Source organism: Ostrinia nubilalis, chromosome Z, assembly GCF_963855985.1.
Source record: "Ostrinia nubilalis chromosome Z, ilOstNubi1.1, whole genome shotgun sequence".
Taxonomy (NCBI): Eukaryota; Metazoa; Arthropoda; class Insecta; order Lepidoptera; family Crambidae; genus Ostrinia; species Ostrinia nubilalis.
In genome coordinates, this window is record NC_087119.1 from 4,391,400 (window position 1) to 4,623,637 (window position 232,238).

The 232,238-nt window shown below is 36.1% G+C and overlaps 4 protein-coding genes and 2 long non-coding RNA genes across 6 annotated transcripts; 2 read left to right on the forward strand and 4 right to left on the reverse strand.

Annotated features, from left to right (window-relative positions):
- The first annotated feature begins 270 nt into the window (after window positions 1-270).
- Window positions 271-195,454, forward strand: LOC135087027 (coiled-coil domain-containing protein AGAP005037). Its single transcript, XM_063981878.1, has 23 exons — window positions 271-521; window positions 7,729-9,609; window positions 89,770-89,805; window positions 93,863-94,002; window positions 95,273-95,377; window positions 98,168-98,336; window positions 105,427-105,640; window positions 119,253-119,406; window positions 121,961-122,029; window positions 171,772-171,901; window positions 175,792-175,948; window positions 176,395-176,487; window positions 176,879-177,057; window positions 177,842-177,898; window positions 179,184-179,273; window positions 179,999-180,061; window positions 180,432-180,592; window positions 180,729-180,848; window positions 180,920-181,029; window positions 181,823-181,964; window positions 182,800-182,900; window positions 186,574-186,724; window positions 191,997-195,454. The coding sequence occupies exons 1-23, from the start codon at window positions 497-499 to the stop codon at window positions 192,720-192,722; spliced, it is 5,073 nt and encodes a 1,690-aa protein (XP_063837948.1). The 5' UTR covers window positions 271-496; the 3' UTR covers window positions 192,723-195,454.
- Window positions 59,105-60,106, forward strand: LOC135087191 (uncharacterized). Its single transcript, XR_010260703.1, has 2 exons — window positions 59,105-59,550; window positions 59,919-60,106. It is a non-coding gene; the product is annotated as an uncharacterized LOC135087191 (long non-coding RNA).
- LOC135087190 (uncharacterized) lies at window positions 60,097-60,440 on the reverse strand. Its single transcript, XR_010260702.1, has 2 exons — window positions 60,352-60,440; window positions 60,097-60,274 (listed from the first exon to the last, which is right to left on the reverse strand). It is a non-coding gene; the product is annotated as an uncharacterized LOC135087190 (long non-coding RNA).
- Window positions 122,343-153,928, reverse strand: LOC135087164 (uncharacterized). The gene is made up of 9 exons (XM_063982003.1): window positions 153,823-153,928; window positions 140,262-140,395; window positions 138,702-138,949; window positions 135,574-135,694; window positions 124,917-125,010; window positions 124,252-124,348; window positions 123,520-124,146; window positions 123,257-123,435; window positions 122,343-123,170 (listed from the first exon to the last, which is right to left on the reverse strand). The coding sequence occupies exons 1-9, from the start codon at window positions 153,919-153,921 to the stop codon at window positions 122,997-122,999; spliced, it is 1,773 nt and encodes a 590-aa protein (XP_063838073.1). The 5' UTR covers window positions 153,922-153,928; the 3' UTR covers window positions 122,343-122,996.
- Window positions 162,609-169,867, reverse strand: LOC135087159 (uncharacterized). The gene is made up of 5 exons (XM_063981995.1): window positions 169,664-169,867; window positions 167,762-167,867; window positions 166,653-166,861; window positions 166,076-166,139; window positions 162,609-165,006 (listed from the first exon to the last, which is right to left on the reverse strand). Exons 1-5 carry the CDS (start codon window positions 169,763-169,765, stop codon window positions 162,821-162,823), a joined length of 2,667 nt encoding a protein of 888 aa, XP_063838065.1. The 5' UTR covers window positions 169,766-169,867; the 3' UTR covers window positions 162,609-162,820.
- Window positions 195,455-195,518: 64 nt separating the features above from the next.
- Window positions 195,519-228,647, reverse strand: LOC135087165 (tyrosine-protein phosphatase corkscrew-like). Its single transcript, XM_063982005.1, has 12 exons — window positions 228,425-228,647; window positions 217,857-218,019; window positions 206,320-206,496; window positions 201,854-202,007; window positions 200,678-200,815; window positions 198,993-199,124; window positions 198,752-198,879; window positions 198,185-198,349; window positions 197,251-197,361; window positions 196,968-197,058; window positions 196,082-196,230; window positions 195,519-195,761 (listed from the first exon to the last, which is right to left on the reverse strand). Exons 1-12 carry the CDS (start codon window positions 228,577-228,579, stop codon window positions 195,741-195,743), a joined length of 1,584 nt encoding a protein of 527 aa, XP_063838075.1. The 5' UTR covers window positions 228,580-228,647; the 3' UTR covers window positions 195,519-195,740.
- Window positions 228,648-232,238: the final 3,591 nt, after the last annotated feature.

Below are 232,238 nucleotides of genomic sequence, written 5' to 3' on the forward strand. Positions count from 1 at the left end.
AGTGTGATTAATAAGTCAACTTATATTACGAGGTTGCATGGCCTTCAACTAAACTTTTGTAAAATGTTTGTTAGCCTTCTTTGCATCAAAGTATTAACATTCCTCGCAAGTTAAGCTAAACATTTTAGTTTGACATGATCAGTTCAAAGAAATTTTAAGACTAGCTCACTGTCAGTAATTAACGCGAAATATTTCATGAAAACCCAACCCTGCTGGAGAACAACAAACTTTTTAGATGTTTGCGTGCGTGTGAGTAATAACTTGTGAAGTGGTCCACTCTGAACCGTATTGTACATATTTGTTGATAATTATGATACCTAATGTCATCTAAATTTGTTGTAAATAGTGATAAAGCGAATCCCAGGTTGTTACCCGGTTAAGAGAAGATAAGTTACATAGTGAAACTGTCAAACTTATCGAGGTTAAGTTTTGAACAGATGACATAATATTACTCGTAAATGCAGCAAATTCGAGTGGTGTTGGTTTATTTTCTGCCATGACTCATACCTACTCAGTTGATGGTGAGTCTTAATTATTATAACAACGAACGCTGTTTTACATTAATTAGATAAAATTAATAGTAATTATGTTTAGTACTTAGGTACCTAGGTATATCGGTAGTGTTTGTGGATACGATCTGGTAGGTAGGTAGGTACTATCTTAGATTTACCAACTAAGTAGGTAGGCAGGTATATAATGTACGTACCTACCTAATGTATTACGAAAATACCCAAGAATCTAGTGAAAACGTATTCTGCATAACTTTTATCTAATGAAGTAGGTACATTTTTGTCTGGTTTACTGTCGTAATTACTGATGTCCCTATGTATTGGAACGCGCGAAAATTGCGAATCGTAAGTAAATAATAATAATACCTACCTACAATACAAACAAAGCGCTTTTTAATACGCTTCATCATTCCCTTTTTAGGGTTCCGTAGCCAAATGGTAAAAAACGGAAGCCTATAGGCTAAAAACTCACGGCGCGATTTTCACCCGCGCCCACGGCGGTTGTGGAATTGCGGGTTTATTTCAAAATTCACGGGACCACCGGTTATTTCAGTCAGCGGTTACGCAGCCGTCGATCATCGTCCGCAAAGGTGGCGGGCAAGACGGGCAGTTAAGTCACTGGTACAAAATGGTCGCTCACCAATCGAAAACCGCAGAGGCTGCTGTTCGCGGCCCGCGCGATTCCAATACATAGTTGCCTGCCGATGCAGCGGGACCCGCATACAACCGCGCACACTGCGGGCGCAGCAAACCGCGCCTTGAGTTTTGCATTAGTTTTTAAATTACATAAGTATCTGCATTCTACAGAAGCAGCGGGCCGGCAACCGCTGAGGTCGCGGGTGAAAATCGCGCCGTGAGTTCTTAGCCTTAGATTCGTCATGTCTGTCTGTGCGTCCGTATGTCACAGCCACTTTTTTCCGAAACTTTAAGAGCTATTACTGTTGAAACTTGGTATGTAGATGTATTCTGTGAACCGCATTACGATTTTCACTCAAAAATAGAAAAAAAGTCTTCAAAAATGATATTGAGGTTTCTAATATAATTTTTTCTAAACTTAATAGTTTGCGCGAGAAACGCTTCCAAAGTGGTAAAATGTGTCGTCGTCGTCGTCGCCCCCCCCCCCCGTAACTTTTAAGTTAAGAGATTGATAAAACTAAAAAAATATATGATGTACATTACCAATTTACCATGCAAACTTCCAACGAAAATTGATATGAATGAGATCTAGTAAGTAATTAAAAAAAATAAGTTACCACTCCTCACAATTTTAGCTGCATTCAATATTTCACTGACATTTTATGGCTTACCAGACCTTCATACCGACAGGTCGATATTCGATTTCAACCAATTCCTCGTAAACTCCTGTATGTAGGTAATATTTATTATTTACCTACCTCTCCATGAACGTTTTTCAATTTGAACCACATTCAGGTCGTACAAAATGAAAAATTCCGTGTCAGAATTTTTCGTAAAGAATAACAAATTGATATTCCGAAGAACCGTTATTCTTCAAACCACAATCGCTTCACGCGCTTACGTATTCTCCTACTTACTCGACTAATCCCAAATGAATTTAGCAAGCACTATTGCGTTGTCCTCTCAAATGACTTAAGTAGTCAGGATTTATGATTTCACCGTATACCATAGCCCCGCTGATTGCCACGTCTGTGAATGTGCACGTTGTACATTGATCAGCCGTATCTACGATCAGAATGTCCGCATCACTTTCATCTTGAAGGGTTCTGATCCCATTGTCCTTCTCACCTGCAGGACTTATTCGACAGAATCTTCTTATTTGACGTTCATCTCTGTGTCTTCGATGATATGGATATCAACAGACTTGCTGAGTCGATAGCGCCTTTGATGCTCTGTTACTTTCGTACAGTTAGAGGTTGATAAGAAATAGCCGTCAAAGACTAACGTAAATACATTTCCTTCCGTGGTAGGTAGTTCTTTGTGACAAAGTGGTTATCTTGGCACCTCTTTGCCAAATCACTTTATGGAGAGGAGCCTTTTGTCAAATACGATATCTAACTGTTCGACCGACATATACACCCTTGGTCGAAGTGTTGAATTGTTTAAAAAGCGTTGATATAATCGATTTCCTCATGATTTGAAAATATCAAACCCCCTCTCCCGCGGCTCAAGCGCTACGAGAGAAAACAAACTTACGAAGTTACAAATTGTGTTCCAAGCATTATTTTTTGATTAAGGCCGGGTAGCAGAGAAAATGGCGAAAATGAGGTTTTCATTTTTCATTTTTGAGGTACTAAACAGTAAAATTAAAGGCTAAGATTTTTATTGGGCATAGTTGAGGATATTTTCTAGGGCTATTAACGGATGGAAACACGATTTGATGAAGTTGACTCGATAGAATAAATTCCCAAAGTTACCTCTATTCGTTTTCTATTTATGGTTTTATTTTTAAAATAAGCGATTTGAGATTCTAAATCTTTTACTAAATTAAAGTTCAGAAATAACTTGAGGGCTTTTAACGGATGAAATTTTTATATTGCGTCTTATTTAGTTACTATGTTAAAAAATGTGGAAAAAATCGTCCATGACGGCTTAGACAATCTCAATCAGTCGCGCGGTGGCGCTTACGGAGGTCGGACGCGTGTCAGTTTTTTGGCCGTGACAGTTCGCGATTTGTCAATATTTTTGACAATGATGACTTTGATGAGTCACAGTATAATAATATCAGTGTTACTATAGAAAGCTAAATTTTTTGATAAATAAGAATTATCAATTTTGTCTACCTATTGAAATTTAAATCGTTCGCATCCTTTTAAACGAAGACTCTACTCATGATACATAGTACATTCCTCAAATATGAGACAAAACCAATGAGTTAAAATTACATTTTAATAGCACCTACATACAATCGTCTTACACTCTTTAGAAGAGCACACTGACACAAATAAATAATAAAAAATACTGTCTAAGGTCTGTAGCTAAAGGTCTAAGCTGCAAGATAGAAGAATCTTCTAGCCAAAAAGATGGCAGATGCAGCAGATGTCAACGGATTTAAAACTGGAGTTCATGTGACTCCTTGTAGACTTGAGTGTCTAGAGCGTCCCTTCCTCCACCATGCGTAAGAATTTTCACAAAATACTGTCTAAGGTCTGTAGCTAAAGGACTAAGCTGCAAAACAGAAGAATCTTCTAGCCAAAAAGATGGCAGATGCAGCAGATGTCAACGGATTTAAAACTTGGAGTTCATATGACTCCTTCTAGACTTGAGTCTCTAGAGCGTCCCTTCCTCCACCATGCGTAAAAGTTTTCCAAAAATACTGTCTGAGGTCTGTAATAAAAGTCTAAACTGCAAGATAGAAGAATCTTTTAGCCAAAAACATGGCAGATGCAGCATATATCAACGGATTTAAGACTGGACTGGCACCACCTTGCAATGTCATCCTCTCATTGTTATCTGTAATGTAAATTATTTTTAAAATGTATTTAAAAAATAAAATGTTCGTTTTATTATTTCAATAATCTGACCTCTCAACTCAACTACACTACACAAACACCTTTGTTAGCAACTGTACTGACGAAACCTCGATATTATACCAGACCTGGCTCACTCCGCGCGGTACATCCGATAATTACCTACAGCGAAGCGCCCCGCCGGCGGGTATTATATCAGTCGAGTGTCACGCGCGCGCCCGTCGGGACTTGATGTTTTGCCTTTAATAAATAATTTCTTTTGAATACAATTTATGATGTTTTAAGAATTTTATCGTTAAAATATTAACTATTACCTTTCCGTGTAGGTAAATGAAACGGAAGAGTAACATCGATACACCAAATTACGACAAGCTAGTTCTTTTACTATAATGCGTAGGTACCCAACAATATTCAGTAAAAAATAAATTGTTGCCAAAGTACAGCGAGTAACATTAGATTAAGTTTGTGCAAAGCCAAATACAAATATGATTTTCGGGTGATGCCTCTCGTTCTAAGATGTAGCCGTTTCGTGTTTGCGTAGTAAGTTGGTAGGTATGATGTCATTCTTTCTTCTGTGATAGTAGGTATGTTTAATTTATTTGTCTTATGTTAAAATAGGTATGAATGAAGACATTGTATTAAAATAAGTACTTTTTTATCCTAAGTAGGTATATTTAAAATGTTATTTTTACAAAGGTAAAATAACACTAATACTTACCTACATACGTACCTCATTACAAATACCTGAGTAGATTAATTCTATTTTTTCACTAGACAGCATAGCAACCCTAGCAGCGTAAGAAGAGTTCAGAGGCACGCGATAGAAAGAGACAAAACTTGTAGGTGAATAAAATTGTAGGTACGTAGTGCTGTGCGAGCTGAATTCCACTGTATCGCGTCGTAGCAAGACTCGCATTTATTTAAATCGTCTTGCGGAGTAATCCTTCTGTACCTACCTGTACTATTACTTATTCTGTGATTATACCGTTCATTTAAGATGGCAAGCTTTTTGCTGCGGTAATGCACTCCAGGTAACCGTGTGTGATGCTTATTGCTCATAGTGATTTTCGATACAGAGCCCCGTACATACGTTATACATAAATTATGGAAAGAAAACACCCAGACCAATACAAACAAATATGTATGCAATTTTAGTATGATATTTTTATTTATTAATAAACAAAAAGACTGAACAAAATTGATGCATGTACTGATTAATGTAATTAACCACATGCAAAGCTTTGTGAATTGCAACAACTATAATTTATTATCCAAGCTCTAAATAATCGCTACTACGAGTAACTGATCATAAAATGTTTTTCCAATCGCTCAAGCTCCCGAGGATCTACCGATAGGTCGGGTGACGTAATCTTGAAATTCTTTTAGCCCGCGCGGAACTTCCGGAAGGTCGGGTGACGCCACGCCTCTTTGAACCGTGCTTACTTTGGCAGTTATATTCCATATTTATTCGATTCTAAAATATATTCCTAAAAATTTTGGAAAGTTGTAATTGTTGTTTAATTTGTATCACTTGGATATGATTTGTATTAGAAAGTACTGTGAGTGTGACGCTTGAACGGAAGGAAGTCAACCTAACCTAACCAACTGCGTATTTCTAAGTGCGTATTTCTATACTGTATAGCCGCGAGAGCTCTTTGGCGCGCTGTCTTCGGCGAAGTATTGCGCGCGCAGATTTTGACAGCGCGAAATACCTACTTTAGCAGAAATACCAAGCCTTAATCGGACTAGGCATCCTTCGTTTTTAATTTCATCCGCGGTTTTAATTTCATTTATTCGGAGTCTTCAAAGACGAGCATCCCTGATAGAATCGTTCGTTACTATCAGAAAATCCCAGACAAAATATAGCGTAGCCGCTAAAAGCAATTACGTTGCGCCAGACAGGCTGCTGCACTGTATAAGTATTATTTCTGTACTAAATGGTTTTGGAAGGGCGCACGTGTTCGACTAAAAACTTCTTGCCAATGCACGAATTTTCCTTAAGCCATAATATTGGTCTCAACTCAACCACGTACGTATTCAGAATCTGCATAATTATTTAATTGTATTAACCGCTTGAGATCAAGAACCGTAATAAGTATCCAGTTTTTTACAAAGAAAATACAATGATAATGGTCCGATTTCCGAGTAAAGTGCCTCCACCACATCCTCCACTACCTAATAAAAATTGATTTATTTTTGGGTACCTAATCAAAGAGCTCTTGAATAATAAATTGACGTTTATTGTAATGATTTGGTGAAGTGTGACTAAATTACCAATCTTTATTATCGTACGAACGAAAGAGCTCGTTTTTATACATGGATCAGTAAGTTGCATCTTTTTTGACGTGACCTTCGTTTGTATGTTATTATTAAGCTGTTGTCATTGTTTTATCTACCACACCCAGAAGAAGATAAATTTTTACACTTTTATCGGTAACTATTATTATCAATGATAATAATATCGTATACAAAAAGAAATCTATACTTCTATACTAATATTTAAATGCGAAAGTAACTCTGTCTGTCTATCTTGCTTTCACACCTAAACTACTGAACCGATTTTGATGAAATTTGGAATATAGATAGTTTGAATCCCGAGAAAGGACATAGGATAGTTTTAATACCGCTTTTTGAAATAGGGACCCCGCGATAAAGTTTTTCTGTGACAGAAAAAAATCCACAAAGCTAGTACCTACCTATTAAATATTACTTTCAATTTATTCTTAATAATAAAATTAATAATCATTATACAGAATAATGAGTTTACATAGTCACTGGGAAGAATCTTTTCATTCATTTATGTGGTTATGGCGAAGCCAATATGGTGTGTAGTATTAAAGTAACTTTCATTTCATAATATGAACAGCTCTCGGAGATGTTGAGTAAATATTTAAGATGAATATCTTCAATATTCAACTGGTATCGATCGAAGCGGAGAAAACCCGACTCGCTGAATATTTATTACTTGACCTGACTAGTAAGGAATTCCAGGAAAATCACTTGCTTTTACGAATAAAATCTACAAAGTTTTTAAATGCAGAAATAAATTGCGCTATAATATTCTATCGCAGCGGGATCCCATGATTCCAATTTAACTTTAAATTGTTCTTATATTTCTTTGATACGCGCGCTCTACAGCCTTATCTATCCGTAGGCCTAAACGGATTGATCAATATCAGTGTGAGAAGTGTCGTTAGATTCGTCTCAACCGCGAGAATGGCACTGGGTAATTGGGTATATCAAATTTGAAAAATAAATAAAATGGCCGAGTTTAGGCGCCATAATGTCTTCAAAAACTTTTTTTGTCATAACCTATAGAGTGACATATCAAATTAAAAGATTTCATAAATAGCTTGCAATTTATGTTATTCAACTAAAAAAAAAAATATTGTAAAAAAAACCCGACTGCGTAAACATTATCAGAAAAGATAGAAACAAGACAACTTAGTGAGGCATCAAATACATATCACCAATAGAAGAAGTAGTCATTGATGCCTCCAACTGTATTTGAGAACACTTCGGCAGAGTTGTACAACTTTATTTTAACCGTAACAATAACAACGTGATAACAATAACCGGTGCTTTTTATATGGAGTTTGACAGATTTATGACCTTTGTCAAAGTGGAAGCCTACGTTGTCTTATTTCTATCTTTTCTGATCATTTTTACGCAGTTGGGTTTTTAGTTTTTACAATCATTATGAGAGTTTTTGCCTATCGTAAGCAAAATTATTTATTAATATAATTAGGTATTTAAAGTTGTTTTTGTTGCAGATGATACGTTGCTGATCGCACATAAAATGTCTGACACTAGCAAAAAGCGAACAAATAGCTTTCGAAAACTATTTCCACAATTATTTTTTTCCCAAAGAAGTAAAGAAAAGACTACAGTTGGTAAAGATCTCAAAAATCAGAAGAGTAATCCTGAGCATTCTCTGATAAGTAACCAATATCAAAACCCTCAAACGGTTACAGCAAAAGCAACTCAAGTAAATGAAACAAGTGATGAAAATATTTATGAAAACCTTACAGCATCGCATCGTATATTTAGTGAAAACGATAACTACAGCCAAGACATACCTAGTAATCATTCATCAAGCAGCACTCTGGTCTCAGAAAGTGTTAAAAATAAATTAATTGTTGAAAATGATGTAAATGAAATAGTTAACTACAGAGAGATTGATTGTAGAGATTATAATGCCAAGCCGCAAGTCCCCCGGAAACCTCAGAGTGAAATAATCCACAGTAAAATGAGCGATAACTCGATAGTAGATAGTTTCAAAACTCCACAATATCCAGATGTATATTATCATTCTCTAGAAAAATTGACAGGTAAAATAACACCTCTTGATGAAATTGATATTTATAGAGCTTCAAAAGTTCATGCCGATCCTGCTCCAGTAGGCGCAGAAATAAAAAAAGTCAGTACTAGATTTCTTATTTCACCCAAGAAAGAAGCGGAAGTACGCACTATTCAACCAAATAGGGCTCGCAGCTTATCACTGGATAAGAATAATGACAGATCGCGTAACAGAAATACTGATAAAGACATTTTTAACGAAATTATTATAAAGCCATACAATTATTCAGCACCCACTTCACCAATGCCAATTATTCATAAGATCCCAAATATGCCTAAGATGGTGTCACCTTATGAACATGTTAGAAAGACAATGATGGAAGCGGAAGAAAAGCGAAATTCACTTAGTCGATCTAGTCAACGAAATAAGTCTTCGCCTTCACCCAGACAACTAGATCAAAATGAAGTCAGATCTGTACAACCGCATAAAGATAATGTTAAAGTTGACAATGTTGCAGTGGAAAAGGAAAAAACTCGTCAGAAAGTAGAGGCATTTTATTGGCAAAAATTAAAAGAACAGAAGCTGAAGGAAGACGAGTTTTTATTAAGGCAGTCTATGAGATCTCCCATGCATGGTCATAATAATACTACATACAACATGACATATTCTAACTCTAGTTGCAGTTCTCCAAACTCTTTTATCATAGAGCCCAGAAGTTACAGTTTACCAAGAGGCAAAGAGTTAACGAATTATATAACAAATCAAACAATATATTCGAAATCTCCATTCGTAAGAAATGCTCCAGAAAGACGAACTGATTCATTTATAAAGGGCCGAAGTGAATTTTATGGAGAGCAAGATATAATTTATAGACATCCTGAAAAGTTATTTATAAAGGACAGCGTTTTATCAATAGTAGAAGATAAAAAGCCTGTGGTAATTTTAAATCGAGGTACCTTATCGCAAGAAACGAGAGATATTAATCAGCAAACCAAACGAGTCAGTTTTGAAGAACAGTACTTAAATAATGCTACTGTACAAGTGAACGATGCGATCAAAAAGCTCAGCACGGATTCTAAAGAGGCGAATGAGTGTGTGAAAACAATTAATTCTCAGGTCGAGTATTCGCCAAATGCTTTGAAAATCAGAAGCGGAAGCAGGGGATCTTCAAGTATTCCCCCAAAGCCGCCTGTTCGTACGACAAGTGTTAACAGTGTCGGAAAAAATAATAAAGTAATAAATAATAACAAGAAAAACAACTCTCAATTTGGTGGCCAAATTATTTATTCCGAATCAGAGAGCGGCTCCGAAGCTAGTGAAATTCAGAGGATTCTTCAAAACAACTCCCGTAAAGGTAAGTTTTTATTTACTCAAGTTTAAGCGATAAATGTCTTAAGTTCTGATCGAAAGTATGGTTATGATGTCGGCCGTTTGGTGTAGTGGTTCAGAACGGACTACTATGCCGAGAGGTCCCGGGTTCAATTCCCGGCTGGGTAGAAATTGATATGACGAATTTTAATTTCTGTGACGGGTCTGGGTGTTACTTACTATGTATGATATGTATGTAGGTATGTATTTTAAGCAAAGTATACAAGATGTTAGGTAAATGGGTATATGAGCCGACACTAGCCCATGTTAAAATGGTCATATAAATGGTATGGTGAAGTCAGAAATTTGATATCATCGTTTATTTTTTTTTAATTTTCATACAAAATTAATTTTATAAAATCCGATTTGTATGAAAAATAAAATAATTAAAATGAAGATATCAATTTTCTGACTTCACCATACCATTTATATGACCATGTTAACATGGGCTAGTGTCGGCTCATATACCCATTTACCTAACACCCTGTATAAGTAGTATATCCGTAAGCTAGCACCCATTACACAATCATATTAATTGCTTACTTTAGGGTGTGTGAAATTGTCCAAAGATATTTATTAATATATTAAAATATTAAATTCAGGGTTGTCATGGATATGAAGTTTCGGTTATGAGTAGGGTTACGAATATTTCAATAATATTATACCTGTTTCGGTTACGGTTACGGATATGAAATCATTTCGGATTATCCGAAAGTTTCGGATAATTTCGGTTACGGATACTAGAACTTTAAAAAGGTAAACTTCAAATAGCAAGATGCTGCGCGACTCACATAGCCACTTTATGTACTATGACGACACCTATGATAAAGGTACAGGCGGGGATATTAGATGGAGCCAGGGAATGCCAGACAAGTAACAAATATTAAGATTTAGAAGCCTTTATCCGAAACTATCCGAAACTTTTGAATCGGTTTCTGGTACGGTTACGGATGTTTTTTTTTCGGATATTCAATAGTTTCGGTTAGTTACGGTAACGGATATCCATAACATCCCTGATTAAAATATGGTATATTTTCTGATAGACATGGGACAGGATAACAAAAAAAAAACAGTCCTATGCTAATATTCAGAGAATTAGCATGAGGCTGAATGTACGCAATGTAACACATCTGCCAGTGAATGCATAATATATGTAGACACGCGGCAGCGTGTCAAGCCAAGTTCAAGCAAAGGAACTGGCTAGCCAACGCCAAGTGTAATATTACACGAACCATTTGGTGCCACTCTTGACCCTTCTCTAACTCAAAACTTCTTTAACGTAAACACATGAAATTACGTGTATTTAATTATATCCATAAGGACACCTAGAAGCCCAAATTTCATGAAGCTCAAAAGGTAATAAAGATATGAAGGTCAAATAGTGAATTTTGGTATTGTTGACTGATTTATAGTACCTAATTCAGCTCGGTAATTGTGTGTAAGAATAAGAAAAAATCTAAAAATAAAAAAGTAACTAACCTCCAATAAACTTGGCAATCATTTAGATCTCCATTCTTTTTGCGGGGAAGCCCACTGCCATCCATAATTTTAGTATTGAACTTGGCTTTCCTTTTTTAAATTTATGTTTTTGGTAGGATTATATTCAATTCAGAAACACTTGTTACAGTCCTTGGTATACAATAGATATGGATGTTTGCATTTTTTGTTTGATTTTAATAATGAAAATATGACATTAAATACACGTGATTATTGGACGATTTCCTTTGGGAAAGCACGATAAATCACACTATAGGTACGTTTGTGCACATCTAATATTTGTTGTTGCTTTTGTTACTTAACAGAATGTTGATATTACTCGCATAGTTGCATCGTCTTCCTTCCTTCTTCCTTTTTGTAAGGTAGGTTTCTTTACATTTGTTCTAGTTCTTTTACTATCAACATTGTATTGTCACTTGTGGGTTAACATATTTTTTATATGTATATGAAGTCTACAGTCATAGTTTTTAAATGTAGGTTATATTAGGTACTTTGTCTTTTGTTTAGCAATTTTATTGTTTTCGTTTCTTATTTCATTATTGCATCGTCTGCTTTTATTGCTTGATGGGCTATTTATATTTTGTTCTTCCAAAATGATTTATTTCTTTTTTAAGTTAAACTATTCATTAACCGACTACAAAAAAGGAAGAGGTTATATAACTAGTCATTTGTCGTAAACAAAGTACATATTATCCACTCTAATATACTCGTAGTTAAAGTTCTAACAGTGCGTTAGTTAAAAAGTCAACATTCATTCAGTCTGAGAGTAAATAAAACTCTGTCTTCAGTAAATAAAGTACTCCTCCAAGTAAGTTAAATATAAGCTAAATATCTGCTTACTTTATTTGAACTGTAGTGTTATTATAGAGAAAAAATGTTTGGTTTTATTTATGTTTCTTAAAAATATCTCGTTGTCGTTGTTTATGAGGGGATTATTAGCATCGTCACATCGTCTGCCTTTTTTTGATAAGCTAGGTTATTGGAAAAAAAAATAGTTGAGCATAAACGTACCTACGCAAAATTGTAAGATTTCATTGATCTATCGCGTTTCTGTTTTCGCCCAAAGGTGTCGCACAATAGTCTTTTGTTCGTTTGAGCCGAATGACGTCTACTGCTGGACAAAGGATTCCACAAAGACCGGTCCTGCGCCGCCCGCAGCCAGGCACCTCTCGCGACCTTCGCCAGATCGTCGGTCCACGAGTAGTATTTCGACCAGTCGATATAGTCCGTAGTTCGTCTTCATTGTTTTAGTTCCAGTCAAACATACAAAAAAGTTTTCAATGTTTTAAAAATGAAATGCACAGGAAGAGCCGAAAAAATTTAGTATCTATTGAATTTATCTCATTAGAGAGAAATTCAATATAAATATAATCTCGGATTTTAACTTGGTTAGTAAATTATTTAATAAAAATTGACAGCGTAAAAGAGTACCTACTGCTATGTATTTTTTTATTTGTTCATTTATACCATGGTCAGTTGTTTCGTTAATTATATCGGGATGAATGTTTTTGTAATTGAGTATTGTATTGGCAGAGATTTCTTAGAAGTAATATCAGGCCTGTTCATCTCCGCGAGTTTACATCGAAAACAAAACACGTACGATGGCCCACCTACAGGATACTATTCGACAAGGCCTCACATACGAGCGAACATTGACTCACGCACGCGTATTCTTGTGTATGATGGAAGAAAATAAAGAAAACGGTGTACTAAATACTGTGCAGTATTTAACTGCCTAAATCCCAACTAATATTATAAATGCGAAAGTAACTCTGTCTGTCTGTCTGTCTGTCTGTTACGCTTTCCCGCTTAAACCTCGCAACCGATTTTGATGAAATTTGGCATAGAGATAGTTTGAGTCCCGGGAAAGAACATAGGATAGTTTTTATCCCGGTTTTTGAAACAGGGACGCGCGCGATAAAGTTTTTCTGTGACAGACAAAATTCCACGCGGGCGAAGCCGCGGGCGGAAAGCTAGTTATAATATAAACACAGAATGTACTTTTTTAAGTTGCCTCAATACACTGAGAGGTAAATAAGTAGTTAATATTATTAATGATAATTCATGCTAAATCATGTATTTCCTCCGCCATTTTCCGCAGTTTGGCACCTCACGTCACATCATTTTACCGAAGTCAGCCCTATAGCTTCGGCGCAGTGCCGATCACTGACGTTTGTCAACAAAATGGTGCTTGACTCTTGAGACAGGCTAAATTACACCATATTGTTAATGACATTGAGCATACATTTTTTTTAATACCTTCGCGAAGTAAAACTTCTGTACGTAGTACTTATTATTATTCTGTGGTAATATTGTCGATTGACACTGTTAAAACCATTTGCAAACACATTTCTCAATTTGAGTTTGTATCTATGCAATTTGTGTATTTGTAAACCGTTTGTTATCTGAATACATTAAAATATATAAAATCATATCACTCACTGTGTTCTTCCTTATTGGTACAACGCTAACTTTTTTCTGTTTCATATAATTTGAAACTGCTTACTAGAAACTAGACAATGTCTTTACTTCTTTGGTCGTAATAGTCAGAGTATTCATGCAATAACAATAACTAATAAGAATAACATTGGAATATTCAGTTTTGCTTCGTCTTTTTGCACGAATAAATCAATTAAAGGTATGAATAATTCATCCATATTTGTATGTCTGAATGGACTATAATTGTGAGATCTCATTGTTTAGGGGACAAGAATCAAACAAGCATGTTAGCTGTGTCCATCTTTTGTTCCATATTTATTAAAGCAAATGATTCTGATTCTGTCACAAATATTATAAAATCAAAATAATCTGATGGGCAAAAAACTAATACACTTAGCTAGACTTGGACGTGGTTCAATCAAATCAATAATGTTTAGCAAAAGAAGGTTATTATTTGTCTTGTTCTCGTTACCTCTCGTTGTTGTTCGTTACATGGTGGAAATCCCGATATAATTAACCATTCCGCTAACTAAAACAGTAAAAAAAAAGTGGAGTGGAGTGTTGAGAGTGTACTTATTCAGATTTTATTGTTTTTTTTTCAATACTTACTTGTTGTTTAGGTGTTTCATGTCAACCTACTACAAAATTACGACTTCCCAATAGATATTCAACTTTGTCTTAAGTATAAAGTTTAAAATCAATTGAGAACTTTGACATATCTGATAATGTGTAAATTAAATGATTTACAGATCAGTTATTGATCTGATTTAATTAGCAAAACGAAATTGGCTCTATCATAGGTGAAGTAAAATTCGATGTTTTGAGCTGTGTTGTTTTCGTTAGCAAAGGACATGGTGTCATTTTACGCTTCGATGTTTTATTTAACACTTGGTAGGTATGAATTTTGACTGATTGGTAAAATTTTATATCAAGCGAAACCACTTTTGACTGATTTAATGCAGTCAAAAGTGGTTTTCACTAACGCTCATGATCAGAACCACTTTTGACTGGTTAAATCAGTCAAAAGTGATATTGACCAAGTGCATTAGTGAAAACCCCTTTTTACTGATTATGAGTTTTCGCCCAAAGGTGTCGCACAGTAGTCTTTCGTCTGTTTCAGCCGAATGACGTACACTGTCGGACAAAGGATTTCCACAAAGACCGGTCCTGCGCTGCCCGCATCCAGGCACCTCCCGCGACCTTCACCAGATCGTCGGTCCACCAGTCGTCTTTCGACCAGTCGATATCAATTCCTATATTCAACTTTACTCTCAATAGAGAGAAATTCAATATAAATATTATATCGGATTGTAACTTGGTTTGTGATTTATTTCGAAAAAAATCGACAGCGTAAAAAGAGTACCTACTGCTATGTATTTTTTTATTTGTTCATTTAAACCACTATTGTCAGTTGTTTCGTTAATTATATCGGCATGAACGTTTTTGTAATTGAGTAAAGTATTGGCAGAGAAATTGGTGTATATTTCTTCTAATTATTCTCTTCGAGTTCATGGACTTTCGCTGCTGACTGTACAACCATTTACAAACACGTTTCTCAATTGGAGTTTGTATCTATGCCATCTGTGTATTTATATACTGTTTGTTTTCGAAATACAATGAAATGAATAAATCTTGCTCTTGTTGTTTAACACTCACTGTGTTCTTTTTCATTGGTACAACGGTAACTTTTTTCTGTTTCATATAAATTGAAACTGCTCCAGACAATGTCTACTTCTTTGGTCGTAATAGTCAGAGTATTTACGCAAGTGGTAACTCTGGAATATTCAGTTTTGCTTCGTCTTTTTGTACGAATGAATCAATTAAATGTATAAATAATTCATCCATTTTTGTAGGTCTGAAAAGACTAATTGTGGGATCTCATTTTTAGGGGACAGGAGGCAAATGAGCATGTAAGCTGTATCCATCTTTTGTCCCATATTTAATAAAGCAAATGATTCTGATTCACATAGTCACAAATGGTATAAAATCGAAATAATCTGATGGGTAAAAAACTTAATACACTTAGCTAGACTTTTAAAGTGGTTCGATCAAATCAATAATGTTCAGCAATACTTAGTAGGTTTTTGTTTGTCTTGTTTACGTTGTGTCTCGTTGTTGTTCGTTACGTGGTGGAAATCCCGATATAATTAACCATTCCGCTAACCAAAAATGTTTAAAAAAAGTAGAGCAGTTGGTATTCCGATTTAAATTATTTTTTTCGGTACTTACTTGTTGTTTAGGTGTTTCAGTTCAACATGCTACAAAATTACGACTTGTCAGTGGATATTCAACTTTGTATTAAGTATAAAGTTTAAAATCAATTGAGAACTTGACATTTTGTAGTAAGTTTTGTAATCTTCTGACTCGAATATTTGTGATAATGTGTAACTTAAATAATTTCAATTATTGATCTGTTTTAATTAGCAAAACAAAATAGGCTCTGTCATAGGTGAATTAAAATTCGTTGTTTTGAGTTGTGTTGATTTCGTTAGCAAAGGACAATGACAGGGTTTCATTTTTCGCTTCGATGTTTTATTTAACACTTTGTATGAATTTTGACTGATTGGTAAAATTTAAAATCAGACGAAACCACTTTTGGCTGATTTTTTGCAGTCAAAAGTGGTTTTGACTAACGCTCTTAATCAAAACCATTTTTGACTGGATAAATCATTCAAAAGTGATATTGACCAAGGGTAGTATAACCAAAAAAGTAAAAAAAAAACAGTAGTGCAGTTGGTATTCCGATTTTAATTCTTTTTTCAGTACTCATCTGTTGTTTAGGTGTTTCAGTTCAACTTACTACAAAGTTAAGACTCAAAAATGGATATTCAACTTTGTATATCAAGTATAAAGTTTAAAATCAATTGGGAACTTGACATTTTGTAGTAAGTTTTATAATAATAATATGACTATCGAATATCTGATATTGTGTAACTTAAATAATTTTAATTAGCAAAACGAAATTGGCTCTATCTTAGGTGAAGTAAAATTCGTTGTTTTGAGCCGTGTTGTTTTCGTTACCAAAGGACATGGTGTCATTTTTCGCTTCGATGCTTTATTTAACACTTGGTAGGTATGAATTTTGACTGATTGGTAAAATTTGATATCAAGCGAAACCACTTTTGACTGATTTAATGCAGTCAAAAGTGGTTTTCACTAACGCTCATGATCAGAACCACTTTTGACTGGTTAAATCAGTCAAAAGTGATATTGACCAAGGGCATTAGTGAAAACCCCTTTTTACTGATTATGAGTTTTGTCTGTAACATAAGTTGAGCACAAACGTACCTATACAAAATATTGATCAATTGCCTTTTCGCCCAAAGGTGGACAGAAATTCACTATAAATATTATATCGTATTGTAACTTGGTTTGTGATTTATTTTGAAAAAAATCGACAGCGTAAAAAGAGTACCTACTGCTATGTATTTTTTTATTTGTTCATTTAAACCAACATTGTCAGTTGTTACGTTAATTATATCGGGATGAACTTTTTTGTAATTGAGTAAAGTATTGGCAGAGAAATTGGTGTATATTTCTTCGAATTAATGTGTTCATGGACTTTCGTTGCTGACTGTACAACCATTTACAAACATATTTCTCAATTGGAGTTTGTATCTATGCCATCTGTGTATTTATATATGTACTGTTTGTTTTCTAAATACAATGAAATAAATAAATCTTGCTCTCGTTGTTTAACACTCACTGTGTTCTTTCTCATTGGTACAACGCTAACTTTTTTCTGTTTCATATAATTTGAAACTGCTTACTAGATTCCAGACAATGTCTTTACTTCTTTGGTCGTAATAGTCAGAGTATTAATGCAAGTGGTAACTCTGGAATATCCAGGTTTGCTTCGTCTTTTTGCACGAATGACTCAATTAAATGTATGAATAATTCATCCATATTTAATTTTGTATGTCTGAAAGGACTAATTGTGAGATCTCATTGTTTAGAGGACAAGAATCAAACAAGCATGTTAGCTGTATCCATCTTTTGTTCCATATTTACTAAAGCAAATGATTCTGATTCTGTCACAATAGTCACAAATGTTATAAAATCGAAATAAGCTGATGGGTAAAAAACTTAATACACTTAGCTAGACTTTGGACGTGGTTCAATCAAATCAATAATGTTCAGCAATAGTAGGTTATTATTTGTCTTGTTCTCGTTGCGTCTCGTTATTGTTTGTTACGTCGTCGAAATCCCGATATAATTAACCATTGCGCTAACCAAAAACGTTAAAAAAAAGTGGAGCAGTTGGTATTCCGATTTTATTTCATTTTTCCAGTACTCACTTGTTGTTTAGGTTTCAGTTCAACTTACTACAAAGTTACGACTCAACAATGGATATTCAACTTTGTAAATCAAGTATAAAGTTGAAAATCAATTGAGAACTTTGACATTTTGAAGTAAGTTTTGTAATAAAATATGACTATCGAATATCTAATATTATGTAACTTAAATAATTTTAATAAGCCAAACGAAATTGGCTCTATCATAGGTGAAAATTCGTTGTTTTGAGCTGTGTTGATTTCGTTAGCAAAGGACATGTTGTCATTTTTCGCTTCGATGTTTTATTTAACACTTTGTATGAATTTTGACTGATTGCTAAAATTTTAAATCAGGCGAAACCACTTTTGACTGCATAAAATCAGTCAAATGTGGTTTCGCCTGATTTAAAATTTTACCAATCAGTCAAAATTGGTGATTGTGGTGACTGATTTTATGCAGTCAAAAGTGGTTTTAACTGATTATGAGTTTTGTCTGTAACGTAAGTTGAGTACAAACGTACCTACACAAAATTTTATTAATCTTTCGCCTTTTCGCCCAAAGGTGTCGCGTCGCACAGTAGTATTTAATTCGTTTCAGCCAATGACGTCCACTACTGGACAAAGGATTCCACAAAGACTGGTCCTGCGCTGCCCGCATCCAGGCACCTTCCGCGACCTTCACCAGATCGTCGGTCCACCAGTCGTTTTCGACCAGTCGATATTTATTTTAGTTGACAATTCCTATATTATTCCACTTTACTCTCAATAGAGAAAAATTCAATATTAATATTATATCGGATTGTAACTTGGTTAGTGCTTTATTTTGCAAAATCGGCAGCGTAAAAGAGTACCTACCGCTATGTATTTTTTATTTGTTCATTTATACCATGGTCAGTTGTTTTGTTAATTGTATCGGGATGAATGTTTTTGTAATTGAGTATTGGCAGAGAAATTTCTTAGAAGTAATATTGGCCATTGACACTGGTAAAACCATTTGCAAACACATTTCTCAATTTAAGTTTGTATCTATGCAATTTGTGTATTTGTAAACTGTTTGTTATCTGAATACATTAAAATAAATAAATAGAACTTGTGTTCTCGTTGTTTAACACTCACTGTGTTCTTTCTCATTGGTACAACGCTAACTTTTTTCTGTTTCATATAATTCAAAACTGCTTACTAGATTGCAGACAAAGTCTTTATTAGGTCGTAATAGTCAGAGTATTAATGGAAGTGGTAACTCTGGAATATCCAGCTTAGCTTTTTTTTTTGCCCGAATGACTCAATTAAATGCATGAATAATTCATCCATATTTGTATGTCTGTAAGGACTAATTGAGGAGGTTAGGAACAGAAAGTGACATTTACACTTTTTAATTATATGAATAAATTAAGAAAATAAATATTTTTGTTGAACTTTATGTGTTTTGTTTTTTTTTTGTTTTTAATATTATGGGTTAATAAGACATAGATTACAAGGTATTAAAAGTTTTCATGTATGTTTTAAAATTTACACAAAATTAAATAAAGAACAAATCAGATGTCACCTTTTGATCAAGTCACAAGTAAATGTCACCATTTGATTCAATAGTTTTGTAAAATGTTACCTTTTGAAACTTACTGTCTGAAAAATGACACTATTATAAACAAAAACAAATCAATATCCATACAAAAAATGTGTTTATTATTATTTTAAATTCTTATACATGAAGTTCTCCACAATCAGGTTCTAAGCAGTCACATCCATTTTCATCATTTTCATTGTCATTTTCACTTATATTATTTTCATACAAGATATCACCATGGTTGATACTGGCCACGTCTACTGCTTCTTCCTCCATTTTGAGAAGCCGATTCACAAAATAATAAATATTTGATAAATAAATCCTGCTGCACAGAAAGAAAATCGAAAAGGCGCGCAACCAAATCGTCATGTCACCAGTCACTCTGTCTGTCAGTGTTTTGTTTGACAACTGACAGGACAGACAGCGCCATCAAGGAGCGCCGCACCACAAAAGTAAAAAAAAATGTTGCCACCATATAATAAGGTTATTCGATTAAACATATCGATTCGACCTGTCGTCATAATTTATTTTGGGCAAATCGTTATTTTTTAAGAAATAATGTACCCGTTTTGATCCGACCTTAAAAGCCTCAGAAATATTTACAAAGGAAATGACACTTTTTGATTATTATGTACAAATCACTATTGAGATTGAATTAAAATGTAACTTTTTGTTTCAAAAGCAGTAGTTCAAGTTGATTTTTCTATGAAATTAAGCACCTTCAGAACCAATGTCTTGCAGATAATGATAGAATTTTATCCTTCCAAGTAAGAAAAAAAACATTAAAAAAAATGAAGCTGATACGTAAATGTCACCTTTTGTTCCTAACCTCCTCAATTGTGAGATCTCATTGTTTAGGGGACAAGAATCAAACAAGCATGTTAGCTGTATCCATCTTTTGTTCCGTATTTACTAAAGCAAATGATTCTGATTCTGTCACAATAGTCACCAATGTTATAAAATCGAAATCATCTGATGGGTAAAAAACTTACACTTCTAGACTTTGAAAGTGGTTCGATCAAATCAATGATGTTCAGCAATAGTTGGTTTTTGTTTGTCTTGTTCTCGTTGCGTCTCGTTGTTTTTCGTTACGTGGTGGAAATCCCGATATAATTAACCATTCCGCTAACCAAAAACGTTTAAAAAAAGTAGAGCAGTTGGTATTCCGATTTTCACTAATTTTTTCGGTACTAACTTGTTGTTTAGGTGTTTCAGTTCAACATGCTACAAAATTACGACTTCCCAGTGGATAATCAACTTTGTATTAAGTATAATGTTTAAAATCAGTTGAGAACTTTGACATTTTGTAGTAAGTTTTGTAATCTGACTCGAATATTTGTGATAATGTGTAACTTAAATAATTTTCAAATCAATTATTGATCTGTTTTAGTTAGCATAACAAAATTAGCTCTGTCATAGGTGAAGTAACATTCGTTATTTTGAGCTGTGTTAATTTCGTTAGCAAAGGACATGGTGTCATTTGTCGCTTCGATGCTTTATTTAACACTTGGTACTATGAAATAATCCTAGCTTAGCATTGGGAGCTGGATGGGCTAGTATTGTAGAATGGCTAAGAGTTTCTTTACAGTTTTGGAATGCTAGTTCCAAACTTTCGTTCCAAGGGACAGGTTTTGATCGTTTCAGCAAGTTGTTGGCGGGGACGTTGATCAAAGGTGCTTGGTATTCTGCAGCTTTAGGTATGTATCGGCGGTACTAATTCTGCATACCCAAAAACCTACGAAGCCCCTGTGCCGTTTTAGGTAAGGGGAATTTTTGTTGCCAACCCATAGATTATAGAGCGCTTGTCTATGAATGTGCGTTCAGAAATCACATATTTCCGAACGCCACACCTGTGATGTTTGATTTGATTAGCATGAGTCCTTACAATTTTCTTTAGAAGTGAATGCTGTATCTAAAATTACGAGTAGGTATATTGGTTGCAGCCATTATGTTTAAATGTATTATTTAAAAAAAGGTGCCGCTTTCCAATGAATTCCTATACCTCGACGTTTGGCAAAATCCCTTATGATAATTTTACTTCACTGCAGAATATAGCTATTCAAGATAGCATGGCAAAAGAAATGATTTTAAGCATTCCTAAATAAAAACGAAATGTAATTAAGTTAATGAGTACGGAGTTGCAGACAATGAAAAACCGACGTATTCATCGTAGCATTCGTAGCGTTCGTAGCGTTTTAATTGAAACAACGCGCCCGCCCTCGTTCTAGCTTAGATTGTTGGCAAACACGGCTTTGGCCGGGTGGGCTGAGATAATATTAACTTTACGAACTTGTAGCGTTCCTAACTTGTGAACCAACTCTGGCCTTAATTATAATGCCTCTATCATAATCGTCTCGCGCGTCGCACCTTCATGTTGACGAAATGGTTAATTAAAACACATTACTCTTTTAAAACCGTTGCCAAAGGAAAAATTTAAGTTTTTCTTGTACACCGTAACAATGACACTGTTGAGTCAACAAGCTCATTTATATTTTGAACTAGCTGTAGGGAAGACCGAGGCTAAATATAAAATAAAAAGTGGTAGAGACAATTTTAATAGATTATTTTATGATCTTCTACTATTTCTTATCTATTCTAATGCTAAGTTTACTGTTTGGCGGAAAAATGCAAAAAACGTGGACTTCGTAATTTTTTCATTCATTTAGGATGGTGTTCTGAACATTCACACAAAATTTCAGCTCTATGCAAATTATTATAACCTGGATTGTCTGACTTGACCGGGCTAAAAGAGTGACCATAGAGTTTTCAGCTGTATGCGAATTATTGCAGGGTTGATGTCTAATTTGACTGGACTAAACTCTTCCAGATTAACTTCTCGTTTGGTCCCGAGATTGCAGTGGCGATGGACCTTATTCCTGTGTGCATGCTTCGTGGGTTTCTTCATGTACCCACGCTAAACAGTACTTGAGTCGACCAATATACCTACCTAACTTATTTATTTTAGGTGTAGTTAAAATGGGTTACGTATTTAACGTAACAAATTTTTTCATTTACTTAGTGTTTTATAAAAAATTAGTTTCAGTACTGAAACTGAACACCGAGAAAGCTACCCTCCGGCAAACAAATGGAAAATGTGCTGGTGCTTTGAATAGGGTCCTTGTTTTAGTTTAGTGTTTTCACACCTGGGTTTAGTATAGAGATGAAACGGATATCCGGTAACTATCCGGTAGGCCGGATATCCGGCCTAAATTTACTATCCGGCCGGATACCGGATAGTAACTCACTATCCGGCCGGATACCGGATATTAAAAAACTACGACAATTTCCTATTAATAAAATAAAATACATTAATCTTTAAGGTAAACGTCAATAAAATGGCTTATAATAATGACGGCTTTTAAGTCCAAAAAGTTACAAAAAGTCATATTAAGACCTTTAAAAAAACTAATTTCTTTTTCTGGGCAATTCACTCTAATGACGAATACATAAATAGTAAATATCTGTTATTAAGTCGAAATATTGCGAAATAAAATAGGCGATCTTTTTTTCACTGATGGTCTGATGGACATATTTAATTTTCGCTATTCAATCACACACTCACGATGGCAACCGAAATCGCCCGAATTGATCTGCCCCCTAGACAAGTGGCAAAATCTGACATTCTATTCGGACTGATTCGATTTTCGAAAAGTGTGACTAGTCTAGTTTACTAATAGACCCACTGATCGCGTACGAAGCACCTGTGCGGCGCTAAACTCGTCACGACATGCAAAGAGACAATGGGCTAACTATCCGGCCGCCGGATATCCGGCTATCCGGCCTAGCAGCTGGCCGGATAACCGGTATCCGGTATCCGGCCAAACAACTATCCGTTTCATCTCTAGTTTAGTATATAGGTATTTATTTTAGTTTTAATTTGAGCGCACTCCACCATTAAGTATTTAATTTTTTGGTCAGCCACCAAAACACCGTTAAATACTTTTCCAATTTGTTCTCTTACGTTCTAATGAAAAATTTAGACTCTACGTTTATATAATTATGTCAACGTGAAATTGTAGGTATACTCTATCAGTTCATAATATAAGTAACGCGTTAGATTGTAAACTAACAGTGGGTTAGGTTAGATTGTAATTTAACTACGTCATATTATAATCTGACGGAATTCACAATTTTACGGTGACATATACATTTTCCACGAATATTCATCCTGATTAGGTTTGGACCTACTCGTACCAAGGCGGTTATTTTATACCTGCCAGGCGTGTTATCAGTTACATACAGTTGCCCTCTCGGTAAACCATGCTTTGGAGCCGTAAAAGAGTTAATATTAATTTGAACTATTAATATTAATTTGTATGTGGGACCTATATGACGAGTAAAATAAATCAAAATTAACTCGAAAGAGAAGTCTTGAACGTGCACTCGTCTCAGGTTAGAGCGCCGAAGTAAAGTTCCACTAATTCAGCCCTGTTTATTACTTATAAGCACGGTCAGACAGTCGTTGCCCTATTTTAGCTGAATTTGTTGTTGCAGTAATTGCTATTTACAGGTCACGGCGCTGGAGTTCACTGTTACCCGTGTTTGTAGCTCCCATTTTGAATGAAATATTTCCTAGGGGCGGATGCGTAAAATAATAGAATACCATACCGTTGGTTCACTGCACCGCGTGTTCCCTAAATAAATGTTTTTGTGGTGGTTCAAATATTGGCGTTAGATCATTTAAATGTTCACGATTAATTTCGATGAAATTTAAAGCGTTGATTTTTAATAACTTGCGTTTAGAAAAAAACGGCAGAATGAGTATAAATGGATGATGAGATGAATGTGTCATAGACAAATAAAAACTAAGGTTTTTGAAGTGGCAAAAATCAAGAACTCAGTGTTGATAGTAGCGCCCTCCTGTAAATGTCATAATTGTTTGGTTGTCCAGCGTGACAATAATCGGAACTAATAATCCTTTATTGAAAGTAGCGCCCTCCTGCCAATGACACAGCTATGACGGATCAGTGCAGAAAATCTATGTTGCCCATAACAGCGTATGCAAATGAAACTTAGTTGCACCTACTTCATGTAGCTCTGCTGTGCTCGTAGGGAGTGGGATGGGGAAGGTGGCTGTATCGAGCGCGGGTTCAACTGAGGCGAATCGTGTCACAGATTAAACGGGGAATAGACAGTCCGAGCATGGGGTGAGCTATAAAGAATATGCCTATGTTATATTTAGATTTATGTGAAAAATTTACGTAATGGTTATAGGAAAAGAAAAATTACTCATGTTTTATTATAATATCATCAATTTTCATGATCTAAATGAGTGACTTAGTTAAACGCACGTTTTTACAAACTAATCATCGAGTACCTATTACCTTTTAGAAAACTGATACACGTGATGAAAATAATAAAATGTGTTTGTTGTCGTGGGCGGTTTTGCCGGTTTTCGGTTTTAAATGAAGTTTCGTTTTCAGAGCGTTTTTTTGTCATGTAAAATTACACAAGAAATAAAATATTTATAAATTATAATACTAACACATTTCACTTTTGAAGGTATTCTATAGGACAACATTAGTCTTTAATAAAAAAAATATATATGCAGGATTGGCGTTTATACCTATTCGTGGTCACTTATTTCAGTTTATGGCCACTCGTTATATTAGTTGTCGGCCACTATTTAGATTTTAATACTCTTTATTTGTATTGAAATGTGTCTCTATTTGATGTGGTTGTCAACTAAGTACGAGTAATCGTATTATTAACAAGTACGAGTATTTATTAGCAAGTTAGAGATTTAAAAATACAATAAAAATAAAACAATGCAATCCTGCTAGCTAAGTGCAGCTTACACTGATTTTTAGCGGACATTTTAATGTCTATTTTGTGATATTCCGACAATTAAGTGATTTTATTTGTAAGTGTCTTCAGCTAGTTCCATCCGTTTCTTTTAATTCATCTTCGGCGTGCTTAACTCAATAACTTTAAGGCCACAAACTAGGTAACAGCGAGTGGCGGGATTAGAGTTGCAAGGTCCTAAAACACAAAAGCCGGACTCTGTGCTTCATTTGGCCGGACATTTTACCCTAAAAGTCGGACATGTCACAATTAGTGCAATTAGTGTCATAGCTTACGAGTGAATTCTATCATTATCGGTTGCCCAACATCCTGATGCTTGCGCTTGATATTATTCTGTAGCTCGACTTTCGCCTGGCGCGGCAAGCCTAACAACAGCCGGACAGGCCGGACAATACAATTTTTGGCCGGACACGACCGTAAAAAGCCAAACATGTCCGGCTAAAGCCGGACACCTGGCAACCCTAGGCGGGATAGGACCTTATTCGCTTTGAGACCGGTAGATACGGCAGAAGTACAGTCAACTCGTACATTTATGGAAAGCCTTGGGGGAGGCCTTTGTCCAGCAGTGGACGTCATTTGACTGAAACGAACGAACAGTCAACTCGATATAGGTAATCTGACTTAAAGCGAGATTGTTCTAATGCAAAAAAAGGGATTAATTAAACATCAAAAACAACCAAAATATTTATATCCTATTCATTCAGCCTGCACAAGCGCTCAATACATAGAAGATCTGAGATTTCGTTTTGAGAACTACTTGCATACTGCTAAGTTAACTAATAGTTTGTGGTAGAGAATAACATATAACAAATCGAGGCATGGCGTTTTTGCCTCTTATTTTAGTTTACGGCCGCTTGTTATATTGGTTTACGGCCAGTATTTCGATTTTTTCTAATAACTCGTTGTGTCATAGATTTGCCGGTTTTCGACCGTTTAAAGCGAGAAGTTTCGTATTCAGAGAGATTACTCTCTAAGAAAAACAAACTTTATTTTAATATTATCGCTTAGACTATAATAATTTTACCCACGACTTTGGAATTGATTGAACGGAAGAGCAAACTTATTAGTATAAGATCCCGCTATACAACGACCTTCACCGAGATGCTTATTTGATGAAACATATTTTATATTCAATTTAACATGTCAATAATTATATTGCTTAAGGGTTGCCTAATAAATTTCAGTCCAGGATATGATTAATTAATCATTAAAAATAGATTTTTTTTTTAATATTTCATCGGTTTGACTATTAAACAAACTCCATACCAATCGAAAGTATGAAGCCCATAGAATATGCAAACGTTAGGTTGCCTATTCTTTTCCAGTCATAACTCTCGGGTTGCCAGGTATAAACAGGTAAATTGATAGAGCATTTTGCATCGGTCTGATAATTTAATCAAATTTAAATGAAAATAAAGATTATTTCATTATGAACACGGTGGTATAGGGTTGCCTGCGAAAAATCAGTCCTGAATGACGGTTGTCGAATTTTGTAAAGTGAAATTAAAACTGAAAGGTGACATTTTTCGAGTAGTTGGCAACATTTGGGAAAGACGAGTTGTATGAGGCGTTTGTGTGTCTTGTCAAGAGGTATCGCTTGGGTGAAGAAATTTCTCCAGTGTTGCCTTGCTTTGGGAGATTTGGTCCAAAAATGTCGAAAGTGGAAATAACGACTTCCGGTCAAAAATTTGGATGACGCCTCCTGCAAAAGGGTCGTGCAAATGATATTTGATCATTTTCATCTCGATCACCTGGCAACACTGGCAGCTACGGGGAAAAGTATTTTTTTTCGACATGGGTGTCTTTAAAGTTAAGGACGGACAGAAGGAGATATGGCAGAAAAAATCCAAAAGTGGGGTTTGGTCGGTATACGACCCAGATTATGGGAAAAATCCGAAAATTCAGAAAATCAAGATGGCGACCGAGTGAGCGGTCATTTTGTAAAAAGTTTCAGATTTCTGATTTTTCAAATGCATTTTTTGGGCAGTTGGCAACATTTGGGAAAGTCGAGTTGTATAGAGCGATTACGTAGTTTGCTAAGGAGTATCGTTTGGAAAAACAACATTTTCCAGTGTTGCCATACTTTGAAAGATTTGGTCAAAACATGTAAAAAATGGAAATAACGACTTTTGGTCCAAAATTTGGATGACGCCTCCTGCAAATAGGTCAAACTAATGACATTTGACTATTTTTATCTCGATTACCTGGCAACACTGGCAGTTACGGGGCCAAAAAATTTTGGGACTTGGGTGGTTTTAAGGAAAAAAAGTAAAAATGGGTTTCGGCGCGGAAAATGGTCTCGATTAAGCGAAAAATGCAATAAGTATGGTAACACTGGAAAATGTTGTTTTTCCAAACGATACTCCTCAGCAAACTACGTAATCGCTCTGTACAACTCGACTTTCCCAAATGTTGCCAACTGCCCAAAAAATGCATTTGAAAAATCAGAAATCTGAAACTTTTTACAAAATGGCCGCTCACTCGGCCGCAATCTTGATTTTCTGAATTTTCGGATTTTTCCCATAATTTGGGTCGTATAACCGACCAAACCCCACTTTTGGATTTTTTCTGCCATATCTCCTTCTGTCCGTCCTTAACTTTAAAGACACCCATGTCGAAAAAAAATACTTTTCCCCGTAGCTGCCAGTGTTGCCAGGTGATCGAGATGAAAATGGTCAAATATCATTTGCGCGACCCTTTTGCAGGAGGCGTCATCCAAATTTTTGACCGGAAGTCGTTATTTCCACTTTCGACATTTTTGGACCAAATCTCCCAAAGCATGGCAACACTGGAGTAATTTCTTCACCCAAGCTATACCTCTTGACAAGACACACAAACGCCTCATACAACTCGTCTTTCCCAAATGTTGCCAACTACTCGAAAAATGTCACCTTTCAGTTTTAATTTCACTTTACAAAATTCGACAACCGTCATTCAGGACTGATTTTTCGCAGGCAACCCTATACCACCGTGTTCATAATGAAATAATCTTTATTTTCATTTAAATTTGATTAAATTATCAGACCGGTGCAAAATGCTCTATCAATTTACCTGTTTATACCTGGCAACCCGAGAGTTATGACTGGAAAAGAATAGGCAACCTAACGTTTGCATATTCTATGGGCTTCATACTTTCGATTGGTATGGAGTTTGTTTAATAGTCAAACCGATGAAATATTGAAAAAAAAATCTATTTTTAATGATTAATTAATCATATCCTGGACTGAAATTTATTAGGCAACCCTTAAGCAATATAATTATTGACATGTTAAATTAAATATAAAATATGTTTCATCAAATAAGCATCTCGGTGAAGGTCGTTGTATAACGGGATCTTAGACTATATCTGCACTGGTCGACAGTACTGGTGAATGAATTACACGATTTTAAATTATAATAAGAATATATTATGTTTTAGAATAGAGTTATTCGTCAACTCGCACCTTTAAAGGTGCGAGTTGGCACCTTCTATTTTTTATGTCATCAACTCGCACCTTTTTGAAATCTGACGTGTTTATGTATCTACAAAAATGTTTTAATAAATCATTTATATTGAATTGTGTAAAACAATTGCAACGACTTGAGTTTAATAATAAAACAAAATGTACTTTTCAGATAGGTTTATATTATAAATCAACATGCTAATAAATATAAATCGGGAAAAAATTATCAACAATATCACAATGTCTTGAGGATACTTAACACCTAGTATGTAAATTGTCTACTAATATTTAAGTAGGTATATTTAAAAACAAAGCTAGATTTGTAGCTATTTAGTAATGGCGAATTATAATAAGGCAAGCATACATTTTTTTGCCACGGCATCTAACCTCTGACTTTATAACTAAGCCACGGGATATTAAAAGGCTTCTAATATATTAATTCGCCTTCTTTTAAATGCCACCTAAATATCCCAAAGAAAGCCATCATTATTCTCTCGTTGTTTGTTGTATTTGTGTCCCGCATGAAGTAGTATTGACTTTCCTCGCTGGGATGTAATTATTTCGTATCCAGCTTCGTTTCTGGATGAACCTGCTTGAGATCCACACAAATATTTGTTTCATGACAAACTCTTTATACAGAGTGGAAACGTTAAGTGATCTCACTCAATTATTTCTAAACTATACAAGATATTAAAAAACTGGTTACTGATCCTAAAAGCGCTTCATGAGCTCTTTCAAACGGTATCAATAACAGGTTACAGAATAAACTGGATCTATCTGAAAATTCAATGTTTCCAGCTTCTATACTAAATGTATGCCAGACACACGATATTAGAAGTATAATTTTTTTTATTGAATAATAAACTTAAAATAAACTCGTAATTTGTATTCTTATTTAAAATTATTCATGGAAAACATTGGTTTTAGGCTTTACTTGCTATAATATTGTCAAGAGATGAGTGTCATGACTGTGGTAGTACTAAATGTATGGAAGAAGGAAACATTGAATTTTTGGATAGATCCAGTTTATTCTGTAACCTATTATTTATACCATTGGATAGAGCTTGTGAAGCACTTTTAGAATCAGTAATCAGTTTTACGATATCATGTGTAGTTTTTAAAATAATGTAACTTTACCAAATATATGGAAGCTGGAAACATTGAATTTTCGGATAGATCCAGTTTATTATGTAACCTGTTATTGGTACCTTTTGATAGAGCTCATGAAGCACTTTCAGGATCAGTAACTAGTTTTTTGATATCTTGTATAATTTAGAAATAATGGAGTGAGATCACTTATCGTTTCCACCCTGTATATATTTAAACGCCAAATAAAGATCAAATAAAACATTGTTTAGTAAGTAATAATAATTTTGGAAAATGAACGTGTAATTTATTTACGGTGGAGTCACTCTAATAAAAAATTAAGGACAGATTAGTTATAGTGAACAAAACAAATATAGCAATACATAAATTAGCAAAGTTCAATAGTTAGAATAATGAGTTAATCTGTGTGTGACATAACTAAGCAATAGTACTTAGTAATCAAAACATCTTTGTTGATGCAAAATGTAATTACATCTTGTTAGGCTCGTATCAACAAAAAATTAGGAGCATCTTAATAGAATAAGAATAAGAAAAAAATTAAATTAACAAAAAATTAGGAGCATCAAAATATTTTTAGCGCACCTTAAAATGTTAATTAAATCATTGTAAACTTACTGCCACAGTAGGTACATCAAAATCATTAAAAACCTCCACATTTTTCGACTCGACAAACGGCATTCATACCTACTTAATAAAATGATTAATTTAAGTACATAGTTAGCTTGTTGAAAATTTGAGTGTTGAAGAGCGCGATTTTTTTTAAAACAATTCCGTCGATGATAAAATCGTGTGAGGTTTCTTGCCGGCCAGTGCGCGCGGCTAAGGAGGCCGGACAGCATTATTATTGTAAGGGGCCATCCATAAATTACGTCACATGAATTTTATCATTTTTAAAAGGATTTTTCAAGTGCAGGTGGATCCTGTGTCCACTCATGGTGGTCCAAAGAGTGCACCATTTTTTTTTGTTTCTATGTATATTGTTTGTTAGCAATTCGATAGTATACAGGACACTAATAACTCGTCTAATTTCTTGCAAGAAAAATTTACATGAAAGTGCCATTACCACAGATTATAATATTGGGTCTTTATCTATGAAATAGATTAGCGTTTTTTTCTTCAATATTCATAATTCCTTTCATATTATAGCTATGTACATCATTCTTTTTAGGGTTCCGTAGTCCTGACAAGGAACTAGTTTCGTAATGTCCATCTGTCTCTGTCTGTCAGAGGTTTTGCTTGGAATTTTGAAAAAAAAAAGTGGGTATGATTTTTTTTAAATCTTTTACATCATCGTGTAGACTATCGTTGGATAGGTCTTTTAAAATGGCTTAGGGGTTTTTAAGACTATTTTTCGATTTGGGAATCCTTTTATTCATTCCTTATAAAAACCTATTTATTGCAAATAAATAACTTGAATTTGAATATGTAAATATAATTATCTATTGGTAGAAGAGAAAAGAGACACGAGTTTCATACATTTTAAGGGAGCAAGAATGGATTTAAGTAGTCTACGTCTTTTAGTTTTGACTTTATTGTTGAATAAGGATACCCTTTCCCAGCGGTTCCATAGCGCGGTTAACATGCGAAAATGCACTGCTTCAAAGAATCCCTTAAAGTTTGATCACTACATGCCCGACACACTGTATAGATTTGTTTAAAGTTTTTAGTTTCAATTTGTTTTTATTTGACTTTTGAAGAGGTGCGAGTTGACGAACAAAATAATAGGTAAAATCAGAATTTTCCAACTCGCACCCGCTAGCGAGTTTGACAAGTGCGAGTTGACGAACAACCCTCCGAAACGAGTTTATTCACCGCTGCATTGGAAGATACTTTCAAACTCCTTGAATGGATAGGATTCGGCATAAACATCAATCGCTGGAATCCTCGGCACAATACTACTGGCATAGATAGCTATTAATGTTTGTTATTAATGTTTAAGTGTGGAACTGACTACGGAAACGTTTGTAATACCTATTCTGTGGCAAACGATTTATACGTGTTTGGATTAACGCCCGACACACACGAATCAGTGCCAATTCAGTAATGCAATTTTTGTCCATCGAGCAAGTAATAAAGCTGATTCACTACAATGGCTAGTCGGCCAATTCAAATTCAAATTTCAAATTCTTTATTACTATGTAGGCCTTTCTCAGGACACTTAAACACGTCCCAATATACAGGGTGACCAAAACAAGTGAGGTCTAAAAGAAAAATTTAGATTATTTTCTGACATCAAGGTGTATCACAAAATAAAATTTTAAGAATCTGATTTGTATGAAAATTAAAATAATTAAAATGATGATATCAATTTTCTGACTTCACCATACCATTTGTATGCATATGTTAACATGGGCTAGTGTCGGCTCATATACCCATTTACCTAACACCCTGTATATCGATGTTTCGAAAACGATAGGATTTCCAATAAGCCGCCACAGGGCCAACTCTATAATTATCAAACTCGACCAGACAAATTAATGATGGTAAAAGCAATGAATTTCAATAGTTATCTAACAAAGGCATTAAAACCGTATTGTTACGGACGGCATTTAAAAAACTAAAAAATATTCAGATGACAACCCTATTTACATATAAAATTTCTAAACTCATAGAAATTAAAATATCTTCGAACTCCCACGGGATAGGCAAGTAATATTTTCAGGTATTATAGATCATTATATCATGCATCAATATAAAGTAAATATAGCTGCCACTTTTCTAGGACAACGGAGAAAAAAATGTTTTCTGAAAATCATAAATTATTAAATAATTCCTAAATTACTGCAGCAATAACCATTTATTTTTGCATAAAGGTAGACGTTATAGTGATAGGTAAATTTATTTACAAAATTCTGACTTAATGTAATTTTTTTAGAAAATATGCTTCTAAAACTGTTTTTTTTTATAAAATCACAAAATCGAATATTTCTTCGAAACTAAACAAATACAACTACTAGTTCCTTCATCAATTTTATACAAGATAATAGTAATATCTAACGATTGAATTAATAAAACAGGGATGTCCGCTTCTAAGCCAAAATAAAAAACTGTGCACCGTCATCCCATAAAGTCGACAGTTCATCGGGGTATATTTGTTCTGCAAAATTAATAACAGAAACTAAGCAGACATTAGCGATGGAAAAAATAAATTAAATGGAAAAAAAAACTATGTTCACAGATGCTACTCGTACCAACTTATTCATGCGTAGAGGCAACTACTATGGAAAATGATAAATCTTTCGATATTGAGATCAAAGACAACTTTACACTTCATTGCTTTTCTTTGAAACGCTGCGCGCTACGATGATCGCTACGAGAAAGCCGCGGCCTTTATAAAATCGATCGGGCCTTTTAGCGGATGCGAGTAATAGGGGCATTACACCCTCTAGGCTATTCCTGCGGAGACTCCCACGGCGACGCGCATCGTGGACTATTTTTATCTTATAACTGCTACCGCGATTTGTCGCTAATAGCAGTTTATTTCGAAGCAGCGCTTTTTTGTTTTTTACTTTAGAATTTTCCCTCGCGGCTTCTTTTCACAGTTTTCATTTTATGTAACCAGTGACTGGTTTTCATTTACCTCTATACTAGTGTTAACTAGTAAATTTGTTTTTAAGCTGTACCGTATTTTGGTATAATAGGATCCAAGGTAAAGAATATTAAACTTTTGTGGCAGAAATAAGTCAAGAGAGGGATAAGTCTTGAAAACATAGATGAAACGGGGACCATTCAGTTAAACTCTGTAAGGGATACGTAGGTAGTAAGTAAGGTATGTAGTAAGCTTTTAGTAAAAAAATTTTGATCGCGTGAAGTTCAGTAAATATGCGAAAAGTTTGAATAAAATTATTCCTGTGATCGTAATTCATATTTTTTTGCTTGGTTTATTTCTGTATGTCGAAACGATTTTTTAACTGACAGTTGCAATATCGTAGCAATTCTGGCGCTATCGCATACATTCGATATTCTGTTAATATCACCGCTCACGTCGATTGGTATTTACTCCGTCCGTACCTCAGATCATAGAAGGGAATAGATGTGAAACGGGGGCGTGACGCGTGTCTCCGCGATATGCCCAGAAACGAACATCGGCCGCGTAGCTAGGTTAGTCGCGATTCAGTCGTACTAAGGAAATGTTCTCCGATATTTTGGATAATGCGTCGTTACGTGCAATAAAACAAGTGAAACGAAGAACTACAGGAACAATGGAGTCATTTACTACATGTAAGTATTGCAAATCCATTGGTATTTTGCTTATAAATAAAAAAAACTAAACATTTTTACGAACGAATTCAGTGCCGTAACAGTTACTGCGATATCGAAATCAGTGGTGATAAAAATTCTAACACACTTGTACATTGACGATTTAGTTAGCAACCACTTTATGTCACGCTCAACTACTGCGCAATGTATTTAATTTCTTCCGATATCCACTGTCGTGTGAAAATACACAGTACGGCCGCATGTGCCGGTCGTAACATAGTGCCGTGCTCGTGTTCTAATGCGGTTTCCTATTATCGATAAATAGAAGTAAATTATAATTTTCTATTTTGTAATTTTAAATAAAAAAATGATGTGTTACTTGCGATTATAAGATTTTACAAAAAAAAAATAATAACAGTAGAAGTAATTAGTAACTGTCAACTATGTAATTACTATAAGAGCTAGTTGAAAGCCTAATATAGGCATTATTTTTGATAAACATATGCGGTACGCAGATCGCCATAATTAAAAAGTAAATGCGTGATAGTAGTTAATAATAACGTATAATAATAAAAAGGTTTTCATACATAAGCATTTTGTGAAATCAGTTTCGAGCCATGCCCCTAGCGATTTAAAGTATCGATATCTTGTCGACTCCATATCTTTGTTCTCTCACTAGCGTTTTCTTAGTGTGCGTCACGTCACGCGGCCATTGATTGGCCATGAGGCATGCCTTCTGGCCAATCACAGCACTTTTAAGCCGGTTGCACATGTTGTCATAGACTCTCAGTCGCTTTGTTTTTACACAGTTGAATGTGTGTGTGGGAGCTGTGGTGGGGGAAATGTGGGGACACTGGTTCTCGTTGTAGTTACGCGCGACTTCATATCTATTCTCTTTCTATGATCTGAGGTCCGTACCTACAATCAGCGAGATTTAGCGCTTAGTTCTTCTGGAAAATATTGTCTGACGGAAAAAATATACGGACTAAGTATGAATATTTTTAAATTAACAGCTCCAAAGAATCTTAAAATATATTTACCGAGTGAGGCTTCGCTCCTATTGTGTAATTAACGTCGAATTAACTTCTAAGCTCCTTATGTTTGGATATAGACCGGCTTGATTAGAAAAATACAACAAAATATTTTTCTCACATTTTTACTCAGCTGGTTGCGGGCCGTTTCGAGCCGCCTTTAATACCTCAGAATAGATGTTTATTTTTTATATTAACGCCAGCGCTGTAAACGGAACGTGGAAAATAATTTTCCATTTTATCGAGACGCGAGACGGCTACAGCTCCAGTGAATGAGCAGACGTATCACAATAGAGCTTTTGAACGTGAATTCCCTGCGAATGTGCTCGTAACGCGATAATATAAACTAACGCATTTTTCCGATGGTCAATTTTCATCGCTCTTTCACAGTTCACAGTTATTGGATTAACCGATTTTGCTATTGCTGTCGGTATATTTTTACTGTGGTAATGGTTGTCGCTTTCACCGATAGTTTATCTTAATTATGTGGTTATGATTTTTTTATTGTGTGTTCTCCGATTCTCTGTGGGTTTTTGTGCATTGATTTGGGTTCCGCGCGACAGTGAATGGGTTCCGTGGGATTTTTTTTGATAGATTTTTTCTTTGGTGGATTTGGAAGGGTGGTTAGTGGGTCGGTCGGGTGGTGTGGTGTCGACCAACAATTTGGGTATTTCGCCGCGCAAGGTCGATGCCCCGCATCGATCGCTTGCGACAACCCTCGCGCCTGTGCGAGACCGCACATGGCCGCGCAACAAACCCGACCTAAACTCCCTCGGTATAGGGAAAACATAAGTTCGTCTTTTCAGTTTTTAAGAGGGCGTCTGAGGACGCAGACGACGCCCCTAAGCCGGGTCGTCGCGACCACTAATCCACGAGTGGAGAAAAACCTCTTTCGCGCGATAGCCGCATTACACCCAAAACTGTGATACCAAACACCAAACTTAAGCTTTAGGTCAGCTGATAATAATCTTCCTCAAACATTCCTTTATAACATTTAAAAACTTCCAAACTATTCTCATTGTAATATTGGGTGTGGTTCGTTAGTAAAGTCCGAACCGGTAAGAACGTAGCGACATAACACGTGGCATAAAGCGCTAGACACGCCGACAGGTCAAGCTCAAGGATTAAATGCTACTGAACGCTCGACATTGAACGTTGCACTGTATAGCTTTATGCTCTATATTCCACTGGCGGGAGTCTGCCTCCACGCGACGCGGTACAGACTAAAGTTTACGGGCGCAGTCAATAGTGAGGGGTGGCGATGGGTGGGGTTCACCCCTCCGATATTCACGACTGCATCGTACGTTATCTGCCCACGCATACGAACACCTGATTTGTAATTGATACGTTGAACTAAACTTCGGCCACGTGTTTACATTTACAACTGTAGTAAACAGCTGTTACAAAGTAAAAAAAAAAACTATGGAACATGACAATCGTATTGCATAAAAGATTCTTTAAAAGTCGGTCTCGGTAAACTCACGGTGTGAGATAAAAGACTTTAGGTGCATTGTTTCCACAACAAAAGACGGAATAAGAAAACAAACAACCTTAGTACGAAAAGCTTTTTACCACCCGTCGTCAACATTACCGCAATAGCAATTTTTGTTTTTGTCCTTTAATAACGTAGTAAATGATTTTAGAGAAGTTATCAAAATATTAACAAGCTTGCTACAAAAAATACCGGATATTAGTCACCTTTTAACTACTTCCCTCTATTACGTACTCAACTTTAGCAAATCAATTAATAAACGCGTTTCTCTTAGTAAAAAGCACTAAGAACTGTAGGCCACTAAGAACCTTAAAACGGTGCAATGAGACACATTACTTAGGTGCATTGTAAAGAAAGTTTTGTAAGCCGCACCTCCTGATAAGCAACGCTAAAGCTATGCTTTCTCTATTGTTGTGTTGTGAGTTAGCCAGTATGTATGTAGGTACAAAATCTACTCAGCTTTGCTCTGTACTTCAAAACATCTACGCCACTTTCGTTTACTTAGCTTGCCTTCGATTACCTGCGTCAACACTTGACGAGAATGTTATCAAACAGTCCTATTAAATGTAATCGAAAAAGCTCACTTTATGGCTCAACATAATTAAAGTGCGATCGGTGCTACTGTCAGCCAAAAGCTCCACATGGACGTTAAAATAGCACAATATTATTGAAACTTATAATAATGAGGAAAATCTTTAAATATTTATCAGACGATACCCCACTAGGGACACAAAAAAAGTATCGATACTTTACGGTATCGAGGAGAATTCCTTTCGACGCCGATACTTTTGTATCCGATACTTTTACTTAACAAGTACTTTTTGACAAGTATCGTATCGAATGGATTTTTTTTTATTCATTCATTTTATAATTTATGGCAACATTAGCAACGCCATCTTGTTCAATCGTGCTGCCGAAAATAGAATTCGTCAAAACAATACAAAAAAGGCTTCGACCATTTTAAATCAAAAGAGTGCCGCCTACCAGAGTGAAGTTTGACAGTATTTTGTCAAGATTAACAACGGTCAACGACGAAGTGAAATGTAACATTTGTTTCAAAAGCTTAAAAACGTCAAGGAGAATACGTCAAACGTCAGGATCAGGGATCAATAGACAGTCAGCGGTCGACCGGTTGGAGTGGTCTACTTTTGTTTTTACATCATATTTTGTCCCTTATCTCTTGCTTACGTGATCGGCGGCCATTAACGAGTACTTGAAGTTGGAGATTCTTCCTCTCTTTCCTTCTTCTTAGGGTTAAAGAAACACCTAATTCTGATACCTCGACTGAATAAAGGTACAGACGATACTTACTGACTAATGTTGACCAACTAACGTATGGCGCAGACCCTGCCTGAGAAAAGTACTCGATACTTTGAGGTATCGATACTTTTGTGTCGATTCTTATACGAGTACGATACTTTTTTATCGATACCGTGTCCCTATACCCCACAAACTTGACTACAACATTCTGTTCCTGCATTAATCTTGAAATGCCATGCCTCGTCGCGTCACTTAGAAGGTATCTTCCTTATTACTCGTACAATGGAGCATCAACGAGAGTTGGAAGCCTTTAAAAGTAAATTCTAATATGTCGGAATATTAATTTTTCCACAAGACGCTGATATTATTTCCTATCAGAGCCTCAGGCTTGTCGTCTTGGTTGGCATACGTAAGATAGATTCATCCAAAAATATAGATCACTAGCTTTCCGCCCGCGGCGACTACATTATAATAATATAGCCTATAGTGGACCCGCCTTCGCTTCGCTTCGGGTACCATTTAACCCCCGTAGAAGTTACTTTTCAAAACACCTATGTCCTAAAAGTTAAAACTAGGTAAGTTTTAACTATACCATACTGGTGCAGTGAGAATTTTGTAGTTTTATTTAAGACGCCTCGCACACTAGTCCTCTAAAATTATCAGTGTTTCTCTACTAGTATATTACGCATGAATCATACACATAAACCTTCCTCTTGAATCAATCTACTCTTAAATATCTATCTATAATCACACTTGAATGATTGCGTAGTTTTAAAGATTTATGCATACAACACGACAGACAGAAAAAGCGACTTTGTTTTATACAATGTAACGATGTAATTTAACGTATTATGCCTTGAGTTATCCCTGTAACTAACATAGCGGTCGCCCGCGGCTCCGCCCGCGTGGATGTCGGTTACCGCTGCAAAAAGCCTACCTAGGAAAGACATGGTCAGCAAAATGATTCCCAGGTCAATTCACAGACACCGACACTAACATCGACGACGCAGTCATTATCCGCAGGCTGCATAGATTGTCTTTATGAGGTGAACGTTCGACACTCGATTCTCGTGCGCGTACTTACCTGCGAGTTTCTCTGATTTTGTTCAGCAAGGCGTTATGAACGTTCAGGTGAAGATTCTCCCATACGACGTATTCTTGCTGCCCGTGTTCGACAACTATGTTTACAAAGTTGAGACCTGGCTCTCTTAGGCATTTTCAAATGTTTTAGAAAATGTTAATAGCGTGTAATATTCTAGCTCTGAAAAGAACTGTTGTTTAGCCCTAAAAAGAACTGTTGTTTGGCCCTAAAAAGAACTGTTGGTTAGCCCTGAAAAGAACTGTTGGTTACCCCTGAAAAGAACTGTTGGTTAGCCCTGAAAAGAACTGTTGGTTACCCCTGAAAAGAACTGTTGTTTAATTGAACCTTTGCGTAGGTGTAGTTTTAACAACAAAATCTAAAAAAAAAAATCGCACGAAAATGATTACATTCGCGCACGACCGCTACGTAGGGAACTTCAAAACCAAACGTCCAATTTTAATCATTCAAAGACCAAATATTATCCGCATAAACTGTACTTCGTGATGAAATATTTTTTTTTGATAAGGATTAATAGCATGAGTAAAATAAATGCGTTTAAATGTACTTAGTCAAAAATTTTCTGTTAGGCCTGAAACTGCGTTAAGCGGACGCCCGCGCGGTTTCATACGAAAGTCCCCCGCGCGGGTGCCCGCTTAACGTAGTTTCTGCCCTTAGGGCATCGGTCAGCGGTTGGGTATTACAATCTTTTAGTGGTCCTGACAAGGCAATCTATCAGCGGTGCGGTTTGGGTCCTTATTCAAGACGTGTAGAGAGAGACCAACAATATTATAATAACCTTGAAAAACAAACTAGGTACTTTTGAAAAAACCTACGTCAAAAACTAAGCTAAATGCACAATATTTTCGTCAGTGGTACAGTGTTCGACTAACTACACTAACAGTACGTAACTAAAGATAAACGTAATTTTCAATCCATTTTCCATCCATTGAACTGGCTTTTCTGAAATATTAAAAATGTTTTAATTTAATGAAGTTTAATTAATAAGACTGGAAAGTATTTTGACACCGATAAGTGTTAAGTAATGGCAATGAATTATAAATTAATCCTTTAATCAGTAGGATAGGATAAAAAGATTCAATCGTTTTGAACCTTATTTCACATGCATAACGTTGAAAATATTATGGCATTTACCAAATAAACGTTAAAATAATTTACGTCACAATCGAGACAATCTATATATATAAAAGAAAGTCGTGTTAGTTACTCCACATATAACTCAAGAACGGCTGAACCGATTTAGCTGAAAATTTACAAGGAGGTAGTTTAGAGCCAGGAGAAGGACATAGGATACTTTTTATCCCGTTCGAAATAAAAAAAAAGTCTGCTTATTTATTGCCATTAAGGCGGAACAAAGTTCGCCGGGTCAGCTAGTTTAATTTAAAAGAGAAAGCAGAAAGTAAAATTTACCAATCATTATAGTCCATTCAGCGTAAGAAAGTGATTTAGATAGTTCTTTTTGGCGAGGCGCTCCTTATGAACCTAATCGATATTTTTAGAATCGAGAATATTTTCTATAGAAATCTAATCGCCCTTTATTTGTTTGATTTTTAATCTTGATCAAAATTATATCAATGAATTTGAACTATCTGCATATGGAATATGCGTGAATATTCTTAGTGGTACAAAATAAATCACAAAGAATTAATAAAACAACAAAATAACAGTAACAAACAATACGTGGAGAAATCGCATAAAACTCAACCGTCATTCAATGCAAACTCACACGTATTGACTTAGCTTTGACCTGCCTGAGATAATAATCGTGATTCGATGGTAAGATGACCACCATGCCGATATTATTGATTAATTGCGATTGTTTATATCCCATCCCTATGAGAAAAAGTTCCGACTAACGCATTATGCAATGCAGATAATATTTTTTCACAAATTTTACTAATTAATAAACTTATATGTATTTGAAATTCTTGTTTAGGTTAATTGAGATTGATTGAAGTGATTAATTTTTACAACTCAATAAGTATTTTTATTCGTAGAAAGTTGGATTCATGAAACGAAACGTTTCAACTGTCTAAATCACCATCACAAGTTGAATGAACTATAATTACGTTGATAGTGGCAAAGGTTTTTGTCTGATTTCTGTTCTGCAGAGTTGTGACACACAGCAACGAAGTATGTACGAGAGTCGAAATTGGAAAACAGGACAAAATCGCTAGGTCTTGGCCTTAATGGAGGGTGGTCAATCTCTGAGATCCCCGTGTCCGGTGTCTTTCAGTGCTTTCCTCGCACTCACCTTCCCTTCAGTGTGAACGGGCGCGATGTCTTGCAGAAAGAGGAATTCGCGCGTCAGTTTCCCCACGTCATTTCTGTACCATTTAATAGCTTCGCGTAACTGAGTCATGTGTGGGACAAATCTTGCAACTGAATTTAAGACCACTTCTCTCTCTTCAACCGATTGAGCTGAAATTTTGTATATTTATGTAAGTACGATGACAATGCAATGTTATTGTACCATTGAGCCGGTCTGATGATGAATTCGATAGGTGGCCATAGGAACTCCTAAACGAAACGGCAGAAACTCTTCGAGTTTGAGTTCGTTGTATTTGTCTTTTCGAAGGGTTAGTACTAGATGATGTCCAGGGTACTGATGATGGAGTCAGGAGGTGGCCATAGGAACTCTAAACGAAACGGCGGAAACTTATCGAGTTTGGGTTCGTTGGATTCGACTTCCCGAGCACTTTGTGCTAAATGATGACCAGAGCCTAGAGATTGAGAAACATGGAATATATCGCGCATGGAATTTATTCGTCTTTTTTTCTGTTTGCGCTACAAGCTTTCGAAATTCTTTGAACCTAAAATACAATTATTTCTTTTGTTTTAGTAAGTACAACTGCATTTCAGGATAAAGCTTGTTTTTAAAAAGTTTTTTTTATTATAATTTTATTTTACACTTTTTAGTTGTTTTTTTCAGGATTTTTTCTGAATTTCAGGATTTTTACAATCATATTCCCTCGTGCTAGTCGTGCATATGAGTACGACATGTTTCATGAAATCATGATGCTTCCCTGTCAACACTTGAAACCAATTTTAGTGGGGCTATCCATGCTTATTGTGTAATTTAATAATGTATAAGAAGACGTAGTAATGCCTGATTGAATCAACGCCAGTTCTTAATGCTGTTACGATTGATGTTGGTAGAGCGAACTAAATACTCCGTATAAATAACGGTACTATTTACAGTTTAAATGTACTGAAGTAGATAAAGAAACCAAACATACTATCGTAAAAAGGATAAGCAAATAATAAACTATTTCCATGAAATCATGAATATATTTAAAGAGGTCTGTCCTCGACACGGCGCGGTAAATGCGGCGTGTACGTGAATATAAATAAGAAGCACTTTGTGCGCTGGACAGAAAAATCTCTAAGATATATTTTCTCCAAATGGAAAATACATACAATAACAACTGTTGTCCATTGTTACACATTAAAAAGGATTTATACACGAAGAGTTATTTTATTAAAATGTGAAAAAGTAAAGTCTTAACGTAGCTCGTTGTTCGTGCCAGAAATGTTGTCTTATGCTTGGCAGCTTTAAAATGTAGGTATCATCAATTATTCAGGTTCTTTCATTTTTATACGTAGTGGAATCTTACTTAATATGGATAATTTTGACGCAAAAAAGTTTAAAATTAAAAAAAATTAACCACGATAAATATAAAATAAGTGAAATATGTATACTATGTTAATAAGTACATAGATGGATTTTGTCCAGATCAGACAATTGTTAGGACAAATACCTGCCTTGTTATGTATAAAGGGCAAATAAACATATACGAGTATTTTAAAGATAATAAACTCAAACTTAGGCAGGGTTGCACTTACTTTGACTTTAACAAACTTCAAAAATCTGCCAAACTCCATACAGAAAACACCGGTTATCGTTATAGTTACGGTCAAAGTTAGGTGGTGCAACTCAGCCTTTATAAAAGCGTGTCCGCGAGGCAAACAGGCGAGATCAGACTTACGACTAAAGATAGTTACATAATAATTCATAAAGCCGTTCCATTTGGAACTTTAACATCAGAATAATAAAGTGGAAACTGCGGCTTCCATTATGTCGTCGTCATTATCATTGTTCATTAAATTGAACAGGGAATTCCTCTAGAACAACTAGTAGCAACCTCTTGCAATATAGGTCACCAGGTGGCGTGGTGTGGTGTGCTCTATATTTAAATATAAGTACACATAAAATGTTCTCTCAACACACTGCGGCGGTGTGTTTTAATATTTAAACCTAGTTTAAAAGTTAGCCACTTCGTGTTTCGAAGTATATTTCATTAAGCCAAGGTGCACTCCCAAGACATTTTGTGATCCTGGCTTAATGTAGATCATCCATAATCATACTTTAAAAAAGAACGTTATGATTAACATTGGCTTATGAACTTATTTCTAAAAGTATTTTCTTAATTAATAAAAATGAACTGAGTACCTAGTAATAATTATGGAAGTAATTGCGCTTACTAATATTACACTCGATAATATAAAATAATTTAACGCAGGCGCATTAATTCAGATAAAAATAACGGTTTTAAATTAATTGGTATGCAAAGCCACAATTCCCAAGCGCGGTTTTGGTTTAACGTATTATGCTATTTTACATTGGAGACTGATTTCGTTGTCACACTGCTGATTAGGTTCATTACGGTATGTCAATATTTATAAAATATTTCGTTCTACACAAATGAATATAGGTAATGACTACAAGAAGTCAAAGCTAAAGCTGAATTCAACCAATTTGAAGTGATAATGCAGATTATAAAATTGATATCATAACTAACGTGTGAATTCTAAAATTGGTTGGTTCGGATTCGAGAGTGAGAAGTTTGATTTTAAAACAATGAAAGAACGGTGTGGATGTACTCCATTAATTACTACCCCCGAGTGAGGAGCCAGAGATGGATTGAGTCAAAACTGCTATCGCTTTTTGAAGTAGACTCTGAGTGCATTACCGCAGCAAAATTTTTATAAATGTTGTGCTTTAGAGAGTCGAGAGTATAGCAGATAATTAGTCCATCGTGAGCAGAAATTTGTCCACTAATAGCAAAATTCGTTCAAATTATAGTTTTAAAGTTATTAGGAAAAAACAGATTTTGCTGGGGTAATGTTTGAAACGTTACCCCAGCAAAATTTTTTTTTGAAAGTCGTTCTATCCCGGATCCAAATACATGGATAGATAGCTTTTGTTGCGTAGTAATTTGTCCACGAATAGCAAAATTTGTTCGTGTTCCGGTTTTCAAGTTATTTAGAATTTTGCTGGGGTAATGTTTTGTGATGTCCCAGATCTCGTAAATGGCTCAACGCAGAAGTTTGAAAAAAATACCAATGATAGACCTTGATATGTCCAAATTAGTTCAAGCATTAGTCATTGATTTGAATGATAAACACCAGTGTAATTAAATGATTTCGAAAATCAGATAAAACGGATTTGTGAGTAAACCAGTACTCTTACAATCGAATAAAAAGGTGTAGCATGTACCCTTGGTACACCTTTATAACCACAGTAAATATAAATGATGTGGCTTTGCGCAAAAGAGAGATTTCAAGAAATTTAATTTATTTTAACAGTCCTTATAACAAGGGAACATGGCATACAATGGACAAATTAAAATGTTCCTTGAATAAGCTATCCTGTTAATTTCAGCTTTATATATGGCTTATAAGAAAGTTATCGGACTGCAAAAAAATATCAGGAATTCTTCTATAAGCCGACCAAATTATAAAGGTCACAAAAAAGCGACCGTTCCATACATAAGGCTTGCCATCTTAAATCAACGGTATGATATCGAGCTTTCGTCAGTACAGTTGCGAACAAAGGTGTTGTGTTGAGTTGAGAGGTCAGATTATTGAAATAATAAAACGAACATTTAATTTTTTAAATACATTTTAAAAATAATTTACATTACAGATAACAATGAGAGGATGACATTGCAAGGTGGTGCCAGTCCAGTCTTAAATCCGTTGATATATGCTGCATCTGCCATCTTTTTGACTAAAAGATTCTTCTATCTCGCAGCTTAGACTTTTACTACAGACCTTAGACAGTATTTTTGGAAAATTCTTACGCATGGCGGAGTAAGGGACACTCTAGACACTCAAGTCTACAAGGAGTCACATGAACTCCAGTTTTAAATCCGTTGACATCTGCTGCATCTGCCATCTTTTTGGCTAGAAGATTCTTCCATCTTGCAGCGTAGACCTTTAGCTACAGACCTTAGACAGTATTTTTGTGAAAATTCTTACGCATGGTGGAGGAAGGGACGCTCTAGACACTCAAGTCTACAAGGAGTCACATGAACTCCAGTTTTAAATCCGTTGACATCATTCTGCTGCATCTGCCATCTTTTTGGTTAGAAGATTCTTCCATCTTGCAGCGTAGACCTTTAGCTACAGACTTTAGACATTATTTTTGAAAAAAACAACGCATGGTGGAAGGACGATGGAGACTAATTAGAAATTTAATATTTAAAAATCGTTTGCACGAATTACAATATTCCACATAACTGTACAAAACATTGACAGCTAAGCTACTAATTTGCGAAGTATACCTGTATGTATGGAGTGATCGCTTTTTTGTAACCTTTATAATTTGGTTGGCTTAAAGAAGAATTCCTGATATTTTTTGCAGTTCAATAACTTTCTTTTAAGTCGTAATATAAAGCTGAAATTAACAGGATAGCTTATTCAAGGAACATTTTAATTTGTCCATTGTATGCCATGTTCCCTTGTTATAAGGGAATTGCGTATTCGGCCGCGAAAGTAAGACTGTTAAAATAAATTAAATTTCTTGAAATCTCTCTTTTGCGCAAAGCCACATCATTTATATTAACTGTGGTTATAAAGGTGTACCAAGGGTACATGCTACACCTTTTTATTCGATTGTAAGAGTACTGGTTTACTCACAAATCCGTTTTATCTGATTTTCGAAATCATTTAATTACACTGGTGTTTATCATTCAAATCAATGACTAATGTTTGAACTAATTTGGACATATCAAGGTCTATCATTGGTATTTTTTTCAAACTTCTGCGTTGAGCCATTTACGAGATCTGGGACATCACAAAACATTACCCCAGCAAAATTCTAAATAACTTGAAAACCGGAACACGAACAAATTTTGCTATTCGTGGACAAATTACTACGCAACAAAAGCTATCTATCCATGTATTTGGTTCCGGGATAGAACGACTTTAAAAAAAAATTTTTGCCAGGGTAATGTTTCAAACATTACCCCAGCAAAATCTGTTTTTTCCTAATAACTTTAAAACTATAATTTGAACAAATTTTGCTATTAGTGGACAAATTTCTGCTCACGATGGACTAATTATCTGCTATACTCTAGACTCTCTAAAGCACAACATTTATAAAAAATATGCTGCGGTAATGCACTCGTAGACTCTCGGCTGAACCCACTGACGAACTTGATTTGATTACACTTTAGGACGGCACAGTGATGCTTGACAGACGTCGAAACTTTATGAACGGCAATAAAGTTACCTCGGTACTGGTAACTGCTCCCGGAAGCGATCGCGGCGTGAGCCAAGTGACGCGTCGCCTATGGCGCGTACTCGAGACGGAGCTTTTACAGCGTAGAAATATTTATGGTACTATTTATTAGAGATGAGAATGTTATGCGTCAATTTTTTTTTAATTATTTCAAATAAATAGTAGATATTTTTTGTATTGCCTCCTTCACCCTTTCAAAGTTAAATTCCATGTCGATGGCTCCTACGTATAAAGGCGAAACTGCCGCATACGCCTTTTTCCAATTATTTAAGCAAATGATTTCACTTTGCTCTAATCTATAACATCAGTAAGAAATTTTTTTTTCCATTAGATACAAAATAAAAATTTTAGGCAAATAGGCGTATGTTCAAAACTACGTCACGTATAAAGCCCAATCATACGATTCGCCCATCTATAGTAGTTGCTTACATAAATATATATTTTTTATAATCTTAATCTTAAATAAAGCCATGAAAATATTTAGCAGATTGTTTTATTTATAAATTATGACACATTATGTTAAAAGACCTAACTAAATCTCGAGCATAGTATATGGGCGTATTTGCGTTTTAAAACCTAATAACGATACACTAAACAACTTTTTCTAACTGATTATTGATATAGCACACGATAACAATAAAATAATGCATAAATAAAGAGAGTAATCGCTTAAAATATTATACTTACGTTGTCATTTAAGTCTCTTTACGTTGAAAAATATACATGAAATAGAAATATGACGACGTAAAATGGCAATGTGTAAAATCTCAAAATGTATAAAAAAATATAAAAATTGATAACAGCAGTAGCAAAAGCATTACATGTTAAGGCTAAATGTGAAATTTCATTAAATTCGTTTTAGTAGGTCAGAAGATATGACCCAAAAATATGGTTCTGGCTACTTAAATGGCTCTCCTGCAAAATCTATTTTTTTCACTTCCGCCAGTATATGTAGGAGGCATCGATGTGCCCTTTTTTATTTTGTTTATTTTTTCGACGATTATGAGTGCCAAATATTGTTTCAATTCCGAAGCATCTATTTACGTTTTCGTTTGGTATTTACTGTATGCTAAAGTGTCTCGATAAATGTAGTGAATGAGTTGGAGTTGGGTGTTGCTGAATTAACAGAACTGTGGAGGCGAATACCGCCGCCAGGACTGTAATTGAACTACGTCAAACTGTGCCACGATACTAACGCTAACTCAATCCAATCGCCCGGCACTTTCAAGTGATGCAAAAGTGTAATCAGGTAAACTTGCATCCTTTAAACTAATTCAATTTAGTGTTCCCTTTTTTATGCGTTTTAAATCAATACAGTTACCAGTACTTAACAACTTATGTGTTCTTTTTGAAATCAACAGCAACGCGCCACTCGTGACTGACACTGCGATGTCCGCTATTAGGGCCTTGTTGAAACGTACGTTTGTCATTTCGAACGTTTACACTTTACTGTCTTTACTGTTAGATTTATTTACTGTGCTTCCAGCTACACTGTTTTCTATAAATCCTCAGCCTCCAAGGGGAGAAACGGTATGAGCTTCAAAAGAGGTCTAAACATGTTGACGAGAGCATCATAATGGCGAAAAGTAATTCACTCGTCTACTAAACACGTGAAAACTATTTGACCTGCGAAGCAAGTAAGTAACATAGTTTATATAAATGTGAGACTTCAGTTTAAAATTAATTTTGAGACCTTGGCATGGAAAGAGACTAAAGTTTGTAAGAGAATCCGTATGTGTATTAGTTAAACAGGGTTACTCGTGGAAATGGTTTTCGTTATTTAAATAGGTCAATAACGACGACGGTACAGAGCTAGCGACGCTATTGGGGTAGCTTCATATAGGGATATGGTATGAATTCTGTTTTCGTGATTTAATGGTTTCAGGCATAAAAATATGAATGTTTGTTCAAGTAAAAAAGGTCTGATAAATTTACATACGATTAGAAAATTCTGTCAATTTGAATCTTTATTTACAGTTATTTACAATTAATTTACAATGAGTAAAAAAATCACTTATGCTATCGATATAAGTATCCCCAAATCCGTCATTGAGGTTAGCGGTGCCCAGAAGGCTGGCAGCGTTTCCGCGTTGAATTGCAAGGCTTAGACGCTGGCCAAGGTAGAAATATAATTATGTTAGATTATCTTTTCTTCAAATTTTTCGACCGTGAAATTCTTCTTTCTTATTGGCAAACGACATCCAAATATAATGTCACGACCGTGGATACTCAGGTTTTTTTTAAACATAACTCTGACAGAATTTCCATCTCATCCGGTGAGGCGCGGTCGCATCCTTTTTGGAGAGGGTCACCAAAAATAGAATATGTCGTGTAAATTACATAGACTTTCTTACGATATACAATTTATTTACACATTTTAAAGCAAATGGAAGTTTTCAATTTGTTATTGGAAAATCGGGTGATAGTATTTGAGAGGTCTGGGGCTATCTCAAGATGGATATTTTGAAGAGCTGAACCTATCAGCCTCTTTTCTAATATGTTTGCTCTCTGATGTCTCACCGCTTATAAAAAGAGTTGCCAGAATGTTCAGCAATCTTTATATTTGGGTAGGATAATCGTTGTAAACTCCAATTTTAGAAATCGCAAACTTGGGAAATTTTGTGACAGTATTTTCTGTGAGCTCCCATTTCCACTTTTAAATATACTGTATGGCTAGAAAAGTGAAGTTTAAAAGAAAAATTTAGTTCCTCTGTAGTTGAAGTTCCCTTCCACCTTCAGCCTAATCATCAAAGTCAAAATTTCTTTATTTGCATATACTATTATTATAGTGCTTACAAATCGTCAAATATTTTGCTCTTAAGGAGCCTCTACATGTCTCATTATCTTTTTACCCTACCAGCGCTTTGAGACCAACATTTGGTAAGTGCTGAGAAGCGCCGCAACAAACTCAGTCACCACTGTCTGCAGGTTAATATAAATAAATAAAAAAGCAGTGGTAGGTACATTTGGTTCAGGAGCATTTCACTGAAAGGAGAATGGGCAAAATCGTATGGCGCTTGGTCTATCAGCGGCCAGGAACTATTTTTTGTTTTTTTGGTTTACTATCACCCTACAATCACTCTCAAAAAGTTTTATATCTGTAGTGTAATTTTAATGGAATTAAATACATTTTTATTTTAGATATGTAAGCCTGAGATTTAGCTTATTAATAACTAAGATTAAGTCTTAAAAATAAGGAAATAATATAAAATGACTTGTTTTCTTCAATACATACATTTATTTTCAAAAACTTCTCCAAAAATAGTTATAATGATAACGTCGTCAGAACTCAGTGCTATAATTACATTAATACATTATTTTAATATAGGTACATAGGCTATTTTATTATATTTATTTTATTCATCATGACGAGGATATTTTATTGCCGTCATCAGGACACACTGTACATTATTATACATTAATACATTTAAAGTACATAGGGTAGTCTTGTAAACGGTATAATGAGGTTTCGAAATACTTTTCAATACATAACTAATGTTAATAAGTATTTTATACATTGGGTATGCACATTTTCTTGCATTTATTATCTAAGTATTTTACCTATATGTATTTTTTTTTCTTAATGAGCTGCAATGTTACGTTCATAGTAAAAGTTAGTCCTTAGTAATAGTACTTTCATTAAATACCTATTTCGTTGTTGGCCGCTCATAGACCATTTTGCTCATTCTCCTTTACCACGCATTCTTGTATGGTGTATCTTCTTACAAAAATGGGTATACAAAATTGCGTGGTATATTAAACAAGGTAGTAACGTGCTAATATCTAGACTTACAGATTAAGACTAGTAAAAATGACTCGCATAAATATATTTGAATAACTTGGATTGACCAGTCCCCGAAAGCAGCGCCTGTTCACAGACATGACGAGTGAACTAGCCATCGCTTCACTCAACCATATTAGAGGGAATGTAACGAGTCGCTTCACTACGCCACCACCCCAGAGACATTTTAGTGAGAATGACAATTCCAAGTTATCTCTTTAAAAAAAAATCTAATAATAAAGCCAAGTAACAGTCCAGATTAATACACCAGGTGTGATGAAGGGCAAGAGCTTCCTCGTTGAGAATAAAAACATGTTCTGTCCAGTTATTGTCTCTAAATCTGTTCTGCGTAATGTAAATTTAGAGGATTCCCAATATTAATTTACTCTAAGAAAGTCAAAAACATGTAACGGAATCTCCGACTTACCACTTTAGTGGAGCGATTACAGGAAATAGTGGCTTATTGAGTACATGTTTTTTTGTATTATTATGAATGTTCAGGAAACTGCGCAGTTTTTAAAATGGTTTCGGACCTATGGAAGTTCTTTTTTTTTATTTAAACTTTTAAGTAGCACTTCCACCCCCATCACTAGCACTTCCACCCCCATCACTTAGATGGTTGGCAGTCCACAACAGTACGTTTCTCTAGAAACTTTCTGCCCCGTACAACCAAACTGTGGAATGGACTGTCGTCTGCGGTGTTTCCGGACGGATACGACCTGCAAGCTTTCAAGAGGAGAGCGTATCTTTACCTTAAAGGCCGGCAACGCACCTGTAACGCCCCTGGGTCTGCGGGTGTCTATGGGCGACGGTAATCACTTACCATCAGGTGATCCGTTTGCTCGTTTGCCTCCTATCACATAAAAAAAAAAAAAAGTTGAAAATTTGATACTGTTCTGTTAAAAGCATAATTTTAATGTTTCTAACATAACATTTGTATCTTGAATCAAAGATAGGAAGGTGATTATTTTTTTCAAACATCTGCAATTAATAACGAATCTGTCAAAAAAATAAATCTGAGGAAAGTCAACCCAAAAAAAGATAAAAAATAGGTCATAAAATTTTAAAATATCACACAATTAACTCTATCTCCTAAACTTAGCAAAATCGTAGAACATAGATGGGGGTGATTCAGATACATCTCGATGTAAGGAATCTAAATTTTCTTTTTAGACGTCACTTTTCTGGCCACCATGTATAGCTGTTATTCCGTAACGAGAGTGGCAGCAGGAATACTCAAGAAATGGGAATAACATTCTGATATTTTTTTCACATTAAGGAGATCTTCTTCTGTATATTTAGATTTTGGAATAAAAATACCTAATCCGTACACGTTCATTGTATGCGCAGAAAGTCGATACTGTAGGTCAGTAATTTATTTATCAGAGGATTATAAACGATGAATAGGCCTCCGAAAATACTTATTCAACGTCATTTCCTTTCCATAATTATTACGATTTTGGTTGGAGTCATGTGTGACCTTTCTCCTCAGACCGTGCTTCGATTTGAGGCTATCATTAATCTACGACTATATCATCGACATCTAGGTACTTGTTTAACAGTCTGCTCACATAAATAAATCATAATTCATAGAATCGTTACATAGAAACAGTTACTTTACACAGTAGTCATTCACTAATGATTCCTAAAAGAGAATAATATTCCTGCAACAACGTAGTCTCAATTAAACAAACGCCACTACTCTTCAAAGCAAACAAACTAACATCACCAACACAACAGTGAGACTGGAGAAAGTTCGTGAAAATATCAAACAAACAACATTTATGCTCGTAACTGCAGTGAATTCGTACCTTTAATGTGGACTGCGAATCTGAGCTTTTAACGTGCCCTCAAAATGCATACCGGGGTAAAAGTTTGAGCAATGGTTTGTATTTAATTTTTGATAAATTGCACCTTTATTTTCAGACGATGGCATGGTTTTTAAATGATGGTAAATTCACTCACATATTTCGGGGAAACTTTATCGATTAATTATTTGAATCTGTCACCTTACTTTGGTCAGAATTAGAACGTAATTTCTTCATTATTTTTACTGAAATAATAATCGCATTAAGAAGCTTCTTATTGCATCGATCAAGATCATGGTTTAACACGTCTATCAACTGCGTCTCACTATGCCTTTTGTGCCGAATAATCTCCATTCAAGGAAGTTTTGAAACTGAATATCGAAATATGCCGCGCTAACAACCACTGAAGCACTTCGTTATCAATTTGACACGTCCATCAACAAATTCTCAGTATGCCCTTGTTGTCAAATTGCCTCCATTGAAGAACTTTTATAAACCACACATCGAAATATGTGCCATGCTAACTACCACTGCAGCTTGTTATTGTGCCCTTCGTTATCAATTAGACACGTCCGTCAAACACGGTGAAAATATAGTCCCCATTCAAAAAGTTTCCAAAACCAAACATCGACATTCGACATAATATGCTGGTAACCTGCTACAGCAGCTTTGTTGCGCCAGGGGTAAACCATTGGAATAAGCCCTACTGTGGATTCCCTTCCATCCATTAGACACGTTTTAACTCGGCATACAAGAGTGAAACCAATAAGCACTAGGCAATTTGATAATATGTAACATTTGATAACATTTTTGTCATATAAATTGACTTCTCTGATTTGATTTGTGAGAATAAGAGATCCTAACATTGACCTTTGTTGGCGTTAGGACCTAACCTAATTATAAATGATCTACATTGAGTATTTCTCTAATAGATAATCCATTTTGATTATAAGAAAGTTACAGTATGCTCATTAAAAAAATGCATATTTGTAAGTCTGTCTGGCATTTTTTCATTAATAGAAAGATCTAACAAAATCTTTTGATCCCCTGATATTAACATAGTTTCAGAAGGTTGCGCAAAGTAGGTATTTCCTTGAAAAGAGCAATTACGGGATTCTCGTTAATAGAGGGGAATATTTTCCCACAAAAGGCTGCACTTGAAGAGATAGTATGTTCATTAAAAAATGCATATTTGTAAGTCTGTCTGGTATTTTTTCAGTAATAGAAAGATATTTTATGTCAAACAAAAATTTTTGATTCCCTGATATCAACATAGTTTCATAAGGTTGCGCAAAGTAGGTATTTCTTTGATAAGTGCAATTGCAGGATTCGTTAATAGAGGGAAATATTTTCTGCACAAAAGGCTGCACTTGCAGAGATAAATGGCGCACGTGGCAGAGCTACCCGCAACGATGCGTTGCGCAATCCAACAATTGTGGCGATTGACCCCCCCACCACCCACTCTTGATCCCGATTGGGCTAAAATTGTGTTGCACAAGTGATATCTGACAGATGCTTCGACCTTATTACAACGCTATAAGGTAGCTTACGTACCCAATCTTGTTTGCAAAGCCGATCAGGCAAAATCGAGCCCGGTAGTGGACGGGCTGATTCGTTTGCGTGCAATTCCCCGCCGGAGGTGCAACTTCCCAGAATAAGGCATTCGTCGAAATTGTAGCTCCATTTCTCAGAATCATATCGGTAATCATTTTATGTGTCGGTCTAGGTGCGATACATTGTTTATTTGTGGTGGTATTCTGTAAATTGGTTTTGGTCACAACAATTTGTCGAAACATTGAATTTATGAAAATTAAGTAATTTTTTTTTTTTTCAATTTATCTTGTAACTTAACAGTAGATTATCTTGTAACTTGGTTTAAGAAGTGTGATTGTCTACCCATGTGCGCACGTCTAATAGGTGAGCGCATACTGGCCACAGTAGATGAATCTACTAAATGAAGGTTGGCAGTATATTATCTCGGCAGTGCCTTAGTGGTAATATGCGCACACGCAGCTTGTAATTACTATTTTTTTTTATCTTTTACACGTTACATGATTCTTGCGACGACGATTGTCTTGACATTTAATTCTATCGAAAAAAGTTGCCCCTTCAAGCTTCGCGAATCGAGATAAAATAGGAATCAATTTGTGAGTGATTAAAACAATATTTTGTTTGACACTGAGTATTTTATTACTTTTTTCTTATTAAAACGCAAAAACGATTTCTATGATTAAAATAATAAATTCTTACGAGGACGAGTTCTATGTTGTGTAAACATTTTCAAAAGTACTTACGTAATATAATATTTTAAGTTATTTCTAAAGAAAGTTGCTCATCGTCCGGAGAAAAACTGTCGAATTAGTTTAGTTTTTCCTCACAATTATTTTAAATACAGTCTACCATTGTGTGTACAACTGTATCTGTATGCTGAGCTTTCTGTAACAGATCGATATCCACGTCAATGTAGATTTATCCAACCATTTTGCCCTCGAGAATAAACAATAAAATCAAAGCTTTGACTAACATAATTTACATAATAAATGCGCGAGAGCGTCTTTGACACCGCTCGCGTCAACATAATTTGCACCGCGGCTGCAAGTAAACGGAGATTAATGAGATTTCGAAGTGCATCGCTTAGGTTGTTATAAACTTTGTAAGAAGACATAACACTGTTAATTGATTATTCTGTGGTAAAATCAGTTAAAGAACGTTTTGAGTATGAGTACTTACGAGTGTTAGTAAAAATAGCTCTGTTTTCATATTTTTGGATCCTTATATCTTTTTTACAATACTAGCTCGAGCAACATTATAAGATGGATCGGAAAATATAAAAACACCGAAAAAGAGCATCACCCTTAAAGACCTTAAAAGTAGTTCAAACACTGAGTTTGCTACTGCGGCAGTAACACTCGGGGTGTGCTGTGCACAGTACGGGGCAGTAACTCTCATTGACTCTTCAACGTGTGAATTTTTAGATCATAATTAATCAGATATCAGCAAACAAACAATTGAACAAGTTTGCAAACAAAATGTTCATTAGTTGTTGGAAGGAAAATGGTCAATGATGATAGTTACATGTTTTTAATATTCTACGCGCATTGTTAGCTTAGGTATCGCTTATGAGAGGTGAAGTAGTAGGAGGACAGTTGCTGTTGCAGATGAAAACGAAATGGAAAAATGTTAGTATGATGAGTACGAGCATTTCGGATTGAGTACGTTTTTAGGATATATTTGTAATACATTTATTTGCTCGTGGCATGTCATTATTAATCATCGTATCGTTAATATTTACTGACAGGGTATAAAGTGAGCGAAACCCGCGCGTATCCGCTTTTATTTTCTGGTGTACTAATTGCGCCAGCCGTGAATTTCACGTATGGCTAACAATCATCTTTATCGTGAGGTACTCGTATTTTCCCCTCATTTCAAAAGGACTTACGACCTTGCAAAAGTGAGTTTCATTCCTGCGCAGTGCGCACGCAGGATCTGCCCCACCCTGAATACGCCCATATTGTTTGATCAAAGCTTATTTTAATCTACTATTAAATTGCAGATTATAGAAATTAATTCAGAATAAATAAATTCAAAATGCAACGCTGTACGGCAACGCCTTTGAAACTTTTAGTTAAACTAAAGTAATGCTACAGTCTCGTCGAAAATTGATCAAAAACATTACTTTCAGTCTATAAAGTTTGTTTACTGTTTAATTTGGGCCGTTTTTGGATGTTGTTTCCACCGTAATTGATATTTCGTTCTTATTACTAGTTGTCGTACAATATCGATAGTAGGTGTCGTTGATGTGAGAAAATATTCATGCGTTCATTACGTATTATAATCCTATATATAACTATTTGAAATGAAATGTGGATTATTGTCAGATTTATAATTGTTTAATAAATCAAATCATATCAATTATTTCAACTCAAAATTGTGTCGATAAGTAAAAATTGTAACTAGAGAAATGATTCAAGTAAGAAGTTAAGGTTTTTCAGTCAATTAAATCTGGTAATGTGCAAGATTTGCAACCAAGTTTTTTCGTGTCACTAAAATGTGGCCATGAAAGAAACGGCTATCGAGTATTTACAGTGTGCTTCAGAATGCTGGCGTTCATATGACGCGAATCACGCGTTGAACTCTAATACAGGCAGATAAGGTTCAATTCACATTGGATTTCATTTAAGAGACTCGACCAAAATGATTTTATGCAATACGACTGTCTTACAGCCTGTGAATGGATTATTGTTTACATTTCAGAATTCTTTTAATTAGTGAATAGCTGGGAGTTTTCTGGGTGTTTTACCGCGCGCAGTCGTCTCTCGCATAGAAATAACGTAAGGAACACTGGGCTCTGCGGCGCGACAGCCAGTCGACAGCCGACTTTCTGCGGCAACGGTTCCCATAGCGACAATACCAATTTTTTTTGTTTCTTTCAGTTACAACTACACCAACTAGTTTATGAATACCGGAATTGAATTAAAAATACATATCCAGAAAAAACTAATGTTAAGTGTACCGATGCAACCTATAATAGAACAGTAGCTTTTTTAAACTTTACCCGTTACACTAGTTTGATGAAATGTGACTCATGCGTGTTGTCGCAAGTGAAGTGTTAAAAAGAAGAAAATGTGCTGTGAGCGAATTTTGTAAATATGGTAAAATACGCGTGTGTTATCGATGTCAGTGCGAATATTGACTGAAAATGCTAAGTCGTTGGAAGAGCAAAGACAAGGCGGAAAAGTCCGGCAAGTCCTCCAATTCAAGCAGTAAAAAGAAAAGAAAAGGCAGAGAAAATGGTTAGTAATATAAATAAACTGTAAACTGTTATTTTAATCGTGCACGTTGTCAAATTAATGTGTTATGAAACTGTCCGGAATGGCTTAAATATGTGACATTTAACTCTAGGTGCACATACGCAAGTCTGGAGTTTCGCAAACAAATCCCGTAGCTGTTTCACGCTTTTACTGCATACGCCGCATGAATATCGCCGTAAATACTAGCTGACACGTTAATGCAGTAACACGTTAAATTTCCCTCCTGGTAGTCCTGGTTAACGCCTGTAACATACTGAATGTTGAAAATTATTTTGCCTCCTGCAAGTTCTATACGTATTCTATGCATGCTTTTTGTATTCCACCTAAATGTCACATGTAAATCTGATCATATTATTATAGGGATAATTTTGTATACTTTTATGAACACAAAAACATGTTTTGTTCTGGTAAACCGGTTCCAGGGAGCCGCGGCGTGATGTCATTCTGATACAATGACATTGGCGTGTCTATAAACCTCTTTACGGAAAACGAACGTTACTGGGCGGGCGGCGGGCGGCTAATCTAGAGTGCCTACTAGGGCGTATACAGGGTGAATTATTCAACTGTCATTTCGGGGTCGCTTCTGATAAACGAAGAAAATTGCGCAAAACTATTTTCAATAAGATAAATTTCATGTAAATAAGATAAAACTTGTAAAGTGTAATTCAATAGGCCCTATTGAATAGGGAATTGAAAAATAAGATAATTTTAGTTACTTTAGGTGGTAAGTCAATGAACGAAATCACACAAAGATACTCGCAGTCTTGAATTCACGATGTGTGGTATTCATTTGTGTAAGTAGAATCTAAGAAATAAAAAAACAACTAGGTACCTACACAAAATGAACGAATGGACTTTTATTTTTTTCGAAACTATTGAATCATGATCGTACAGTGATTGTAGATGTTTAAAATTCCGCTGGCATGTTAAATGTTCGGGTCAGAATTCAGTTGCACATGCATGCTTTTCACATAACCAGTAGGTATACTGTGTGGTATTGGCGTGTTATCTCATTTAAATATTCACCAGTTCATACACGATCGTTTATTAAGTAAAAATGAGCTTACTATTGCATACTTTTTTTTTACTTAAAAATATTTCAGGCACTCTATGAATAGGTACGAAGCACGAAATATCATTATTTTTTTTAAACCCGCAAAATGGCACCCTTCACAACTACCTAGGATATATCAGTGTTTACCTTGATTTCTGTCGGCTCTACATCGCACGAAATGTCGTGAGCTTTGGCCATTAGGCCTAAGCTTTATTTCGTTACGCCCCCTCTTTCTGCTCGGGCTGCTCTGCTATCCTAGGTCGACGTTAATGGCCATAATAAATAAATATAGCGACGACATCTGCTTAGTAAAAAATAAGGGGCGTTGGTGTACTGTAAGAGTACTTGAAGCATGCATAGGGTAAGGTGGTGCAAGAGTACGCACTTTTTAAATAAGACGTAATATCATAGTTATTAAAATGTACTTTATTAAACTGAAATTTTTATGCATCTCTTAAAAATCAACAGAATAATAATTGGCGTTTCATAAAAACAGGAAAATATATGTTATTAGCGCATAAGTCACACTGGTATAGTGCTCCATCCATATATGCAGTACTTTTTTCGTGCCACCATTCCTTGAACTCCGAGCACTCGATTCAGTCCTCTACAATGGGCTCTTTGTACTGGGTGGCGCAAAAGTAAAGACCCTATTTGGTTCAGCTATAACATTTTTTCTAAATTAGAAAACTAGATTTAGGTTTTTTTAAATGTATATTTGTGCCATTAAATTTCGTACCATTAGGATTTAAAGATCATGTCTTTTAAATGGTGACCTCCAGAGTTGATACACATTTGAGCCCTATTTATGACATTTTGCATAACTTGCCGTAACACTTCCTGCGATATGTTCGTTATTTCTTGACGAATGTTTTCTTTTAGAGCTGCGAGAGTCTGTGGCTTGTTCACATACACCCGAGATTTCAAAAAACCCCAAAGAAAGAAGTCTGGACTGGTCAGATCGGGTGATCTTGCAGGCCAAGGCAAATCGCCAAAACGAGAGATAACTCGGCCTGGAAAAGCGTCCGTAAGAACATTGACACAATTATTCCACGTTCTTGGGGAGTAAAACGGTCCATGTTTATTTTCAGTGTATTTTACATTTGTTCACTACACAATTTTCAACAAAAAAATGACAGAAAATGTCATATAAAAAAAAAAAAGTATTTTCTTTAGTGCCAGTACTTTTGCGCCACCCAGTATAATTCCTGACATCCGCCACATCTCCACATCTTACGTTTTGCTTTTAAACTCTTTTGTCTTCTTACGCCCGATTTCAATAATCGATCTTTCGTCAAATCCAGATTGAAATATGACAGTTAATGTCATATTTCAATCTGGATTGGTGTTACCTGCTTTCCAATAATGTATCCACGACTAGAGATTGCAATCTGCGCTGGCAATCTATCTATGGGAGGGTCAGATCAGAAAACGGATAGACCCTCCATATGAAAATGACAGTTTTGTGGTTTCCTATATCCTATCCGCCGATTTTGACGTTTGCTTTGATAGGTGTTGTCATCCAAATTTGCAATCCTAAACATTTCTAGGATTTGTTACAAAAAATATCTATTTTCTTCCAAATGTGGAAGAATATTACTGTACTATAGGACTTTTTGTGAAAGATGACGTCGGCGAATTGTTCTCACGCTCCAGGAGCAGTGATAGCAGTGATTTGGAGGACCTCATGATCATCAAATGATCATGTCGAGTTCGCGCTCGGAATTTCTGTAGGTAGGTACCTACCTACGTGATTGTATAATGAATAATTAGAAGATCCGCAGGCATACACAGCCCACAGAATTGCTAAAATCAAGTGGAAGCAGGCGAGGCACATAGCTCGCAGAGTTGATGGCCGCTGTGGCAGAAAAGTTTTCAAGCGGTGACCACAGGCCGGAAGACGTAGTGTGAGCAAGAAGCCCATTATGAGGACCGCCGATCTGGTGAAGGTCGCGGGAAGTGCCTAGATGCGGGCAACGCAGGACCGGGGTAATCGTTGGGGGAGGCTTTTGTCTAGAAGTTGACGTCATTTGGCTGATACGAACCATGTAGGTACTATGTGCTTTGATAACTAGATAATTATAGAGTTTTTCTAATTTCAGAACATTTGGAGTTTGGGAACGAACTCTATCTGCAGAATTATGAGAATTAAAGAAGTTCCTTCAGAAAGGTGCCAGCTGGGGACAATATTGTGGAAAGGTGGCCTGAAGACATTGCTCAAAGGACAGACCTGACAAATAATTATTTTAGAAAGGTTTTGATAAATAAAACATTTTTCCATATACTTAAAGGTTTCTTTTATTAATATTAAGTTTCTTCACCGTTATTATCACTGTTATCACCACCAAATGGTACTTCAAAGCTGCTGGCCGCGCTTCCCAGCAAACTTATGATACACTCAAAAGTTCCGTTTCGAGGCATTTTCGAGGTATAAATATTCACCAGCTCCGCCACCAGTCTGTAATGAAAATTTGAGGGTAAAATAAATATATTACAGCACTAACTATGCTTCAACAGGTTATTCATAAAACTCACCAATTCCTTGTCCATTGCAATATTTTATTTAATTTAGAATTATTTTACAATATTTATCGACTTCACTTTGACGTTGACTGATGGATGAAAACAAAACTGACAATTTTAATTTTTTGAAGGAAAACGCAAAGACATTCTGTGAAGCCTTCAGCTTTTATACAATTAATTTAAAATAAGTACTATCTTCGACGTATTTCCATTTTTTTGCTGTTTAAATAGTTTAATATCTTTATATTTTGACCTATTTTATTTTATTTCGCCTGTCCACAGCGCATAATTTAATTAAGTTTATACGAGTAAAACGTAATTTGCGTAGAACTGAACTTCCGAGAGGGAAAAGATTGCTGGGTTATCCGAACAGAACAAAGGATTGCGGCTCTTGAGATACATTATTGGAAAGCAGATAGGAGACCAATCTACAGATTGGTTTCTTAGATTAAGATTTGAAGATTGCTAAAATCTGTGGATTGAAGATCGAATATTGAAATCGGGCGTTAGTCTTTTCATTCGGTTTTAATGTTTTCCGATATACGGTCTCAAAGCTAATTGATAATTGGATTTTGAACTTTAAGGTACAAAATCAGTTGAGATTTTCTGGTAGATTGGTGTGCTGACGACAATACAATAAATACGACTAGATTTTCTAAATTTTTGTGAATTTTCGTTTCTTAGAAGTCTTTTTCGTTGTTTGTTCTGATGAAAAATCTAAAACAAGACGTAACTTCACTTCACCAAAACTAAGATAACCATCATTTTGGGCAATGACTTAAAAATATTAACTAGTGTTTATAGATAAACTTTTTATACTAATATTTTTAGATTAATTATTTTATAAAATAATGAGGTTTGTGTATCAGCGAAAAGAAGTAATTCACACTATAATTATTTTTTTTTCACTTAAAATTTTTTGATATCATATTAACCCTAGTATTGTACCCATAAGGACGCAAATCGAAAGATTGTAGCCTGGAGCAGCCGCATGCAACTATTGCAACGTCTACACCACCACGTGAGTGGCGGCAGACTAACGCAATACTGTTGTACCCTCTCCCCTCATCTTTCAGAAACGTGGAGCCGCAAAATAAAAGTATAGACACATCGCCATGTGGCATGTTTCGCATGCACAAGGCATGCCACTCAACAATGTGAATATAACCTAATATAATTATTTGTATTATAATTATTAATCAACTATTTTATTCTATTTCTTTTTTGTGCTAGTGCGGGTCTAGTATTATGGCTCGAATGGTCTTTAACACCTGTTGAGGACAGTGAGGGATCAGAGGTTTGGCCGTGCAAAAGAGTGAAAAATATCAGAAAATATCCAAGTAAACTTCGCGTTTATTTCGTAACGTTGTTTACACAACACAGCAGTCAAAAACAGAATTCAAAAAATAAAATAAAAAATATAAAAAACAAAGATGTTCGGTTTGCCACAACACCTATCGAGCTTTTTTTTTCAAGGAATTGGTCTGATGTGTCTTTATACTCGTAGTTCATGTCTTTAAAATAACTATTTCATTTATACAAAACTTCTTTTACTTGACTATTTAACGTTTTCGTTTATTTGTGTTTCATCCTAAGCCTCGCGAGATCTACTAATATAAGATAAAAACATTAAATTGCACGGAAGTAGCTTTTCTTATAATACGGCAAAAAATAATGTTGTTTTCGTAAAAGAAAAAATACTCGAGTGTTAGTCTCAGTATATCAATCAAACAACATGTTATGAATGATTTTTTCCTGTGAAAAATTCCCGAAAAACATTCCCTATTTTAAAGGTATTATTTGTTTATCTCAATCAGAATTTCACGTATATTTGCCAATGCTGATTTTTCTCCGAAACTGGACAGCTTCAATTCAATTAGGCCCGTGTCGTATTTCGTTTATCCAATACTTTGTAAAATTTCACGCTCTTTATCTTTTGATGCCATGTCATTTAATGAATAGGTAATCCCACGAATGCAAAATGGTTAATTGCATTCGTAATTACGTGAATTGCTTTTTGAATGCAATGAAATTAATTTCCTTTCAGTTTGATTGCATTCAATTCCTTTCTGGTTTTTTCCTCGCGATTCATGATGAAGAATTTATTGAAAATACGATAGGTGAGTCTTTCAATAACAGAGAATACAAAATTAATTGACCACTACCTACTTACGGGTTTCACTTAGGAGGTTATAGCTAAGGTGTGGAAAAAAAATTGTTGAAGTGTTCTATACTACATGCCTTGATTTCTGCATTTTCGAATTGTGCTGCGAAGTCATCTGTAATTAATTTCCGATATACCTTTAATAAAGCGTACTATTTTGCCGAAATATTTTTTATCGCAGGTTTTTAATTAATTACTATTAAATAGATAAAGTTATAATATTATACATAGAAATAAACTACCTACATGGACTAAATATTTACAAATAAAAAATATGTCCCAAATCGTTGTCCAAGCAACGCGACATGGTGCCCAGAATGCTGGCTGCATTTCCGCGCTGAATGACCAAACTGATTCTTTGACCAAGAACCGCAACCGCTTGGCTAATACCCTGTACAGCTGTCCCTGTGAGCACTTGGTCCCCACGGACCTAGCGTCTCGACCCCAAATGGCTCACATGTTTGAGCCATTTGGGGAGGTACTACTAAGAGCTACATATTTGCGCCGCTTGAGGGATTCCGCTGATGCAGCAGCAGTACCAGCCCCAGACGAGGTTTGTGGAAGATGAGACGGTGCCAGTGTGTTTACGCAGGTGGCATCCCACACTAGTGGCCGTCCCATCTTCCATGGAACCATCAGGTCTCTTACCATCACTCCGAACCAGGTCATTTGGTTTAAGAATGGCCGGTACGGAAGCGCTAGCAAGAGACCTGCGTATGATGTCAATAAGGCTGGCGTGACGGGAAAATCTCTCGGCACTTCTGCTGCATAACAGTCCGTGATGACTAAGGGAGTCAACCATGTCACCGCAGGGACAGCGATGAGGGACAATACATGGTGCCCCCAAACGAAGCGAAACTGCTAAGTTAAAAGTGGTATTTTCTAAAAGCGTGCCAATATGAGTAGAAGGTAGGGAGTGAAGCCAAAGACCTGATTCCCACTCGGCTACAGCCAGAAGACGAGCTCGATCTGCAGAACTGGTAGACGTGTTTAATAAGTTATTCCGTACAAGTCTGCAGATCGGCTCGTCCCACTGCCTTTGTGAGATGAGAGACAACGGCAAGTTTTCAGAGCTTAACTGCCTCCAAGCGCGAAATGCCTTCGGCTAGGTGGATGGTAGTTGAGTCAGAACACTTACTCAGTATTTTTGAAACCAATCCACTGGTGCTATGAGCCGAAGACAAAAAAGCCGGTAGAGCAACACTGGAAATTTTGCGATTACCCAAACCTCCAAACCTAATAGGTAGAGAAGCTTGGGTCCATGATCGATCATCTAAAGGAATATTTAAAACGGAGGAAATGATTTGTTTTATAGAGTCATCTAATTTGGCTGTTAAGCAAGGGTATTTCCAAAAATGTGAAGAACGAATGCAATATGTGAATTTAGGGACAAAAAGACAAAACAGGATATACCTAGTACAGTCAATTAATCATTATAGATGGAAATCCATGAAACACAATTTCTGACTTCGGGACTTTACTTAGACTAGTTAGGAGGTGAACATAGCAAAAGTCCCCGCCCCTAGCCCTTGAGCCGGCGGGGAGAGGGGGGTTTAATCGGTTTTTCGCTTAATCCTCGGAAACTATGCGTCCTAGTGACATGACTACTATGAATCAAAAAAAGATTATTCAATTTGCTACAGGTGAGATAGTCAAGTTTTTCTATATCTTGTATAGTTTTCGCTGCATCTGCTCTAGAAGGTCTGTAATATTGGAAATTTTATTTTTGTCTTACATGATCCCATCACGAGAAAATCGACTAAATCAACATTGAGCAAACATTCTAGACATGCGGAAGCATGTTAAGCCTATTTCCAGGGAGGGGACTGCACCGTGCGTCTATTCAGACGAACCAATAGGTGCCACTTTTGACCCCTCATCACCCAAAAACTACAGTGCATTAACACTTCAAAGGCTCATGTGTTGAGTCTTGCTGGATAAACATGAGCTTCAAATGGCACTGCCAGATTTTGTATGGAAGGTGGCGTCTTTTTTTTTTCGCGCGGCCATCGACCAAACTTTGTTTTTTTGATTACAAAATAGTGTAATAAACCAAACTTACTAGGTATGACATGTGTACCTCTAAACTCAGTCTGAACTGAGTTACAAGCATTAGAAGTTTAATGATTTACATACTAGGTTTGCTTTTTGCGCGCAAGTTTTGTAAGAAATTGCAACAAAATATTGCGATATTTTCTTATTGCGCTGATTCTACTCCACACCGATGTCTGGAGCCTTTAATGGATGGTATTGTTTGTTTACACATACAATGTCACTATTTTGTTGCAATTTCTTACAAAACTTGCGCGCAAAAAGCAAATCTAGTATGTAAATCATCAAACTTCTGATGCTCGTAACTCAATTCAGACTGAGTTTAGAGGTATACATGTCATAGTAAGTTTCGTTTATTACACTATTTTGTATCCAAAAAACATGGTTTGGTCGATGGCCGCGCGAAAAAAAAAGACGCCAATTTCTGGCATTGTCTTTTCATAAATATACCTCAAACAGTTCTTTAGGTATTGACGTCCATAGTAGTCATGACACTAGGACGCATAGTTTCCGAGGATTAAGCGAAAAACCGAAAAGTGGTACCTTTAAACCCCCCTCTCCCCGCCGGATTAAGGACTAAGGGCGGGGACTTTTGTTATGTTCACCTCCTAACTAGTCTAAATAAAGTCCCGAGGGCAGAAATTGTGTTCCACGGATTTCTCTCTACACCGTCGTTAAAGCATTCATTGACTGAACTAATAATTGTGCACGCCATTGTGTGTTAATTTTAAGTAAACGGTTCGAAACATTTTCAAAGCTCTGTAATTTTTCGTCTGTAAAAGAAGCAAACGATTCCTCCATTATAGGAGACCCAAGGAGGCGAAGCGAATCTCTTTTAATAATTTTTATATTGGGAGCTATGGAATAAAAATTCGAAATGACACTCTCTGAATTAGGACAGGAGTCACCTGACTCCATTTTGTACCTACAAACAATTCACATTTTGAAAAACTTAAATCTAAGCCGGTTTTTTTAAAGTTTTGTGTTAGCATATTCAAATCGGCCAAAACTGTATTAGGGTCTCCTCCAAAGGCCCCGTCGTCTAAATACCACATATTTAATTTGGAATTTAGTAAGGTTATGAAAGGATGAATTGATAAGCCAAAAATAGCTGGACCAAGAGGGTCACCTTGCTGACACCCAAGAGCAGACTCAATGATATTATCCTTATATAATAGTTTGTTTGGGGTGCTATAGCATTGCCAAAGGAAAGGATAAATCATTGGAGCCTTAGTTTTTATTTGTGTCAGCAAGACTGAAATAAAAACCTATCCACTGAATTAAAAGCATTTTTAACATCCACTTTCAGCAGGACGTCGCTGGGATTACTATACAAAAAAGAGCGCATTGAATGGATGGCGGCTTCGCAACCGCCTTTTATACCAAAACCTAACTGGACAGGTTCAAAATAAGCTGCAAGGCTATCGGAAACAGCCCTACAGCAAATTTTGGCGGCTAGTCGTCTCAGAATTGAGCCAACGGCAATGGGTCGAATGTCATCATCCTTTTTTTTTGAGGGCACAGAGATTGGCTCCATAAAAAATATTTATAAATTGAGGGTTCAACTCCTTCAGGAGAATAGTACCGGCTTCGCCACAGTTAGCACTTACTAGGTCTTTGAGATGGTGTGGAGTAAGGTCATCCAAGCCGCCCGCAGAACTTTCACTAGGTATTAGAAGAACGGGAGCTAGGTATGGAAATGATAGGCTTGCCACGGTGCACTACAATTTTGCTTAATTCTGTTTGTCAATGATTGATAGTTGTTTGGTTTAGTTTTTATGTGTAAAACTCTATAAGAAAAAGTAAACAAATAGGAACTCTAACATTTAACGAAGGTACCTACTGTTTCAAAAAGAGTAGAATACCCTGTTGTATTAGGACCTTATTGGTTAAAATAAAATAAAAAAACATGATCGCTTAAATTGTTTAAGTGCAAAAAATTACTCTATTACAAGAAATTTAATTCAACGTATTGCTTCAGTTCATAGCAGGAACGATTAATACTAGAGTTCAATAAATAATAATATTGTGGAATTATTTTGGGGGATGATGGAAAATGCCCTGTTCTTATGAGATAGGTTTGACGTGAGCACAGCGCGGCTATTCATACGATTTGACAGCTCAAGCGCGCCAGTGTGCATATTTTAATATATTAATGTAGTAGGACATTTAAGGTAAAACATTTAACTTGAGATAGTCCTTAAATAAACTTTACGTATCTGTATTATCCAACCATATAAAACAAAGAAAACTGTGAGACTCTTCACGACTGTGCTAAAATTGTGTTTGTGTTGTGCTGTTTATGCTTGAATTGAATCGGCGTTTTCCGTTACAGTTTTCCGGTACGTAAACCAGCATACCTGACCTAAGAGTGAACCTTTTTTTCTGTGCTTTATCTGCGATCAGTCTCACGACTATGAGCGGATGAGTTATAGAGTCCTTTGGATGTTGTCTTCTCCATTGAGAAAAATAATCATTTACATATCCCTACATCCTCTATTGCAGATTTAGGATGTCATGACTCTTGAAGCGTTTGCTATAGCTTTGTTTCAGCAATAACGTAAATTTCCAGGTTCATTTCTTCCGACAGTACCTACCTATCACAAAACTCATTATATTGCTAATGTTGAAAATACGCAAACATAGAGTTCAATATTTACTGAGAAATCGCATTTAATAAATGTGATTAAAAGTCGGAGTTTATTTCGCTTTTCGCAAACCCTTCAATTTTGGTTAATAATTTGCCTGCTGCTGCTGGTAATTAACCAGCAAACATATGAAACGGCCAAATTTATTTTAATAAGGAACATTTTCGTGTTGTAAATTACGCGCAATAATTTTAAAACCTTCGTAAAATTTACCTAACATTTTAATGTACCTACCTAATATTCCTACATTATTCTTAGACAAAAATCTGAAATATTGAAAATTTTAACTATCTGAAAAATAATCTGTAGAAAGCAAATATTAGTTTAGGGCACTATTATTTTAAAATAAAACGTGAACGTGAACTTTGTTAAGTATTATTTTGCAGTATTAAGCGATGATAAACATTAATTACTTATATTTTTAAAATACGTATTCCATCATACCAGAACTAGCTGACTATATAATAATGATACATAATAAATGATCTGAACCAATTAAGAATAATAATAAACATGTCTTGTCTTTGTATCAGATCATGCGACAATTTATGTGCCCGTAACTGGAATAACTCAATAAAATAACTTGGTATTCTCAGCCAATATACAAATATTCCAAATAATATTACGTGTACTTCGGTAAACCCACCTCAATTAAATGGTAGAGTCTAGGTGACTTGGTATGTTTTTCAAGTTTTCTTTAAAGCAAGATGTTAACGTACGCATAATTAAGGCTTCAAAACATGCCCAAAAAGCCTCGATTTCAGTATTCATATTAAAAGATTCAAATTGACATACGTTGCTTCTACGAGTAGGTATACATATTTTGTGCTGTGGAACGGTTCCATATTATTTCATTGTTTTTGACAGCACTAATTAGCAATTCCGAATCAATTTGTTCGGAACTCATTATGTGTGCGTGAGCGTTCTTTGCTCCTGGACTACTGACAGTTGACCTTCAAAATGGCGGAGGCGGCTAGCCGGCAGGTGGCGACAGCCGCGAACGCGTCGACAGCACGGCGGCGGCATGTCGACAGCTAGCCGTCGCCTTCTGACGTCAACTGCAGTTACATGCGTCGACAGAAAATTGCTGTTCGTGTGGAAGAACCCTTAAATGTAGCTTAGTATGATCTCCTAAGTTAGGGTAACGATGTCAAAGGCGACTATTTACGCTTCCATTAGCGCCAAACGCCGAGGTACTTGTGATTTAACTGCCCGGATTAATCCTGGGATCAATCTGTAAGGTCAATTGAGTATTGACGTCGCTCTACGACAATATAGGTTTTGGGTTTTGGCCTTTAAAATCATAAAATTAAGATTTTAAACTCTTCTACCAGACGAATTCAGTTGTACCTATTAACAAATACAATCAAGAAGCTCTTATTTTCAAAGCCCAAATAAAAGGATTTTTTGTCATTAAAATTGCTTCCTCTTGTAGCTATTACAATGTCTTTAGTAGTTCACAAGATTCGACGTTGACAATATTTGATAAGCTTCTTTCGATATAAATGAAAATTAATCTTATTCGCATCCCAGGCGGTGTGCCCTTCTACATCTAGTCGTTCCACAATATGGCGTTAATGCAGACAACAACTTATTACTTGGAAACTGAAACCCGAGCGATCGCTTAGTATCTAATGCAATTAATTAATTAGTTGCGGCAGCAGTCGCTGTGGCAGTCAGCTCAATACAGATTTCACACGTTTGTACACATATGTGATTGCTATCTGCTGTTTTGCTTATGGTAGGTTAAGTTAAGAGATCATGTATGCTGATTATTGTTTTCTTTGTTTGCTGATTATTGTTTTCTTTGTTTGCAGGCATCCTAATTCTTTTATTTTAATAAGAAAGCATGTCAGTAGATAAGCTAACAAAGAGGCTCAAATAATTACAATAGGTGAAAAGGTCGATGAAATTGTCTGTATTAATGAGATTTTATGAGATTTATCAAGACACTAGGGGAACCTGTTGTACTTAGGCTTAGGCCAGTTTTCTGGATTTTGATTTTAAAAAAATAACGGTTCTAGTCAAGCTTGTATAGTGTGTATGTATGTAAAGATCATTTAATTAACTACATAATTCATTGATAAAATTGTTCCTGAATAAGCGCAGCCAGCTCCTGCCATTTTTTAGAGTCCCATGATAAAGGGCATTTTATTTTATTAGCCTTTGCGAACTGGTATGCCAGTACTTTCACGTCTTTTAAAGTCAAGCCAAACTGAAGGTTTGCTGCATCTTTGATGTAGTCCACTAGCATTTTCTCTTCCTCTTCATTGAAAACTTTTTTGACTGCCAGATTATCTCGTAAATCTTGCACAAAGGAGCCTTCTTTCATCATGTGGCGGTAGTACCGTCTCAAAGTGGTTCGAGGAATGCGAAAATGTACAGAAGCATCATGAAGCGTAAATTTCTTCGCCTTCACTAATTTAACAGCATTTTCAATTTTTTTTTGTGTCAAGCACAGGTCGCTTAATATTTTCCTTGCTTCGCGGCATTGTACATACTTATAACGAAATATTTTTTTTTATTACAGTAAAAACGTATGCATTGTTGGCCGTATTAGTGACCAAAACGATGTACCTTGGCCAGTGACCGAGGTACATCGCTAGTTGGGTGGCCAAGGTACAACATTGCGACAACTTCACTCAATAAGCCTAATAAACCCACTTCAGATTGAGGTTAGGATCTGACACTCATATCGTCCAGTAGCTGGATAAACAAAGATTATATTGTAACTAGGTATAATGAAATTTTAAAATAATGAAACGTAAGCAAATCATATTATAATCACTAATTTGTAGGCAATCAATGATATTATAATATCATTGTAGGCAATGGAATTATTTTCACACAATAATACAACGAAAATCGTATTTATAGCAATGCAGAGTATCAATTGGCATACTTATTAATCGTATGCACAAAAAAGAGAATATATCAAAAACAATAAAAAAATGGTCATTTGTGGACAAACAAAAGGTACATTACGTTACTTTTACGATTCATGGATAATTGAGAATGGTACATGCTTGTTTAGCGTTCGTAAACAGAACTGACCACAATATTTGGGTACAGGCAGCCTGTTATTTGGAAGCTTGCAAATTAAATTATTTGTGTTGATTGATTTTCATTAGTGTAATCTACTCGTGCTAATGTCCTCTTTAATGTAGTCCATTAATTAAGAAGTGTTTATTACATATTCGGTGTTTTAAACGCTTTGGTTATTTCAGTGGGCAATACGATGTGGTCATCGATTTAGAACAGCTCATTTTACTTAAAACAAATATTTTTTAAATAAATGTGACAACACATAAAAGCACTTACGTACCTGTAAGATGCTGACTTGTTTTTCTCAATTTATCTCTAAAACTTTTTGCTACTTACTACTTATCTGACACATGATTTTTTGTCTAGTTTACCTTTCCCTTATTTCGCTGTTTATGTTCTGGAAGCGTCTACGATTCATTGGCATCAATTTTGAAAGGTCGAAACGGTAAATGATAAAGCAACGCTTTCAATCAAATCCTTTGATGGCAGTATTCCCTGAATACGAGTTTCCTCTTATTGTAAATTATGCCGAAAAGGATTTCGTCTCGAAAGCATCTCTTCCCCCAATTAGCAACTACGTGCTCGTATTATTGTTTTACAGGTCCCTCATAAATATTGTAATAACATAATACGCGTGGACATAAAAATCCAACTTCTACAGGGTGGAAACGATAAGTGATCTCACTCGATTATTTCTAAACTATAAGGGAGAGGGGGGCAGCTTTGAACAATTTTCATAGTTTATTAAATATCTTCTAAATTTGACTGATTTCATAAATTTTTTCTTCCTAGATAGAGGTCATGGTTATCACACAACAAAATAATGATGTTCTTCTTAATTGTTCATGAACGCTTATTAAGATATTTAGATTTTTGCACAGACCTGTAAATGTTCAAAACTGCCCCGTAGTCGGCAGCCTTGAACACGCTTGGGGCAGTTTTGAATTAGTATTTTTTTCAATGAAATAAAACTGAATATTTTGAAGTGTATTTTTTAAATAATTAATAAACAAAATTCTAAATGATCAGTGTCATTTGGGATCAATTTAACATGTTTATTTTATTTTAAATCACTCTGTACAAAGTAACCCAAAACTTAGGGATATTATTAAAAAAAAGTAAATATAAGATATATCAATTAACTAAATACTAATAAACTTTCTGTTTAATGACACATCAAAGACAAAACTGCATAATTTTAAAAATATCAATCATCTACTAAAACTAGCTTTAGCCCGGACTTCACCCAGCTTGAAATTTTATCTGTTACAGTAAAGCAATCTGCTTATTTTTTATGAAAGAACCTTCTACGAAGTATTAGAAAACTTAAAAAGTTTCATAATACCACTGAAAAAAGAAAATTGATAAAGTTCAAAGGTGCCCCAACCATTTCGTTCAAAGCTGCCCCATGGGTATATTTCCAGAAAAAAACATAAATTTCATAACGGAACATACTTTTATGTTGCAATTTCTTATCAAATATTCATTGAAACTATTTAAACTTCCATATAGTACACAAACCACTCAATATTTTATAAAACTACGTCCACAAAAACCTTAGAACCAAAATAAAAAAGTGCGAAACTGGCAGTCAAAAACAAAAAAGCACTTTTACCGGTTAACCTACAGTTAAATATTAAAAATGAGATGTGACAGCTATGCGCATCAGTGTTGGCAATATAAATTATGATTTATACCATTGTAGCCTAAACCAGTGATTTTTAAATTCATTTGTTCTAAGCTGCCCCTGTCCAAAGCTGCCCCCCTCTCCCCTACAAGATATCGAAAAACTGATTACTGATCCTGAAAGTGCTTCAGGAGTTCTTTTAAACGATATCAGTAATATGTTACAGAATTAACTGGATCCATCCGAAAATTCAATGTTTTCAGCCTCCATACTAAATGTATGCCACTATGCCAGCCACACAATATTAGAAGTGTTTTTATTTTTATTTTTAACAATAAACACTTAAAATTAACTCGTAAATTGCATTCTTATTTAAAATTATTCATGGAAAACATTGGTTTTAGGCTTTACTTGCTATAATATTATCAAGACATGAGTGCCATGACTGTGGCAGTAGGTACTAAATGTATGGAAGCTGGTAACATTGAATTTTCTGATAAATCCAGTTTATTTTATAACTTATTATTGGTACCGTTAGACACAGCTCGAGAAGCACCTTCAGGATCAGTAACCAGTTTTTGGATATCTTGTAGTTTCTAATATTTTATAATGTGGTTTTACTAAATGTATGGAGGCTGGAAACGTTGAATTTTCAAATAGATGCAGTTTATTTTGTAACCTATTATTGGTACCATTGGATAGAGCTCGTGAAACTTCAGGTTCAGAATGTCCAATTCCCAAAATGTCCAACGGTTTCAAAATGTCCAATTCCCAGAATGTTCAATTCCCAAAATGTCCAATTCCCGAAATGTCCAGTAAGCACTATCAGGATCAGTAACCAGTTTTTGGATATCTTGTATAGTTTGGAAATAATCGAGTGAGATCACTTATCGTTTTCACCCTGTATATAATTTTCGCAGTAGGAAAGTTTACTTAATAAACGGACTAATGATCTATGTAAAAAGATATTTTTATTAAGATTCTAAACACAAATAGTCTAGCGGCCATGCTCTTGGGGTGAAAATAGGAAACAATGGTGCTCAAGTTAATGAGGCGGGTAACCTTGGCTTAGTTTCTCTCTCTCTCTCTCTTTATATTGAGATAGTGGTATTTTGTTGTTTGGTTGTCAAGTTAGAAATACTTACATTTTGTTTTACTATCATCTAGAACAGTCTTTCCCAAAGTGGGCGATAACGCCCCCTTGTAGGCGCTGCAGGATTAAAGGGGGGCGGTAAGAGACCCAGAAAAAAAATCGGGACGTTGTGTAGAAGCTTGGGAGGCGTCATTTACTAGGAGGACTCTTAGACACCGACTGAGCACTCGACACTCGACTACAAATGGGGGCGCTAAAAAAAATTTATTCTCAAAGTGGGCAGTATACAAAATAAGTTTGGGAACCGCTGATCTAGAACTAGGAACTAGGTGGATGGTGGTAGGAACCACTGAATCGCATCAATAATTTCTGTTGTCTCGAAAGTGACAGAGCACCAATATGCCTCAATTTATGAGCAAATTCAGGTTCACTGTTTTGACGTTTTGCTAATCCAACTGATTGAATGTGGCGTCATATGCTTTTGGATCAAATGAAAAAACAAAATGTGATTAAATATAAGATCATTTATGTGTGCAAAACTAAATAGCCGCATCTTAACCTATTTTTCACTTTAAAACAAAACAATATGTTATGGACATTATGGCAAAGTAATATTACGCAAGAAACAGTCCAAACTCATAATGCCAAATTATATTAATTAATATACTTAATTATGCAAATCGTTCAAAATCTGTGGCTGTACGTACACGAGCACTATACACGAGCCAAATTTCTCTTTTATGATATTTGTAAGTACTAAGGTTACATTTTGAAATAATCACTGATCAATGTAATTCATTTATTACTTTTACCTCGACTGTCGGCAATTATTCATAATAACCGGCGATTATTAATATTTTTTAATTTATCACATTCATCGTAACATATATCTTATTTTGGAATTTACGTCAGCTTTGTACACAAGCACAAAAATTCTGATATTTTTCCCTTGATTACAGTGTTATTATAAAACATATTATTCCATGATCGTAGCTGCGTTAGAGCATTTTTGTTTCCCTTTTTCTAATTTGCATATTTTGGATCAATTGGTAGGTATAGTTTTAAACTCGTTTGTAGTGTAGAGCTTATAATCATTTGAAATAGTGATAGATAAAACAGAAACAAGTGGTTTATCATTGTAATCATAATCGCATGAACTCATTGCGTCTATACTTAGAACGGTATTATGCCCTAGAAACTTTTATAATACTTATAGATGTTCGGTCCAGTAATGTGTGGAAGCAAGAAAATAATATATACCTTCAGCATATGAAATATTAAAATCAGGGTTATTAAAACCTGCAATAATACCTATACTTTTGAACCGCAATCGAAACTGCCAAAATTGAAATGATACTTATTAACGTGAATATTTTAAAACTGAATTGTGCATGATACATTATGCGAGTTTCCCCTCCGGAAATTTGTGGTAAGCTTATCAATATGTAATCGGATAGTCTTCTGCAAAATATAAAATTATTTTAATAAATTGTTTCTCAACAGTGGATATAAATAATTGTTGCAACATAAAAGATGATCGAGGTATAGTCCAGTCATTTAAGCTTAAATTTGGTAAGAATCTCGGAATTAGAGATACCCAGCTGTAAGTCTGTAAATACTTGTATATTGACACCCTAAAAGTTGTCTCAAAACCTACATATGGTAGGGTGTAAGCAACTATTAAATTTTAAGGTCAAAGGTCACAAAAATCGGTTTTTTGCGCTTTTTTTGGAAATATCTCATTTCCTATGGGTTTTTTGCTATTTGTATTTATTATCAATATTGTAGAATACTAAATTCTCTACAAATTTTGTTTAAAAAATTTTTTTATACGGTGAACCGTTTTCGAGATAGAGGGCGGAGAGCGCGCGGTCACTGCATCACTTCAGGTCAACTTAAGCGGTTTAGGTTTTTCATACAAAAGGATTTTCCCGCTAATTCCCGTGGGAATTTCGGTAATTACTTGTTGTAAATAAGCTTTAAGTTTACTAAGGTACCTACATGCCAAATTTCAAGCGTCTAACTTCCGTTAAGCGTTTAGATTTTTCATACAAAAGGATTTTCCCGCTAATTCCTGTTCCCGTGGGAATTCCTAAGTAAACTATAACCTGCCCAGGTGTATGAAGAATAATTGTACCAAGTTTCGTTAAAATCCGTCTAGTAGATTTTGTTTCTATAAGGAACATACAGACGGACAGACAGACAGACAAAAATTTTACTGATTGCATTTTTGGCATCAGTATCGATCACTAATCACCCCCTGATAGTTATTTTGAAAATATACACTCGACGTCAAATAAATCGCACCTCCCGCGACAAGCATTTTCAAACGTATGCATCCCCACTTCCCACCAATATTGGTACCACTTAAAAGCCTAGTTCTAACCTTCATTTCATTAAAGGAAAGGTTTTTACCCCAAAAATGTGTCTTTAGAAGGATCCAGAGTCACTTCTTCAAAAAGTAGGTAGTTACGCTAGAGCCAACTTTTATGGCTATAAGACTGTTAAGTTGGGTTTAATTGCTATCCATCTGCTAAAGAGGACACGTGAAATCATTATTTGGTTTTATAATCATAAAAAATGGTCTAATTGATCCCATAGGTGGGCCCAAAGTGAGGTATTTTTTCAAGTCACATTTATGGTATATGTTATTCATTTATTAAGAAATTAAATGCGCTTTTCTTTAAGGATATTTATTGGGCTTTCAAATAACACCAACATTGTTGGGGCACCTTGATTGTGTCAGGAGAAAATCGTTAAAGTTTGCGTCGCGGAAGGTGCGGTTTATTTGATGTTGAGTATATTTCATGTATAGAATTCTGTCCGTCTGTATGTTCCTTATAGAAACAAAAACTACTCGACGGATTTTAACGAAACTTGGTACAATTATTCTTCATACACCTGGGCAGGTTATAGTATACTTAGGAATTCCCACGGGAACAGGAATTAGCGGGAAAATCCTTTTGTATGAAAAATCTAAACGCTTAACGGAAGTTAGACGCTTGAAATTTGGCATGTATAGGTACCTTAGTAAACTCAAAGCTTAGTTACAACAAGGAATTCCCGAAATTCCCACAGGAATTAGCGGGAAAATCCTTTTGTATGAAAAATCTAAACCGCTTAAGTAGACCTGAAGTGATGCAGTGACCGCGCGCTCTCCGCCCTCTATCTCGAAAACGGTTCACCGTATAAAAAAAGTTTTTAAACAAAATTTGTAGAGAATTTAGTATTCTACAATATTGATAATAAATACAAATAGCAAAAAACCCACAGGAAATGAGATATTTCTAAAAAAAGCGCAAAAAACCGATTTTTGTGACCGTTGACCTTGAAATTTAATAGTTGCTTACACCCTACCATATGTAGGTTTTGAGACAACTTTTAGGGTGTCAATATACACGTATTTACAGACTTACAGCTGGGTATCTCGAATTCCGAGGTGAACTTACTATAATGACTGGACTAGTAGAATATTTCGTATGGAAAGTTTCATTTCACGGTGTTTTTTTGTTTGTGATTTGGTGAAGTGTAATTTTCGCAACCACCTACCAAGTACCATAAAGTTTGCCATTCGATGTATTTTAATTTTTTTTCTATTTTTTTTTATTTGGAATAAAAAAGTACGCAACGTACAGCAAAAATGTTAATATAATGCAGACCTATGAGTGACAATAATTGTCACTCATAGATCTGCATTATATTAACATTTTTGCTTATTATCCGGCCACCCTGTGTTACAGTAAAACGACATAAAACACGTGGGAAGTCCCAACAGTGCGAGAACCCAGGCGAATGAATTGTTTGAATTCGCGTCCTAAAGGGATTTGCTTTAGTTTGGACAGAGCTTAAAACAAAGCTGTTTTTGTGTATTCTCTCTAGTAACTTTCAGGCCACCGTTTGTTTCTAATTTCTACTTGGCCCAGTTGACGGGGATGGAATTCCCAGGCATTGCAATTTTTTGTGTCAGTTTTGTGCAACAAAGTTTGGTTTAATTAACCTAATGTAGTGTATACGATATCGATGCTCAAGTGGGTGACGCCATCATTCTTTGCGCAAAGTCTATTTTTAAAGTATATATTTTTTAATTGGAAAGGTCGAAGTAGAAGGTTAAATGGAGATAAAAGAAAGGGTAGAATAGGGTAGCCCTGAAATTGCCTTTATTATAAAAAATAGTTATTTACTTCTTGTGTTTCTTGTTACTCTTTTCAATTTGTATTACTTGTTGGTTATTATATCAAATTATTATCGTTTATTAAATCTAGGACTGACAATCGGGCCTAATGTCGTGATATCACACCAAATTACGCGATTCGGACTCGCGCACGTAGGGTTCCGTTCCGTACCATTATTTATAAAACATTAGACACCGTATTATAACTTGTTTTCGATTTCACCTGTCCCGGTGTCTGTCTGTAGCTCGGTGTCTGACCACAATGAATTTTTACAAAAGCCAATTCTTCCATGTATTTGTCGAAAATGAGAAATAGCGGCCGTTTTCGAGTACCTGGTGCAATAATTATCAAAGTGATGTCCTGAGCCTGGTGACAGATAGGCAGACGGATAGTGGTTACATCATACACCCAAATGAACCTCTAGCATAGATTAAGCAGAACTCGCAAGAGCTGTAAAACCCTTTGGACAAAATCAAATCAAATCAAATCAAAAATCGTTTTTTTACTCACACAGACATTGAAAACATACATGAGATAATTATGATTATGATGTTTAATATCAGTGTGAGTCTGATGCCTATGCTAGGTATCGAATACCTGTGTTACAGGACATCAGGCTCCCACCGCCTCGAACCTTACAGCACTTAGACAAGGCTATGAGCTAAGTGTAAGAACAACATCCATGTGGACAAAGATTTAACAAAAAAAAGAAAATAAGTAAAACATAATTTACAGAATAAAATTAAGAAGATACAATACGATACAGAAAAAAAAAACAATGTACCTAGTGCACAATAAGAGTGTATGTGTATCTAGGCACAAGTGTGTGATATTAATGAGTGTGTGTGGATGAGAGGGTGAGCCCACTTCTAATCAGACGCTCCGAGACGGAAGGCCGCCGCCCGTCCGCAGGACCATACATGGAAAGTTGTATGATAATAGCGTTGGTATAAAATTGTCATGGCACCTAACGACAGCAAGTGTGTAAGCCCGCGCACGCACGAAGACCGCCCAGCCCAAAAACGTCAAATCCGAGAGAGCTCTAAGTCCATAGGTGTGTTTTAGATGTACTTATTTAATTAGTTTTTCGGTTTCATCGTAGTTACGATATCATCATCGTATCATCATATACGATTTCATCTAGCATAGATTAAGCAGAACTCGCAAGAGCTGTAAAACCCTTTGGACAAAATGATTTCATTCAGCGTAGGGTTTCCGATTTCTCGACTTATTTTTTTTCTCGAGTTTCGGGAATTCTCGAGGCCAAAGTCTCGAGTTTTCTCGGGTCTCGAGTCTTTTAATTAAAACTGTTGAAATCGGTTGAAATTTAATAAAAACACAGGTTTTTATTAATGTTATAATGTGTCTGGGTTATAATCAAAAATACTGTAAAGTTTCAACAAAATCCGTTCAGTAGTTTTTGCGTGAAAGAGTAACAAACATCCAGACATCCACACAAACTTTCGCATTTATGATATTAGTAGGATAATTATAACTTAGTAATTAACTAAAGGAACAAAAGTCATAAAGTCGCGTGTACTTTAAGGATTAATAACCATAAATATCTGGAGCTCCAATTGAATCACTTGTTTTCCAAAGAACACAAGTCCAAATTAATTGAAAAATTACGATAATAAACCTACATTTACAAACAAAAAAAAAACTTTTAAATTAATTTTTAAACTTAAAGATAACGACTTGAATAAACGTATTTACGAGTACCTAAACTAACAGATAGTTAACAAAAAATTTCAGTCTTTAAATCAGTCAGTTATACAAACATAATAAAATATAGCATACTCGTAGGTGAACATTATTAGTTTCGGTTAAGATCATTACGTGCAAATCAAATTAGTTAAAAAAAGGAAAGACTAGGCCAGTCTAAACGCAACGTTAACCTATTAAATAATTAAAAACTTACTTTTGTCTAAGAAAATAGGCTTTCAAGAATATTAAAGCTTCAAAATCGAAACTCGAGAATTCTCGAGCTCCGGTAATTTTTATCTCGTCTCGAATGAAGCCAAACTTCTCGAGTTTTCTCGAGTTCGAGAAAGCTCGAGCAGAAACCCTAATTCAGCGGCATTAGGAAGGAACATATTCTTTGAGTAGGTATTTGACTCATTTTGATAGCATTTTGGATTTGTGAATTTTTTGTGAGGATACTATTGGAGTATCTCGTTTAGGTGCAGAAGGTCCAAGTTGCAAAATGTCCAGTGGTTGCTTTCCAGTTTTCAGCAAGCGTTGGGTTGTCACTCTTTATTTGATTATTGCGAGTTATTGAGAGAAATCGTCGTCAGGATTTTCAGTGAGGTTATTATTATGTTTCACTTGTATTCTAAAATTGTTTGAAATTATCTGTTTTTACTTCAAAATAATTTCAACATAATTTCACTTCACTCGACGCAACTATAGTCGTATCGTCTGCATACCTCAAATTACTGACCCTGCGACCGCCAACTACAACTCCGCCGTCCCAGCCTTCAAGTGCTTTCCGCATTATGTATTCGCTGTTCAGATTAAATAATTTAGGTGACAAAATTCATCACTGACGCACGCCCCGTTTGTGTGGAAAGTCTTTGAGTTTTGGTTTTCCAGTTTCACGATACCCCTGCCTTTAATAGAAATCTTTATATTTAATTAATACTTGTCAGTAAAGTTGACTGGCCGAATAGCATACTTCCCTTTAGGTACGCAACCCTAAAAACAAATAAAGTCTAAAGTATTAAAAGACAAAACAGAAAAAGATTTTGTTAGGTATATAATTTAAAAATACTCACAATCTGCAGCTTCGCTTTCAATCGTGTGAGGTAGGGAGTAAAATGTTCTTCTGTGAGTTTCCATGGTAAGCCCGTTGCCCAGTCTTCATTGCAGTATTTTTAATTTTTAAGTGGATGCATTCCACCATTCACAAAATACGCGGAAAAAGAAGCTTGAAGGAATTTGCTGGTGATTCGGCTTAATATTGTATGTATAGTAGCGATTTATCGTTCAATTTCAGTTTATCGACACTAATTAAAGCACTGTTCCGCTCCTCCACACACTTTTTGAGTCCTTCGCTATCAAATCAAGTCGATATAACGAAGAACAAAAGTTCATTCAAACAAAAATAAATAAATGTACCATTAAAGAAAGACGAGACTATTGATCCAAATAAAAGTATTCAACCTGGGAGCGCACAAGTATTGTTTGTAGAAAAAGAAAACCGTCGACGACTTCTTACTGCTTACTCTTAAACATCAACCCCCTTTAATAAAAAGCTACACCCGGGATGAACACCGGATTCAAATGATATTTCCATACTAAATGACAATTTAAATCACGAGTTCAACTAGGGTGTAACTTTTATTATTATTCAACATTATAACTAGACAGTTTTCTTCTTACTCAATTAATATTAGAATTATAAAACAAATATTTCAGGTAAAAGTGTTTTACGTGTCTATTTAACAAAGACACTCTTTGCATCATTAAGGCATGCAATGAGATCTGCATCACAATCTGCATGGAGTAGGTAATTAATGGAGCGACTGCGTTTCCACGAACCCTGTTGTTGTTTATCATGGCACGTTTGATTACTTGGAAAAGGTAAATAAATAAAATCTTTCATTTCTTCACAAAGATTTCGCAGTACCTACTGTTTGTTTATGTTAAGCACTTATGTAAAATTACTTATTGTATTTATTACAGTTTTCGTACATTACGTTGTTTAGCTTAGTCATAGAGCAAAGCCTAAGTTCGTTATGATGTTGACGCGACAATCACAAGTATAGCACTTTCAAATTATAGTAGGTATATACCTACATTGCTCTTTATTTATATATTTTTTCCTAAGAACTATGGATAAACTAGCTCTGGCTAGCAAGTGAAAGGTGGACTTCATTTGGGAAGAACGTCAGCCTGTCCTGTCAGTTCTACACCGCAATTAATTTGCTACGCATCGTATTCGCATAAGGGGGCGTCCATAAATTACGTGAGACAATTTTGGCTATTTTTCAACCCCCCCACCCCCCTTGGTGAGATTTGGTGAGATTTTGCCTGACCCCCTCCCCCACCCCCAAATCTCACGTGATATTAAAAAAAATCCGAAATTTAATAGTTTTGGAGTAATATAACTGAGAAACATTTTTTTTTGTGTGCTTTAACGTTGTCGCTAACGAGTGCATCAAAAAGATCTATAAAGTTGAAGATCTTAGTTCTTGAAACTATCTGCTAGGGACGCTGTACAATCATCATACATTTAATGTATGTCATTTTTTACGCAGTCGCTAGCGGATGACGATTGATGTAAAGTCGCACTAAGCCCACTGATTACGAATAGATCCAGAAAAACACGTGTAGTGACAGCGGTTAGTACTAGGGTCACATTGTTTTTTACAGAAGTACCTAGTCTAATTGTTCCTTTCTACAAAATCACTAATAATCTAGCAAAATCGATTTTGATAAAAAAAGAACTTGTTTTATAATTTTCTTAATTTCGTCATTTATTCTGCATTTAAGTATTCACACATGCAGACGGAAGCATTTTTAGTTTTATTTGTTTAGACTGTATAGAATAAAATGACATTATCATCATACAAATATAATTTTTTAGTCTTGACAAGGAACCCTTATAGTTTCGATATGTCTGGCTGTCTGTCTGTCCGAGGTTTTGCTTGGAAACTATTGGCATTAGGGAGCTGTAATTTTGTAGAGGTATGTATATTAATCACGCCGACAAAACGGTAGAATAAAATTTTGAAAAAAAACTTTTACATGTAGGGGAGCTACCCCTACATGTAAAGTGGGGATGATTTTTTTTTTCGTCTTCTACCCCATCGTGTGGGGTATCGTTGGATAGGTCTTTTAAAATGGCTTAGGGGTTTCTAAGACCATTTTTCGATTTAGGGATTCGTTTGCAAAATGTTAAAGTTTAAAGTGCCAATTTTTGTCCGAGTAGGGCGTCCCCCCCCGCTAAAAACTAAACTGTTGGCTTGATAAATCTGGAAAAATTCAAGATTATAGTGCTTTTTATGAACTTTCAAGGAAAACTATAGCGGTTAAGATAGATCAGTTAGTTCAAGAGTAATAGTCATTTTACTAATGTATTATAACATTTCATACCTAATAAAAATTCCTTAGAAGAAAATATTAAAAGTGACTTTAGATGAAGTAATTGCTTACTTCTGAAATATATTATGATAACGACGGACAACTACGGAACCCTACACTGCGCGTGGCACGACACGCACTTGGCCAATTTTTTTACTTAAGATTCAACCCAGTTTTCTGGCAAACTCTATTTCTCTATTTCTTGTGGAAAAAAATACGTGATATTTCCCGAGACCCCCCCTCTCCCCCACGTGAGATTTAGTGAGGTTTTTGTTGACCCCCTCCCCCCCCTAAAAGCCTCACGTAATTTATGGACGCCCCCTAATACACAGACAAAACAGTCCACCTTACAGTCGAAGAGGGTTCAGGAGTGCCGGCACCCTGCGATGTGACTGCTGGTTAGGGCATGCAATTCGGATATCCGGATATCCATATTATTCGGATATTCGCCACATTTATTATTCGAATAGCATCTATATAATTATTCGGTCTTTTCGAACAATACGAATACTACGTCTTTCCTATTAAAAACTTGTAAAAATATCTGACCGCAAACTACTTAATAAAACTTAAAACTATTAAAACTGCAGGCAAGAAGTTAGCGGCCAGCAGTGCTGGTCGAAGGTCCGGTGAGTCCTCTTAACTTAGTTGGCCAGGCTATCGAGTTTCCGCATCCCGCATTCCCTTTTTATGATCCTTCGAGTCTGATTTATAGTCTTGTTTATTCCATCATTAAGATTAAAATCAGATTGAATATTATCCGAGGGCCGGTCAAATTTTTACTTCCTTAACATTTGAGTGATCCCCTTGAGGTCCGGACCGTTGTCCATGAAATGTATCACGTGTGGGTCATCCGCGGCAGAAAACTTCAAATTGCATTCTTCATCGTTGTGGGATTGCAAGGATCAACCACAATAAGGAACCTAAGATGTAAGTGCTTCCTTCCGAGCGGGTGTTGTGCTCGGGGACCAAGGTCCAATTTACACCATCTTGGTTTTCCTATATACAGTTCCTGTATACTTGGCAGGGTATAAAACTCCGACTACGCGATTCAGGAATGTAGGCGCGGTGGTGTCAGCCATAGTAACTTGTGTGTTAGCGCCATCTGTTGGTTAAGTCCGTAGTGGCGAGTCGGTAGATATCGCCACAGTCGTCTTCCATCCTTCGTACAGTTGGAGGACCTTGGACCAACGTATTTTTCCTTCACGTCTGTGTACCGTCCATTTATCATTGCTAAATCTTCCAGGATATATCTGCTTTTGATCACCATCGGTCATGACAACTCATGGTGGTGATTCGGGATATAAAATGAGAATCCGGGATGCGGATGGGATGACAGGACCCACGACTACCGGGATTGGAGGTCGTGTGGAAGGTGGAACAAACTCGGCCGGCAAGCTGTGAACCCAAGATTGCACTGGATTAGCCTGGTAAGAACTAAAAACCACCTTAGAAAATGCTGCTTCCAAGGTTTCCAATTCGACAGCAAGAGCTCTATTTTGATAAGAAGACCTCTGCCGACAGGCGTTGCGCTACGACCGAGCGTTCGCTTTTCGACGAATGACGAGATTGGGATGAATGGCGACCTGACGCCGCCCCAACTGCATGGTGGGAAGAATGAGGGTCAGAAGAAATCGCCTCTACTGGATGACGTGAGAAATGATTTTCGGAAGCTGTCGCAGTGGACTTACCTCGGCTCCGTGTTATCATATTTACCAACAGTACCTGGGATCCGGCTCGAACTATGTGGTGAACAGCCGCTCGGGCGGGTGGATATAATGAAAAAACCTTTGGTTAAAATAAAGGTTTATTTTTTCCAAAATGCCCAGACGGCTATCAAAAACACAACTTCAAAACATAAAAGACAAAAAGGTAGCAACATGTAATAATATTAAAAAAATGGTTGGTTATGTTCGTTTACCTATCGGTTCCTAATAGGAATTTTTCAAATTTTGAGTCAATACGTAGGATTTCTTCTGTACTACCTACCCACAGCGGGTGTAATACAGCCGCTATAAATTTTCCAGTATACGAGGACACTTCGAACCTCTTGGTGGTGGTGTGCCATTTCGTGTCACTGTATGGAAAACATACCATAATGCATGTATGTTTTTAAATAGGTATCTGATTAGATTTTAACAAGTCTGACAAGAAGAGATTTTACGCCCGATTCCCATATTCAATCCTTGTCCAAATCCGGATTACAACTGTCAAATTGAATTCAGTTTTAGATTATATTTCCAAAATTTTCGATGCATTTACACTTTAATATTGTTTAAATAGTCTTATAAACAATATAAAAATGTAAAAACATCAAAAACCGCAGTTATTTTGGCCAAAAACATATTAAAATTTGACAGTTGACAATCCAAATCCGTATAATTTGGATTAGGATTGAATATAGAAATCCAGCATTAGTTGATAAAGTGGACAACTCGTCCGTGCGTGAACCAGTTGTCACTTTTTTTCATCTAATTCGATTAAAACACTTCACAAATTATTAGGTTAGCCAAAACACCAAACTGCCGACAAATGCAACCCCGTGGCACCTTATTGGACTGCTACTTTCGTACTTTCACGCATTTGCTTAAGAAAGCAGAATGTATTGTAGAATGAGATGTTGGGAAGGTAGAGATGTAATGCATAATATAAGGGGGACCCCTATAACTTAACGTGCCCAGCGATGCGCACCCCCCTGTGAGATCCAAGGAAACTGAGGGGGTGAATAGTGCGAGTGAGATAGCCAATGTAGTGGATATTGTTCCTAAGCTTGGGAATGTTTTTTAACGGAGCTGCGCAGTTGTAAGAGCAACTTACGTATATCTAGTTGCATTATTCGATTCCCTGGTGAAATTTTCAGTCGATCGTGTTTTGTAGATGAATTTAGAAGAGGAAGGAATTACTAACACATGAGAAGTAGTTTGAACTATAAATTGAAAACAAATTATTTACAAAAACTAGTGAACACAACTTTTTTTCTGGAGAGATCGGGTAGAAGGGACGTTCAATCAGACCGCCACAGTGTACCAAGCATTTCCCTCTACACCGTCGTTAAAGCCTTCATTGACTGGACTAAGCTATGGTTTCAACAAGATGTAACAAGGGGGCTGGGCCGGTGTCGCAGCAATATGCCAAAAAAACAGAACACATTGCTCGAACTCAGCACATTAGTTGGCATCTCTCTATATTATGTATATCTATGGGTGTAACAGTCCAAGTATTTTTTCCCCTTGAAAAATGCTTTAAATTTACTTCACAGGTTTACAAATTTACCTTATTTTATCGCTTAATGTCCTAGGCAGTTTTTGACAGTACTTAGAATACACAGCTTCTAAATTGTAATATTTTTTTGATACATCAAACATACGCAAGTACCAAGTTCAGACAGTAATTTTAAATTAAAGACTCAGATTCAAGTTCCGCAATACTTAGATACATAGTAATTTTTAAGATAGTACTTGTGAGTATTGTTAATAAATTATTACCAATGCACTAAATAGGCCAGTAGAATTAAACACAAAAATGAATTAAATCGGAAATAATTCCTACTAAAAAAGATTTTAGGGTTTTAATGGCTTCATTAGTTGCCCATAAAGATTCTCCTAGATTTTCGACAGTTGTGCTTAAGTGGTGGGGGCCCTCGAAAGGGGCGCTTTTTCGGTTTTCCGGTTATACCGCGTAAAGGACTTACCCTATCGAAAAGTGGTCTTCCTGACGGTTGAAGGGCATTTAATCCTGCATTAAATAAGACCAAATTCATATGTTTTGAACAAACCGTTCTCGTGCAAATGTTCGGCAAAGTAGAAAATATGTGTATAATTAATGACCCTCTCCACGTCCAATGGCTCGTTACCCGCAGGCTTCCAAGTCTTGAAAAGGAGCGCCTCAACCAGTGTAACCCTATCAAGGCTTACGAGCTGGATGCGCCTATCCTTGTTCGTCCCAGCCGTTCCTTAACTGCGGTTGCTGCACCTCTTCCTGGCACTCACCTGAACGACTCTGTGCTACCTACTGTGGCTGTCCCTCTTCCTTGTATCCTCCTGCACGACTACGTTGCCTAGCAGTATGCCTGGTCTAAGGTTCGACGCCAAAAATCAAGAACAACAAGTTCATATTAAAACGCTGAAGAGGTTTTTGTTTGTTTGTTTGAACACGCTAATCTAGTAGAATTACTAGTTTGATTGAAAGAATTATTTTTGTGTTGAATAGCTCATAAATTGAGGAAGGCTATAGGATATATACAATCACTCTACGACTAATAGAGGCGAAGCAGTAAAGAAAAATGTTGCAAGCACGGAAAATAGTATTTAAGCTATTTTCACGCACGGAAAATAGTATTTAAGCTATTTTCACGTGTACGAAGTTGATTTTGTGGCCTCGAACCTTAGACCAGGCATATGGCTAAGCAATGCAATCGTACAGGAGGGTACAAGGAAGAGAGGCAGCAACATTAGGTAACACAGAGTCGTTCAGGAGAGTGCCAGGAAGAGGCGCAGCAACCGCAGTTAAGGAACGGCTGGGATGAACAAGGATAAGCGAATCCAACTCGTGAGCCTGGACAGGGATACGCTGGTTAAGGCGACCCTTTACAAGGCTTGGGAGCCTACGGATGACGAGCTATTGGACGTGGAGAGGGTCATTAATTATACACATATTTTCTACTTTGCCGAACATTTGCACGAGAACGGTTTGTCCAAAACATATGAATTTGGTCTTATTTAATGCACGATTAAATGCCCTTCAACCGTCAGGAAGACCACTTTTCGATAGGGTAAGTCCTTCACGCGGTATAACCGGAAAACCTAAAAAGCGCCCCTTTCGGGGGCCCCCACCACTTAAGCACAACTCCGTCGAAGTCGAAAACCTAGGAGAGTTTTAATGGCCAACCAATGAAGCCATTAAAGCAATAAAATCTTTTGTAGGAATTATTTCCGATTTAAAATCTAATTCTACTGGACTAAAAACTGTTCGCACGAAAGAGAAAAAAAAAAAAATCCAAGCAATATTGAATATCAGGTCATTTTGACTATCTTAGACGTTTCGATCTATCTGACGCTGACTGTACAGACTATGTACTCTTGACTTGAGCAGCTGCCCTCACTGTTATTTTCCAAAAATGAATAAAGCACTACCATGGCCTTATCAATTGTGGAATATTGACGATTTCCCCTGGAGTTAAGATCGATAAAAATCAACTTCTTATTTTTTATAAATGTTTAAAAAAAAACATAAATCCCAAAAGACTATCGTACGGTACTAACCGTTGGTCGGCTCTAACACAGGGTAAAGAAAATGTACCGACACAAAAAAATGACCAAGTTAGAAGAATCCTTAAAAAGTGAATTGGGAATGTTTTCAAAAAGTTTGTCCCGTGTTTTAAAAATATTTTCTTGGCTTCTTGTGAAAATAACAGAAATAAAAAACTTGTACGAATGAAAGAAAGAAACTGTACCTACTTAAGGAAAAAATGTGAAATTGCTGTTACAAATCAAAAAGAAAAATTCTGGAGAAGTTTTTTAATGTTGGAGTTTACATCACAAACTTACGCAATGATCATTAAGTATTGAGAACAAAGGATCAGGAACATCAATCAACTCATCTACACACATCAACATGGTCTAGCTCTTCTCTGAAGCATATCCCAGGCATGCTCAATAGGATTTAAGTCAGGGCAGGGCTATTAAACAAGGTATATTTTAATGTGCAGGTGTCTTAACAAAAAGTTAATAGAATTTTAGTTATTTAGGTTTAATTGAAATATCCCTAGACCATGTTGTTGTTGATATGTGTATTTCGGCTATAGATTTCGGCGATTTATACATGGAAATCTAAAAAACATACCTATAATTTATATTTATCTTCGAAGAACTTTCTCTCGCTTCATTTTTTAAATTAATTGCGTGTTTCATAGTTAGATTCATTCTAACTATGAAACGTTATATAAAAAGATACTAAATAACAAAAAGTTAATAGAATTTTAGTTATTTAGGTTTAATTGAAATATCCCTAGACCATGTTGTTGTTGATATGTGTATTTCGGCTATAGATTTCGGCGATTTATACATGGAAATCTAAAAAACATACCTATAATTTATATTTATCTTCGAAGAACTTTCTCTCGCTTCATTTTTTAAATTAATTGCGTGTTTCATAGTTAGATTCATTCTAACTATGAAACGTTATATAAAAAGATACTAAATAACAAAAAGTTAATAGAATTTTAGTTATTTCGGTTTAATTGAAATATCCCTAGACCATGTTGTTGTTGATATGTGTATTTCGGCTATAGATTTCGGCGATTTATACATGGAAATCTAAAAAACATACCTATAATTTATATTTATCTTCAAAGAACTTTCTCTCGCTTCATTTTTTAAATTAATTGCGTGTTTCATAGTTAGATTCATTCTAACTATGAAACATTCGTAAACATGTTTCAGCGTCATCTTCTAATGGGTGCTGTTATCACAACAACCTCCAAAGAACCTGCACACAAGCGGCTAGTAGTTAGAACCATAAACAGGTTTACGGGTTCACATTTCAGACATCAATCTTGGACCCGTTACGTAAAGGTTTACAAAGAATCCTGTAGGTGTCGTTACAACAAGTAGCGCAGCTAAGCGAAATCCTTCACAATTTTCGATCATCATCACATCATTTTAAAATAGTCGCGAAATCAACTATGTATGGATTTAAATTACGTGATTATATTCATTTTTTATATTTACCTCAATAAGGACCTGAAAAATTGTGATTCCTGCTCAAGTAAATAACGCTATATTAGAACATCTCACAATTTAGAAACTGATCTATGTAGTAAATCTGACTGGGTTTATGTTTTATTTGTATTATTATTATTAGTACTGTTACAAAATGTTTTATTGAACTTTAAATTAAAAATATCTGCGCTGAGCTGAAAGCGCCATCTCTGAAGTGCATGTAACATCAACTGCATGTTTCATGCAAATCAGTTCACCGTCACCTAGGGCCATCTAGCGTGCAAGTTGAAGTCTGAAATGCAATGTGCAGCGCTGCTAGAGTTTCAACTATATCCCGACAGAGTACGCCGGCTGTATCGTTTGCGAGCTCTGATCAAGGGTGTTTATTAGGCCCTAAAATCACATATTGGATGAAACAATTTAGTTGTAAATAATAAACATCCTTATACTACACAAATGACTTAAATCTAAATTAAAACCAACATTTAATAAGATAAATGCTATTACTTATTTGTTTTTGCAAGTAGGCTTTTGATGTGAAAGCACTTAGAATGAATCTGTATGTTACCGTTTGATGTAATCAGCCAAGTTCTTTGTTAGCTGGACCTAAAAAACTTAACTAGACTTTAACCCCCTTATAAATAAAAGTAATACCCTAGTTGAACTCTGGCTTTAATTGTCATTTAGTATGGAAATGTCATTTTAATCCAGTTTTCATCCTAGGTGTAACTTTTTTAATAATAAGGGGGTTAGAGTAGTATTTTTACGAAGTCAAATATATTCCTCAAACTCAGTAGCTAATGCTGGTTGTTTTTGTTCCAGAAGAAGACTGGCATGGAGATGGTTCACGAATCGATGGTAAGTCGCCCCAGAAAATCTTATGGCAAAAAGATGATTGCCGAGAACAAAGTATTCAATTTACGAGTTTATCTGGGTTTTAATACTTGAGGTTCATCACGATTTTATTCTGTGCTATAGGCTAATAAAATACGAGTATTCAAATGTAACTAATTACAACTAAAATCACCAAAGGATTTGGATTATGAGTGAATAACTCACTCTGTTACGAACTGAATAACATCTTTAGTAACATTTTTTAAAACGTATTATAGTTACTAGGTCGCGAAAACCTTTTCCTGCTCGCTTGAAAAGACGCGATCGTATTAGCAGACCTTTTATGTTACCCGCGACTTACATTTTTCTTAGTTGTAACTCTTCAGATATAAATCAAGAGAAAATTATAAAATGCTCAAAGAAAACGCGAAAGAAAATTTTAATAAAAAATTCAATCGATGCTCCAATCTATCTGTTTAATGTGGTATCTTAATTATTAAAACAACTTACGGACGACAAACTTATAAAAAACTGTTGTTTTAATTACATAGTTTTCAATGTTTAGTTTTCTTTCCGCGATTGAATTATAATACTATATTATTAATATAATCTCTATTTAATATCTATATCTCTATACAGAAATTAGGTATGTTTTATTAGTTTTGTCAAATTAACAGTGATTAATTAATAAATTTTACTGCGTTTTGTGGTATTAATAATTTTGTGTGAAATTCGTTTACCACTAGCGATACCACTGACTGTTTCACTTTAGAATGAAATACTTCATTTTCAACACAAAATTAGTAAATTATCATAAGATACGGAAAATCTCACCGCGGTTTCCAACCGATGAGTTATCCTTAACCAAACAGCAAAACTGAAATTTTCACTTCAGGTACACAGTACCAAATTCACAGGCACGTACACCAATGTCTTAATTTTATTCATGTAGACTCGTAATAGGTATTTATGAGAGATTTAACTATCAATAGTTGTGAGAACGAGCTTGTCCTCTCCTGCAAATTCGCGGCAAAGTCGTCAGTCAACGCTGTCAGCCGTGACAGCCAAACGTTTTAATAGATGACGTGCGGCTGCGGCTTGGGGCGCTGCATTTACGCCGCTATACGTTTTGGAATGTTTATTTATTTTGCTGGACCGCTATCGATACAGTACTTGTTTTTTTTTATTGTATTTAAATACGTACTATCGGCAACAGTGTTAATTGCCGGTCAACCCATTGCTGGTCATTTCGTCGCGTTCTATCTCAAAGAATCACCATATAATGAGAGCGAGAGCAAAAACAGAAATGGATAGTTGCAGATAGTACAGTAGCTATTGTTAACGTTGGTGGTTATTGGTCTGACAGCCACATGTTCTAGCTTTCAGTCAGAAAAAAAGCCAAGACAATGTTTTGCGCATCCAATTTTATAGTGCGCAGTGCAGACATTATTTAGTTTATCTTTATTTTTGTTTTTACTTCATATTATTCCTAAACTTCTCAAATTTACATTTTGTGTTAGTCAAACATACTCCGAGCGTAAAAAAATCTGTATGATACAATTTTGGGCTGAATAGTTCATGCGATCACCTGTTGAACGTGAAACCTCGTGTTACGTATGTTACAAAAAACTATTTACAATCAATCTTATGACTTGGATTTAGAGTTTATATTAGCCAACAAAGTGTGACTTACTTGTGACTATTTGGTGGTGTGATTGGCATCGTTTTTTGTCTTTTTCTAACATACATACTGACCCAAATGTCAGTTGAGACATCAGTATAAATCTATTAATATTATAACGTATAGTACGTTTTATTTTGAGCGCTTCATAGTAACTCACATCAACGCCAGTGTTTACCATCTCAAGGCGCCGGAAAGGCCGCTCGCGCGTTTCGTGCTTCTTTCATAAATTATCTTAAAATATTTTTTTAACCATGTGTCGATGGATATTTCAATTATATGAGACTCTGCTGTTCAATTTCCGTTATATTTTCAGCGTAATACAATCTGTTATATAACTTTTTAATTATTTTTTAACTTGTTTTGATTTACGTTTGAGTTCATTCACGTAGTATTTTTATTTTTGTTCATCATACATTTGGTTCTGCTTTAAGGGCTGTGGTAGAGGCTGCTTTACATATTTAGAGCTCGACGTGCCTGAGAGATGGCCCGAAGCGCCAAGAAATGTATATATTAATCATTTTCCGCAAAGTCCCACACATAGTTTTAATAGTTTTCAAGAATTTGCCATGTACCCGTGACAGCCGAAAGGTAGGTTTTTTAAACCAGATTGTTTACATATCATAATCATTGTATACAACGTGTTAATGAAAAAGCGCAAAACCTCAGACACCCTAAATTATTTTTATTATAAAAGAATTATGTAAATTATTAAAATTAATTTTCGCGGATCATTTACGAAGATATTCACTCTTTTTGTTTTCGCCCCGCGCACTTGTTATCTCTTTTTTACGCATTTCTGGAAACGTATTGACCTTTCACACGCTGATTGCAAGGCATGCACGCCTATGAGTAGGTTAGTAGTTAACGTAGATAGGTTATTCACCTCTGATAATAGAATTAGGTAACGATTAAACACGGCGTAATTAAAATATTTTTTTTGACCCTAATTTTTTATTAGTGGAATCGATACTACTCTCGATTCCTAATCAACTAATAAACTAATTTCAGGTTTTGCGCTTAATAGATCGAAGCGTCTAAGATAGCAAAAATGATCTGATATCAAAATTTCATATAAATGTAACCAGTCAAAGTAAGCATATTGTTTGAGGCACCCAAAGTAGTCAATATATGTTAGCAACACTGTTCTCAATTTCATATGAGCTGCCTAAATGTTATGTAAACCCAAAATAATGTAAAAATTGTTAATTTTTTGGAACATTGGTCAAAAAATCATTTTCAGGAAAATGTACACTAAACGTACTGCCGCACCCAGGTTTATTAAAACCAGCTTTCTGGGAGCTCTGTGTATAATATTGAGTAGGGTCTGTATGCTCTCTGAGCCTATCTGTATTTTTTTTCCGGTATTCGCTCCCAACAGAGTTAAAGTGCGTTTATGAGCTTTTATTGACTATGGGTATGACTTAAGATGTCTTGTGAGGCTTTATTTTAATTGGTCCCACCAATGTTAAATGGTATTGAGTACGGGACTCGGAGTTGACACTCCATTACTTTTCTACTATTAAACATAATATTTTTTTATAATTAAACATAATATTACCTATGAGTCGTTATTTTCAGATGACATCGTTAAAAACTATAAAGTTTTTCACTGTGTAAAATAAATGAACTACCTATAAAGTAGGTAGGTACACTCCCGTTTGCACTTGTACACATTACAAAATTATTATTATTCGAAGTATATCGAACATTAACTGTAATTAAAATCGATTTATTGAATGTTAAAATCCACTGGCGTATGTTGGTACACATTTTGCCTCAACGGACATTTAACTCGCTTGATGGTTGTTAACATACCTACACCAGAAGAAAAAAAAAAAAAAGAAGGTAGGCCTAAATTATACTAGCATGAACTTCGCTTTGGATATTCACAGATAATATTTTTTGTTTAATTTGTTTTCACCTATTTTGTTTCGTTAATTGCAGTATCTGATGCTTTCTACACATCATGAGGGTGTAATTTGCTACCTTCGAGGCCGTACATTTCGAATTATTGTTGGAAATTTTAGTTCTTTCGTAGGTAGAGCAAGAAGAATGCATTAAGGGTTGTTTGTATGTGTTAATAGGAGCAGAGTGTCAATGACAAAATGTTGTTAAAACAGAAAAAGTATACAAACAACTTTAGCTAATATAAAGTCACAGCTAAGTTTGGTTTATCTTGTATTAATCTATATTATTAAATTTTTAGCGTTTAGAGTCGCATCTCAAACTAATTTGAAAATTATAAATAACTTGAAAAAATCGAAGTGTCTAAGTAGCTCAGTTGGAAGAGCAGTCGCCCGGCAAGCGGAAGGTCGTGGGTTCAATTCCCGCCTTAGGCAGTTCGATTTTTTCAAGTTATTTATAATTTTCAAATTAATCTATATTGTTTTTCCACAGGTGGGTTGTCGGATGGGGAGCAGAACCGAAGCTCTTCCAGGGGCAGAACTTCCCGTCGCGACGATCCACGGCGCCACACCCTCGCCGGAAATCACTATTACATTCAGAACCATCCTGGCCAGATACCCCATGACCTTGAGGTGAGTATGGGTCTCGTCGGCTGTGGTTTTAATGATCTAATTTTGTTCATTTTGTTTCAAACATTTCTAAGCGGTATTATTTGCTGATTTGCTGAAACCAAATACTAAAATATGTATAAACGACTTTGTTTAATTTATTATTTATTTTACTAAAATTATTATGGGCCGAATTCCGTTAAAACAGGTTTATTGATCTGAATCTTCTTACGAATAATAGGTAAGTAGCTTAATTCTGAGAACCAAAGTACTCAGACATGATTATATTTGTTTATTAACAACGCGCCCTGTCTACATATTTTCATTTTTTTATTATTGAGTTTTCTACTGATACTCAGGGTTGATTTTTATTTTACCACAATCTTCATTATGCGGGTTGTCATTTTTAAGAGTAAATACCTATATTGTCTTGCAAATACATTAATTAGCATTTTCATGTACAGTCGCGGAATGAAAAGGTTCGTCACCTTAGTGTCGGTTTTCGCTTGCACTGTAATAGTCAAACCTGCCAACATAACCGTGCAAGAAACAGTGCTACTAACATTTAAATAAATATGACGTTTGCTAACGAATAAGGTTTTGCTTGTTTATTTTTCTATCCCATCAGTGCAATGTTACAAAATGTATTTTTTTTAATTTAATAGATAACAGGTTGAACCAACAAGAAGGTTTTAGTTTATCAATCATAATAATCTTCTTGACAAGATAAATCGTCAAACAACTTTGATCTGAATAATTTTGAACTTTACTGAAGAAGTGTTAAAGATTATTTTCTATAACTCGAGATTATTCTGTAACATAGTTTCAAAAGGTAATATGTGCTCGCGATTCGTTGAAGGAATCAATTTGAAAACTGACGAACCTTTTCATTCCGTGACTGTACATTGCTAATGAACCGAACTTGATACCTCGGACTAAAATTAGTTAAAATAGTCTCTACAATTTTAAGTGATTTGGTTACTAAAACCATCTCTTTGTATATTTTATGATATGATGTGTTTTTTTTAATGCTTGCAATATCAAATACGCGACAGTGGCTTTTGCGATGGTTATTTAAAGAATTAATATTAAACTATGATATTTATTGTACTTGAAGATCGATTCGCTACTCTTTTTTGTTTGAATCAGTCAGCTTGTCAATGAATTGATTGTTTCATAATTTTATTTAAAATCACTATCTTGATATATGCATAGTATCGTGTCAATTTACTTATCTTCTTTTACCTCTCTTATCACTCACCATTTATTTATTATTTATTATGTTATCCTTCAGCATCGGGGACCTCAACCAGCAAATATGAATTCGCCTGAGTATGCCATCGTTACCAAGTTCCGCGATACAAAAAATAATATAATATCAAATCAGTTCGCACGAAAGGTATGAGAACCGACCGTTTTAGGCTGATTTTTGATTGCGTAGAAAGAACAAATGCGTTAATTTCGCCGAAGATTCCAAGTAACCTGTACTTTTTCATAATTTTTTCGTTAATGCAACATGACATTATTATACAGAAGCTTTTTACAAATGCGGTAGTTTTTCTTAATTTCATGGATTTTTTAATAATTCCAACTTGGCTTTCCCAACACCGTAATTCCTGTGTAGCTTCTCCGTAAAACTAAAAAACTTTCGTTCCGGTAGTCTCTGACAAAAATACTCGTTAATGAAGAGTAAAAGGTATGTTCCTTTTGTTGAAAAAGGGATTGGCCGAAGACTAATTAAAAAAGGAAGGAAGGAATTTTAATGTTTTCGTGTAGTACTAAAAAAGAGTTACCAGTAAGTAACTTCAGAAAGACTTAGGAAAGTATTTGCCGAAATCATTAAAGTTGGCATAGAAGTGAACTAAAAAGCTAAAATTTCGTTTTTTATATTAGGTATATACTATCCCCTTCGTTCAATATACACAGTTTTTATAGCTTTAATTACGAATACTTCGCACATCCTTAATTTCAGAAATCTTTATGGTCGTCATTTCTTCACCTGCCTAGACGACATATTATTTATCTGTGCTTTTTCTCTTGGCGACACGTTAAATTATAGAAACGCATTATGTTAACTTTCTACGGAATAAAAAATCGGCAAGCTATCTTGGTTTTGGGTGAATGCTTTTGATGTATTTTAAAGGTACTAACATTATTGACCGAATACAATGCTGCTAAGATACCTAATGGAAATTAACCTAGATGTAGTATGCCGCTAAAAAAGAACAGCTCTTTCTCTACTTTTATCGCCGCTCATGCCCACGCTAATTGGTGATTTTCTTGTGTTTGGTAAACGTTGTTGAGATTCATCTGAAGGATTTTAAGTTATAATAAATAATTAATGTGCGTAGAATAAAATTTCCAGAAATAGTTATTTGATGAAAATAGACGCCCTTTAAAACTTATTGTAAAAATATGAAGTGGAAATCGCAGGATAGGTATAATAGGATCATTGAATATATATTATGCTGCCAACCCTTTTAAGAGCTTAACCTTGTAGGTAGATTAATAAATTCCTACTGCTATTAAACCTTAAGAGTTAAGTATTTTAGCTTGTTTGTGATTGTGTCTGCCTTTGGTTTATGAAGGCTGTGACGGATTTTGTTTAATGTCTTGTGTTCCTGGAATAGTCGTGAGTGCTATGTTTCCACCTAAGACATTAATTCATTAATCAATAAAATTATAATTACCATGCTTTCAAAAACATATAACGATAGGAACATATGACTAAAATATACAAAACTAGTTCATTGCGTTCAATATTGGCATTATTTAGACCGCACTGAGTTCATTCAGTTGGTTGGTACCAATTCTAATTTTGCATAGCTATATTTGAATCATAGCGCAACTGGGATGGATGTAAGAATGTAAACGTTTAAGATAGAACGATTAACAGGCAGGTCTAAATATTCACCATTGAGTTATAAACATAATATTCTTTTCCACCATTCGCATAAATTTTTTAACAATACAAGCAAATTAGCTTTTTTGTATGTTTGTATGTTGTCTACTAGGTACTTTGTTACCTAATATTTGTCTATGCAATGAACTGCAATGGTGTTGGCTGCAAGTACAAATTGCTACTTCACTATTTTAGCGAATTGTTGAAAATTTCACCCATTTGAATGTACCTACCTAATTCAACAGCGAATCATTCGTTTAATTCCATTTAATTGATCTAACCTAGATGTTATTATTTGGGACGAAACAAGTTCAGTTAGTGAGACATGGCCACGTTTTTATTTAGGTAGAATAACAATTGCAATTAATTAGTGCCAATCTCAATACCTCAATATTTGGGGAGATGAGTGATTTGAAATTATACTTACAGAACGGAAAGGAATATAATGAACAAAAACATTTTTCGATTACATTGCTAGTAAAGTCTACATATATAAGTATAGATAGATGGTTCCCTTCCTCTCTTGAGACTTTCGTATCAACAATTCAATACCTGAGTTAGCAGGGTAAAGGCACAGTTTGTGTCCACTATACTTTATTGGCCATTACATGGCAGATGGCAGAGGAAGACTTAAAAATTACGTTAATTACATTAGTATTTTTTGTTATGTTCTAACTAAATAATAATATTTACATTGTACTTATGTGTGGATGTAAAAACTATTTTTGTTAAATAAACACTTATAAATTACCTACAACATATGTTCAGCTCTCATAAAAGGTGAAAACCAGTGTTTCGATAGCCAGACTCCTCTTTAAAAAGATAGCGTAAATCAGTTTTTAGAGTAAATTAAAAAAAATGTGTTCATGACTGGTCAATATTGTATGTCGGCCGTTTGGTGTAGTGATTCGAAACGGACTACTATTCCGGAGGTAGCGGGTTCGATTCCCGCACAGTACAAACATTTGTGTGCATGAACATATTTGTTTGTATTGGACTGGGTGTTTTCTATGTATAATAAGTATGTATTTACAAAAAATAAAAGTATTTAAGTATGTTTATATCCGTTGTCTAGTACCCATAGTACAAGCTTTGCTTAGTTTGGGACTAGAAGCGCAGTGTAAAATGTCCAGGGTATTTATTATTATTTATTATATTGAATGATAACATAAAGTTAAATTATAAAAATAATTTAGTAATCTCATAATGTTTTCCATAATACGATGCTAAGATGGCCGCAGCTGGTTCTTCCTTGTTCCGTGGTCTAAATTGACCATTTGTTTTCAGCCCCCCCTACCCCGAAGCTACCCGCCGCCCAATGCGTTGCTCTTCGACGATGACCCCGGGATCATGTCCGAGGTGGAGACCGCGTCGACAGGATTCCGGCGCGGCGGGAAGCAACGCTCCTCTCTCCCTGTAGTACGCACACCGAGCAAGACCCTCGAAAGACCTTTGGGTAAGTTTTTTTTATATTTGGAACACACACAGCTTTAGACATTTATAGTCGCACAGGGAAAACATCCTAAATAATTTATTTTAGCTTTTTTCCACAACCCAGTATAACTTACCCTACGACCCTACCAGCTACAGGACATAATGAACCAAAGAAGAGAATATGTGTTTTAATTTTAGAAGATACTTACTAGTAATACTGTTTCGTCTATCATCAGTGCCATTTTTCATACTTGTATTGTGGATCACTCTTGAAATTAAGCAGTTCACATAAAAATCCTAATTCTAGTGCTGAAACTCCAAGTACTAGCGTTGAATAGAGCTCTGTGATTGGTTCGTGTGTCACCGTGTGCGTCCACACGCACTGTGAGACCTCATAGTAATGTTTGTAAATACAGGCGTGACTCATTTGAAATAGTAGGATCCTTCAAAGTCAAAACCGTAACCGATTCAAAAGTTTCGGATAGTTTTGGATGTAGGCAGAGTCAAAAAATTTTATAAGTTTTTTTCTGACGTTGCCTGTTTTACCTTTATAGTGTCATCTAGTATCTTTTTTTTACTTTTTTTATTCGATGTATAAGTGGGCGGCCAATGGACAAGATTCCATGTCAAGAGAGATATTTAAAAAAAAATTGACCAGCCGAGCTGTCACTTGTCGGAAAAGTCGCTCGTGTTTATTTAAAGTCGAGCGATTCTGGAACATCAAGTGGCAAAAATTTGCAAAAAGCATGAAATAAATAAATAAAATTAAAAATGGTTAATTAATAGGTTTGAAATACTATTTGTTAATTTTTAGAGTGTATTTTTTTGTTTCAGCGGTTTTTTTATATTCTTAATAAAAGTTTTTCCTAAAAAAATTAGATGTTGCATGCATCAATAAAATATGTGCACAAAATATTGATAGAAGATTCCATGGAGACGGAAATCTGCTATGTGGTGCTAACAATCCACCTGTGCTTCCGAGCAATTCATACCGACAAAGGTCCTTACCAACTAGCAACGAGTGCAAATATTCCCTACGGTATTGGATTCCAGGATTCTAGGGTTTGTTTATTGACTTAAAGCCGGGTACGCTACAGGAAATATTCACTTTCCGATTCGTGGAAGGGTGGAAGGTCCCATATTTGCGAATTACTTGCACCAAAAGCTTGAGACAAAGTATTTAGCTTACAGCTCAGTCCTTTTTCTACGCCTGATACTAGGTACAATGTATAAACATAATATGGCATAATATGAATAAATTAAAATCAGTAAAATCACAAGAAAATATGCTTTGACAAAGGCCCATCTCTTGTATTTTACCTTTTTTATTTTATTAAGCTTTTTTATTTGTCGCCCTTGGATTGTTAATTCACCGTTTTATACTACATCTAGCCATTTTCAAAAACAGCGCTGTTTTGTAATACGGCGAATCAACGATTAGCCAGATTGTCATTGTAATACGTTACCAGCTATAATGTAAAGGCTAGCTGTAATGTAAAATGGCGGATTATACAAATCCGTCATCTACATAAGATATCTTGTATATCTTGTAGGTAAAGAAGGGATACAATGGATTAAAATTAATCTGGAGATATTATTCTTTTCTACACGAAGTCCCGATTCTAATTTCCTAATTTTGTATGCGAATTGAATTATAAAATAATGTCCGAAAATCCGGTGAAAAGCACGGGAAGTATGTTCCTGGATGCGGGCAGCGCAGGAGGGGTCGTTGTGAAAATCCTGACCATTGTCCAATAGTGAATGTCATTTGGCTCAAATGAACGAATACGGACGTCAAAAAAATTGAAGCCGTTTCTAGAGCCGCGGTCATACCTAGTCGGAGTTGGTGTCAAAGAGGCCGGAGATTTTTTTTATTCACCGGTACGGCGTGCACAGGACAAAGGGAAAGCAAACATCGCGATTTTTTCACGTACACTGTAAACGAATTTATTTGAAAATATATCACTATTCATTATACATAGAGCCAGTCTCTCCTTTTTGGCACTGCTTTTGAACATTTTCACCTTTTTTCATAACATGGAACTGGTGTGCCTGTACTTACTTTTTTTGTTCAATATGGCTACGTGCTGTTTGCACATAGGTATAGCTAGTGTCAAGTTCAATAAAATTCAAGTATAATTAAGATTCGATTGATGCAATAATAATAATAACTCCTCTCATGAGTTGACCGGTTCGAAGTAAACGTGTTGCTCATATGACCCCGAAGAAAAAAATCTAATGGGGTCATATCAGACGAACGTGGAGGCCAACTGACAGGACCTCCAAGACCCACCCACTGTTCTGGAAATGTTTCATTTAAGTGTTGACGCACATCTCTAGTAAAATGAGCCGAAGCACCATCCATTTGAAGTCACATCCTACGCCGATAGATGAGTGGTAGCTCAATTAAGGCTTCGGAGAACTCATTTCTCAAAAACTCCAAAAATCTTACAAGTACGGTACAAATAATTGATCGTCGATCAATGCAGCCAGAACGTTTATGGAAAACACGACGTGTTGAAAACTTCGAACTTGCAGGATGTTTGGCGAGTGGATTTTCCTCAGCCCACATCATGTAAATTGTGAAAATTCGTAATTCCTTTAAAGCTTCATCAGTCCACATGATTCTCCTGCCGGTAATCCGGATCTAAAACATTTTGTACTTTTCGAAAATGATATGGATGAAGATTTATCCCTTGCTTAGCTATTCTACTGTGCACGTTGATGAATGGATGTCTTCTGACGTATTCCCGTACTGCGGCTTTACGTTGCCGTTTCAAAGTCCGTAGATAAAATGCATCTCCGCTATTTCACCACGCGGCACACAATAGTCGGCTTTGTATGGGAGTGCGAAAATAATTTTTTTCAGTGTTATCATGGTTTTTTTAAATTATAAAAAAAAAAATAGTGCAATGAATGTTTTAGTACTTAAAAGAAATGAATAAAAAATTAATGTTTTTTTTAGGTCCAAAACTTCTTGGTTTCAAACTAAATATTTTTTACTGATTTTACTTCTTTTATTAATGAACGGATCAGACGAAGCCAGAAGCGTGGTCATAATATCCTCATATTGTACATTCGCGGGAGCATTTTCGGGAATGAGAGAGTCAATATTGCCGATAGTCCTTATTTCGAGCTTCTTCTATAAGCAAACCGATAGGTAATAACGCGGATTCAATTTATTTTACTGCCGTAAATCAATATCTTAAATGTAAGTACTATGTTCGGCATATAATACCAATTTTATTATAAGCTCACATAGGTACAATTCAGCGTTTTCACCTCAGTATACTTATAAAGTTCTTCTTGAATTTTCTTTTACTCTGCTTCTTTTTGTAGTTTGACTGACAACTGATGACAAAATAGCTTTTATCAAAATACCCTCATTTAAATCATTGATCAATAATGTCAATTTACATCCAATCACTGACCCTCATTAGATTAATGAATTGTATGTCAAGGGTAGTAGATATTTGCAGTTAATAATTATGTATAAATTATTATAAATAGGCTGACTAAGGAACTATTTAAAAACGTATCTCCAGTAGGCTCGAGAAGGCAAAAAAGTTACGATCCAAGAAAAGCAATAATTTGTAATATGAATGCGTGTCTTTTATACATACAGGTCAAGTAGGACATGAGACATGACGACAGCAGTTATTTGCAAAATGTAGTTTATGTAAATATACACAATTCTTCATAAAAGACAATTAAAAAGAAATATGTATTGTTAATATCATCAATATCCCAAGAAATATATTCGTAGACATCAGAGCGTAGAAAGTACGCTTAACCTTCCAATTTTCGACATTTTTCCTTTAGCCGACTACGCACAATAGCGTAGCATAGTGAAAAACGTTAATAAATTGTTCAAAACAGAAACAACAAAACAATCATCGGAGTAACTGAGTAAAATAGACTAAAATCTTTCTCTGCATTTGAAAAATCTTATTTTATTATGGTAAGAATTACTACTATTTCTACTGATTCTATCCTTTATTTCTAAATTACGATTTTTTTTCTGTTTGTTCTTCGTTTCATGCATTAATGCACTAGAATAGCTCAAATGACCTGGTTTTTCTTGTACTTGATAATGACTGAAAAAGAAGTGAAAAAAGTCATGTTTTTTTCTACTTAATACATTCTTACTCTCTTAAAATGTATGAGACTTGCGTCTCTTTTTTACTTCTACCAATAGATAATCTTATTAGATATCGCATGATATAAAATATTTGCTTATTAGTGTTATGGCGTATCCACACATGCCGCCGGGTTTGGCGACGGCTTTCAGTCTGCCTTGCCAGTAAAAGATGCACGACCGCCGGGTTGGTCGCCGGCCGTGCCGCCCGGCATGTGTGTATCCACATATGCCGGGCGGAACGGCCATATAAGGAACTTGTTTTTGAAGGAAGAGGTGAATACTAAAAATTAAAAACTTAAATCCTTGTAATTTTGTGAGAAATGGGTCAAACCCCAAATTTGAAGTATTTTCATCGATAAAATTGACGAATTTCCACTGTATCCAATATATTAAGACTACAACTACTACTACAACGTTTAAAATGGAGTAGTCGATTTAGTCAGTAATACGTGTTTCATGTAGCTGCATGCGACATTCCAGAAAATTCATTTCAAAGTTACATGTATTTGAATTTAAAACAGTCTCACCATACTTAACATTTTGTTTAGCGAGTTGACTCGCATTCAAATATCACATTGCACATCCAGCCACATTTGAACTGCTGGCTCATATTCGTTAGTCGCAAAAAGTTTGCGCTATATTAAAATAGTTAATAACGCACATGAACACTGTTTTTAAAAGTTTATCAAACAGATGCCAGGTGATAAAAAAGTAATAAAATAATATTTGTACATTATGTAATAACAGTAGTGACAGTTTCAGTCCCTGAATATTATTATCGTCTACTATATGCAAAGGATGACCGACGATTACAACTTTGTTGTTTGTCATCTAATTAGGTATATTATCGAGATACTACCTAAATCACTCGACATAATATTATGGCATTACGGATGTATTTTTCAGTATTGTTTATTGACAGTGACATTGAAAGAATTTCTTCTTGGCCCATTTTTAGCGTACCTTATCACACAATAAGCATTCCGCATCGGAAAACACTTTAGAGAGGTGACATGTTCTTATTTGAAAAACAGCCTGGAATTAATGAAAGCTTTTCCTGAGTTCATATTTTCCAAATAAGTAGAATAATATAACTTCGGCCTTCATATTTTTCTTACCGTATCGATGTTAAATGAAATATGCAACAGACTTTGAACAGTGTGAAACAGTAAAAAGATCGATGAAGCCATTTCTAGGTTGCAACGTAGTATTAATTTGACTTTGAAAATATCGATTTTTTTTTCAATTAACTTATAAGACGTAACCGTAGTCCAGATAGTGGTACTAATAGCCTCCCTTTAGTTACGCCTGTGCTCTTCACACAAACATTTACCTGTAGATATCGAGTTTGAGAATTTTGGATATGCGTAGGTACACTACGTAAAATAAACTTTTATTCCTCCAGCCAGCACTTAATTTTAATTACTAGTTACACTGATAACTTTTAACAAATCAAAAGGCATAGAAATTGTGTTTCGACAAAATGAATATTTTTAAGTTATTATTCAATATTCGTTTAAATTTTTCCGGAGCTTTGATTTTTAAAGTGTTCTTTTCATATAAAAATATTTTGCTAACACGAACAAGTCAGGTATTTGTAATAAAAAAATATTTTTTGAAATTCAATTAGTTTTCGATTTGTAGAACTTAATAGTTGAAATCCGGAGTTTCATTTGGAACAGTCCTGCTCCTATTTTTTGATGATCATAAAAGGAAATAATGTATGCCTTTAAGAACGTGACGTATGTACTGTGAACTTTTGCTATTTCGCTCCAAGGATTCTGACTGAATATGATTTCAAGTCGATTTCCTGTAGTGCGGTATGAAAATGGCCGTTTCATCTCCTACGTCGCATTTATTTAAATTGGCTCTGCCTGAAGAGGAAAAGAATATGAATTTGAAAGTTTCTTTGTATGAATAAAAATCTTGAAACAGATTTAGACTTCAAGGATGATCACAGCGGAAAATACCCGGATGCGGGCAGCGTAGGCCCGGTAGTTGTGGAAATCTTTGGGCGGGAGGCCTTTGTCCAGCAGATCATAAATGACGTCCATCATTTATGATTCTTACCTTATGGAGAAAATATGTATTTGTATATTCTTAGTCGTTGTCTTGATCATTAAAATGTTTTCTTGAGCAAGCAAATGTTGGCTAGAAGTGAGTCCCAATATTTGTCAATAGTCAGACTATAGATTTTTGTTGGAAAACAGCACATTTTGCTACTACACTGTGATAGTGTATGCCTTGAGGTGCTGCCGTCCTTGCTTAAAACTGTTTGTTCGTTTGATGCAAAGGAACTGCAACATGCATATACATTTCCTCACTGACAGACTTTTTTTTATCTTACCTTGTATTGTATTGCAAGGTAAGTTTGTTCTTTAGTGTTGACATAACAGTTGCACGCATAAAGAAAGTTGTTAGTTGTCCAATGATATTCAGATTAATCACCTAGGTATTTTAATTGTCCAACTTCAATTAGAATTTGTGTTCAGTCACCTAAATAAATGACTCGTTACTATTTTCAAAATTGAAAACAAACTCTAAAATAATATCACTGGGCTTAACGTCAATCACAGGGTATTAATTCAATACTTGGAACACTATTGTTTCATCTCTAGGAATTTTGTATTTTTCGAAGTTACCTCCGAACAAATACTTGCTTGAACAAATTCTAGTAACAAAATAATAATTATGTTTAAACTCTAGGAATTTTTATATTTTGCGAACTTACTTGAACAAATTCTAGTTACAAATATAAAGTATTTAGCAATGAATATTATTAAGTTGATATTCGAGAAAACATTGCCGGTCTTAAACATTTCCTGCGACTGGCTTAAAATACTGAGTTTCATAGAACAGAGGTAAAAGTAAATTACTCATCAGTAGTTTCTATTAAACGGATGATCTTAAAGTGCATTATCCCCCATCATATCTAATGCGAAATATTTGAACAGTGTCACATTTCATATAGGAATTTCTATTGCAGGTCTGGTGTTCCTGCAATACAGGAACGAGACAAAGCGTGCGCTGCTACCGAACGAGATCACGTCCATAGATACAGTGAAAGCGCTCTTCGTTCGCAGTTTCCCCAAACAACTCACTATGCAGTACATGGATAGCCCTTTGGTCAAAATCTACATTCACGACTCCTCCAAAGATATGTTCTACGAGTTGGAAGACGACCGGTAAGTAATTATTTGTTTATTTTCAAATATGTTAATTTATTGTGTTAAATGTAGCCTCAAGAAAAGTGTTGTTTTCATTCGTCGAAGCTTTAAGGGTCGGATAAGTTTAGAGCTTTCCGCCTACATGATTGATATTTTCTCGTAACTTCGACGAAAGATAAAGCGGACTCAACGAAGGCTTGAGGTAAAACGCTTAGTGTTAGAGAGAGGCTTATTAGTAAGAACAAATCTATAAAATTTCAGATTGCGTGTATAAACAGGAATTTGGAATACAATATTGTATTTCCTAACCTAAATCTCAATGCGACACGCCGAATCATAACTTTTATTGGACCTGGTTGTTTGTTTATTTACAAATCGAGATTCAGGTCATCCGGATGAAGGATTTTATTAGTTTGCCTCATTCTACAAACACATCATTTTCGAATTGATGGTAGGTTTTGAGCGCTTTTATTTACTAGCTTGTCCAATGTCATGCACATATAATAATATAACAATATTACTTGCCTCCTATTAAAAGTCGTCTATTCAATTATTTTTCCTTGCTTTGAGGAAAACTAATAACATCATAATAGAGCACTTTGAGGAAATTGAATTGTCGACATTTGTCTTGCTATAAGAAAAGTAAATAAGTTTATTTTATATTTTCTTTGTTGTGAGTTTCAAATAAATTGATTTGAGACTTACAAAGGCGGCCACCAGCTCTAACACGAGTACATGGAAATTGTATTTGAACTTATCTGTCCTATTTTTGAGTGGTGTTGCATTTACATAGAACTGGATTTTGAAATCTTTGAAAAAATATTGAACAAGTATAGGTATGAATGTATTTATTGACGGAGTACATTTAATTCGACGTATACTCTCTACTTTTTGTCTTAGAGGTGAAAATAAACAAAGTTACTTAACATTTTTAATGATGTGGTCTTGGAGCTAGCAGTACGGATATGTGGTCCTCTAATGGGTTCCCGTTATGCTTGGATCCGCCGTAACACTGTAGCGGGCAGGTTCATATTAATTTGGACGTGTCGGCTTTGTACTGAACCAAATACGTGGCGTAACAAGCACGTTAGCGAAGATGTGAAATTCGGAACGGTTGTTGCTGTACATGTTGAATATTCTTGCGAATAACTATTTTAGACTAGACTTGGTCGTATACCTACCCAATTTAGTGTGAAGTTCTATAAATAAGACACCTCAACACAGCAGTGTCAATCATTTACTGGCTAAGCGTACTTTTCACGATACATATAAACATAGTGAAATTTTTATGGCATTTTAAAATTTTTCATGAAAATGTGAATTGTGTGTTTTTATTCGTGAGCAACAATCAAAAAGTTTCTTTTGGGGCCATTGTTTCAGTTTTTTGTTCATTGTAACTGAAAGACTTCTTTTGAGAAGCAGTCACGTTTATGACTTTATTGTTTGACTTTTTGCATCAACAGATTTTTTTGGGATTCAGTTGAGTAAAAACAATTTTACTACAGCGAATTTTTGTACCAATATTATTGCTGCAACGTTTGTTTATGGTTTTTAGGTATAAGTGTCTGATATAAACGAAAAAGAAACTTATTCATCAACACTTTGTTATGAATGTGATCATTCAATAGCTGAGTATTAACGCAGCACGTGATAATTCTCAACTGACAAGGCTTTGCATACAGGGTGGAAACGTTAAGTGATCTCACTCGATTATTTCTGAACTATACAAGATATCGAAAAACTGGTTACTGATCCTGAAAGTGCTTCATGAGTGAGATCAAACGGTATCAATAAATAGGTTACAGAATAAACTGGATCTATCCGTAAATTCCATGTTTCCAGATTTCAATGAGTATCGCAATGTTGTTTTAGAGCAAGGGATCATGTACTAACGACAACTTGTCTCAGTAATATTGTAGCGAACGTCAAAGCAAATTTACAGGGAATGTTCGAGTTATGTTACCCTTTAATAGACCATCTCTGCGAACTAACAACAAACGCATACCTATTAATTGAGCATGTATGTCTGTGTCCTCAAAGGTATCGGTTCCTCTAAATGTTTCTCAGTCGGTGCAGCAGTTATCTATTGAATTAGTATATTCCAAGAGAGATCTAATATAGCATAATAGATCCCTATTACACTCGTATGATTATTGTGGCCAGATGATAAATGCTTTTTAGAATCATTTTTTTAGAATCGCTAGTCACGTAATCAGAACTAGTGTCAAAAACTTGTATCTTAGAGAACAATAGTGTCTGGACAAAACTGAAGAGGATTTAAGGCACTATTTAAATCAAAGATAAAAAAAATACTAGAGAAACCTGGACGGCTGAAATGCGCTATGCGATCAGAGAAATGTTATTTTTCCTGTTAATATTGTTGTCGCGAGTGTGGGTTGTACCTGGATGCTGAGACAGCCTTGCCCTACTGCGTTCTTCAATGGAACATCTCGAGATAAAAAAAAAATATGTTTCCTGTTTAGTATTATTGTCGCGAGTGTGGATTGTATCTAGATCCAGAGACAGCAAGGCTGTCTGTGTTCAGTGAAACATCCGGTAGGAATAAAAATAAACTGTATTCTTTCTTATCAATAACTTTTTACAGTTATATATAGTTATTCTTGCATCACACAGACTCAGAAAACCTTCATTCTTTTTAAACGACAAACTAAAAGAAGTTCCCCAACAGTTATTAAATATAATAGAAATGTGAAAGATCGTGTCTTTGTTTCTGCTTACTACCAGATTCCTGACTCAAGCCAAACTAGTTCGTTCCAAGATAGAAAGATGATCATGAAAAATAAGTAAGAGCTAAAAAAGCCCACGACACGATGCACCACACCGTGAAAGCTTTCGCCGTAGCGCCGCACCGCTTGTGTGCTCGCCACAGATATTTCTATGCAATGACAACGCTTCGGCACCGCAACTTAACTCTGACTTACCTATTTTTTTAAGTTTACCTTATTTTAAATAATATGTAGTCATTGTCCAGCCATCTAGTAAAGTTTGTTCCTCGTTAATACGTATTTGGTCTCAATTTCGCGCGTGGCGTGGGTTTCAATTTGAATGACTGATGGCAGAAGGGGCTGAGCCGACCGCACCGCAACGCCGGCCCGCCCGATAAGCGGCCCTATTGTGCTGCACAGATTGATTTTCTGTTTGGTAATTAATAGAATAACGTAACAAGACATTCAAAATCAGTTTAAAATCTTAGTCTAAGTCACCAAAGTTTAAATGTATTTCATGTTTTGAACCTAGATATTTCATATATTGTTATGTTCCCGGAATACTTTCTACTCCGTCGCTTTTGTGATTAATTTTAGATTTAGAGAGGAATACCAAAACAGCTTAAACCTCTACAAACCCATGTAGGTACAATAAACACATCACCCCCCTTCTACGTCGCGCAGTCGGGTAAAAGTCACGTTGGACATCCACTCCTTTTTGATGCTGGTGATTCCAGTCGAAGGATTTTTTATCTAATCGCTATACTCGTATTTGTAAGTGAAGCCTCAAAAAATAATCCATCGCACCTTAGAAGTATCAATAGAAGCAAAGCAAAATTAAAAAGTTACATTCTTTCGATAACAACGCTTTTTTGATAAAGAATAGTGCTATAATCCTATATTATTTTTCTTTAAAGCATTTTACAGGCTTCCAAATTACATTGTTTTCTGAAACTAAAAAATCCTATTAAAACTCAACAATTACAAAGAAACCTTAGAAACACGTTTGTCTGCAAATAAATAATTATTTAAACACAGTACAGTTTTTGTTAATATTTACCGCTAGCTTAAATATAAAATTTTATACGAGGTAGAAACATACAAAGTCTATTTGCTCTATCACTATGAAAACAAATGAGATCCATCGCAGGTAAGCTGAATGTAGCTCAGATACTTATTGCTTGTTTATTTACTTTTCGTTCTTATAACCATCCAATCCGTTACCAAAATTGAGCGTGTTCCAGGAAAATTTTAACTTGACCGAAATTACGTAGCTTAAACTTAAAAAAGGTATCGGTAAAATTAAAAATCAATCTCGGTACAGATCGGATTATAAATTGCCATCAACGTTTTAAAATATTTACTTGCTAACGATGTCGACTTAACAAAGTAGACCAGCCACTTACATCGGAGATCATCGACTTAATAATTTCTCCGAAGTTCGATACTGCTACCGAACACTTTAATCAGCACACATTCTAAGTACCCACGGCAACTTAGCAGGGCTAAGGCATCTGTGAAACAAGGCTTAGTGTTGTACTAGATCCTAATGAAGATACTTAGTGACGATACTTAAATGCATTTGAATAAAGTTTACGGAGAAGAGAATCAGTTAAAATTGAATAATATCGATATGAAATACACCACCCTTAAAGAATTTCTTTCATATTATCTGAATCTGACAGATCTTTCATATCTGAATCTTTCGATCAAATGTACCGAAGGACACTTTTTATATGTGATTCAGCCACGACTTAATCGCAAAAACCTTAATTACTGATGGTAAAAGTATCATGTCCACCATGGCGTTAGATCTTATCATTCCTCACGTAAATAAGTATACCGTTTTTTTAATGGAACTTACGCTTAAGTTCTTAAAATTATAAATAGCTTTAGCGATTATCACAGTCAGTGCCTGAGGTATGGGATTGGCACGGGTGGGGGGTTTTGTAACGTCAAAACTCATAAAAATCTCATAAAACTCATTTATTTCTGTAAGAGAAATATGGTTCCATATCTCTAGCGCATAACTGAGACCTGAGAGCGGCACGCAAGGGGTGACATTGACATATTGGTGAGCTAATAAATCTGAAGGAGATTTTAAGTCTTGTTGACGTTTGTGTAAAAGTGCTTTTTAAAGCCTATTTACAGAAATAAATGAGTTTTATGAGATTTTTATGAGTTTTGACGTTACAAAACCCCACCCGTGCCAATCCCATACCTCAGGCACTGACTGTGATAATCGCTAAAGCTACACTCGCGAGCAAAAGTATGGAATCACCTACATGAAGTTGTTTCCACGCGATCTTGTGTACTAACGAATTTGTTAGTAACAAAAAAAGTGGCACCATTTTAAAGGTTAAACTTTTAACTTTAAATTGATACCAAATTCATTTAAATCACACCAGTATTTAAAAAGATATCCCGGTTGATGTGAAGAAGTAATGAAAAAGACATTTATCAACTGTTTGATACGTCGAGAGTTGCGGCCTATTTACCTCCTATAAAAGCACGTGTTTTCGGATTTTTGCTTTCACACGTTGATTCATACACATCTCCGCTTCTTTTGACACTTTACCTGGGATTCTACACCTACAGAAGCAGCATAAATCGTTGCATTATTGCAAGAAGGGCTTAGCCAGCGGGCTGTCGCACGTCAGCTTCACATAAGCCAGTCCTGGGTTTCGAAAGTTTTAAGACGCTGTCAGGAGACTGGTGGCTTTACCCCGAGGCCAAGTTCTGAACAGCGCTGGTGCACATCGCAGAGGGATGACCGTTTTTTCACATCAACCTCTGTAAGAAATCGTCATTTAACTGGTATCGACGTCCAGCAAGAGCTCAGAAATGTTTGTTGGATAGCTGTTATCGAGTGGACAGTTCTTCTTAGAGATAAGCAATAGAATTTGACTCCAAAAAGACCTGCCACAGGCTCGAAACTGACGGCAGGTCACCGAGAAGCACGCTTTCAATTAGCTCGCACTTATTTTGATGGGAAGGCGAGTAATAGAGGCGAGTTTTGTTCTCCGATGAATGCAGACTGTGTTTGCGGTGCAGCAGTCGAAGAGGTCGGGTCTATAGGCGGCCTGGGGAGCAATTTGTGCAGTGCTGGTTCGCTGAAACAGTGGCTAATGGGGGTGGCTTGCTCGACTTTCCATCGAGATGTGTACGAGCAAATTGAAAGCGTGCTTGTCGGTGAACTGCCGTTAGTTTTGAGCCTGTGGCAGGCCTTTTTGGAATCAAATTCGATTGCTTATGTCTTAGACGAACTGTACACTCGCTAACAGCTATCCTACGAACATTTTTGAGCTCTTGCTGGACTTCGATACCAGTCAAATATCGATTTCATAGAGAGGTTTACATGAAAAAACGGTCATCCCTCTGCGATGTGCACCGGCGCTGTTCGGAACTTGGTCTGGGGATAAAGCCACCAGTCTCCCGAAAGCGTCTTAAAACTTTCGAAACCCAGGACTGGCTTATGTGGAGCTGACGTGCGACAGCCCGCTGGTTGAGCCCTTCTTGCAATATTGCAACGATTTGTGCTGCTTCTGAAGGTGTAGAATCCCAGGTAAAGTGTCAAAAGAAGCGGAGATATGTATGGATCAACGTGTGAAAGCAAAAATCCGAAAACACGTGCTTTTATAAGGAGTGAATAGGCCGCAACTCGCGACGTATCAAACAGTTGATACATGTCTTTTTCCTTACTTCTTCACATCAACCGCGATATCTCTTTAAATACTCGTGTGATTTAAATGAATTTGGTATCAATTTAAAGTTAAAAGTTTGATCTTTAAAATGGTGCCACTTGTTTTGTTACTAACAAATTCGTTAGTACACAAGATCGCGTGGAAACCACTTCATGTATGTGATTCCATACTTTTGCTCGCAAGTGTATTTATAATTTTAAGAACTTAAGCGTAAGTTCCATTAAAAAAACGGTATACTTATTTACGTGAGGAATGATTTGTAGATGTACCTACTGCACGTAATAATTTATTTAGTTACTCATTTGTGATGTCTCATGTATGATTATAATATAACAAAAATATACCTAAAGTAACACAGAAAGAATAATATAGGGCTGATATAGATTTTCGGGCGAATTGTCCGGTAATGTTCTCATCTCATTTATCCTCAACGGTACTACGCCCGATTGCGCTTCAGTAAACTTCGCATAATAGATAATTATTCTACAGGTATATTAACATTATTACATCGGTTTTATATATTTCTTGTACACATAATATGGAGAAAAGTATACGAACAAGAAGGCTGTACTCGTACTCTTAAGACATTAAAATATTTTTAAAAGCTTTTTTATTTTTTCATGATCATTATCGCTGCCTTGGATATTATCTCCGTTATAAGCAGCTCTTTATAATTTTCTTGACTTTACGTTTTTGTTCAAGCCCTAAATCTTCAAGCCTTTGTTGCGATCGATTCTGATAAATGAGAAGACAACTTGTAACTTAGAAGTTTTAAGTGTATGAGGCGAATAGTTAAACACGTGCATTAAGATATTGACAGCTTTCTGCTTTCAATCACATTTGATCTCCATGAGCGGCAAGGCTGCTCTTTGTCAACTAATTTCTACCACGTTGTACTTGGCTAGCTATTTTGCGAGTTTTCAACATACATAAGCACATGTATTGTGATTTTATTTTTTCATCCGTCTTTCACATGTTTTTTCGTGATGCTTTCCAACTTCCATAGCTCAAATACTATAAACCAAGGTAAAGATTAAATGAAACCAGGTTCACCCGCAATGTATACGGAATTAAATTAATTTACAGCGACGACTTAAAATCAATGAAGACCTCTATCGGCCTTCATACACTCTCGGTTTAACTTGTACTCCACATTATGGTTCCAAAGCGTCCCATCAGATTGAACAAATCCTCCTGTCTGCGTAATCATTTTTTCTTTTTGCCACTACCAGTTGCAGCACGGGTGATTTTGCTTTTCTGTGACTTTTTTCGAGGCTAAGTGTTTTTCTTGTTTTAACCCTTTTTTCAAGTGTTTTCGTCTTTTATAGTAATGTGCAATTTTCTTCTGTACATTCCATTTCGCTTTCTCTAAACGTCTTTTTCTTATGATTTAAGTATAGCGTATTATTATAGTAGGTACTTACGAGTGAACACTATCCATGATATTCCTCTGTATTAAATATTTTTATCTGTCGTTTGTGTTAATGACTCCTCCTTTCGAGGCAAGGTGTTCTTCTAATACATTTTTCCTTCTCTCTTGTGAATTCTATCGATATCTTGCATAATGGTGTAGAAGTTACCTATTAGCTATTGTGGCATTTGAAAAGAAATACAAAGGGACATCTTAATTTTTAAATGAAGATTATTGAAGAAGCATGAAGATTTTCAGTTAAATTGATATGATATAGGTACCTTGATAAAGGGGAATTGTTTATAAACTATAACTCAAATCATAAATCTATACACGTCGTGAGCGTCTATAAATAAGTTTTATCATTCATTCGCCCCTTTCTGTTACTTTAGTTTAAGCTTAATCGTAGATGGCTCGGTTTATGTCTGACCTTTAGAGATCTCCGAAGTATTAGAGCTTGAATTTTCTGGTAATTTTAAGTAGTAGCCTCGATGAATTGCTCGATTGTCATTCCTTAACTTGTGGAGTGGGCTAACGTTTGTTTATATTCAACAAAATAAAATAAAAATAAAAATAATTTCTCAAAAACAAGCTCTTTTCTGCCTGATAAGTTCAATTTCAGTATGGCAGAAATAATTTATGAATAATTAAACCCTTATTAACAAATGTTTAATGTATGTGTGTCAAAACACTATTATGGAGATGAAACACTCTACCATTTTAATAAAAAACAAATTTTACAAATGATGGTAATTAAACTGTAATTGCAGATGTTAACTAATGAACACCAAATCAAAATAAGAGTTTTTGAAACAATAACTAAGCGTATATTCGTAATATTATACGTAAAAAAATCATCAAGTTTCGAGTTGACAAAGACGGAATATGTGGCCACTGAATACAACGACAAAGCATTGTATTTCGAATCCTGCACGGATGAGCGCAATTCGTGTACAATATCCTGAAACCGCTGTATATTTTGTAAAGTCCGTGCATTTTCCAACGAGCGTGAGTGGCCAAAAAAATCGCCTTTTTAATTCACGCATCGTTCAACAAAATCTTTTACAATTACCACAGTAAATACACCACGTGTAAATATACGCTTCCCACAAAGGTGTAATTTTACCTGAGATTTACAGCAAAAACACTGCGAAGTGTATGTTGGCCACTCTAGAAGCATGACACTGATTTTCAGCAGATGCCTCAGGCACAGGACGCTTGCGAACATACATTTTAAAATAATATTAACATTACATGTTTGATGTTTGTTTTTTGGTGAAATTAGTTTGATGGTGAATCGTCACACGTTGCGTCGCAAAATTACTTGCACTACTTGTGCGCCAGTTCATGCGCCACACACACACATAAAATTCCGAAATGAAGTAAAAATCAATAGTAAAATAATTTTAAGGGCCTTCGCCAAAACTCGCGCGGGTGCACAAAGTGCGGGCAGTCATTTGGCACTGTTGGTTAAATATGCAAACCATATTTTAGATAACATAATCATAGACATACCATAATTTAAAATAAAAACAAGAGGTTTGTCAGTTTCACGTGCAAATATTTTAGCTTACTTGAAACACATTTAAAATATAACGCACGTATTCATAAACATTACTATGAGGACTCACAGTACCCGTGGACGCACAGGTTGCCACACAAACCAATCACAGTGCTCTACTCAACGCTGTGCGTTCGATTTGCTGCTGCATTTAAGCAAGCATCGTTTGTGAATACGGGCGTAAGTCATGTAAAAAATGGATAAATGAAAATAATATGATTTACAAATTTTACTTTATTTTTAAGAGGCAGATTAGCTTCTTATCCTAAACCGCTAAACGGATAATATACTTAACTCTACAATCTAATTACTCTACGGAGACAAAACGCAATAACTGATTTATATTGGTAATTAAATTACTGTTTCAAGATCAAATATGGCACCTTATGGCACAATTGCAACAAGCGTAACAGGTGTGGTACGGAAACGTACGAGCGGACGCAGGCTAGGGCGGCCGGCTGGGGCGGCAGCGACAGGCTTAGGCGGAGCCGACTCGCCGATACAGCCAGTTTGAGCCCCGACGCCGCGCCATCCAAACGAGCAGAGTCCGTCCGCGGCCGATAAACTTGTTTAATTACCAACCCTCAAATGAATATAGACAGAATTGTGCACAAACATGACGAGAACTGCAGGCTCGCGTAAGTTATTCATTTTTTATCTCAGTTTTTGTAGACTTCTGTTATTTAATTGTCAATTTGCAGTTGTTGTCACTGCAAGGATTTTTTCAAAAAATTTTGCAAATTCGTTATCTTGTTTGTTACGCTCATTTTATTTTACTGTTCTCTCATTTTAACCATTCGTTCGCTTGATTAACAGAGTAGTTAATTGATGAAACCACCCACTCGTCTAATTAGCGCGAAAATAGTTTTTGTAAAAAAATTCTTCGACAGCGACCTATTTCACAAAATAAAAAGAAACCCACGTATATTGTGACCTACATTATTCTATCTATTAAATATACAAACAACAAAATAATCACCCAATCGGTACTCAACTTTTCCATCAAGTCTTGCCTACCTGTCTAAAGATAAGTAGATAGAGATTAACCTACAACAAAAGTGACATATTTTTTCCACCTTATTCTCTAGACTAGACTATTAAGTCGTATTTAGCCGCTACACAGACACGATTGTTAATTAATATTTGCGGAATAATATGTACATTAATGATCGCGCGTGTCGCCAGCGCGGCTCAAGACCATCGATTTTCCACTGTCTCTGTCCTCGGTTGTTGAAAATATTAAATATGCCCACAACTTCCCCTTTCCTGTCTCTTAAAACACCGTAAGTCATAGATTTCAGTATTAAGCTTAGGATACAGTAGAGATTAAATGTATCGACATGTTGCGACAACAAGCGACAGAACTCCACGCGTAACCTTGTGGCATCTTATTATGGTTGTCAGTTAGTGCTATTTTGCATTGAAAATGTAGGTCTCAGTCGACTGTAGTGTACACTGTACATTAGTGTACATGCCACTCAACAAGTTCATTGTGAATGAGATAATGTCACACGTGAGCTCACTTTGGTGAGAGCTAGCAACATTTTTCGCGGCTGTCACGGTACGGGAATTCCACTGGGCATAGTTGCAGTCACATAATAAATTAAGCGTTACGCTTCATTTTGAGGAAAGTCCAGGCAAACGCCATTTTGAAAAACTCACATTTGCTATTCGCTCGCAATAAGGCTCGCCACCCACAGGTGAAATGCAATTGCGCCTTCTTCCTTGGGCGCTGACATTTTCACATTAGAGTTTGTGTCTGGTGGAGAAAATATTTTTATAAAATTGATGCGTCCTCCTTTGTCTTCGGTTGCAGAAAATAGTGCTTTTTGACTCTATTTATGTAAATAAAGGTTACACGGGAATTTTTGGGGATAAAATTAACTTTCGAATTTAATTTAAATTACTTTTGCCACTACAAGAGGCCAAAATGCACACAAGAATAAAAGTCTTCTACTTCTTAATAATATTTTTTTTGTCAAATGTTTCCAAAATCTAACTCAAAAATAAATCGAACTTTGATATTTTAATAAGTCGTTAAACTTTAATAATATTATTACAAACACCTGAAAATATTGTAATTTTCAAATACATTTCTCTTTGATATCCAATTAAATTCAACAGGCAACTTTTCCATATAATTTATCAATTTTACCTTCCATCCGACTTCTGACAGTTGCCTAAATAAACATAAACACAGGAAATAAGGTTGTTATTGTCGAACTGATTAATTAGGAAACAATTAAATAAGGGTAAATGTACCGTCAAATTAGGAATGTTATGTAGGCACAATCTACAGGGTGTTTGGCGGAAGGTTAGACAAACTTCGTGAGTGTATATTCGTTCAATAATATATAAAATCGAAAGGTCACTGACTGACTCATTCATCATGAAATCTCAGAAACTATACCAACAAACTTGAAATTTGGCAGGTAGGTTCTTTATAAGGTGTAGACATCCGCTAAGAACGGATTTTACGAAACTCTACCTCTAAGGAGATAAAATGGGATCTATGCATACGAAGTCGCGGGTGGCCGCTAGTTAATTATAATATGACGCTCACCTACGATATTTTTCTTTAAAAGATACTGTCTCAGTAGGGTCATCTTGATAAAGATATCACCAAAAATGGATTAAAGATCCTACATTCCAAAAAAAATATAAATAAATCAAAGAGTAGGTATGTAGGTACTCGTAGTTACTTTTTAAGCGCTTGGGAACCAGCGACAGGACGGTAAAACGGTTGCGGACCAAATACTCACATAAATATGAATATTTTTCAAATATTACCCAATCGACAATACATACAATGTTATTGATTTTCCACAAAAAACACAGGATACATTTCATACGTGTTAGTCGATATGTTTATTCGTTTTATAAATAACAGCCGGAAAAACTGTTACCTGTACCGCGACATCGTCTAAAATCACGTTAGAGTTTGCACCGATAAATGTATTACAACATCCTGGCGCTGTGTGTGCTCGCTCCGGAAGCCGTAGCTGCCTATCAACGATGCAAGGCTTTCAAAGGCTCGACTCATATTTGTAACGAGTAAATAACAACCTACACCTAAAGCACCTATAAATGCCACAGCCATTAATACTACATATAAGTCCATACAATATTCTGCCTAGTCCGACAACTTGATACCGAATCAAATTAATGTTTCATAATTAACAATTGTTAAGCTCTAAATGGACGATAAATTCGTGAACTCAATTCACATAAATCTTACTGTTTCCATTAAACTAAGAGTCTTGATCGACACTTGATAAGGAATTTTCGTTACAAGCAATTAAAGATAAACAATGTTTTAGACTTTTAGAGTGATATTTTCTTTAGGGATTAAAAAGTTATTAAATTAATAGAACGACAATTTTATTCTGTTCTGTCTACTCGCATTTAGTTAAATATGCCAAGAACAAATCACAAAATTGAATTGTACGTCTCAAATTGAGATATATCTTTCTGTTCGTTTGCCTTTAAGTCATCTGCAACAATATTTCAGGGACATCAAAGCATCGATGTATTATTTTTGAACCAGCATACAGTGGTGGCGGAGTTTGTTGCGGCGCTTCTTCTCAGCACTTGCCAAAGTTGTTTATTTGTCCTGATTTCGCTCGAAACATACATAAATAGTTAATGTTTTTCAACAAGCAGAAATTAACAGAATCTACACATTAACTGTAGAGAGCATTGTTGTCTTTAATTAAAAGACCTTCATACCAATGAAAGAGCAGGTCATGCGTTTCAGGCCCACAATGTTGGACTAACCTTTGCTTGGTCGGAATGTGAAAATCTGATAATCACTTCAATCTATGTTCTGAGCGTGTCGTTTCGTTATATGTTATTCGAGCTGTTTGAACAGAAAAGAGCAAATACTCGTCGAATGACAGCGGCATGAAAATAGTGTGTCGTGTTGAGATTTATTTTCAATCGTAAACCAAAACTACCTCGACTTCTCGATCCTACCACTGTAACTCCTAGTAAAATATATTTGTCTCGAAGTACTGGTAGGGCATAAAAGATAAGGATACCTACATATAAAATGCCCCTTCAGGGCCAAAATACTAATTGATCAGCAGAACAAAAGGAGTTCGATGTTAATAAGACTATGCATTACCAAAACTACTTGAAAAACAGTTTGATATTCCTAACCAGTTCAATACTGGTTTACAATTTTAGGCCCAGTAGCTAGCTTTGTTAACTCTAGTCCTTTTTTCAGGTCTCACCTACGGGATATCCGGGACCGCTCAGTGCTGCGTCTGTTTGAGTCGACAGACATCGGGGGTGGCGCGTTCCCGGGAGTCGTGGGTGTAGGTTCTGTGCCCATGCCTGCCGGAGCGGCCACCTGTTCTGGCCCTTCGAGCTGGGATCAGGTAACTATTACTATTGTACTTTTAGTATCTCCTCACAGATGATGGAGATGTGCATGTGTTCCGAACAGTATTTAGTAGCAGGTAACACCGTGCCTACGTATAGGCCTCAGCAGATATGAAGGCTTATAGTATATTATTATAACATCTGACAATGACAATAAAGTTAAGACACATGACAACTTTTTCATCAATCCACACTTGACGACTGGTGCAGCCATATCACCTCACAGATGCTACAGACACATATCCCCATGCTCTACAGTTTAAATACATAAGTGAAGTCTTAATATAGGTTTCAGATTCAAATTTAGGTACTCGTACAAATATACACAAATGACAATTATATATGTATAACCATCTGTCTCAAGCATTCCTAAATACGAGTACATTATTACAGGACTTTACAATGAGATTTAATTAGGATGAATGAGCGTGACAAATTCAGTGGGTGGATAATTTAGTTGCATCCTACTTTGCAGAACTGGTGTGTAATTTATAAGCATTATATTTTTAAGAAGAAAACTACGAGTGTGAGTTTACATATGAGTACCGTCTTACTCGTAGTGCTTTTTTGTCACCGAAACTGTGCCGAAACCGTCTTCATGAACTGCTGTTCTCTTGGAAATCATAAAATAATAGAAGTTCTTCTGCATGGAACTACTTAACTAATCGGAACAGAGCTCATCTCGTCTTAGTTATAAAGTTTATTGAGTAGAAATATTTGATTACTTAGAAAATCGAGTGTACTGAAAGGTAACTTGATATTAAAGATAAGATCTGTGCTTGAGCTGAGCGAAAACAAAACAGGGCAGCGCTGAGTACCTGCGTTTGAACGACTTGGCATTTGTCCGGCTGCTTCTTCAATTTCTCAAACGACGTTTATATTATGCACCTGAGTACTAGGCAATTTCCCGAGAAAAACTAAGTTGATCATCCTTTCAAACTCGCTGTTTAACTTTATTGTTTGGTAACCTGGATAAAAGATGGGTCACCAGGGACGTGGCAACCACACGATAGATAAGGACCTACAAATATTATAAATTTTTGTACAAAGTTAAAATATTTTACATGAAGATTAGCGACGTATTTCGAAATCACAAAGGTCCATCACTCAAAAGCATAGCTGCAACTTGACTTATACGAGCTAAAACATTTTGTGACTAAAGTTTTGCACAAAATACCTACCATTTGCACTATTCTTCCTTTTTACTTTATCTGTGATAAGTAAAAGATCACAAATTTAGATTTACTGAACCTGGATATTACTCTGAAGAATATTAATGCTTAATCACTTATGAAATAATATTCAAATGGCAGAGGTAATATTGTGTACTTTGCATGGAAGTACTCCATTTTATGTAACCGATAGAATGTTATTTTTAGGTACCAATCGAATTGAGTGCCTGTCAACACATAAGCCCTCATAAATTGTCCTTCAGCAGGCGTTACATGAAACCTAGTTTTTACCTACCATCCTACTTAAATTAAAGTGCCATGCAATTTACAATTCATTACAGTTGGAACATTTTGTTTACTTTTACTGCCAAATATGATTGTCACTGTCTTTTTGAGAAAATCCCTTGACGTGACGGGTGATCCTTAATTTCCAGTGATGGCGCTTGTTTGACTCCCTTTGTGCCTTTGCGACAGCGTCCTCGCACATCTCAGATGCAAGCTAACAAACAGTAGCTAGTTTCGAGATTAATTAACTCCGCCGTTTAATAGACAGTTTTCAGAAACGCGCAATATTAAGGCTGGGTTGCACCATCTTACTTTAACTTTGACAAACGTCAAAAATCTGTCAAACTCCATACAAAAGCACCGGTTATCGTCATACAAGTGTGTGGTGGTGCAACTCAGCCTAACACTTTATTTATTTTAAAACATTTGTTTGACTTATATTATAATTTTCGTTTGGATGATGAATTGATGACATAGTAAGTAAACTCAATGGCAGGTAGGTATTACGCTAGGTGCTATTTTGACATAAATATTTGTAACTATTTCGTACTGAGGATCATGATTTCATGTAATTGTTTTAAAGTCAAGTTTTTCAGTTTCTAGTTGTCTAATTTTTCTTATCGAAACTACGTTACAAGGTTACAACGACTTTAACACCGTCGCAAAGTGGCTTCTTTGAAGGTATATCATCTAATATGAGTATAATATTTTTGCTTCTTATAACTATTAAAAATCAGACATCTCATGTTTCTGAGCATTTAAAGTCATCTTCAGAATGAGAAGTGCTGCTTAATTTACGGTTTCAGTGGAATCTAAATGTCTTAACTATCAATTAAGCCACTTATGAATTTCTGAGCCTCTTAACTCGGTCGGTGTACCTACGAGTAACAGGTTGTAATTTAATATAGCCACTTGAAAACTTTTTTGTAAAATCTTGTAGGATATCAACATGATGCTTATGATAGATTCTGCTTAATATAGACATGCTGTGCTGATAGCACGTCATCAAATTTTCGTTGTAAAAAGTACCTATTGCAAAACATAAGGTGCCTAGTTTGATGTGCCTTTTCTAATGTTTATTATCCTCTTACAGGACCAGAACTACTTCAGCGAGCCCGAAATGGATTCCGAGTACCATCACCAACATGTACACAAGTCGAAGGTAAGTCTTGCTGAGTGGCGAAAATACAGGTAAGTAACTTCCTTATTTAATCTTGTATGTGAAGATCCTGCGCTGTCTTCGAAGCAGGTGACATTTCCAGATCAAATCTTCTTACAACTTTAATTGGTACAAGGTATAAAAAGAGCAGTGTCTTGACATATAAAACAAGATTATTTATTTATTTTGGCTGATGTAAATATCGTATCATATTTTCTGTCGTATACATGTAGATAGACGTTTTAGCATGCGTGTATATCAATCAACCATCTTCCATGTAAGTTACATCTGTTCATATTGAAATAAAGAACTCGAAAATTTTTCAAGGGTTTATTTGAAAAAATATAAAAATGGTAACAAATGGTATTATCGTTACAATTCTAGGTCTTAAAGTGAAAAAGTAAGAATATAAAGCGGCATTTAAAACATATCTTAGTTACTATAATAAATAACAACTAACTCGAATTACTCGCAATGGCAAGTTCCAAATCGAATGATAAAATGACTAATTTTACAAATAATGAGTAAAGTGAAGCATGCGCTTTAAAACTACCAGCCTGAACTTATTATAATTGTAATTCTAAAATACTTGTAATTTTCATCTATATGATAATGTTACAGTGGTAAAGTTAACAATTGGGGTTTGTCAACAAGTAAAGCTTGTGCTTATGGTCTAGCGGCTTAGTGGTCAGGTATTCCCTTAAGGGAAAACTCCACTGCCTTTGTTCATTAAACTGCGCCACAATGAGGCGTTTGTACATCTAGAAATGGGACTATTCCATTTGCAGTTAAATGAGTATCTATTTATGTTTGTATGTCTGTACTTAACAAATTTTCTTTTGGAAAAATTCTAAAAAATACTAAATTACAATTTCACCAGTATCGTCAGTTATTGTGATCGTCCATGGAATAATCCCGATAATGTATCATGATAATTTTCTATTTTAAAACTACCCGTGCACAGACTAAACTAAAATGCCCTACAAATGGGTAGGCCCTTGTAGTAGTGAGCACCGCTGTACAACTTTTTTGGTGCAGTCCTCCAGGAGAGCACCAATGCTTTCTTGAAAGGCTCAGGGGCGCAGCCACTGCACACTTGCATAACTGCCTTTACTTCGGCTTCAGCTGGTTCTCTCTCGTCCACCTGAAATGATATTGTTTGTTTAAATTTTTTAACCTCGTCAGTTTTTAATTTTAGACTTTAGTTCGTGTTACAGTTTAGTCACTTACAGTTTGTTTCTGCAAATTCTGCACCGGCAGGTTTCCTACGACTCCGGCAAGACCATGCAGCAGAGATTCTTGGAACATAATATCTTCCTCTTGATCTTCCACCAGACCCGGGCTTAGAAGTGCTTCATCGACTATTGAACCATCTGATAGAGCTACTAAACCACGTTTGTCTTTTTTCCCTGAAAAGTAATGATTCAATTATTTTAGGATGATATAAAGAAGGATGACGTCTAGGTAATATTTTGTCGTAGTTATTTCCATACCTGCTTTTGTTCCATCGGCAAGCTCCTTTTCGGGGTTATCTCTTTTGTCTCTTTTCTTGGAGTCTCGTTTGAACAAGTTATGTGACACAGTGTCATCAATGTATTGGACGTTAGCAGGGTTCAGCAGAGATCCTGATAGCACGACACTAGTGCCTTTGGATGGTCCTATGGGCCGGGAAGGGAAGGTCTGCGGCTGTCTCATTTGCTGTACGGGCACCGGTATTTGTTGTGGAAGGTTCAGAGAGTTGTATTGATCTGCAGGAATCTGTTGCACACTGTTGACCAGTTGCTCGGACACTATTCTGTTTCCTAATTGACCGTTCACGTACTCTTGTTGAATTTGAAGACCGTTGGGTAGTTGTATAGGGATCATTTGCTGAGGTCCAACAAGGTTGAGGTTCTGAGGTCTTTGCAGCTGGCCACCCACGAGGAAGTTTCCATTACCCAGAGGAGTTGCCATCGGCGGCGGCGGCTCGGTCACAGGTTCGGTGGCAGCCTCAATGGGAGTGCCGTCGTGCTTGAAGTGGTGAGCATGGTGATGTTTGTGGTCTTTGTGTGCTTTTCCAGCGGTTAGGGCCACATGGTATATTTGCAGCATGGTTACTTCACCGATCAAACCAGGTTGTCCTGAAAAAATTGGTATAGATTGTAAATATCGGGAGAAGTCACAAGTTTCATAATAATATACCTTTTAAAATCTGGTGAGAGATTATAAAACGTTACGATACTTACTAGGTTTTGGCTCCAGTGGTGGATCTCTGTTGAACAGCTGTGACTGGTCCTGTCCGGTCACGGCTACTCCTCCGCCTTTGATTACATGTCCTACAAGCTGCAAATGAAAAATATAAATTACAAACGTGGCTTGCCTGTCCAAGTCTGTACAGAAGTATTTATTTTATGTGAAACAGCGACTGCAGCATACCTTGTAAAATTAACGTCACCGTCTCATGTAGCTTTTAATAAATATAACATTATTAATTATGAATATCCGACACTTATGAGGTAATACGTCGAAGGGATGAAATTAAATTATGACATTTCTGCGACGCAAATAACTTTGTTACTGAAAATGTAAATACAATTTTAATGGGCAATATTTCATTACTTTTGAATAATTTATTATGAAATGCCATCTTTCCTGGATACATGCCTACATTTAAAATAAGATAATGTATTTTTTCATTTCCTGGTAGAGCGAGGGCTACAAATTCCAAAGATATAGTGTAAAGTTACAGGAGCTCATCAAGACTATTTTAGCGAACACCAGTCAACCAATGCGAAGTTTTTCGAATTCTATTCGGAAGGACCTTTGCTTTCAATTTCATTTAACTAATTGCCACCCCTTAACAGTTGTGAAGTTAAGTTTATCTTTGCATATAAATATATCTTCATCTTACCCTATTATGGAAACCTCTGCCGACTCTCTCTGCGTTCACCCAAATCTGCCATTCGCCGGTCTTGCCGTTCCACGATTGGCAGGAGTGGTACCATCTGGAAGAATTCGTTTTCAATTAAAAGTTTGAATGGATTAGCCCTTCTGAACATGTTGTTATCTACGGGCACACTCAATTGGAACAAAACAGTAGGTAATTTAATTTAATCTGTTTTCTACGAAAGACGGGTGGGAGCGAGCTTAATAAACATTGAAATCGGTCATTGTGAAAGATGTAAGTACCTGTACTGTAAGTTTTATGTGTTTAGTTATTTAATATAAAGATAATGTTCCCTAATATAATGAGATGCTTTATTATGTCCATAGAAAATAAGGCTGGGTTGCACCATCTTACTTTGACTTTAACAAACGTCAAAAATCTGTCAAACTCCATTCAAAATACACCGTTTATCGTTATAGTCACGGTGAAAGTTAGATGGTGAAACTCAGACTTAGTCTGTATTAACAGTGAAAGGATTTGTCAAATTACATAAATATTTTATATTAAATATCAGTCAATCAATATCCTCACGTGCATGCTATTTTACGGCAAGCTGCGCCGCGTCCGCGTGACGTCGCTAATCGCTTGAGGGGATTGATACTTTAATTTAGCTACGTATAATGTATTTTAAATGCAGCTGGAGCAGGAACTCGCTAAGACTGAAGATGCCACAAGCTGCCAAGCTAGCGGTTCTTCCTGTTAGAGTCAATCTATAAATGCATCGCCTTGATTGAATAACGGAAGTTTTACACGGAACTTCACTTTGATACATTATTCGCCTGAAAATCTTGGACGGTTGGGGTGATTATTGTACTTATGTCTTATTGATCACTGCCTTTCTGAGCATTTGTGGGACGCTAATCAAATTTAAGCCCATCGACTTTGAAATTATAATAGAAAAGCAAAAGTTGTGTTTATTTGAACACCAATGTTACATTAACAATTGCAAATTTTTCTTTCTTTTAGGCTGAGTTGCACCACCTAACTTTAACGGTAACTGTGACGTTTAACCGGTCGTTTTTGTATAGAGTTTAACAGATTTTTGACGTTAAAGTAAGATGGTGCAACCCAGCCTTAGAAGGCATAAGTTAATTGTCACGGCAAATTTAACCTTGGTGACCTAGCTGGACACAGGCCAGTTAGTCAATTGCAATGTTCCATGAACAATATTAAGAGCCATTTCACAAAAATATTCCGCGCGAATTTAGGTAAAAGCTGTCAACGCAACGTCAAAAGAGTAAAAAGAACGCTGAAATGGACAAAAAAATTTTGAGCCGTGACCGTATTAAGACTTGATTTAAGTTATTAATTTTAAGGTAGAATGAGGTATTCAAAATTGATTAATTAATTTAAATTTTTAATAGAGTTTATTAAGTCTTTTATTTTTCAATTCATAATGAAACACGAACAGGTATAATATGTAAAATATATATTAAGTACAAAATAAAGACAGTCACATAGTGAAAAATAAATCTGCCCCCTTACAGCTCCATCATCGGACCCTGGATACGAAATATTCGTCAAGGCGAATCACACAAGCCTTAACTCCATAGGGTTCTATTGTTTTGTTACGGAGGTGGCCATTGCATCTTCTCCAAATCCATTATCAGACAGAGCTAAGAAATAAATAAATAAATATTATTATAAGTAAACAAATAACTAAAATAATTCATCTTACTATCTTACTTTTTACTAGTCTTACTAATATTATAAATACGAAAGTTTGTGTGGATGTCTGGATGTTTGTTACACTTTCACGCAAAAACTACTGAACAGATTTTGATGAAACTTTACAGTACAGTACAGCAGTACTAGGCAGTCTGTGTTCAACTATCACTTGGGTCGGACGTTCCTATCGCAAGACCTTTGGTTCACTCAGTTCCGATACGACTCTAGTGCTGTGTAATTATTTTCGTGAATACACTGAGTTTATTAATTTCTACGAGTGGATTTCATTTTGCCTGAGACCTACGCCATGAACCAGGGTTCAGGAACCAGAAGACCTTGTCGCCAGCGACAGCGACGCTCATCCATCCCTGGCGTCGACCAGAATAACAATGTATAGGCTATTTATGACGATCTGTGACAAACTAAATTTCAAGCGGGTGAAGCCGCGGGCAATACTACATATTTCATACTAGCTTTTTGCCCGCGACTTCTTCTGCGATGAAGTGGAAAATGGTTCTAATAGAATTAAAATATTCTAAGAAAATTAATTTTGTTAAATGATTATATTTTTTGATATAAAATCTACACATCATTTATGTTTAAATATTTGAATACTTACAAAATTATGAGATCTTTCTAAAACAAAATTAAAACACTACACCTGCCGCAGATTTCTTTGTAAACAATGTTTTTTTGTTTTTCCTTCAGGTGCTAAGGTGGTGATTACCAGGCTATTGTCTGCGCATACTCTGGAGTATTCCACATACAACTGGTCGTCGGAGAAGCATAGATTTCCATTAAGTCTACTCCCGCTACCATATGGAACTCCGCTAAAACTCGTGAGGGCGCCAACACTTGCTTTTGTATCGAAAATTAGTATGAGCAGCTGCGCACGCGGTTGCTCGTTGCAGGCTCTATGCAACCACACCATTTTAAACCGTGGTCCCTAAGCATGAGATGGGAAACTGCACTCTCTTGAATTCTCTTGAATTTGATGGTGTAAGGGGAATCCTAGGAATGAATACAGACTTTCCAATGGAATCTCCTCATCAATATTGCGAAATTGCGAGTTGCAATGCAATGTTACGTTTTCACTTGTTATTTTATTGTAATCTGACCTTGATTTTTCAAACACGTGTCAAAATAAAAAAAATAATTTAAATCAAAAGTACTAAGAAATATTTCATTGATATCAACTTAGAAACAAGCACAAATCACAGAAACTAAAGGGAAATGTGACAAGGGACAAATTGGAACATATTGCTTGTGAAAGCAATGATAACAGTAGCGACGTCATTATGTAAACAGTTTATATTGCTTGCAAAGTACTAAAGATTATTCGAACGTTGAATACTGATACCGCAATGGATAATGAGCACATAATTTGATTTCTTTGCGTGTGTGAATTTCTAATACGACACTGAGTTTCGAACTCAGCGCATTACTTAGCATCTCTCTATATTTATATGGAACCAAGTTATCTCCAAAATAACATTCCACACCTTTTTAACCTAGTCAGGTAATAATTTTAATAAAATACGAAGCACGTCATCTATCAATAGGATATAAAATATGTATATTTTAGAAGTTAATAAATTATGCATAAAATATAAACACTTTAGAAGTTTAGTTAAATCGTAGAATTTCTGAAAAACAAGTACTAAAATCGTACTGAAAAAAAAAGTATTAATATGTTATCTAATTTATTTATTAAACGTCGAATTTTATCAAAGATTTTGGACTAAAGTTTTTGAAAATATTTTATAGCCAACATAGAAAAAAATTAGGATTCTAAATCGTGAAAGAAATTTTTTTCGGAGCCTATTGCCTCCAAACAAACAAACAAACAAACAATTAAATCTTTCCTCTTTTATTAGTATAGATTTAACAACAGAACAAAACGCTTCTTTTTCTTCTTCACGAAACAAAACTCAAAGCGGATAAATAAATAAACAAATCTTTGGACAATTTCACAGCGCCATCTAGTCCAAAAGTAGGCAACCAATATGCTTGTGTTAAGGGTGCTATCATAATGGATATACTTTTTTATAATTTAATTATTCAATTAAATACATGGTACCTACATATTATACATAGTTACACCCAGATCCGTCAAAGAAATTAAAATTCATCATTTCATTTACTGCTCGGCCGGCCGACTCGAAACAGCCTCTCGGCATAGTATCAAATGTATTTGGTCGCCGTACAAATCACCGCTTCACGACACGAACGCACGTAAACGTCACGGCGGGAAAAATGACACAGGTCCTGCCTTGACGGGCGCTCGCGCCATACTAATCGATGTCGGCTTGCGCATTGTAATTTATACTGATATTCACATCAATATTTTGACAAAGTGGTTACTAATATTTAAACAATAACTGTAGAAATCAATTCTACAATGAATATTCTTTATTTTGGGATACTTTTATTGCAGTTATTGCTGTGTTTTTAAACCAAAAACCACGATCAAAATGTGACGTTAATCTTCAAATTTGCCAAATTATTTTTAGATTTTACTCAATAATGGTAATGAAATTCAAGAATCTATTTCATTAATGAACTACAAGAATATATGTCCGATGATTACTTTATATTTTTAAGCTTATTATATGAGCATAAATAATAGATACAGGACTTTGAAAATGAGTCTGCGGCAATTTTTTCGTAAAATGGTTGTGGGAGATGGGGCACTGTGAATTAAGCAAAAGAGTTTTAGTAAATCCGTTTCATTAATGGTCAACAACAAGGATCGACCTATCTTTCGCAGTTATTAAATAATCTCTGGGTATTGCTTAAGATAGTAATTCATGCTTCCAAAATCTTAGAAATTCGCACGAAAATGTAAAATGGCTCTTAACGCTTTGTCACTAATTTGATTGAGTGAAACTGTATGAATTCATTTTCATGCTGCTATATTTGCAACGCGCGTAACGTTAGGCAACGATACAATATGAAATGCAACATTTACAAAAACGTCGATTTACGCAAATCGTGCGCATTTGCTATTATGAATACATTTCTAGTCAATGAAGCGGTGTAAAAACGAAAGGCGTGGCTACGTAGCTATTATTGCGTAAACATAATCTAAATATCTCCAATCTAAATGATGATTACTTTGTTTTCTGAATACATAAATATTAGGAGATCCTATTGATTGTTTATTTAAAATAAACATAATGTACCCGCATACAAGGTTGCAAATCGCATTAATGCACAGTCTATCTGTGCCAGAGGGAAAATCCGTAAGACGTAATGTAGTTATTGAATATTCGGGACAGAAATAGAATATGCGGTTATTTGGGATGCACGAGAATCGCGTGTGCATTTACTGTACCTATTAGCAAGCCACATATGCTCAGGCATGGCATCAAGCAATGCTATTAGGAGTTAGATAAAGTTTAGGATTACAAAATCGACAAGTATTTTTCAATATATTTTTATTTTTTAAGTACATACAAGTACCTAGTACATCTAATTTTAAGTTTCTCTAGTCGAGTCTTTTTCTCATAATATTATCATGCTAAGGAAGTCGAAGAGTAGGTAGCTCTTAAAATTGCCTACACTACATAGGTAGTCTATACTCAACACGTTACGCGTAGACAGATCCCGCTAGTCACCATAGAAAGTGAAATGGCATGATCCGTTGCGCTTTGTCTCGTAATTTGACACTTCAGTGATACAGTTCTCGTAATACAAAAGCAAGATGTTGCTTGCTTGAATATCTTCTGTTGTAAAAAGAAAACACTAGGCGTGTGGGCGACCTGTTTCGTTGTTGAAAATACTGTCATAACCCAGTGGCCGAGTTATAGAATTATAGGCGACAAAAATGTTCGCGACTCATAGTTTATTCGCACACGTGATGGCAGGCACAATTTGTCCAGAATTCTCGAGACGCTCGCACCACGTTCGTGTGGGTCTTAAAATGTAAAGAACGATATAAATAAATAGAAGAACCACTGGTTTCCCACATATTATGTACATTTTAGTGGATTACTAATGTTTGGCCAAAAAACGTTTCCCAAATTATCACATCGCAAACAACGTTTCGCAAATTTTCATTTGGCAAATTTTCATTTGGCAAAACAACTTATTGCAAATTTTTAATTCGCAAATGTCGTGTTTGGCATATTATTGTTTACCAAATTATTGTTTGGCAAAGTATGTTTTGCCAAATGTTTCATTTGGCAAAAATATTTCACGATAAACAATTTACAAAATAATTTGATTGGTGCATAGAATGGAATACAAATAAGCCTGTGGTTATTATTTTGTTTCGTGAGTAGTAAATATAAAAACAATCTATATTAATTTTCATATTTCATTCTTTTTTTTCGAAATTTCCAAATGATTCATTAACAATAAAGGTGATTCTAGCGCTCGGCGGCCGCTGCCGCGGCACGCTTCGCTCGCCTTCGCGCGTTAATGGTCACTGTTCTAACCTAACCTAACCTACTATTTTCTGCAATACCTACTTTCTGCAACCATACTGTTTTCTGCAATCTCTTTGTTTTACATAAAATTCTTGTGAAAACCATGATCATGTGCCTATGCTTTGATTTGTGGGTAACGGTGGGTAAGTATGTGAAGTGTCAATTTGACCAAACAAATTATTTGGGATATAATATTTGGCAAAATAAAACATTTGCTATATAAACATTTGCCAAGTAAAATTTGGCCAAATGATAATTTGACCAAATGAATTAGTTGCGAAAAGTACAGTTGCTAAAAGTTCATTTGGGAAATGAAACTTTGGCGATAAGTTGTTTGCGAAGTGAAATTTGGCGAAAAGTAATTTGGCCAAACGGAAGGATACCACATTTTAGTATTTAATAGCCTCATGTATCACGATTGGATTTATCCGATATAATTTTCGTGTTACTCCATCTAATATCAATGATTTAATGATTAGGATGAAGTGGTCTACCAATTAGATATTGCAAAGCTAGTTAATACATAGTGACCGCATTCATAATCATTTCCGCAAAATGTGCCTCAATCTGCAGCCAGCGCGGTTAAAGCGACGTATAAAGTTACATAAACTGAATTAAGTAGAGTAGCTATTAATTCGACCTACGCGAGATTCTTTACTCATTAACGATTATGTATAAATATTTAGTTAAAGTTAATTGATTGATATTATCTTCATTAATACATAATTTTGTGTAAACATGTAATTATGTATTTAGCTGTAATCAGCGAGCTCGAGTTCTAATTTATATTTGTTTCTGTTAGCTAACAATTTAGCCCAAATAATTTTATAATTCTGGTGGGATTTGTATGATAGTAATTATAATTTAGACTTTATAAATTTCATTAGACATATTAGTTAAATATTATTATATGTATTTCAGAAAATTACAAAATACCTACTTCAGTTAATATCCAATAACTTGTTTATTAATCAAAGCAGCAATTTCATAGGTAAGCACGTATTACGTATGTTGAAGTTGATAAATGATTAAATTGCAAGCTTATATTTTACCAACTCAATGAAGTTTGACACGCAAGGTGCTTAATTAATTACAGACCTGGATATTCACTAAAACCTTTAAAAAGCTTGCGTTTATTTTGTTATATATTTTTCTATTTTAACCTATGGGGTCCAATGAATCACAACGAATGAATGCATTTTGAAGCGTAAATATGGGTGATGAATCGCGAAAATGTCAATAGCTTTTAATTGATGGATGGGTAACGGTATCCATCTTGCTAACGAACTATTGAATAAGGGAATAAAAATTGTATATTCAGGTATTGGTTTTCTTCGACTTCACTTTTCAACTTTCAGTTGGCAGTCTTAAAATTTGTACTTTACTTTAGATATGCTTTAGATTCCAAAGAATCCCCTCTAAAGAAGACATACCAAAAAATTTGTTTAATCGATACCCTTTCAAATACTGATATGCTCTAATATTAATATAATTTGCCGATCTGTAATCCATTTATGGTCCTGAACTCCCGATGCAGTGGTAGGGTTAAGTGCTTTTTAAAAGCCTATTTGCAAAAATAAATGAGTTTTATGAGTTTTTAATCTCACTTGCAAAATATAAAATTTCAGCTGATAGCTATCGGTGACAGCATAGCAAAAACTCGTACACGAATGTTACAATATAGGCACAGCTAAACACATAGAGCGGTTACATTTCCTAGTGCATGTAATGTTTGATTGCATTACACGAATCATGTTTTGTTGGATATTAAACCTCTGGGTCTCGAAGCTCGTGGCTTATTAAGATTGGTCGGTCTAAAATTAAAATTTGCAATCGCATGCAACTAGTTCTTACGATTGCATAAAACTGTGAAGAGATAATAATACCACGCTTCGTTTCACTCGCTCCGGCAATAAAATGTTTAATTTTGTATAGTTATAGGTACATTGCCTTCATACTTTATACTCAATGGTACGAACTTTCAAAATGTATTTGTCTAGAGATCATTCACATTGATATTACAAAAGCCAAACAAAGTAAGTACCCACATACTTCTACGAAATTCGGAATTACCTTCGCTTTTCAGCATCAAAGGCTAATGATACCGAATAAGCTCAAGAACCCCGTATAAATATGTTAGGAAAATATTTGTATTGGAAAGAGCTTTTCAGTATTTATTGGTTATTCCGGGAAAGGGCTTGATGTAAACATGTAATTAAAATTGTTTGATCAATTAGATCGGACGACGTCAATTCTTAGAAGTCTTGAATGGGAGCTGGAGATTTAAGAATTTATTCTCTTCTTTACATTCGTAATTTGGTTTGGTTAAAAAAGCTTGAATGAACCCTAGCTGAATGATGAGTTTAGATTTAGAATTAAAGAGAACTAAAATTCTATCAGTTCAACCAAAACGATGTTTTTGGTAATTACCTACTTATTTCGTACTAGCGGCCGCCCGCGACTTCGTACGCGTGGATCCCGTTTTACCCCCTTCATCTATCGTACGTGGTTTAGATTTTTTTATACAAATGTTTTTTCCCGCTAACTCCCGTTCCCGTTGGAATTTCGCAATATCCTGTTGTAACTAAGCTTTAAGTTTACGAAGGGACCTGCATGCCAAATTTCAAGCGTCTAACTTAAGCGGTTTAGATTTTTCATACAAAAGGATTTTCCCGGTAATTCCTGTTCCTGTTGGAATTTCGGGAATTCCTTTCTTAGTGTACCTAAGCTACGTGCCTTATAAATTTCAAGTGCCTACGTTTAGCCGTTTAGGCTGTGCGTGGGTATGTCAGTGAGTCAGTCATACAAAAGGAATTTCCCGCTAATTCCAGTTCCCGTGGGAATTTTGCAATATCCTGTTGTAACTAAGCTTTAAGTTTACTTAGGTACCTGCATGCCAAATTTTAAGCGTCTAACTTACGCGGTTTAGATTTTTTCATACAAATGTTTTTTCCCGCTAACTCCCGTTCCCGTAGGAATTTTGCAATATCCTGTTGAAACTAAGCTTTAAATTTACTAAGGTACCTGCATGCCAAATTTCAAGCGTCTATCTTACTTGGCTTAGATTTTTTCATACAAATGTTTTTTCTCGCTAATTCCCGTTCCCGTAGGAATTTTGCAATATCCTGTTATAACTAAGCTTTAAGTTTACTAAGGTACCTGCTTGCCAAATTTCAAGCGTCTAACTTAAGCGGTTTAGATTTTTCATACAAAAGGATTTTCCCGCTAATGCCCGTTCCCGTGGGAATTCCTAAGTATCCTATAACCTGCCCAGGAGTATGAAGAATAATTGTGCCAAGTTTCGTTAAAATCCGTCGAGTAGTTTTTGTTTCTATAAGGAACATACAGACAGACAGACAGACAGACAGACAAAAATTTTACTGATTGCATTTTTGGCATCAGTATCGATCTTTAATCACCCCCTGATAGTTATTTTGAAAATATATTTCATGTACAGAATTGACCTCTCTACAGATTTATTATAAGTATAGATTATAATAAGTAGTCATGAGTATTCACACTAACCAAACAAACAAATTGAGATTCCGAGAAGAAGTATTGGTTCAAATTCAAATACCTTGTATTTCTAAACACAATGTAATGAAATTCTAAGTATTTACTTAATTATAATGTATTCTCTTGTTACATACAAGTTAGTAGAAATAAAATTTTCAGGGAAAACTACTAGGTATAAGCCTCTGTTTTGCGTAGGTATTTATGAAGGTGGTTATGAAAGATAAACCAATAAAAATAAAATGTTAACGTATTAAAGTAAGGGAATATCAGATCTGCATGCATTTTATGCTCCGAAATGGATTTCAATATTGACCGTAACACTTTAATCCTCTTATTCATTTATGAAATAAGTATCTAGCTTTTACCTATACTGTGCCTATGACTTCGAGATATTTCTCTCTATGCGTCTCTCAGTCAGAGTATAGATTTGAAAAAACACATAAGATGCCTACGTCATATACTTCTTATAAGTTCTACACTGCTCGTAAATTTTAAGTTACATTAATTATAGTCGAATACTCTTATTCATAATAAGGCAAATAGCATAATAAACCTATTTTATTTGCACTGTCATTTTCTATTAAATGATGACAACGCCAAGTCGGAATCGAACGAGATAAAACAGTGCAATAGTTAAAATAGGTTTAATAAGCTGTTTGCATTATCCTACTAATATTATAATGGTGAAAGTTTGTGTGGATGTTTGTTACTCTTTCACGCAAAATCTACTGAAATGATTTTGTTGAAACTTTACAGTATTATTATTTGTAACCCAGATTAACATATAATTTATGCGTTTCTGTGGCACTAAATTTCACGCGGGTGAAGCCGCGGGCAAAAGCTATTTATGAATAAGGGTAAAATAGTCCACTCCACTCCACTGGTAAGCATTCTTTAATTGCACATTTTTCTTATTCTAATCATTGTAAAGAATCACACTTTCTCGTCACTTTTTAAATGTGATAGCTTATTATTTACGGTACGACCGTTATAATTACACTTACTTGTTTAATTTCAACGGGTAGTTAAGCCTGAAGAACGTTTGTCCGTGTACAGCCATGCTGAAGTAACTCGCTTCGTTCGTGTTCGAAATCCAAGCCAAAATCTCTTTGGGGTTGTCACTCACTGTGGAAAGAAAAAATTCAAGTTACTTATGGCTTACTTTTTGAAAGTTATAAATCGGTGTGATAAATCTGCTTACCATAAAAAAAATATCAAAACTAGTATTTTTATCAACATTATATCTATTTAAAAAAATATTAACCCTCCTTCTGGCGCAGTCGGGTAAAAGTAGTGAAAACAAATATTAGATTTTTTCAAGATTAAGACGATCAAAAGTCTAAAAGTTTGCTAGTTGATAACATAAATGAACTCACATGTCCAATTTTCTAAAATAATGTTGCCTACCTTAACAATTCGATATCCTGTTCAGGGCTATAATATAACGACTTATTTGTACGTATTTACGAAAAATACGCCGCGCCTGTGCCCGAATAGTCAAGCGCCTGTTCATTTGTTTTTCCTGTTTTATGGCTTTCTGTCGTGCACAGCTCGCCGTAGTTCTCTTACTACCCTGAAAATTCACCTTTCTGTCCCCACCCAGTCACGAACCGCCTCTGCCATATGACTCAGCCCTCTTTTATATCTTTTATAAATACTTTAAACGCGTTTTACATCTTTTGTATCGCTGTGCGAGCTATACGGCTTTCTGACCACGCTAGTCACCAACTCAGGTCCTTTAGGTCAGTTATGTAATAAGTATATCACGATCACGAATGTGTTTCACTCTCATTTCGTAAGTCGTGCGTGTCAATAAGTAGGGTAACGGAGCAGTAAGAACACCTCAGCCAGTTATCGTTCTGTGCTAAGTATAGATATTCAGAACTCACATGAGTTAGCAATATTATCTACGCTACATACGAGTACAATACAAATCTGTGAGATTTAATTTCGATTAAATATCAATACCAGAATAATATCTCTTATTTATTTATTCACTAACATTTTCATTTTCTTAAGAAACATTTAAGTTTGTAAAAGCTAATTTACTATGCGCACAGGTAGGTATAATGCCTTGTAACACGACAATCACGCCGCAAAGTTCAACAGTTTCATACAATTAGTGTCACTTAGTGGGTAAGATTGGCACCTCGCTGAGTAAGAGCTTGAATAGTTGCTGAAGTTTTCGTAACTCTTAGTGGCATGTACATTGTACACACAATCAATTTTATGGCTAAGTTTTAATGCCTATCCTAAAAACAACACGACCTATTCATACACCGCATAATAAACAATTTATTTTAAGAGAATGTGTGTTCACACTATTATCTTTCAGATGCGTTTCCCATAAATATGTCGTCAATGGGATAAAATCCGCTTCGAATTCATCAATTCGGCCCAACACGGTCAGTTAATTGGTCGGATGCGTATTTTCCGACTGCGAGTAATAACGAAGTACCATACCAGAAAAAGCTGGCTACATGATGTTCCAGTACGCTTGGAGAATGGTTGCATGAAGTTTGAAAACAATTATTTCAGTAACCTTAACATGTTTTCTTTCAAAACAAAGTATGATGTACTTTCAATATACAATTATTTAATTCAAGAATACCAAAATTGCAAACGCACTGAGCTTAGCGATATTAATCAAAATTATGAAAATCTTGCAACTACAAATATGTACATAAATTACATTTACATGTACATTGCATTGATTATGTACACGTTTATCCTGTACAATGACGGGTTCTCATAAATAATAAATAACTGATTTATTTCGATGTATCAGTCATCATCCCTCGTACAATTCTGTTTAAATCAGGCCATGGTGGCGTGTATTTAGTAACTAGAATATAAACATGCATATTTCTCTATATTCTCGCAAAGATTTCATCAAACATTCGCCAAAATGTCTGCATTAAATTCCCTAACAATTTATAATTAAGTGAAAACCACGAAGTAGTTCAATCTGTTGGGGACAGAATAATTGCAATGTGATGAATGCCCTTATAAAGCTGCTTTAAGGGCTTCCTTGACAAATAAGTAGTACCGTACTAGTTACCTTTATACTATAGGTAATAACAATCGGCACCTATAATGTAATATTACCAAATATCAATTTCTTATTAAATAATCCGTCAGTTCAACCTATCAGCAAATTTAATTGAGGTTGATCACATTATTGGATTACCTTTCATGTTCACAATCATAAATTTATGTACTACGCTTGGCTGAACCTTTGAGTACCAGCACTCCAAAATTATGTGACTGAACTATAACAATATTTTTGTAATAGAGAAATACTTGATTAATTATATTTGGTCTACATTTTCCATTACTTAGAATTGAATAAAATATTTATATCTCTTTACATCCAATACGCACATACAAAATTTTGTGGTTAATGTAGATCTGGCCGTTTCTGCCAGAATAGTTCATTGTTTTAACTCTCAAAGTTAACTAAGTTTACCTGCCCGGTAGTTGCAAAGCTTGGAAGTTGCTCGTCTGACAGATAAGTCTGAGTTCGACTGGAAGCGCTGTAATACTTTAGGTTACTTAGCTGTACAACTTCCAAAGAAATTGCTGCGTCTGAGACAGGCATTTAAGGGCGTGAATAATTAAAGTAGTCTTAGCCGTTGTAGTTCAGGCGGAGTAGAATATTACAGGACCACACCTGCTGCTAGGCATTTCTTTACGAGATCGAATCAGAAATGAGGAGATCCGTAAAAGAACTAAGGTCGCTGACATAGCTCAACGGATTAGCAAGCTGAAGTGGCAATGGGCAGGGCATATAGTACGCAGAACTGACGGCCGATGGGGCAGCAAGAATCTGGAATGGAGGCCACGTACGACGTCCACCCACAAGGTGGACCGACGACCTCATAAAGGTAGCGGGAATGCGCTGAATGCAGGCCGCCACCAACCGGCCATTGTGGAAATCATTGGGAGAGGCCTGTGTTCAGCAGTGGACGTCCTATAGCTGAAATGATGATGATGATGACACCTGCTCTTCCCGTGACCCATTAAGAACAACAGGCCACCTCAGCATGAGGAGTATAGGGCAATTCCTTCTAGAGAGAGGATCGCTATCCTGCAGTGGAGACTAAATGACCTGTGATGATGACTAACTAACCTGCATACGAGAACAGCGGATGATCTGTGGAGTGATTATGGAACTTAGTCCACATGCACAGAGTAAACTCCTTGAGGTCGGGCAGGCTCTTTTCGTACTCCATGTACTGGTAATGCAACTCCTGGTTCATGGAGATCTTGTACACACTGCAGGAGTCCGAGCCCTGGGACGGCGGAGCCATGTTGATCAGAGACAACTTGTTGCCGCCATACGGACTGGGCCGTCGGTTCAATATCTTGAGACTGCCACTGCAATGAATATTAATCGGTCAAGCCCTTAACGGTCATTGTTCATTGTTTATGGACCTGAAGGTTTGGAATTGAATATGGTGGGAACTAAGTATATGCCCACTGCAATATAAAGGGTTAACTATATTTAGCATACATAGTTAAATTTATGTAGTAAGTTAAATATCCGCTGTTGCAATCGATCAGTGCAAACAAAGGATCGCTACGTCGCGCCATTGCAATAATTATCAAGTTGACATAAAGCTAATACTTATTAATATATTATTATTATTGGTTTTTGGACCTTCATTTGCGCCAGCTCGACCAGGTTTGATCTATTGTGGCAGCCCTTGTCTTTAGAGTTCACTTCTTAGTCCCGTTGAGTCTATAAATTTCCAGATCCTTATTACGAATAATATAGCAAAATATTTAAAAATTATTTTTAATAATTTCATGCTGTGCTATAGTATTGAATTTACTGTGGGTCTAGTAATAGTTATTGAGCTCACGATGTTTTAACAATTTATTGCTCTGTGCGTAAAATTCTCAGTATCGCAATACAGTAGAATCTCGATTATCCGGACCTCGATTATCCGGATATCCGATTATCCGGACTCATTCTTCACGGTTTCTGATTACCGATTCAGGGTCTGGACCCATAAAAACCGAAGGCGCCGCCACCGTAACATGGTAAGGACGTCTTCTTAGTTCATTGTTAAAAGAAATGGATGACCAATGGTCTAAAATTTAGATTTTTAGACTCTAAAATGATGTATTGAAAACCCTTTCTATTGTAAAAAGTTAATTATTGTTTGATTTTACTTTGAAATCGATTATCCGGATTTTCTATTATCCGGAACACCCCTGGTTTTAATTGATCCGGATAATCGGGATTCTACTGTACTTTATGGCCGTAATTAATGTTGTCAAAATGAATCTGAACTAAGCCGATGGGTATTCTGACAGACATTATTTTACACTTACTTTGTGGGGCCACTTCAAATGTAATTGTGAGAGGCAATTATTTTATCAAGCCCTTCGCCTGAACACATAATATTCTCAAACTAGCGTAGGTACGCTAAATTGCGGTATACTGTCACCGCACAATTTCAGTGAATTTAGCTTCATTGTTTACATTCCTGTTTAATTCATATTGAGGTAGGTATATTTGCGTTCAAACGAACCTTTGATGCTGTAGTGCTTTGACGATGGGAGTTTAACAGGTGGAATAGAAAAGGCAAACACATTATTTGTCGTGGGTTCATATCCTCTGTGGCTGTGTTGCCTCAGTGCAAAATCGCACGGTAGTGTCGCTACACGTTCCAATATTTACCTTGGTTCTAAAGAGCGCTCAGCTGGTTTTACATAGGACGTGAATGATACACTGGACTCGGGGTGGATGGGTTGCCAGTCGTCCTCCCCCACGGCGAACCCTAGCAGGGCACACAACAATAGTATCCGCATATTCTGCAACAAGCAAATCATACAAGCATTTAATTAATACGTCAGATATCATTGAAAAGCTTTTATGAAACCTCTAAAAACAGTAGCGCAAAAAATCAGTTAATTACATTTGAGAGCTCAAACAGCAGAGCAGCAACAAAGCATTTTATTTCAATGTATAAATTTATTTATTTAAAATAATTTGTATTACGAATACCGGGTAAAAGGGGAATGTACCCGTTTCTGCCAATTATATAATTAATACAAGAAACTTCACAGGAAGTAAAAAACATAATAATTGAACTAAAAGCATTTCATTGAAACATTGCAAAAAGTTAACATGAAATACTGGTATCTATCGCTAATGGTTCCATTTCATTATAATTAATTGTGCTTGAGGTATTGATGCGATATCTGATTTGAGTTACGACCATTGTAAGTACACACTAACACTTTTAACACCGAATCTTAGTTTTGCCGACTTTAATAGCCAATCAATAACGCAACTATAAGTACTCTTAGTAGTTTTATCGATTTTTTATTACAGTTAGAAGTATCTGTTAGTAAAATAACTTCGGTACACTTTTACACAATTTTAACGTTGGCTAAAGTTGAAACTATAGGTATTCTAATTTTACGCAACATTTTAGAAGCAAACGCCGAGCGTATTTGGCATTACCTAGACATTCGTATATCGATTCTCTCAATTTTGGTATTGATTTTGATACTGATTCATTTTATGCGTCGGTTTTAACTACTGTTCCTTTAGGGTAAACATTGTCTATAATTGAACTTGATGGTGCAACACCTGAAGACGTATTGCGAGAGATTCAACGTTTCCAAACGAACGTGAAAGTGGCTGATTTATTTTGAATTCCACACTGTATAGTTGATTGCGTCAACAGACATAGGCGTGGAAGAGAAAAGTGGTTAGTGTATAGGAAACTCCTCGGTTCCTGTGGCTGGTCGGACCGCTTATTACCACGGCAGTTCGGTCGGTTGTAAAAATAATAGTACGGCTGTGAAAAGTGGCGTCGGTATGTACTAGCAAAACTGCTAGAGGTACAAACAACGTAAATAATTGTCTTTGGTTGGTACTGCACTAGTTTACTGCTTGCTTAATGCTCAACGAGCATTAATTGATACTGATGTAAGTGTTAATTGATTTTACATTTAAGAGTGTCAAGGAGAAATTGGAAAAGTACTACAGAACTCGATGAAATCCCCTTTAATGAATTGGAAAATTCCCGATGTCTCTTTCATTTACTATTCAGTGAATTGCGTGCGTAAGCTTGTGAATAGCGATAGGTATTACAGATATTTTTATGGTGCTGTATTTACAAGGAAATCTCCATGTTTTTCAATTACGGTATTTGTATTTTCTTACTCTCTTAATATTGAGACATTGAACCAAATCAGAAACAGATTCTATATTTAACATTGAAAATATTAATATACTGTTAGGATATTTATAGATAAGGCGAGAATAGATCTTGGTGTACATAAAATCTGACAGCCTGTATTGTTACACGAGAGCGCAATGTCACTAGAGGTATAATTATTGCGAATAAACAATACATGTTAAAGTAGGTAATTGAAATTGCTTGTTTTTGAATGTTTTTTATATTCATTCACACGCTAATTGATTCCTGCCTGTAACGTACAAAGTACAATACACATTATTCTAGTGCCCCAGTAATTTCGCCTGCTATTAGGGGATTAACATCAGCTGCCTTAATGAGGTACTTACATAAGAGTGCTTCATATCTCCTAACGGTCAGAATTATGGAATGAACGAACATACGATTAATATCTGGTATATTATTTATGCCGAGCATATTCTAGAAGCAAATGAACACGTCGTTATTTATTTGCCTGTCTGTAACTAATAATTTCTGAAATGTAAAGTAATATTTTAGGTGGTTAATAATTATATTATTTCCCGTGATTAGAATTGATGCTTCGTGTAATGGTCGCTTTACGTTCCGCTTCATCGAACGAAACCAATCGGAGTCCAAATTAGGGGCGGTATTCGAAAATTGTTTCCAATGTTGGATTTGTGCTGAGCACCACTCCACCCCGGCTTTGTATTTTCTCTCCACAGTGTCATCGTGAACGTTTCATGGCTGTGCGTAATTTCATTTTGAATAAATATTGATACCTACATAATGAATAGGGATGATGACTGGGTAATGAAATCGAAATTCTATTTAGTCCGTCAGACAGATAATAAAAAAAAATTGGACACATATTTTTTATTATTTTTTTCATAATCGAATAATTACAGTATTATATCGAGTTGAAATGTCGCGTGACGTCATTTTTGAGTAAAAAATCTACTCAAGCGTGACCGTATATGGAACGTATTCCCATAATTATTTGTCATCATTGACTGTCAAATTAAGTACCACATGCGAACTCAACTATTTTAAAGTATCACTCACACTTGTAGGCTTTTGTCCGATGTTTTTGGTCAAATTTTCAATTACAAGTACATAATTAAATTGTAATTGTAATTTTAATTTTTTAGTGTCCACCTTATCATATTCATGTCGTATTCGTACAACGAATTTTATTTACATATTTAATAACGAGCAACTTATTGCTAGCTCTAATATAACAGGAGTCACCCACATTCTAGACCTGTATTGTGATGCCCATAAAACTGTATATCTATACTCTCACAGAATGTTGATACAATGGAAATAGTTTTATAACCAACTTCAGTAATAATATATTATAAATCAGTGGGCTAACTTGTATCTTTGTTAGAATACAGTTAGTGTAGGTAGGATATTATGGCCTCCGCAATTTATTGGAACATTGTATCCATAAATCAGTTCCGTAGTAAGCAAACAATTAATCGTGCAATTTGAAATTATTTGCTATTTAATTGACGTGTTCTATCGTAACTTCCTTTGTTAGGGAGCTTAGGATCTATCGTGGTAATAAACCTGTCGACGGCGGTACCCATGCCTCAGAACTAGATGTGAATGTTGCAAGAGTGCCTATTGCGGATATACTGACGGAACCATGTGTAGGGTGACGTAATCCATCGAGATGCTATTAGTAGGGTACTCGACTATTTACCATACGGAATACAGCGCATACACATTGTTCTGCCCCCAAGCTAGGCGAATATCCTGTAGGTACGCGTACAAACGATAGCCAATCGATATTACTCAAACATACCCTGATTCAGAATCCGCTCGCCTATTCCGGCGATGGATGAAGGGAGTAATCAAGCAAACAAAAATATCACTCAGCGGCCCGAATATTTACCGAACTGGAGCGGTCAGACGCTGAAGTGAGTCCAACTTTTTAACGTAGACCGCTTAACCGTCGGTGTTTGAGAAATGTTTCGCAAATTAATTAAAACTTCATTTATACGTAGGTACGTTGTTAGTAGACCTATAGAGGTCTACTTCAGAAGTATGCAAATAACACCTCAATATTACCACCAAGTTGGCAGCTGACTACACAACTGATTTCGTATTACATCTCGTCGATTGTTTGAAATAATAATCTGAAATACAACTATTTTAATCATAAATCTCCAATATCGGTATTACGACTTGAAGATTATTGAAGCAGACTAGATAGCGATTCCCTGAAGACCAAATATTAAAATACATGCCTATAACGTAACGATTAATTATTATTTTCTCTAGATGATTCTCTATATTTTGCAGGTGTTTAAATACATGGTGCATTAATTTATTGACGCTCTGTTTGCTTTCAATTACAGCAATATAACTTTCAACTTAAAATTCACATTTGGTAACATTTTTATGTCACCTTTTATTCTTAACATCGTATACGTTAAGAAACGACGTATGCGTTTTGCTTGTACAATTCGCATACAGAGAGTTCCCAATTAGTTGTCTTCGCAAATTGTCCTCAATTAATTGTGATTAATATTTTTTTAAATAAAATATTTGTTTTGGATATTCTTAATTGATAATGCGGAAAAGACTAGCACTGTAAGCTCATAATGAACTTAGAAAATGGCATAAGATATAATAGAAAACCGGCATCGACTTCCTTGTTATTGAAGAATCTTTACATGGATAAACTCGTTGGTGATGTTAAATTACCATTTTGTACATGATCAATGATCAGCTATTACGATGAGATAGTTTTGAGCTAATACTGTTAATGAATGATACTGATAATTATCAACCCTAGGTTCAACACGGTCAGCGCATTAGAATTCGGCAAATGTTCGCGTTGTTGCGTCCTGTAGGAATGTGTGTTCATTGATCAGTCTGTTCATCATACGCGAATCGCTTGGCCGAATTTGGCACGCAATTCGCGCGGCTGTTTGTAATCTGCACAATAGCTGTAGCTCATCAAAGCATTTTACGGCGAAAAAATTTGATGAAACGGCTGAAACGATTGCGCTTTTCAGCTCATATTATACCCAATTGTATGGTTAGCAAGCCATAAATATTTTATTACAAAATACATATTGAATATTTTAAAATTAAATACTTATATCGGATCTGATCAATTTAACCAGACTGATGGGATAGATTACATTGACAATATACTTGGCGGGCGTGATTAAATCTGCGAATACAATTAGCTTTATCCGATCCTGTGCTTGTATGTAGGTACAGGACATTAAGGTATTGTACCGGCGATGTAATCCGAGGACGGCTCCGGTGTAATCATGAAGTGAACAGGGTTCCTGATTTACCTACGAAATCTGAAACATTAATGGTTAAGAGGAATTCTGTTGTGATAAGAATAGGACGTGGCTGAGAATTTTTATTTCAGTTACAGCTAAACTGTATTTGCCTGAGAATTTTTAAGAAACAGAATCGGAGAACAGACTAATTTGCGGTTCTTTTTCTAGATACGGAGTAAAATCTGGTGTAAGAAATGTGAATATTTATAAGAAACAATCTTCTAATGGGTTTATTGATAAGAAATAAGGAAAGGTTCGCTTCAGTAACCCCAAGAGTTCTCAGAGTGGCATCTGGCTGTACCTCCTAGTAATAAGTTATGAGCTGGGAAATTATGTGGTTCACGTAGCATGGGCAAACTAGAGGCGTCGCAAAACTTTGGCCAAATGTGGATTATGGCCGGGGCGTTGGGCGTGGTCCGCACCTTGCTACGTTTTGCACACTTCGTTCCACTCTGTAATTGAATGCACACTATGTGTAGGTGCTAATCAACCAGCGTTGCCAGACGTCCCGATTTTGGCGGGACGTCCCGATTTTTAAATCAAATTTAAATGTCCCGCGCGGGACAGGCTCGGTCCCGCTTTTCGGAGAGAGACAATCACTTCACCAGACTATTGTTTAAACGCCATTTATTCTAAAGAATAAAACTTTTTTAATTTCGATTTTTCTTTTTTTTGTCTTTTTTATTCTAAAAATGAATTTAACGATAGAGTAAATCTGATTTAAAATATTATTTTTTTGTTAAAATACATTTTCTATGGCTACTTTTGCTATCTATTTTCACGTAATAAAAAGATAAATATTTGAAAACCTTTGATTATATACGTTTTTTTACTATGTCCCGCTTCTGACGGAAGAATCCCGCTATTTTCACTCAAAAAGTACCAAAGTCCCGACTTGGCGAAAAAAAAAACTGGCAACGCTGTAATCAACACTTTGAAATACCTTTACCTATGCAAAAGGGCATATAATATATTCTTGAGGCCGTAACTTCACAGGAGTTCTAAGAGCGACGACGTGGCGTCTAAATTAGATTCCTGATAGGATTATGTGAATTTGTAATAATGTTTTCTTGTAACGAAATATCAAGTAAATGTGCTTAATAAACAGAGTAGCTACTTTTTCAAAGGTGCTCTTAGTCATTGTGTAACAACAGTTACGTAAGTGAGGCATTATAATATCCGTAATTATTTAATGAAAACGGACAATATTATTCAATCATATCTAGTTGTTCACTTAATTTATTTTACTTTATACAATGGACATGGCGCACAATTTTTGTTGAAGATGCCAAAAAATACTACAAAAAATTAGAATGAATACTGTATTTTTACTTTTTTGATATCTTTAAAAATGACTGAAATATTCAAGCTCAAAGTGCGCTCTTCCGCTAGGAGCGATTTTCCGCGCGGATTTTGAAAATGTGACGTAGTAACATGAAAAGCTGCATGTAAGATATTATCTGTGTACAATGGTTAGAATGGTTAGTAGGGGAGCCGAAGCGGGGATTTCGGGACTTACTAAAGAGTGGCAGACTAACATACAAGGAAATACTTTGTACCTGGTTGATTACCTCTAAGTATGAATTTTTGATATAAAACGGCATTAGTTCTTATGCCTCTCACCCAAAAAATACCTCAATTAAGCCCAAATTTGAGACCGCAGCCAAACTTTGAGTGACGATGGTAACTAGCCTAGATGGAGGACACATGAAATTGAACTTCTGCTTCTTCATTGATAAAGACTTATCATTTACCATACCTTATCATTTTGTATTCCATTTTCAAGTCACTTTTTTTTCGCTTACTGTTTAAACAAAACGTGGGATTTTTTTAAATCTCAGGTCTTTTGAACGCACATCTGAACGATGTCTGGTTTTAATTTCTTCAGTTACTCCGTGACCATGGCGCTCGCAACAGTGCCGAAATATTGGAAACTCAAAACTAAGGTACATGGTAGCAATCCCGTCAGTAATAATATGTAATAGGAAAATGTCTTGAAAAATAAGTAAATCGTATATTACTTTATGTAACTAATTTTATAATGTATCATACTTATAACTAATCACTTCATTCCGAACTAGAAAACGATTCCAAGGATTCCACTTTTCTTCAATAGATGATCAAGATAATAGTTATTTATTATAAATTGCTCTTCCACTATTTCAATTATTCTATCTTACATCTTACTTGATGAAATCTTTTTCAATTTAATTTACATGGTCATAACATTTTCACCATTCCTCTGCACCAATTTGTGAGGTACACCTGAAACCCCCGATAAAGCAGCTATTATAAGAATAATATTTAAAAAAAACCCTCCTTCTGACGCAGTTAGGTAATAAACTAAATGTATCCAATTTCACTTAAACTTACTGTCAACTCAACGACGCGCTTTAAAATCAAAGATTGACTATGAATTATGCCTTATTTTACAATACACATTGAAAACAATATGACTTGCTTGAGCTTTTTCGACTTTTTCACAAAAATAACAAATAGGCATGAAGAGATTACAAAATTTCTGCAGCGACTGACAGTTCACTTGATTTACTTTGACAGGTGACAATAAAGCCATAGACATTTGCCATATGAAAGACACACTTTTCCAATATTTTTGTTTGCCATGAGATTCTGGTACACCTATACCTATAATTTAATGAAAAGATAAACTAAATTTTTTCTGCACAACGAAAATCTGCTTTGGCGCGTAGCAATGCAACGTGACAACTGCAGTTCGGACTTCTTTATGCGTCCACTACACATACAATAAAATTCGAACTATCGCACATTTTTTCTTTTTAATTCTAATTCAGTAAAAAATGTTTTTGAAACCTTCATTCAAAATTCAAAAGTTATTATCATATGACAGAACTTATGACCAGACTATGTACATTGAATAAAATATTTTTCTATTTATCATCAAGCTTAGCAGTCTAATAAGTTACTATGACACTCGAGTTAATCCACATTCAGCACCATAGCCTCCCCTTCTACAAGGCCCTCTACAAATGTCAAAACGTCACTTAACCCTTTTAGCACCAGTTCTTTTGTTTTTGAGAAGATGTACCCAAATTTTTATATCAATTTAATTATAGTCCAGTCGTTTGGTACAAATTAACGTGGTTACCTGGAAAGTGTTCCGGGAGTTTTGAAAATTGGTGATTAAAATAGATTTCGCTATGCTCTCTGTTAGTCTGTTAGTTAAGTGTGATTGCCGCGCTCGTTGCGAAATTGGAAAAATGCTGCCATAGAGAAGATTTTTGATAGTTACATTCTTTCCTATTTCGTCGTTACAGCCAAATGACGTTCACTGCTGGACAAAGGCGAGAGGCCTTTGGGTTTTCCATAGGTTTTTCATAATGAACAGTCCTGCGCTGCCCGCATTCAGGTTATTCAAGCGACCTTTACCAGATCGTCGGTCCACCTAGTAGGAGGCCTGCCCACGCTACGTCTTTCAGCCCGTGGTCGCCACTCAAGAAATTTTCTGCCCCAATGGCCATCGTCTCTACGAGCTATGTGCCCCGCCCACTGCCACTTGATTTTAGCAATTCTGCGTGCTATGTCGGTCACTTTGGTTCTCCTGCGGATCTCCTCATTTCTGATTCGATCACGCAGGGAAACCCCGATCATAGCCCGCTCCCTTTGGGTGACCTTGAGCCTTCTTATGAGGCCCATAGTAAGCGACCACGTTTCAGAACCTTAAACTTTCCTATTTATTTCACGACTAGCTTTTGCCTGCGGCTTCACCACCGGAAATCTATTTATTCACCAATTTTCAAAAATTCCGGAAAACTTTCCAAGTAAAATTAACAAATAACTGGACTATTTGCTCGTTATGACAAAGACACAAACTTGGTTATTTTTCCAGAAAATTTATATTTAAGTGCATAAATGTAAAAATGGCTTCATAGTGCACAAAATTGGCAATAGGTGGCATAATAATGGTTACTTTTTAGCGCCTAGTTTGAAATGTGATTGAACAATGACAACTAACAACAGTTGTCAGTTAGGTAAAATTTTATTTTAGTTGGAAAAAGACAAAAAGTGGTAAATGGGTTAACGTGCGGGGGCTGCAAAATCATGTTGTGACGTCACGCGCGAATATTGGAAATTTTTGAAAATTTTAAAAAGTCCGTAAACTTCTCGAGGCTCTATCTTCGGTAATACTGGATGGATTGAGGTGAAATAAAAACTAGTGTAATGTGTGTGATCTAAACTTTAAATTAAGTCATAATTTAACTTAATATTACAACTTATGCGTGTTGTCCATTATACGGGAAGTAATAGAGATAAAATAAAGCATAACACATTTCGGTACTGCAGCGGCCATTAACAGATTAAGGATTAACGGACACCACGGACTGTGACGAACATTTAGCTACTCGTATTAACGCGGTAAAAGGTATCAAGTGTCTTTAGACACTGCAATAGTAGAATTACGACCTTAAAAAGGTTTCATGAAATTATTGGAACTGAATTTTGTACTTTTATAGATAGTTACGAGTATACGGTATTCTGCTGTAATTTTTTCACACGAGTCGCTCTACTATTCAAATCTAACATCACAAATGCATCCCTGATACGACTCTATCGTGACATTTGCTGACAAGACAATAATTAATTAACTCTTAATTACTACTTACGTAATTGAGTATTACCAGACAATGTTAAGACAAATGCAATTAAATTGACACTATTATCCTGGAACTGGACTTAATACACAGGTGCGTTAATAACCGGGAACAATTAATTGATTCCCGGTAAACTAACTGTTGTCCCACAGAAGACATGCAATAATTGGATGGTCTGCCATACATAGATATTATATCTGCGATAATAATATGCAATTGAGGGTAGTGTGACAAACGTTACTTAATAATACCTGTTATAATAGGTACTATGTAATCTTATAAAGATCATACATAATATAGGTAACATACTTCGGACTTTCGATAAATATTATTGCTCATTACATTTTCTGCATAAAGGATTTGAACCCACAGGAGTGTTGTAGTAAAACACTTGAGCAAGCAGCTGTCAACCAAATTAGATGTACCTAACAGCTAATGTATGAACGGTAATCAGTAAGTCACGCAACTGGCAATAAAACGCGACGTTCACGTAAATGTAAATAGCTTATGAGCCAAAGCACACGATACGCTGTGGCGGCGGTGCGTCGCCGAAGCGCTGTAGCTGCGTCGTCTTACATAGAAATATCTGAGGCAAACACGAGCGTTGCGGCGCCGCAACGCATCGTGTGCTTTGGCTCTAAGTAGAGTAACTGAAATGTGGGCTACTGGGATAGCGGACGCCTTTCCATCGGCCGTTCAACCAACACGCAATGACAGACGTGTTACGTGATTCGGCATCGCCGGTAGCTAATATCGTATGCATCGAAATTGTAATACCATTTGATTGTTAGGTAGTAGATCATTGTTTGTTGTAAGTGTGTATAAGATTATATACATAGAGGTATTTGTGTAGTTTTAATCCGTGCTATACGATTCTCATAATGAGGCTATTTATACGCAAAATTAAGATAAAAAAATAATCGTAATCAAACAAACGATTACTTTTCCAAGCAATATAATAATTCTTAGTTCATTAAAATTGAAACAACAAACATTTTCTTATTGTTCCAATTCTCGCTATTGGTATGCGCAAGAGCGCCTGTGATTAAGTGAAATTATTATGTGCGCTCGCGGCGCCTTACGTAACGACTCGTCTTCCGGCTGCACTGGGTGGCCACGATGAAACCGTTCGCACTTTCCATATATGTACCGTTTTACACCTTTGCTCACTTTTGATTTCCATCTACCGTATATTTAGAGCTGAGTTCACGCTTTACAATTTTACCTGCAGAATCCACATCGGAGTCCATTAGACTTGTTTGCTTCGGAGTGCCTAATCTAATTCGCTCGGTCCGTCTCTGTTCGCAAATCAAATCGCAGTAGGTGCCCATCCGGTTATCCGCTGGCTACATCCTATCTGTTACCCTGCACTGCCGGGTATAATTACGGCTATCCGAGCCGATAATCATTAGGGTCCCCTTTCGACCCAACAGGCATCCAATATAATTAGTATTTAATGTACAACTTGGTGACATGTACAGTTATTAGCTTCACTATTCGAGCTTTGGACTATCGGAAACACTGTCACACTGGAACTAGTAATTACTGACGCCTCGTTAGAATTTTGGTTGGTAATTGAATCGTAAACAAAGCTTTGATTTTATAGTTTGAATAAATAATAAAGGTTTATAAATATAAAATATGAGGAGTGTCTGGGGAAGGTGAGGAAAATTCCTGTGACATCTTACACTGGAAAATGGGACTGTAGGTGTGACGACACTCGTAATAATGTATGCGACGTATTTTTGCCAAAACAAACAAGACGAAAAGCGCAAATGATAAAAGCCTCCTGACGTCTGTTAATACAGTTATTAATGCATCTCAACTGCGTCTCTACATCTCTAAGGCCTTTTTAAAAATAGCTTCTACTATATCAGTTTCTTGAAAACGTTAATTATGTGCACTTCGTAGCTTTATTGCTAATTAGTTCAGCGTTGAAAAGTATTGAGAGTTTATTATTTAAAAATAGAATGCAAAAGTATTCTACTTTTTATTTTCATCTAGGATGATGGTATTCCTAAATAAAGGTCTATCAATAAGTAGATTGTCTTTTGAAAGAAAGAAAATATATTTATTTGGTACTAAAAATAGAATGATACACATTGACAATATAAAGCAAAAATAATAAAATTGTTGTTACTAAATTTGTCTCTGCTCAGTTTTCGAGATGTTATTAATAATACAGACTAGTAAACGTGTCTCTTGAGATTTTCCTTTGAGAAATTGAAACCTTGCTATCATCGCATCGTTTACATCCATTATTATTATATTATTCTTTTACAAGTTTCTTTTTAAGAAAGAAATACGTGATATTTTTGCCAATAAAATAACATCTATTAATAGCTTAACGTCAATTAAGGATTAATGTTTATTGTTTTCTAAAATAACACCCACAATGTTGTTTAGTCTATCGACGACGTCTATCGAATTGTTTTTGAAAAGCTTTCGTCTGAGAAGTCTTCTGCCAACTTGAATTAATAGAGCTGTAACCGATTCGACGCGCTTCAGTTTCGCGGAGTTGTTCAAACAACCTTTGCGCGTGTCAAAGCCAGTAATTAACTCTCGGGTGTTGCTCCTTTTTGTCCAGGATGTTATGAATGCAATTAAAAAGTATTCCAATCACATGTGAATCTCCATCAAATGAAGACAACTTAGATGAGTTTACTTTGAAATTCCAAACATAGACACTTGTCAACATTGAAGACATTTTCCCAAAAGATAAACAGAACCTGTAGCAGTGATATTGATTTCGGATATTCGTGTACCTATGTTTTGTAATGATAATCGCAGTTAAAAACTACTAGTGTTGAATGATGCAATGAAATCATTTAGATTACAAAATTACTCGATATGTTTATGTAAGAAGTGTGAACACGGTTTGTTTATTTAAAGTTATGTACTTATGAATAAAACGAAGGCAACAAAACTAGTATTGAACTGTAAGGTAATATAAATATATGCGTGCATAAGCCTAGTTGTGATTAATTAAAAGTATAGACAGTTTAATAGGCCTACATTCTTCTTGACGCAAAGTGTTGTGTTAATTAATAATATGATTAACGGCGAGTACTTATTTCATAATATGTGCAAAATATTTCCGCTCTTTTATGTTTACTTAATCAATAACATGAAACCGAAATTATTATCATGACGTCATCAAACAATTTTGTACGTGTACCAATACTTACTACTAGAGCCTTTTGAGATATTCTCTAAAAAAACTTGAGCCGATTAGTTGCATGCATTCGTTTGCTAGGTAGGCTTCCTAATACGTTATTAGAGCAAAGACTAGTTTTGTTTAAAATACTTGCGAGAAGATATACCTAATAAAAGTATTAACCGTGAATCAAAGATAATCTGATTTTATTCTGCAATCTTGATAATGAATTCAAAAGGATTTAAAGCATTTACATTTTTTCCTGGCGGCTCTTGATGAATGCTTAACTCGTTCAAAGCCGGTTTCGTTGATATCAGATTCAATTAAATGTTGGACTCACTTTCGTTTGAGTTGCGAGATACCTACTTTTTCTAGGTTTATTTTATGTTTTCCGCTGCTATTTCTGTTTGCGCGGATTTTTTTCCGACGTGAACCGTAAGTGAATATATCAATTCATTGTTTGGTCCAGGATATGATCGGGAGCTTTGTGCTTGGCGTTTTGTTACTAAAATAGCGTGAATTGTAAATCGGTTCAGTGCAAAAAAATTATTAGCCGCAACAAAAAGTGTTATCGTTTATTTTTGAGTTGATTCGTAAATACATACGGTATGAATAAAAGAATTAAAAAAAGCACTGTTGTTTGTAGAACTGATTTCTTCAATTAATGAGAAATATTACATGGAATAACTTTTCTGTAAATTTGTGAAATTAAGTAGATAGAATATCCCTTTTTTACTTATTAATTATAACCGAAAAAATGTACTAGAACGTTAGGGATATTACGAGCAGCTTAAGAATTTCTTCCTATGTAACTATTGTTAATCCTACTAATTGTTTTATAAACAATCAGCCGTATATCTACCACTATTGCTTTGACACTTATTTACAATTCGCCAAGCCAAATTGAAATCGCGATGCGTACGTTTAACATGCAGCAAGCACAACTATAGCACATGTTCACAACACTTACTATGTAAGAAGCGTCTTCAGACGGCGCGCGCACAGACACAGACTGCGCTGGCGCACCGCGGGCTGCGCTCAGGCGGCACCCCACTCGCGACCCTCCCATCCTACCACCAAACTGACGTGTCCACAAACAAGAATGATACACATTCTTTACCTCCACACTTACGATACACACAGTGGAGCCGTGAACCAAATTACTTTCGTTTTCATGTCCAGCTCAGATTCGATGACAGTGAAAGTTAGGTCAGGGACATACGTCAGATCAAACTGTGAGATAACAAACATGCGTAATTTGACATTTTTAGGAAACAATTGGTTCTATTTAAATATCGTACAAGTATGTCCTGTTGATAGGCTTAAATTATAATTAATTAGTTGTCATACGCGTCGGACATAGCTCTATCGGTGGTCCGATAGAGTTCGTAGTTGGCACTACGTATTACAAAATCAAGTGTTGTTGGACAGGTTGATTCTGCCTAAGGGCTCTTTCAAATAAGACGTCTTGAGCCGGATATTAAGTAGTCCGTTTGCAGCATTTGCAGGGCCTTGGAAATACAAATGATAATAACCAACAGTTAGTGTGTGGTCTTACAAACGCACGACGGATCCTGCTCAAAACGTAGTATACTTAGTATTAGTTGAATTTAATTAAAAAAAAATTCCTCCCATTAGTCCCTTGTGGTAAGCCAAGTAAATATGCGTGTTTTACAAGTGGACTCGCCACAATACTCGAACGCGGTGGGATTCGAACCTGCGTTCCTCGGATCTCAAGTCGGCCAGTCCAACCCCTTCACTGCTTAGCTATCGTGTCTATATTCTGAGAATTAATCCCATGTAATCCGTCGAGAATAGGTAAATTTTATTCAAAGTGACTCTTCTTTGAATTATTTTCGGAGATAAGTAACTTAGTCGTGTATCAAAGAATCTCTTTGTATGAATTTTTTATGAATTCGAAAGTTCCTAAAACAAAGTGACAATACAATTCATTCAACCCTTCAATAAAAAAGCCTGAAAATATTTTTATTCTAAATGTCATAAGTTTAAGAGGCTTTCAGTTTTAACATTGGAAATGTAAAGAGCATAAACGACGTCATTTTAGTAAACAGCGACACCAAGAAGCACTTACTTAATAAAACTCTTTATACTGTAATGTCATTGCCGTCTTGGTAAATACTTATACTTAAAAACGAACAAGACACTGCTACCTTTGTCATTCATTGCGTGTGGCTTTCTTATGTAGTCTTTAGTGCGTTAAAAGAATTTAAAACATGAAACTTCAAACATTAATAATAAACGCCCAAGGCTGCGTGGTGACGATGCGTCATTCCGTGACCGAGCTCAAGCCTTACTTAATAAAGCTGAGCCCACGCAGACTGTGATAAAGATAAGCCAAAATTAGGGGCGAAGAGGGCGACTCATCGCACAATGTAGTATTACGTGAAACATGCAAAGCTACTTTCAATTTCAACCCTTCTACATCTTTAAGATATCCATTACGCAACAGACTAAAAAATCTGGTTCAAAATGACGTCACTAAACCCCACACACCTAAAATCCAAAATATTGAATACAAGACAACCAGTAGCTAATAGCAAACAGGAAATATGTCGTCTATCGAAGGAATAAATCAAGATAATGTACTCGCAATTATTATGTCATGTAGGTACATCGGTTCTGCTGACAATCTTCCTACACCATGATGGAGTGTAGGACGAAGGAATCCGGTATCATTTATAATAAAATTTATTACGCTCATTACATAACTAATTAGATGAGAATCTTATCAAGGATTATTTTTTGTTTTTGGAATCCCACTGACACTGATGGACAATGAAAGCAATTTATTTATATGAAATCATTTGAAAAACTTTTGTGGCATTATAATGTATTTATACCTAGTTGTTAAAATTCACGTAGGCGAGTGAGCTTTACATGTGTGGTGGCTCGCTAGCGTTCGTTTTTTCAAAAGTTAACACTTAACACTATAGTTATGTCAGTTTTGTACACACAAGTAAAGCTCACTCGCCTTCGTGAGTTGCAAGAACTACGAGTATACCTACTAATTATTACTATCTGACGAGCAGAAGTAAAAGGGAGTGATAAAATAGATTAAAGTAATAAAACTGAGTTATGTTGTGTGTCCTGATTAGGTCTATTTAAATTAGTGTGTGCCAGACGACCATAAACTGCTACGGTATGAGGCATGACCTACAAACCTCATGTATTCAAACTCGAACGTGTCCAGCGATCTGTCTTGAAAATAGCATAAGCGGTCTATTAGATAAAATATATTGAAATAATGAGGCTTCCGGCGACTGGGACCGCAATTAACTGGGACCGCGGTCCCAGTCGCCGGAACCGTAAAAAATAAATAATTTTCTTCCGGCAACTGGGACCACTCATAGATAACTTACAAAAATATATTATTCAGGCTAAAATCGGTACAGTCATAAGAAAAAAAAATCTAAATTATTTGTTTGAATTATCATTGACTCGTTCTAGATATGATTTTATACTATGCACTTAGCAATAAGTAGATTAAGCTAGGCCATTTTTACATAATTACATACATTAATACAAATACTAATATTGGACTGAATACTTTAAAACATTTTCTACCAGTAAATTATTATTTACTGAATTTCATGTATGTAGTACAACATATTTTAATGCTTATTATTTTTCCCCTTAGAATCTACTATAAATCTACTATAAGTCCTATAAATCAAACGAATTATTTTTTTATTAAATCAATATAACCAAGCTATGGTGTATAAAGCTTCGTCGATTTAAAGGTCAATTAGCCCTTTTTAAATATACATTTTATATTAATAAATTATGTTTTTAAATTAAAAAGGATTTTTCTTCAATTATTTCACCTAAAAATGTTTAGTGTGACTGTACATTGTTTTATTTCAGTTATCATTTACGAGTGGTCCCAGTTGCCGGAAGAATATTATTTAATTTTTAAGGATCCGGCGACTGGGACCGCGGTCCCAGTTAATTGCGGTCCCAGTCGCCGGAAGCCTCAATATTAAGAGGTAATAAATAATACGGTACAACAGTTCAGAATATCTCCTTCCTTATAGGTCATCGGTAGACTGTGGTGGCTCGGGATCTTCTTCAAACTAAAACAAACATAGTAAACAAACACCTCATCATATTTGGCCTAATCATCACTTTCCATCAGGTGAGGCCAGGAGCCTCTAGAAGAAAATTTTCCTCATGGAAATTGAGAAGAGTGGTCACCACTACACATGGAATTCTAGTGTGATGTCAAGAGAAGTTGTTAGTTATTCCAAAAGTGTGAAAAATATGCCCCATAATGCTTACGAAATGGTAAAATTGTCATTCACGCTTATTTACTGTAAAAATAGTCCAAAAACAATACGTAACTTTCATACACGGCAATGACTGACACAATCAGTAGTTGGGTAGTATTGTTAACACGATTGTGCAACTTCAATTTTATTGTTTTCGGGTTATTTATGTCTTCTTAATGAACTAACTTAATTAGTTGATGAATATAGTATTGCGAAAGTTAAATACACAACATCTACAGGGTGGAAACGATAAGTGATCTCACTCGATTATTTCTAAACTATACATGTATTATTTGTATAGTAGAGATTAATTTAAATTGTGTTCAATTATTAAATGTCCGTTGGAATATTAATACTTTGTTGTGGAACTTTCGAGCAATAAGCTTTCATTAGAGACGGCGACCAGCCACGTGGAAACTTATGCGCTTCAATGAAGACGAATGATATTTACAACGCGAATATCGCATCTCTATGACTTTTATATCACTTAAGATTTCTGTATTCATATTACAGGCACCTTCAACATATTACATTTTAATATATTTTGTAAAGAAATGTAAGAAGATTTTCAATTTAATTAAACATTTCTATTTGATTTGTTGGAGCGGAATAATCCTATTGACATGTCTAAAAAAGGAATATAAGATTAGAAATAAATTCTATTTAACTAGGCATAAAATCGAGGGCGAAAGAAAGTCACCTTAACTTTAAAAGTACTTTCGGTGTGTCAATAATGTTAGAAAATGTGTGTTTAAAAAATATACGATGGTCGAACCTACGACCGCTGGTTTTGTGTTCAGGGTCAGTAACCAGACGTCCGTTTTTAACGGTCTAGTGAATTGTACTCGTTTAATTTTAAAGTAATAACGCCCTTGTCGACTCAAATTGATGTTTTCCATGCTAAATAGTTCGAAATTGTTACCATCCGGCGGGTAAAGGTTTTCTTGTTCGAGTTGTGAGTAATGATTGTTAATGTGGGTCTACTAATTCTTCTAAAAAAATTACGTGAGCCCAACCCCTTCCAGTAATGATTACCTACTAGAAATGTTAATCCCTAGATTTTAGATTTGTATTGTATTGATCTAGAATTATAGTAGAGCTTAAATTCATTATTTTTAGTTAATAGGTTTCATTTTATTTTGTAAATTGATGTATATTCCCAAAATGTATAATGTAATATGCTAATAGAAGTTTATAAATATTTAACTTAGCACTACACCTACTTCCCTATTACAAATCCATCTCTATCCAAATTTTAAATACCGTGACGATATTAATATAAACTTTGCATAACTTAACTTGCTCTGTTACGAAACCGTTGCCTACCAACTCCAATTATGTCACTTTTATCATAATGATAACGTTTTTGTTTTGGGCAATTTTCATCTGTGTGCTAATAGAAATAGAGTTTTATTTTTCGTATCGATTTCGGTCATGTTTAGTTGTATTGATATTTTGGACGTTTTTTTAGGTACTAAGTATTCGACTACACACTACGGCTTTCTCTTCCGGCAGTTTGGGAACAATTAGGCTGCTCACGTTATTCCTTTTTTTACGTCCAACATATTATTTGAATTTGCGACACATTGTCGGATGCGTTTCGCAACTCGCTCTAGAACTCGATACTTTTTCGAAAGTAGTTTAGTAACTTTTCTGAAATTCCAGTAGACACAAGTACGATAAAGAATTACTAGGCTTCAAATTGTAAGCTCATTAAGATGTGTTTGCAACCTGTGCCCTTAATCAAAAACTTTTATAACCGTAGGTTAAGTGAAAGATCTAACATGTTAAGTATTGTCAAAAGTAATAATTAGTTTTATTTCGAGTGCAATGCTTACGTAACTGTTTTCTAATCTTGCATGCTGTGTGTCGCTAGGCACACGGCTTATGAGTTTATAATACAAAAAAGTACTCATTTGTTTTAGTCAAATCGAGATGAGTAGTAACTAGGTATAACTTGTAATTTGTTATGCATCAACAATTTCTTATACGTTAAAGCGCTAAAAATGGAAACTTTGCAAATGTACTGGATCCTTATACCATAGTTTAATAATGAGTAGGTATCGCATACTTATACCATATTATACATTTTATTTCGAAATAGATTTTTTTATCATACTTCTTATTAATCCTACTAATATGTATTATAAATGCGATGTTTGTTATTCTTTCACGCAAATACTACTGAACGGATTTTGATAAAACTTTACAGTAGTTATAATTGTTTATAACCCAGAATAATAGGCTATAATGTATGACGATCTGTGGCAAACTAAATTTCACGCGGGACAAGCCGCGGGCAAAAGCTAGTTAGTAAATATTTTTCAAAATTTAACTAAAATATCAGCAAATCTGGCTGTTGTAGGTAGGTACTCGTATTACAAATTAATTAAACAGGCAGGCACGCGTAACTAAATCGCCGTTTACATATTAATAGAGCTTATTTAGTAATTAATTAACCCGCAAAGTATAAATAATTACTATTATAGTTTCAGGTATATTAATTTCGAGTCGTAAAGGTCTGTTAGCGGTTCGTATAACTGATGGTTTCCGGATACTTACACTAAACGTAATGGTGCGTCAAGTAAAAATAGTTGATGGATTTGTAAAACACTGGTTTTCTTATGTTGTAATACAAACATCAATTTATGTGAAGAAACAAGGAATGAGTTCAATTGAAATTTTGACAGGTCAAAAACAATTAAAGTCTTTCTTCTTAAATTCCTTTTTAGCCAGGAGTCACAAAAGGTTTTCGCTAATCGCGTTGACTTACTGACTTATGGTCCTATGTCCCCTAGATGGGGCAGAGGGCGTCCACAACAGTCCTCCATCTCGTTCGGTCTTGAGCTTCTCGCTTGATCTCGCTCCAGGTTTTGCCGATCTTCTTCGCCTCGTCCGCTACAGTGCGCCGCCAAGTTTGCCTGGGTCGACCACGTTTGCGTTTTCCTTGGGGATTCCAATCCAGAGCCTGCTTAGGGATGTGATCGGGGTCCCTTCGGAGAGTGTGGCCAATCCAGTTCCACTTGCGGCGCTTGATCTGCTGGTCGATCGGAATTTCGTGGCAGCGTTCCAATAGCTCGACGTTGGAGATTTTCTCGGGCCAGTATATGCCGAGAATTCGGCGAAGGCAGCGGTTGATGAAGACCTGCAGCTGGTGCGAGATAACCTTGGTGACCTTCCACGTTTCACACCCATAGAGCAGAACGGATTTAACGTTGGACCCGAATATTTTGATCTTGACCCTTCGGGTCAATTTCCGTGACTGCCATATGGGGCGAAGTTGTGCGAAGGTAGCTAATCGCGTTGCCAACATCAATAAAGGTTCTTGCTAATCGCGTCGCTATAAAATAATAATATACTTGTATTAAGTATAGCATTATTTTGCGCATTACTCGGCTACAACGAACAGTTGCGTTGGTTCGTTTTTATGGAAAGAGTTCGTAGTGATGAGACCGTAAATTATACACTGATTTAATTAAGTTGTGTTTAAAATAAATTAACAAATCTATTTATATGGAGCACTTAAATATTTCCAAACACACTAATGTCTTCTGTGACACACTTTGAACGATAATGTACAAAACGAATGATCAATTTGTGTGAAATAATGTGTGATGAATACACGTGCATAAATTATATCACAGTTTATACTGAGATCTAAGTGAAAGACCAAAGAATAATGTCTTATTATTCTTTTAATAATTCCGGTTAAGGTTACAAAGTAAATTAACCGGTCAGCATTTGTAAAGTTGATTTTAATGTTTTACACTCACTGTATGTAACTGGTAACTGGGCACACACACATAGTTCCTAATACTCGTAAGTAGAAACGTAAACAATGTTGAAGGACCGGAAAGTTAATTTTGAACTTGTGAATTTAGATCATCCCCTGTGACTGCCCCTGAATGGATGGCGATCCTCTACCGCTGGAGTTAACCCTTAGTAATAAACAAAACACGATCGTAATAATAACAATAGAACTCCGCCGAACATCAGACTATTGGTTGGTTCCAAAAAGGAAGGTAAAATTCTTAATTTGCTGTTTACTTTTTATTGTTACTTAGTATTCAAAAGAAATCACAGCTTTTTACAAAACGCGCAGATTAACGTAGTTTTTATCAGTGAAATTTAAATTCCATGCCCACCAGACCAAGATGGTAAAACATTTTAGGTTTTTTTCAGTTTTGCTAGACAGCTAGAGGTAGTAGGTATCTAGGTAGGTCTATAGATTTCCAATAAGTACTACTTGCCTTTCCGAAAGTAATATTAAAGAAAATAATTTATCTTATATTGTATTGTAATTTAAAAATATACATATTTCTATTTCGATAAATAGATCATAAAATAAATGTAAAAAAATATTCATGAAGTCGTTGACCTCCTAAATTGCAGCAGAAATACACTGGATGTTATCGCTGCACGAACGTATAACATCGCAAATTATGAATGTTATTTTTAATTCCATCTGCCCGATAAGAGTAATGACTCGGCATTGCGTCAGGTGCCAATCAGACTGAAGAGTTAAGCGGAATCATTTTCCTCGCCAGGACTATTTTGCAAACCGACGTAATTCGTGCTTTTGACATTAATCACGATAAAGAGGTCCTTCGCAATTACTAAAACCATTAAAAGGCGTGAAGACCGCACAACAGTAATGGCAATTTTGCAACAATTAACTAACTGAAACTGACCTGAATATCTGTATTTGTATGAGGATTAATTAAAATTTTATAGTATAGTAACTTAACGTCAGACCTAAAAATTACCTTGTAGCAAGCGTTTACTGAAAAAGAAGTATACGAAATTGGATATTAGTATTCATGAATGCATCAGAATACTGAATGATCCTGTAATTACATCCATACTGTCTCCAAATAATATTCAAAGCCCTAATTTAAATTCTCAATCACGATTTTGCGGGCCCTTCTCAAGTGGCCACAAATGAGGAAACAATGCAAGACAATTTCGCGAGAACCCGATGCAATTAGTGGAAAAATAGAGTGCCATCGGAAGAGCGCCCTGGAATATAAAATCAGTCGCCCTCGCCCTGCTTGCGTTTTTCATTTTTTACACGAGTTTACAGATCCCCTATTGCTTTTTAATAATAGCAAAAAATACAAGTAATGCGCTTACAATGCAAATTAAGGAAATAAAGTTGCAACTAAACTATGTATTTGTCAAACAAGCCAGCAAGTAAATAATAGAAGTACGTATTGCTCCTATTTCTTTTGAATCATTTTTGATTTGGTAACTTAAATTCCACAATACTTTATTATACAGGAATACACGTAATTTTAACTAACTATAGAAAACACAGCAATGTTAAAATAAATTAGGTACACGTATTGTTTCACTTATCAATTTATTACATTTAATAAAACGACAATGAAATTTTAATTTTTCCAATACATTACTTTTTATAAATTAAAATATAGTCAAGAAATATAACTTGTAATTAACAGTTTTTTATAATAATACAGTAAGATCAGGAGTACTATAATTTGTTTTTTTTTCTTATTGGTAAAGTGAATACATAATATGCCATACATAACAATAAATAAATAATTAGCAATGATGAGATAAAATTTGCATATTTTATAAACGGACAAAAGCTAAAATATGATACCTTTTCTAATTACATTGCATCTGTACTAGATTAAACAAGAGAATATAAATTTCTTACTTCTTAAAAAATCCACAAAGATCTGTTGTTGTTTTAGGATACGCTCCACCGAACAATCTGACTGGCGTCTTACTCCAATCGATGAATAGTAAATAACTTTCAGCAAAGTCCGAACCATCCAGAGAACATTTTTTATAATTTTGCTGAATGAATTCAATGCCTATATTTTTCATTTTAACTGGCGATAGTATGTGACTCGTATCGATACTCTGATCAGGTTGGACGTACAAAGCATGATCATCTAAATCTACATCCCTACAAACTCTAGGGCCTAATGAAGATGGCACATTAAAATTTTCATTATCCAAATCAGATCTGTATCTATTGATATCTGGTATTTTATCATTACCGCCCAAGAAACTTTGCTTTTTGTCCTCTTCATTATAACCTATTACATCACGTTCGTTCAAAGCATTTCCTAACTTAACATGTTTATTAAAATTATTCTTTCCTTCTAAACGCTTGTTTTTCCTGGGTATTTTAATTACGGAATTTATTTTTTCAGAATTTTTCAACTTTGTGTCATGGGAAGGTAAAAATCCGTGATTGTATTTAACAATTGATATTGTATCTCTATTAGCGTTAGACTGGTTTGACACACTCATTGCAAGTTCTCTTCCTTTCAAAATAGTAGGATCGTCATTATTTTTCACAACTTTATGGTTTTCATGCTTATATTTAAGTCTAATAGAGGGATGTTTTAAATTTGCTTCTGCTATCTTAGCGTCAATGTAGCTCTTTCCTTCATCGGAATCTATATTCATACGACGAGGTGTATAATCATTGTTGTATGATTTCACATTATGCCATTTATTACCATTCGATAAACTTTTAGAGTACATGTCGCTACTGCGTACAACATTATCAGATTTTGTATTTTGTGAATCTTCAACAAAATATTCCAATGACTTCAAAAATGGTAATATAGTCATCAAATTATTGTTTCGGTGGAGATCAAAATCCGATAATGCGTTGATCTTCTTTTTTCCAATAGACTTAACCTTAAATGGTCTTGGTTTATAAATATTTTCAATACTTTCAGAACTTTCTACGGATACTTGACTATCAACATTTCTGTAAAATCTGTTACTCAAAACAGTTTGACCTCGACTCGATACTTCAACATTTTTCGCTTTGGTTTCTGCATGTTGTTTTAAAATCGTACTTCTCAAATCATCTTCCAGAATTTGCACATTTATTTGAGGCTGATCGTTAATTCCTCGTTTCTTTATTTTGATTTTATGATCAATTAAATTTTTCCTTTGGAATTGCACTGGCGGCCGTAGTTTAGTTAATTTGAAGTCAGATGCATATGGATAGTTGTCAGAAATTTTATTTAAAGGGATTGTCGATGGCGCTTTTTTCTCCCTGTTGTAATTAAAATTTATGCTCTTAAGATAATTTAACACGCTACCTGCAAATTTAGAACTTGTCCATTGGCCGTAAACTTTTGTGTCTTTTTCAGGAAGAGGAGGAGGAGTATCAACGTCAGGTAATAGAACTGTTGCTTTATTCTTATTTTGTAAATTTTGTGTGTTATATCCGTCAATTTCAGGACTAATATTATAAATTGACTTAGGTGGTTTTGTAACTTTTTTATTTCTGTTAAAATTTGCATCTTTCACTGATGGTACCGGTGGTGGTGGAGGTGTTTCGTATTCAGAAATCATTGCCAAATCTTGCGTACTAGAACCAGATAATTCATCCAATTTTGTTTTCTTTTGTACTTTGAATTTTCCTTCATGGCCTGCCTTGTTCACTAAATTCCAGAAATTTATTTTATTTTTATCAGTTGTTGTATGATCGATATGGTCAGTAACTGAAAAATCAAAAATCTCTTTCTCATTTGATGTATCAAACACATCGTGTGTTTTTTTAGAAGATAATTCTAATCCAACATTGTGTTCAAAATTACTATGGGGTGTCCGAAACTTAACGTAACTTTTTGTTTTGTTTTGAATTGGTGTCCCTTGAGCTTTTTCAAAGTTGTTATGTATTTCATCAGTTCGCAAATCACTTAATATGACATATTTAATATTTTTGTCGGAACTTTTGACCTTATTTCTTTTAAATGCTTTTTGATCATACAAGTGATTTAGTTTGGTTGTGTGATTTCTTTCTATAGTTGACGTCAATATCATATTTGCTCCAAATATTTCTCCTTCCAAACCGCTTGGTCCGCCTGAAAATATATAAACATAAATATTGCAAACAAACAATGTATTTGAAGCAAAGCGATTGAGAGTAATTTTTAACCGACTTCAAAAAAGGAGGAGGTTATATGTTCGACTGTATGTATGTTTTTTTTTTTCTATGTATGTTCACCGATTACTCCGTCAATTGTGGACCGATTTTCAAAATTCTTTTTTTGTTCGATAGGGTACACTTCCGAGGTGGTCCCATTGTCACCAAGTCAGGATCTGATGATGGGATCCTACGGAAATCGAGGGCAACCCTCAAATTTTATAGGCACGTGTATAATTTTTCAAACTTTTTCTTAAGTTATTCAAGTATTTGCTCCTGGAAATCATCATCTCATATTGATGAGCTGATGATAGAAGGTAAAACTCCTTAATGCTTAGGAGTTGGAGGATAATTCTTTTAATTTTATAGATAAGTATAGTTTCGTAAGTTATTCAAGTATTTGCATCAGATAGTCATCATCTCATCATGATGAAGTGGTCATAGTAGGAACAACTCCTTAACGCTTAGGAGTTGGAGGATAATTCTTTAAATATTATAGGTACAAATAGACCAATAGTTGTATTCTTTCATGTTTTTAAGGTGGGCTAACGGTTTAATGTCTTTTTAGGTTGCCGATATGGTAACCTGTATTTTGTAGGGAATATTATTTTACACTTGACATGAAGAATATAGTCTCAGTGTACTGCCTACCTTCAGTGGTAACATCAAGGTAATAATTAGTTAACTAAAAAGCAAGAAATAAGTTATTTTTATTTAAAAAAAAAACCGACTCCAAAAAACCTACACTAAAAAGTAGAAAAATAATTAGGTACTAATTACTTATATTAGGACGAATTAATATGTATGTATACCATGATTGATACTTTTGGAGTCGGTGCAGGCAAACTTTACACGTTTCATAATCTTGGCACCGACTCCAGAAGTATCAATCATGGTATACATAAATATTAATTCGTCCTAATATAAGTAATTAGTACCTAATTATTTTTCTACTTTTTAGTGTAGGTTTTTTGGAGTCGGTTTTTTTTTTAATAATATAAATGTACCATTATCTGCTGTCCCATATCCAATGATTAGGCTGCCACCTTTTGGCAGTAGAAACCCTTGTAACTGAAACAAACAATCCTCATATTAGGTGACTCATCCTCTTAAGTATTAAATTTTGATTACATTTGTCATCAGTTTCGGTTTTTATTATCGATTAAAGTCGTTATTGTCACCAAAATTAATCAATTGTTGTAATAAAAATTGTTTTATTTTTGTTTAATTTGTTAACAGCCTACTGTGGTTGCGATTAATTTAAGAAGTTTATCAAGGCATCATGTCCCCTCAGGTGACAATAACACTTGAAAGGTATGCTGTATTTGGATATTCATGCATAGAACAACCTTGTCATACGATCTTATTTTGTAATAATGACTGTCCGAATCAATTTATCACGTCATAATCATTGTGTTTAAAATCGTGAACCAACTGACCTCACAGCGAGTCAAGTTATGCTTGCGGTCATTTATCTTCTTAAACGTGTGCACAATGCTCCATTTAGGTGTTAGTCATGATTGGAGTGCCTACATCGGATCGAGGTGAAAGGTTAAACATTTGGTATTACAGCTCAATACTTACACTCTGCGCAACTCCGCATAATACAAGTTTAGCGTCGATGTATATTGCCCAAGCGCCGTAGTCCGACTGGTAGGACAGACAGACGTGACGCCAGACATCCTTCACTATTTCCACCGGAATGCTCGAAATCACTCTTCCATTTATGGACACTTTCATGTTACGCCCTCCCGAGTCCAACCAGAGCCTGACGACGCGGTTATTGCCATTTGCTGCAAAACATGTAATTAAATGAACCAAAAAATAAGTGATCTAATAAGTTGCAGTTCTAATACATATTAATGTCACCTTATTAGGTCTAATCGTATGTAACTAGAAGATAAGAAGGTTAAAAAGTTGAAACTTGATATTTTGTAATAATATTATGCGGCGTCCTTGAACGCTCGAAAGTGTAACAGTGTGGAGTTGGGCAACGTCATTTTTGGCTAGGGTGGAGTGAGATGAGAACATTAATGGCTCGGAGGCGACCCCATCTTGCTCAGCGATCCGCATGACGTGCAGGTGAAGTCCGGGCCTCGTCCCCTGTCAGTGCTTTATTTATATTCAAAGTGATCGGTGGTAGTTAAAGTTCAGGCAGAATTTACACAGTATTTATCTTCTCAGCTTAAGGGCATTTGTGATAATGTTTTAGATAGTGTATTTGCTTTACAACCCTGTCTTTACTTCGCGCAAGGTAACTGACGTTTGTTTCATGCTCATGTCTATCGAAATATCGCGTAGGTAACATTAAAAAGTCGTCCTATTGAGCAATTCTGGGCCTACACGAAACTGGTCAAAAATAAGGGGGTCATATTGTACAACGCAATGACTTTACTCAATATTTTGGTGTACTTTGTGCGATCCAGTTTTAGGTAATGTTAATTAACGTATGAACTTTTCCATTCCCTACAATTCTTCAGTACCTGAAATAGCAAGCAATAAAAATGTGCCATGAAGAATGTAAGGGAGGTCATCTCTCGAATGATTTCTTTCTCATGTGTACCTACCTAACCCTTTCTAACATTATTTACAAAATATTGTTTATCTTTCATTCTTCTAAGATGGTTGAATTTTTTTAAACAGTGCAATTGTAACGCTGTTAGAGAACCTTAGAAATGACAAATACAACTCACCTACATACGTGAAAATACTCTGGTCACCGCCAAGGTCGTATAATCGAATCCAAGTACAAAACGTGAACTCTCTCAAAGGTGGAGTCTCTACGTCATACTGGAGAAACTGCAAAGAAAAATTATCTCTCTCAGTCTTGATGAAAATTCTAAAAAGATGGTAAATTAAAGTTATTGTTTGTTTTGCTCAACATTAAAAGTTACGCTACTGGGAATATTTCTATTCTCGTTATTACATCAGCTACAGCAAACTCACAAACCTATTTTATCCTACTGTTCTAGTAAGGTTTCATTAATTATATTCCAGCTGGTATGTTATTTGTTAAATGATTTATGTTTGTAGTTAACAGGATTCTTAGTCCAGTCAATAAAGCATTATAGATGGAAATCCGTGGAACACAATTTCTGACTTCGGGACTTTATTTAGACTAGTTAGGAGGTGAACATAGCAAAAGTCCCCGCCCTTAGCCCTTGAGCCGGCGGGGTGAGGGGGGTTTAAAGGTGCCACTTTTCGGTTTTTCGCTTAATCCTCGGAAACTATGCGTCCTAGTGACATGACTACTATGAACCAAAAAAAGCTTATTCAATTTGCTACAGGTGAGATAGTCAAGTTTTTTTTATATCTTGTATAGTTTTGCGGCATCTGCTTTAGAAGGTCCGTAATATTGGAAATTTTATTTTTGTCTTACATGTTCCCATCAGGAGAAAATCGACTAAATCAACATTGAGCAAACATTTTAGACATGCGGAAGCATGTTAAGCCTAGTTCCAGGGAGGAGACTGCACTGTGCGTATATTTAGACGAATCAATTGGAGCCACTTTTGACTCCTCATCACTCAAAAACTACTGTGCATTAACACTTCAAATTTGGCTCATGTGTTGAGACCTGCAAGATAAACATCAGCTTCAAATTTCATAAATATATCTCAAACGGTTATTTAGGTATTGACGTCCAAAAATCTACATATCTGACCTATAGACCAAATTTTAACAACTTCCAGATCACCTTGAAGGTTCAAATTTGGCATCCAGATAGGTAGATGTGTAAATATAAAGGAACAAATAAAAAACCAGTAAATTTTAACATTTCACAGGTGATAGATAGATTTAAGTGTTCTAAATGTCGATTTTTGAACGTCAATACCTTAATAATCGTTTGAGGTATATTTATGAAATTTGAAGCTGATGTTTATCTTGCAAGTCTCAACACATGAGCCAAATTTGAAGTGTTAATGCACAGTAGTTTTTGAGTGATGAGGAGTCAAAAGTGGCTCCAATTGGGTCGTCTAAATATACGCACGGTGCAATCCCCTCCCTGGAACTAGGCTTAACATGCTCCCGCATGTCCAAAATGTTTGCTTAATGTTGATTTAGTCGATTTTCTCCTGATGGGAACATGTAAGACAACAATAAAAATTCCAACATTACAGACCTTCTAGAGCAGATGCCGTGAAAACTATAAAAGATATAGAAAAACTTGACTGTCTCACCTGTAGCAAATGGAATAAGCTTTTTTTGGTTCATAGTAGTCATGTCACTAGGACGCATAGTTTCCGAGGATTAAGCGAAAAACCGAAAAGTAGTACCTTTAAACCCCTCTCTCCCCGCCGGCTCAAGGGCTAAGGGCGGGGACTTTTGCTATGTTCACCTCCTAACTAGTCTAAATAAAGTCCCGAAGTCAGAAATTGTGTTCCACGGATTTCTGTCTACACCGTCGTTAAAGCATTCATTGACTGAACTATCTGGGATTAAGATTATTTTAAATTTGTTCTACTAGACTGTATTTTGTTTAAGACATGATTAATACAATTGTTTTGTATTGAATTTAGGATTTGTACAATTTTGGAACTTAGAAAAAAACATTAGAAGTAAAGTTTGATAATATACGAGTATTAGATTGGTACCTGTGTGAATCCTTTCTGTGTCAAAACGACTTTGTAGACTGGTCGGTTGATGGCCACGGTGGCTGACGCCAACAAACACACCAGGCCAATTTCTGGCCACATTCCTAATCTCTTGCAATATTAATCGGAACTATAAAATTTATATTACTCTCTAAACGAGCGTGTCAAATGCTTTCTACAGCATATCACAACGATAACTGACAATTCTTTCCCGTTGCTTCAATGATTGTTGTTGCTGTAAATAATTGTTTGTAAACCACAAGCCATTTCTAGCAATACATTGTTGCGCTCTGAGTGTGCGTTTGAAATGACTTTTCTTTTATAATAATATTACACTCATTGCCTGATGTGGTGATCTGTCTCTTGTTCCTCGCCTACTCATCCACAGTCCTCATCTTGATATTATTTGTTTTCAATAACAATGTTGTCTGTTATTCTTATTCTAATCAAATTAATCACGATACATATACTTCCTTTGATTGGCAACATCTTAAAATGACATTTCTATTTATTATTATTATTCTGTTTAATGACTTCAATGGTGTGTATTTGAAGCACACTGGTTTCGCCATGTTTCTATTAATTACAACTAAATCAGAGCGGTAATATATTTTAGCAAATGAGTTTTCTCTCTATTTGTGAGGTTTCATTAAGCTTTATGAGGCGGCACTCGTGTGTGTTACAGGCAACTAAACGAATTCTTAGAATCTAAACTTAGTTGCTGCAAATTATTTAGCTAACGGGTTTCACATGTAGGAAAACTTTTCTGTTCAGGGAGTAAATTAGGAGAATTACTGATATCTGATTTTAAAAAATTCACGTCTGAAAACAAAATATGTATATCCCGTGACAACTTAGGTGACTTTCGCACAAACATGAATTTTTCAATTCTGAAATAAATTACGTTAGCCTAATGGATGGAAATTACACAATGAAGTTTTAAGATTAGGTACATTACATTATTCATCTTCCTAAATCAAATCCCAAACGCTTCACATGTCTCGATCGGACCCTCGGTGTCCATTCCATTGTTGGTTGAATGCCCATTAACAAATGATTGTCTAACGAGTATCGGGACATCGCTGCCGATCTCGGGACAGCAGTGCGATTCATCAGCAGGGAATTGAATTCCATTCAGAAGGGAATGGATTTAGAGAGTTAAACCATTTAAAACTACACAGTGGAAATGTGTTACGAATAATACAAAAAATACGTCTCGTTTACCTAATTACATGAAAAAAAATGTACAACTAATCATAACGTAGTATGTAATTTTTAACTAACTCATTACTTTTTTAGGTGCCTCGAGCGGTAATTTTCCTTATTCATAAAATCTGATAATCGCCAACACTTTATTTTCTTTATATTTTTCGTTTATTGTTATCAATATCACGTCCCATAACTTAACCAACAGACACGACTACATGTCAAACTTTTAATTGATTAATTACATCTATGTCAGTACGAGTAGGTGTTTATTTAACAATACCAACAAGTCGTTAAGTTTTGCCAAACTCAGGAGCCCGGAGATAAACTGCAAATTCTGCATTTAACCATTACATAGATCACTAGTTATACTGTAACTACCAATTTGTAGCTTGCATGCCCGTATTGCCCGTAGCCGTAGCTTAGCACTAGACTCATAAATCACCGTCAATCATTTCCCCCTTTTTACTTCACTAAAGACATCGTTCAATCTTGCCATCTGTTCAACATTTTGGGCTGATGTTATCATTCAATAGTTCACTTCATTCAGCATTATATTATTTGTTTTCAAATATATTTTTGTCTAGAACTGGCTTCCAATGGAAGAGCATATGCTGGTGAATACACGATAGGATTTAAATTATTATGAACTCGTTTAGTTCGAAGTCAAATAGACCACTGCATTGAAGACCACTTCTAAAGCCGCTGGACAAACTTGACCTTCATTTGTTGGGTTTTTATGGCGGTCAAGCTGTAGATCCTGGCTACACAGGAGTTGCAGCGGTGAGAACGAGAGGTGGGAATAGTCCCGTTCTAAAGCCGCCGGAGATCTGACGACAGACTACTAGTTGAGAGTTAATTATGAATGAGACTTGCAGGTTAAAGGTACCGTTCTCTTGCAGGTGAAGGCACCTGCTTACTACATCGGCACGCATGCCCCGAGCACGCTGCCCCGCGGTGGCTCCCTGATGCGCGCCTTCTCGCCGGCGGCGCCGCCGGTGCCCGCCGACCGCGTCAAGAACCTACCTGCCGGTAAGATTAAAAACTAGTAGCCTTAGTAGGTACCGTGCCAGGGTCATGCCGTATCATCAACGCGTTCTCTATTCCCTGGAGTACGCAGTAGAAATCTCTAGAAAAGAGGCCACTTGAGACGGTTTCAGAGCTCATGCCGACTTGTGCACAGGCTGGAGTCAGATTAATGTATCTAAATCTAAATTATATAAAAGGAGAAACTGACTGACTGACATATCAACGCACAGCCTAAACGGCACTTGAAATTTGGAAGGGACGTAGCTTAGGTACCGTAGAGGTGCACTAAGAAAGGAATTCCCAAAATTCCCACGGGAACGGGAATTAGCGGGAAAATCCTTTTGTATGAAAAATCTAAACCGCTTAAGTTAGACGCTTGAAATTTGGCATGCAGGTACCTTAGTAAACTTAAAGCTTAGCTACAACAAGATATTGCAAAATTCCCACGGGAACGGGCGTTAGCGGGAAAAAACATTTGTATGAAAAAATCTAAACCGCGTTAGATAGATAAAGGGGGTAAAACGGGATCCACGCGTACGAAGTCGCCGGCGGCCGCTAGTCACTTATAACCAAGCTACAAGTATGTCCATTTATAGGAGTATTTTGCAAAGCTCTATTAGAAGGCGATATTATGGCACACATTGAGTATGTAGGTACACAATATGCAGTGAACGAGTATTGTTGTGTGTTGCACGAATATTCTCGTAGTACGTGTTAAACCGGGCTTTGACGGGAAATATTTGCTAAGGCGATTCAGAAATAGCCCGCTGTTACAAATACGCAACGTTTTCGGCGCAGTACCAGGGCCGCTCCACAATACTCAATACTCAATACTCAATATGTTTATTGCTTCCATAATACATAGTAGGTAATACAGGTGTTACAGTGTGATAATACAGTTAATTATGGACCCTGTTGGGCGCTGCAATTTAAAATATAAAATATAAGAGAGGAGGCTTTTTTAATTATTAGATTAATAGACTCATCTTATTTTATCATCTAGATATTCTTTTATAGTGTAATAACATTTTGTACTTAAAAGCTCTTTTAGTTCTTTTGAGAATTTGTTATCATTATTTTCTTTCAATAGATAATTGGGCAATTTATTATAAATCTTTATGGCCATATTATAAGTACTTGAAGAGGATAAATTTAGGCGGATGGTTGGTATCATTAACTTATTTTTATTTCTTAAATGGTATTGTGGACATGATTCTTCACGTTTTGTAAAAAACTCAAAGTGGGAACGGACAAAATTACAAATATTTAAAATATAAATACAAGGCAAGGGCAATATTTTGTACTTTTGAAAGTAAGGCTTACAACTGTCTCTGGGCTTAATATTGGCTAATATACGGATTAGTTTTTTTTGTTTGATGAATAGTGAGGGAGCATCGGTGCTATTGCCCCATAGGATAATCCCATAATTTAGCCAGGCGTAGCCGTAGGCATAATAGGTCACAAGCGCTGTTTCTAAATTAGTTGTTTTTTTAACCTCTCGAAGAGCGTATGCAAAGCTTGATAGTTTGGACTTAATTTTTTGTATATGTATCTTCCAATTTAAGTGTGTATCTATTGTTAAACCGAGTAAACTAAAATCTTTAACTTGTTCCATTTTAATGTTGTTAAAATTATAGTTAAGGGTAAGTGGTGTCTTTTGGTGCGGATTAAAGGTCATGAGTTTAGTTTTTTCAAAGTTAATTTCCAGATTATGTGCTTCCATCCAATTGGATATATTAATAAATAATTTATCTAGTTTATCTTTTACATTAATGTTATTTCTACAAGACGTTAACACTGAAATATCATCTGCAAATAAAACGCACGGCTCCTCCATGATTTTGGGGAGGTCGTTAATGTAGATCAAAAATAAGAGACACCCTACTACACTGCCTTGTGGTATTGATGAATTAACCATTATTTTATCAGATCGGATCTTTAAAATTTGTTGAGATTCTTTTTCAAAGTGCTCTATTTCTACATATTGTTCTCTATCTTTTAAATATGATTTAAACCATGAGTGTGCCGCACCGCGAACACCAATTCCGTATAATTTAGATAATAGTATATTATGCTGTACTCGGTCATATGCTTTGGTCATATCTAGTAAGATGCCCACGCCGTATTGTTTTGCATCTAGGGTTTTAACTATTTCTTGGGTGTATTTATATACTGCTAGAGTAGTTGAACGATTTTTGCGGAAACCATTTTGGCTATTGTCAAATATACTATATTTTTCACAAAATTTGGTAACTCTATTGCAGATAGCTTTTTCAAATATTTTTGAACATGTGGGCAAAAGGGCTATTGGACGGTAATTTGATGGATTTAATGTTAAGACGATTAGTCTCAATCAAGACACCTTTGAAGGAAAAGCTTACTCAGCATAGAACGGGAAACTAATTGTAACTGTATTTTCTCTTTATCATGCCATAACAAAATACCTTTTAACCAACTGGAACAATTCGAGAAATCAGAATATTATCAGTCTAGATCCGGTAATCCAAATAAGTGGGTAGAGTTAGAGCGGCACACGGCAAATTGTTATGCTCCGTATCAATCAACAAAGATGTGTGTACTTTGTACACAGTAAAATATTTAGCTCTATTTGCCGACGGGGATATTATATAAAGCGATCGAGTCGAGCAGCTCGTGGCGATGTTAGTAAAATTGTTGCACTATAGTGTGTATTTGACGATTACTTGAGACTTGCCTTACGTAAACTCCTGATTGGTAAAGCAAGTACGCGGCGGCAGGATACTCAACATGTTAGTGGCTTTTTAGATACTATCGCAGAAAATGCTCTACACTTTGAAGCCCGGATAAACGAGTGTTCTTCATGCCACGCTTTGGTTAACGTAAAAAAATAAAAAGTCTGTTGCAATGATTAATAGGAAACAAAAAATCAATTCTATCACTGTAGAAAAAGTTAAATGAACAGCGAAAGCCTGTAGCAGCTTAGATATTAAATCATATTTTCTAATAATTTAAGCAGAGTAAACAAAGAATACGAAACATTGAAATCTGAGAATATCTATTCCTGATCCTATCCTATTGTCTGCATATCACTGTCGATGTCTATTGTTTACTTGGAAGTATGGATTGCTAATGTTATTTTCCTGAAATAAGGGGATCAAAGTAGCGATGAGTCATGGATTCGGCGCTTTGATTGAAGTTTGACGAGTTTGACATTAGGGAAGTAGTTGTTTGTATGTATAATAACATGGTTACAACTTAACAAGATGGGTGTAGAGGTCATTGTGTTAGTTTTATTAGTCATTTGAGGGTTAGAACAGTACAGAGGTACAAAGTAGTATATGTTTAGGTCCCGCAGCGCCAGCCAAGCCCTTGCGTTCCTACATACCGGGCAGCGGGTCCGAACGATGTTTTCCGTTCGCCGCGGAGTGCCCGCGGGGCCCCGACCAACTCTACACCATCCCTGGTAACCTACACCTCCTCCTACCAACTTTCTTTCGCTTTCGAATTACTTTGCTTAACGCTTGCTATCTCAAACTCTTAATGTTGTGCTAACGCACGTTTATTTTACTAAGGGAATGATTCGTTCTACTTATCCTGGAACTTTCGGGCGTTGTTCCCTTCGACGGCACATTTGTCTTATCACGACCGATAGTCTCCACGCTCGATAATAACACCGTTTCCTACACGTTTTATATTAAAATGCATATAAACACAACGAAAATTCGATGCAGGTATTGTATAAGAAAGTCACGCAATTGATTTTGTAGTACCTATTTAATCGATTTGGTGATTATGAGATTTATGGTCTGCATGCTTTGTCTATTTATCTAATGGTGTAGCTTTTATTGACATCTTTTGTAAAGTTGAATTGTGATAGTTTTAAATATGAACTGGTGGTTCGGTTGGTTGTTAAGGATCGAATGGTGGTACAGGGCACGCCGGCGAGGGCTACATGTCGTCGCCGGAGCGCGGCGGGCCGCGCGCGCCCTACGAGGACCCGTACTACACCCAGTACCTGGGCCCGGCTGCCGTCAGGCCCAACATCACGCCCATCATCGACGAGGAAGCTGGGTGCGTAAAACTTTTTATATAAAAAGCTGCAAAGCAAAAATTCCAGTTCAATACTTAGGTCAACTGATAGACAGTATGACAGGCTGATGTATCTTACGTTTTTAACCTCTTACCTACGGGAGGCATCTATTGTTGCCAAGTCAAAGGTCACCTCTCAATACGGGTGGCATCTATTGTTTTTTTGGCAAAGCCAATATCACCGTTTATATAAAAAAAACAATAAAATTGCAAATTAAGTGTAAAATGCGCTTGTAATTATGAAATTACATTAGTTGCAGAATTTAATATTCCAAATTTCAATACCGTAAGTCTCATACTTTTTAAAATATCTTAATGTAAAGTGGAGCAAACAATTTGACAGGTTAAAATGCCCCGTATTGAGAGGCGCATAGGGTTAAAAAAATGATTACAAAAAATGAAGAATATTCCTTATTTTCTTGTTTCAGGGATGGGATCATAGATGATGCCTATCAAATGTACGGAGTCAACCCCATCACCACCGCTCCGAGACCAATGCCTCGTCCGCCATACGACGCCAGGTAACTCGCAAAGAAACTTCAAACTTGTTTACGTTTGAACGTTTCTTTAATCAATGCCGTTAAATCTTACAGCTGGCAGACTTTACAGTTAAAGACGTTACTTTTTAACAGTCAGCTGAAAGGTATAGCCAATCTACTTCGTCTGAGCTGAGCTATATTGTGGCCACAATAAACCTGATAGGCAGAACAAACCATTTTTAAAACCAATATCTGGTAATAAATTCTGAAAACAATCTGTTTCTGACTTATTTAATTACTAAGCTAATGCGAAATGTTGCCTGCAGCGAAGTCTATCATTGGTCACAGCTTCAGAAAAACGATTCAAATGATTTAGCTCAGTGGCCGATGATTGTTCGCCAACTTTGATTAGACTTAGCATGCGGTGTTCTAGGCTGACCACACAAGTTGATGATATGCAACGCCTCCGCGTTGAAAAGATGGAGCGGCAGCTTGCCAATTTGACGGGCCTGGTGCAGAAGGCACTGCAGGTGCCAGGCCCCGCCGCCCCGCCGGCTGCTGCGCCGCGCCAAGACTTCCCCGCCACCTTCTCAGCTCGACCACCGACCACTGGTACGTACCATTCCCCCACAGCCCGCCAAGGCAGCCCCCCGATGATTAACTAACCAGGCCAATTACCTCCCGATACTCCCATAACTAGATTCACGGTGTTGATGTCACCCCGATGCCATCTACGGCCCGGATTTTCGACAAGGGTATGTGTTGTCACGAAAAAAATACGTCATTCAATGTTGTGCTGTCATGTTGAAAAAAATTGTGTTTTTCATTTTAACGATGTCAATCATATGCCTATATTTGCCCTCAGAGGTTTAATTATACAAAAATGTTAATGAATGCGTTAATCTTAAGTTATGAAAGCAACGTCACATCGCATTCCATTGAACTAATGCGATTCGCATTACAACAGATTTACGAGTGGTTAACCTACTACTCAAAAATTGCTAAACACATGCATATATATACTTATTGTAATACACATTAATGACTGTTAATAAGTAATGTGTGGTGGATAGTCGAACTAATCATATTTTCAGTCTGAAACATCAATTACTCGACGGGTACTTCGAGTATAATATGAATTGTTACGATTTCGCAAGTTTATTACTTGTATTTCGTAAAACTATTTGGTACAGTCTTGGTTCTGGAGATCGGGCAGTAGATGCATCAGCGGTATAACATAATTATAGTCATAAATAAAATAAAATTAAATGGCAAAAATTTTTAAGGAATGCATTAAATTCGACGGTTCAACCAATTGGCTTAAATAATCACCTTGTCCTCCTGCTGGCTTGTATGGAAGGCTTGATTCGTTAATGTCGCTGCCTTTTCCACTCAGATGCCGCGAGATTTGCCAGCAACGAGAGACCCCCTAAATTAGGGAGAGATAAATTTCGTAAGTTAAAATTGGATCGCGGCCGATTTTGCGATAATGCATTGCTAATGTCCAAAGCTGCTTATAGGAGACTTACTGAGCCATATGTTCCGAGTGCTACGTGTCAAATGTGAAGAGGGCTTGGAACGGTTTTAGTTAAGTAAACAAAGACTACTGTGATATATCTCAAAATGAATGTGCGTAATGAGGCACTTGAAAACTCTTTGCAGTTTATCTGTACAGTGGCACGAAACCGCAAATTGTTTTCCGCCGCATTCTATTAACGAGCAACAGATGTACCTGTTAGGAGCTTCCGTGCGTTGTGGTGTGCCGTGAAAGCGGCACTTTCACTCTGCCGCCCAGCCGCTGCAGCGAAGCGCTGCAACGCTACCTAGATGGACACGAGTACGCGACATTCGCAATGCATTCCGCCGACTCCATCCATTATCATGCCAATGCTTGCTTGCTGAATCGAGTGATTTTTTTCTTATTTTTCAGCTTTATTACAGCAGAATAGGTTTTGAGTCTGTTTTATCATGATCTGTAATTACCGAGTCATTCCATCCTTTCTGAGATTCATAATACACATACGCGCAAATCAATTGTAAAAATTGCTATTCGATTGTTAAATTTCATTTAGGAGTCATTAGGCCAGTTTGAAGGCTTTGTACCTATAGTCTGCCATCGCTGAAATATCAGAGTAGTGTGAGAATGATCATCTTCCAACATTTGGTTCGTCATTACGACATCAATAGATTACAATATTTCTGTTGAAACAAGCAAGTATTTATTTAAATAGTAATGTTGATTGCGCTAGTAAGCCACCCAAACCACGATACTTTTTTTTGCTCTTCTTGAGCCTGTCTTTTTTAAGAACCTGACACCCTGGAGCGTTGGTCATTACTGCAAGTTTATATTAGCACTAATGTCCTGAATTAACACAATTCGTTTAAAGGCTTGATGCTTAAAACCTAAATATCCTGTCTCTTTCGATCACCAAATGAATCTTTGTTTGTTCATGGTCTTGTTTAACTATTTCCCACGGCCCTATTCCAAAATTTTCAAGTTACTACACCAGATGCAACTTCTTATTCACAAGTCTGAATTCCAATACCTATTTTGTGCACCTATTTTTATTACACGGCACTTTAGCCACATACCTACCTTTCGGTCGAATCAAATGTTATTTTGTGATAAGTTTACGTAAAGATATCGTGACGTCTCGTAGTTTGTTTGCTATTTCATAGTTTGCAAACCCCGGGAGTGACTCAGTGGAGTGATTGACTATGAACATTTGTTATTTCAGAGAAGTCAGTGTCATTTGAGAAATCGGTATCATTTAGCGATGACCCACCTGACATGAACTCCCCCAAACAACATTCGCCACAGCATTCAGGTATGCATACAATTGAAACTTACCTATCAATCCAGATTAACGTTTGCAACCCTTGTGCCTGTATAAGTTATAGAATAGTTAACTGTAATGAATGAACATACTTATATTATGCATATATTTTAAATATAAGTTCTATGGTGATGGGTCTTGTATGTTAAATTTAATATGATAGTGTTAATAAATTGTTTATAAGTCGCTCGCGTATAGACCGTGTAACGATATGTTTCCTACACGAATATACAGAGCATAAATCAGAAATATCTAACATATATTAAGAACCAGTAAAGGTATCTTGTTATTTAATTGATCGATGTAATTAGTGTCTTGATAACCCCCTTGAGATAGATTTAACGAATTCCTTATCATATGACGATTCCTGCAAGAAAATATTAATGAGTAAGAGCAACCGCTCGTCACGTTGATGCCGACAATGTTCACTCTTAGATAGTTAACTAACCTGAACATTCAAGTACATCCATAGTTCACCTTCGACATGAGTTTATTGATTTCGTTTCATGTTAAGTTGGCATTTTCATGTGATATAGAATAGTCATAACATCTTCCGAGGGTGAGCTGAACAAGCAAACGTTGGATCACCTCACTCTCGGAAAAAAGAGATCCTTTTTCAAAGTCTATCTATCTAGCCACTATCGTAGTTATTGCCATAACCATGATCATAATTCTTGTATTTGATTTCTTTCCGCTTACTTCTTTGCCATAACAAGCTGATACAAAACCAACCAAACCGGCAATCAAATCATCGACTTTGCCGCGGACCTCGTCGCAAGGTAACTGTTTGATATCAATTGATTTGGTCTTCTGTACATACTAAATGATGCTTACTAACTTAATAATACTGCAATCTATCTGGGTGTGTTAAATGCTTCGGGATATTCACTTCTTTGTTACAAGATATTAACATATTCTTAAGTACTGTAAATGCATTTTAACTTAGCACACTTGTGGGATATTATGGCTTTGAATCTTACATCTATGTGCATAAGAATTGTGAAATATGAATTTGAAACCGCTTACTTAGCCATTAAAATTAGCTGGATAAACTTAAGACCACGGTAAAGCTTTTGATGGCTTAACCTTTGAATGGGTAGTATGTGTATTGATTAGATGAGGCGCTTACATGTGTTTGTTGGTCTTCAGAGCGCGACCGCCTGAAGCCCGCTCCTCCGCCGAAGCCGGCCGGCCTGGTGGGCCAGCAGCTGGCCCTCGTGTCTCCCAGGACGTACACCATCAACGTTACTCCTGATTTCTTCAACCAGCTCCGCGTTCTGCAGAAGCAGAGCCGGGACCTGAGGATCGAGGTAATACTGTAGATCTCGCGAATATGTCCATTGACTGCTTCGGGCGAACTGTCTTTGCTGATTGCACTCGCGAGTTCCCGAGCTTTAATCAATTTAAAATGTTCGTACACAGCTATAAGTGTGATTTGATTCGCAGACACGAAATTTGCGTCGGTCAACACTGACCCATGCCATCCAGATGCGCCAGCTGATGGCTGAAACCATCGTGAAGATTGGTGCCATTGCTGCTAGTTTCTGCGAGCAGGACCCTGACTCGGTACGTATAAAGATCATTTTCGTACAATATTTCAGTTTGTTTTCGAGACTAATTTGTTGATATCATTTCAGCAACTGACCCGCGAGGAAGAGATCTACCGCCAAGACATGCTTCTGCTCGAGAACGACTTGTACGAGCTGGAAGCTACGGTGGAGCGTCTGCGCGGGCAGGCTGCTAACAGGTAATTATTGAATCATAAATGTTAAAGATACCCGTGTGATTTCGCCAGAATAGAATAAAAGCCCTTCTCTTCCCAAGGACGTCGTTAGTGGCGACTTGATCGAGAATTATGCTACAATCAGTCCTCCCTAACCCATCATGCTAGCGTGAAGAGTGGCTAAATTTTCCACTAGCCTCTGGTAATTGAAGAGGATCGTTACGTCCAAATCTTATAGACTAAGAGCTGGTGAACGCCAGACCTACGTCATTTTATAAAAGCTGAAAGTTTGTCAGCGTATGGTCCCAATATAGGATATAATGTTGGTGAATTATGAAGTTTGGGTAATGGTGGCTTTCGGAGCTACCCTAAAAAAACTGTCTGGCAAGGAGTTGGAACTGTCAAAACCGTCTGGCTGTTGGGGAAAATACTTCTAATTATTGCCCAAATATTATACATAAAAATCAGATTTTATAGTATAACGTAAGTCTAACTTTTACGGTGGCTTTTTCTGTATTCAATAGACTGTAATTCTACTTACGTTATACCATTAAATCTGATTTTTATGTATAATATTTGGACAATAATTAGAAGTATTATCCCCAACAGCCAGACAGTTTTGACAATTCCAACTCCTTGAAATACAGTTTTTTTAGGGTAGCTCCCAAAGCCACCACGACCCAAACTTCATAATTCACCAACATTATATCCTATATTGGGAGCAAACGCTGACAAACTTTCAGCTTTTATAAAATGACGTAGGTCTGGCGTTCACTAGCTCTTAGTCTATTATACATTTGGTGCGTTGGTGTTCTAGAGAGACCCGCGTGAACATGGCGGACATCGAGCGCATCGCTATGGTGCTCTCCAAGAGCAGCAAGACGGTGGCCGACTGGAAGCTGAAGTTCCCCATCCTGCAGGAGACCATGAAGGTCAAGCTCGCCGCTGAGATGGAGAAGGTAAATATTTTTTAATAACTATAGGTTAAGAGTCACACACAAGGTGGACCGACGACACCATAAAGGTTACGCTACTAACCAGGAAACATGGAAAGCATTGGGGGAGGCCCATGTTCAGCAGTGGACGTCCTATGGCTGAGATGATGATGATGATGATGATGATAGGCTAAGGGAGAGCACGGGAGAGCTGACATTGACATAATACGACAGCATAAATATCAGTGTACCTACCATGAGTTTACGTTAGGTGTGCTCGCTAGCGAGTACGTCTAAAATCTCTATGAAGATTTTGTTTCTTGAAAGTAGCCGCTAGGGGCGCTGCACAATATGTCATACAATTAATGTCATTTTTTTTACGTAGTCGCTAGCGAGCACACCTAACGTAAACTCATGGTAAGCACACTGAAGGAGATTTGAAGTCTCGCTAACGTTTGACGTTAAAAAACACCCTCCCGTGCTGCTTACATACCTCAGGCACTGAGGACTGAGTTAAACTGTACCTGTAGTATGAGTAGTGCTAGTTTGTCCGTTCGTTCGTTTCAGCCAAAAGACGTCCACTGCTAGACATAGGCCTAGGAGCTGATGCTAGTAACCGTCATTAGTTTCACGAGTTGATAATTTCTAGGCACTTTAGATGACGCTGTATAAAAACCAAGGATATTTGTCTTAATATCAGAGAAACTTGTGATAAGGTGCTTTTATGTTCTTTCTTCTACATTTATCTAAACACTGTCATCATCGACAGTGCTATTTTTTTATTATTATTTGTAATAGGTATACAAACAGTTTACAGTCTAGGCAAATAGTCTGATATACTCCCTGCTAAACATTCCAGGTGGTCCGCAAAGAGAAGATGCTGGAGGAAGAACCGGAGCGCCTGGAGCTGGCTCTGCGCCGCTGCAAGAAGCTGACCGGAACCCTGGTCACTCTAAAGAGGTATTTACTTATATTTTATCACCCTAGGTCACTTTGAAGAGGTATATACTTATATTTTATCACCCCAGGTCACTCTAAAGAGGTATTTACTTATATTTTATCACCCTAGGTCACTTTGAAGAGGTATATACTTATATTTTATCACCCCAGGTCACTCTAAAGAGGTATTTACTTATATTTTATCACCCTAGGTCACTTTGATGAGGTATTTACTTATATTTTATCACCCCAGGTCACTTTGAAGAGGTAGTTACTTATATTTTATCACCCCATGTCACTTTGAAGAAGGATATACGTGGAGCATTCCACGCGAAGCGGACAGGTAAAAAAAGTCGATGTTTCCGATTTCAGTAATATTTGAGTATGTTCTACTTATACATATTATTCATACGTGTACCAAATATTTTTGTAATATAATGACTAGTTTAAGAGTTATGGGTCTTCGAAGTTTTCGACAACCGGTTGGCATGCAGTACTTCAAAGCCGATTATGGAGTCATAAAATTATATATTAAAATAATTAAACCACGGGATTTATTACTTCATTTACCGTGCTTTTTAACTGTATTTTTGGAAACGAAAAAAAAAATATTTTTTCCTAAAAAAAATGCAAATTAATTTTTTTTCCTTGATTTTCACAAAGTTCGACCCTTTCGATTTTTTTCATTTTTTTTATTTAAATAGCTAATATTGTGTAGAACATTCATGCCAACTTTCAAAGTGGGCGTGGAAGTGGATTCGGAGCTAGACTGAAAATACTGCCGAAGGGTGGCGTCCAGCGCCGCGCCGTCGCGCTGCCGCGCCTGAAGCCCGCCGCCTGTGCGCGTTTAGTTAAACTGACAAGCAAATAAAATCACTTTTGACGGAATGTTTTTTAGATTTTTAATAACACCAATACATTTTTAGTACCTATTAAATACTAAAAAATACGTTATGGCCAGACTTGTTCTTACTCGGACACTGAAAGGATCGCTCCGAACTCCGAAAATCGGTCAAATGAACTAGTTCGGTCTTCTAGTACTATTAATTAGCACATTTTAGTACACTGATTCTATTAGGTAGATCGAACGAAAAAAGTCTTTATTCATATGCATTTATGGTCCAATATCGAAAAATACTCGCTACACACTCACAGAGCCGAATCCATCTCGCTCGCGCGCGGTTGTCACCAATTTCACGTCTCGTTCACACCTATTCATTAGTGATCGGCTGTACTAAAGTGAACTAAAAGACCGATTTGAACGACCAAGACGGAATAGTTCGTTCTCGTTCACTTAATTAAAGGAATTGCTTCCTATTAGTACATAGTACATGTGCTACACAAGCCTAGTTATGGCGTATCCGCACATGCCGGTTCGGTTCGGTTCTGGGTATTAGTCCTGACCTAAATTAACTGGTGGATCTATTAATCCGGTCCACAATATCTTCTAATTACCAATAATTTACGACCTTTCAAAAGACTAGATAGAATGAAAGGTCTAGTATTCATTATATCTAAAAATTATTATTAGCCACTTAATTTCATAGGAATAGGATGAAAGCACTGACGACCGTCTGCCTCCCACATAATCGCCTTTTGTAACTCGAAAGGTATAAAAACAACAGCTCATTCTATTTTTTTTAGGAAATATTCACAGTTACGAGTAATGTAATTTATTTTTCACGATACGGAAAAACGCAACTTTATTTACTACTACTACTTTATTTTATAACGTATTTTAGTATTTAATAGGTATTAAAAATGTCTTGGTGTTATTAAAAATCTACAAAACATTCCGTCAAAAGTGATTTTATTTGCTTGTCAGTTTAACTAAACACGCACAGGCGGCGGGCTTCAGGCGCGGCAGCGCGACGGCGCGGCGCTGGACGCCACCCTTCGGCAGTATTTTCAGTCTAGCTCCGAATCCATTTCCACGCCCACTTTGAAAGTTGGCATGAATGTTCTACACAATATTAGCTATTTAAATAAAAAAAATGAAAAAAATCGAAAGGGTCGAACTTTGTGAAAATCAAGGAAAAAAAATTAATTTGCATTTTTTTTAGCAAAAAATATTTTTTTTTTCGTTTCCAAAAATACAGTTAAAAAGCACGGTAAATGAAGTAATAAATCCCGTGGTTTAATTATTTTAATATGTAATTTTATGACTCCATAATCGGCTTTGAAGTACTGCATGCCAACCGGTTGTCGAAAACTTCGAAGACCCATAACTCTTAAACTAGTCATTATATTACAAAAATATTTGGTACACGTATCAATAATATGTATAGGTAGAACATACTCAAATATTACTGAAATCGGAAACATCGACTTTTTTTACCTGCCCGCTTCGCGTGGAATGCCCCACGTATATTTTATCATCCTAGGTCACTCTGAAGAGGTATTTACTTATATTTTATCACCCTATGTCACTTTGAAGAAGGATATACTTATATTTTATCACCCCAGGTCACTTTGAAGAGGTAGTTACTTATATTTTATCACCCCAGGTCACTCTGAAGAGGTATTTACTTATATTTTATCACCCTAGGTCACTTTGAAGAGGTACTGTACCAGCAACTTCGTACGCGTGAAAATAGTTTGAATAATATTTTCCGTCTTTGCAACATTTTTTTTTACTGCTCCGCCCCTATTAGCTGTAGGGCGATGTTTTATAGTTCCTCAATGAATGGACTATCCTACACAAAAAGAATTTATCAAATCGGACCAGTAATTCCTGAGATTAGCGCGTTCAAGCAAAGAAACAACCTCTTCAGCTTAATATTATTAGCATTGATATCACCTTTGGTCTCTCTGAAGATGTAATACTTATTTATAATATCATCTTTGGTAACTGAAGAGGTATTTCCTTACAACTTTATCACCGGAACAGTAACGAGGTTACGGCTGTTTAGAAACTTGTTAAATGGACCAGTTCGTCCAGTTACCATAACCTGTTTCGTGTAAAAATAAAATTTTATGGCGCTTGCTTCCGAATTTATTTCAATTTTTTATAGTCATTAAACAAGCATACTCCTTTATTTTAGATAATTTAATGTCTTTGAAATGGATGTAGGGTTACAGTCATTTTGAAATAAATGTTTTCCATAAGTGACAGTTACTTTGTTAGCTCATATAGGGTTCTTGTAGCTTTAAAGGTACTTACTACCTTCTGCCTGCAACTTGGCTCGCCTAGATTTTGGTCGATAAAAAAGACATTGATTGGGTGCCTGTCCCCATAGAGTTTTCATAAAAGATAATGTGCCGCATGTCCAAATTATACCAGAGCGTATTCAGGATTCACCGACTTAGAGGTGTAGGCATGAAATCGTAAAGCGGGTTTTCCACCGCAAGCGAAGCGAGCCAATTATTATTTATGATTTCGTTTACTCGCAATACAAAAATGTATACATCTGTTCTGCTCGCTTATCAAATCAATACTCTTGAACTCTTTCTTGGTGGAAAAGCAATCCTATCTGTCTATCTTCTAACATAATATAAAAGCGAAAGATAACTGACTGACTCACTCATCACGAAATCTCACAAACTACAAGTTCTAGGAGTCTCTTTCTTGCATGGGTTCCTTTTAGAACGTAGGTGCACCCTAAGACGGGAATTTCCAAAAGTGGGTTGAATTTGGTTGGACAAACTAGCATGTATGCAATCGACTGGGCATGACGAGGGTATGCTTGGACAGGCTGGCCTGCGTGCAAGAGCAGCGCCTGCCGATGGCCGACGGCCGCTCGTCCCCGGGCTCCTCCCAGAGCTCCACCACTTTCACCCCGGGGCCCTCCTCCGAAGAGTTCGCCTCCGATAGCACCTGCCAACTGCCGCAGGTCCATAACAAGGTAACACACCTCATGATGTATCCCCCCTCCCCCACATCCCTATTCTCCTCTTAACCCATCCTGATTACCCACAACTTACGCCGGTAGCACACCTCCAATCATCCCAGCGTTCACTTCGACACGTAAGAGAAGTGAGTGCTGGGACTCGAATAAAAATGCATTGAAGTCGATTTCAATCGAATTGAATTCTTGACTTTGTGAGCTGGACTGACGTCATTCGAATCTATTGTGATTCGAATCCATTTCAGAAACCAATCCTTTGTCATGCCTTCGCGCGGCGGAGGTTTGCTGCCGACGTTAGGATCTGCCACACTGAATGCGGTCGGCGGTCAGGTCAGAATAATCATACATTAAGCGGGCTGCATTTACTTTTACCTGACCGCGCACCGCATCTAGTGTGACAAATCCTTATATTTCATTTTTGATACCACTAACAATGCAACGACTGCTACTTAGGGTCACATCGCGGTCAATTATTATCTGTCTTTAACTACCATAGAGAGAATATTTCTCTTCTCATATGTTTTGAATCCTATTTCACGTCATTTAAGCCCCGAATATAGTGACAAAACCTGTGGTGGCAACAATTAATCCATTTTCAGGCAAAGGGTTTGATCTATGCTAGAGTAGTTAGAATGTATTCTAGAGTTGTTCTAATGAAAACAGCAGTCGATGGATTGTGCGTGTCATTATAAGAAGAAAAAGTTTTCAGTGACAAAAAAAAATGCAAAATAACTAAAACTCATACTAGGGAAACTATTTTCTTCTATTTAAACAACACTTGTAGAGATATAAGATGTATTTTACTGATCCCTTTATTTACAGAACGGTATCGCCGACATCTTCATTTAGAATTATTTATTGAATCGTGTTTACTATAATGTATTCACTTAACAATTGCAGGTTTGCCAAAGGTTTAAAATTTGCATTTTTTTCCATATACTTCGTTTGATTTGCGGAGTGTTTGTCTGTAGTATCCGTTCTATATGATTTGCGCCCCGACGCCCTCGTTTAGTAGAGCCCTCGAGTGACGACGCGTTCGTACGCTTCCCTTACACCTGTAAGCATGCGCCCCCTTTATTTTCATTCACCAGCATGAAACTGCATTAATTTGAAAGTAGACTTTATGAATTATTTTTGAAATCACCAATTCGATAGTGCCTTATTATAGTAGCGGCTTATTTTGACTCATTTGTCTTTTATTCAAGATTCTGTCCAACACTTCAGTGGACGTAATACATTGTAAGGAATGGTCCGGTTTGTATGTAGTATTGTCCTATGTATTCTGGATTGAACCACGAATTGGCATCAAAATTTTTGTGTACTCATGAAACGTCATTCGTTCCGTCAGTACATTACATTGTTTATAAAAACAAAATTGGCATACAAAATTCTAAATTTTACCAGCGACTAACATCACACTCTGTCAGACAAGATACTGGCTTTGGCACGGTAAGTGGCACAAATGATTTTGGTTTATACATTAATTTATTTAAAAATAAATTGCACTTATAACGATGCAATGTTTTTGAATTTGTAATGTTTAGAACAGGCACTGCACATCTGAGCACTTTTGTTATAATCTTGCCGCATGAGAAGCAACGCCGAGCTAACAGAGGTAATATGCAGCCTCCAGGCCGGTTCCGGACTTCAAAGCCAGCGATTGAGGGTTCAAATCTCGCATGAGCCCAAGTAACAAACAGCACAAGCAATTCGTCCTTTATCTAGTTACCATAGTAAGTACACATTTTGCCATGTTTGAGACTAAGTAATAAATTAAAGTAAAAAAAGACACAATGTCCTTACAAGGAACAACGTTGTAGTTTTTGATATCAAATAAAATATTAATTTAACAAATAATTATTACAAATGACAGAGTGTGATGAAAAGGAAACAGAATACAAATAAATTTGTAATTCTTTTGCACATATCCCTGCAACCAATGCACTATCCGTAAACGTTGCATTTTTAATCCTTGCTTTAGGAAAACAATGCCAATTTTAATGACAGTTGAAGCACCAACCAGTGATGTGAAACTTGAGTTAGGACCTGCCACTAGAACCTAATCCGATCATGTGGTCACTGTGAGTTTGTTTCTATAATAACAGTCGAGCGAAGCCCTTGTAAGCGTCCCCACTGTAACCACACCTAGTGACGTCACATACCATTTAGTCACTTCATTTCGAGTTGTAATGGATGCGTTCACAATAACATTTACAGTGAATTCAGATCATGCTTCCTAGTTGAAAAAAAATTAAATGTAATTTCGGAAAATTCACTTTACCTACTTTCCACAGTCGAAATTTTATTATCTGATAAGATAACGTATCACAAAGTCTGTAAAATTCTAGTAAATTGCAGAATTTACCTACGAAAAAACGTAATACTGGCCCCTACAATGAAAATACCTAGAAAAGGGGCTTGTTTTCCTTTACGATATCAGAACCTGTGGCCTAAGTTCACTGTTGGAGTTACTGCGAACGGGTCCTCTCTAATACTTTGCCATATTATCATGAATTATCAAATGAAGTGGCTATCCGATGAAGTTAAGGTTGTCAAGATGATTTCAAGAGGTGTATGATCCTTTTTAAATTTCAGTTATGCTATCTTCACCAGCCAGCATCTCCCGATATATTTATACTGTTTGAGTTGTCATGGCAATCGATTAATTTGTTTTAACGATTTTCATGGTCTTCTTTCGTCAGTTCGCATGGAGACAGAGCCTAAACTTCAAGGAGGCTATCGTTATTAACGAGTAATAAATCTCTTCATAATATATCCATTATTATTATTATTCATAAATACGTTTATATATATATTTGTTTCAATTCAATATTTTATATCACATTTCTTATTTTCTTTCGGTATTACCATAATATCTTGTTTTTTGTGAATTTTAACACAGATTTTGCTATTTTTATGTAGGCATGTTGGTGCACTAACGAGTACATGATGCTTTAGCGATTCTGTAAAATATAAGCTTTATTCCATTGGAAATAAGTAAATGATTTATTAATTAAATTTAAGGATGTTTTTCTTACAGTTCAGACAGTATTGAAAAAATCGGTACGCATGCTTACATTCCAAGTTTTCCTGTATTAATGTAAAGTGGATCATGTCTGGGCATAGTCCATCGTACGATACGTCAAGTTTCCGAAACAGTTAACATTTCCCTTTATGGTACCTACACGTGTTGTTGATTCAGCTGAAATAAAAATGATCAATGAAACACTTCTAGAGTTTCATCAAATTTCATCTGAAATATTAATTGAGTAGCCAAAATAAACTGTTAAAGTATGGTATGCCATTAAGTTGAATTTAAGATGAAGCTTTTGAAAAGCATAATTATATCCAGTATTCATAGAATTATTGATGAATCATACGTACTACATTAACCATTGCGCATAACATAACTTTAGAGTGTTGCATGACCAATTATTGATAGGTAATAGATTCAAGCAAATTTTAATTTTTATACTTAGTTACGATCTTAGATTATAATGCCTAGACCAACAGTCATACAAGAACTTCGTGTAAAATGAGACAAAAATCATAATTACGCCATCTAATGTCATAAAAATGTCCACTAGTTTAATAAATTTTGGGAGGCTCAATGTACTGACCCGATTGTCGATCTTGTTTGAGGTGTCTTACTTTTCTTGCGTGTTCCTAAATTCTAGTTTTATATTCTAGGCATTATGATTCTACGCTAATCATATTCACAAAGCTTAACCAGAAATATAAAATTATGTCTCCGTAGCTTAGCAGTTAGAACAGTTACCTACTAGCCCAGCAAGCGAAACTTGTGGGTTCATTGCCACCAGAGGCAATTAGTTTTTAAAAACATCATTTGTTTGCGTGTCGTCGTGATATTTTGTCTTTCTGGTCGGCTTTAGTTAACTAAATATTTAAAATAATATTACTTTGTTTCCGATTTTTTATTTGAATTGTTAATGACTGCACGACATTTTCAGATGACTACGTCACTATAGAGTAGTTGGATCGACTAATGAGCATGGAGTTCGGAATAGTTGCTTTGTGATAGTTTGCATTTGCCTGTCTTTTTGTTGCAGCGCGTTCTCGATATCAGGAGGCACCCGCGCTAGACCTGGAATGAATGACATGCATTAAACCCCTACTTCGTTCTGGTATACTCAGTTTAATTTTTCCAGTGATGTCTACACCTCATCCGCTACCCCTTCGATGTCGATATCTATTTCTGCTCTATCGACTGCATATCACAACACGCACTATAATGTTCATACCATTTTTAATGAAGAATGATAAATATAACATCCCCCTAGATTTGCTATTTTATACCCACCCTCTTATTGGCTGTTCACGATAGGTATTAAACCGTTCGTAATCTAAGAAACGCATCAGGATATGCACAGGTAATTTCAGTTTTTATTAAAATTTTATACTTATCGCTTTCAAATACTTTTGACTTAGAACTTAACAGCACTCACATATTATTAACAACTGAATTATGTAAACTAGTCATATTTGCGATTCACTTGAGCTTTCATTAGATTAGTTATTTTGAAATTGTCACTCCGACGTTAGCTTCCTTTATTCAGTAGTCAGTTGTTAAAATTAATTATTTAAACTTAACACACTTAAATTTTTGACTAATGGCAAAATCATCACAATTGTTAAGAGATAATATTTCTATTATATTTTATGCATTATATCCATCACAAAATTTGAATTGGTTATATTTACATTTTTCACATCACATCGATCAAGCGCTCCTCGTTGTTCAACATGTTTGTTCATCTCCTTCGCCTGTCGCCCTGTCCGAGCTACATCGGCCCGCTCACCCGCGTCATAGGCCGCTCCAATTCACTTTTGTTTGTTTCTGTCGTGGAACTCTTTGCGGGCAGTGTTGTATGTAGACACCTATATTTATGATTGTCATTGTCATTATAGTAATATTTTTTTGCTTACGGTCATGCCTACCAATATTCCACCGCAGAAATAAATTGCCTTTGATCTATTTTTTTGATTTTTGAATGATTGTGATCGCATCGAGACATTTAGTTATATGAATCATTGTGATAAGTGTTTACGGATTCTTTTAATTGAATGTGTGTCATAAATGTTTTTTATATGTGTTTTCATTATCCAAAAAATGCATTTACAAATTCCCGTTGCACAACAAACTCAGCGTTTGTACAATAAAGACGATCCACAAAAGATCGGGCGGAATTCGTAACTGCGTTTTGATTATGCATTCCCGGGCACAGCTAGAAGTTGAAATGGTGCGCAGGGTCCCGTCGGGTGCAACGGGCGAGGCTCGGGCCGAGGAGCCGACGTGCGGCCGGAGAACGCCCTCGACGCTCTACTAGACGAGCTGCAGACGTTCGCCAAGCCGGGCGAGCGCGCGCGCGGCGACGGGCCGCTGCGGCGCCTGCACTCGTACCCGAGCGGCAGCGACACGGACGCGTCGCCGCCCGTGCGCGCGCGCGGCCAGCACGCGCCCAAGCCGCCCGTGCCCGAACGCCACCCCGAGCTCCTGGCGCTCGCCGCGCGCCGCCCGCCCCCGCCCCCGCCGCGCACCTCCTCGCGCTCGCCGCTCGCCTCGCCGCCCTCCCCCGCCTCGCCCGCCTCCCCCCAGCGCTCCGACTCCGCCAACTCCGAGCCCGACGACAAGTCCGCCTGCCGCCAGGCGCTGCTCGAGCACCGCCACCAGGAGCTGCTGAAGAAGCAGAAGGCGCTGCAGGAGCAGTACGCGCGCCTGCAGATGATCCAGCGCAGCGGGCCCGCGCTGCCGCCGGCCGCGCAGCCCGACCTCAAGAAGACGGGCAGCGAGTCCAACCTGCTCACCAAGATGAGCCTCAACCTGGCGCCCGCCACGTCGGGCAGCATGACGCACCTGGCCGGCGACTGCGAGCGCGCCAAGGACCCGCTGCTGGCGGACAAGCCCACGCTGGGCCCCAAGCCGGTGGAATCGGTCGCCACTACTAATAAAGTTTACGAGACTGACATACTGTGACCTAGTTACCGCTTTATGGCACCCGTATTAGTTCTAGTTTCATTCGCGATAACGAAACCAGTAGATGCGATAGCCACACCTAAATACCCCCCCAAAAGTCACGCTTCATAGTATAGGCTTTGTCTTTTCTGTTTATCTCATTTTTCCGCGTTAGCTGATCCAAAATCCTCAACACTAATAATTGACCGTTTAAAAATGATGAAATATGGACCGCCGATTACATATTTTCAATATAATAATATAGTACTGTTGCAAAGAACAAAAAAAATCCAAAAAAATCAATAAATGTTTAGCACTTCAGATGTCAATATTGGCATAATGTCGTAAGTCTGTAATCTACTTTAATTAGAAAATTTTGAAAGATTTTAAGCCATTTCGGCTTTTATTTCACCATCAGTCCCGTTTTGTACATAGGTAACATTTGTTGTAACCTAGCTCCTTTTCTATAATTATACTATCGAGTAACCTATATCTAAGCATTTTCTTAAATTAAGTGCCAAACTATTTCCGATGTCCTCTTCAAAAGTGAAACTTTAAGCAACGACTTCTCGCCCCTGCGCCAGCGCCGCGGGCTTATTCTCTTAAGTTCAACTTCAACAAATTTACTTTCTGTACAACGAAAATTAAGTTGTGTAACTATAAAAGTACTAGCAAAATTCTTCTATATTCATTGAGTTATAATGTACGAGTAATATTACTTCAATGTCTATAGTAAACTATTTAATATTTTTGACGGCTCGTTTTATGAATATTTAGTCATTACTCGACTGTGATACGAAGTTACCTAATTAAAATGCGTAAGAATTGAATTCATTTTTTAACTCTACTATTTATATTTTAGTGCCCTTCCCCATATAAGTTCGTCATCAACTGTGTTTATTTTTATTACGAATTATGTCAATTTGACATAATATAAAAAAATAGTTGTAAAATTAAATGTTGTGGCATCAATCTGTACTCGCGCATGAAAACCGTCATAAATATTAGCATAGTTAAAATCGATCATTAAAAAATTATAAATGTGGATTATGTGGACAAATTGATGAAATCGAGTGATATTATATATGAAATTATTCATTAAAATATCCTTATTTTTAGACTCGAAATATATCTGCATTAGAGCGTGTATAATAGAGTCTAGTATAAAGAAAATCCCTAGTAAGTATAAAGAAAAAAAGTAAATGTTTGCGCTTTTTCATGTTTGTTGCAAGTGACACGTAAAATTTATCATTATGCACAAATATTTCCAGCACATTAGATTATATTATTTGTGAGAGTTTATGAAAAGTTTTAATAGCAGAGATAACAACTTCTATTGAGTTATCGAGCTTTTTCATGCTTGTACCTCCTCTGTGCTCAGAATGTGACAAAAATATATTTTCACACGACTTAAGTTACACTACCATTTATCTTTATCGTTGTACTCTATGCTGCTACCATAGTAACTGTAAGGAATTGTGACTATTATTTTTGACATTCCTCTATCTATTATTCAGTTGCCGATGTGTCCCCCAAGTGGATAATAATTATATGTATAAGTATACGTTTATTTTTATTTAACCACGTTTATAATGCATACTGTAATTTTAGTTCACACACATCTATACGAAAGTACCTACTTATATAGGTAAGATACAGTAAGATATCATGTAACTAAGTATTAGACCCATTCATCCGATGTGTGTGTTTTTTTAAAGTTGTAAACGACTTGAGTACATTTTATTTAATTAACATTGTACTTAATGTTTTTCTTCAAATGTATATTTTGCCATCAATTAATGTATATTTATTGAAATAAGTTTATACAAATGCATTGATAAGGTCGATATTGCCAAACAGGACATGTTCATTTTATTATTATTTAAAAAAGTGCCAAAATTAAAAAAAAAAAATGATTTGTTTTACATTAAGTAAAATGATGTTTGTGATGATTTTTAATGTTTGTATTATTATTTATAATATACATAAGTATCGTTGTTACTTAATTGTTTTGAAAAGGATGGCTCGGCGAGCAGTATGAGCAGAGATTTTCACCATTTTAGATTTATTTAAGAAAACAATTCAAACTCAAAAGCAATTTTTTTTTAAATTCTCTTTACGCCATACAGACCGGTTCTGATAAGGATCAAAGGACTGTCAGACCAACTGGGGTTAGAGCACCAGAAATGTCAGCTTGATTATAATAATTATATTTTATTTTAATAGACAATAAGACGAAATTGTATTATATGGCTGGCCGCTATAAATTATTCAATCATCTTTCGTTTATTTTTTTTATTTTGAAATATTTTTTGTTTGTTTTTGTAGTGGCCAGTACATCAACATTTCTAGAACTCTTAGTCTTTATGGTATAGGACTAAAAGGTCGTGCCTGTTTGTCTGATATTCTTTTGATGCCTACCACAACCGAAAGGCTGTCTGGTGATTTGTGAAATTGCTCCGTATGATAATTTCTGCTCTATTTTTATCCAAATTCGCAGCTGCAGAATAAAAAAGCACATAAAGTACCTGCTCTTACAGCTCCGTCTCCAAAATCCATGTATTACAGAGTAATCATTTTAGCTTAAAGCTTTTAATAGTTATGTTGTATTTTATTAAATGTTAAGTTAATACTATTGTAATTCTTATTTAGTTGTAATAGTTCATGTTAATTGTATAGTTATAAAACAGAAATAGCTTCAGAATATTTTAATTGTAAAATTAAATATAATAAATATATACACGTGAAGTTAATTGGTATATTATTTTAATCGGTTTTCCCTTGCTTATAATTAGATAGGAAATCAAAACTAGGAAGTAAATTATATTATTCAAGTTTTATTTAAAATATTAATCTTTAACTTATTATTATAATTATTATGACTGAATCTACACCGGGTATGCATTTCAGCGACTCTGGTCTGCATACTCAAACTTATAAATATGTATGACGAAGTCATTATGTAGGTAATAATGATAATTATAGGTAATTATTAACTGCAGTCTCATTGCACTTTGGTTCACTGGCGACGACGATGTGTTAGGCTTCCGACGTGTACACCTGAAACCAAAATCATCATTTTATTCATTCATTCGATGAAGATTGCGGTTTAATGTAAAATAAGGCTCAAAACTAAGTAACTAAAGCCCGGTCCGTGAGCACGGAGCACGTAGAATTTTGTCTTATGACCTCTAGCTACCCATCCTTATCGCTCGCGCGTAATTATATTGCTGTCGCGACTGTGCGACTGGCACCCGTAGTGAGTGTGCGAGTTTTTTCACTGATTTCATATTTTCAGAAGTAAATGACCAAACTTAAAAGTTTACCTATCTCATAAAACTAGTCAAATCAGTAGAGAGTAGTTTCTAGAATCTATTAACCTTCTTCTTGATCTTCAAGTTCTTGTTCTCCATGTAGTCCTGCAGCGCGAGGTAGATGAACCTGTACTGCTGTTTGTTCTGCACCATCCCGCTACGCTGCGCGCGCGCCAGCCGCACCGCGTCGTGCACGTCGATGTCGCAGTTGAAACCTGGAAAACAACTTGTTGCAGCTTGCTGGAACTTGGCCATGAAGTTCACTGCCAGCGTAATTAATGGGAACTCCATTTGCGCAGCCTCGTACTGAGTATCGATAAATCGAATAGTACGTAGGTACAACACTAATCCGCCAATAGGCCAAAGATGTCGGCATCGGACTGCCGATTTAAGATTCGAGGAACACTAGTTCAGACCAGCGCTTAGACAAGTTTTAAAACGTGACAGCTGTAATTCCGAAATCGCTTGGCACTTTTTAAGTTAGGGGCCTAACCAAATAGATAAGCAGGTAGGTAATTTACTTCTTGCTCCGTGAAGCGATTTCTAAATGAAAACTGTCAAGGGGGCAGGTCATATAATTTGCTCTATAAAAACAGTTCGCATAATGCCTACATTTCGCAATAGCGGATAGCTAGGCACAAAAAAAATAAGATTCGCAAGCAAAATAAAAAACAAAAATACCTATTAACTATACTTACGAGCAAAAATATGGAATCACCACCTTGTGTTTTGTTCCGAGCGATCTTAAGAACTGAATGACTATGCATGTATCTGTGGTATCAATTTAAAGTTTATAATATTACCTTTAAAATGGTACCATTTTTATTTGTCTTCTATTAGTCATTTAGTTTTTGTGATCGCTTGAAACAAATAGGGTGATTCCATATTTTTGCTCGCGAGTGTACATTAGAATTATACATTAGACATCTTTTAATTACTAGCAGTATCTTACCAGAGGTCTTAATTTTGTCGATCAACATATCCAGGACTATGAAGGTGCCTGTTCTGCCCACACCCGCTGAACAGTGCACGCATAATATATTCTGAAAATAGAAACAAAAAATTTTTATTCATATGACCTACTTATAGAACAGGTTGTCATAGCATATTATGAATGCTGAATATGACCTCAGCATCGAAAAACAAAAGCATCCAAGTACCTACGCCAAACTTCTTTTACTTTTGTTTGTCAACGATATCCAGAACTTAGCAAAAAGATTGTTTCAAAAGCTCACCTGCTCTGGTGGATTTTTATCCTGTCTGATTTGGTACATTCTTCTGTTGATATCTCGAATGAAGTTGAGCACCCCGTCCGGTTCTGACGGCGTGCCGTGGTCGGGCCATGCCTGAAACATATAATAATAATGCACTCATTTTTATCAATTTCAATAAAGTTTTTTATACATTATTTCCATAAGCTTTGACTATTATGAGCGGGAAAATCCAACGCTTCTTCACATAGTAGGTAATCCGCTATTGATACTTTACACGTGCCGGGCATTTCAGATAAAAAGGTTTTGGAGGCCTTTTGGCCGTGTTGTGGTACAAGAATACCATTATGGCCTCATACTGAGCAGAGACCAATTTGGTACAACAATTGTATTATTTTTACTTTGTAATGTCAATGTGTATCATTTAGTACCAAATAAATATATTTTCTTTCTTTCTTTCTTTCTTTCAAAGTATATTTTCTCGTTATTTTTCAATACACTGTCAATTTTCAATTTTAACTAAATTGTAATAACTATGTAGGTATCCACATAATTAAATAATTTATGTTATCTAGTTTTCTGCAAGGGTGCAAGTACTACCTACTCGTAGGTATAATAATATTATTTACCTATGAGCAAAATAAGGTGTTAGGTTAGGTTACACACACAAATTGTAGAGTTACTTAGTGAGTTCCAATTTAAAACCCTGCCAGTGATTTTGATGATCTGACACTGAAACGTAGCTTCTTACTATGAGGAGTCTCACAGTTCTAAGTGACTATTATCTTTGTGACCACGGCTGCAGCATCGCAGCCGAAACGTCAAGCCGTGAGTACATAACGTAACTCATTAATAAACGTCGCGTTAAGACCCGTATCTTACTATTTTATTGAAATGGAACGCGAAAGTTTAAAATCTTATATTAGACTGTTATCTTTGTTACAAAGTAGGTACCCACCGTGAACTGGTACTGGTAGATGGTCCTGCAGGCCTGGCCGTCTGCGCAGGCGTCCCACTCGCGAAGCAGGTAGTCCTCGTACTGCGTCTCCGAGATGGACTTCACGGTCAGGTGGCCGTGGCGCTCCTCCTGCCCCGACAGAGGCCAGTAGCGCTCGCACTTTTTCTATAGAACACATTTTCCGTTAGCTTTAATAATTAATCGGTTAAAATGTAAGCTAAGTAAAAGTAAAGAATCTTTCAACGTTTCTACCTATTATTTAGGAAGAGATCATCATAAAAGTTTACAATACCGGGAGTCTCTTATTTTTTCTACGAGTAAAATGTGACCCGTCCCGAAATTGCGAATTATTTGTAAAGCAAGTGGTAGTGGTAGGAAGTAATATGTTATTATTTCTTATAAATAACGTTCAAATTTTTTACAGGCCATTTCCTGTAAACTTAAAACTATAAAAATTACTGTACAAAAGGCAAACTTAATACCATGTGGCATTATCTACCAAACAATCTTTGAGTCTAATATATTAAGCAGGTACATTTCTATCAGTGTTAAGTTTAAATCACAAACCTTCCCCTTTTCCATCTCATTGGTGATCATGGCGATGATTCTCACGTCCTCCTGCCAAATCATTCGCCAAAAGTCATCCTTCGTATTTGGTAGGCAGCCTTGAGCAGCAATATACACTTTGTCTTTCACTGCAAGAAGATACGTATCTTTAATAGGACTCGATGTTACCACAACGTCTGTTTTGCATTTTAAGCATTTCATAAACAAGTAAGAGTCAGGTAGCTATTTGTAAAAAACAAACCTATGTCGCCGGTAAAATTTCCATTGAGTTTGTCCATTTTGATGCCCATTTTGACCTCTCTCAGAGCATCATCTGAGAGGGACTTGGAGACGAGAGGGGTAGGCTTCTTTGTCTCACTTCTTAAAATTAATGCTGAAACAAAAAATCTATTATTGCTGAAATACAATTGCGTTAACAAGTTTGTGGTCCACATAATATTTAGTCAAAAAGTTGGGAAAGGTAAGTTTTATGCGTACGTATAGGTACATGCATGTGTCGAGTAATCTAATTGCTTGATATCCTACATATTTTAATATTGATACGATTTTCAAAATCTATACTTATAATAAATCTGTAGAGAGGTCAATTCTGTACATTAAATATATTTTCAAAATAACTATCAGGGGGTGATTAGTGATCGATACTGATGCCAAAAATGCAATCAGTAAAATTTTTGTCTGTCTGTCTGTCTGTATGTTCCTTATAGAAACAAAAACTACTCGACGGATTTTAACGAAACTTGGTACAATTATTCTTCATACTCCTGGGCAGGTTATAGGATACCTAGGAATTCCCACGGGAATGGGAATTAGCGGGAAAATCGTTTTGTATGAAAAATCTGAACCGCTTAAGTTAGACGCTTGAAACTCGGCATGCAGGTACCTTAGTAAACTTAAAGCTTAGTTACAACAGGATATTGCAAAATTCCCACGGGAACGGGAGTTAGCGGGAAAAAACATTTGTATGAAAAATCTAAACCGCTTAAGTTAGACGCTTGAAATTTGGCATGCAGGTACCTTAGTAAACTTGAAGCTTAGTTACAACAGGATATTGCAAAATTCCCACGGGAACGGGAGTTAGCGGAAAAAAACATTTGTATGAAAAAATCTAAACCGCGTAAGATAGATGAAGGGGGTAAAACGGGATCCACGCGTACGAAGTCGCGGGCGGCCGCTAGTAATTGTAATAAAGGTCGCAGATGTGACACTTGCATTGTTCAATTCAATATTAAATCTATATGACTAGTATTTAAGCTATCCGTAAAGACGCATTGCTACTTAAACATCTACGCATAAAGAGGTCATTTAGTTAATGCGATGCAAATAATCTGCAAACGATTTTAGCCTTTAATATTAAAATCACAAGACTGATGATTTCTCTATAATCACAAACATTTGTAATGCAAACAGGCTGCTGTTAATCTTAGATTCAATCCGTGTCCTGTGAGGACATTAGTATGGAATCCGAGTGCGAAGTGACGCATATAAGGGGATTTTCCTTAATATTTATCTGTTATTACCAAAAGTTAGCGTGATCAAGCGTAAGATGTTGTCACTGAGGTTTGACCCTGAACTTATTATTTTTATTTGTCATAGTTTCATAATAAATACAATTAAATAGTCATTAAACATCATTAACAGTTCGTTTGGAGGTTATCGGAGGTTTATTAATAAAATCATTGTAATTTTTTACGACTAACACTGTAACAATCCTGACTGTCATAAGCTATTGGTAAAAAATCCTCTGGCAAAATAAGTACTTAAGTTCTAGGTATACCAATTAAGGTTTATAGGTAATTTAATGACGCATTCAAGGTGTTCTAAGATGGGTGTTAACTGTCAAAGCGATACTAAAGTCTGATCATGACCTAACGAGGTTTGTATAAATTATAACTTCGTAATGTATCAAGTATTACATGGTCTTACATTGCACACTATGGAGGCTCTCGTTGGACGACTGCACCGAGCTGGAGGAGTCGCTGATCCTCGAAGCTCTGATGAAGTTCGCGTTGATGTAGTCCGACTCTTTGTCGGAGTCACGTAGCACTACGCGGGTTTGGTCATCTAGAACAAACAACAGATGGTACTCGTACCTTCATCATCATCATCATATCAGCCATTGGACGTCCACTGCTGAACATAGGCCTCCCCCAATGATTTCTATGTTGTATAAATATTAATATGCACCGGAAATATAGTTAGTTATCCATTATAGAAATAACTACAGGTTTTCTAAAATAATCTGACTTTCTGCCGCACCCGGGGAATATTGGAAAAACATCCTGGAGTTTAAGGTAAACCAATCTGGCACTGTGCCAACATCGTATCTTAGTTTAATACATTTTGGTTACTGTAAGATAAATCATAATAATCATTTACGACAATCTTGATAACGCAAACTAGGAAGGAAACCTTAAGGGCAGTAATAACATCGTTTATCAAAGACTACCGCTAACGCAAGAACTTATCGTGACGTTCCGAGCGATCGCGTCGTAATCGTCACGGGTTTGCGTAATAACCAGGTTATCTAAGCTGTGGCCATTAATTGAGGGATAAAGTTCTTTAAGTTAGCACTCTATACTTATCGGCCGCGATCAGAGCCCATCGACTTACATTAGATAGGTGCTTAGTATGACGTAAGCTAAAACTTTTTGCTGCCCTCAACTGAAATCGTTCTGAAATAAATAAAAGTAATACGAGTAGCTTTAGACCTTATCTAGTTATTCCCAGTCAGCAAATGAGCTTTCAGATAAGATTTCGAAATGTAAAAAATATAATTTTTAAATGAGCATTTTTAACCATAAAAGACATTCAAAGTTGTTCTTTATAATTTAGGTACTAGCAGCCCGCCCCGGTTTCGCATCGCACGGGTGCAATGAATTCATCGGCTTTTCTCTTCTATAAACCTCTTGAATCACTCTAAGTATTAAAAAACCGTTGCGTATTTCTAAGGATCTAAGCATACTTACATATGGACAGACAGCGGAAAGCGACTTTGTTTTAGTATAAAAGTGACTAGTCTAGATGAAATACCTAAGCAAAAGTAGTAGGTAAGGAGTAAAGTATAATCTGAAACTACAACAGTATTAATGTAGCACTTACAAGGTAATATGTTTCTATATCTATTCTTCAGCGCGTTCTCGGGCCGCAGACCCTCGTGCGTGGTGAACACGTGCCGCTCCTCCAGCATCTTCAGCGTCAGAAACTCGCTCTCGAAACTGTTCTTGCTTTCCAACTTCGGACAATCCTCTACCTCCTGTGGGAAAAACATAAAAATTAGACACGCAAATTATTAATTTATTTTTTCATCTTAGCCTTTAGTCAGCTGGTATTCCGGATGGCACGGGCCAAAGCCAAGTGCTATCTGTATTATTATTAGCTTACTTGCTTACATGTGTTTACAAACATCTTGGTGCCTGTCTAGTAATACTATCTGCAGCCCGCGACTTCGAGCTAGTAAACAGTCTTTCAACGAACGATTAAATTATTTAAATCGGTTCAGTGGTTTAAAATCGTAAAATGGTAATAGAGTTACCTTGCATTGGTTATAAATACAAAATAATTCAATTGCATTACAGAATTCCAAATTAGGTTGGCGACGAATCGAAATATATGACGCAAATCTAGAGTTTGCAGGGCGACTCTAGAAATAACTAGAAGAACTTTTACATTCAAACATACGAGTTGGTAGGTATATTGATCCCAAAATAGCCACTGTCATAGTTGCTAATGTGTCTTCAGTATTATTCTTTATGTATTTTTAACCGACTTCAAAAAAGGAGGAGGTTATATGTTCGACTGTATGTATTTTTTTTTTCTATGTATGTTCACCGATTACTCCGTCAATTGTGGACCGATTTTCAAAATTCTTTTTTTGTTCGATAGGGTACACTTCTGAGGTGGTCCCATTGTCACCAAGTTAGGATCTGATGATGGGATCCTAGGGAAATCGAGGGCAACCCTCAAATTTTATAGGCACGTATATCGTTTTTCAAACTTTTTCTTAAGTTATTCAAGTATTTGCTCCTGGAAATCATCATCTCATATTGATGAGCTGATGATAGAAGGTAAAACTCCTTAATGCTTAGGAGTTGGAAGATAATTCTTTTAATTTATAGATAAGTATAGTTTCTAATGTTATTCAAGTGTTTACATCAGATATTCATCATCTCATCATGATGAACTGGTCATGGTAAGTACAACTCCTTAATGCTTAGGAGTTGGAGGTAAATTCTTTAAATATTATAGGTACAAATAGACCAACAGTTGTATTCTTTTATGTTTTTAAGGTGGGCTGACGGTTTAAGACCTTTTTAGGTTTCCTATATGGTAACCTGTACCTATTTTGTAGGGAATATTATTTTACAGTAGACATGAAGAATATGGTCTCAATGTACCGCCTACCTTCAGTGGTAACATCAACGTAATAATTAGTACCATGATTGATACTTTTGGAGTCGGTGCAGACAAACTTTACATGTTTCATAATCTTGGCACCGACTCCAGAAGTATCAATCATGGTATACCTACATAAATATTAATAATTCGTCCTAATAAATAAGTAGGTAATTAGTAATTATTTTTCTACTTTTTTAGTGTAGGTTTTTTGGAGTCGGTTTTATTTTTTTTTATAAAAATTTTAATTACTGATAAGTAGCACCATTAGCGTAGCATAAAGCCACAATACATTTGCATATTGTTTTGGCATAGTATTATTCATTTTCAAATAAGTATTTCTATGCAACTTTTTCCATCCACCTACTACGTTCAATAATTTGGGCATGTTGTGTGTATTATGCATTACTAGTTAATTTTAAATATTTAATTCCTGCTGCTCTACATTATTGCAAAAATGCTATGACTTTGCTCTGGAATGTATCACGTTAGCGTTGACATCAGTTCACGTGGTCAGCAAGTTTCCATCCATTCCAATCCAAGATGATTTCATTTGAATAATCATTATTGTCTGCTCGAGACAATAATAAGCCGTCTTTGTCCCGTTTATCAATTCCTTTAAACAAGTCCTTTTTCTTGATTTATTTGTAAACAACAGTCGCGGAGTTTTCTATTATTTTAGCAGGCAAATTGTGTTAGATGCCCGATTCGTTAGCTCATCCACTTCAGTAACATGTAAAGTGGATACTTTAAAAGATAGTAACAAAGTGGTTGATCATAATCTCAACGACTTTAGTGATCTAATTAAAGTAAAACCGACATAACAGATAACCTTTTATCAAGTAGATACTTTATTTAATGCAGTAGGTAATTATGCCGGTGCATGGGTGCCCACGTGAAGGGACCACGCCGGCTCATGTTTAATGCACTCGGCAAATAGCTGGACCCATTTATCATACTGATGTGATAATTAAATTTACCGACGACAATTGTAACAAATTACATGAGAACAAAACGTTAAAATGTTGCGAAATCATTACGAACAACAATACGAAATCATATTTAAAAATTAATTGTTTTGTATTGTAAAATCTTATTAGAACATCCCAACTAATATTATAAATGCGAAAGTAACTCTGTCTGTCTGTCTGTCTGTCTGTCTGTCTGTCTGTCTGTTACGCTTTCCCGCTTAAACCTCGCAACCGATTTTGATGAAATTTGGCATAGAGATAGTTTGAGTCCCGGGAAAGAACATAGGATAGTTTTTATCCCGGTTTTTGAAACAGGGACGCGCGCGATAAAGTTTTTCTGTGACAGACAAAATTCCACGCGGGCGAAGCCGCGGGCGGAAAGCTAGTTAATTCATAAAGTTGGTATCATTAACCCATTTACGAATGATATTTTTCTGGCCGATTAGGAGATAATTAGGCCTCTACATCAATATTATCATCATTATCTCTAAGATGTTTTTTTATATGATATGTCATTGCATTATCTTCGATGTATCGCTAATTTGTACATTTCTTTCTTGTGTGTATGGGGAAGGCCCTAAAATGTAGGAAGTGACTCATTAAAGTACTTTAAGTGAATCAAGATTATTTTATAATCATAGGTATTAAGAGATTATGAGTAAATACTACATGTCCTACATGATAAAAGTTTTTGCTTAAAAGGGTGGCCATGCTATCACACGTATCATCACATAGATAACAAATTGTAAGTTGTCACCGCGTAGGTAAATCAAAATTAACAACTTTTCAGGAGAGCGAGCAAACTTGCACTCTTACTGAAACTCGACTTATGTGTCACATTTGGACTTATTTATTGGCTAGTCTAGCAAACGGCATCAATATCTCAAACCCGCCCAAAAATTATTTGAAAGGTAGGTATAGCACACTATTCCACGAGGAAATCTTGACAGTGAAATTAAAAGTAATTAACATTAACTCCTTATTTCCCACTTTATCAACGTGATAGAATACAGAGGATGTGTCTAAATATCACTACTCTGCGCTCACAGACCATAGAAAGAGGTTTCTATGTTCTGTGTCTGCGTTATTTTGTGCTGGTTAATATTGGAGAAATAAACGTAGAGCTGTGAATTGCAAATAATTTTACTGTCTTAGTTTCTCGATGTATCTGCTACCACCAATAGAGTTTACTTACCTGTCATGGTTTCTAGGTGGATCTGTGTTACCGGCACTCTACAGGCGTTAAGCGGAAATGGTACTATACCACAGAATAAATAATAGTAGACTATACTCAGTGCAAAGACTCGTGGCAGGCGGTGTAATAATAAGACAGTGCATATCACGTTTTCTGTCGTATGGGTGATGGTCTGGTTATAGGTGACGTCACAAAGAGGCAGGCATAGAGTTGTTAATATTAAGTAATAATTAATAACATGGGCATTGCATCTCTGTAGGAGAACTAGAGTGACTGACATAGCCCGCAGAATCGCTAAAATCAAGTGGCAGTGGGCGGGGCACATAGCTCGAAGAGCTGATGGCCGCTGGGGCAGGAAAGTCCTTGAGTGGCGACCACGAGCTGGAAGACGTAGCGTGGGCAGGCCTCCCACTAGGTGGACCGACGATCTGGTGAAGGTCGCGGGAGGTACCTGGATGCAAGCGGCGCAGGACCGGTCTTTGTGGAAATCCTTGGGGGAGGCCTTTGTCCAGCAGTGGACGTCTTTCGGCTGAAACGAACGAACGAACGATTGCATCTCTGTTTCAAAAATTACTAATGTCCCCGCCTGCCACGAGTCTTTGCGTCGAATATAATGCGTGTTTTTTATCATCAACGAGGAAGCTCTTGGCCTGTATCTCACCTGATGGTAAGTGATAATCAGGCCGAAGGTGGAAGCGAGCTTCACCCGGTATCCTCAACCACGGAAGAACTGGCTATCTTACGAGTACCTATAATTGCGGAACACAACAATGCTATAAACATTGTTGTTATGGCGACAGACTTAGATAAGATGGTGGTAGCTAGCCAGGCGGGCTTTAGAACAAGCCCAACCGAACAGAAAAATCTTCCCCACTTTAGAATAAGCCCTACCACCAACCAAACCGAACCAAAAAATCTGTCCCCACTGGGAATCGAACCTGGGACCTCTGCGTCTGAAGCAGGTGGTCTTACCACTAGACTACAGAGGCGGTTAAGTGTGCGCATACCTGCATCTCATGCACCTTCCTTTCGATGCGGTGCGCGCGCAGCCGCGTCCCGCTGACGGGCTGCAGCAGGCGCAGCACGTCACCAGACGTCTCCGTCATCGGGAACGAGCGGAAGTGCTCGATCAGCCCCACCAGGTCGTCGAACTGTTCTCCGCTGCCCACGTCATATTTGTTGTGCTGGAAACGACAAAATGCATTGTTATAGTTTGCGGCCGTTTGGTGTAGTGGTTCAGAACGGAGTACTATGCCGAGAAGTCCTGGGTTTGATTCCTGGCCGGGCAGAAACGATGATGAATTTTACCCGGTCTGGGTGTTCCTATGTATAATATGTACCTATGTGTATTTACAAAATAAGTAGGTATCTAAGTATGTTTATTTATATCCGTTGTGTAGTACCCTTAGGTGCTTTAATCTTTGCGATTGATATCTATCTATTGCGACCCAAACTCATAAAACTCATTTATTTATGCAAGTCAAGTAGGCTTTTAAAAAGCACTTTAACACAGCCCAGTATTATCCCTACCACTGCTTCAGGACACTAAATGGGTCAGTGCTAAGAAGAAGCAGCGCAAGAAACTCAGTCACTATTGTCAGTGGTTTTGAATAAGGGCCTATTCAATCTCACGTTATTATTTTCAGCTCCTGTCATCTACAACTTGTAGAAGTTGCCTTGAATGCGGATATACATAATTCGATTTTTTAACGAATGGAATGGAAGTCCATTTGATGGACTTATTGATTTCAAGTTTCATTGGACTGAAAGCACATACACAAGCAACTACGAATGATACTCAGCTAGTTCTATAGAAAAACTTAATTTTAAAACTTTCTTGATTTCTAAAATATTGACTCTACCATCATGCCACATTTAAACTAAACAGAGATAGAGTAAGCAAAACAAGAAAGATTTCCTTAAAAAAATGCATAATATGCCTACTTATAGTTTCTCATTATGTAATATGTAAGTTTTATGAGCTTACTTAATAATCAGTCTTTTCTTGGAATCAATCTGAACATGTGCCTTACCGTACCTATTACCGTCATGTACGGACTACGGCACTAGAGTAGTTGTAATAGATTTGATTTTACAACAAACATGTCTAAAGCAGTCGGATGTGCACCCGACTTGCACTGATGTGCACTTTGTTACATAGTACTTCACAGGTAACTAATAAACCATAAAATACATGGTTTATCATTTTAATAGTTACATAATCATGAAAATTAATGGCTTTTACTGATTTAATGTAGAGAAGTCCATACACGCGTAAGTTCGTAGAAGAGTCTAGTAAATGCTTGTAGGTGCATATCATTATTTTATCATAAAACTATTGTTGCATAACTGGTTTAGAATTAGCATAAGAACCATTATTTAATCCCAATGATTGTGTGAGTAAACCACAACTGCTTATTTAATAATTACATCACGAGATTCATATAAACTTCGCGTCATGTAATAGAGGGTCCCAAGCAGGTATTTAATCTGAGTACCTATAGCATTAGTAACTTTCCATTAACGAATTATTTTTTGTGATCTTACAAAATTAGTTGGTAATCTTAAAAGACAAATACTTACATAAAATAATTTAAGGTGAAGTTTTCTTGAACTATGGATTTCAAAGGATTTCGAAGAAATGCCAGAGATTATGTGGGGCTTAGTAAGTGTCAGGGACCCGCTGTCGATCGCTAAGCCTCACACTAGAACCCCGATAATCCGGTGGGGGATCGTCACCCCAGGATAATGGCGATTTCTTCGGCGGTGTACTTGTATGGACTTCGACCTGACATGGAAAACTCTAAGAACGCGTTCATAATAAGACATACCCATAAACTTTATAATCCGGCACAGGGTTTTAAGTGTTCAGTCTTATGAGCTTTAGACTCAAATAACGTTGTTGTTATCTAAATTACCAAATTTTAAACCACCGTCTCCAAGGCCACACCACACCATGACGGCGGTCACGTAGGCTTTGATTGTCATTTGTTCTTTTATTCCACTTTGTTTCCTCGTGGAGTGACGCAGGACGGAGTCACAGGCTCATAAAACTGATTTGGATTCACGTTGTGGACTCCAAACGACATGTTTATTTTTTTGCCGGGTTTAATCAGCGGTTAACAAGACAAGTGGCGTGCTCTGGGTCAAATTGCCATTTTTTTCATTGTTCTACTGCTAATAAAGCTTTTGAGAGTTAAGATGTAATCCAAGCTTGAGATTATGCAAATTATAATACATATAAGGGGGCGTCCATAAATTACGTGAGACTTTTAGGGGGGGGAGGGGGTCAACGAAAACCTCACTAAATCTCACGTGGGGGAGAGGGGGGGTCTCGGAAAATATCACGTAATTTTTCCCGCAAGAAATAGAGTAAAATTGCCAGAAAACTGGGTTATTGAAGTAAAAAAAATGAGTTTTTTTAAATTGATAATGACAATTTATTCTAAACCGTTTAATCAAATTAAACTAAGTAAGCGTAGTTGTTTGTCGTTACCACAATATATTTCAGAAGCAAGCAATTACTTCATCTAAAGTCACTTTTCATATTTTCTTCTAAGGAATTTTTACTGGTTAAGAAATTATATAATACACTAGCTTTCCGCCCGCGGCTTCGCCCGCGTGGAATTTTGTCTGTCACAGAAAAACTTTATCGCGCGCGTCCCTGTTTCAAAAACCAGGATAAAAACTATCCTATGTTCTTTCCCGGGACTCAAACTATCTCTATGCCAAATTTCATCAAAATCGGTTGCGAGGTTTAAGCGGGAAAGCGTAACAGACAGACAGACAGACAGAGTTACTTTCGCATTTATAATATTAGTTGGGATGAGTCAAATGACTATTACCAGGCCTGTTCATCTCCGCGAGTTTACATCGAAAACAAAACACGCACGATTGCCCCCTACAAGAGTACTATTCGACAAGGCCTCACATACGAGCGAACATTGACTCACGCACGCGTATTCTTGTGTATGATGGAAAAAAATAAAGAAAATGGTGTACTAAATACTGTGCAGTATTTAACTGCCTAAATAATAATAAAAACACAGAATGTACTTTTTTAAGTTGCCTGAAGACACTGAGAGGTAAATAAGTAGTTAATATTATTCATGACTAGCTTTCCGCCCGCGGCTTCGCCCGCGTGGAATTTTGTCTGTCACAGAAAAACTTTATCGCGCGCGTCCCTGTTTCAAAAACCGGGATAAAAACTATCCTATGTTCTTTCCCGGGACTCAAACTATCTCTATGCCAAATTTCATCAAAATCGGTTGCGAGGTTTAAGCGGGAAAGCGTAACAGACAGACAGACAGACAGACAGAGTTACTTTCGCATTTATAATATTAGTTGGGATAATTCATGCTAAATCATGTATTTCCTCCGCCATTTTCTGCAGATTGGCACCTCACGTCACATCATTTTACCGAAGTCAGCCCTATAGCTCCGGCGCAGTACCGATCACTGACGTTTGTCAACAAAACTTCTGACAAACTTGCTTGACTCTTGAGACAAGCTAAATTACACCATATTGTTAATGAGATTGAGCATACATTTTTTTAAATACCTTCGCGAAGTAAAACTTCTGTACGTAGTACTTATTATTATTCTGTGCTATTACTCTTAAATTAAGTAATGTATCTTAACCGTTATAGTTTTCCTTGAAAACATTTATCCCCACTTTACATGCAGGGGAGCTACCCTAGAATTATTTTTTTTCAAAATTTTATTTTACCGTTTAGTCGGCGTGATTAATATACATACCTTCACAAAATTACAGCTCCCCAGTGCCAATAGTTTCCAAGCGAAACCTCGGACAGACAGACAGACATATCGAAACTATAAGGGTTCCTTGTCAGGACTACGGAACCCTAAAAAATGTCATTACATACGTATGAAAATATTATGTATTCGTAGTTAAAGTAACCAATAGTCAAATTTGACAGATGTCAAATGACAAGATGTTAAATAACAGAAAAAAAATGTTTTTATAACAATGTTTAACTTGACTTTTAGTTCATTTTTTAAATATTAGTTTACATTTTATTAATATTTAACCATTAGTAGCAAAATTTAACAATTAGTTATTTTAACTATGAATCAAAAAACTGGTCCTAGGTTGAAGCAATTGCTTGTGTTACTAAACGACGGGAAGCTACGGAACCCTGCACTGCGCGTGGTACGACACTGGGTTACTGATTTTTTCATATAAATCTATTAGCATTTTATTAAATATCACGTGAGATTAGGGGGGTGGGGGAGGGGGTCAGGCAAAATCTCACCAAATCTCACCAAGGGGGGCGGGGGGGTTGAAAAATGGCCAAAATTGTCTCACGTAATTTATGGACGCCCCCTAAGTAAGGAGATGCTGGAATATTCAGATACAGATTTATTAAAAACAAAAAAGTAACATCATCTTCTATCAATGCGTACAGTTTCTGTAGACACATTCACCAATAAGGATACTCTTATAAAAAAATCTAACCGAAACTAGTTTTCTGATTCAATTTTGAAAACTCCATAAACTCGAAGATAAACCCTTTGTCAGAACAGATTACTAATATTCTGTATCACAGGAATTACCTGTTATTTATTAGTAGCCTACTCACATCAATTAAAGAAACGGGTAATTATAAATAACGTAAGATTGTTGTAAACGTCTTTGATCTAGTAAAGACAAAAGACTGACGTGATAATTTTTTAATCGTCTCGGTTCTCGGCACTCTTTATATCCAGGGTAAATAAGTATATGGATCCTGAAAAGCCCTAGTTTTAGAACAGAATAACCTTAAAGCAGCTTGACTCTATCAATCATAACAATGCCGCTGCCGGAGACAACTGATTGTATTTTGTCTTTGTTATTGTTAAAGATGTTAATTTTCGTGTCACTGCAGACCTAAGCAGGTTATGTTCACACAGTTTAGTAAGAACCTCAGAATTTCATTAGAAGTTTGCACGCATAGCGCGTGCACTCGGTCACTTTGCATTTTCCCAGCGCACGTCACCAATGGGTAATTGTTGCCTATCTGGGCTAATCACTTTTGTAATTAGAAATGCGTTTGTAGATCAGTCTCATCGAGCCACTCGCGGCACGCCATTTATTGCGAATATGAAGCTACACGTAGAAAATTATGTCACGGTTTGATTTCACAGCACAAATGACTACATAATTTATGTTATTGGATCACAAGTAAGTACAGGTTTAATAAAATAACCTACACTTTTCAAACAGAATACAGGAAACTAAAACCAACAATTAAGAATAGGAATATAAAAATTAAAAGCAATCCTCACCTTTGAAGTCATGGTTATCTTTCACTATTTGGTCACATATTATTTTTCAGAGAGATGCAGTCCTTTCATCAAAATTAATTGCCAGCCGACCACGCACGGCGCAGATGCAACAGCTAGCCTCCTCATTCGTCAACAGTTCAACACTCACTCGAATTACTCCTACAATTCTATGCTAGCCTGGTACCGGCACTATACACTGAACTGTATGTACTTACGTATGTATATTTGGGCTAAAGTCACGTTCGGTGTATCAACATCGTCCAATATGCTTCAATGTGTGCGGCATATCAATATGCTTCCGAATTGTCCGGTCAATGTGGGAAAGGCCTAATACAAGCTCTGCTCCCGGTTTCTAGGGACGCCACGCATGCCCTGTGCCCTAGACTCCTGGTAGCGCGTGCTAGCAACCGACCGATCGAAGCGTTGCATCGGAAACTTCAGTGCAATGCGCAGTGTGCAGCACGCAACTATTACCGGGGATCGTAATTAGTAAGATAGGGACAAAAACTTCAGAACTTTCAATACAAGTAATGGTATAAATGTTAGAGCTAGGACTGTAGCTAGTTCTTACACGATATCTAAAATCTTGAAGTCTGGAATGCAAAAATGAATCAAAGACCAATGTTTGCTCCTTGATAACTTACAATAGAAGCCACAATGACAGATAAAAGTAATGATCTTCCCGCTTAAATTCGACTCGACATACTTCATGATAATCGAGTTATATCAAGCCATCTCTTCGCTTATTCTGCTAGCCTAGTACCAAATTGCACTATTATACAGTGTGAGTCACGTTAAAGTGTACATATGAAAATAGATTAAAATAGACCTATTTTTATCGACAAAAAAGAGGTCAAAATTTTTTTGAGATTTTTTTTAAAAAATTTATAGAATTTTTTTTCTTCCAATTACTTATTGTAAAAAAAACGTAATAACTTTTAAACTAAGCGGTATATCCTGATAAAATAAAAACAATAATAATGCTAAATAACAGACGATACTGAAAAAATACATAAAATACCCAGAAAATGCCAACAAATAATAAAAAATGATACTTTTTGAAAAAAATCTGCTTAAAAATTCGTATTTTTTTGGTTATTTGATAAATTTCTCAAAAAAATGCCCCTATAACAGGTGGTTTTTATTACTTTGTATTATTTTCTATCGTATTATCTTTGTAAAACCAAAAATCGCATGTCTCTATCCCTATCACAACATTTGCTATGATCGTTTACCGTACCTACTCGTACTCGACCATTCGAAAACTGAATTCATAGCCAAGAATAATTGGTCGTTATTAAGTTTTGCGCCTGTCATTGAGTTACTTATTCATTTTTATTTGTAAAGTGAGTAACAAAATCTTAAAAGGATTTGTTAGATTTTTGGATTCGCAGTATGTCTATTCATACAATGCACTCATAAACAGACATGCCTCAAAAAGGGCATGGCCGAGGTTCGTGAGTCACGCGGGATACGGAGAACAGTCACTCCTCGCCCCTCGGATTTAGATCGCTGATGATTCACACGTGGGTTATGTGGCTCCATATGAAGGCTGGATCCAACCGTCATGCTTCTTCTTCTGATTGTACCTAAAGCTAACCGAGATTAAAAGTTTCTTGGCAAAGTGCTTGAACAATGAATTGAAGTCAACGAATGATAATTCCATCCTCACACCACAGGAATAGCAATAATTGTAACTGTTATCTAGATCTGGAAGGTGGTCGATGGTCATAAAACTTGAATCGACATTTTCATAAATGTTTTAGTGCATTTTAAAAGAAGATAAGTTCTAAAATATCAATAAGTTATAAAAATAATATTTAAAGATATGATTAGTTAATTATGTAATCTACACAACACAAAACTAACAGAAGAAAAACAAACCATTGGAATGTTATTGTTATTGTGTTGTCAAACAATTTATTGTTTGAGAATACAACCTCATTTCCATATTCTAGCGCAGCATACGCAGTTCTAGTTCGGTGCAGCGAGCGTTCCTTGAGAGCAAGCGCACGCACTCAGCTTTAATTACTTGGCCTGATGTAATTACGAATGATTAAAATGTGCGAATCGATCACAGAAAGCATTTGACACACTTTCTGTGATCGAATAGTCAGAAGTTCGACCTCACCGCAGGCGCCGTTTGGCCTTGCGGCTCGTAGGTGCCTTCGACTATTTAAAATTTAAAGCTATACTTAACATATATACATGAGAAAATAACACTGCATTTATGTTTTAATGCCAAAACAACACCAATAAATTTTGGTAGAGTTAGATTGGAATTTGGAGAAGGACGGGTTATGTCTTGTGTTCTCGCAAAAAGAATCTAGGTTATATAAAATTTTATAGGTATACAGCTCTTTTTAAGTTGAGAAATAAAAATATTCTCTGACTCGACTGTTTGGTCACGTTAGGCCATACTAAACTTTTTATGAAAAAATACCCTCATGTTGAGTGAAAGGTGAAGCCACAGGCAGAAGCTAGTGTAGCATACACTGCCAAACCAAGGAAATCGATGTATGACCATCTACCGGTAAAACAACACTTTAAATTGTAAAAACTTGATAATAACCTTGCCTACAAGAATCATGACAGACAATCAATATTTCTTAAAAGTCTTAATTTAATATAAAATCACTGTGTTGAAAAATAAAGAGATTTTTTATAAAAATGAATTTACAGTTTTATTAATGTACATCTTTGGGAGGTCGGAAGCTATCTTGGGTAGAGTAGTGAAAATTACTATTAATGTCTCAATTATTTTTAGATAACCATTTCCATGTTAATTGAAATTAGTAACAAATGGTAAGTGAAACGTTTGTTACAAAATGAAACCTAAAATATTGTGTTACTTAAAACCTACAATACTTCATGTATTTTGTTATTTTGTTCATAGATCTCAAAAAAACATGAGTGTAGGTAGTTAGTATAGTCTACGGTGTACAGAATTACGTCGTCATAATAATACATCTTTGGGTGTAATCAACTTCGCCCACGCCGTATTTGAGACACAATAAATCATTAAAAACAATACGATTAAACTTTAAAGAATAGAACATGCACAAAAAAGCTCTTGATATTTCTATTATTAAAGTTGGATTTGGATACCTATTTATTTGAATTAGAAAATGTAGAGTCAAAACGCGCTGTGTTTTGATTCAGTTACATGTTTCGTTAAAAAAATCTACGACATCTTTCAATATTTTTATTTAAGGAGATTATTGATACGTCGTAAAAGAAGAACCTTATAAATAAGCATACTTTCAATAAAAATTTGTTTTATCACGGAATATGGATGAAGATTTGATGAACACGACTCATTTATAAACTATTGCGGTGTGGTTAACTAAAAGGTATTTCCGAACACACAAAAAATTTAGACTTCAGAAGCGATTGAAAAAAACAACGCGGTTTCTTGGTAAAAGCATCGATTAGAAAGCTGCGGGAAATTCCATGCATCGGTCTTGCACCTGCGTATTACTGCAACTGGAAGTGTAATTTGCACGGATGACTTTGCATCAACCATAGCATCTTAGGTATACACTTGCAATAGGGCCACTTTTGCAAGAAAGAAATAAGTGCTGGCGACTGTACAAAATGAATCCGACCACCTAAGCGACCTTGCATCAAATATTTATTACCACACAGTTTGCATTAACAAACAATAACTCGACATGCAACTATAGATATTGAAAACTTCTATTAAGTTGTACCTACGCTATGCTCACATAATTGCTCGCATAATGAGTAATGACGGATATGTGTGCTTAGAAATGTAATACCTACTTAGAATGTGTTCAGTTAGAAAAGAAGTCATCAGGCCTTTTATGGAAAGTTTGTTATGCAAATCCAGAAAATTATTTACATGGAAAACCGTGTTTGAACTTACCTAGGTACTTGTACGTAAATAAAACTTATGGAAAATAACGAAAATTATGAATATGACAAATAATACATTAAAACCATTAAAAAAAATAAACCACCAAGCATTGCAACAACTTTATCATATTATCAAATCGCTGGACGGTTCCGTACAACAACGCCATAGTTGAAAACATCAATGGCACGTATGATGTTTTCCTCTCGACCCGAGGAACGTGGGTGGCACTTCGCGAGCTTATTATAACAAGCAAAAAACCGTGATTGTCCTCGTACTTCCAAAAACATTTTTTGTTTATTAGAGACGATTGTTTGGAAGCACAAATTGTACGGCCAAAGGCGGAGCAAATGTCATCTCAAAATAAGTGGTTCATTGCGCCTACGCACGAATCCGAGCTAATTACTAGCACTGTAATGTGTTCCGAGTTACTTGTCACTGCGTAGGTACACCATTTTAATTTGGTGCTCGAAATGAGATTGATAGTTCATTAGTAATTTCTATATGTATATCACCATGTTTTAAGCAAATAAATTTATTTGATTTGATTTGATTTATAAATTATGTGATGAAAATAAATAAGACGAGGAACCTCTTATTTCCACAAAATAATGGAAACTTCTAAAACATCATATTAACATAATATGAAATTGATTACTAATTGGGGTACAGCGAGCTGGCCCTCCATTAAAACAAAAAATAAAGTTCTCTCCTTCAAGATTACGGATGCTGCTGGTCGTAATTTGACGTTTCATGGAATCTCTCCAGACCAGTTTGGAGTAATTTGGAATTCCCCATGAAATTCCCACCTATTGAGGTGGCAATTTTGATTCGTAATTTCAATTAACCCTAAATTGAGATTATTGTCATAAATTAAAAATAAAAACTTGGTATTAACTACGATGATAAATTAATTGGACCAATCTCCAAAATACACGACCTTGCATTTAAATTTTATAGCATTGTTTGTAGGACGTCGCAATTTTCTATGTATATTATGACCTTATAAAGCCAGACTTTGGCGCAGTCAAAGACAAGTTTGGGATTCGTTTTACATTAAAAGGCTTTTATTGCCCCATAATGTTTTGGCAAGGTTATGTCAAGTGACACGATTCACAAAAAATAAACAAGTAGGTAGGTAGATATTTAAAATACTTTCCTGCTACGTTTTAATTATAACATGTTCTAAGTCTAAGTAGTCATAACAAGGTTATTTTCAGACGAAGAAGTCCAATAAATTGGTTGAAATCTGCAAGTTTTAATCAAGTTTCTGAGAAAACTTTAAAAATGTTCACTGTTAAAAACCAAATACGTATCTATTTTAGACCCGAATAGGTTTCTTGAAACCTGATATGAGAATAACCAAGGAATACATGAAAAACCAGTGGAACCTTGGCAAAAATAAACCAAACAGAGGTGACCCAACGCTGTCAGTGTCGCATGCGATCCGGGAGGGTCGGGAGTTCGAATCCTATCGTCCGCGTCCGTAGTGTTGTAAATTTTAGCTTAGATAAACGGAACTATTAGTACGAATAATATAATGCAAAATTGAAGAGCGCCTGTTCTAAAACCACTTAGTACCTAATTCCACAGTAAAGAAACTCTCAGTATATCGAAAATAACACTGTGTAAAGCACAATCGACGAAGGGCCTAGCCACACTGGCGAATTGCAAGCGTTTTCTACGCCGCGCCGTGCGCCGCTCCGCTTGCAATCCGCCAATGTGGCAAGGCCCTAAGTGCTAAATTAATATCATTTAGAACTTTGTAAAAAGTGGAAATTTTAAAGGGGAAAAGGCATCTTTGATCAAACTCGATCACAGGGCATGCCCTGACGTCATCCGTCATGATGGATCAAAGTGGAAATAACCCCTTTTGAACAGACACTCCTCCATCTATGTATATTTATTTATAAAAGCGAAAGGTCACTGATTGACTGACTCACTCTGCACTCATCACGAAATCTCAGAAACTACAAGTGCTAGGAGTCTCAAATTTTGCATGGGAGTTCCTTTGAACGTAGATACTCACTAAGAACGGATTTTACCAAATTCCATCCCTAAGAGGGTAAAATGGGATCTATGCGTACGAAGTTTCGGGCGGCAGCTAGTTACTAAATATTGTTTAAAGCAGTGTTTTTCAACCTGTGGGTCGAGATCCCCAGGGGGGTCGCGAAGCCTCTATAGGTCGCGAGAGGTCGTAAAAACTACCTCAGTAAAAAAAATGTTGAATGGATTGAAGTATTCGGTCCCTACAAACATCTTTGTAACATTATAAAATGCATGAAAAAAAAGCGAACGGTCGGGGGGTCGCCAAATATTTTTTCATACTAGAATGTCATGAAAAAGGTTGAAAAACACTGGTTTAAAGAAGCTGCTCACCTGTCTCCTGATCATGACGTGGCTGACGCGGCCGCGCACGCGCACCGACAGCACGAACTCGCCGGGGTGCGCGCGCGACTCGCGCACCAGGAACGAGCCGTTCTTGCCCTTCTCCATGATCAGGTGCTCCGCCTCCTTCGCCGACATTATGCCGTGGAACCACCTGGAACAACAACCTGATTAGTTACTCATACGAGGGATTGTTTCAGAAATGTGCTCAAAGGTTCTACTAATTGAAGTGGCCGACATTATTAGATCGTTTCATCCACGAAGACGCGCCTCACCAATTTTTGGTGGGAAGCGCGGGGAGTTTGATCCAAGCAATCCGAGCGTCATTATTGTAGTGTGCGGTGTACCTACCGATCACACTCAAACATTCGCGGAAGAATGGTGGGGCGCGTCTTCGTGGTTGAAACGATCTATACCTGCAAGAACAGCCTGATTGCCCAAGATTCATACGTAAGGGATCGCTTATTGCTCGTTGAAAGACTAAAGAGGCTTATTCAAGTAGAGGTTAACAAAACCGCACAATGCTTAGCAAGTTAAAAAGCCTAGATACTCGTAGAGAGTAAGCGCAAGAAAAGTTATTACTACTCGTATGGAAACTCATAGGAAACTAGAAAATGAAATTTTTTTTTTACTGTCCACAATGTAAAGGTCTTAAATCAACATGAAACCGAATTCCATGACTTCCAAGTTCCATGCAGGAGTCACGCATGGTAATCAACCGTTAAGATATCAAAGAGGTGTGTGTCGTGATTCAGAATCGAGTCTAATCAGACCACTTGACATTCCATAGCAACCTATCATGTGTAAATAAGGCATATTACGTATTTGGTACAGGTATGCATAGAAATCCCCATCGTGCAAGATCGATTCCCGTATGAGACAAATATTAGTATGACGATCACGATGCTAAGGCACCACCTAACTTTAACCGTAACTATGACGCTAATCGGTGTTTTTTGTATGGAGTCTGACAGATTTTTGACGTTTGCTAAAGTTAAAGAAAGATTGTGCAACCCAACCTAAATATTTTCATGCGTTGACAATTATTGTCCATGGGGTATCGAGTGTACCATGTACTGAGTTATTAAAGTAGGTAATACCAGTTGATAAACAACAATATGACAAGAAAAGAAATAAATGTAGACACCATAGTACCGTACTAGGATAATTGTTGTAATAGTTGGAACAATTTGCTATTATTAAAGTAGAAATGAACAGATAAGAAGCTACTTATTTATACCGTATCAAGTCCAGCTAATGTTCGAATCCTTTTAAGTGTACACAGACACTGTGGCGCAGATAAGTAGATGAAATGCAGTTATTATTATTGCTGTGATAAGGTTAATCCCCAAGTCCCAGCCGCTGGGGCGCGGCGGCAAACAGGTCTTTTAGGTATGTAGGTACAGTCGAAAGCACATCAACCTATACTGTACCTATTGTTGCAAAATAGCATGTATTGCAACGAAATAAGACGCCACTATGTTAAGCTTTATGTGCTGTCGTCCGCACTATGCGGTTACACAAGAAGGCAGAAAGGTATCAGCCTCGTCATATAGGTACGACAGCTAAGAACATCTTCGACTAATCTTTCGATTACTCACGATTTGTTTTGTTGCACCGTTTTTGAGCAATAAAGGAAGCTTCATAGATAACGCTCCAGATTTGTTTTGTCTGGCCTGATTGCACCAACATAAAATATGAATATGAAAATTTATTTGTAGTGTTGTTTACAATCTGATATGAATTGAAAGATTTTCTACCTACGATAGTAACATTACTTAGATAGGTACATGTAAAGATTATTATTTTAGATTATTATTTATATATTATCTGCATATATCAAGTGCCTTACTAAGTTTTAATTGTACTCTTGATAATCAACGCAGCATTGGGTCTTGGCTGCCTATTGTGAGTCGAAAGCGTTGTTAACTTATGGTATCATTTTCCAACATATATTTTTCATCTTTGTGAGCGTAATTATCACAGGAAGTTTTTATTACGTTTTAATATAATTAAATATCCATTCTTCTTCTTCAAGTATTGATTTTGTAATAAGCCTATGTAAGGTAGTCGTAGCTAACATTTCCTAACATTCGCTGTGGGAATCACTCAACAATGATTAACGCTCAGATTGTGTTTGCGAGATCGTATACGTTAATGTCGCTGACTTGATTGTTCCGACAAGAACAAATAGGTACCATTTTACTCAGTACAGCCTAGCTTTTTTTAGGGTACCTATAGAAGTTCTATAGCCTTCTGAATTTTCTGTATGAAAAATCATTTAGGTACCCGCAACCGCATGTATCGCATGAACTTGAAATACCCGCTCGAAAATGAAACGCAAATAAATACTTAGTCTCATTTATTTTTATAATAACGCTAACTCTTGAGTATGGAAATCGCCAAATTACGTGACCAAAACACGTTTTCGAGTACTGCCGCAAATGAACGTTAATTTTCACACAAATTTTTTTAAAGTTAAATAAAGAGAATAAAGAAATAGTATTTTGTTTGAAAATAAACTTATCTTGTCACTTTAATTGATATCTACAGCTACTTATCTAGTTTCCTGTCACAAGAAACGTTTGAAAAAATAGTACAAGAAAACCAATAAAGATTATAGTAGAAAAACCAATCAATAGATTTACTTGAAACAATCGGTATTTCCAAAGAGCACAGACTTTACGTAACGTTCCGAATATTAGTTTGAAAAAGACAAGTAGTTACGGAATCAATGAATACGTAGAGTATCTAAAAACTTAATTATCATACAAGAAATAATTACAAAAATCATAATCCTCCAATTTTTTCTTACTAAGCATAAAAGTATTTGAATGTCCATGTCCATTATTGGTAAAATTTTAAAAATTATCTCTCGTACTTACCTAGTGGAATATTAAATTATGTGTTTATCGTCAGACTTATCAATAATTTTTATGAGGTATTTTATGGGGGTTTGCCATCAAGTTACCATTCAACAATCTCGCTTTAAAAACTTTTACCGGACCCACATTCTCTTTAAGCAGGATGTATCGCCGACTGAAAATAATACACTCCACATGGTGAACTACGTTCTTTAACTACTTTTTAAATCCGCAAGTATATTCTTCCGCATTGTTTCACCGTTCTTGAAATGATCTTCAATTAACAAGAGTTAACAAACAACTTGAAAATAGCGAAAGTCTCAATATGCTCTGACACTTTATTGTTTTGTTATGAATTATGTGTTTAACTAACGATTTAAACGCTAACACGCAACACAATATTATACTTACCTATTGTTGGCAACTTCCTAAAGAAAATCATCAACAACCTTATCCTCAACTACATCCCTGATTTGCAAATAAAACTAAAACGTACCTACTCACATAATGCAATTCAAAAGAGATTTCCTTATAGAGCCCTCATTAACTTAATCACCGATGTTATAATGAAGGGCATGAATTGAAAGACTATTGAGAAAGATTGATAATAATGGACATTGATCATCCTTATTAATACTACTATGGTCAGCCCAAGACGAATATGAAAGTGCTAAAGTATAATAATTTATGAATTAGGAATTACCACGAGAAGTCGAGTTTTTATAATACATTATCAACTTTAAACCTTTTCCCCTTTACAGAGGGGATTTACAAAAATACACACGTGTATTCCTTCTAATAATTATTCGAAATACCAGTTTTCAAGTGTCATCCATGACCTTATTTTTTATTAGGTTTGTGTTTTTATTTACTTATATTAATAATGGAATTATCCAATATTGATAATGATCTTGTTTATTTTGTTCGTTATCATTATTGTTGTCTTTGAAAATAGCATTAGCACTTTGTATGGTACTGCAGCAACAAAGCATGACAGTTGTTTTTTTTAGTTTTATTTCATTTGAAATCATGATTCATAGCAAATGTGTAACAGTGACTAGGCAGGAAACAAAGTGAATTATCATTTTATCCTAAAAACAAAATGATTTATGTGTATGTTGATCACATGGTAAGGGAAAGTGATCCCTTGGCGGACCTTATGACAATGTGTACCGGTAAAAAGTACCTGTATTTCATCATTTGTCGGCCGTTTGGTGTAGTGGTTCGAAACGGACTACTATTCCAGAGGTAGCGGGTTCGATTCCCGCACAGTACAAACATTTGTGTGCATGAACATATTTGTTTGTATTGGACTGGGTGTTTTCTATGTATAATAAGTAAGTATTTACAAAAAAAAAAGTATTTATGTATGTTTATATCCGTTGTCTAGTACCCATAGTACAAGCTTTGCTTAGTTTGGGACTAGAAGCGCAGTGTAAAATGTCTAAGGATATTTATTTATTTATTTATTTCGTCGGGCGCCTCCCATGTGCCTTCATTTCGCTTTTTAAGTAAATATATTTTCTCATAATTTTGTAAATTATTTACATTACTTTTTTCAGGAAAGTACCTATTAGTTATTTATTAGACAATAAATAATGAAAAGTGTAACAAGTTACGCGAATCTAAGATATGCTCGTCACTTGAAGGTCAGAAGAGAAATGCTGAAATTGATTACTTTGTAAAACTGACTCGGTGTCACTGTCAGTGCGGGCGCAGTATTTATGTAGAGTCGACAGTACGTCATACAATACATTTTCGTTATTTAAATAGCAGATATTACAACTGCATAAAATGTCACAGAGTTAAGCTTGATTTGCCGTCGTCTATACCTACACACTCGTATAGGAATGCCATAAATAAATGCATCGACGGAGGCACATGTGGGCACGTTGCGTCGCCGACAAACAAGTGCCGGAACCGCGATTTACGACTGTTCTTCACTCTGTCATCGCTCATTAACATTAAATAGAGTAGAGTGCTCAAGAAGCGACACATTATTAATCCTTTGTAAAGTACCTAATTACCCGCATACAAAACATAAATACAAAAGTAATCACACCATCCGTTCTTTCTGACATCATAAAGGAAATAATACTGCCTACTGAACTTTTTGAGTTCAATGTCCAAAAAAATGAAACAGTCAAAGAAAAACATCACATGCCTTCCCCAATCAATTGACTTTGGCCACACTATGTAGACGCTAAGCTTAACTCGGATCCAAAAGATAGAGCATAACGGGAATAAGAGCTCACGTAAAAATACAAGTGGAAACCGAAATGAGATGTAGGTACGCAAGATGTATTTTTGGAAATAAATGATTTTTTATTATTTTATTTTTATTTTATAAGATACGATAAGGTATTTCAGTGTTATAAGATATTGACGAACATTCACATACTCATTCGCTGGCTGAAAGCAAAGACAATGAATCCTACAGCACAAGCTCTACCAGATACCAAACAAATTGGACACATTGGTGACTCGTTTGATTTTTAAATCCACTTGCCTATAACGTGCTTCACGAACGCTCCGCTCGTCTCATGATAAAGTTTGCGTACACAATTTCAAGCACAAACACCATTTTCAAGATCAATGGATCGTCGCGTCGCTATTTGTGTTTACAGTACACATACAAGGAAGACTCATAAGGCGCATTAAAATATTATGAAAATACACAAATAAATTACGTAGATCACTTTGTTTAGTGAGTTATTGGTGATTGTCCTCCATGAAAGCTAATGTTGGCCGCCAAATACGAGGCAGGCTTCCTTGGAACAATGAGCGATACGTATCTGCAAATTAGACCCATTGCTACTGAATAATCCATATTGTTGTTGTTCAGCGATTTTTCGTCTGCGCCGGTGAGCCAAGCGGCATAATGGAAACTAACGAAAGCTTAAACTTCAAACTGGCGATAAGTAATGGAGAACTTTCTGTAATAAATCAAGAATCTGCAATGCTCAAGTTTCCAGAAAAACTAATAAGTATTTGAGTCTTACGCTTTATGTTGATAGTTTGCCAGAACTGATATCGCACCGACCTTTTACTGGTGTATCTTTTGTGGTATTACCTACTTTTGAAGCAATTCACTGAGAGGAATTACTCAAGTTCCAACTTAACGCGTTAATACAGTCAGCGTCAAATAGTTCGTGACATGCAAAATAAGTTGATTACAACCTTATTCCAACTGTAACAAAGAAAGACGTGTTGCGAACTTATATTGGCTACTTTGGGTGGCACGAACTTTTTGAAGCTGACTGTACATATTGGCCGGAAATGGACACAAAATAGTGGACGCAGGTTTCGTGCACCGCCGGCGACCTCTGGTGTGGGCCGCTAGCATCGATCCAATGGCGGTTACTTAACGACCCGAAAATGTGGCGCGCGCGCAGCCCACGGCCCGGCCAAGTTCAATCACCGCGCTTTGATTTACGAGTCAAGCTTCATTATGATACAGTATTGGCAAAGATAAATACAAAGCCTGCTTAGGAGAATATGAAATCAATACTCGTACAATAGAATATTCTACTGATACGAGTATGTAGGTACGAACAAGATTGAAAATGTTATCTACTTAACAAGTTCGTGGACATAACTCTCACTACCCTACTAAAACTCATCAAGAAGTGAACATAGGCCTCCCTCAATGCTTTTCATGTTGCCCGGTTGGTAGCGGGCTGCGTCCAGCGCCTTCCTTCTTTACGATGTCGTCCAATTTTGAAATAAGTACAAACAAATTACCTAGTCCGCTAGGGAACACTGTTTTAGATCAGCATGAACGAATAAGTATAGTATTATAAACATGCATACGAATTACAACGTCCACTTTATAGTAACAAGCTATGCGTAACGTCCCTCTACCCATTCAAATATTTTTTCTTTTGTAAAATGAATCTCATGTTTTTCGTTTGTTTAGGTACCTACTTCAGTTTAGTATTATCTTTTAGAAGGAAGACGACTGCAAAGATTTGAAAAAATAGAGTGCTGTCCCTATAAAGAGCACCCCTGCGCTCTACCTAATAGGCTAGGCTTCACGAATACTATAATAGCTGAAATTAAGTGTCCTCGCAGTTATCAAAATACTTGTAATTTCAACTTTTGCTGTTAAACTTGCCTTGTTTACCTTAACGAAAACACTGCCAATGATTTGTATCATGATTTGTGGGGGTCTATTCCGCAAGACGATGTTTAACGGCTCTATACAATTTTCTCACTCAACCGGAACGAAGTGAGTGAGAGGAGTATCCTAGTCGAATCGAATTCGCTGAGCAAAGTAGAGCCTGTGACCTAGACGAGCCGCAGCCGCCGCCCACCACCGCACCGGCGGATAAGGCGTTCAGCGCAACACATCTTTTTCGGAGGTATTTATGTAATCATTGGAGTGGAAGTGGTTCGGAAATATCAACAGTACTGTGATCGATTGGGCGTAACTCGTTTGAGTTGTTGTCTTTTGTCTTGTCAATGTTTTGGATAGGCCTTCATAAATACGAGCCGTTGTAAATACACAAAATTACGGTTTCCTGTCATGTTATTCATTAGTGATTAGCTTTAGTGTGCTATATTTTATTGACTTTAGGTTTTTCCGTCATTTTGTGTACCTAATTGCCTTCCATTTTTTGAGATCTCATTTCTTGCAAAAGCAGGCTTGCTTGTCTGACTTTGAGCTCACTTAAAATATTATTAAGGATTGCTGCAGAGGCATTTTAAATGTCAATAGAACTGCGATGTCAGTCAAGAACCATCCCAACTTCCCAACTAATATTATAAATGCGAAAGTAACTCTGTCTGTCTGTCTGTCTGTCTGTCTGTCTGTCTGTCTGTCTGTCTGTCTGTTACGCTTTCCCGCTTAAACCTCGCAACCGATTTTGATGAAATTTGGCATAGAGATAGTTTGAGTCCCGGGAAAGAACATAGGATAGTTTTTATCCCGGTTTTTGAAACAGGGACGCGCGCGATAAAGTTTTTCTGTGACAGACAAAATTCCACGCGGGCGAAGCCGCGGGCGGAAAGCTAGTCTTACTATAAAAACTGGGATGATCTATCTATTCTTATTTTTAGCGTATTTTATTATTTGCGTCGAAGAACCTGCCATCCGTCTCTCAAGATGACTTCTTCAAAACAAATTCACAAAGTAAACGGTGGACATTATGTTAATGAGCTTAAATTATGGCCACCGTCGTGTCACTGCGCAGCGCGCACGTCGAATGAGATACATTAATTACGCCAAATAAAGAACTGAATAGCAAGTTAAAATACATTTTTAGTAAGGGTAGTAGGTAGCTGCGTTCACGAATTTTGTTATCCTTATACCGAGAAGCGCCCATGTTTACAAAACAAACACCCACTAACATACGTTTGCATATTAATAAGAATTATAATGTGTTATGAAGTGCATCAAAGAGCGCAACATGCATGTAATGTTTTATTGTTTCTTGTAAAACTAACTAAAACAAATATGAAACAGAAACTGTGCATAAGTAACCACATAGAACTATGTGTTTTATGTTCACATGCGCAACTTTGCATAGAGTAAAAGTGACTGTGTTGCTCATGTCATCCAGTAATTACCTATGTTGTGCGTGCATGCATATGGAATTTTCTCACACATTGCGTTAGAACTCGTTTGTGATACCAGTGATACGCAGTAGACTGGGTTATGTAAGACCGGGGGCGCAGGCACTCTGGAGGCGACATTGAACAAGCGCGGCGCAGCGGTGTCCTGTTTCACTGACGCAGGCGCCGGCTTACGCATGGCGCCCGCTAGGCACCATGAAGGCTGTTGTTCAATCTTGAGGGCATCGTGATATTATGATAGCATACCATCATTAACACCTTTGCTGCGGCAGTAACTTTCTAATACTTTCCATTCCTTCGGTACAAGGTCAGTAAACCTGGTATTAAAACTTACATTGTGGCGGCACAAGGCTTAAAGACCTTGTAATATTTAAGATATATTAATTTTATTTTTGGCTTCATGTTAATAGATATTGTGTTTTTTTTCTTTGAATATTAATAATAATGCATTTATTGACATACACCTGAAGGCGTTCGTGAATAACTTGTTTAGTATAAAAATTATAGCTATATTCAAAATACAAGGCTTATGCACCCTGTGCCGCACTGAAGTAGGGAAGTCTGGTGGGTATTCTAGGGATGTGAAATACAAATATCGATAGTTTAAATTAAGTTTTAATAAAAATTAAAAAAAGTAACAAACAAAGATGTTTTAATAATTTAGTCTAAATATTTTACAAATAAGACATACGTGCATAAATACTAAAATAAGCTATATTTAAAAAAAACATATTATTTAATAACATTTAGTTCCAACTTCAAATGTTTGTCACGAAAAACATTATTTAAATTAGCAATAAATCGTGTAGCAAATTAAATTTTAATCAATTTGCAGTTTTGATTTTGTTTGTTTCTCTTGACGCCATGTCGACATGTGCGTTTCTTACGAATGCGAGGCAACACTGGCTGCACGAAGCTAGCGTGGGGTGCGGTACCAGGTGCGCAGGGTACAAGGTGCTTCGACCTGGTTTCGCATTGTGAAGATATTTTATTACTTCCGTGCGGTACCAGGTCTAAAAACCTGGTATTAAGGTAGGTACATCATTGGATTCTATTTTAAGAATACATCATAGATATATATTCATCACTTTCCTACACCGGACCCAATTGAAGTTATGCCTTTCGCACGACAAGGAAGACTATAATTTTCTTAGCCGCACGGTAAGCGAGACGTACACAAGGTCTATAGACCTGGTTTCGCACTCAACGTGTTAAGCACTTGCACTATTTACATGGACGTTACATAGGTACGTTAGCTCTCTGCTGCAGATCGAAAAATTTCAAAGTTGTTAATTTTACTAAGGGGAAAACTATCCACCCAGGTACCTAGGAATATTCTTTTTGTTGTAGGTACTTTGGTTTTTTGGGAAATTGGTAAACTTTAATCATTGTAGGTGACTAACAATAAATTTGAAATACACGTACGAGTAAATCTATGATTGATAGCGCAAGTATAGGTAAGTAATCAGTGAATCTAGAACAAGACATCGCATTAATATTTAATACCCTGACTTCCATCGGTATCTATAATCAATTGAAGTAGACACCCATTAAACAAACATGTCAACATAATAGTGGTTCACCAATAATTGGCATGGTGTAATATGCATTCGCTTTGCATCTATTTTACGGGTTATAAATAATGCATCAAAAATGCACGCGTGTAGCGCGCGCTCATCATTATTCATCAAAGTGTGTTCTGCGTACATTTTGGTACTGCCGCCGGTATTTAAAAACTAAATAATATTTGTTAGTAATAAATTACTGAGTAGATAGTCAACAAATTATAATTAAAAATAAAAATATTAGGTCATTATATTACAAAAACTAAATATTATCTACTTTACCCCAACTCTTAAAAAATAAGAAAATTATAAAAGTACCCACATTTATTATCTTTAGATAAACTAAGCAAAACCACACTCTGTAGCTACCTACAAGTGCAGGTATTTTTTATTATTAATTGTTGGTGAGTATCTCCAATAAATAAATAAACATGGTCAATTAATAATCTTGGTTCCAGTCGCGTATTAAATTGAATTAACGACCTGACTACTTACTGCGTTCGACTTAACAGCAGGTACATAAATTAATTAGCAACATTGACTGAGTACTCACTTTTTAAGCATGAAAGCTTTGCTGAGCTCCTTGAGGACTGTGGAGACGATGGCGCCGGCGGCGGGCACGGCGAGCACGGAGGCGTCCATGCAGGCCGACAGCGCCGCCGGGGCCAGTACGCCCAGCCTGCTGAACCGAGAGCTGTCCTTCGACATCACGGGTATCAGGCACGCGCACGCAACACTCGCACGACCGCTACCGCAGGGCGATCCGCTTCGCGCGATGTTTCGGACACGAATGCGAGAGTGCGCGCGCGCCGTCCACAGCCTGCGCCGGTGACGCAGCCCTTACGCGCATACCACCACCTTTTTCGCACTAGCGACTGCAACGCTTCCCGGCGTATAAGGGATTATCCAGCTGCTCTTACCAGATTAGTTGCGGCATTGCGAAACATCTTAAGTTTGCCAACAAACCGGCTGGAAAAACTTGTGAAGTCGGTACTACTTACTTACATATTTATTGGTCTGCATCCGTAGCTTGTAAAGTTTGTGCCTACATAATTTTCTTGATTGAAGGATCAGCTAAAAGTGTGGAATTTTCGACAGCCCTTAAGAAGAAGCTCTTATTGGAACTTAGATACGATTAGACGCTTAGGTAGGTATGCAATTTGCACACGAAGTTCAATTTTCGAAATATGTAAGTAATTCGCTAACAATAGGTAAAATGTAGCTCTATGTGCACAAACAAAATACCAAATGATGCGAGCCAGAAGTTAATGGGTACCTAAATATTATTAAAAAAAAACGATTCTACCTATGCTTTCAGTGTTATAGTTTTGTTGCTCTTTTATTTATTTATTTATATGTTTCTTGGTACAAGTATTTACGCAATAGTTATTAAAATTAAAAATACATTTTACTTAATAAAATATTTCTCTACTTTTGGAACCTAAGTGAGGATGTCGTCAAGAATACTTGAAATCCTATCTTTTGAGTACCTTCCTTAATCGCTGCCTACGTAATAAGGTATGTATTTAAAGGAAAATAATAACGTGGTTAACCGGTCGTTAGCAAGAATACGATGATATTTACAAGAGGATATAAATAAAACCATTACCAATCACAAGGACCTCATAAATAAACTTACATAAGTAACTGTTCTAAAAATATACTTACATTACCTATTGGTGTTACTTATATGAATGTATGAGCAGATGCAACAATGTGTTATCCGGTCACTATGAAAAATACCTACCTTAAGGCTGACTCTATCAAACTATCAACCGTGCCTAATGTTTTACTTATTGTCTTTTCTTTAGATAAACTATAAAATACTTAAACTTTTAATAAAATACACGACTCTATTGTTTAACTTCCAGTTACGAGGTGATTTTCGTGCATTAAGTACAGACGCATATACATTTCTTGGGACCACCGAAAAATGTAACAAAACTTTAAATACATAGCTACGTATGAAAATTAACGTTTATTTTAAGACAGATTTTGATTTCCAATTATGTTAGTTTAACGCTGTTAATGTGTTAGGTCAGCTATGAAGAATTGTTTTCTTAGCAAAAGCGTTGTTTGTTTAACTGTGTAGGTACTTGTCATTGAGCTCAGTCGATATCAGATAATTGCGTAAGTAAACTGAAGCACTTACCGCCACGCTACGCGCATTAGAGGCGTCCATGTACTCCGCTTCAGTCTTCCACAAGTGGCCAATTTGCATATACACGTACTTGGGCCAATACGTCAGTCTACTTACATCAATGTCTGTAAATCCTGCAGAAATGCATAATATTTGTAAACAGATGCACTTATAATATATTTTTCTAGCAATTTTCCCATAATCATAAATTACACTGCAATATTTCCACTCATAAAATCGCACTCTACAATAAAGACACCCTCTCTCTACTTTTTTGTAATAAGAATTTCCTTAGGATTTTCTTTTATAGACGAATTAATCTAAACGGGGGCTCAGTAGGTATATGACAGGGATCTAAAAATAATAGAGTCTACTCTTCTTCATTACAGCAGGATAGAGACATAAGACGTATAACATATTATAGCAGAACCATATTATTATGTACCCATAAAATCATAAGCATCCATGTTCTCTTTCTTAGTAAAATATAGCTAATATTTAAGGCAATCTCATGAGCAAATACTGCCTAGTATCTTGTAGAGTTTAATGTAAAAATAAACTAGGCGTACTAGCAGCTTGGTTACAATATTAAGTTTCAAAATAAATAATATAACATTTATACATGAAGATCATGAGGTTTCAGCTATTCCTATCAAATAGAGCCAAGTACACAGTATTTTTTATTACTTTGTACAGATTTATCGACATCGTCACTATTGTATATCTTTACCGTCCAGTGGAATGACTAAAATAACGCTGTTTCAATAAGGTCGGTCGACTTGAGCTAGTGGCTAGTGTAAAAAGTAGGTAAGTGCGGGCAAAGTGGCCCGTTAGGCACAGATCGGGGAGACGGTGATCGACGATGGCATCAATCATGCTCATCGAGACTAGTGATCTGGGTGATCTTGAAATGGGAATAAGGTGTGGGCCTTTATGAAGAGTAAAAGTGTTCGGTAAATCAAATAATTTAAAATTAAGTAACTAATACAATTAATATTATTTTGCTTTAAACTTTCTGTTCAAATTCTATGACAGATATAGATACTGCTAAAAAAATTTAATGAGGATAGCTCCAGGAGAGGAGGAGAGGTGTAATATTTATAATATTTGTATAGACAATAGCTTGCATACGGATAATAACGGCGCATTTTGACCGAAGGCCAAAATTCACTTCGGGTCGCTGAGCAATCAAGTACGAACAACAAAGCAAGTTCCAAGACAAGGCTGACGCGGAGGATTTATACAAATTACCCGATATCGGTTTCAATGACTTATAAATAGCAATAGATAGTCAAGGTGTAGGTAAGATAGTTTTTATCCGGAAGTTAGTTTTTGCGGTTGTTGAAATCCGCGGAAGATCTCCGCCCAAGCGATGAGACCGCGTGGCTCGCCAGCCGGTCGCGCTAAACCTGTTCACTTAATGCTGAGCGAAACCGCGGAAGTTGGTTGCGAACGAGTTAACACAAGCCAGCTACCAGCACTGCTGCGAGGACGATATTGTCAACAGAAGTCTTAATTATTCGGCGACGAAATGACCCGACTTCGTGATTGACTGTAAGTAAAGACCAACCAATAAGGTTTCGATATTTTGTAAATGAACATATTAACTCTAATTCTTACATTTCACGAAGGCGAATGAACTTTACTTGTGTTTGTATGTTTACATGCACATTACGAGAGACCTATAACTATACACTTTAAGTAAGAATAAGAAATTAGAGCACAATAGTGCAGCAACCAATAATAATGATTATTAAGTATTGGTTACAAGTACCTAGATAGCTACTTCATTCATCAACAATAAATTGTGTAATATATTGTTCGTACCTACAAGGAACAATGAAGCAATAAAAATTAAACAGACCTCTTCGTCAAAAACGTTGGGCTATACACCCAGAGATTTGCGATACTTTGAGTAAGTCAGTAGGTAAGGTAACTTTGAAAACTACCTATTAGTTACCATACCAATCAAAGACTAATTACTCGTACCATCCATCCATCAATCTATTTTAAATTATTCTTAAACATCAAGATTCCTATTAAAGTTTTTAGTTACAACAGTAATAAATGAATGTACTTAGTTATTTATAATTCTGTGGAGTGATTGCTAAATTGGATGCAGTGCGGAAATTATTGACTTAGTAATGCCAAGTGCCCTGCTCAGTAGGGAGAACACGGCATTATCGAATCGTGCGCGCCCTTCGGATGTCAGCAGATCTTCGCTTGA

What these genes read in the sequence shown, in the direction of transcription:
- LOC135087027 (XM_063981878.1), top strand. Translation starts at nt 497, where the DNA reads ATGACTCATACCTACTCAGTTGATG. An exon ending in CGCGGGCAGGCTGCTAACAG is followed by an intron (nt 181,030 to 181,822) that starts GTAATTATTGAA and finishes TTGGTGTTCTAG; the next exon opens with AGAGACCCGCGTGAACATGG. An exon ending in TCGCCGCTGAGATGGAGAAG is followed by an intron (nt 181,965 to 182,799) that starts GTAAATATTTTT and finishes TAAACATTCCAG; the next exon opens with GTGGTCCGCAAAGAGAAGAT.
- LOC135087165 (XM_063982005.1), bottom strand. Translation starts at nt 228,579, where the DNA reads ATGTCGAAGGACAGCTCTCGGTTCAGCAGGCTGGGCGTACTGGCCCCG. An exon ending in ATATAGAAACATATTACCTT is followed by an intron (nt 200,816 to 201,853) that starts GTAAGTGCTACA and finishes TGTTTGTTCTAG; the next exon opens with ATGACCAAACCCGCGTAGTG. An exon ending in TCTACCAGTACCAGTTCACG is followed by an intron (nt 197,362 to 198,184) that starts GTGGGTACCTAC and finishes TATATGTTTCAG; the next exon opens with GCATGGCCCGACCACGGCAC.
- LOC135087164 (XM_063982003.1), bottom strand. Translation starts at nt 153,921, where the DNA reads ATGGGAGGGTCGCGAGTGGGGTGCCGCCTGAGCGCAGCCCGCGGTGCG. An exon ending in GCAGAGGTTTCCATAATAGG is followed by an intron (nt 124,349 to 124,916) that starts GTAAGATGAAGA and finishes TTTCATTTGCAG; the next exon opens with CTTGTAGGACATGTAATCAA. An exon ending in TGCCGATGGAACAAAAGCAG is followed by an intron (nt 123,436 to 123,519) that starts GTATGGAAATAA and finishes ATTACTTTTCAG; the next exon opens with GGAAAAAAGACAAACGTGGT.
- LOC135087159 (XM_063981995.1), bottom strand. Translation starts at nt 169,765, where the DNA reads ATGTGGCCAGAAATTGGCCTGGTGTGTTTGTTGGCGTCAGCCACCGTG. An exon ending in GAGTATTTTCACGTATGTAG is followed by an intron (nt 166,862 to 167,761) that starts GTGAGTTGTATT and finishes CATGTTTTGCAG; the next exon opens with CAAATGGCAATAACCGCGTC. An exon ending in TATGCGGAGTTGCGCAGAGT is followed by an intron (nt 166,140 to 166,652) that starts GTAAGTATTGAG and finishes TGTTTGTTTCAG; the next exon opens with TTACAAGGGTTTCTACTGCC.